The 223,562-nt window shown below is 53.3% G+C and overlaps 35 protein-coding genes across 35 annotated transcripts; 19 read left to right on the plus strand and 16 right to left on the minus strand.

The window, feature by feature from the left end:
* Nucleotides 1-3,755: 3,755 nt before the first annotated feature.
* On the minus strand, nucleotides 3,756-7,820 carry HRG_07330 (PIF1-like helicase domain-containing protein; the record flags this gene model as incomplete). The annotated part of the gene is made up of 13 exons (XM_044865801.1): nucleotides 3,756-3,935; nucleotides 4,027-4,121; nucleotides 4,170-4,320; nucleotides 4,375-4,443; nucleotides 4,492-4,830; nucleotides 4,929-4,985; nucleotides 5,028-5,294; nucleotides 5,893-6,163; nucleotides 6,541-6,706; nucleotides 6,761-6,783; nucleotides 6,838-6,928; nucleotides 7,010-7,406; nucleotides 7,593-7,820. The coding sequence occupies 13 exons, from the start codon at nucleotides 7,818-7,820 to the stop codon at nucleotides 3,756-3,758; spliced, it is 2,334 nt and encodes a 777-aa protein (XP_044718765.1).
* A 1,469-nt stretch (nucleotides 7,821-9,289) lies between these two features.
* On the plus strand, nucleotides 9,290-10,213 carry HRG_07331 (MULE transposase domain-containing protein; the record flags this gene model as incomplete). Its single annotated transcript, XM_044865802.1, has 3 exons — nucleotides 9,290-9,580; nucleotides 9,622-9,655; nucleotides 9,822-10,213. 3 exons carry the CDS (start codon nucleotides 9,290-9,292, stop codon nucleotides 10,211-10,213), a joined length of 717 nt encoding a protein of 238 aa, XP_044718766.1.
* Nucleotides 10,214-18,351: 8,138 nt separating this feature from the next.
* On the plus strand, nucleotides 18,352-24,600 carry HRG_07332 (PIF1-like helicase domain-containing protein; the record flags this gene model as incomplete). Its single annotated transcript, XM_044865803.1, has 4 exons — nucleotides 18,352-20,646; nucleotides 20,714-21,765; nucleotides 21,841-24,463; nucleotides 24,559-24,600. The coding sequence occupies 4 exons, from the start codon at nucleotides 18,352-18,354 to the stop codon at nucleotides 24,598-24,600; spliced, it is 6,012 nt and encodes a 2,003-aa protein (XP_044718767.1).
* Nucleotides 24,601-27,775: 3,175 nt separating this feature from the next.
* On the plus strand, nucleotides 27,776-31,178 carry HRG_07333 (reverse transcriptase (RNA-dependent DNA polymerase) domain-containing protein; the record flags this gene model as incomplete). The annotated part of the gene is made up of 10 exons (XM_044865804.1): nucleotides 27,776-28,216; nucleotides 28,320-28,401; nucleotides 28,458-28,588; nucleotides 28,655-28,798; nucleotides 28,863-29,110; nucleotides 29,204-29,402; nucleotides 29,453-30,125; nucleotides 30,203-30,228; nucleotides 30,295-30,513; nucleotides 30,684-31,178. 10 exons carry the CDS (start codon nucleotides 27,776-27,778, stop codon nucleotides 31,176-31,178), a joined length of 2,658 nt encoding a protein of 885 aa, XP_044718768.1.
* Nucleotides 31,179-34,190: 3,012 nt separating this feature from the next.
* Nucleotides 34,191-38,512, minus strand: HRG_07334 (reverse transcriptase (RNA-dependent DNA polymerase) domain-containing protein; the record flags this gene model as incomplete). The annotated part of the gene is made up of 9 exons (XM_044865805.1): nucleotides 34,191-34,239; nucleotides 34,331-34,857; nucleotides 34,912-34,983; nucleotides 35,032-35,119; nucleotides 35,198-36,014; nucleotides 36,066-37,341; nucleotides 37,433-37,895; nucleotides 37,953-37,999; nucleotides 38,048-38,512. The coding sequence occupies 9 exons, from the start codon at nucleotides 38,510-38,512 to the stop codon at nucleotides 34,191-34,193; spliced, it is 3,804 nt and encodes a 1,267-aa protein (XP_044718769.1).
* Nucleotides 38,513-55,327: 16,815 nt separating this feature from the next.
* On the minus strand, nucleotides 55,328-55,621 carry HRG_07335 (uncharacterized protein; the record flags this gene model as incomplete). The annotated part of the gene is made up of 1 exon (XM_044865806.1): nucleotides 55,328-55,621. The coding sequence occupies one exon, from the start codon at nucleotides 55,619-55,621 to the stop codon at nucleotides 55,328-55,330; it is 294 nt and encodes a 97-aa protein (XP_044718770.1).
* A 7,574-nt stretch (nucleotides 55,622-63,195) lies between these two features.
* On the plus strand, nucleotides 63,196-66,388 carry HRG_07336 (reverse transcriptase (RNA-dependent DNA polymerase) domain-containing protein; the record flags this gene model as incomplete). Its single annotated transcript, XM_044865807.1, has 6 exons — nucleotides 63,196-63,454; nucleotides 63,553-63,646; nucleotides 63,965-64,089; nucleotides 64,211-64,621; nucleotides 64,922-66,118; nucleotides 66,177-66,388. The coding sequence occupies 6 exons, from the start codon at nucleotides 63,196-63,198 to the stop codon at nucleotides 66,386-66,388; spliced, it is 2,298 nt and encodes a 765-aa protein (XP_044718771.1).
* Nucleotides 66,389-67,482: 1,094 nt separating this feature from the next.
* Nucleotides 67,483-67,884, plus strand: HRG_07337 (uncharacterized protein; the record flags this gene model as incomplete). The annotated part of the gene is made up of 1 exon (XM_044865808.1): nucleotides 67,483-67,884. The coding sequence occupies one exon, from the start codon at nucleotides 67,483-67,485 to the stop codon at nucleotides 67,882-67,884; it is 402 nt and encodes a 133-aa protein (XP_044718772.1).
* Nucleotides 67,885-72,729: 4,845 nt separating this feature from the next.
* HRG_07338 (polyprotein) lies at nucleotides 72,730-73,571 on the plus strand (the record flags this gene model as incomplete). The annotated part of the gene is made up of 2 exons (XM_044865809.1): nucleotides 72,730-73,113; nucleotides 73,179-73,571. The coding sequence occupies 2 exons, from the start codon at nucleotides 72,730-72,732 to the stop codon at nucleotides 73,569-73,571; spliced, it is 777 nt and encodes a 258-aa protein (XP_044718773.1).
* Nucleotides 73,572-78,725: 5,154 nt separating this feature from the next.
* Nucleotides 78,726-81,207, minus strand: HRG_07339 (reverse transcriptase (RNA-dependent DNA polymerase) domain-containing protein; the record flags this gene model as incomplete). The annotated part of the gene is made up of 4 exons (XM_044865810.1): nucleotides 78,726-78,741; nucleotides 78,809-79,590; nucleotides 79,813-80,891; nucleotides 80,943-81,207. The coding sequence occupies 4 exons, from the start codon at nucleotides 81,205-81,207 to the stop codon at nucleotides 78,726-78,728; spliced, it is 2,142 nt and encodes a 713-aa protein (XP_044718774.1).
* A 33-nt stretch (nucleotides 81,208-81,240) lies between these two features.
* On the minus strand, nucleotides 81,241-82,672 carry HRG_07340 (reverse transcriptase; the record flags this gene model as incomplete). The annotated part of the gene is made up of 4 exons (XM_044865811.1): nucleotides 81,241-81,327; nucleotides 81,428-81,487; nucleotides 81,572-81,634; nucleotides 81,896-82,672. 4 exons carry the CDS (start codon nucleotides 82,670-82,672, stop codon nucleotides 81,241-81,243), a joined length of 987 nt encoding a protein of 328 aa, XP_044718775.1.
* Nucleotides 82,673-88,478: 5,806 nt separating this feature from the next.
* HRG_07341 (uncharacterized protein) lies at nucleotides 88,479-89,366 on the minus strand (the record flags this gene model as incomplete). The annotated part of the gene is made up of 3 exons (XM_044865812.1): nucleotides 88,479-88,644; nucleotides 88,774-89,096; nucleotides 89,199-89,366. The coding sequence occupies 3 exons, from the start codon at nucleotides 89,364-89,366 to the stop codon at nucleotides 88,479-88,481; spliced, it is 657 nt and encodes a 218-aa protein (XP_044718776.1).
* A 5,769-nt stretch (nucleotides 89,367-95,135) lies between these two features.
* HRG_07342 (reverse transcriptase (RNA-dependent DNA polymerase) domain-containing protein) lies at nucleotides 95,136-96,166 on the minus strand (the record flags this gene model as incomplete). Its single annotated transcript, XM_044865813.1, has 2 exons — nucleotides 95,136-95,954; nucleotides 96,008-96,166. 2 exons carry the CDS (start codon nucleotides 96,164-96,166, stop codon nucleotides 95,136-95,138), a joined length of 978 nt encoding a protein of 325 aa, XP_044718777.1.
* A 2,916-nt stretch (nucleotides 96,167-99,082) lies between these two features.
* Nucleotides 99,083-101,340, minus strand: HRG_07343 (reverse transcriptase (RNA-dependent DNA polymerase) domain-containing protein; the record flags this gene model as incomplete). Its single annotated transcript, XM_044865814.1, has 6 exons — nucleotides 99,083-99,531; nucleotides 99,589-99,981; nucleotides 100,239-100,712; nucleotides 100,879-101,169; nucleotides 101,236-101,258; nucleotides 101,324-101,340. The coding sequence occupies 6 exons, from the start codon at nucleotides 101,338-101,340 to the stop codon at nucleotides 99,083-99,085; spliced, it is 1,647 nt and encodes a 548-aa protein (XP_044718778.1).
* A 2,241-nt stretch (nucleotides 101,341-103,581) lies between these two features.
* HRG_07344 (kelch motif domain-containing protein) lies at nucleotides 103,582-104,785 on the plus strand (the record flags this gene model as incomplete). Its single annotated transcript, XM_044865815.1, has 2 exons — nucleotides 103,582-103,811; nucleotides 103,867-104,785. 2 exons carry the CDS (start codon nucleotides 103,582-103,584, stop codon nucleotides 104,783-104,785), a joined length of 1,149 nt encoding a protein of 382 aa, XP_044718779.1.
* A 1,376-nt stretch (nucleotides 104,786-106,161) lies between these two features.
* Nucleotides 106,162-107,453, minus strand: HRG_07345 (transposase-like protein; the record flags this gene model as incomplete). Its single annotated transcript, XM_044865816.1, has 4 exons — nucleotides 106,162-106,376; nucleotides 106,441-107,064; nucleotides 107,129-107,306; nucleotides 107,373-107,453. The coding sequence occupies 4 exons, from the start codon at nucleotides 107,451-107,453 to the stop codon at nucleotides 106,162-106,164; spliced, it is 1,098 nt and encodes a 365-aa protein (XP_044718780.1).
* An 8,056-nt stretch (nucleotides 107,454-115,509) lies between these two features.
* Nucleotides 115,510-116,725, minus strand: HRG_07346 (uncharacterized protein; the record flags this gene model as incomplete). The annotated part of the gene is made up of 3 exons (XM_044865817.1): nucleotides 115,510-115,588; nucleotides 115,636-115,687; nucleotides 115,744-116,725. The coding sequence occupies 3 exons, from the start codon at nucleotides 116,723-116,725 to the stop codon at nucleotides 115,510-115,512; spliced, it is 1,113 nt and encodes a 370-aa protein (XP_044718781.1).
* A 3,844-nt stretch (nucleotides 116,726-120,569) lies between these two features.
* Nucleotides 120,570-121,072, plus strand: HRG_07347 (DDE superfamily endonuclease domain-containing protein; the record flags this gene model as incomplete). Its single annotated transcript, XM_044865818.1, has 4 exons — nucleotides 120,570-120,602; nucleotides 120,657-120,673; nucleotides 120,750-120,996; nucleotides 121,046-121,072. The coding sequence occupies 4 exons, from the start codon at nucleotides 120,570-120,572 to the stop codon at nucleotides 121,070-121,072; spliced, it is 324 nt and encodes a 107-aa protein (XP_044718782.1).
* A 5,061-nt stretch (nucleotides 121,073-126,133) lies between these two features.
* HRG_07348 (uncharacterized protein) lies at nucleotides 126,134-128,486 on the plus strand (the record flags this gene model as incomplete). The annotated part of the gene is made up of 9 exons (XM_044865819.1): nucleotides 126,134-126,200; nucleotides 126,458-126,726; nucleotides 126,814-127,012; nucleotides 127,061-127,081; nucleotides 127,423-127,517; nucleotides 127,575-127,740; nucleotides 127,813-128,008; nucleotides 128,054-128,202; nucleotides 128,296-128,486. The coding sequence occupies 9 exons, from the start codon at nucleotides 126,134-126,136 to the stop codon at nucleotides 128,484-128,486; spliced, it is 1,353 nt and encodes a 450-aa protein (XP_044718783.1).
* Nucleotides 128,487-129,011: 525 nt separating this feature from the next.
* HRG_07349 (tc5 transposase DNA-binding domain-containing protein) lies at nucleotides 129,012-130,132 on the plus strand (the record flags this gene model as incomplete). The annotated part of the gene is made up of 2 exons (XM_044865820.1): nucleotides 129,012-129,589; nucleotides 129,883-130,132. The coding sequence occupies 2 exons, from the start codon at nucleotides 129,012-129,014 to the stop codon at nucleotides 130,130-130,132; spliced, it is 828 nt and encodes a 275-aa protein (XP_044718784.1).
* A 9,601-nt stretch (nucleotides 130,133-139,733) lies between these two features.
* HRG_07350 (PIF1-like helicase domain-containing protein) lies at nucleotides 139,734-142,876 on the plus strand (the record flags this gene model as incomplete). Its single annotated transcript, XM_044865821.1, has 10 exons — nucleotides 139,734-139,874; nucleotides 139,945-140,036; nucleotides 140,132-140,735; nucleotides 140,851-140,880; nucleotides 140,965-140,995; nucleotides 141,145-141,987; nucleotides 142,033-142,268; nucleotides 142,322-142,372; nucleotides 142,445-142,472; nucleotides 142,521-142,876. The coding sequence occupies 10 exons, from the start codon at nucleotides 139,734-139,736 to the stop codon at nucleotides 142,874-142,876; spliced, it is 2,412 nt and encodes an 803-aa protein (XP_044718785.1).
* Nucleotides 142,877-148,042: 5,166 nt separating this feature from the next.
* Nucleotides 148,043-148,956, plus strand: HRG_07351 (polyprotein; the record flags this gene model as incomplete). The annotated part of the gene is made up of 2 exons (XM_044865822.1): nucleotides 148,043-148,173; nucleotides 148,212-148,956. The coding sequence occupies 2 exons, from the start codon at nucleotides 148,043-148,045 to the stop codon at nucleotides 148,954-148,956; spliced, it is 876 nt and encodes a 291-aa protein (XP_044718786.1).
* A 1,437-nt stretch (nucleotides 148,957-150,393) lies between these two features.
* HRG_07352 (Metallopeptidase, catalytic domain protein) lies at nucleotides 150,394-151,442 on the plus strand (the record flags this gene model as incomplete). The annotated part of the gene is made up of 3 exons (XM_044865823.1): nucleotides 150,394-150,615; nucleotides 150,680-151,316; nucleotides 151,381-151,442. 3 exons carry the CDS (start codon nucleotides 150,394-150,396, stop codon nucleotides 151,440-151,442), a joined length of 921 nt encoding a protein of 306 aa, XP_044718787.1.
* A 1,280-nt stretch (nucleotides 151,443-152,722) lies between these two features.
* Nucleotides 152,723-154,053, minus strand: HRG_07353 (MULE transposase domain-containing protein; the record flags this gene model as incomplete). Its single annotated transcript, XM_044865824.1, has 3 exons — nucleotides 152,723-152,914; nucleotides 152,973-153,246; nucleotides 153,317-154,053. The coding sequence occupies 3 exons, from the start codon at nucleotides 154,051-154,053 to the stop codon at nucleotides 152,723-152,725; spliced, it is 1,203 nt and encodes a 400-aa protein (XP_044718788.1).
* Nucleotides 154,054-154,151: 98 nt separating this feature from the next.
* On the minus strand, nucleotides 154,152-154,808 carry HRG_07354 (uncharacterized protein; the record flags this gene model as incomplete). Its single annotated transcript, XM_044865825.1, has 1 exon — nucleotides 154,152-154,808. The coding sequence occupies one exon, from the start codon at nucleotides 154,806-154,808 to the stop codon at nucleotides 154,152-154,154; it is 657 nt and encodes a 218-aa protein (XP_044718789.1).
* A 287-nt stretch (nucleotides 154,809-155,095) lies between these two features.
* Nucleotides 155,096-155,610, plus strand: HRG_07355 (helix-turn-helix, psq domain-containing protein; the record flags this gene model as incomplete). The annotated part of the gene is made up of 2 exons (XM_044865826.1): nucleotides 155,096-155,314; nucleotides 155,365-155,610. 2 exons carry the CDS (start codon nucleotides 155,096-155,098, stop codon nucleotides 155,608-155,610), a joined length of 465 nt encoding a protein of 154 aa, XP_044718790.1.
* A 4,703-nt stretch (nucleotides 155,611-160,313) lies between these two features.
* Nucleotides 160,314-161,059, plus strand: HRG_07356 (DDE superfamily endonuclease domain-containing protein; the record flags this gene model as incomplete). The annotated part of the gene is made up of 2 exons (XM_044865827.1): nucleotides 160,314-160,636; nucleotides 160,672-161,059. The coding sequence occupies 2 exons, from the start codon at nucleotides 160,314-160,316 to the stop codon at nucleotides 161,057-161,059; spliced, it is 711 nt and encodes a 236-aa protein (XP_044718791.1).
* Nucleotides 161,060-167,526: 6,467 nt separating this feature from the next.
* Nucleotides 167,527-168,191, plus strand: HRG_07357 (uncharacterized protein; the record flags this gene model as incomplete). Its single annotated transcript, XM_044865828.1, has 3 exons — nucleotides 167,527-167,607; nucleotides 167,656-167,951; nucleotides 168,005-168,191. 3 exons carry the CDS (start codon nucleotides 167,527-167,529, stop codon nucleotides 168,189-168,191), a joined length of 564 nt encoding a protein of 187 aa, XP_044718792.1.
* A 3,529-nt stretch (nucleotides 168,192-171,720) lies between these two features.
* HRG_07358 (PIF1-like helicase domain-containing protein) lies at nucleotides 171,721-177,131 on the plus strand (the record flags this gene model as incomplete). The annotated part of the gene is made up of 6 exons (XM_044865829.1): nucleotides 171,721-171,901; nucleotides 171,999-172,749; nucleotides 173,067-174,588; nucleotides 174,690-174,760; nucleotides 174,812-176,875; nucleotides 176,936-177,131. The coding sequence occupies 6 exons, from the start codon at nucleotides 171,721-171,723 to the stop codon at nucleotides 177,129-177,131; spliced, it is 4,785 nt and encodes a 1,594-aa protein (XP_044718793.1).
* Nucleotides 177,132-178,770: 1,639 nt separating this feature from the next.
* On the plus strand, nucleotides 178,771-180,840 carry HRG_07359 (DDE superfamily endonuclease domain-containing protein; the record flags this gene model as incomplete). Its single annotated transcript, XM_044865830.1, has 3 exons — nucleotides 178,771-179,479; nucleotides 179,511-180,022; nucleotides 180,058-180,840. The coding sequence occupies 3 exons, from the start codon at nucleotides 178,771-178,773 to the stop codon at nucleotides 180,838-180,840; spliced, it is 2,004 nt and encodes a 667-aa protein (XP_044718794.1).
* A 2,958-nt stretch (nucleotides 180,841-183,798) lies between these two features.
* Nucleotides 183,799-186,045, minus strand: HRG_07360 (reverse transcriptase (RNA-dependent DNA polymerase) domain-containing protein; the record flags this gene model as incomplete). The annotated part of the gene is made up of 6 exons (XM_044865831.1): nucleotides 183,799-184,046; nucleotides 184,104-184,610; nucleotides 184,694-184,886; nucleotides 184,967-185,422; nucleotides 185,489-185,619; nucleotides 185,670-186,045. The coding sequence occupies 6 exons, from the start codon at nucleotides 186,043-186,045 to the stop codon at nucleotides 183,799-183,801; spliced, it is 1,911 nt and encodes a 636-aa protein (XP_044718795.1).
* Nucleotides 186,046-198,454: 12,409 nt separating this feature from the next.
* On the minus strand, nucleotides 198,455-199,444 carry HRG_07361 (uncharacterized protein; the record flags this gene model as incomplete). Its single annotated transcript, XM_044865832.1, has 3 exons — nucleotides 198,455-198,892; nucleotides 198,937-199,182; nucleotides 199,220-199,444. 3 exons carry the CDS (start codon nucleotides 199,442-199,444, stop codon nucleotides 198,455-198,457), a joined length of 909 nt encoding a protein of 302 aa, XP_044718796.1.
* Nucleotides 199,445-209,028: 9,584 nt separating this feature from the next.
* HRG_07362 (kinase) lies at nucleotides 209,029-210,443 on the plus strand (the record flags this gene model as incomplete). The annotated part of the gene is made up of 4 exons (XM_044865833.1): nucleotides 209,029-209,195; nucleotides 209,253-209,455; nucleotides 209,652-209,680; nucleotides 210,207-210,443. The coding sequence occupies 4 exons, from the start codon at nucleotides 209,029-209,031 to the stop codon at nucleotides 210,441-210,443; spliced, it is 636 nt and encodes a 211-aa protein (XP_044718797.1).
* A 1,840-nt stretch (nucleotides 210,444-212,283) lies between these two features.
* Nucleotides 212,284-213,235, minus strand: HRG_07363 (uncharacterized protein; the record flags this gene model as incomplete). Its single annotated transcript, XM_044865834.1, has 5 exons — nucleotides 212,284-212,616; nucleotides 212,680-212,829; nucleotides 212,887-212,901; nucleotides 212,956-213,053; nucleotides 213,118-213,235. The coding sequence occupies 5 exons, from the start codon at nucleotides 213,233-213,235 to the stop codon at nucleotides 212,284-212,286; spliced, it is 714 nt and encodes a 237-aa protein (XP_044718798.1).
* Nucleotides 213,236-215,952: 2,717 nt separating this feature from the next.
* HRG_07364 (ATP-dependent DNA helicase PIF1) lies at nucleotides 215,953-216,708 on the minus strand (the record flags this gene model as incomplete). Its single annotated transcript, XM_044865835.1, has 1 exon — nucleotides 215,953-216,708. The coding sequence occupies one exon, from the start codon at nucleotides 216,706-216,708 to the stop codon at nucleotides 215,953-215,955; it is 756 nt and encodes a 251-aa protein (XP_044718799.1).
* Between the last annotated feature and the right edge of the window lie 6,854 nt (nucleotides 216,709-223,562).

A 223,562-nucleotide genomic window follows, 5' to 3' on the forward strand; every position in this document is an offset into this window, starting at 1 on the left:
GCACCTCCTCCATGCGGCAGTGCCCGGTGGACGAGAGGAGCTCCCCTGGAGCATCGATGTGATAGCCGTGGCCGTTCCGTCATATTGCAAGACTGAGCCTTGCGCCAAGAGCGGAGTACGAAGCTATGGGGGCTGCATCCTTCCCCGCGCGAGACGCACAAGCAGGTGAAATAAAGCCATTCCGCGCCGTTGCAGCTGCGGTCAAGGACGCACGTGGCATTGCCGGGAGCCCGCTAGAGTCACATACGCAACTGAGATACTTATCGGCCAGCGATGTTGCTCGGTTGAGCGGCTGCCAGGAGATATTACTCAAAATATTTGCATACGTATGACGCCCGTCCTATATGTGGGGATGTTGTTACCGTAAGAACTCACTAAATTGGAACGGGTCTTGGCGGTCTGGGGCGGTGGGAGGGGGATGCGGGACATATTTTAGTCCCCTTCCATGCTCCGCGTCATCCATACTGTAACGGGGGCCCCTTAGTTGGCTGCCGAAGGCCCCGCCAACGGGTACTTAAAAATGATGCAGAAGAGTCATGCCCTTTTATTCTCCCTGCCGTGGTCTTCATGCTCCTACACCTTGTACCCCTGAGTTTTAAAACGAACTAAATTGAACAGTTAAAGTGTTGTTAAGGAAAGTTGCCCCGCGGTCCTCACCTGACGAGAACGGCCGAAATATACGTATACAATAGCTTTGTCAGTCTGCCTTAGGAACACAGCCACGGCTTTGCCTCGGCCTAGCCAGGCAGGGACGGGTGGAACCAAGGTAAGCCATAGGCTCATAGAGGCATAATGTGTGCCCGGGGGGCCCCCGGACATCTATTCAGCTCTTCTTCTTTGACTTCAGATAGTTTACAACAGGGGAAATAACAAGTTGGATCTAAACCCCTATTCGCCCTCTAAGTGGGCGGGGCGGCGGAGTATGGGTATAGCGGGATCGAAGTGTATTAGGTAGTGTCAGAACAGCGGTTCTGCGGCTCGTCCGAATGAAGAAAGGTGGCAACGATAGTGGGCACACAGAAGAGGTTAATCGGAGCTTATAGGCACGGCTGTGTGTGTGTCAGAGCGATATGTGTGATGCCCCCTTCCGGCTAGAAATGTGCCCCGCAGAAATCTCAGCTGAATGCCCCACGTGACTGGCAGGTGACCCATGCCGCCCTTCCTGCAGCGCCGTTCCAACAGGTAGTTAATTTATGGGATTGTTGCCTCGCTCCTACTCGTGCCGGCCCCCACTTTAGTGGGTGATTTGGCTCACCCACTAATTGTAGTTGTAAGTCCAGAACAGCTTATCCCGCTTTTTGAGTCGCCGATACGGAGTACGCATTACAAGGAAGGGAGGAAATTACTTGTTTAAGCAATTGCGCATAGTGTTACGGCCAGGCACATACGAGCCTTGACGGCTATAAAGATGTATTGGCACTATGAACGAAGACTCAAAGCTAAGGAGCAAGAAAGGAAGACTAGACTACACGACCGAGCGGGCCCTTATATAGACACGAGGTCGCGCGTGGGCACGTGATGCTGCTTGGGCACGTGACACTGGTGAGGTGCTGCGCTGGCGGCTCTACGCTGGCGCCCAGGGTCGTGACACATAGGATGTAGTCCGGTACGGGTGCATGACACAGTGTCCACTTGCGCTCCTATTTAAGTGGGGACTCAAGACAGCTAGCTCTCTTTTGTTACCTTCATATACACACCCTCAGTTCAAGCCCTTTTACGCGCCTGTGCCGAGAGCTCTCAAGGTACCCGTTGGTTGACTAGGCGCCCCGCCTAGCTTCAGCCAACGGGTAGATGCGACAGCTTTCCTATGGCCTGACTAGCCTGATAATAACCTCATTAGCTATAAGATTAGAGTCTAAGGCATTGTTTTTGGTAGCCTTAGAAGGTTTCGTGGTCTCGGCAGATTGTGCGCCGGATCTTCGTTGGGTGCAGACCGTTTTGATTCCGTGGCCTCGCGGCCTTAAAGTAAAACGTGCAGGTACGAATGACCCTTGCTTGGGCGGAGGAAAATTAGGACAGTGCAAAAAGACTGTGAGAATTGTACTGACACAGTGACAGGCCCCCCTGCAAAAGTCACGTTGCTTTAACACTCATTAAAATGTGATAATTCAGCTATATGTACCGGTATGTATGTACCAAGGCTGATGTCCTGCGTAAGTGAGAAGCAACGAATATTTATACCGCCTTGTCTTTCGACCTTTAATCCTCTAATCATACTCCAATCCAACATTTCCAAACCACCACATTCTTTTACTACCACTACGCTTTCTATTCAAGACAATGAAGTCAGTTACTGTTCTTATTGCCTCCCTCGCCGCCGTGGCTGTGGCTACCCCGGTACCGGATTCGTCGAAGGTGAAGCCGAACGATCATTCGGAAAAATGTGTAAGTGGCCACTGACCGGTTTACGGTTTAAGCACTAGCAAAAAGATATGTACTAACATGTTGATGACTAGCTCGACGGCGTAAGCGGCACCTTGGCTACTAGAGACATAAACATGCTAACAATACTTGGAATCTATAGTCTGACTGGGACTGGCACTGCCTTGGTTGGGCTTGGTAATTATCCAGCAGGTTAGGACATTGCTTCTGTCGAGAAGAAGGTCCGAACGAAGTGAGGCCTCTAGGTCTCTCTAGGTAATACAGCTCGAAACCAGGTAAGGAGGGAGGTTTGTGGTCCACTGAGGGGTCCGGAGGATCTCCTATTCGATCGGGATCATCCAAGGAGCCCGGTATATCTTTTACTGGCTCGGGGACCTCAAGAGATTGAACTATCGACCTAATAGCTTTTCAAGCTATTGATCGGGGAGATCGAGCTGAATGTGCTGACGTAGATGGCTTACGCGGCCTTCAGTGAGAGGCAAGAAGTGCCCTCTTCCTGATAGAATGTACATTATACCTGAACACGGGATATGAACACAGGGAAGGCACAGAGGGATATAAAAGGGGAGGGCTAGACGGATACAGGGCAACTGGACAGAACAATCAACACATGCACATCACCGACTATCAGATCATCTGAGAATCTACCTACGAAAAGTCCCTTTATCCACTTTTATGCCCACTTATGCTCTCTCCTTCGCGAGAGCTTCATCACCAGAGTCGCTCTGTAATATTGTCTGACAAGACGATGGGCTGCACGATTGTCTGGGAAGGATCTCGCGAAGGAGAGATCAAAGTGGGCATAAAAGTGAATAAAGGGACTTTTCGTAGGTAGATTCTCAGATGATCTGATAGTCTGTGATGTGCATGTGTTGATTGCTCTACCCCCGGTTGCCCTTTTCCCGTCCAAACTGCCCCTTTTGTATCCCTCCACGCTTTTCCCAAGTTGATATCCCGTTTTCAGGTATAGTATACATTCTAAAATACTTCGAACACCCGTTAAGTTGCCAAGGCAAGGGGCTTAACGGCTGAATATCCAGCCCGAAGGGTAAATATCGTAACCTGCAATTCACTTTCCTAGGGGGAGACCCCCTAGAACCCCCCATTCGCCTGCCGCGGGCAAACCAGCTGTTCAAACCGCTTCAAACCTGCACTAAGGGAATTGACTGATAGTTAGGGAGTCTCTCTGCTGCTTCCCAACAGGCCCAACCTAACTATAAACTATATACTATATATCGAACCTCCCATTTCCCTGCAGCTTGGAGGAACATGTCGTTTAGTCAAGGTAGCGTGGTGGATATGGTGCGTCGGTCAGCTGTTGACCCTGACGCCGTTGTTGGTCAGCGAGGCGCATATTCATCCCTGCCTTATAGTTAGTCGTGAACGCGGTACGTAGGAAACGCAGGCGTGTGGTTATAGAGGCTCTGACGATCGAAAGGCGCCTCAAGGAGTAAGCCTTGCAGCGAGGTAACCCGTGACACAGCAACATAGCTAATGCCGGCCTGGAAGTCGCGTGTAGCGAGATCAGTAACTATTTGATCCTTCGTTAGGCTCTGGCATTTGTGAACAGTGATAGCAAACGCCACCATCAGGAAACTGCGTGCGAGCGCAGGTCTCGTTGCCCACAAGGAAGTCTCGCCTGACTGGGAGGATGGGTGAGATTTTCCTGCCCTCGTTAGTTGTTAGATACGGCGGTCCGTCGTAGCTATCAAAGTCCACCATAATAACGGCTGGGGGGTCTTCCAACGGGTCGGCGCCTGCGTTCCAGGCGATATCGTATACAGTACCCTGAGCACCGTTAACCAGGCCAGCTGGCTGCCACAGATTAGTCGTGAGCATCACCCTGGTGCCCTTAGCAACAGGGAACTTGTTAGATAGGTTGCCAGCACTGTCGCTTGATGCCTGTCCCGCGCCGTTGCCCTGATTCTTTGCCTCCACCTGGATTGCCGGGGCGTTGAGGTGCACCATATGCTTGTGGTTGTATTGGTTGACCCGGGCCTTTGTAGAATACACTCGCAAAGCGGTCCTGAAGCCGTCAACCTCGCTCTGCGTCAACCTGGCCTGTACCCGATTGCTAAGGAGGTTCCAGGATGGTATAGATAACTTGACTTCACGCAGTTCCTGTAACGCCTGACGGAACTGGGCCTGGTCATCACCAACCTGGCGCTGTACCGTGGTCAGGAAGACGGTGCGGTCAAATAGCCGGTAGGCCACCTGTCCTCTCCTTTCCAACGAAGACAGGCTGGTGCTAGTCGAATACAGGGGCTTCTGTCGGACTGGTGGTAACTGGAAGAAATCGCCCACAAGCAAGACGCTCACACCACCGAAGAACTCGAGGCTACGCTGTGGAAAGACCTGCCGCAGACGGGAATCGATCCGCGCGAGCTGCTCAAGCCCTAGCATGCTCTTTTCATCGATCACGAGGTATTTGACGTGCCGTAGGCGGGACTGAAGGGCGGCTGCGTCGGCTGGGGGAAGGTCGGTAAAAATACCACCTACTGGAAGGCGTAGCAACGAATGAATGGTGCTGCCTTGTATCTGGTTACTCGCAACGCCTGTTGGCGCCACGCGGCAAATAGGGCTAGGATTCGGTAGGGCGGCTGCTTGAAGATGGGAAGAAAGCACCTTGATAAGGAATGACTTGCCTGTGCCACCACCGCCATCAACGTGGAGAAGGATTTGAGTAGGATTTGCGCCTGGAAGTGACCCATGAATGTGTCGTACACGAGCCGTTGTTGTGGGTTCAGCGTATTACGCCAGTGAGGGCCAAGGACCTCGACATCGTTGGCCATGGGGTGGCTAGCGATAAGGTCTTTCCAGTAGCCGTCTCGAAGTTCCGGATAAGTACCCACATGCCGTGTCCAGTCGTAATTGACGTCGATATCGCGGCGGCCAAGTAGGTCAAGATCCTCCTGGGGAAGGGGTTGTCAGGTAAAGGGCGGCGAGGCGAATCCAGTCTTCGTCATCAAATTCTTCCTCCACAGGCAGAGCCTCGTATTGATCATCTTGAGGCTGTAATCGAGCCTCTTTTGGCCGACCGTAATGGTCATCACCATGACTGTGGTGCTGCCAACAATAGGAGAAGGCCTCAGCGTGAGAACCAAAAAGCTGGCCGTCAAATGTGAGGAGATCATCAACCCGCCGATGTGGGTGGTTTAATGTTAGCTTTGCACGGCAGTAATCTAGCCACTGTTGGCCTTCTGGATCAGCCTGATAGCGAGGAAAGTAAACCAGCACACGAGGCCTGCCGTTAACGTTGCCTGGCTGCCATTGCTTCCACTTGGAAGGGTCCCTAGGGCGGAAATTCCAGCACTTCAGGAAGGAGACGTAGTTTAGGTCCGCTAGGGCTTCCGGGCGTTGACAGTACTTTTCGAAAACGTTGGGGGCCTCGTCAACCTCATCGCCGTCAATGCGTAAGGAGCGGGAATGCCTGTCAGGATTACGACAGTCAACGTACAGGCAGGTTCGTGAGCCTTCCTGTAACGGCAGGCCGAGGAGCAAGTGGCTGACCTCCTGCTTCGAGTAATCCCGCTCAGCAACCAGCTGATTGAGGAGCTTTGACGCGAAGGAAATCAGGGGGTTGTGGTCCTTGACCCGGGGCATCAAAGCCTTCCCAATCTGGGCAAAAGACTCGCTCTTCTTTTCCGACTTGGAGCAGTATTTGGCCGCGTAATCGATTACCTGCTGGAGGCTCGTGCAGGGCGAAACATCTGTATTGGCTAGCCACGCAACGGTAAGCAAGCGGTTGTAGTGGTTAACCTGGCCATCGTTCCTCTCGCCCCTGAAGTTCCAGTGCTTAGAATGAGGAACCTTGTCAAGGAGGCTAGCAGGCGCTGTCCGTGAGGAAATCCAAAGCGGCACTCCACCTGCTTGGTATGCTTATTGAGCTGCATACAGTAGTTGTTGCAGCGGTGGCGTTGCACGCGGTTGACCAGCATTGATAGGAACTGAACCGTAAGGGGCTGCTCCAATAGATTGCCGATCAGGGGATTCCCTTCCCCAGGCGCCTGTATTCGCTGAGGCTCTGGGTTGACAGCAGATACGTGATATCCCCAGATGCGGGCGAATTGCTCCCGGGACTGATCGTTGTCAGCATCTAAGTCTGGGTGGCCACTTAGCCAATATAGGCCGTGGTGGTGACTGGAACCCCTGCCCTGCCACTCGTAACGGCCCCAAAAGTCCGTTAGGTTGAACTTCTGCTTCAGGACAATAGTCCTAAACAGCGTATAACGCTTATGGAAGTGGTAAGCGGCGATGTGGGCGTTGTCTCGCAGTAGTTGCCGGGACAGGACCATGCGCGCCGCCTCAGGAGCTGCTTTCCACTCTTGGAATCGAGGCATGTGACGATATAGGGACTCCCAGTGGTAATCGGCCGCACTTGCAGTAACGAAAAGGCCAGGTCTGCCCAGATTGTAGGCATATGCTTCCAATTCCTTTCTTTGCTTATACCAATACGGCCGGGTGCCCCTGATTACCGCGGCTTGGCGCGTGATTGACTGGATCAGCGCCTGAGCCTCCGGCTCGTCAGGCTCAGCCATCGCTTCCTCTAGGTCGGCGCGGGTAAGGGGTTGACGGCGGCTGTCGCGTTGCTTGACGAAGTAGTCACTTCGCTTTCGGACCTGCGCACGTAACATCGTATTGAGGGCGACGAAAGGCCACGTCTTATGGCGGGCAAAACGTCCGTCATGCCATCTCATCGCATGGCCAAGGTAGTCCTGATACGTGATGCTCCGTAAGCGAGGCTCCACGAAGTCGGCCTTGCCGTCAGGGTAGAGGGTAGGGAACGCGAGCGTTAACAGCGGCTGGGAACGGTTGAATTCGTCGATAGGGGTCCTGCGAATGGAAGGCAGTGGCATCTGGTGGTCAGTCTGCGCGCTACGCGGCATATACTCCAGATCAGTCATGCGCTCAGGGTTAGGGGTCCCATCAAGAAATCGGGACTGCAGAGCGTTCAATTCGGTATCAGTGACCTGCAAATTCGGGATCGCTGATGCATCGGCATCGCTAGGGTCCTCTTCCACAACCTCCTCAACGGGACCTTGGGGGACCTCGCCGTCAGCTATGTCAGCCACTTGGCTGGCAATGGAAGCAACTATGCTGCCATCAAGAGGAAGACGTTGCAGGCGATTCTGGCTCACAACGATATCGCGATAGCCCGGGTGGTGACGGTGTAGGTAATGCAGCCAGGCCGACAGGCATGAGCGACGTACCCGGAAATCGCGAGCAAACTGTTGCCGGAAGCGAGGGTCGCCCTCCACATTAGGAGGCCGCAGGAGGACGATATCTAGCTCTTCAGGTAGGACTGGGAGCTCTTCAAAGTGCCTGCCAACATTGCGAAGGAAGTGGACAACGTGACCGCGATATTTGTATTGAGCGCCACGCACCTGCAAGACTTTCACATGTACGTGAACCCTAGCGATGAGCATCTCCTCGGCCATCGTTAGATCAGGTAGATTGGCGGGGACTTCCCCAAAGGCAATTGATATACGGGCCCAACCACTTTACTACACGGGCGCTCCTTACACGGGCGGCGGTTTTTAATTGGGCCAAAAATTCTGCCGCCTGGTCCTTGCACGTGGCAGGGTCTGTAGCCCCACCACCTGGCAGAAGGGGTGACATCCCAGCTGCCAGTTCTGTAGTGACAACTAACTCTCCCACAACCAACTTTCCGTCTGAGCAATCATTCGGTTAAGCACCAACCGGCATGACATTGCACGAAGACCCAACTGCTGCCAACAGCGGCGACGGCTGTAGTAGATCCCTTCCGGGCTTGCCTCCATGCAAGCGCCGTAGACTTGCATCACGGGCTCGGGCTCAGCCTCCTTTCAATCCTGAACCGTATTACGGCCTTAACGACGATGATGCGTTATACAATCTCTTCGCGACATGGCCAGAAAGCTACTTCACTAGCCTGCCAAGACCACACGGCTCTCGTGGCGTCGACGAGCCCTGGTGGAAACTACGTCAGTCACAAATATTCTTGGATGATAGCTTCCGAGGAGGTGGGGCTCGGCGGTTGTTCACCACAGGAATTCCTGATGCAGACAAACTCGAGAGACAGCGTCTACGCTGCCTCTTGAGGGTGGAGGAAGTCGATGCCCGCAAGCAGGTTGTGGCCCGCTTCCAGCCTGCCTTGACCTTGGCCTGGGAGCTGGCGGAGACAGATTCCTTATTGGCTCGCGAGTTGGCCAAGTGTCGAGAAGCGTCCGGCCCACGGCAAGCTATTTGGGAACGTGGAGACGATTGCCACGGCCGTATTGCGTCGCCCACTCCACTAGTATCATCGTTGAGCCAAGATGGACAGGAGTACGAAGAGTGGAACGGCTTCTCCGACGCCGAGTGTGGGCGTTGTCAGGCGAAATGGAACTGGGAGTCGAGCCAGAAAGACGCGATACGTATTGGAGTGCGATCGGTACGGTCAGCCACGCCCGTCTGAGGGGACTGGGCTTCGCCAGAGGCGGTCACGCAAGTCCGGCTGCAAGTGGAAGGTGATCGCGGAAGGCTTGGCAGAGAACAGCTATATGTGGACGCTACGAGCATTTCCCGACCCTGAGCACGGCCAACATAACCACGAACGGAGTATTAGCCTCTCCGCGCACCCAGTTCACCGAAGACTTACCAACCCTGTCAAGGCAACAATCGAAACAACAAGCCGGCGAGTTGGCATCCGGGCACGTGATGTAGGGGGGACTTGTTCGGGACAGCCACCCAGGAACCGTCTATATGAGAAGGGACATATATAACGCCAGGGCGCTTCTGCGCCGCGAGAATCTTGGCGGAATGAGCCCCACAGCCGCGTTAATCAAGCTTTTCGACGAGAGGGGCATCCCCCTATATCGCCAAGTGGTCAGAGACCGAACCTGACCGCCTTGTTGGGTTGGTATGGACCTTTCCATACTGTATCCGTATGTGGAAACGCTTCCCGGAGGTGATAAGCTTCGACAACACTTACAACACAAATCGCTTCAAGCTCCCGCTCTTCCAGGCGACGGGTCAAACTTGCCTCAAGTCGGTCTACAACGCTGCCTTCGGCTTGATCGATAACGAAAGGCGTGAAGGCTTCCAATTCCTCGCTGAAGGGATTAGGCAGTTGGTTGAGAGGCATGGAATTCAACTACCCAACGTTGTGATCACGGACTTCGACCAACAGATGAAGGCGGCACTGGAAGATCAGTTTCAGACGCTCAACAACAGCTTTGTATCTTCCATATCAACTCGAACGTACTACTTAACGCCAAGCGCAAGTGGAAGCACGCCAAGGAAGACAGCGACGGTGGCTCTAATACTGAGCAATCGCAGGCAACGTTAAATTCGCGCGACAAGGAGGCGGTCCTTGCGGCGGGGAGACAAGACGAGCCGCTGTCTCGGAGCAACGTCTCCACGACCGTACCCACAACTACCGTGGTGTCCTTGAAATGTGGAAGCTCGTGGTTTCGCAGAGACAAAGGAAGACTACGAGAAGGTTTGGGTGCGCTTATGCGACGAGTTCGATGACCAGGAGGCCATTCTGATCTACCTTTATAATACCTACTTGCCCCTGAGCCCGCAATGGTCTCAGTGCTTCATCAAAAAGCATCGTAACTTCGGTATTCGCGTCACGTCTGGCACGGAGGCAAGCAACAATAACGTCAAGAGCTATCTGCTCAATGGAATGAACCATCTATTTGGGCTCATCGAGGCGATAGAGGGCATGTTGGGTGATCAGGAACGAGATTTTATCGACAATTGTGCACAAGATGAAGTTTTAACCACGCGTACCTACTCTAGCCCTGGTTCTGAGTACCTGGGCGAGCTCCGCATGACTGCATCTCAACAGGGCTTAATCTCATAGCCAGGGAACACCGCTACGCCTTGAAAGCGATACCAAGCAGGTCTCGCCCTTGGCCAGAACCAATCGGAGACTGCGGCGAGAACTGTTCCGTATCCTGGCAACTGGGGATCCCTTGCCGCCATACGATCTACTGCAAATTGGAAGCAGGTGAGTTCCTAAGGAGGTGGGATGTCCACCCACGGTGGCATCTACGGAGCCTTCTTCACGGGACCCTTACCGCCGAATCCTGGATCCCAGGATCGCAACGAGCCTTCGTGGACGACCGAAGAATACGGTACAGCCTGTCCCTACGAGTATGGTGGTTAATCGAGCGGGTAGCCGACGCCGAAAGAGTCAGACAGTGACGGGCAAGAAGACGGCCATCCTCAGGCCGGGCAAGACGACAGGCGTTCGGGCTACTGGGCGCAGAAGTCGGCCGAGCGTACGGAGGCAACGGTCGCAGTGGGAGCTCATAAGTGATGACGAGAGGCAAGCGCCGCGACCAAGCTCGACTGGTCGTTCGGGTTCCCGTAAGCCGCCCGCTGCCTCGGCGAACTCGACTGCACCGAACCCGCGCAGCGAGACAGGCATCAGTGAGTGTGTTATTGTTCGGACGAGCGAGAGGGTGACTAGATCCATGGCATCTTCGCAGGGTACGTTGGAAAGCTGGCCATCCTCGCGCCTGTAAGGGATTTTCCGGTGATCTGCCGGATCTGGCGATTCGCCGGATTTTGGGCTCATTGCATTCCAGCAAAGAACTGAGAATAACTTCACGAATACTATTTGAATTGTTCTAAAATCTTATAAGAGCAGTTAATAATGCTCAAAGATGCCACTCAATCTTTTTGAAGTCATCCAGCCATCGAGGTCGTCTTCTGTTACTCTCCGATCGCGCAAGTCCCGAAATGCACCATTGCCTCCCGATCACTATCAACAGCTAAAGAGGGCCTTTGAGGACAGGATATGTCGTTTGAAGTTATCATTGCCTTATTATTTGCGTTATTATATAGTGTGTTTGGTACCTGCAATGCTATGGCCCGCTCTGGTGTGAACGGAAGAGTGACAATTTTTGCAGCGTGAACATCCTGACTCCTCTCGCGACCCTCAGAAGCCACCCGTCGCTCATTCTGCATTTTCTGTGGCTTTTCCACTTTCAAAATCTTCAGCTCTTGTTAATAATGCCAATTTATCTCCTTATTTTGCTTCACGGCCTCCGTCATCCGTCGTTTTCTCCCAATTTCCGCCTCTCATTGCTTCCTCTTCTCTAGAGCAGAGCTTTTGCTCCGCTGCCTTCTGCTGTCGCTGAAGCTTTCAGGCCTCCTTCTTCAGAGCCTCCTCTTTCTTTGGAGTCCTTTCACTGTCATTTTGGCGAGCTTGAGCCACAATTTTAGAGCTAAACACCTCGTCTGCACTAGAATCTGTACAGCAGAAGAGATCATCTTTTGAAGCCTTACCGGTCTGCCTGCGCTGGTTCTTGTGACTACTTGTTCTCTGCATACTTTAACTCTCATATCAAGCACTTAAAACTCATATTGAGGGCTCCCGAGGGTGCTGCTCAGCCTTCGGCTGTTGCGGCCAGCATCAACAGAGGACTTCTCGACTACTTCCTGAAATGCGTTCCAAAACACAGTCTAGATCTTCGATTTCAGCAATCCAATGAACCTTTTGATTTGTCTGTGTACTGGATAAGATCATGCGTATACGCTGTTGAGAGAGGCTGAATAACGATACATCAAGGGTTGCAGCCGATGAATGGATTGAGGGGAAACACCACAACGATCACTCGGTGCCGGTCACACCACTCCATAAATTCGATACTAAAATGGTTAAGTGGCCATCGGGAACCAAAGGCGATAAGCACAACCGTTTCGAGCTTTCACCCTGGTAAACCGGTCGAACGTACCGGTGAGCTGCTCATTTCCAATATTGTGATTCGTCCACCTCGTTTTTGACGTGTTAAAAATATTTATTGACGACTTGATTCACGTTTCACGAACCAAAAGTCCAGAGTTTGTGCTGGCTTGTCTTGGTGGATGAGAAATGGGGGCAGCGATGCCATCTCTTGACTGACGCACATCTTGAACGTAAGGGAGGATGGGTTGCCATTTTTTAATACGCCGAGCAATTTTGCCTTGTTTTCTTATAATAAGAGGAATACCCTGTTCGTTCAAATGCTCATAAGGAATAGAAAGCCCATTTCATCCATGTTATACGTGTTTTAGGGTAGGGTGTCGAATTTCTCAATTTTCGTGCACGTCTTTCCTTGTCAGGTGTGAAAGCGGAGCCTCGCGCACTGAATTTCAAGCTAAAAATAAACCTTACATTCAGATGCATAGATAGGTTCTTTTCAGAAGATGCTTGTACCGTCGAATCACGTTCAATCTGGCTCATTACGGGTGCGTAGAATGAAGTTATCCAGCTCGCCCTTCCAACCCCCATTTTTTGCAGTATCCTGAGCCAAGTTCTGCACTATGGATAGAATGGGGAGAATCCCACATGATTAAAGCCTACGATGAAAGCCAATAATGTTCTGTTTTTGCTGTATTGGCTGAAATGACTTACACAATCTGTCGGCATCCTATTTTGGCCGTTGCTTGGTTTGATGTCAGCACCGCAGCGCATTGCCCCCTAGATAAAAGTTCTAAATATATGCCAGACTTTCACTGCTTCTGATGATTCAGGAAATCAAAGGATACGTCAATTGGCACCGTTGTTGTTGAGCTATTGTCGATTGATGTTGAGCGTGCGAAGTCGCCGCAATCCGGCAGATCACCAGATCCGGCAGATCATCGGAAAATCCCTTAACGGACTAACGGTAGGTTCTGACTGTGCACATATGTCGATGTCTGTTGCATAATTTCTTCTCGAATTCTGGACCGATTCTTAGAGTACCTTTAGATAGCGTTAAAGAGCCGGACGGGCGCATCGTATTAATTCATTGAAGTAGTGATGACAAGGTTATCAGATTAGCGGTAGAAGATGTCATCTTAGTGAGCGAATGCGTGTGTTGTGGTGGTCTCACCGCCTTTGGTGGGCTGACGGGCCGTGTTGGTGGGGCTGGCCGGTCGTCCATACAGCCCGTGTAAGGAGCGCCCGTGTAGTAAAGTGGTTGGGCCCGTATATCAATTGCCTCCCCAAAATCAAGGTTATTCGCAGCGCTAAAGAAGTAGGGCTCGTCGAGGGCTTTCTTCCTGTCTCGACCAATGCAGCGACTGCAGATTTTCGAGCTATTTCGCTTCATATCGAACCAACGCTCCTGGCAGCGAATGCAACTATGCATCTTGTCGTCATTCAGGGCAGTATAGAACTCCTGCACAAGAGCCCGATCCTCCTCACTAAGGGCAGGCAAGTTAAGGTCCCTGTAAAGGCGGATCAACCATCTGATCGAACTGTCGCTCTTGAGGCTGTGGCCGTGGCCGGGGGTTAATGTTGACTTGACGTGTATAACGGCCGCGGCAATGACCCTGTGGCAGTAATGAAGGAGTGGCAGGAAGCCATTCTTGTGATATAGACGTGCTTAGCACAAAAGGGGTGGCAGAAAGAGTGACTTCAGGAATCGGCGTGCCTAGAACCACCGTTGGCAGGCCAGGGGTAGGAGGGATAGGGGAAGATCCCTCTACAGCGCTTGGGGTAGAAGGCCCCTGCGGAGCTCTGAGCATTCCCGTCGGTGCAGGCACCAGGCCACGGAATAAATCAGGCATGGAAGGAGGCTGTAAGGCGTTCGCAGACGCAGGCGTTGGTGCAGTCCGCCTTGGAGGCGTCAGGTTAGCTAGTGAATCGGTCCTCTTCGAGGCTCTGCGTGGCAATGGCTTCGAGGCGATCTTCTGCATTGCGGCGACGACGGCTCGGGATTCGGTTATCCGCTCCTTCGGCGTGCCCTACAGTTAGCACACTCTGTTGTGAACTTTGTAGGGTCCTTGACGCTTCGAAACTCGACTTCGGGCAGGTCTTGCTTGCAGGTACGGCAGTTGCGGACCGCCTGGGGTGTATCGTTCTCCATCTGACAGTATATATCCACTTCTTATCCACCTAAGCTGCTATATATTGCTCGGGCAGGGAGGCTTTGCGAGGATTTGGCGGTGCTAGCAGAGCTGACTGACAGCCGAGAGGTCCAAGACCGTGATAGATCTCGATAGGGAGGCTGTCTTTGCGGTAGTTAGATCAGGTCTAAACAATCTAGGAGGAGACTGTACTGCTTGCCTGGAGGTAAGGTAACCGGGGAATATTGAGAGGTAGGTCGGCCGCGGAGGTGATGTGTGAAACCTAGGTACCGTTAGCAAACCAATGCGTTTGATAGATTCGACGGAAAAGAGGATTAGGAAAGAAGAAGTGAAAGCTCTTGGCGAGCCCTTGGAGAGCTCCTTGGTTACCTAGTCAACGCTCAGGGGTTTATGGTGGGCCTTCATTTGGTGGCGTTATCAGCCGACCAATTCGTTCGCGAGTTGAGCACAGGGGAGGCTAATTGGCCAATCAGAAGAGGTTTTATGCTCGATTCTTTCTGACTGAGTAGAACGCCCTTCGGGCTGAATAATTAGGTGGTTCTGTTCTGAACAAAAGAAACCATGCTAAGCGGAAGGCATATTCACTATACAGGAGAGGCAACCCAACCGGGGTTGCGCAAAGAGCCTTTCGGAACGAAAGACTACAGGGAAGATTTAAGGAAAGAGTTAAGGAGAGTCTTAAGGATGTGCAAAGAAAAAAAAACTGGGAAAGATTTGAGGACTGAGGATGGAGTAAAGACAAAAGATAGAAACAAGGTAGATTTAAGGAGTAGGATAAAGTATAAGATTTGACTGTTTTACTCGTTTAAGAAATCGTAGCAGCGTATGGTTTCGCACCGTCATTCCATTTCGGTAGCTTTCTTAGATTGGTGACGGTTTCGAAGTGGACGGGGCGGCGAACCCAAGCCATGAGCGACAATGGAATGGAGGGACGAGTCCCCTAAGCCATGACCCCGTTCAGGGCTATCCGGCTCAGATGTCGAGGAGGCAGCCGAAACAGGGAACGACTGGGTGGCAGACAAGCCAGGGTTAGGGGAAGACGAAGGCACCGGGGCCTTATGCAGCAGACGTGGTCGTTTCGTCTGCGTATCGGTAGGCTCAGGGCAAAATCGCTTCCCGGACGGCGTAGGAGGGCCGATCGAGGGCGAAGCCGAAGGCAAAGGTGGAGGGCTGAGCGGGAGGGTGCGAGGGGTGGCCAAGGACAAAGAGGCAGCGCGCATGTCCTGAAAGGCCGCGGAAGCGGAGGATGCCCGCTGCGTCTGTGGCGTAGAGAGAAGCGGCGCCAATGGGGTGACGGCGGCCTTGTCGAGAAAGGTCCAGGAATCCGGGACAACGATAAAGACGTTGTCCCGGTGGGAGCCCGGGGGGTAGAGCATAACGTCATGACGGAGCAGGCCGGCGACCTTGGCTGTGCAGGTAAAGGGGACGTTAGGCTGGAACTGAGAGTCCCGCCTCTCAGCCGTCTTCTTACACAAGATGGCCCAGGGGTTAGAGCGAATAGGGAAGATGACGAAGACCTGGAACGGGTGGAAGCTCTTAAAGGGGATCTTATTGGGCATCCCAGGAGCGACGTAGGTAGAAAGGCGGACAAAGCCGCAAAAATTAAGCTGGGCGGCGTCTAGACCCGGCAGTAGGTCGCGCCGCAGCAAGGAGTGGCCGGTGTCGACGATAAGGCCGGTAAAGGAAACAATAGGCGGGACGCAGGGGATGTCGTCCACAGAGGCCAAGAGCCTAGGAAGAACGCTTGAGGCCCATCTCAGCTATATGTTCTTTCGTTGCCGCTCGCGAAGGAACAGGGCACGCCTTACGGCTGGTAGTCTTGGTCGCGGACGACAAAGGCGGGCATCGTATAGAGAAGGGCGCCGCCCGTGTCGGACTCGAGGCCGTCGCGCTGCTCAACCTCCCACGCAAGGGCGTAGGGGTGGACGCGGCCATTCATGAAAAACCACTCTTCTGTCCATTTAGAGGCGTCAATAGGCTGGCCGTAAATCGAGAGATTGAGGCTAAAGAAGAGGGATGTCGGGGAACCGTGGGCCTCCGATCGGAGGGGCGCATATTCCGTGGCGAGCAGCCACGCGGGCGGAGGCAGCAAGACGCGGGCCATAGCCTCGGCGTTAAGACCCCTGATGCGGTGCTCGTCCTGGTGGGCAAATCTAACGGGGCAGTCCGGCTGGACGAAAAAACACCATGGACATGTCGCCGCCAGCGCCCCTTTGGCTATCGAGCGGCTTTCGAAGGTGTGGTGCAGGCACATCGGTGGGAAGTAGAGAGGAAGACATGGTGCACCAGCGCAGATCGATAGGCCAGTCGCGCGCACGAAAACGACCACCACTCAGTGTCAAGAAGGAAAGGAGTGAGGAAGAAGTTGAGCGTGAACGTACTTGGGATAGATCAATGGTGGCATAGATTCGCGGGGAAGGGCGAGGAGCCTTGCCGCTGTAAGTAAACGGACGTTGAAGAGATGCGTAGTGGTGTCGTGTAGCTGGGTCCCAATCAGGCACCAAGGGCGGCGCGGACTAAAGAGTCCGGCAGGGCTGCCGGCATAGGAGGCCGAAAGCTGGGCTGTCGGCAGATAAGCCTGTCGATAGGTCCAGAGGAGGCCCGGCGGGTCCGGGAGAGTAGAGGTCTGATGCAGAAGGAGGACATCAATAAGGAAGGACATAAGCAGGGGGGGGGTTTAGAAGGCTGAAGATGGGGGGGGGGGTTGAAGCAGGCAAGATCAGCAGACGGAGCATTGCCACGCCTTTCCCACGCCTTGCTGTACACCAATTAGCTTGGCCTTCTCGCGAGGGGTAGAAGCAGACCTAACGTACAACACGTACAAGGCGTACGGAGAGGTGTTGTGGGGAAGGTCACGGTTAGACTTGACAGGGAAGGTCGGGGAAGACGGACCTGGCAGCAACCGTTCTAGGTGAGCCGAGCTGGATGGCAGGGCAATCCCACTTTCGGTGCAGCGGAGATAGCAAGGAAAAAGAAAGTTCAGTACGATGCTCGTTTAGACGCCTATTTGCGACGGTCAGATAGGAAGATGGCGAGGAGAGCCCAACTAGGAGAAGATCGCGCTAGGGAGAGCTGCAGTATCAGCCCCTGGGCTTGGGCTGGTCCAGGGCGTCCGTAGGGATATCGGTAGACGTATGGCGGTAAGGTAGGGGAGGAGGGGGAGAAGGGAGAAAGGGGCGGGGGGCTCTCCCGGGCTAGGTACTGCCGCGTTGCGGTCATGTTGTTAAGACTATAGGGTCGCCATTGCTAGGAAGCGAGTTAATCTTCGAGCACATCACGGGCGAAAGCTCTTTGGATCCATCCAATGTTTGCAGAGCCTCATCGTTAAGGAGCACCAGCATGGCGGAGAACACTAGCCGCGAGGTTAGGTTAGTGGCCGGAGAAGGTGAAATGGGGACGGTGGCTGCGGCCGCCGCTGCGACGAGGAGTATCGCGGAGGGGACAGTTAGCGCGGCGGACAAAGGGCCGAAGCAGGCGTCACACCACGAAAGTCAAGCGGACGCGGCATCCAAGTTCCGGCCCATCGAGGCCAAGCAGGCGCCGGCGTTCGAGGAGGCCTCGCGGAGGGAACGAGTGAAAGCACTCAAAAGAGCGTTGCCTGTAGGAAATCGGCGAGGTACTTGGCAGCGAAAAAGGACGAGGCACGTCGATGGCGCTACTTTAGAGGGAGGGCAAGCGCCACGGTCAGCATCGATAAACGCTCGTGATGGGCCAGAGGTCGTGTTAGTTAGGCGAGATGAAGGCGCAGGCGTAGGGGAATCGTCTGCCGCGGCCGGAGGTGGCCCTGAGACGGCTAGGCCTAGGCAGTCCGGCGATGGCGCTCGGGTAACTCTGAAGGGTCTCATTGAGCGGACAACCGGCGCTGGGGGAAAACGCGCGAGGGGGGGGCCGAGAAAACCCCAACCCGTTCAGTCCAAAGAGACTACGAACGCGGCCGGACAAGTGCCTCGCTCAGGTGAAGGCGGGTTGCACGTCGTTAAGGAGCCCTCCGTTCAGCCAGTCCGACCTAGAGAGACGGAAAACAGAACAGCGAATCTGCAGTCCTCCGGACGTTCGTCACCGCGACCATCACGCGAGGTCGCAGCGGAAGAACAAGATCGGCCGAGACGAGACAAGGCGGCAGCGAGACCGTCGCAGCCCGTGGAACGGAGAAAGAGAATGGGCCAGCCCGATCGAGACCGGCCCCCGGCGAAACGTACTCGAGGCGGCCTTTGGAGGCAGAGGAGAAGGGAGTTGCAGGAGGAGGATTTGGCCAGCGTCCTACGTTGCCTTGAAGAGGAATTCGCCGTAAAGGAAAGGCTGTCCAACGAGCAAACCTGGTGCACGCCCGTACCGCACGAGAGGAAGGTGTCGACGGTGCGAGGTTTCTATCGGGCCTTCCACGACGTAGACACGCTGCCGATACGGACGTGCATACTATGCTACCGGAAGCGCACGGCAAGAGAGCTAAGGGAGATGGCATGGGACCAGTGGATGTCGAGTCCCACCGTCAAGGGCGGTCGCTCGCCGTTTGCGTGCCGGAGTTGCTTCCGCGAGGGCGAGTCAGTCCTGGTCTGCGAGGAGTGTTCTCGACGCTTGGCGCGCGGGGTGTTGTCGCCGGCGGCTCAACTCCATAGCCGTCTCGGTTGTGAGCACGTGTTCCCCGATGAGCTCAAGGGCCTTACGCCGGTGGAGGAGAAGCTGATCGCGCTGAACTCATGTTATGGGTTCGTCACAAGATACAGTGTCTCAGGCGGCCAGAAGCAGACGTTGAGATATCCCAAGCACGTCAAGGGCCACATCACGGTGTTCCCGAACAACGTGCAAGAGCTGGTGACGAACGTCCTGCCACACTCTCTCTTGCAGGTAATGGACGAGATCCACGTCTCGTGGCAAGGGGCGGCAAGGCCGACACCGAGCGACTTGTCGAGTCTCCTGTCGGTGAGGCGGCGAGTTGTCGAGAGGGCCCTCGTCTGGTTGAGGAGGAACAACCCACACTACGCCGGGATCGAGATCGACGCGGCGGAGATGGAGAGCTGGGGAGACTCGGCCCACGGGGTGCCGCCGTTGGTGTACGAGCGCCTGGAGCGGGACGAGCCGTCGGCGTGGGAGAAGACGCGGACGGCGCACGTCGTGCCGCCCACGGAGCGGGCCATGGACGACGAGGGGGCGGTGGAGATCGAAGAAGTCCTCGCCATGCTCAACCAAGGGGAAAGCACGACGAGTCGCGAGGCCGGCGAGCCAGAGGCGGGCGAGGTGGGCGAGGTGCGTGGTCGGAGCTGCGGTGAGGCCGATGACGATGCGAAGACGATCAACGAGGTGACCTCATCCGGAATGTTTGCGTTGGACGGGCCGCCCGACGTCGCCGACGTCGACAAATTGCGGTTCGCTTACGATGCCGTTCGCGAAGGCGCAGCCGACGGCGGCACGGGCCCGAGAACGTGGGTGGAAACCTCGGCAAGGGGGCAGCCAGGGCACGCCGATGGTTCTGAGCCGTACATCCACATTCGCCGCGCGGACGAATTCGCCGACTCGCTCGAAGCTTGCTTCTTCGCGAAGACCTTTCCCACACTGTTGCCATTTGGCATCGGAGGGCCGCGACCGGTCGAAGAAGCGACCGTACCGTTGGGCAGAGGCTCCGCCAACACGCGCGAGGTAGAGGCCGGGACGCGGGACCTCCTGTCGTCTCGGAACATGAGCCTTCGGACGTGGGCAGACACGGTGCTGCGACGCCACGGCGGCCGGTTCGCGACGCACCACATCTTCGCGTTCCTCGTCTTCAACATGGGCGTGCGGTCGAGGAACCGTCGCGTCAGCATGCTGAGCGTGACGAGGAAGAACTTCCGCAGGGTGGAGCGCATCGTACGGTCGCTGACCGCGGACAGATTGGCGGCAGCTAGAGCCGAGCTGGAGAGCACAGGCAAGACGACCGACGACGGCGTGAAGGAGCTCCTGAGGAGCCTCTCGCTATACGGGTATCGCCAGCCCATGTCCAGGGAGCTCCGTCTCAGCATGCGGCATAAGATCCTGGCGCTCATCGTCCGTTACGGCGTGCCCGCGATCTGGATCACGATCAACCCAAACGACATTACGAACCCGGTGAAGCTCCGTTTGGCAGCGCACCGCGCGCGTGACCCCGAAGCCGCCGAGGAGTTCCTGCGAGGCATCGACGCGTCATTCAAACGAGCGCGGCTATCCGTCTCCGACCCGATGAGCTCAGCCATCTTCTTCCACCGGGAGATGACGCTGTTCTTCAAGCATTATGTCAACGCAGGGGGGGAGTCGATCTTCGGGCGCATCAGCCAGTACTATGGCGCCGTGGAGACCAACGAGCGAGGATCCCTTCACGTCCACGGGCTGCTCTGGCTACACGGGAACGCGCACCTGAGCTCGATGCTTGCCGACTCGCACGGGGAAGAGCAAGCGGCATACCGCGAGCGAATCGTCCGCTACGTCGATAGCGTCTTCTGCGAGGTAAAACGGCGGGCCGTCGCAGGGCAAAGAGGACGCAGGCTGACACGGAAACTCGGACTTAGACCAGGCAGGGTTCTGCGCCGTGCGGGCGGAGCGTTCGGTGACGTCTGATATCTCATCTCTGCTAAACAGTTCCGAGCAGTTCTCGGCATCATTCGAAGAGGAAGCCAACTTCTGCGCCGGCGCGACGCAGATCCACACCCATAGCCCGACATGCGTCAAGTACTCCCTGGGCAACAGGGGACGAAAGGGCGACCTCTGTCGCTTCAAGGCGCCATGGAAGCTGGTCGAGGATACGGCCTTCTCATCGGACGGCGTGCTGCGGATCCGCAGGACACATCCCATGGTGAACCGTTGGAACAAGGCCATCGCCGTGGGGCTCCGCCACAACCATGACATTTCCTTTATAGCGACCCAGCGGAAGACCATGGCGCTCGTCTACTACGTCACGAACTACGCGACCAAGGTGGAGGACCCGACGTGGAAGCGCATCGCCGCCGCCGCGGAGCTGCTGCCCGTTGTCTCGGCCGGTGGCCAGCCGACCACCGGGGATGACGCCAGAGGTGGCGTCGTCGGCGACGACGACGGAACCAAAAACAAGACGCGGCAGTTTCTGATGAGAGTGGCGAACCGCGTGTTCACGGAGCGGGCGCTGTCGCAAGTCGAGGTCATCGCCCATCTCCTCGGGTACCCGAGCGAGTTCACGAGCAGCAGCGCCTGGGCGTACCTGAACGCGTCGGTGCTCTACTGGCACGTCTCGCGACGGTGGCGACACCTTCGGCAGGAGAGCGGCACCGCGGTCGCCGACGTGTCCGTAGACGAGTCGGTCGTCGTAGAAGAAGCGGGCGAGCGGATCAGCTTCGCCGAGGCGTACCACCATCGGGGAAACGTCCTACGAGGCCTGTGCCTATACGACTATGTGTCGCTTGTTAGACTCCAACGCATCGGCAGGGAAGGGTGCGCCGGTTCCTGGGGGGAGGTGCCGTTCGAGAGCGGCTGGGTGGCCGGTAAGGACTGGGTGCAGGTGTTAAGGCGGCCGGGAAAGCACGCCGTTGTCTGCCTTGACGGCTACCTAAGTAAGGATTTCGAGCAGGACGACGAGGAATCAGGTTATCGCAGGTAAGTCAGGTAAGTGCGGTAAACGGCCGGCTGAGGAGGGGTCGCGACGCGCGGGAGCTTACTGTGCTGTCGCAGAGCAGCCGTGCAGCATCTTGCCCTGTTTGTGCCGTGGGAGGCCTTTCTCGGCGAAGAGCGAGGCGACATCAATGAGATATGGAGGCGGGCGCGAGAGCAGCTTCCGCCGAGAACCTCCTGCCTCGTCGACAACGTTCAACTGCTCCGGCGGTCCGCCGAGGACGCAAAGCGAGACGCCAAGCAGTGGGCGGCCTCGGGCGGCGACGGGGATCCCGCCGGAGCACTCGGCGAGGGGGAGGGGGGAGGGCCACACCCGGCGGACCACGACGCGGCCTCGGCGTACGAGGCCGACAACGCCGAAAACGCAACGCGACTAATCGACGTTGTCAGAAGCGCGGTCGGGGCAGGCCAGATCACGGCGGGATCGCGCGAGCTTTCGGGAATGATACAGCAGCTGTGCCGCTTCCAGCAATCGGCGCTGGCCTCGACGGCTGAGCTCCAGGCCGCCATCGTGGCCGAACGGGGCGGGAGGCACATCGACATGCCGGGGCAGGTGTTTTCCGGGGCCGCGGTGCCTCCGCAGGACCAGGTCAAGGCCATCAAGTCGCAGCAGACATGCGCCTCCAGAGAAAGGGTGAAAATGATTCAGAGCATACAAAGCATGGCACCGGCCCACGGCACCGATCGCGGCGCAGCGGAGCGGAGCGTGCTGACCGGTTTCGGGGAGGAAGACGTGCAGATGACGCGAGCGGAAGCCGAGGAGACGGCAGGTAACGCGGAGGCCGGAATGGAAGTCCGCCTCGGCCCGTCGACCTCCTTCGTCGAGGCCGGGAAAGGCTTGACAACGCGGCTGACGCTGAACAGGAAACAGGCGATCGCCTTCTCCATAATATGCCGCCACCTGGACTCGATGCGGCAAGGAGACGGAGGCGACGTCAGCCAGCTCTGCCAGTTCGTCGGCGGCGAGGGCGGCACCGGCAAGTCGCGCGTCGTCGAAGCCCTCGTAGGCCTCTTCGCCGCGAAGGGCCTCTCGCATCGCCTGCTGATAACGGCGACGTCGGGGACCGCCGCGGCGCGGGTCAACGGCATCACCATCCACTCCGCCTGCGGCTTCACCAAGGACCAAGGGCCGGGCGCAAACACGGCGAACGACTTCGACGGGGTGCGGTTGCCGAAGCAGGCGGAGCGGTTCGTCAACGGCCAGTCCCGGATGGACTGGCAGGACAAGGACGTGCTCGTCATCGACGAGGTGAGCATGCTCGGCTCGCGGACGCTGCACGCCGTCAACGAGCGGCTCTGCCAGCTGCGCGGGTCGCAGCGGGATTTCGGGGGGATCCCCGTCGTGCTCTTCTGCGGAGACTTCCACCAGTTCCGGCCGGTCCAGGAGAGGTCGATCCTGCTGCCGAGCGCGGCCGTCTCGTGGGACGAGGACGACTCGTTCAGGGCCGAGCAGCGCCACCAGCACGACAAGGCGCACGGGCTGTGGAAGAGGTTCACGACGGTCGTCATGCTGGACGAGCAGATGCGCGCCGCCGGCGACCCGGAGCTGCAGAGGCTACTGCGGCGGATCCGGCAGGGCGTGCAGGACCGCTCGGACCTGGACCTCCTCAACTCGAGGTGCCACCGGGAAGGCAGGCGGATCCCGTGGGAAACGGGCATCACGGTGGTGACGCCGCTCAACAGGAACCGGTGGAACCTCAACATGGAGGCCAGCCTGGCGTTCCAGACCCAGCAGCGGTCGACGCTGCGCATCTTCCTCTCCGAGCACAAGTGGAAGGACGGCCTGCCGACCGAGGAAGAGGCCGTCATGATGCTGAACCAGGGCGACGATAGTGCGATCCCGGTGCCGGCCGTCTTCATGTTCGTGCCCGGGATGCCGGTCGTCGTGAACCACAACACCCACCAGGGGCTGAAGCTGGTGAACGGCGCCAGCTACACGGCGGCGGAGGTCATCATCGACAAGGCGTACCCGGGGCATCGGATCTCGGCCGACACGACGATCCACTTCGGGCCGCCGGCGGCGATTATACTGGGGTCGGAGACGACCAAGGACTTCCACTTCGTCGGGATGCCGCCCGGGACGATCCTCCTGACGCCCATGAGCGTCAGGATCCAGCGGAAGCGGAAGCGACCGTGGCAGCAGAACGACGTCAGCCGCAAGGGCCCGCCGTGCGCCGCCGCCTTCGCGTGCACGGATTACAAGGTGCAGGGAGGGACACTGGAGCGCGTGGCGCTCGAGCTGCGAGGGACGAGGACTACAAACGTCGGCGGACGCGCCGTCCCGTCGCAGTGCGACCCGTACAGCCTGTACGTGCAGCTGTCGCGGTGCCCGACGCTGGACGGCATCATGCTCGTGTCGAAGGCGCGAGAGAGGGACCTGGTGGGAAACCGGGTCCCCGGGGAGATGACCGCAGCACAAGCGAGACTGGAGGAACTAAGCGACAGAACCGTCCGGGAGGCGCTGCGCTGGCTCGGCGACGAGGTCGAAGGCGCGGATTTAGGGGGAAGCCCTCCGCAGACAATGATGAGGTCGTTAAGGTCGGAGGCGGAGGTGGGCGGGAACGGTCGACGAGGTGTATATCGCGTCTGCAAGGCGTTTGGCACGAGTAGCAGGTCGATCTCCATAGCCATCATCGCCTTGGGTTGTCACGTATACTCGGATGAACTCGGCGAGTGTAAGGTGGTGCTTATTGGACATGTACCTGCATATATCGCTCACTCGACTTCCTACCGTCCATGCTCGAGGTCTCATGGGCCCGCGACGGCGACCGGGCACAGCCGAAACAGCAATTCGTGGACGTTCTTTTCTTTGCGGAGTAGTAGAATTCAATCGTGCGCTCCGCCGGCGGGGGTTTTGATCTGGCATCGTTCAGATTTCACTGGGCTTTCAAATAATGATAGGGAATTCGACTGAGCACGTCAATTCCGCCGTGCGATGGCTTGTGGTGGGGGAAAACGAGGTTGAGGTGCTTGAATCGCTTCCATATAACAGTCCTTCGGACTGAATAAAAGATCTTGACTCAGGCCAAAAATCCATGACAGAATCCTCAGGCCATTTGGTCGAGGACCGTACCGATTAGGTATAGCCTGGTTCGATGCCTGAGGCACGACCTTAATGGCCTGAGCTTGCTGAGGTAAGCCATTTGCTCGAGGAGTGCATGTGACTTACCGATTAGGTATAACGTAATCCACCCCCTTCCCGGTCAGACCCCCTACTCGGTCAAAAATTCCCCACCGACTAGACCCGCACCTTACGCGAGACAAACGGAGCACAATACCACGACATATTTACTCCAAGAGACAAGTAACTCGATTAGGACTATCTATTACACGTACGGGCAGTGTGTTCAAAAGACCTGCACTTACTACACCGTGGTGGTGCACGCTGTCTTGGGACACTCAGCTCTTCTATAAGTCGTTGGTCCCGCTCCCTTCTTCCCGCCGTCGCTTGGCCCGCTCATCTTCCTTTGCTCTCTGTTTCTTGACCCGCTCCTCTTCCTTTTCTCGCCGTAGCTTGAACCATTCCTCGTTCTCTTGTCGCCGTCGCTCGGCCCGCTCTTCTCCTTCTTGTCGTCGCTTGGCCTCCTCGTCCTTCTCTCGCCGGCGCTTAGTCCTCTCCTCTTCTTCCACTCTCCGTCGCTTAACCCGCTCTTCTTCTTCTTCTCTCCGTTGCTTTATCCTAACCGTGCCCTCTGCAACCGATAGAGTACCGCCGTCGCCAATGTATTCACGGCGCTGTTCTTTCTCTGCTTTCGCCGCTGGTTTTCTGACCGAAGTTGCCGGTTTTCGTCGGCAAGGAGGGCGGCGCTGTGCATGGCCATTTGACATCCTTTGATAAGCTGGTTGATAGCTTGTGAAACTGGCGAGTCTGTATTTTGTGGCCGGCGTTGAAGAAGCCTTTCGGCGTGAGTGGTAAGCTGGTTGACGTTATGCGGAGTCTTGGCTGCTTCCAGGCTCTTGTTGGGACTTGGAGTATTCTTGTCGCCGTGATCGTTACCGACTTTGTCAACCTGAACTTGTAACCGCGATAATACTCTGTTTGGGTCAAACGGAAAAAGGCCTGTTGCCATAAATCCGCTTCGGATATTCGACGGCGAAAGTGCTTGTCGGCGAGTGTAACGGGCTGAGCCCGTGGGTCTCGGCTCCGCTCTCGACAAGACCCACCGGAGCTCCGCTTATAAGCTCGTGCCATCTTCGAGAGCTTTCCTTTCTTTCTTTTCTTCTTCTTTTCTCCTTAGCTTTAGGATACTCGTCGCAGTCGCTCAGCTAGTTGTCAACACACTCAGTTGAGACCGTTACATTATCCTAAAGCTCCGCTTTCATCGTTAAAGCCTTTGATCACAATCAATTGGCAGCGCTGTTCAGTTCCCTTTGTGGGTACGCGGAGTGGCAGTAGCTTGGGCAATCCTGTGTGGAACGCCCGCGACGAAAGTGCGTGTGTGTACGGCGCCAAAGCCAGCTTGGCTCGCGTCGCGTAGCTCTCATCTCCCGAGCAAAGGACGTGGAGCGTCAATCTGCTCTCCGTACGGCGTGCGGTTGAGCGAGAAGTACGTGATTGCTGCTTGGCTCCCAGTGTGGACGGCAGCAGCTGGACTAGAAGCCCTGTGCAGAACGTCCAGCCGTGTAGGAAGGAGCCTTCGAGGCGTTGATAGCGTTCGACCGTTGTCGAGATATCCCTTCCGTATCAGACTTGCTGTGTGATCAAGTCGCCCTCAGTCCTGAGAGACGAGGAGAAAATCTTCAGTCATGGAGGCAATCGATTCCCAGCAAGGTTCTTTTGAGCCTCAATCGATGATGCAAGCCCTGGCTGCAGTGATGGACAAACTAGAAAGTGTGTGTGCAAGCCAAGAGGCCGAACGCGAAGAGATGCGATCGCAGATCCGAATCCTCCAAACAGCCGTCTCAACTCCGACTCCGGCAAATGAACCAGTCGCTCCTATCGAACCGATGTCCGACAACACGCCTCAATCGATCGAGACATCCGAAAGAATCCCATCAAAGAGGGTAAAACCAACCTTGCCTGATCCGCCGAAATTCGATGGAACCAGGAAAAACTTCCGTCCCTGGTTCTTAGAGATGAAAGCGAAATTGGCTGTGGACCGACAGGCATTCGACAATAAAGAAGCACTCTTCGCCTATGTGTACTCCCGGTTGGCGGGAACAGCCCAGAACATGGCCGCTGCTTATTACGAACAGGGCGGTATCGATGGTGCTCGCTCCCCAGATCTGTTTCTCGACTACTTGAACCGTCGGTACGGGGACCCGAACGCAAAGGCACGAGCACTGGATCGACTTCGATCGTTGAAGCAGAAGCCTGATGAGAGTTTCGCCAGTTTCTTCCCAAAGTTCGAGAAAGAGCTTGCCGATAGTGGCGGTGGCGAGTGGGCCGACGTGGTGCAAATCAATTACTTGGAAGGAGCAATTAATAATAGGCTCAAGTCGAGTCTCGTCAGTGCCGTCAGTCTCCCGAAGGATTTCAACAGCTACGCCGAGCTACTCTTGACGATTGGCTCGCGCCTAGATAGCCTCAATTTCCACCAACGACAACAAGGCCGCGAGCAGAGGTCAAGAAAGGAGTATGGTCGTTTATCCGAACCGCTCGAGTCCCGACAAAAGCCCCCGTCACCCGGATCGCCAACCACGTCGTCCCCGTCCGATGATCAGATGGATTGGGAACCCGTGAAAGCAAATCGGTTGATAAACGGCAGGAGGGCCCCGGAGGAAAAGCAATTTGTTCCGTTGGAGGAGCGCAAATGTTACGAGTGCGGGAAGCTTGGCCATCTTGCGGCCAAGTGTCCCGGAAGAGCGGCGGCAGCAGAGAGTCAAGGTCCGTGTCGAAGAGAAGACAAGAAGCTCGAGCAAAGCACCAAGAGCCCGCGGAGAGTTCTAGCGGGGATACCTCCGATGACCATTCGGAAAACGAGTAGCTCCTGACGAAAATCGCCGTCAGGAGCGCGCAAAGGCTGAGGCGGAATGGGCAACTCAGAAGGACGAGATGGACTGTGAAGGCCTCTACGTAAATTTCGGTATCAATCGAGAGTATTTCACCACGGCCTTCGTTGACTGTGGTTGCCTGTGTTATGGGACCATCAGTGAGCGCCTTGCCCGCAAGCTTCACCTGCCGCGTATTCCGATTAAACCTCGAGCGTTGGAGCAGGTCAACACATTCTCACCCGAGGCCATCTGTGCCGTGACCTACTTCGACTTCGATATCGACGGGTACCAGAAGAAAAGAGCTTTTTTCTACGTTGTGCGAGACCAGACCGATCCTGTGATTCTGGGCAAGAAGTGGTTGAACCAGGAGGATGTCACCTTGCGATTATCGCAGAACCTCTTGCATATCGGGACGCACGACCATTGGGTGAAAGGCCGAGACCCGAAGGAGGAGGAACGGTGCAACATACGAGGACAGGCGGCGTTCGTGTTCGCCGGAATGGTTCGCCGAGCAAGAAAGTTCAAGCATCGAGACGATGGAGTGCGGATCTTCGCCGCAAGCCTGAAAGACATTGAGAAGGCATTGACTCCGAGGAAGAAGTCAGACCCGAGAGAAGCTGCCCCGTCACTACCACGAGTACCTATCCGTCTTCGACCGCGACCAAGCGGACCAACTCCCACCGCGTCGTCCGGGGTGTGATCACAAGATTCAGTTAGAGAGAGTCCTGATGACAAGGAGAAAGAACCGCCGTGGGGACCATTGTACGGCATGTCACGAGAAGAGCTCATTGTTCTGCGAAAGACTCTCACTGAGCTACTCGACAAGGGTTTCATTCGAGCAAGTAGTTCTCCAGCGTCAGCACCAGTTTTGTTCGTGAGGAAGCCCGGTGGTGGTCTGCGCTTTTGCGTGGACTATCGAGGATTGAATGCGATCACCAAGAAAGACCGATATCCCTTGCCGTTGATCGAGGAAACTTTGCGGTCGCTGTCCAAGGCCAAGTGGCTCACCAAACTTGACGTTATCGCAGCATTTCACAAGATTCGCGTCGAGGAGGAGACGAGTGGAAGACAGCATTCAGAACACGTTACGGACTCTACGAATGGCTTGTCACGCCATTCGGGTTGACGGGTGCTCCGCAACGTTTCAGCGTTACATAAACCACACGTTGCGAGATTTCCTCGACGAGTTCTGTTCCGCTTACATTGACGACATCTTGATCTACTCGAGCGGTTCGCTCGCAGATCATCGCAACAAAGTCAGGCAGGTCCTTGCTCGACTGCGAGATGCAGGCCTGCAGATTGATATCGACAAGTGTGACTTTGAGGCAAAGAGTGTCAAGTACCTGGGCTTCATCGTCGAAGCCGGGAAAGGTATCCGCGTGGACCCGGAGAAGGTGCAGGCAATTCAGCAGTGGCAGCGACCCCGTTCTGTCAAAGGCGTCAGAAGCTTTCTGGGGTTTGCCAACTATTACCGGCAATTCATTCCCAGATTCTCCAACATCGCCGCGCCTCTAACGGCGTTAACAAAGAAGGATGCGGTGTTTGCGTGGTCGAAGGAGTGCGACAAGGCCTTCGAGGAGTTGAAGGCTCTTCTGACCAGTGCGCCGGTCCTTGCGCAATGGGATCCGGATAGAGAGACGATTGTGGAGACGGATTCATCCGGTTATGTCACAGGAGGGGGCGCTCTCGCAAAAAGGGCGATGACGGCATCATGCGGCCTGTGGCCTTCTTCTCAAAGAAAAACGCACCGGCGGAGTGCAACTACCCAATCCACGATAAAGAGCTGCTGGCGATCATTCGCTGCCTTGAGCATTGGGACGCCGAATTGAGGAGTGTGAAGTCCTTTACCGTTTTGACGGATCATCTCAACCTCCGTTACTTCACCAAGAAGCAGCAACTGAGTGAACGTCAGGCGCGATGGGCTGAGACGCTATCGCGGTACAGCTTCACCATCAAGCATCGACCGGGCAAAGAAGCCGTCGTACCGGACACGCTGTCTCGACGAGAACAGGACATGCCGCACAGCGCCGAAGATGATCGGTTGCAAGGACGACGTGTTCAGCTGCTGCAACGTAACAAGGGTGGCCTGGTGACAAAAGTCAAGAGCGGTTATGTCACCAAGGGCGACACGGATCAACCCGATGACGCAACAACTGACCAAGACGACTCAATCGAAAACCCTTTCTCGGACCCGGAACTGCAGAAGTTATGGGACGAAGGTGTCAAGAAGCACAATCGTTATTGGCTCATCCGAAAGGCCGTACAGCAAGGCGAGAGGCGTCTGCCGTCGCATTGGGGACTGCCCGTGATGCTCTCGGAATGCTCGATTGACGATGGACAGCGGCTCTGCTGGCGAGAGCGAATTTGGGTGCCGAACCACGAACCCTGCGCACGCGGCTTATGCAGGAGACGCATGACTCAACGCTTGCAGGACACCCCGGACGGGACATGCTGAAGTCCTTGTTGAGCCGCAAGTTTTATTGGCCAGGCCTCGATTCAGACGTGCGTCAATTTGTGAGAAATTGTGATGTGTGTGGCCGAAGCAACATTTGGCGAGAGAAGCGTCGCGGTTTATTGAAGCCGCTACCTATTCCAGACAGGATCTGGTCGGAGCTGTCAATTGACTTTGTGACAGACCTGCCACCAACCAAGTCGAACGGTTCGACCAACCTTATGGTCGTGACGGACAGACTGTCCAAAAGTGTCGTTCTTGAGTCATTGAAGGACATCACGGCCGAGACGACGGCCAGAGCATTGCTACGGAACGTGGTGCAACACCATGGCGTGCCGCGCGCGATCGTCACTGACCGTGGCACGCAATTCACCAGTAGACTATGGCAGAGGCTCTGCGAGCTGCTACGCGTGAAGCAAAGATTGTCTACGGCGTGGCATCCGAGACTGACGGTGCAACAGAAAGGGCGAATCAGGAAGTCGAGAGATATCTGAGGATCTTTGCTGCTTATGCTCAGGATAACTGGGAAGAGCTGTTGCCAGCGGCCATGATGGCCATCAACAATCACAACTCGACGTCGACAGGCCTGAGCCCGTTCTTTATCACGCATGGGTATCATGTTGACCCGATACAAGTCAAGGAGAAGTTACGGACGGACGGAAGGTCCCCAGTGACCAGGGCTGAAAGCATTGTGCAACGATTTCGAGAGGCAACGGAATGGGCCCAGGCGGCAATTGCGTCAGCGCAAGAGCAGCAAGAGAAGAACGCCAATTCGCGAAGACAGCCGTCAGACCAGTTCAAGCCTGGAGACAAGGTATGGCTGCGACTTCGCAACATCCGATCCAATCGGCCATCCAAGAAGCTCGATTGGCTGTCGGCCAAGTACACCGTCCTGGAGACCATTGGGTCACACGCGCAGGCTGGACACGCCTCCGGGAATACACAACGTGTTCCACGTGTCGCTCTTACGCTTAGCAGCGGACGATCCGCTACCGTCACAGACGTCGGATGACTACCGCCCACCGGCCATTTTGACGGACGATGGCGAGCTGTGGGAAGTGGAAGAGATTCTGGACAGGAAGAAAGTCGGGAGAGAGTGGAAAGTGTTGGTGAAATGGGTCGGATGGATAGGTCCGACGTGGAGCCAGTCAAGTACGTCGCAGACACAATAGCACTGGCTAGGTATGAAGAAGTTCATGGGAAAGTTGGATCGAAACCACCCCAATCGAAACGATCGAAACGGGGAGGAAGGAGGGGTTATTGTAACGGGCTGAGCCCGTGAGGGTCTCGGCTCCGCTCTCGACAAGACCCACCGGAGCTCCGCTTATAAGCTCGTGCCATCTTCGAGAGCTTTCCTTTCTTTTCTTTTCTTCTTCTTTTCTCCTTAGCTTTAGGATACTCGTCGCAGTCGCTCAGCTAGTTGTCAACACACTCAGTTGAGACCGTTACAGCGAGCGTCTAAGTACATGGGAAGGAAGTCCTGCTTGTCGATATGATGGATCCCAGCGAGCATTTTCTCTTGAACCTTTCGGCCGTATATGGTTTTCAACGGCGAAAAGCACCCGACATCAAGAGGCTGCAAGAGATGTGAGGAATGTGCAGGCATTTGGAGTACTACGATGGAATTGGCCGTACAGTACTTGTCAAATTCCGGCGTGACGTGACTGCCGTGCCCGTCGAGAATAAGAAGTCGATGCGTACCAACCGTACGGCGCCGTGTATTCGGATCAAAGACTTCCTTTAACCAATTCAAAGCAAGGTCGTCGGAAGTCCAGCCATTCTCACTAACGGCGATATGCCAGTCATCGGGCACTCCTGATTCGTACCAGCTTGCTTGGTGTAACTTGCCCTGGAAGATAACCTTCGCCGGTAAAGCCCAACCTTGGCAGTTGATAGACTCGATCACAGTAACCCATTCTCGATTTCCAGGCTGCGTGAGTACTGCCCGACCTCGCCGGTCAGACCGGGTAAGGACTCTCGCCGTTGCAGCGACTCCATTTGAAACCCCGTCTCATCAAAGTTATAGACATCCTCGTCAAGAATCCCCATTTCTGTTTCGTCGCCGCGACTCGATCGTACCATCCTTGGATCTTTTGGGGTCTTCGCATTTGGCTCGTTGGTAGTCGTATCGGCGAGTACTTTGCCTTGATTTCGCCGTGGCGGCCAACAAACTTCCGCACCCAGTTTTCCCCGACAGGATCTTTGCCTCGCTCGGAAAGCAATAAGTTGGCCATCCGACGAGTGTAAGCCACTGTCGGCGGCATTCCTCGCTCGTCCATCGACAAGATCCATTGTACCAGGGCAGTCTCTTCCGTCGCCGTCAACTTCAGGTTGTTCATCTGAGCGTCGCGTCGGCGAATGACACCGCGCAGTCGATCAGATACTGTCGATTGAGGACGTCGTATGCGGCCGCAGCCTTGCGGGTACTTTTGAATTGGCCCTGCTGATAGGCCCTGACGGCGAGCAGGACCCGTTCTTCGCGTGGAACCGATTGGTCTCCCGTTGCCGTCATAGTGCTCGGTTTGTCTTGCCATAAGTGTGGGTCGCCGCGTGGAGACTTTTTCTGACCGAGTAGGGGGTCTGACCGGGAAGGGGGTGGATTACGTTAGTATGCCCCACAAATGGCCTGAGCGCTGCTGAGGTAACCACAACCACCACGGTGGCCTCCCCTCACCTAGCTAGCAACAAAGACAAGACGAATACAAAAACACACCGGTTAACCCCAACTCTTTGCATATGCAGAGGCCTGCCAACAAAGACAGAACTTCTTACATTCATTTTAGATAGACGACAATGACCAGATTGACTCTTACCTTCCTATTTTTAACCTTTGCGAGACTTCATGAGTCTCGCAGAAGCGCTGGCGTCTGGAGAGACTGTGCCAACAATCGGGAGTCCAAAGAGGGTTGTTGTGGTGGATTGCGGCTTGTCAGAGAAGGAGGCGGAGACGGAGACGGAGACGGCTTCGGTGATTGAAGTCAAGGTACCTGAGCCTCCTCGGTGCACCACCCGGCCGGGTCGCGTGATCAATAGGCCAAGAATCGAGTAATATGTTCAATTCTCTTTCAAATGAGATGGTTTTTATGTACTTATCATCATATTTCATCGGAATACAAGCAGTTCAAGTTTGGGAGTTTTGGTGAGGCTAGTGTCGTTTTTTTTTTTTTGCTTGTATTACGCCCGGAGGGTTCCCCCATAGAGCCACTACGCTAGCCTATCTACCTTCTGTACATGGTTGCATCTCACCCAAAGCCCCACGCTTCTTTCATCTGATTCCAGCCTCGTTCGCTATGACATGACAGGCCTACTTGAAGGTCAGTTTCTCCAAGTGTTCAGCGTCCTACCTTCAGCGACTGAAGCGCGGTCTGCCAAGTTGAAGGCTGTTGTGTTAGTATGGTTGTTCTTGATCAGCACATGGTCCGTTACCGGTCCATTCTGAAGCGTTTTGTTGCCAATGCGAACTGTATTGTCGCCCGCACAGCCCCCATATCAGGCTGCCACTTGTCATCGTCCGCCTCTGCCTTGCCTCCTAGGAAGAAAGACAGGTCTCCCATCTTTCCGCCTGCATATCGACGCATGATCTCTCGTTGTGCCGTCCATCTCCTGCATCGAAAGAGGAAATGTTCCACTGTTTCTGCCGACTGTCCGCAAATGCACTCATCCGACTCCACTGCCCCGATTTTGCAGAGGTAGCTATTCAGCCGCGATTTGCCAGTTCGAAGCTGTATCAGCACTTCGGATTCCTTTCTTGTCAGTTCGTCGTACAGCTTGCGGGTGTGCTTGCCCGGCAATGCCTTATCGATGCGCTTCGAGTACTTGCCAACTCCTTCTGCAATCTGACGGACTCGAGTGAGTCCGTTGAGCAGCAATCGTAACGTCGTTGACCTGGCCTGAAACGTTGCTGGTTCGGCGACGCATTCATCTCGCGTTGCTCTTTTCGCTTGCCTTTTGGCTAGTGGCCCGAGAGTGAACTCCTCGTCCCTTGCAGGCACCCAGCGAAATCTGACACTACAGCCTCTTTTCGCTAGGAACTCAACAGATCCGTATATCGCCCGTATCGTGCATTGACCAGACTGCTGCCGCGGCCGCCCGATGACTTGCAGGGCAGAACGATTGCTCGTCACAACTGTGAGATCTCGATCACGGAGACCTAGAGGTACACACCTCAGGGCCGTGGCGATTGCCTCGAGTCCTGCTGTGTAGGCATTCTGCTCATCGCTGGGGCCGAGGGTGACGGAGTAGCTGGCCAGCACCCCGTCTGCGCTGTCGCAGGAAGCATCCCGAACGACGCCTCCCAACCCGACCTTGCCTTTTCTTTGTGAACTGGACGTCGCGATAGTGATATCCTCTGGGTCATCCGGCCTCATTGTCTCTACTCGGTCTGCCTCGTAAGTTGCCTGCACTCGTTCATCCCATGGCGCGAGTGCGAACTCGTCGATGGTTTCCAGGCGCTTGGTATCTAGTCTTTCCATTGCCGAGGCGAGCTTCTGCATCGGCGAAGCATACCTTTTGTGCAGCTTGAGCCTTAACGATGTCAGAGGATGCGTCTTCGGTAGCGTGCGCATCCTTATCCAGAACTTCGCTGCCGCTTGGGCATGCCGTTCTCGGAATGACTGCACGCTGGCCTCGGCCTCGGCCACTGCTGTTGCCACTGTGCGGAAGCCTCCCGTGACAGCCTGGGCCCCGACTCGCTGGGCCCTCTCGATCCACGCTGCTTCCTTTGTCTTGCATGCATGCGACCATACATTGGAGGCATAGTCCATGGTCGGCGCTACGGTCGCAATGAATAGCTGCCTCGCCGTTTGTGGCGAGGCCATCTTCAGTCGTTTCAAGCACATGGCGGCGGCCAGCCCCTTGGCGGCTACTCCGGCGATATGCTCCTTGAAGCGGAGTGCTTGATCCATGATGACTCCCAGAAGCTTCACATTCTCCTTCGGCTTGACATCATTCTCTCTGATGGCGAAGGGCGAGTCGCTGTCGCGTTCTGCGATGCGTGTGAAGTGGATGACGGACGTCTTATTCGCTTCAAACGTGGCGCCGCTGCGCTTCTCCCAATCAAGCGCATCATCGATAATCGACTGAATACCATATCTGTTCGACTCGGCCGTTGGCCCAGTGACCCAGGCAGAGTAGTCGTCCACGAAGGCAATGGAGCCACTGTTGTTACTGATTCGCCTCTGCACCAGGTCCGCGTTGAAGAACAGGAATGCCACCGGTGATAGTGGAGATCCTTGGGGTAAGCCGGCCTGCGCCAGGGCTTGCTGCTCCGACGTGTACCCGTTGACAACCACTGATGCGGTCCGTTCCGAGCAGAAGGCATCTACCCACTTGACCAGGCGACTCGGAATGCCTCGAGCCTTCATCCTTTCAAGCAGCCGCTCTTTGCACACTCCATTGTACGCCCCTTTGACGTCGAAACTGACGAGACTCAGAACCCTGCCCATTCTCCAAGCCTTGTAGATCCGCTCCTGCAGAAGCGCGAGTGCTTGGTCTGCCGACCTGCGTTTCCGTGCACCAAAGTGGTTCGCGGGCAACAGCCCATGAGCTTCGACTGCATAGCTGATACGTTCTGCAACGACTGCTTCGAGGATCTTGCCCAGCGTTGACAGCAGCGAGATCGGTCGCCACGCCTTGGCCAGTCTGTAATCGTCCTTATCCGGCTTCCTCAGCGGAATGATCTTGGCCGTCCTCCATTGGTGGGGCACCACGCCCTCTCGAAGCGACGAGTCGAACAGCGTCCACACCCGATGCTTGACCACGTGCCAGAGCTTCTTCCATACAATCGCAGGGAGGCCGTCCTCTCCAGGTGCTTTCCAAGACTTGGCCGTCATCACCTTTTCCTCAATCTCTTGCAAGGTGAGGTCGGGCATGGTTACCTCTTCTCTTTGCGGACGCTCACCTTCCCGTTCGATCATGGTTGGCAGAGGCGGGAAGAAGGTGCTCAGGAGCTCCTCGCCTTGCTCTGCTTTACCTTTGGTGATCGAGCCGTCGGCTCTCCTCAACGTCGGCACCTTGTCAACGAACATATCCGCGCCGGGTTTCAGATACTTGGCCACTTTCCAAATGTTGTTCTCGTCGGTGACGAAGTCGTCCCAATGGGACTTCTTCTGTTTCCGCAGGTTGTCGTGGTACTCCTTGGCAGCGTCCTTGGCCCGCTGCTCCAGATCCGGCCGCGATTGACCTGCTCTTCGCTGCGCCCTTGCTTGATTGCGCCAATACGTGTACATTTGCCGCAAACGCGTCAGGTCCTTTGTCCACCATCGCTTTGCGTACGGCGGCGGCTGTGCTCGAGGCGTCAAATCATGAAGCACCTCGGTGACCACCCGCATGAGCTGATCCGCCTGCGTCTGCACCCCCACATCCCACGGAAGAGGCCGAAGCTCGTCCTCAACCCTGGTTGCGATGGCGATCCACGGCGCGTTCTTGAGCATCAGGCGCTGCGGAAAGGTACGCTCCGGCACTCGAATGTCGAAGGTTGTTTGGATCGCTCTATGGTCCGATCCGTGCTCTGTCGGGTGAATCATGCAGGATGTCACCTCGTCCGCCAGCTCCATCGTCGCCAGCACTAAGTCGATGGTGCTCTCCTCGTCCAGCCTCTGCCACGTTTTCGTACCCCGGCGGAGAAGACTGCTGAGACCAAAGTCGTTCATCAGGTCAATGATGGGCTGGCCCTCCCCTTGTCTGTTTGGTGACACATCATCTCCGCCCCAGAGGAGATCGTGGCGGTTGAAGTCTCCCGCCAGAACCACATCTGTGCGGTTTCCTGTCCCATCACGGAAGCGATCGATCAGGTCGCGCAACAGCTCCATCGCGCTCGTCAGCGCCTCGTCGTTCTTTCCTTCCACGTACACTGATACCACCATCACTTCCCTCCCCTCGAGTCGGAGTACCACTGCTGTGAGATCGGCCGACGGCACAGGCACTTGCTCCGCCTCAAGGTCACTTCGAATCCAAAGCATGCTACGAATCGGCCACAGGCCGTCACGAGTACATGTCGGTATCATTTTTGTCCAGTTATGGTGTCCCATAGGGCTCGTCACCACCTCTCCGTCGATAACACGCGCATACGGCTCAGAAAGAGCTAGCACAGCAAAGTCCTTGAGGCCTGCGTCGTTCATCAGGCTTTGCTGCACCACATCACTCTTGTGCGCATTCAGCTGTAGGATGCGGAGGGACTCAAGCATCACTGCTCGGGTTCCTCATCCTACACTTCCAGCTGAACGACTCGTGCGGTCCGCCACACGGGACGCATTTTGGCTCAATTGCTGTGCACTCGTTGTGGTGATGCCCAACATTTGCGCACTTGCCGCATGTCCGCTGCTTCTTGCATGAATATGCTTTGTGGCCGATCTCCTGGCAGTTGAAGCATTGGATCGGTCCCGTTCTTGGCTCGAACACATAAGTCGTAGCAGACTCTCCCGCTAGGTCAAAGTAGTAGCCCTCCAGGAGTCTTTCTGCATCGCATTTCTTGGTGACATACACCACCATGGATCCGTACGCTTTGCCGGACTCTCGTTTGCTCAACCAGGAAATCTTGCCAATGGTCACTCTGTTTTCGGCGCTCAGGGCCTCAATCGCTCCAGGCAGAACGTTGCCTTCCGCGTCAAGGATTGCTGTCCGGTTGGCGTTGTCGACTCGGACCGGATACAGCTGGTCTCGCATAACTCGTGAACCTTCCACGGCTGTCTTTTGCGCAGCCTCTTTGACCATCTGAAGCTCGGTTTCGTCTCTGCAGACGATCTTGACTCGGTCGGCATTCCGGGACTCTCTCACGACTGCTGCGCACCTCCAGGTCTCTTGTCCGTTCCTCGCTCTCACCTCAGTCTCGATGGCCTGGCGAATTGATCCGATTTGCGCTTTGTTCTTGTTCGACTCGCTGACGCGAGATGTGTCGATGGTACATTGGAGACGATCGCTGGCTGTCTGCTGCTTTCTTGGGACAGCCACGCTGGATAGACTGGTCGGCGGGCTCGCTGGCAGTGTGCGCGCAATATCGGCAAACGTTGCTCGAGCGCCGCTTGACAGAGTCACCTCCCCCGAAGCATTCAGCTTCTGCGTAAGCTGGGCCAGTTGCTCTTTCACAGCGACAACTTCTCTCTGAAGATCCCGATGTCCCCGCTTTAATTCCGCGTCGTGCTCATCGCTCTTGCGTCGAAACTCTTCCTTGGATTCCTGGACTTGGGCCTCCAAGCCTCGGATGAGATCTTCCTGTCCTTGAATGATGGTGCTTTGCTTGTAAACCGTCGCGCTCAGCTTCCTGATCGTGTCGCTTTGTTCGGATACTCGATGTTTCAGGTCCACCATCTCGTTCCCCATCTTCGCCAGCATCTCTAGAACCCTCTGCATCATCGATTTGGCGGTCTCCACACTGCTCCGTGACTTCACCTCGTCAAGTCTTTCGCCTTCATTGCCGACCGATGAGACCCGCGCCGTTCGGGTCGTGACTCGCTTCGAAGCCCTTGCGGTCGCATTTTCCAGTGATCGCAACGTATCTTGCACGCGTCCGCTGGGCGTCATCCCTCGCGTCGGACGCGTCGATGGCGACGGGCTAGTTGGATCTAGCCCCGCCCCCACGTCCGCCAGGAGCGCCACTTCAGGCTCTGCCATGATGGCAAGCAAGAGCCACACCTATCCCAGAGTAAAGAAGGATGAAGAACTGTCTACGATGAGGAACTGACGCAAAAAACCTCTTCCCGACCTGTATCAATACTTTTTCGGCTAGTGTCGTTTACCTGAGCATAAGGGGGGGTGTGAGCCAAAAGTGGGGGTAAGATGGTATAGCACAGACAGGTCAATCGAGGGGGGCGGAGTTATTCAGAAATAGGAATTGCAAAAGAGGGAATCTAGTTAGGACTTTATAGAGTGGCTGAATGAGTGGTCGGAATGAGATGGACTATAGCGGAAGCATTTAATCAAACCATGAGGATGCAATTGATGTGTGGATTGTGGAAGAAGCTGTCTGGAAGCTTTTGTGAAAAGGAAACTCCTGTTTGCAGATAGAGACAGCATTATTTGTAACGAGAGCTCATTCAGGAGACTTCTTCAATCCTTGAAGGATCAGAAAGCCAGTAAGGACAGGAACCCGCTTAAGGTCGGCCGAGCTTAAACTCCAGTGGAGAACTCCATACAACGACCGAAAGCTACCTCCACCAACAAGTAATTGAAGTAACCATTGGTTCGCCGAGTTACTACGGTGAACTGCGGCATCAGCATTTTCGATTCCTCGCCAGTCACGGGGGCGAACTTACAGCCTAAAGTCGCCAGCCCTCACCAGTCACGGGGGCGAACTTACAGCCTAAAGTCACCAGCCATGTCAGGATGCCGCCAGCAATGCGATTTCTGGCCAGCCATGGGCGCGAACTTACGTGCTAGAGTCGCCAGCCATGTCAGGATACCGCCAGCAATGCGATTCCTCGCCAGTCACGGGGACGAACTTACAAACTTACAACCTAGAGTCGCCAGCCATGTCAGGATCCCGCCCGCAATGCGATTCCTCGCCAGTCACGGGGACGAACTCACACACTAGAGTCGCCAGCCATGTCAGGATGCCGCCGGCAATGCGCTTCCTCGCCAGTCACGGGCGCGAACTCACACACTAGAGTCGCCAGCCATGTCAGGATGCCGCCGGCAATGCGCTTCCTCGCCAGTCACGGGGCGAACTTACAGCCTAGAGTCGCCAGCCATGTCAGGATACCGCCAGCAATGCGCTTCCTCGCCAGTCAAGGGAGCGAACTCACAGCCTAGAGTCGCCAGCCATGTCAGGATGCCGCCAGCAATGCGCTTCCTCGCCAGTCACGGGGGCGAACTCACAGTCTAGAGTCGCCAGCCGTGTCAGGATGCCGCCAGCAATGCGATTCCTCGCCAGTCACGGGGGCGAACTCACACACTAAAGTCGCCAGCCATGTCAGGATGCCGCCCGCAATGCGATTCCTCGCCAGTCACGGGGGCGAACTTACTTGCTAGAGTCGCCAGCCATGTCAGGATGCCGCCCGCAATGCGATTTCTCGCCAGTCACGGGGGCGAACTTACAGCCTAGAGTCGCCGGCCACGTCAGGATGCCGCCCGCAATGCGATTCCTCGCCAGCCACGGGGGCGAACTTACAACCTAGAGTCGCCAGCCATGTCAGGATCCCGCCCGCAATGCGATTCCTCGCCAGCCACGGGGGCGAACTTACACACTAGAGTCGCCGGCCACGTCAGGATACCGCCAGCAATGCGATTCCTCGCCGGGCACGGGCGCGAACTTACTGGCTAGAGTCGCCGGCCATGTCAGGATGCCGCCCGCAATGCGATTCCTCGCCAGTCACGGGCGCGAACTTACTTGCTAGAGTCGCCGGCCATGTCAGGATGCCGCCCGCAATGCGATTCCTCGCCGGGCACGGGGGCGAACTTACAATCTAGAGTCGCCGGCCACGTTAGGATGCCGCCAGGAATGCGATTCCTCGCCAGTCACGGGCGCGAACTTACAGTCTAGAGTCGCCGGCCACGTCAGGATGCCGCCAGCAATGCGCTTCCTCGCCAGTCACGGGGGCGAACTTACTTGCTAGAGTCGCCGGTCACGTCAGGATGCCGCCCGCAATGCGATTCCTCGCCAGTCACGGGGTCGAACTTACAAGCTAGAGTCGCCGGCCATGTCAGGATCCCGCCCGCAATGCGATTCCTCGCCAGTCACGGGGGCGAACTTACACACTAGAGTCGCCGCCCATGTCAGGATGCCGCCAGCAATGCGATTCCTCGCAAGTCACGGGGGCGAACTTACAGCCTAGAGTCGCCGCCCATGTCAGGATGCCGCCCGCAATGCGATTCCTCGCCAGTCACGGGGGCGAACTTACAGTCTAGAGTCGCCGGCCACGTCAGGATGCCGCCAGCAATGCGATTCCTCGCCAGCCACGGGCGCGAACTTACAAGCTAGAGTCGCCGGCCATGTCAGGATCCCGCCAGCAATGCGATTCCTCGCCAGTCACGGTGGCGAACTTACACACTAGAGTCGCCAGCCATGTCAGGATGCCGCCAGCAATGCGATTCCTCGCTAGTCACGGGGTCGAACTTACAGCCTAGAGTCGCCGGCCATGTCAGAATGCCGCCAGGAATGCGATTCCACGCCAGCCACGGGGTCGAACTTACAGCCTAGAGTCGCCAGCCACGTCAGGATGCCGCCCGCAATGCGATTCCTCGCCAGTCACGGGGGCGAACTTACAGTCTAGAGTCGCCGGCCACGTCAGGATGCCGCCAGCAATGCGATTCCTCGCCAGCCACGGGCGCGAACTTACAGCCTAGAGTCGCCAGCCATGTCAGGATCCCGCCAGCAATGCGATTCCTCGCCAGTCACGGGTGTGAACTTACACACTAGAGTCGCCAGCCATGTCAGGATGCCGCCCGCAATGCGATTCCTCGCCAGTCACGGGGGCGAACTTACTGGCTAGAGTCGCCGGCCACGTCAGGATGCCGCCAGGAATGCGATTCCTCGCAAGTCACGGGGGCGAACTTACAAGCTAGAGTCGCCGTCCACGTCAGGATGCCGCCCTCAATGCGATTCCTCGCCAGTCACGGGGGCGAACTTACAGCCTAGAGTCGCCAGCCACGTCAGCATACCACCAGCAATCAGAGGCTTACGTTGCCTGAATATATACTTACTCGCTGTGCTAGCTTTAGGCCCGATTTGAGTTGATTTATTTGTTTGCAAGCCTGGCCCGGATGGGAAGTGGGCCCCGAGGAAGTTGTAGTCATAGGCGAGGGGTGCTGGGTAGAAAGCGTTACCGAGCTTGGCTTGGCTGTGTTGATCGCTGCAGCCGCACCCTCGAGAGCAGAACATAAACTCTCGGCAGAATTTTCCAGAGCAGCTTCGGCGAGGACGGTAACCAGAAGAGCGCACAAGGCCGAGTTGAAGATGAAGATCTCAGGAAATACTACTGGGCTAGCCGCCAGCACCGACGCTTCTTCAGCAGCTGTTATGCCTTCGACGAGGAGTCCGCCAAGGCCAGCATAAGAGCGCAGGACAAGCCCAAGAGAACTTCCCACTACCGACATTTCGGCGCCGGCCATGGCCTCCTCGCATTGTCCAAAGGCAAGGGGTACTCCAGCAAGTTTTCCGACACCTTTGCTGATGAGAGTGCCACACGCTTCAGTAACGATGTGCTCGTATTGCCCTGCGATGATGTCTCTGCCGAGGCCGACAATATGTTGGCCTTTCAGGAAGTTTTTGAAGAGACCCTCCACGGCGTCTCCTATCTCGGTGGCGGTCGCGGCTTGACCTGCTGCATTGGATTCCGCGACAAATAAGCCCAGTAGCAGCATGACAAGGAGTAAGGTCACGGAATATGACGGGCGATTCGATGCGGATCCAGTCTTGCTGCTTGACGTAGTAGAGGTCGTAGAAGTGGCCGCAGTCCCAGTGGACAACGTAGCATTGCCCGTGGCGTCTTGCTGCAAGACGAATGCCGTACCGTTATAGAAAACATTCTGGGTTAGGCGGCTAGTTGTGTTAGATTGGGAGATATTGAAAGCGGACCGAAACTTTGCAGAGCCTGTACACACAACGTCGTTGCTACATTGCCTGGTTTCCGAGTCCGATCCAGTACAGGTAAGATTATTGTAGTCTGAAAATGAGCCGCAGCTTGGCCCAGCACAAGTTATTGCCAGAGAGAAGCTCAGGTCAGGATCGCAGAACATATATGTTCCGTTCATGCTCATGAAGGACGACATAATTGCAACAGGCGTTGGCAAATTGGTGCAGTGGCAAAGTCGATTGTCACAACAGTTGGTGTTCAGTTCTAGGCGCAGTCAATGTAATGCATAGGTACCTCGACAGCAACTGTTTCCATGCAACACGTGGTCCACGGAACTTGCCTATTGATGTAGAGATATGAGTCACTTACGCAGGAAATTCCCTTCGCGTGAACGGCTTCTCCCGTCCGATAAAGCTCAGACAATCGTTTACGGCCGAAGGAAGGAAGGATGTAGACCTGGAAAAGGGAAAATTGGATCTACAGTGTTCGGCATTTTTGGGTCAATGCATTGCATGTGACTCGAAGGCAGGTGACTCCAATTGTGGACGAGCTAGGAAAGCATTGGCTGCCGAAAAACATCGTTCGAGCTCAGCTTGGCTTGCCAATACCTCGTGGCTGAAATCACACCACGCTATCTTGAAACACTAAGTCACGAAAAGATCTTATCACATATAGATACCTACCCGTTGGCTGAAGCTAGGCGGGGCGCCTACAGTGGGGTGGCATAAGTTCCGGGCAAGGTGATTTTGCCCCGCTACCCTAAACCTTACTTTTTAACTTTTACCTCTTATAATAGGAAGAATACTAAGCTAAATAAAAAAAGAAAATTATTAGTATAATCTAATACTATTAATAGCTATAACTTACTACTTTTTTTCTTTTTTTCTTATATATATAATAAGTTATTTTGTGGACAGGCTCTTCACTGCAGTGAGGTTATTCGAACTGGTTCAATTGGTTATATCTTGTGTAACTAGGGAAACGTGTCCCATACAAACTGTGTGCAAAGACCTTCCTCCCTGTGTCTCACCTCTTACTCGCACGTGACTAGCGCGGTCGATTAGTTATACGTGCGCGATCGGTGCCTAGTGCACAGGTGGATCCAACACTGGAACCTCTTTCTAAATCGATGATCGCGCACTAATCAATCCACCAAAAACACCAAACACAGCGAATTAAGATGAGATAGGAAAAACACGAACAAGAACACCAACAAACTCCTACCACGATGCATCACTATGTTGGATAGTGTGCTCTGACTGTAGCTCTCCTCCCCACACTGGGTGTGTTCTGCCACACGCCATCATGGGCCGCATTTCGAGCGCCGGATGCGCTAGCTGATTCCATCGGTCCCACGTTGGAATATGGACACGAGGATCTCCTCGTTAATGTGAATGGAATAAAAGAACGACGGTAAAGCAGAAGAAGGGAACGAAAAACCGATTAAATCTCGTCGAGAATTGTTGTGTTATTGCGATGAACGAATCCTTCCACCTTCACGTTTAGCTGATTGTCGCTAATAAACTGCGTGAGGGTGCTGTTTGTGATGCCTTCGTCATAGCATCGGCAGGGTTATCTGCGCCGTTGACCCAACGGATTTCCGCAATATCCCTTGATTCATATGCCTGCCTCAGCGCCATGATATCTATCATGAGTCGCTTCTCTGTTGTGGTGCCAAGTTTGACGAGGCACTCATAGAGGCTATATGAATCTGTGCAAATGACGAGCGGGATTTGCTTCAGATCAAGGCGTTGTGCGATCGTATTGACCGTTTGCTTGATCACAAATGCGAGATCGAAGCCCGATGTCAATCCATAGATCTCTGATGCAAGAACGCTTCGAGTAACGCGCTTGCATTTAGTTGAGCTCCAATGAAGAATGTTTCCGCGGATGGAAAATGAATCGGTTGATTGCGCGGTCTCATTGGCGATGATAATCACAAAGCCGATTTGAGAGCTTAAATCCTTATTGTTGGCGAATGATCCATCGGTGAACACAAAGATCTTCGCGCTCTCGAGATCGATGGGTATGTAACATAGGCCACGGTCGGGATTGTTGATCTGCCATTCAATCCGCTTGTTCAAAGCCTTGAAGTCGGTATTAACGGGCTCTTGGGCTTGTGCCGCAACGGAACAATCGTATGTTGCTTCGGGTTGGCAAATCGAAGCGATATATGCCCCGGCGCGTTGAGCAGCATAATCCTGATGCCTACTTGATGCCTGAAGATTGATCTCCTCGAGGTTTTGGGCTTGGCCCTGCCTGACGATGACACAGCCATTTTGTATGGTCAGGCGGCTGCCGTTAAAGTCGCAGATGGAACCTTCTTGGAGAATCTCTTTTGGCTTGGCCTTAAAGCAGAGTTCTTTCTCCTCGATCTTGAGAAATGCATCTGTGCCAACAATGAATGTGTCATCCGTTTGCAAGGCCGCGATGCCAAACAGGTCCTTGTCGGCGATGTTGTTTGCCGTGATCAGAAGGCACGGGTCAAACGAAGAGGTTTCCATATTAAGCTTGCGGCAGTGATGGTCGTGATATGTGTTGAACCAGTGGGCTCCTGCCTCTGCGATGCCATATAGCGGCTTCACGATTCGCAGGATTGTTCCTCTGGATATCTTCTTTTGAGTTCTTGAGGAAGGGCTGCAAGGATGACACGGGCCAGCTTGGTCTGGGATTGTGTGTATGCCATCGTGATGTCTCTGATCATGATGAACATATCCCGTGTGCAGAGAAACGGTGCTAAGGCCAAGGCCACGCGTTGTGCGGGCCGGCTGATGGTAGGGGCTTGTGTGAGGATCCCGTTTCCCATCATCATTGTATCCTTGCACAACGAGGCGTGATTTCTCGTATGGCGTTGCAGTATTTCTTCCCTTAACCTCTCTGACCATTCGTGATTTGAAGACACGATATCCACCATGTTTATTCGCATCGAATTCTTCGGGTACAATGACCCCAGCGGCGAGGAGGTTCGTGAGCTCGAGTGTGTCGGAAGCTTCAAATGGGAAACCGGTGCTTGTGATCTTTCCTTCAGCTCGTAGCCGCTTGGCTAGGCCGAGATGTTCCATTTCTTTTCGAACAAGAAACGCATTAGCTTCATGATGAACGATAAATTGAACGGGTGAGCAAACAATAGTGGATTCTGATGTGCCATTTTGTGCAGCATCCTTCCTAGGTCGGCCACGCCTGCGCGGCCTCTTTGGCTCAGGGTATTCGAAAGGTTTGGGTTGGTCTTCTGTGGTAGGAAGAGGAAGAGGTTGTTGAGTTGTGGGTGGAAGGGAAGAGGGTTTTGAAGAGGATGTTGTTGATCGGATTGTGTTGAGGAAGGAGTGATTGTTGTGTTGATGGGTCTGTGCGGCTAGGGCTAGGGTCGGGTTGCAACTGAGGAAGGAGCGATTCCGGGTGACGATAGTACGGTTGGACGCATGTACTGCGAAATTTCGCTGGTCCGTTGTCCAGGTCAACTGCGATTTCCGTATCCGTCACCTCGAGCACTTTATATGGGCCTTGCCATCCGTGCTTCTCGCGAAATACGCGAACTTCGCTTCCTAGCGCCAGGGATAGGGGCAGGCGCAACGCTGTATCAGGCCCATTACGCGTATTTAACGCGGTCTGAACCTTCCTCTGGGCGTTGATCTTCCTCAGCTCTGACATCGTTCGCCACACCGCCTTAGCTCTTGCCATTGCGGAAGGTGTAGGCGGCGAATCCATCGTCATTCGAGGCAGAGCACCGAAGACGAGGAGGGTTGGAACGAGGCCATCCGGACCGGCTGTGTCGTTGACAGCCTTGAAAGCCATTTGAAGGACTTGATCAGGGCTCACGGTATCCTTCAGCTCTGCCTTTAATATATCATATGCTCTTCGGACGGGCACATGATACTTCTCAACCTTCCCAACAGCCCAATGTGCTTCCACAGGCACCTGATGACACGTTATTCCCATCAATTTCGCTTCTGCTTGGAACTCGGCAGCAGCGAAATTCGTGCCTGCGTCATGAGTGATCACATCGGGTGGTCCAAGGTATGTATCCATCCAACATTGTTTCAACGCGAGCCACGTTTCCTTGGCCGTCATGTTGGATAGGAATCTCCTGCCTGATAGGCAGTGGCTTGATCAACAACATGGAGGACTGGTCTGCCACCCAATGTCATGACATCAACGATGACTTCGTAATTGAAGTCACAATCATCCTTCAAGCTGAACTTGAACCTTCGTGGCGGGTCGGATTTCATCTGACAGTAGTGGCAGAACTTCTTGATCATTTCCAGAGCTTCGATTTCCACATCATGGCCAGCCGAATTCAGCAGCTTGTGCAGCCGATACACGGATGGATGACCAAAACGCGTGTGGAGGCGCCGCAATTCAGCCTCCGTGAGATATGCCACTGATGCCTCTTGTTTCCGCAAGAAGAACCACGCGTGACCCCATCTTCGAATCACTGGAACGCTCACACCATTGCCAACGAGCTCGTTCGTGACGTTATTTAAATATACGCCGAGCCGATCCATATCAGCTAGGCATAGGAGGAATGGCGTTGGCACGTTGACTATATGAAAATCAACCTCTCCCACTGGTGTGTTCAAGGTGATCACGCCAAGTGGTGTTTCCAATCTTCCTGCACCAAATCTAACTGGTTCGGGCTTGCGATCATCACGGAATTGGACTGGGGGCATCTCTCGTTGGAGAGCACGCAGTTGTTCGATTCCTCCCGTCGATATGCATGCCGCACCTGTGTCCGGCATGATTCCTTGGAACGAGTCTTGAGAGTAACGATCTAGTATGAATTGTGTGGGTTCGTCACTGTTGAATAACTTGATGCCTACTGGAGATCCGATGATGGAAAGCTTCGTTGGACAGAAGGTCGCAGCAGCGTAGAACGATTCATAAGGGTCAGAGGAGTCAGAATCATCGGATTCCTCGGTGCTCGAGTCATCCTGATCCTGTGATTCCCTTCATAGTCAGCCAAGAACATAGCATACGAACGAGATTGACCGTGGAAGCCTCTCTCTCGTAGATACTTCTCTTTGGCTGCTTTTCTCTCGTTTTCAGGATGTCTCGTTGAGAAACAACCTTCCTTGCCGCAAACGTAGCATTTCTTCTTCCAATTTGGCTGACGCCTTTGTGATTGACCTCTTGTTCCGCCGGAATTTCGCTGAAATTTGCGATCCACGAAGTGCTGATCATGTCCTCTATCCAGGTCTTGGGGATATTGGCCACTGGGTTGTTCAGATCGTTCATCTTGCATGGCAGATAGCGATGATCGAAGCTGTGATGCCAATCCCTCAAATGTAGGTGCGGAGAGTATATCGCGAGTCGGAATTCAGGCACACCACGGCACGCCCTGAGCGTTGCATCGATCAGGCCACCTTCGCCGCCAGACTTATCCCCGAGTGCTCTCCTACAGAGCCGCAATTTCGTAAGAAGGGCCTGGAGGACCTCGTCAGATGACTTACCGGGCATCTCAGCCCGAAGTCGGCTGAAGGTGAGGGTGCTCCAGTGGGTATGATACATCTTCTGGTTGATTTCGGTGTCAAAGTGCTCTTTCATCTTCTGATACATCTCAGCGAAGGTTAAATCAGTGCTGATTTCGTGTAGAAAGAAGGACTGAGCTTCCTTGGCCAGAATCGAAGGGAAAACACCATGGAATTTAGACGGAGGAATGTTTGCTTGACGGCACACGCTCATGAATTTCCGGATCTTGTCATCGAAGATATCGTATGGTTCGCCGGTATAGGCTAGTTTCTTGTCCCATATCTTAATGAATCTAATCGTGAGATCGGCCTCAACTTCCTCGTTCTCGAATCGAACAGGTGGAATGCTCGTGTATGCATCTCGGAAGTTGGTAGTCCGTACGGGAGCGTCTGCTGATACCGAGGGATTCGCGCCATTGATGCTGAGGCTCTTGCTGAGCGGGTTGATGGGTCTCAATGATCTGAGGATTCCGGTTCCGCCGGTCGGGTAATAGTTGGCTGCTGGATTACTACCGGTGCCGGTGACGATATAGCCGCTTTAACAGTTCCTTGGAGCAGCTTCTGTTTCACCTTATATGCCACGGTGTTTTCAGCAACCTCTTGACCAAGCAACTCGTTCTCATCCCATTCAGGAAGTTCGTTACTTGTTAGAAGGCCACATAAAGCTCGAGAGATGCTAGAGTTGGCCTTGCCCATATAGATCCCCCTAATTCTGAGAAGCGTCCGGAGTCTTGATCTAAGGCGTGGGTTGATTAGTTCGAAGTCATCATAGCTCCATCCCGTGAAGTCGTTATACAGATCCCCAAGCAGGGCAATTCCGTGGTTACGTTTATCCACCGTGTATGTTGCCACACAGCCTAAGAAGAAGCTGTTGCGGTGGACAAGGGAGGAGCTCTGGGTGATAGGTTCGTTGAGGAAATCCGCGTCGAAATGCCTGATCGGGAGTGAAGGGCTCCACGATCGTCAGGTTCCGTTCAACGAGTTGCCTGTCTTCGAGAGACACGTTGGCCGGGGTATCCTGGGCTGTTGCCGGGGCTAGTGCGGCAGATGAATTGTCAGACATATTGACAGGCTGTGTGCTGAGAAACAGGGCACAGGGTGTCAATGAGGTTATCAATGTGCGATAGGGCACGCCTAAGGGTCGCTGATGACAGCAAAGCTTAGGCACGGTTGGATAACTAGAGTGGGCTCTGATGCAGAGTCTTCGTAGCAATCCGCGCGTTGTAGCAACTATCCTACCGTCAGGAGCTCGCTTTGCAGAGCGTGACGATAGGTTAGCTCTCTTCCGTCTTGCTGTTCTGTGTCACCTTTGCCGGGCGACACTGATCAGTGTGGACAGGCTCTTCACTGCAGTGAGGTTATTCGAACTGGTTCAATTGGTTATATCTTGTGTAACTAGGGAAACGTGTCCCATACAAACTGTGTGCAAAGACCTTCCTCCCTGTGTCTCACCTCTTACTCGCACGTGACTAGCGCGGTCGATTAGTTATACGTGCGCGATCGGTGCCTAGTGCACAGGTGGATCCAACATATTTAATCTTAAATAACGTAAAGTTAAATTTATAAAAAATAGAGGACTATTAATTTAAAACTATATAGCTTTTTATAAAATATATTTAAAATTATAAATTTTATTATAGTTACTTATTATAGACTTTAAAGCAAAATAGCTTATTTACTTTTTAATATAATTATTTATATATTTTTAAAAATATTATTAAACTATATTTTTAGTTTTTTTCTTTATAGTAACTTTTATACTATAGTTTTAAAAATCTATAAATAACTTTATATAGCTACTTAAACTATATAATATTTATATTATAAAGAAAAAATAGTTATAATAGATAGTTAATAAGTTTTTATTTATTTATAGTAATTATTTAGCTTTATAGAGATTTTTAAAGTAAACCTTTAATTTAGGTACTTTTTAAAGTTTCCTTTATTTAATATTAAGATTTATGTGGGTAGGCACCTGCGGCAGCTGCTGCAATGAGACGGTACTAGGGTTAACCTGATGTTGTATTCGTCTTGATTCTCTATCTAAGGAGGCAGAGGCCAGCGTGGAGAAAGGGGGCACGCTGCCCTCAGCCGCACACGTGACCGTACGGGTCACGTGCCAACCATGGTTGGTCACACCACTAGATAGATACATTCCTACACAGGCAACTCTTCTTTTGCTGTGAGAAGCACAGCAACACCTTGAACGGGTCTAAAGGATAGTAGCGTTAAGGCCGTGAAGGAATGTGCCGTGAGGGGCGTGTGTCATTATTGCCAAAAAGTGGGTCCGACGTCTTGTTCTTAGCTGTAGATATCTGGGAAGAAGTGAAGGGGTCTTCCTGATAGGAGCAATCATTTGATCATAGGTATAAGGAGCGGTTAGGAACGTTGTACGTATCCTTCGACTCGAATTGTCAGACTATTGGTATCGATGAAGCGTTCCAGGGCTCGGTTTGGTGATGCTTTCGTCATTGCATCTGCTGGGTTGTCTGCGCCGTTGATCCAACGAATATCTGTTATCTCTCTCTTCTCGTATGACTGGCGAAGGGCCATGATATCAATCATCAATCGTTTTCCTTCGTCGTACCGAGCTTGACTAGGCATTCGTAGAGAGTACGAATCCGTACAGACGATGAGAGGGATAGGAGGAAGGTTGAGTCGTTCCGTAATTATCTTCATAGTCATCGCAAGGGAGATGCCTATGTCGAATCCGTTGGCCATACCGTAGATCTCTGATGCTAGGACGCTACGGGTAACACGTTTGCACTTTGTTGAACTCCAGTGTACGATGTTACCACTAATCTCGAACTGTTTTTCTTTGTGGTTTGTCTCGTTAACGAGGGCAATGACGAATCCTAGTTGGGAGGATAAGTCCTTGTTGTTTGCGAAAGAACCATCGGTGAAAACCATCAGCTTTGCAGTAGCTAGATCAATTGGTTTGTACGTGAGGCCACGTAGTTGGTGATCCATTTGCCATTGCAGTCGCTTGTTCAAAATTGCGTAATCTTTATCCTCAGGGTCTGTACTTGGGCGGCGACTGAAACATCGAAAGAAGCTTCCGGTTGAGCAATTGAAGCAATGTATGAGGCTCGCGCTCGTTCCTCAACGTAGCGCTGGTGACGATCAATTGCTTTAGGGTCAATGGTGGTCATTTTGCTGCTTGTCCCTTCTGTTGAAGTAAAGGGATCCTTTCTTAAGGGGTTATTATTCAGCAACGTCAGTCTTGCACCATTAAAGTCAACCGTTGTTCCGTATGTGATGTCAGTCTTGGGCTTGGAACGAAATTCTGCCTTTGTAGCTCTTCTTCTTCACGGGTAGAAAAGTTGTTCGTTCCAAGGATGAGGGTGTCATCAGTTTGCATTCCAACAATACCGAGCGTGTCAGGGCCAGTATTCGAAATCAGTAGGCAGGAGTCATAGGTGGAGGTAGACATATCCAGCTTTTCGAGGTGATGCTGCTGATATGTGCGGAACCAATGGACTCCGGCTTCTGCGATACCGTACAGGGCTTAATAACACGAATAATTGTTCCGTTAGGTATTTGCCTTGTAGTTCCGTGGGCAAATACGTAAGAATGGTCCGGAAAGCTTGGTCTGGGATTGCGGGTATGCCTGAGTGATATCACGGAGGAGAGGGTTATGCCGTAGTTTTGAAGAAGTCCGGGGCAATAGCGAGGATGAGTCTCTGGCTAACGCGTTGAATTGTCGGAGATTGCGTCAGGAGGGTGGTCTTCTCAAAGTCGTTATGTCCTTGAATAACAAGTCGAGACTTTTCGTAGGGCTTAGTGTTGATTCCTTTGACTTCACGAACCATTCGAGAGCGAAAGATTCTATAGTTTCCATGACTCATTTGATCGTATCGTTCAAATTGGAATACACCGCGGCCAACGAGGTCAGTAATCTCTTTGTTATCGGATTCTTCGAAGGGTCACCAGGAGAGGTGATTATGCCATCAGACCGTAGCTTGAGGAAAGAGCTTGTGCATCTTCCTCCTTTTGGTCAAGCTCTGGTCTACGGCAGGCCATCATGATCAAATCCTTTGGCTTGTTCTTTGATCCTGGTGGGCGTCCTCTCTTGCGGGGGCGGGGTTCGGGTCGGGCAGGCAGGTCCGTTAGGGTCTTAACGGGGTCTTGAGCCGGTTGTTCATTAAGATCTGAACGAATGCCTGAGGGTCTGTGTCGTGTGTAGGGTCGGAAAGAGTGGTATCATCACGCAGATACGGTTGTACAAGGGTCGATCGAAAGACTTGGGGCCGTTGACTGTGTCAATGGTGATGTTATGGGTATCAATCGATGCAATCTTGAAGGGTCCTTGCCAACCGTCTTTCTCTCTCAAACGCGAACTTCACTTTGCAGCGGGAGGGATAGCACTTCTGTCGTGCTCGGGCCGTTGCGTGCATGGAGGGCATCCTTAACTCGTCTTTCTGCCGAGAGTTGGCGGAGCATTTTCATCGCTTTCTGCATAGCTTCCGATCTTTTGAGGGTAGAAGCGGAAGGGGCGAGTCTGTAGATACGCGAGGTATGCGCCGAAAACAAGCAACGTAGGCACAAGACCGTCAGGTCCTGCCGTATCATTGATTGCTTTAACAGCCATTTGAAGGACTGTTTCGGCGGAAGTGGTGTGGCCAATCTCAGCATGGAGGATGTTAAAGGCGCGTCGGAGGGTGCGTGATAGCGTTCAATCTTTCCAATGGACCAATGCGTCTCAACAGGTACTTGAGAGCATTTGATTCCCATAATCTTTGCTTCGTTCCGGAATTCGAGAGAAGCAAAGTTAGTTCCTGCATCATGACGGAGGGTATCAGGAGGTCCAAGATACGTGTCGATCCAGAGGGTCCGGAGGGTCTCCCATGTATCTTTAGCTGACATTGACGGTAAAAATCTGGCTCCTTGGAAAGCAGTAGCTGAGTCCACAACGTGTAGAACAGGGCGTTGTGGTGTTCCTAGGTGCATCACATCAACGATGATTTCGTAGTTGAACTCTTGATCATCGTTAAGGGTGAACTTGAAGCGGCGTGGGGCTTGTGAGTGCATTTGACAGTGGTGACAGAACTTAGAGATAGTCTCTAATGTGTCTATCGAGACGTCACTGTGCCCGGCTTGCTTCAAGAGGTGATGGAGCCTAGGGACTGCTGGGTGTCCAAAGCGTCGGTGAAGTGTACGAATCTCTGTTTCCGTAAGAAACGAGATGGACTCTTCATCTTTCGTAAGGAAGAACCAGGGATGTCCCCATTTGCGTACGACTGGAATGCTTGTAGGGCGATTAGTACAATGATTAGTACAATTGATGGTATCTGTGATGTTGTTGAAATAGATACCAAGTCGATCCATATCAGCAAGGCAGAGCAAAAAGGGAGTTGGGGTTTGAAGGACGTGGAACGTGATCCTTCCGAGGGGTGTTTTTAGGGCAACTGTGCCAAGGGAGTTAATCGTGTCGCCGTTGCCAAATTTGATGGAGGCCTGGCCGGATGTAGAGCTGTCGAGAGCTACAGAAGGATCTTCTCGTTGTAGGGCGATGTACTGAGAATATCCTGCTGTGGAGAATGTTGCTGCACCTGTGTCGATCATGATACCTTGGAATCTATCCCTTGAATAGCGATCTTCAATAATAAATTGCGAGGCTGGAACAACGGTTTGATCCGTCTGATAGACGTCTTCTCCTGTGATCAAATGATTGAATGCCTGTTGACAGAGCATTTGGCTTGCTTGCCATTGTTCCGGGTGATCGTTGGTGCTATTGTCATGTTCTTCCCATGTATCTTCAGTGTCATCAAAGCTGCTCATCTCATGACCTTCGTAGTCTAGAATATAGCCTCCGATGTCCGTGAGTTGTACACCTATGAAGTGACATTGAGTGATATGTTGGTCCTTGGCCTTTGTCGTTCATCCGTAGAGTGTTTAGTTGACCAACAGCCTTCTTGTCCACAAACAAAACACTTCTTCGTCCAGTTTCGGTTACTGTAGCTATGATTGTAGTTACTACGGCTTTGAGGCCGGTAGTTTCCACGGTTGTAGCTTTGTCTGTATCCGCGGCTGGGTCGTTGACCTGAATATCCGTATCTACCTCGAGCGGTTGTTATTGTATCGACGGTCGAGGTAGTACTGATGGTGTGGATCGTTATGATCAAATGATCCAGCAAAGTCAAGGGGAAATTGAGAAGTTGTTATGAGGGCAAGATGGGTTTCAACGGATGCACGAAGATCTGCAAGAAGGTGCTCGACGTTATCGGCGGGTTTGAAAAAAGGGATTGGGGTTCGGGGGCTCCCCGGCATGCTTTTTTAAACGTTGTACGCAGTAGAAGGGCTCCTGCGTACTCCCCCCCCAGGGGTCGTTGGGAGAGCTGAAGCTTATTAAAGAGGATTTGAAGCACTTCGTGGGGTCTTCGAAGCATCTTGGGCACGGATGGAGTTGAAGGTTATTGTTGTCCAGTCAGTATGGTAGTGGACATGGTTGACTTCCGTGTCAAAGTGTTGTTTGAAGATATCATACGCTTGTCGGAACGTCGTAGCCATGTGATCTTATCAAGATAGAATCTTTGGGCTCTTCCATCAAGGATCCGGGAAAGAGTGCGTGAAATTGTGATGGTTTCACTGGGATATGAGAGCAGTTGCTTAAGAAGAGGCGGAGCTTATCATCAAGGAGATCGTACGGCTCTCCTGTGTAGTTCCGATCTTTGTTCCAGGTCTTCATAAACTTCTGCTGGATGTCGCTATCGACGATAGCGTTCGGGATGTTATCCGGGGGGAGTTTCATGTATTCTCCAAAGGTTGCAGGGCCGGATAAGTGTTCGGGGATGGAGTTGGTGACGGTTGGACGAGATCGGGGTTCTGGAAGCGGTAGGAAGTCGGATGAATAGTAAGAGGTCGGAGCAGGTTTATCTTGGATAGTCGGAGCAGGAGTAGGTGCGTTAGGAGGGCTCGTTAGGGTCTTAATAGGTTGTGGTTCGTTAAGACCTTGATGAGGTGCTGCTAAGGGCGTAACTGATGGTGAAGGAGGTTGAGACGGATGGGGATTAGTGGAAGCATTTGATCCTAGTAATGCTGTCTGCCTCCTGAAGGCAGCAGTCCTCTCATCAAACACCATCTCCGTAAACTCCTGCTCTGGCCAGGTTTGTGGGTTCTCGATAGTTTGTAATATGAGAAATTGTGTTGCGAATTTCCCCTTTGTGAACCTGTGTAGATACCTCTTTTCCTTAGTAGTTTCCTGAGGGCTCTCTTGTATTCATTCGGGCGCGGTCCCATGTGTCTTCGGTCCATTCTTCAAAATGCTGTTGGAAGTAACCAAGGAGGTCGTATCCTTGATCACTGCCAGATTGAACGATGAATATGAACTTTGCCACATATGTCGTTACTGCGATCTTGTCCTTTTCGTCGTGTGTGATATCGTTGTCCCAAAGGTCGATATTAATTTGTCGGAATGCGGATGCTTGGATGTCTAGTGCCTGCATCTGGTCGCATATTTCTTCGAGCTGGGCTTCTGGGGACATAGCTCGGGCGGTCGGGGCTATCGTGATCAAATGAATGAGACGATGTGGGGTTCGTATTGGTCTCTTCGTATACGAGTTGTCGCTAATAGGAGGTCGAGCGTCGCGTACTAAGTAGGTCGTTCGCGGCCAGACTGAACTGACGGGGATCTTGCTACTTAACGTCAAGGGTCGAACGTTCTTACTAGTTGTTTGCGATGTGGTCGCCTGTCGATTCCGGTGCTCACGGCTAGGCAAACTAGCGGGCGATCGTAATCAACAGTTGGAAGGACTCTCGCGCGGCTGGGCAAACCAGCGGGAGATTCCTTGTTCTTAGCACAAATAACCTTCTTCTGAGCGCTACTCAGGGCCACAGTAAAGTGACGCGGACTATAGCACCTTCGAAGGTTGAGGAATTTGTCTCTTCTACTTAGCTGTCTGTGACGGGCGTGGGCCGGTCATGTGGGTAGGCACCTGCGGCAGCTGCTGCAATGAGACGGTACTAGGGTTAACCTGATGTTGTATTCGTCTTGATTCTCTATCTAAGGAGGCAGAGGCCAGCGTGGAGAAAGGGGGCACGCTGCCCTCAGCCGCACACGTGACCGTACGGGTCACGTGCCAACCATGGTTGGTCACACCACTAGATAGATACATTCCTACAATTTATTTATATTAGCTAAAAATAGTATAAAATAAAATACCTTTATATAATATAAACTTAAAGAATTAAACTTTATAAAAATACTTTTTTTAACTTAATAAGTATTTATTAGCTTTATTTATACGCTATTTAATATATAATAGAGGTTTTGAAAATATTTATTAAGCTTTATTTAACTTAAAGTAACTTTATAAATTTAAATTTAAAAATTATATAAAAATTATATCTATATAGCTTATATAATAGTCTAGATATAAGATTTTTTCGTGCTTACTAAGCTTTAAATACGACTAAGAATAGTCGTAACGTTAAGTACTTTTTTTTTATTAAGCGGGGTTTAGCGGGGTTGCCCGGAACTTTTGTCTACCCACTGTAGTCAGCCAACTTGGTGCTTCGCACTAAGTTGGGCGGAAAAAGCGTGTACAGTCGCAAAAACCGTAGACAGTTTAAGGTACTCTACGTAGAAGCTATGGTGGCAAGCTACACGTTAGTCAGATATTAGTCAGACTTTTATATTTTTAAACGAGCTATAATTATCAGAGAATAATTTTAAAACTTATAAGTATTTTTTCATATTTATATACTACCTAGTTAGGTAGCTAGTAGTTCTTAAAGTTTACTCTTTTTTAATTCTTTTTTACTAAGAGAATATAGAAAAATTGTCGCGAAGACCGTCGCGCCACGCAGGCAAAAGTGGAACGCGCTCGCGACAGGTGCGCTGCAATTGACACATATAATGACTGCTCCCTCGGGGATCGCGGCTCCGCCGGGATTCTGTCAGGATGTGCAGGTGCGAGACCTCCCTGTAAAAGCTGAGTCAAGACTCGTCAGGCCATAAGGCCACAAGATCAGGAGCCTAAAAAGAGGCACAGCTGTCAGCCGCAGCGGGGTCAGGAGAACAATCCTTCTCCATCATCTTCATGATCGTTTTGATCAATTAATTGAACCTTTTGTTGGAAGGCCTTTGCAATTGCAAAGAGTTGGGGTTAACCGGTGTGTTTTGTATTCGTCTTGTCTTTTCTTGCTAGCAAGGTGAGGGGAGGCCACCGTGGTGGTTATGTGGCCTCATGCATGCACGTGACCCTAAAGGTCACGTGTCTGCAACTACACCTCATTGCTATGGATGATGCCTACATTCCCACACCTTTTATTAATTAACTATTTCGTCTATCCTGTGACTGCCTCTCTGCTACGTCGGAAGGTGACAGAAACCCGAGTTTCTGACAGATTCCTGGAAACCAGGCGCGGGGAGTCGAACACCATGCACCGCATCCATATGCGGGGTACCCCCGCACCGCGCGCAGCTACCGGAAATTACAGGGGTGGTTAGCCATCCCCTCCCGGGCTCATAACTCTTACGAAGAGAGCATGCAAGTGGGCATTGATTGTTTGAAGATGGGTGTGATGTGTTGTATTGCGTTGTGTCTGTCCCTGCTTGCAATGCCCTCTTCCCCGCTCCCTATTTATATCCCTTGGTTCCCCATTGATATCCCCTTTTCAGTTGTATAGGTACAATATCTAGGGGGCTGGGCTCCTTATTGCATACTGACTTTCCCTAGTCGCCGAGGGCTCTTTCAGCTTCCCTCGTATATGCAGTCTCTCTACAGCCTATGTGGCTGCCTAATGCGGTCTCCTGATAGCCTTCTGCAGCCTCAGAACTCTCTGCAGGCTGCCTTTCTGTCTAGCCCGTCGGGGCCCTTAGCTGTATACCCCTTATGGTCACCCCGAGCTCAAGATCTCAGACATGCTTCGCGACAAAAATAAGTGTAAAATAAATATCTACTAACTATAGAAAAATCTAATTAATATGCACTTTACTCTAAAAATATTAAAATAAATCTATATAATAGCTAATTTTACTTCCCCTATCCCTCGGGATGCGCGAAGACTGCAATGCCAATTCTGACCCACAGCACCCTGGTATCGATCGCTGAACCTCGGGCTACAGATTGCTCGTGCTGAGATTGTAAGCGGCAGAATGTAGCTTTAAGTAGGACCACGATTTGCCGGGACCTCTATTGCCACATAACCTTGCGGGCAATCAATGTATCTTTGATTTATTGTTCTCTGACTGGCTTAGATCCTTGCAAAACTTGCATTGCAGTCTTCGCGCATCCCGAGGGATGGATAGTTTAGTAAGCTATCTAGCTAGATGCTTAAAAACTGAGAGACTTACTACTCGTGCCCGCCCCCACTTTAAGGGATTCGCTTTGGCTCACCCACTAAAGTGGGGGCGGGCACGAGTAACAGAAGCCCTGTTGCTAGTAACTATGATTGTCTACGGTTTTTGCGGCTATACACGCTTTTTCCGCCCAACTTAGTGCGAAGCACTAAGTTGGCTGACTAGGCGCCGGCGCGGAAATGTTAGTCAGCAGCAGGGCGCGGGAAAATTACATTCGCTCCCCGCCTCGGCGCGCTTTTGACTAATCATGGTCCAGCTGGCTCCATTCTTCGCCCTTACATCCAATTAGATTGCTTCACGAGGAGGACGAATCCCAAACTCATTCAGGAACAACTTACCGCTACAATATGGTCCATAGCCTGCTTTAGTAGCCACTTTGCTACACTTTTCTGCGCTTCTCTAGAATGTCTTGCACTCCTTTCTGATAATGCGAGGATTTATATATGTCTTGAGCGCTAATTGCAGCCAGTCTTGTCGCATTATGGCGGGATTCTCCGGCGATTTCGGCTTTGCACGATATATTTTCACATAATCGACAATTCGCGTCACATACTTCCAGGCTTCTCTTGCCGCGATATTTCTAGCATAAGCAGCCCCCAGAGAGTAGTATAGCATGTGATTTGCAGTGGGAAACTGTGGGAATTGTAGTAATCCATTGTACTCATCTAGCTAGCTCGCGTGTGCTGTCACGTGTACGGCTGAGGATAGCTGAGGTCACATAGCTAGCTTCGTGGCCTCCTCCCTTCCTAGAAGATCATAGACGAATACAACACACCAGTTACCTCTATCATCTGTGCATGCATGCATTGAGACCTACCAACACGGACAGACTTAACAGCTCCTCAAATGAGCCTCTAAATTTAACTGGACGTAAGGGCCAGGAGTGGAGCCAGCTGGACCATGATTAGTCAAAAGCGCGCCCAGGGGCGACTGATACACTGGCGCCACCCTTTGGCTGTTCTGGCGCCCGGTTGTACATTTACAGAAGTTCCTATCTATATGAGAAGTCACTAACGACTTTATAAGAAAGGAAATATTAACGCCAACGTGAAGACTAGAAATCTCTATCCGAAGTGATTATGCTCCTCCCCGTAAAATATTTTCTATTATTATGAAATAGTGCTATAGTAAGTAAAAAAAGTTAAAAAAATATAAACTTTCTTTTTAGCTTAACGTACCCCACTGCGTCATGCAACGCACTAGGTCATGCAACAATTTTCAACACCTGACGCGTCTTCTTCAAATTGACGCGATATGGATCACAACCCTCGTATTGCAGAGGCAATTATAGAACTGCAATCCCAAGATCGCCCTAAATATGCAGAGACCGCGAGGAGATACAATATCGACAAATCCACGCTGTGGCGCCGCTTCAAAGGCAAAACAGCCTCAAATCACGACGCGAACTCTTACTCGCGACAGAAACTCACCAGCGCGCAGGAGGAGATTCTTATTGGGCACGTCAATAAGCTGACCGACCGTGGTATCCCGCCTACCCTCAGATGTTGAAGAATATCGCCGAGGAAATCGCAGGGACAGAGCTTGGTGTCAACTGGGTGAGCCGCTTCCGCAAGCGACACCATGACCGTCTTTCGAGCTTGTATTTGCGCACCATAGATCATCAGCGGAAGGCTGCTGATAATTCAGGCATTTCCAAAACTTCTTCAATCTAGTAAGACTGCTTTTTATCGTCATTTCAAGGGGTATACTGCCGACAATACTCGGTCAAATGCCGTAAAGTCGCCATTTCTGACCGAATCCAACTAGCTCCGCGAAAAGATCGAAAAGTACAACATCAGTCCCTCAAATGTTTATAATTTTGACGAGAAGGATTCCAAATTGGTCTCTCTCGCTCCACCAAGCGAGTTGTCCCCCGAGAAGCCCTCAGGCGCGGAAAACTGGTCGGGGCAAGCCAAGACGGGAACCGGGAGTTCATCACGCTGATCGCTGCCATATGTGCAGATTATTCGTACCGCCACCGGCCCTCATTTACAAAGGGGAGTCAAAAGACTTTCAAGATACTTGGCTTGAGGATTTTGACCATTCCAGCAAGTAGCCTTCTTCGCCAGTACGGAAAACGGCTGGAGCTGTGATGCACTGGGTTTACACTGGCTTCAGCGCATATTTGACTGCCATACGAAGCAAAGGCTGGTCGTGCCTACCGTCTCTTAATTTTAGACGGTCACAATAGTCACATTAACCTGAAATTCATTGACTATGCCGATCGGAATCGAATTCTCATTGCTGTGTTGCCATCGCACTCAACTCATCGGCTTCAACCACTCGATGTTGGCCTGTTTTCCGCACTCTCCACCTATTATGCTCAAGGTTCCGACCAGCTGATGTCCATTGGATGGGGGTTAATTCGCCTTACCAAACGGAATTTTTGGCCACTCTTTCGTGATGCGTGGAACCAGGCATTTACGGCCAAAAATATCGAGGCTGGTTGGCGGGCCACAGAATCCATCCACTCGACCCCGGCAAAGTATTGTCCAAGATTAGCCACAGCAGTGATGTGACACCCCCACAAACTGCATCTGAGGAAAGGGCGATGAAGACTCCAGGCTCTCTTCGGGCTATTCGGCGCATTACCCGCCGTCTCCGCAAGGAAGGGCTGATGGACTCCCGAGTCACAGCGCTCTCCCGAGCATCAGAGAAACTGGCGACACAATATGAGCTCGTACAACACGAAAATCGAGATCTACAGGAAGCGCTCAAACTTGCACATAAAAAAGGGAAACGCAGAAAGGCCTTGGGCCTTTTCAATCCGGAAGAAAGTGGTGGCCAGCCGGTCTTTTTCAGTCCAGCCAAGGTGGAACTGGCGCGGCGACGTCAGACGGACAAGGCACAGGCCGACGAGCAGCGCAAGCAAGCCATTGAAGATCGTCGACTCCAGGTAGCCATATCACGTGAAGAAAAGGCTCGAGAATCTGCCGAGAAGAAAACAGCGGGCTGCAATGCGTCAGGCCTTGCGAGAGCAGCGTTCTCGAGAGAAGACAGAGCGTGCTGCGGAGCGCGAGGCAAAGCGAGCTGAGAAACGGGAGGCCGCAGCAAAATTAAAAGCAGAGAGGTCTGCACGCGAGGCTGAACGCCAGGCTATTCGGGAAGTCAAGTTTGAGGTAGCTGCTACGTCAAAGCCTGGTGTAAGAGGGCACAAAAGACATGGTAGCGGTGAGAAAAACGAGGGGCGTTGGAAGCGGGTTTGCGCGACGGGCATTCAACCACGCAACAACTCGGAGGAAGAAAGGGTAAAGATTGGTTCTGAAGCTTCAGTGGCTCGAGACCACAGTCCCGGAGCTTTAGGGGTTAAAGACATACCTCCCGTTCGACGGAAGCGCAGGAAGTATGGAGGCCGGTTTCTCAGTCTCTCAGGTCTGGGCGGACCACAAGACCGCCTGCTCATATTTCCTAAGAAAACCATCATATAGATAGACTCTGTATGAAGTGTTTCACATATTGTAATGTTTAATAGTATTTTAAATGGTTTGTGTCGGTTGCAGGATTAATTTTCGCTCTGGCTTGCCGGTCGGGCAATTTGTTGCATGACGTGGTGCGTTGCATGACTCAGTGAGGTACGTTATGTAAGCTTATTATAAAAAATTATAAAGAGATTACTATTTAAATATCTTATTATATAAATTTTTAAAATAATACTTAATATTTTATAAAAACTATAGTAATGTCACGACCCTGGGCGCCGGCGTAGAGCCGCCAGCGCAGAACCTCACCAGTGTCACGTGCCCAAGCAGCATCACGTGCCCACGCGCGACCTCGTGTCTATATAAGGGCCCGCTCGGTCGTGTAGTCTAGTCTTCCTTTCTTGCTCCTTAGCTTTGAGTCTTTGTTCATAGTGCCAATACATCTTTATAGCCGTCAAGGCTCGTATGTGCCTGGCCGTAACACTACTCAAAGCTCAATAAGATCGCTTGCCAGCGATTAAGCAAATAGGCACCGAGCTTTCACGTCACACGCGCCTGACGTAAATCCAGCGCATCCGTTCTGACCGTTCCGACCAAGACTCCGACCACCGACCAAGTGATCCTCAAGGCTGAGATCACGTCCGTTCCGACCAAGACTACGCGTGTGTGTAGCCGTCCGACCAACCGTTCCGACCAAGGGATTCGTCCCGTCTGACCTCCGACCGTCCCTGCTCGTGCAGGCATCTGACCGTGATTCCGCGTGGTATCATTTCCGACACCTATCACCTCGCGACTATGATATCCGAGGAAGCCCTGCCCTCTGATCAGCCTCGCCGTTCCACCCGGCTTGCTGGCCAAGCCACTGAATCCGAAATAGTAGCCATGGCTGCCCCGAGCCCCCAAGACGCTCTCATCCGCGAGATGAGGGAACAGATTGCGGCCTTAACGGCCCGTCTAAATGAACGCTCTCCGTCTGTTGAATCAAATCGACAGCACCGGGAGCCCTCGACTGCTTTGCCGGCCCAAATGGCCCGGCCTTCCGACCAACAGGCAAAGCTGCCTGGCCTGTTTTTGCCCCCTTCCCAGAGGGCAAGAACCCCGAGTACAGCGACGCCGCCAAATCGCGCATCAAGGCCTCCGCGACGTTCTCAGGAAAGAAGGACGAGTTCCATTCCTTCATCCTGAGCATAAAGAACAAATTTGACGAAGACGTGCGAACCTTCCGGACTGAGAACAGCCGGATGGTCTGTCTGTATAACCTGCTCGAGGAAAAGCCCGCCGAGCACTTGAAACCCGCTTCTCCTCTGACACTCGACCCTTCTCTGGAGTGGCAGAGATGATCCAAGCCCTCGAGTCCGCCTATGGCAATCCGAATGAGCTTTCCGAGGCTCTTGACCGCCTGCAACGCCTCCAGTTTACCGTGAATGGGAAGACCGACATTGTGGACTTCCTTGCGGAATTTGACTACTTAACTGCGACCGGTCGTGTGCCCGAGGACCAGATGAAGCATACCTTGTGGCAGCACATCCCGGCCAACCTAGATAACAGCCTCTTGACCAAGACCCGTGACGAGTCCGTGACCTACGAGGTTTTCTGTGGGTTCATTAAGGACGCTGTCCACTGCCAGAAGAGGAGTATGAGGCAGACACAGGACTCCCGCTCTTCCGACCGATCTCGCCGCGCGCCGACTAAGACTGCTCCGACTACCGCCAAGACTCCGAACAAGACCGGCTCGACCCTATCACCTCGCGTGATGCTGGCAGAGCCTTGACCGACGATGAGAAAGGGTCCATTGGGATAATGGCACCTGCTTTATTTGTGGAAAAACAGGGCACCTCTCTCGCGACTGTCCCGACCGCACCCATGCTGTCTCCCGTGTCGCCTCCGTCCCTGTCCCTGCCAACGACTCTGATCAAGATTCGAAACGAATAGGACCATCACAAGACTCCTTGATGGTCCCTAAGGTGTCACAGATAGCGAGTAGGTCTAGCAAGTCATTCACTCTGCCAAGTCAAGTCCAAGTGGATGGTGTGAGCTTACCTGCCCGCTCCCTCTGTGATACCGGAGCCGAAACCCGTTTGCTGGTTAGCCCAACCTTCGCCCAGTCCGCCGCCCAAAGACTCGGAGCCCAGATTAAGGAGCTCCGAGTCGGATTCCCCTCAAGACTTCCGTGGAAAGCCAGCCGGCTATATCCAGAAACAGCTGGTCGCCACTTTCGTCATCGATGGCCGTTCGTTCGCAAACGAGACATTTGATATAGCTGAGTGTGGCCATGATATCTTTATCGGTCTTTTCTGGATGCGGGAGCGCCTCCTGCTTGACTGCGCCGCCCGACAGATCCTCTCGTCAAGCCCCGCTCTCGGGTCGGATCGACCCTAAGATCCAGGCCGACGCTGAGAGGCGGAACCGCCTGCTCGAGAAAGAGGAGAAACGCTACCGGATCCTCCACAAGAACTGGCGCCGCTCTGATCAAGCTCCTCCGGCCTCTGTCCCGACCCCGTTACCGACTCCGTCTCCGTCGTTTCAGTCCAAGTCTCCGTCTGCCAAGAAGTCTGTCCGTTTTCAGCTCACGACCGCCCCTGCTACCGACTTCGTCTCCGTCGCCTCGGTCCAAGCCTCCGAAGATCAAGCCCTGATTAACGCCCTGGTCTGCCAAGTAGAGTCTCACGAGAGATTCGAACAGTGGAACGAACTCGAACCGTTGATGCCCCGGGATCCAGTCCAGCTCGAGCCAAGCTCCGGCCTTGACCAGACCGTCCCTAGTGCTCGAACCGTTGCTAAAGTCTCCCGGATCAGAAGACCTACCAGGGACAAAGCATTCCGTTCCCTCAGGAGAAGACCCTGAGCATGTTGCTTGTGTCCGTAGTCGTCTACCGCCCCAGCTCACCCATCTAGAGGATTCTTCTCGAAGAAAGAGGCCCACACCCTACCTTCGAGCCGACCCGGTCACGATGTAGTCCTAGAGCTTGAGAAGCCTCTTTCGCCGACAGGACCCCATCGTACCGCACGCCCGTTAAGTATCTGCCTCTAAAAAGAGACTGTCGATCACCTCCGGGAGATAGACTTCATCGAGCCCGATCCGAGTCCGCACGCCGCATCCGTCCTCTTCGCTCCGAAACCGAACACGACCGCCCGCCGCTTCTGCATCGACTACCGTTGGATGAACGATCATCTTAAAAGTCGCATCACGCCCGCTCCGTCCCTCGAAGGTACTGCTTTCGGTTGCCGTGAAGCTCAACGCTTCACGAAGATCGATGTGATCCAGGCCTTCCACCGTCTCCGCATGGACCCTGACTCCGAGTATTTGACCGCCTTTCGCACCCGTTTCGGAACTTTCCGCTGGAAAGTCCTCCCGTTCGGTCTGAAGGTAGGTCCCGCCTGGTTCCAGCAGTTTATCAACGCGCAGCTTCACGATCTCCTCGACCGGTGCGCCAGCGCCTACGCAGATGACGTCCTGATCTACTCGGATAAAGAAGAAGACCACTGGAAAGACTGTCAAGAAGTGATCTGGCGACTCCATCAGGCCAACCTCCAGGGAGACATCAAGAAGTCTAGATTTAACGTGACCAAGGTTGACTACCTCGGCGTTCTGCTTGAAGCCGGTGTGGGCCTTAGTGTCGACCCTCGGAAAGTTCGATCGATACAAGACTGGAAGTTTGAAGACCTCCGAGACCGCACCGCGATCCGATCATTCGTTGGCCTATGCAACTTCATCCGTGTTTTCTGCTACCACGCCTCCGGAGTGGCAGAACCCTTGAACCGGTTGCTTAAGAAGGATGTTGCCTTTGTGATGGGCCCGGAGCAACGCGAAGCATTTGATCAACTCAAGCGCCTGGCTATCGAAGCCCCGGTCCTCGCCTTCTTTAGACCAGAACTGCCGACCCGACTGGAGACCGATGCCTCCCGGAATGCCACAGCTGGTGTTCTATGGCAGGAACAGCCTGATCAGACCTGGAAGCCCGTTGGATTCTTCTCTAAGACCATGACCCCGGCCGAGCGAGCCTACCCAATCCAAGATCGAGAGCTCCTCGCCGTCGTACAGAGTCTAGAGCACTTCTACCCAGAGCTCTTAGGCCAGAAGTTCGATGTGATCACCGATCACGAAGCCTTAGTCCATTTCTCTACGAAGCGCCTGCTCTCGGTACGACAGATCAGATGGTCCGACTTTCTCGCCCAGTTCGACATCCGTTTCCTCTACCGCCCCGGTCGACTGAACGTAGTCGCCGATGCCCTCTCAGGAAGACAGCGGAGCCCCTACCGTAAAGGCCCGGGAAGCCGAGGAACGCACGGTGACCCTGATCCCTCCGGAAAGGCTAGGCTTCGCGACCGACTCTCTAGACCCTACGGCCGCCGGCAACCTGCCCCCTCAGAACTTTAGTCCCGAACCTAAGCCTACTAGACCATTAGTTCTGAGGGCCACGAGTGCCCTACAGACCCCAGAAGACCGAGGGATACAGCAGACGCCCGATCAAGACCGCCCAGAACTAGACCCGAACTCGGTCCCGAAGGAGCCGAACTCGTTTCGTTGATCCGCCAGGAGAACCTCCTCCAAGACCTCGGTACCCATGGAACACACCTGGTCGTACCAGCCCAGACCTCAGACAAGCAGACGTTTCTTCAGACCGCGCTCATTCGCGAAGCCCACGAACCCCAGATCTTCGCTCACGCCGGACAGAACAAGGTGATCAAGCTGCTCCAACGAGACTTCTACTGGCCAAGGATGAAGGAGGATATCCGTCGTTATATTCGGAACTGCCACGACTGCCGCCGCAACAAAACCCCTCGAGACAAGACCCCTGGACTGCTCCATCCACTGCCCGTACCGACCTCTGTTTGGGAGCACGTCGAATGTGACGGGAAGGATATGCCGAAAGACCGTTACGGATATGACTATGTTTGGACCTTCGTCTGCAAGCTAAGCCGGATTATCGCCACGCTCCCAGGAAAGAAAAACGATACGGCAGAAGTCTTAGCTAGCCGCTACTTCCGCTACCTCTATCGTTTCTTCGGTATGCCCTCGTATGGATTTCTGACAACGCTGGAGAGTTTATTTCTGCCTTCCTCGCAGAGATTAACCGGCTCACGGGAACGAAGCATCGTCATGGAAGCTCCCTACACCCTCAGACCCAAGGGGTGTAGAAGTTACAAATCAATACCTAGATCAAAAGCTACGATTCTACGTGACGAAGCATCAAGATAACTGGAGTTCCCTGCTGCCCGCCCTCGACTTCGCCCATAACTCGTCTTGGCACTCTTCCATCGACATGGCACCGTTAAAAGTAGCCCTAGGCCGAGATATCCGGAACCCCCTGTCACTGCCCCCGACTGACAAGACCGCTGCCACCGGACCCGCCGCCAGAGCTAGGGAACTTGTGCAGACCGCCCAGGAAACCCAGGAAGACGCCAGGAATGCTGCCACCGCCGCTCAAGAACGTCAGAAGGAACAGGCTAATAGGAAACGACGACCAACCGACTTTGCCATCGGTGACCGAGTTTTCTCAGCAGGAAAGGCTTCGCCACGAACGCTCCGACTACTCGGCTAGATAACCAATGGTCAGGTCCGTTCGTAATCCTGGAAGAACGCGGTCATAGCTACGTACTGCAGCTGCCCGAGTCGTACAAAATGAAGAACCTATTCCACGCCGACCGTCTTCGAAAAGCAGCCGATAACCCCTTGCCCCAGCAGATCCAGTCACCTCCGCCACCCGAGGAGATCAACGGAGAACCCGAGTGGGAGGTTGATCAAGTCCAGCAGTCTCGAGTAACCGGTAGGAGTCGACGACTGGAATACCAGGTCTTATGGAAGGGATGTGACCCTGATGAGACCTGGTACCCGGCTAGGAATTTCCGTAACGCACCAATGGCATTGAAGATTTTCCACGATGAACATCCGGACGCAGCAGGCCCACCCGTCAACCTGCAATACTGGATCGAATGTGCTGCAGCGGAGGAGGGCTGCGAGGAACGAGACGATGACGACACAGCAGAGAAAGCCGTGAAACCAAGAACCCGCCGCCACGACTGACTACCTTGATACGCATATCAAGGCCTTAGACGGGGGGTAGTGTCACGACCCTGGGCGCCGGCGTAGAGCCGCCAGCGCAGAACCTCACCAGTGTCACGTGCCCAAGCAGCATCACGTGCCCACGCGCGACCTCGTGTCTATATAAGGGCCCGCTCGGTCGTGTAGTCTAGTCTTCCTTTCTTGCTCCTTAGCTTTGAGTCTTTGTTCATAGTGCCAATACATCTTTATAGCCGTCAAGGCTCGTATGTGCCTGGCCGTAACAAGTAAGACTAGTTTTAAGAAAACATTAATTTAAATATTAATTAAAAGTAGTTTTTAAAGTAAAAATTAAGAAGTAATCTTTAGCTATTAAAAAGTTAAGTTTTAGAAATATTATATTTTTATATTTTTATATAAAATATTAAAAGTAGTAGCTTATTTTTTAAAAATAAAATTTTAATTTAAGAAAAATAGTATTAAAAAAGCTATATAATAGATATACAATTAAAATTATATTTTTATTATATAAAATAATAATCTTAATTAGGAGATTTCTTTCTTATTTTTATAGTGTTGGATCCACCTGTGCACTAGGCACCGATCGCGCACGTATAACTAATCGACCGCGCTAGTCACGTGCGAGTAAGAGGTGAGACACAGGGAGGAAGGTCTTTGCACACAGTTTGTATGGGACACGTTTCCCTAGTTACACAAGATATAACCAATTGAACCAGTTCGAATAACCTCACTGCAGTGAAGAGCCTGTCCACACTGATCAGTGTCGCCCGGCAAAGGTGACACAGAACAGCAAGACGGAAGAGAGCTAACCTATCGTCACGCTCTGCAAAGCGAGCTCCTGACGGTAGGATAGTTGCTACAACGCGCGGATTGCTACGAAGACTCTGCATCAGAGCCCACTCTAGTTATCCAACCGTGCCTAAGCTTTGCTGTCATCAGCGACCCTTAGGCGTGCCCTATCGCACATTGATAACCTCATTGACACCCTGTGCCCTGTTTCTCAGCACACAGCCTGTCAATATGTCTGACAATTCATCTGCCGCACTAGCCCCGGCAACAGCCCAGGATACCCCGGCCAACGTGTCTCTCGAAGACAGGCAACTCGTTGAACGGAACCTGACGATCGTGGAGCTCCCTTCACTCCCGATCAGGCATTTCGACGCGGATTTCCTCAACGAACCTATCACCCAGAGCTCCTCCCTTGTCCACCGCAACAGCTTCTTCTTAGGCTGTGTGGCAACATACACGGTGGATAAACGTAACCACGGAATTGCCCTGCTTGGGGATCTGTATAACGACTTCACGGGATGGAGCTATGATGACTTCGAACTAATCAACCCACGCCTTAGATCAAGACTCCGGACGCTTCTCAGAATTAGGGGGATCTATATGGGCAAGGCCAACTCTAGCATCTCTCGAGCTTTATGTGGCCTTCTAACAAGTAACGAACTTCCTGAATGGGATGAGAACGAGTTGCTTGGTCAAGAGGTTGCTGAAAACACCGTGGCATATAAGGTGAAACAGAAGCTGCTCCAAGGAACTGTTAAAGCGGCTATATCGTCACCGGCACCGGTAGTAATCCAGCAGCCAACTATTACCCGACCGGCGGAACCGGAATCCCCTCAGATCATTGAGACCCATCAACCCGCTCAGCAAGAGCCTCAGCATCAATGGCGCGAATCCCTCGGTATCAGCAGACGCTCCCCGTACGGACTACCAACTTCCGAGATGCATACACGAGCATTCCACCTGTTCGATTCGAGAACGAGGAAGTTGAGGCCGATCTCACGATTAGATTCATTAAGATATGGGACAAGAAACTAGCCTATACCGGCGAACCATACGATATCTTCGATGACAAGATCCGGAAATTCATGAGCGTGTGCCGTCAAGCAAACATTCCTCCGTCTAAATTCCATGGTGTTTTCCCTTCGATTCTGGCCAAGAAGCTCAGTCCTTCTTTCTACACGAAATCAGCACTGATTTAACCTTCGCTGAGATGTATCAGAAGATGAAAGAGCACTTTGACACCGAAATCAACCAGAAGATGTATCATACCCACTGGAGCACCCTCACCTTCAGCCGACTTCGGGCTGAGATGCCCGGTAAGTCATCTGACGAGGTCCTCCAGGCCCTTCTTACGAAATTGCGGCTCTGTAGGAGAGCACTCGGGGATAAGTCTGGCGGCGAAGGTGGCCTGATCGATGCAACGCTCAGGGCGTGCCGTGGTGTGCCTGAATTCCGACTCGCGATATACTCTCCCGCACCTACATTTGAGGGATTGGCATCACAGCTTCGATCATCGCTATCTGCCATGCAAGATGAACGATCTGAACAACCCAGTGGCCAATATCCCCAAGACCTGGATAGAGGACATGATCAGCACTTCGTGGATCGCAAATTTCAGCGAAATTCCGGCGGAACAAGAGGTCAATCACAAAGGCGTCAGCCAAATTGGAAGAAGAAATGCTACGTTTGCGGCAAGGAAGGTTGTTTCTCAACGAGACATCCTGAAAACGAGAGAAAAGCAGCCAAAGAGAAGTATCTACGAGAGAGGCTTCCACGGTCAATCTCGTTCGTATGCTATGTTCTTGGCTGACTATGAAGGGAATCACAGGATCAGGATGACTCGAGCACCGAGGAATCCGATGATTCTGACTCCTCTGACCCTTATGAATCGTTCTACGCTGCTGCGACCTTTCTGTCCAACGAAGCTTTCCATCATCGGATCTCTCCAGTAGGCATCAAGTTATTCAACAGTGACGAACCCACACAATTCATACTAGATCGTTACTCTCAAGACTCGTTCCAAGGAATCATGCCGGACACAGGTGCGGCATGCATATCGACGGGAGGAATCGAACAACTGCGTGCTCTCCAACGAGAGATGCCCCCAGTCCAATTCCGTGATGATCGCAAGCCCGAACCAGTTAGATTTGGTGCAGGAAGATTGGAAACACCACTTGGCGTGATCACCTTGAACACACCAGTGGGAGGTTGATTTTCATATAGTCAACGTGCCAACGCCATTCCTCCTATGCCTAGCTGATATGGATCGGCTCGGCGTATATTTAAATAACGTCACGAACGAGCTCGTTGGCAATGGTGTGAGCGTTCCAGTGATTCGAAGATGGGGTCACGCGTGGTTCTTCTTGCGGAAACAAGAGGCATCAGTGGCATATCTCACGGAGGCTGAATTGCGGCGCCTCCACGCGTTTTGGTCATCCATCCGTGTATCGGCTGCACAAGCTGCTGAATTCGGCTGGCCATGATGTGGAAATCGAAGCTCTGGAAATGATCAAGAAGTTCTGCCACTACTGTCAGATGAAATCCGACCCGCCACGAAGGTTCAAGTTCAGCTTGAAGGATGATTGTGACTTCAATTACGAAGTCATCGTTGATGTCATGACATTGGGTGGCAGACCAGTCCTCCATGTTGTTGATCAAGCCACTGCCTATCAGGCAGGAGATTCCTATCCAACATGACGGCCAAGGAAACGTGGCTCGCGTTGAAACAATGTTGGATGGATACATACCTTGGACCACCCGATGTGATCACTCATGACGCAGGCACGAATTTCGCTGCTGCCGAGTTCCAAGCAGAAGCGAAATTGATGGGAATAACGTGTCATCAGGTGCCTGTGGAAGCACATTGGGCTGTTGGGAAGGTTGAGAAGTATCATGTGCCCGTCCGAAGAGCATATGATATATTAAAGGCAGAGCTGAAGGATACCGTGAGCCCTGATCAAGTCCTTCAAATGGCTTTCAAGGCTGTCAACGACACAGCCGGTCCGGATGGCCTCGTTCCAACCCTCCTCGTCTTCGGTGCTCTGCCTCGAATGACGATGGATTCGCCGCCTACACCTTCCGCAATGGCAAGAGCTAAGGCGGTGTGGCGAACGATGTCAGAGCTGAGGAAGATCAACGCCCAGAGGAAGGTTCAGACCGCGTTAAATACGCGTAATGGGCCTGATACAGCGTTGCGCCTGCCCCTATCCCTGGCGCTAGGAAGCGAAGTTCGCGTATTTCGCGAGAAGCACGGATGGCAAGGCCCATATAAAGTGCTCGAGGTGACGGATACGGAAATCGCAGTTGACCTGGACAACGGACCAGCGAAATTTCGCAGTACATGCGTCCAACCGTACTATCGTCACCCGGAATCGCTCCTTCCTCAGTTGCAACCCGACCCTAGCCCTAGCCGCACAGACCCATCAACACAACAATCACTCCTTCCTCAACACAATCCGATCAACAACATCCTCTTCAAAACCCTCTTCCCTTCCACCCACAACTCAACAACCTCTTCCTCTTCCTACCACAGAAGACCAACCCAAACCTTTCGAATACCCTGAGCCAAAGAGGCCGCGCAGGCGTGGCCGACCTAGGAAGGATGCTGCACAAAATGGCACATCAGAATCCACTATTGTTTGCTCACCCGTTCAATTTATCGTTCATCATGAAGCTAATGCGTTTCTTGTTCGAAAAGAAATGGAACATCTCGGCCTAGCCAAGCGGCTACGAGCTGAAGGAAAGATCACAAGCACCGGTTTCCCATTTGAAGCTTCCGACACACTCGAGCTCACGAACCTCCTCGCCGCTGGGGTCATTGTACCCGAAGAATTCGATGCGAATAAACATGGTGGATATCGTGTCTTCAAATCACGAATGGTCAGAGAGGTTAAGGGAAGAAATACTGCAACGCCATACGAGAAATCACGCCTCGTTGTGCAAGGATACAATGATGATGGGAAACGTGGGATCCTCACACAAGCCCCTACCATCAGCCGGCCCGCACAACGCGTGGCCTTGGCCTTAGCACCGTTTCTCTGCACACGGGATATGTTCATCATGATCAGAGACATCACGATGGCATACACACAATCCCAGACCAAGCTGGCCCGTGTCATCCTTGCAGCCCTTCCTCAAGAACTCAAAAGAAGATATCCAGAGGGAACAATCCTGCGAATCGTGAAGCCGCTATATGGCATCGCAGAGGCAGGAGCCCACTGGTTCAACACATATCACGACCATCACTGCCGCAAGCTTAATATGGAAACCTCTTCGTTTGACCCGTGCCTTCTGATCACGGCAAACAACATCGCCGACAAGGACCTGTTTGGCATCGCGGCCTTGCAAACGGATGACACATTCATTGTTGGCACAGATGCATTTCTCAAGATCGAGGAGAAAGAACTCTGCTTTAAGGCCAAGCCAAAGAGATTCTCCAAGAAGGTTCCATCTGCGACTTTAACGGCAGCCGCCTGACCATACAAAATGGCTGTGTCATCGTCAGGCAGAAGGGCCAAGCCCAAAACCTCGAGGAGATCAATCTTCAGGCATCAAGTAGGCATCAGGATTATGCTGCTCAACGCGCCCGGGGGGCATATATCGCTTCGATTTGCCAACCCGAAGCAACATACGATTGTTCCGTTGCGGCACAAGCCCAAGAGCCCGTTAATACCGACTTCAAGGCTTTGAACAAGCGGATTGAATGGCAGATCAACAATCCCGACCGTGGCCTATGTTACATACCCATCGATCTCGAGAGCGCGAAGATCTTTGTGTTCACCGATGGATCATTCGCCAACAATAAGGATTTAAGCTCTCAAATCGGCTTTGTGATTATCATCGCCAATGAGACCGCGCAATCAACCGATTCATTTTCCATCCGCGGAAACATTCTTCATTGAGCTCAACTAAATGCAAGCGCGTTACTCGAAGCGTTCTTGCATCAGAGATCTATGGATTGACATCGGGCTTCGATCTCGCATTTGTGATCAAGCAAACGGTCAATACGATCGCACAACGCCTTGATCTGAAGCAAATCCCGCTCGTCATTTGCACAGATTCATATAGCCTCTATGAGTGCCTCGTCAAACTTGGCACCACAACAGAGAAGCGACTCATGATAGATATCATGGCGCTGAGGCAGGCATATGAATCAAGGGATATTGCGGAAATCCGTTGGGTCAACGGCGCAGATAACCCTGCCGATGCTATGACGAAGGCATCACAAACAGCGCCCTCACGCAGTTTATTAGCGACAATCAGCTAAACGTGAGGGTGGAAGGATTCGTTCATCGCAATAACACAACAATTCTCGACGAGATTTAATCGGTTTTTCGTTCCCTTCTTCTGCTTTACCGTCGTTCTTTTATTCCATTCACATTAACGAGGAGATCCTCGTGTCCATATTCCAACGTGGGACCGATGGAATCAGCTAGCGCATCCGGCGCTCGAAATGCGGCCCATGATGGCGTGTGGCAGAACACACCCAGTGTGGGGAGGAGAGCTACAGTCAGAGCACACTATCCAACATAGTGATGCATCGTGGTAGGAGTTTGTTGGTGTTCTTGTTCGTGTTTTTCCTATCTCATCTTAATTCGCTGTGTTTGGTGTGTTTTTGGTGGATTGATTAGTGCGCGATCATCGATTTAGAAAGAGGTTCCAGTGTTGGATCCACCTGTGCACTAGGCACCGATCGCGCACGTATAACTAATCGACCGCGCTAGTCACGTGCGAGTAAGAGGTGAGACACAGGGAGGAAGGTCTTTGCACACAGTTTGTATGGGACACGTTTCCCTAGTTACACAAGATATAACCAATTGAACCAGTTCGAATAACCTCACTGCAGTGAAGAGCCTGTCCACATATAGCTTAAATTGCTTATATAATTGGCCGTGTGTGTGTGTGTGTGTATTTTCCGTCCAGCGACTTTAGTCGCTCAGGTCTCCTATCGGAGCACAGGACGTGCTGAGCTGATCTAACTATTCCCGACCGCTATCTGACAAGATCAACCAGTTTCCCTTGTAAAGGCCTCATGGTCTCACATAACGACACCTGTCCACGGGCAGTTGTCTCTGCTGTAGACGCCACTAAAGTACATCGCAAGATGTCAGTACAAGTGTCCCGGCTGATCCTCCCCGCAACAGCCGTCCAGTCAGCTCATCCAGCATTTCGACGGCTCAAGGCGCTTTTCGTTCGTGGCCCTCACCCGTCAGCGGGATTTTGGGCAGGTGTGGTCAACCCTTGGTTTTCACCGGTCATAATTCTCTCATCCCTCTGCCAAAGCTACCAGAGCTTTATATCCATCCTCAATCGCCTGAGGAAAGGAAACCGGCCGAGGGGTGGCGGCAGGGAAAAACCCTTCGAAGGAATCAGAGACTGTCGAGCAGCTTGCCTTCAGGAGAAAAACCTCCGCGACCGGCCACCGTTGTTTAGAAGAGCTTGTCTTCCAATACCCTTGGCTCCTTGGTTCCGGAGGAAGCCATGGGGTCCGAGTGGACGTTGTGTCGGGACCAGCTTTGCAGAGGAAGATGAGCTCTCCAAAGTCTTCCTCTGTGCTGTTAAGGCCCCGATGGGGTCTCACAGCAAAAGCGTGGTCGGGTGGCCTGCAAACCCTGCCCCGCGTAACAAGCCGCTAACAGCTCCGCGGGGTGAAGAATTTTTACAGGGGAGAGTTGATATAATTGGCCGTGTGTGTGTGTGTGTGTGTATTTTCCGTCCAGTGGCCTCAGGCCACTCAGGTCCCCTAGCGGGGCACAGGACGTGTTAGGCTAGTGGCTAATTTGCTACGTGAGACTACGTAGAAAGAACACTATCTAACATGGCATCAGCTCAAAGGCGCTCACAATCTAATCTGTTACCCGTCAGCGGGTTGTGCAGGCGATGTCGTATACTGAACCATAATGGTCTGTGGTGCGGGCTGCGGTGGCAGCCGGGAGAGGCTTGCGCGGGCAGAAGGTGTCAACTCCACCTTCCGCCTGTCGCCGCCGGAGAAGAAAGAAAGGAAAGGGAGCACGACAGTGCTGTGATGGATAATTTCATCTAGTGATGCGGGCAGATCTTCTCGAAGAAGGAGCTTGCCTTCGCCAGCTTGACGAATTTGTCGAAATCTCTACCTATTGCCCGCCGACCGCAAGAGCACGTGACACAAGCGTCGTCGTGCTGGAATCTTTCGTGGTAATCAGCAAAGTCACCGTGGTGAGTCCTCGCGGCCAGGAGGTGGTGAAGCATTGTTCTTGGGAGACCTAGCTCCGGAGGACAGCCAGAAGGGAATTTGAGGGTCAGACTCTGATACTTATCGGGCGCTGAAGCATCCCACCAGGCTTGCACTGCGATTCTAGACCGCTGTCTAGCCGTCTTTCGCAAGAAGGCCAGTGTTGGGACTGCGTCTGCGGGTTCGGGCTGGGCGCATCCCGTCTTCGCCAGGATGTCGGCTTGTTCATTTCCTGGAATCTCGGTGTGTCCGGGTATCCAGCGGACTTCAGTCTTTCCGTGCGTTCTCGCCAGGGCCTGAAAGGTCAGAAAGACCCGTTGCGACGAGTCTGAAGGCTTGCCTCGTAGGCATTTGGCGGCTGCGATGTTGTCGAGGCATACCACTATTCGCTGTCTGGCAGACGAAGGGAGCCTGAGAGCGGCTTTGAGGCCTTCCAGCGCTCCTTTGGCCTCCGCATCGAATACCTCGGCAGGGCCGAGGCGTCCAGCCCCTTGGCGGGTTGAATGTCCGTTCTGGTGTACAGTGAAGCCATAACCGGCCGCACCGCTCGGGGAGAGCGAGCCGTCTGAGTATACGATGAGCGTGGACGGCGGGATAGATCGTAGCCAATCGAGAAAGTCGTTGGCTGTATCTTCTTTGGATGCATTTTGTAGCGGCTGCAGTGTTTCGTTAAGTCCCTGCACATAGAAATGGGCACCCCCCTGTTTTGGGCACCCCAAAAAATCACGACCATTTTCAACACCATTAATTCAATCCCTTCTCACTGCCCACCACCGTGCACTACGATACAATCGTCACCTATTTCTGAAACCTCAGCTTCGGTTTCATCAGATTCTTCATTCTCAGCTGCGTTCACCTCCTCCTGCGCCCGTCGTATTGCCTCAATATTGGCGAACCTCGAATTCGGGCTCGTGACCACCCTCTTCCTTTTTCGGCTTGACGGCCGCCAATTGTGTTTCCAGTGCCTGAATCTGCAATTGAGCTTTTGCTAAAAGGCCATCCTTCTCGTCAAACCCTTTTGTGATCTTCCTGAACAGCAATCTCTTCGTGGGCACGTCGTCGTCTAGCTGGTTGAATTGAACTACCTGAACCTTCAGATCTTGCGAGCGCCTCGGGTCGACCACGCAATCTGGGATGTGTCTGATTGCCAGTCACTGGTGGGTAAGTGGCTATTGAATGCATTGGCCACATTTTTCGCGTTCTTTTGCGTCTGTTGCTGTTCTCCAGCAGAAGAGGGCTCAAAAGTGGCTTCGCCATCGACACCGGCCACAAACCCGTCGCTTTCCAGCCACCCTTGATGTTTGACACAGTGAGCGCTTGCTCGCGTGCTTTCTGGTAGCAGGAAAGAAAGTTTTGCTTGCCGACTGGGCTTGAATCGGTCAGGAGGCTGAGAAATCCGACCTGTTTGCGGTAGTAGTGCTTAAGAGCGGAGAAGACAGACAAATCGAGCGGTTGCAGCACATGAGAGGTATGGGAGGTAAGAAAGAAGGTGAATCTGATGCTGGTAGCATAGATACATGAAGTCAACCGTCTCGTGACTTCCGTGGCCGTCCAATACTAGCAGTCTTCGCTCCGAAGGGTCGGGTGGCTGGGTTCTTGGAATGAACCCCTTTCCGAGCCACTCCACCGCAGTTTGGTCCGAAGTCCAGCCGTTCTTTGTCGCAGTGAATTGCCAGTCACTAAAAGTACTGAGATCTTCTGGGAACCACTGTTGCTGGACCGATTTGCCCTTGAAAATGACGGGTGGAGGAGGAAGGTGCCGGCAGCGGACACGCACTCGATGAACGACGTCCAGACCCGAGAACCAGGCGTCTTCTTTTGTACAGATCGTTTTTCAGCACTGCCAACGACCAGGCCATTCTCCCCAAGTCCTTCCATGATGCCTGCTTCATCCATGTTGTACCTGTTCTCCGGCTTAATAGCCAGAATCTCGGGAAGGAAGAAATTGTTGAACCAAGGCCGAATTACCTCGGTAGAAGCGCCGTTGACACGCGCAGAGTCTCTGTGATGGCACTTCTGGGTCCGAACTGCAGGATTTCGTCTTAAAAATGCTTGCATCCAGTGTTTTCCGAGCGGTGTGTGGTCTCCTTTGACGGCGAGCATGCGCTGCGCGAACTGCCTGATCTGCGAGTGAGTGGGAGGAAGGCCCAAGGCGTCCTGAATGAGAATCCATTCGGTAAGTTGCTTTTCCTGTGTCTGAGAAAGCCTCTGAAGAGCAGAAAATGCATCCTTTCTGCATTCGTGACCATGCATGCGATTGTAAAGAGTTGCCCTCGGGACGCCCCAATCGCGAGCAGCCTTCTTGGCGGATCCGCCATTGGCGATTGCCTCAAGGGCGCTGTGAATGTCAGACTCTGTATATTTCATCAGTAGTGGCTTGAAGACACATGCGTCAATTTTTTAGCAGATTGGATGCGTTTCCGCGGTGAAATTTGCTGTTGAAGTTGACGCAGCCGTTTAGGTTGGGCACCCATCTTGGGTGCCCAAAACAGGGGGGTGCCCATTTCTATGTGCAGGGACTTATTGTACTTTCGTGGGACCAGTACAGGGCGCTGGCAGTTCGCCAGCAATTTGTTCGTTCTCCTCAGCCGAGTTGGGAAGGCCTTTGGCGGAAGTTGGTATTTCAGCTTGACACACTTGATGATGGGCCGAGGCGCAATCTCGATGGTGCGTTTGGCGAGAGGATGTGCATGATCCAACGATTTGATGCGAGCAGAGAACCGAATTCGTCTCCCCTCCAGTAGTTGGCGAACCGGGGGTATGCCGCTTTCTCGGTGCAAGACAGCGATCCGGGTGGTCTTCCACGTCGGCAGAATCGCTCGGACGGCCTGCACGAGGGCTTTACTCATTTTCCGCAGAAGCTGTTGGATTCGGGACGGTCCTTGCACCGTCGGTTGTCTCCAACGCGGCGACGTTGGGCCTGGATACCAGGCTTCGACGCCGAAGAGCAGAATCGGTTCGACACAGGCTCTAACGGCCCGCTGCATAGCGCGCGGCAGAGCGCCCCGCCGGGTGTTCCCTAGGCTCCGGATATGGTTGGCGACCGCTTGGGCCTTGGCCGTCCACTTTTCGACATGGGTCTTGAATGTCAACTTCCTGTCCAGCCAGAGGCCTAGCCAGCGCATGGCTGTTTCTGGTCGCTTCTCCATGTCACCGTGGCGGACGGGCGGCTTGGTTTCCCGCCTCCTCGGCGAGAAGTGCATGACTTCTGTCTTTTCTGGATCGAATGAGATGCCGTTGGCGGCGCCCCAGTTCACGAGTTCTTGAAGGTATTCCGACGCCTTTTGCGATGTCTGCTCCAGCGATTGTCCGACGCAGAGAATGGCGGTGTCATCCGCGTATCCGAACCGTCCTTCGGGATTGCCTAGCCGATAGATCGCTTCGGTGTAGAGCAGAAACAAGATCGGCGACACGGGTGAGCCCTGTGGGAGGCCGCACTGCAGTGGCGTTGTCGGTGTCGTGATGTCTTGGTATCTGACTCTTGCGGATCGGCCGCTCATGAACGAGCCTGTCCACCGCGCTAGATTGTCCGGCCAGCCTTGCTCACGGAGCCTCAGGACAAGCCTGTTGCACATGGCGGTGTCGAAGGCTCCTTGGATGTCTGCTGTGACCAATGTGGCCACCTGTCCACGTGCGAACGCTTCTTCGATGTCATGAATCAGCGCGGCGACCAGGTCAACGGCAGACCGTTTTGGGAGAGCGCCGGCTTGCTGTGGATGAAGGACCGCATAATGGATTGATGCCCACGCTAGACGGCGAGCGATCAGCCGCTCAAGGCCCTTCCCAAGACAGGAGAGCAGAGAAATAGGGCGCCAAGCTCTCGGGGTCGACAGGTTTTTCTTTCCCGGCTTGGGGATCATGACCACTTCTGCTTCTCGAAACGCTCCAGGATGATGGCCCACCGTCAGGCATCCCTGATAAAGGCGGCGGACGTGTCCCCTAACGATGTCCCATACTGCTTGCAGCAGCTTGACCGTGATGTTGTCGGCTCCGGGCGAGGTATTACCCGTCTTGATTGTGGCGTCCTCTGCTTCTTCCAGCGTGACTTCTTGAGCAAAAGGTATCTTGCGGGCTGGTTGGACCGGGATCCATGGGTCCGCAGTGTCATCCGCCGCCGTACGGCGTTCAAGAGTGCTGCGTCTCAGCGCGTTCGCTTTTTCCAGCTGGGTCTCGTATACAACGTCACCGATTTGAAGCGGTGGGGGCTGGAAAGCTCCCGGCGATTTGAGCCACCGGACTGCCTTGTAAATCGATGCGCTATCCGAGAAGCCGTCGATGAGGTTGCGCCAGTACTGCCGCTTAGCACGGCGGACCACACGCTGAAAATCTCTTCTTGCTAGTTGGATTTCCTGGCTGAACCCCAAAGGGAGGCTTCTTCGTATGGCGCGGTACTCCGCAGCGGCTTCGGCGCATTCGTCGGTCCACCACGGCGCACTTCGCGTTCCTTTCCGTACGGGGCGGCCGGCACTTCTGGCAGCCGATTGAAGGAGGTCAACAAGCGCCGCGGCGAGTGCGTCAAGCTGCGAGGCTGTTGCCGTGTCCGTTGGTATTTCACAAGCTCCTGCGGCAACGAGTTCCTTGAAGCGTTTCAGTTCATCGTCGGTCGTGACACGCACTTTGCCCGTCACCTGTGGTAGGCTCAGGCTAAGATCGGGAAGTATGAGACTTAGAGTGAAGTGGTCCGAGCTCGTGGCGAGATGGTCTTCCACAACCGCAGACGCCAAAGCGATGTTGGAGAAAGCCAAGTCGATTGTGTTGCCATGAGGGTTTGTCGGCTCGTCCGCCGTATTCAAAAGATTCAGTCCGTTTTCGGCCGCCCAGGTGGCAATGTCCTCCCCACGGCCCTCCAGTCGTCCCGTTTGCCAGGTGTAATGCTTAGCATTGAAGTCACCAGCCACAAGGGTCTTTTCTGGTGCCGACCACCGCAGCAGCACGTCCAAGGAGACGTCATAGTGCGGTTGGCGGTAGAAGTTGACGATTGTGACGCCGTTCACCGTAAGCCACAGGATGTCTCGGGTGAGTGCCGGTCGTTTCTGGTCTGCGAGAATCCGCGAGTCCTTACGGATGTATGTCATGACCCTCGGCCGCGTGTCATTGCTATCCCAGCTGTCGACGGGTGAGTAGGTGTCGTAGGCTGGGTGAGTTTTGGTTAGGCATCTTGAGTTCTTTGCCTCTGTCCAGGGTTCTTGGAGAAGGACGATGTCATATTTGGCGGAGTCAGCCAGTGCCAAAGCGCAATCGTGGGCTGGCGGGATCTTGCCCACATTCGCTTGGAAGACCTTGAGTGTCTTCTTGTCGGGATTGTGTACTCTTGGCCGCCGACTCATGGAGAAGACGGGTTGGTGTTGGCACGGCGCCGCTTAGGCGATGTCAGCAAGGGGCGTCTCGCCGGCGCTTCTGGCCTGAGTTCCGCGGCCCTCAGGCGTATCGGAGACGCGATGGCAGAACTGGCGGGGTGCAGGTGGAGAAGTTAGTCAGGGCCTGGGGGTTGACATGTTCTTGAGGCGGGTACATGACTGCCACTGGGGCACGCTGTTGTTCTGCGACGGCCTCCGGTGCTGGCTGGCCATTAAGCTCCGTCTGAGATTGCTGTCGCTGCTGTGCAGCCTGTTGTTGTTGAAACAGGCGAGATCCCATCTGTCTGATCAGTGCTCGTTGTTCTTTTGGGAGACGATGGAGCAGGCCATGTGCTCTCTTCGGCCGCGCCGGGCATGCTGCAAGGTCCGCAGCATGGGGCCCAAGGCAGTTGGCGCACTGTTCGGGAGCCGTGCAGCTGTCACTGGCGTGATTCGTCTTGCCGCAGCGTTTGCATCGTGTTTGTCTGTTGCAAGCATGCCGCGTGTGATAGTCCCAGCAGTTTTCGCATTGCTTAGGGGGGTTCGTTCTTTCGATGTGTCTGGCTACTCGGCTGGTGCCGAAAAGGCTCCAGGGTCTTTTTGTCGGTTCCAGGAGGGAGATGATGAGTGTCTTGTTGGGAAGTTGTTCATTGTCACGGCGAGGGACTCGGATGCTAACCGGCGTGTGTCCCGTCTGGTTGTTTACTTCATCACGGACGGCAGCGTCATAGTCTACTTCGTTTCCGTACAGGTCTGTAAGCCTACGAGGGCAGTTGTCTACGACGTAGTTGTACCATTTTTGGCTGGTTTCAACAGCCGTTGCGCCAAGATCGTCGGCCCATTCGGCTTGGCGTTCAATAAGCAGATCACGGGTGGCTTTGTCTGCGGCGCGAATGGCCCAACCGGTGTTCACTTGGAGGACTTGCGGGATCCGATTGAGCTCAAGGCCCGTCTTGCTGGCTACGTGAGCTCGTATGGCGTAGCCGATGTGGTTTCTGGCTGGTGCGTCGGCTTCAAGGCGGACGAAGACCCGGAGGTCTTCTCGCGACGGAGCGGGCACCGGCGATCCTTGCGCTTGGTGATGAGTGGCAGCAGGCTTGGGTCGTGGATTTGCCGGAGAGGCGGTCCCGTTGGCGGCTATGCCGCTATAGGTCGGTGTAGATGCAGGGCTGGTGTTGGCCAGAGTTTGTTCCCAAAAACCGAGGAAGCTAGTGGAGAAGTGCTTGGCGAAGTCGCGTTCCGGCCCGGTAGCAAATTCCTTGGCGGCCTCGTTGAAGTGTGCACAGAAGGTTCGGAAAACCCTGAGTTTGGCGTTGTAGACGGCGGCTTGCGCGTCGATGAGCTGGGTAGCTGCATGGGTGATGTCAATGGGCAACCGCTGCTCCTGTGTGGCCGTCGTAGGCAGTGCAGGGAATTCGTCAAGCTGCTGTCCTTCCGCATTGGCAGCATTGCACATTCGGGTAAGTGGCGACGAGGGCGTCTGGGCCGTCCTTCCGCGTGGGGGTGAAACGCCAATGTCGGTGATCTCCGCAGGGGAGCTGTCTCGAAGGAGGGCTGCGCGGGCGCCTCGAGCTAAGTTGTTGGGGGTATCCCTCGGGATGCGCGAAGACTGCAACGCCAATTTTGCAGGGATCTTATCCAATAAAATGGCCACATATCAACGGTACATCGATTACCTACTATTTTATATGATGATACAAGTCCCAGCAATCCCCCACTCTACAAAGAGATACATCGCACTGCTCACAACCCCAACGTGACTGCCGCACCCTCTGGCGATTGATGCTATCGTCATCTAGTGCGCCCAAAGGCGGCCTTTGTTGTTGACTTTGTGAGCGAACCTGGCCTAATCGGAAGCCTTGGCAGGCTACGCACCTAGAGCACTTGCCGCGCTGTTTATGTATGTGTTCCGAAATAGGCAATGTTTCGGCGCCGGCCCGATATCTCTGCCGTGATGTGCCATTTGTTGCGTGATGTTGAATAAGCTGATCGATTAGATAACTGCGCCATCGAATCTGGGAATCGAAGGTCTGCCATTGTGGGTTGCCGCGTTGCTGCAGGATGAACGTGTTGATCAGTGCTGTATCCAATAAGAAACCGTATGCAATAGCTTTCCAGCCACCACGCCGCATTATGTGATCATATCCCATATAGCCGCGAAGCTGATCTCCAACGTCAACACTGCCCATCTCGTCATTGTACTCGACCGTTACAATAGGCAATTTGAGCTTCTTCGTATGCTTATCTTTAAACTCTTCTTTGATCGCTCTTTGTTGTGGCTTCGAGACGTTGGCTGGCCGCTTCCTGATTCGCTCTTCAATCTCGTTGCCCGTATGCACAGTTGATAACATGAGCACGAGGGCATTGTCTTTCCAGGCGATCTGGTTGATAAGGTTATCAGGCGTGGGATAAGCTGAAGCTTGCCCCAAGGCCATTGAAGCTTGCCTTTCGAGTCATCTGCTTTCCATTGTACGAGCTCTTTATCGATTCCAGAATTAGTCCGGGCCGTGCCGGTAGCGCCAACGCCACGCCGGCGGAGGGCAACAAAGAGGTTTGGCGAGGAAAAGAGGTTATCTAGAAACACGTGATAAGGTTGTTCCGGTAGCAGCTTGATCAATGCAGGCACAACGCTTTGGGTTGGATTGAGATAGATCTGATCATTGTTGCCGGGCTTCTTGCGTCTAATTGGCTCTGCAGCTGAGCCCATTGCCTGTTTTGGAAGGTGCCAAATCCACGATAGGAAGTAACCTCTTTGTGCTGAAGCCCATACTTTGTAACCCACGGGAACTGGCTTGCTTGGCACCCTTGTTGTCTGCTTAGATCGACCCGTGTAACGGATCATGCACTCATCAATTGCAATCATGCTTCCCGGGTTATATAAGTGAAGAGATATCTGTTGGATGTGACTGGACCAATCATTGACGTAATCGAAGTCCGTTGAAATGAGGTTATCTGGATCACATAGGCGAAGGTTCCGGAGAATCTGAGTAAAGCGATCGAACGTCATAAACTTGACAATCGGATGCGTTGGACGCTGAATACCTAGACGCGATGTCTTCCAATGGTCCTGTACTCTTCTTTCCCTGTGTAAACCTAGGTAAATCAGGATAGCAAGCCAGATATATACTTCATCGGGTGTAATTGGCGTCCAGCGAAGTCGTCTCGAGTGTGGTAATGGTGCTTGAGAGCGGGAAAATGGCTCCCTGTTGGTCCAAAGAACCCACTTTTCCACGAGATCAAGTGGTACAAAGGCTTCAAAAAGAGCCAATGCCGTAGTAGGAAGGTTACGGACCTCCGGGGCCCGGAACGGCACTTCAAGCGGCTCAAATTTGCTGCCGCGTGTGGGCAGCGGCGGCAGTGCTGGGCGGCATGTATTATCGCTCGGGTGCTCACATAAGCTATTGTCGATACGAATAAGGAGCTCATCATCAAATTGGTTGGTCACGGCCACGGGGCGAGGAGAATCCATAAGGATCGCGAGAATTACCCGTGCCACGCCCCACCTTTATTTGGAACTCGCGAGCTCGCACCACCTAAAGGTGGTGCTCACCACCGGTATAACCACACCACCGATATAACCATTTTTTCCACCCCTTGATCTAAAACCGCTTCAGCCAGCGTTTACCACCCTCGGAATCGCACACCTCCGCTCTCTCCAGTCTTTCCGATGCCCTCCATTTGCGTGCCTCTTTTGCCGTTTCTCAAAGCATCTCTTTCGAGCGTTTCGCGCCTTCTTCTCCGCATCCTCGATCACCTTCCTCGCCTTCGCAACCTGGTCTTCCTCCTTTGCTTCACCATTTGCCGCCCTTCTGCTACCGACAACACCCCTCCTGATTGCAGTTGCACGTTCTTCATAGCCCTGCGCTGTTGTTGTGTCCGCTCCGCCATTCTAGTCCGGCCCAGATCTCTTTTTGTTTGCACAAGCTCCGCGGCCAAAGATAGAGATCCACGGATGAATCGATTCAGATCGCGAGCGAAGCCAGAATCCAGGCTCTCATCGTGTTCTATTCGATCTCCCAGTTCGTCCGCAACCTTGTTGATCTGACGTAAAGTCAATGGCGTCTCGAAAGGCGAGGAGTAGGGCCCTGAATGGGGCGGGGGCGAGGGTGTTTTCTTCGCTTGTCGAGCTTCCAGAACACGAAGCACCACTTGTGGATCAAAGGGAAACACTCCTGTCTTTCGAAAAGCGGAACGGATTGTATCTATCTTGAAAGCCTTCAATCGCACATCTTGAATGAACGAGAGAAACTCAAGCTTTGTGATGTTGACGAGGCCATCTCGAACCATGACATCTAAAGCCTTGGCGTGATAGTGCTTTAGGGGCTGGAAAACGACAACGTCCAAAGGCTGAAGTACATGGGTGAGATTAGGTGGCATGCCAAAGGGGATGATGCCTTTCTCGTCACAATACTGAATGAATTGCCTGGTGTGATGAGAGCCATGGCCGTCGAGGAGCAGCAAACGTCTCGAGCTTTTGGAGCTTTTCGCAGAGTGCTTGTCGAAATGCTGAAGCCATTCCAAGCTGATCGTATCGTTTGAGTAACCGGTGGGAGTAGGCCGGATGACTGTGTCATGATCAAGCTCGGGAATCTGATACCATGAAGCCATGTGCATCTGCGCGGCGAGTATCAGAAACGCGGGAATGACTTCTCCATTCGCCGAGATGGCTTCAATAGCGGTCGCAGACTCCCTGTTCTCTGGTATGCCAAAGTAATGCGCTCTCGCTCGTTTTGTCACAATCAGCTGGTCTTTACCGACCCCGATGCGAAAGCCGGTCTCGTCCATGTTCCAGATGTCCTCGGGGGGGATGCCATTCTCTTGAACGACTTGCTGCAAAGCCTGGAAGTATTGATGAACACGCGTCAGGTCTTCAGAGGCCTGCCGCTCTGCCTGGAGCTTCCTCTGACGTCTTTTTAGATAGCCATGACGCTTGAGGAATCGAGAAGTCCAGTTTGGCCCCACGACGGGGGCTTCACTTCTGCCGAAACGCTCACGCAAGATACAATTTGCGGCGTCCGTGACGAACTCGGCCCGAACTGCAAGGTTAATGGCATCTAGACGATCGATGTAGCGACACAACGCAGCCTCTTCAGGCCGCGATAGCTTCGTGTTGCTGGCCTTTTGGCCGGTTTTGGCGGGACGGCCTTGCAGACGGTATCGCAATCTGCCACGTGGCACTCCAAATTCTCGCGCGACATTTGCCACTTTCGCACAGGGATACTTCTCAATGTACTCAACAGCGCTTTGTACTTTTGCCTCCATCTTCTCAAGAGCATAGATCACGGGTTGAGTGGGAGAGAAGCATTACAAGATCAAGGGGTGGAAAAAATGGTTATACCGGTGGTGAGCACCACCTTTAGGTGGTGCGAGCTCGCGAGTTCCAAATAAAGGTGGGGCGTGGCACGGGTAATTGTCTGGTGTTTTACTAGTAAATGTTTTGACGTGTCCTCTACGTACCCCGAGGTCACGAGACTGGTACAGGGGTGATGTGGGGCAAAAGAGTTTTTGCAGTCTTCGCGCATCCCGAGGGATACTCGTGCCCGCCCCCACTTGAAGGGATTCGCTTTGCCACAAAGCGAATCCCTTCAAGTGGGGGCGGGCACGATAGCCAAGGAGGTAGTAGTAGTAGTAGTAGTAGTAGTATTGATTACCGTCTGGGACATCCCTATAAGGGCAAAAGACGTGCTAGGCTAGAGAAGACTAGATACATAGAATATCCCGAGTACCTGGACTAAGGACCGTGTGTAGCACCTAACCACTCCATCTAGCAATTCTGAGGCTCTGAGGCCGGTCGGAAATTCGGGCCCTTCCCGTCAGCGGGTTCCAGGCACGGCAGTGAAGCCGTAATAGTAGTCAGTCTTTGGCCGAGGCCGGGTGACTGAGAAAGCCCACGAAGTCATGGGCCGGCCGCAAGCCCCCTCGAGGAGGGCCTACGGGGCAGAAAGAAAAAGAAAAGAAAAAGGAAGCAGAGAGTGTAGCAATGTTAGTCGGGGATTCGCCCCGATGGCGATTGTCTTCTCCCGCAGGAGCGTTCGATCCGGGGCCACTTCGTGGTTATGACAGTCGGCGAAGTCCCCGTGCCTGCTCCTCGTAGCAAGCAGGTGGTGGAGGTGTTGTCGATTGGTGTGCAGCTCCGGGGGACACCCGGGTGAGGCCTTGAGCTCTAGGCTCTTGTAGCTCCTCGGGGCCCCGCGGCCCACCAGTCCAGAGGAAGTCGTGGCCGCTAGGCGGCAGAAAGGCCGCAAGGCGGCAAGTTCGAGCCGCGAGACGGCAGAAGGAGGCAGAGCCGCAAGGCGGCAGAAGGCGAGGCCAGCCAGTAAAGGCGGCAGAGGGTGCGAGGCAGCGCGAGGCGTGCCAGGAAGGGCGAGAAGAAGTTGGGCCGCGAGGCGGCAGAAGAGGTCGGGGCCGCGAGGCGGCAGAAGTCGAGGCCAGCCAGTAAAGGCGGCAGAAGAAGGCGATGCCGCGAGGCGGCAGAAGGCGAGGCAGCGCGAGGCATGCCGTTATTCGAGACCAGCTTCCCAAGAGGAGACGAACTCTCCAAAGTCTGCCTTTTGGTGCTTGCTAGAGCCCCGTTAGGGCTAGAGAGGCAGAAGCATGGTCGGGTGACCTGAAAATAATTATCCACTAACAGGCTGCTAACAGCCCGCAGAAGAGAAGAATTTTTACAGGGGAGAGTTGGATAGCCAAGGAGGTGGGAGCTTGCGAATTCCAAATAAAGTGGGGCGTGGCACGGGTACACGCTTTTTCCGCCCAACTTAGTGCTTCGCACTAAGTTGGCTGACTACTTTTTGGTGGGAATTTTTTTCAATTGCGCTACCCAAAGGGGGCTTCCTAGGTACTCGTTGGCCCTTTACTAGGGACCTCTTCTTAATGACCGAACACCGAACAGATCCGAGAGAACCGCAACCCGATAAACTCACTTCCAACACCCACCATGGGTGGGTTTCTTCGATGCCAGCCAACTCTTCGTTCTCTATCTCGTTACTATTGTGTCGACCTTTTTTGCAGAGAATCGTTGGCTAGGCCTGCGCAGTCCTTGGACGCCACGTCCAACATCCGTTGAGAAGAAGCCGGCGAAGACTCCCAGGGCGTTCCATGTCCGCGGTGTCCCACGAGAATGGGATTCTTGCCGCCTGTAGAACTTCCTGAAAGAAGGCGACTTGGTTCCGAGTCGGACTTCCGACAAGTCAAATCACTCGCACAAGAGATCCATGGCCGCTCGTCGTTGGGTACGGGGGCGTTGTTTGAAGCTGATTGGGCTGCTACTGCTGCTGGTTCAAGCCGACAGGCTGCCGCTGTTCGACCTTGGGCTCTATCTGGCAGTTGGCGGTCGACGTGGCCGTGTTGGTGTTAAAGTGGAAGCGTGCTGCCTTGCGAAGGCGGAGGAAGGCAAGAAGGGTCCAGACAAATGTCACAATGTGAAGGACCCTAGAGCAGTGTCAACTTATCAAGTAACGTACGTTTCGTCATGTCTTGGACCAGAGACACAGCCTCTTCTGGCCGGTCCTGCCAGCAAACATGAGGAGTACCTCAACGGAGGGCAGCAGAAGAACTTACCACACCAAGGCGCCTAGTCCCGCAACGGCCGAAATCATGTGGCGGTTGATCTGGAGCGGAATAGCCCTATTGACGAGGCAATTGTTCAAGTTGAAGTTGCCGCTGTTGTAGACGCACCCGCTGTTGGGCCAGTTGTAAGCAGGCATGTCAGGGACGTTGCCAAGCAAGGCGCGCATCGCCGCCACGGCAGCAAACGTGGCGAGCCAGAGGACAACGAGGACGGCGTCGAGGGCCAGCACGGCTACGATGCGATACGCGGCGTGGCAGCTCGGGACCTTTTCCGTGACCAAGGCGTAAGCGACGACGATACAGGTGATGATGGGCTGGAGACGCGGAGTATTAGTTTCGAGTTTGACGCCTACCAAGCGTGCCGATGGCCATTTTGACCAGAGGCTGGTTCATAAAGATCTTGTTGCACGACGTACCATTGCCAGAGCGAGCCCGAGTTCGTTGAAGTACAGGCCAGAGGCGACGACGCTAGCGAGAGCGAGTACGATGAGAGCGAGGACGGCCTGCGCGATGCGGAGAGCGAACAACAAGGTTGGTGATGCGAGGACATGGCCACTGACGGGTTCCTGGCTAGGCTGCTCCATTATGGATGGCTTGGGCTTTGGTTCTGATATCGATGTCTCCGCCGTCTAGGCAATAGGTAGGTTGGGTCTGGTTGATGACGGCTCGGGTGAGAGAGGTAGAACTCGCACCCTCCATTCCAAGCTCTATCCTCTCGGTATTACAGCGAGCGCCTTACATATACCTTTCTGCCTCGCCCGGGCTGCGATATAGTCTGCCTACGTGTATGGCGCTCACCACGGGCTAGAGCGGTCTACTGCCTTGCCCGTCAAATACAAAATACGTTATATTCCAAGAAATCATGAGCCAATCTGGAGCGGAGACACGCCGTGGCTGTGGCTTCTCAGCGAGGATCCTCGACGACTGCGTTAGCGTCAATAGCCAGTCGGCCCATGTTCTAGGCCCACGATGCCCAATTCCTTCCTTGTGTGTGTGAAAGTATGGGTATTAGACTGTAGCCTTGTTGACATGTCGGCAGATGTCAAGGCGGGGCTTCTAGACTGCCGTCCAGCTCTTTGTTCATCTCTGAACGGCTGATAGATGCGTGTTTCAGAGATGTGATGGTTCTCGATGTCACCGGATACACGGCCATGTGGCGTGAATCGAGTGGGCCTAGAACAAGTGGTTGGAGCGCAATCAGTCATGATTGGCTTCCCCGCTTGATAGATATTGAGGGAAGGAGACGTGTTATTACCCGTTGGCATGTTCCTTCGTACGTCCCTCCGTAAGCCAATGGGGCCCCTACCCCTAAGTTGGCGCCAAAACCTCTGGTCAGTCAATAGGTTGGAAAGCCGACCTGCTGTGTGGTCTGTGTGAAGTCTTGCAGCCAGCTGAACAGCCTAACGATTCCTGTGGAGCTGAGGCTCCAATACCTTAGCAAACGTACGATCGTAGGGACCCATCGCCTTAGACCACTACCCACTCGCCACCTCACCATGCTTATTACCTGAAGAACAAGGAATGATCTTGCAGGAAAAGAGGCCTCCCAACGAGACTTCCCGGGCCATGCCCCACTGTATTTAGAACTCGCGAGCTTGCACCACCCCTGTAAACACAACTCTCCCCTGTAAAAATTCTTCTCTTCTGCGGGCTGTTAGCAGCCTGTTAGTGATGAAGAAATTTTCAGGCCACCCGACCATGCTTCTGCCTCTCTAGCCCTAACGGGGCTCTAGCAGGCACCAAAGGCAGACTTTGGAGAGTTCGTCTCCTCTTGGGAAGCTGGTCTCGAATAACGGCACGCATCGCGCTGCCTCGCCTTCTGCCGCCTCGCGGCATCGCCTTCTTCTGCCGCCTTTACTGGCTGGCCTCGACTTCTGCCGCCTCGCGGCCCTGACTTCTGCTGCCACCTCGCGGCCCCGACCTCTTCTGCCGCCCCGCGGCCCGACTTCTTCTCGCCCTCCTGGCACGCCTCGCGCTGCCTTGCACCCTCTGCCGCCTTTACTGGCTGGCCTCGCCTTCTGCCGCCTTGCGGCCCTGACTCCTTCTGCCGTCTCGCGGCCCCGACCTCTGCCGCCTAGCGGCCACGACTTCCTCTGGACTGGTGGGCCGCGGGGGCCCCGAGGAGCTACAAGAGCCTAGAGCTCAAGGCCTCACCCGGGTGTCCCCCGGAGCTGCACACCAATCGACAACACCTCCACCACCTGCTTGCTACGAGGAGCAGGCACGGGGACTTCGCCGACTGTCATGACCACGAAGTGGTCCCGGATCGAACGCTCCTGCGGGAGAAGACAATCGCCATCGGGGCGAACCCCCGACTAACATTGCTACACTCTCTGCTTCCTTTTTCCCTTCTTTTTCTTTCTGCCCCGTAGGCCCTCCTCGAGGGGGCTTGCGGCCGGCCCATGACTTCGTGGGCTTTCTCAGTCACCCGGCCTCGGCCAAAGACTGACTACTATTACGGCTTCACTGCCGTGCCTGGAACCCGCTGACGGGGAAGGGCCCGAATTTCCGACCGGCCTCAGAGCCTCAGAATTGCTAGATGGAGTGGTTAGGTGCTACACACGGTCCTTAGTCCAGGTACTCGGGATATTCTATGTATCTAGTCTTCTCTAGCCTAGCACGTCTTTTGCCCTTATAGGGATGTCCCAGACGGTAATCAATACTACTACTACTACTACCACCCCTGTAAACAACTCTCCTGTAAAAAAATTTCTCTTCTGCGGGCTGTTAGCAGCCTGTTAGCGGAGAAGAATTTTTCAGGCCACCCGACCATGCTTCTGCCTCTCTAGCCCTAACGGGGCTCTAGCATGCACCAAAGGCAGACTTTGGAGAGTTCATCTCCTCTTGGGAAGAAGCTGGTCTCGAATAACGGCATGCCTCGCGCTGCCTCGCCTTCTGCCGCCTCGCCCGCCATCATTTCAAGTATTTTGTCCAGTCTCTAGGGTCCGCTGTCGTCATACACGGCTTTGCCATCTGCTTCCAGTCGGACATCAACCGTAGTAGGCCTTGCCATGCATATTGTGTTGACTAGCGCTGTACTACACCGCGCCACCCGCCGCCACCAAAAGTCTTCCCCTTGTTCTCCGTATAAGTACTTCAATAAAGGACCTATAGAGGTACTAATAGCTACGAAGTGAGGTGAGATTGATGCTCTGTTAATGCGCTGTAATCGAGTGCGCTTTACGGAGTACCCCGTATGGAGTAAATAAAGGCACTGTCCTGACGAAGTAGTCGAGGGAACTGAAATTACGTGGCTGCGGCGTAGTGCGGCGCTACGGGATGTCGCGAAGACCATTGCGCCACGCAGGCAAAAGTGGAACGCGCGCTCCGACAGGTGCGCTGCAATTGACACATATAACTGACAACCGCGTTTTCCGACACACCCCCTCAGGGATCGCGGCTCCGCCGGGATTCCTAGACCTAAGCCCACGACGCGGGAGTCGAACACCAAGCACCGCGCCCATTACCCAGGGAAATCCAAGAGAGAGAGGGGTACACGGATATCTACGGGTATTACCCCGCAACGCGCAGTCACCGGAAGTTGCAGGGGGTAGTTTGCCACCCCCTCCCGGGCTCATAACTGTCGCGAAGACCATTGCGCCACGCAGGCAAAAGTGGAACGCGCGCTCCGACAGGTGCGCTGCAATTGACACATATAACTGACAACCGCGTTTTCCGACACGGGAAAGTTGAGTCCCAAGAAACAATTTCTCGCGAAGGAGAGATCAAAAGTGGGCATAAAGTGAATAAAGGGACTTTTCGTAGGTAGATTCTCAGATGATGTGATAGTCGGTGATGTGCATGTGTTTTTTTTTTCTGTCCAGTTGCCCTGTATCCGTCTAGCCCTCCCCTTTTATATCCCTCTGTGCCTTCCCTATGTTCATATCCCGTGTTTAGGTATAATATACATTCTATCAGGAAGAGGGCACTCCTTGCCTCTCACTGAAGGCCGCGTAAGCCATCTACGTCAGCACATTCAGCTCGATCTCCCGATCAATAGCTTTCCAAGCTATTAGGTCGATAGTTCAATCTCTTGAGGTCCCGAGCCAGTAAAAGATATACCGGACTCCTTGGAGGATCCCGATCGAATAGGAGATCCTCCGGACCCCTCAGTGGTCTAGGAAGAAGAAACAATAGTCTGCAGACTTCCCTTCTTACCTGGTTTCAAGCTGTATTACCTAGAGAGACCTGGGGACCTCAACTCGTTCGGACCTTCTTCTCGACACTGTGAAAGGCTGGCCCGGAGTTTATTCAACAAGCAGGTGCCTAGGTGTTGTCTATCTAGAGCTAAGGAGGAAAAGAAGCTGAACTCGAGGCGTAGCCTCGAGTGCGAGCTTATATTGCCCTTCTCGGAATGTTCTCGCAGCTTCTGGGTCCGCGGGCGGCCGGTGTTGCCACCGGAGCACGACCCACCGGACCCGGTACAACCGGGTCCACCAGCCGGGCACAGCCCGTGACATTACCCCCCTTGTCCCCTCCGACCAGGTCGGCGTCTGCGGGGTTCTTGCGTTCCTGCCAGCGTCTCGTACCTCTCCCTAGGGCCATCATTGGTCTTGATTGGCCCGTACTTGTCCTCGAATGCCTTCATCGCAATTGTTCCTTGCAACCACTCAACTGGCTCCCAAGTCGGCTCTGCGTAGCCCGTCCATCGCACTAGTGCTTGCCTGAATTCCCCTCGTCCGCGCTTCTTCCATCTCGCGCAGAGGATCTCGTCGACATCCCACAGATCCGTGCCGGACTCATCTTGTACCGGTGGTGGCTGTGCGTCATCTACCTTTGGCCAGGAGCCGGATCTTGATGCGCCCGCCGCAAAGGTCAACATGAAATCGCGGGTAAATTGAGCCACGAACATCGAGCTCAACAACGTGCGAACTAATTACCTTCGTGACTGTGTACTTGTGATGCAGCCAGTCGAGCTTCTTGCACGGTCGTGGCGATCTGTAGTTTGCCATCGAGAGCCACACCTTGTCACCAACTTCAAATCGCTCCGCAGGCTGTCGCTTTGCGTTGGCAGCCTCTTCTTGTTGTTGCTGTGAGGAGGCCATCACTGCTTGCATGTACTCATTGACCTCCTGCAGGCGACTGAGTAGGCTATCAGCTCTGCTTTCCTCTCTATGCCTCGGTGGCTCTTCCGATTCCTCGACGCTGATGGGATCGACGTGGTAACCATGCTCAGCGAAAAAGGGCTGATCTTGGTCGCTGCGGATTCACGATTGTTGAGTGCCAGCTGCGCGGCAGGAGCAGTTCTCCCCAGTCGTCCTGCACGTACGACACGTAGGCTCTCAGGTAGGCCTCGATCTCCTGGTTCATTCTCTCTGGCCCTCCGTCCGTCTGAGGATGATAGGCCGTGCTCAATTTCTGCGTGACACCTGCAAGACGGCAGAACCTCTTCCAGAACCTACTTAGCCAGTTGCTCCCGCGGTCGCTGACGATGGACCGTGGCATTCCGTGAAATCGGTAATGACACTGGAGAAACGGTTTGCACACTGCTCAGCTTCCATGTTGTCCATCACCTCGAGGGTCACAGCCTTTGTCAGTCTGTCCACAATCACCCACAGGTACCTTGCCTTGCTCGGTCCAGTAGGCGGCAGATCTGTGATGAAGTCCATGGACAAATGGCTTCGGGGTCGATCTGGAATCGGCAGAGGCTTGAGAAATCCCTTTCGACTGGCGCCAGATGTGCTCTGCCGCAGGTGTCGCAATTGGCTACGTACCGGCGAACCAGCTGGGACTGCCCAGGCCAGTAGAATCGCCGAGCCACAATAGCCAGCGTACCTTCCTGCCGGGATGACCGGTCGCAACAGAGTCATGCGACTGCTGCACAATGCGGGTTCTCAACTGGTCTTTCTCAGCTTCCTCCTGGTTACCCTCCTCTCCGGATCCACCCGGCACCCAAATACGGTCTCTGAATGTCAGCCTTTTGCCTGCGTCGATCGCACATTCTGAAATCTGGATCTTCAGGCCCAGCGAGGGCGGGAAGGCACGCTCGCGATCGCGGACTGCCTTATAGGCTGCCCGGAATATCGAGTCCTTCGCCACCGTTTCGTCCCAGAGTTGCTGCAGGTCCGCTACCTCGAAGACCTTCATCTTCGGCAGGGTGGATGCCTCTGAACAGTCAGAACTCATCGCGTTGATACATGCTCTTGTCGATGATGGAATGGCACTATCCGGTATCAACTGTATCATTCTTCCTTGTTCCCGCTCGTCGTCAATGCCCTGTGGCTTGTCTTGTTCACGGCGGGACAACGCATCAGGCACGACAGCCTCGCTTCCCGGTCGATACTCGAGCTTGAAGTCGAACTGGGACAATTCGGCTGCCCAACGGCTCTGCCGTTCCGTGAGCTTCTGGCGTGTCATGAAATACTCAGGTTGCGGTGATCGGTAAGGATTGTAAATGGGCCGCAGCTCCTAAGTTCGGCGTTCCAGTTGTCGAGACATCTCATGATGGCAAGCATCTCCTTGTCGTGAATGGGATAGTTGTACTCCGCTGGCGAAAGTCGCTTCGAGAAGAAGGCGCATGCGTGTCGACGTCCATCTGGGCCTTCCTGCGACAGGACGCCTCCCAATGCGTAGCCTGAGCAATCCGTCTCCAAAAAGGTCGGGAGGCTCGGGTCCCACTGCTTGAGCACCGGTGACTCGCAAAATCGTCGCTTCAGCTCCTGAAACGCCTCGTTCTCCGCTCGTCCCCAATGAAAGGCAGTTCCTTTCTTAAGCAGGGCATCCAGAGACTGCGTGATCTTGGCATAGTCGGGGATGAAGATCCGGTAATAGTTGGCGAAGCCCAAGCCTGCGTTGACGATGAACCCAAGGTATTTGACCTCTTGTACCGAAAACTCGCACTTCGCTGGGTCTAGGTGCAGCCCAGCGTCGGCGAGTGCTTGGAGAACTCGTCGCACCTTAGCCTCATGATCCGCCTTCGAACCGCTCGAGTAGATCAGTACATCATCCAGGTACGCTGTGACAAAGTCGTCCAGCCATTCGCGCAATACACTGTTCATGTATCGTTGGAATGATGCCGGGGCGCCGCTCAGGCCGAAAGGGCACACGAGCCACTCGTAGAGCCCAAACCTCGTGCGAAATGCAGTCTTTCCCTCATGTCCCGGAGCCATGCGGATCTTATGGAAAGCGGCCACCACGTCCAACTTGGTGAACCACTTAGCCTTGGCCAGATTCTGCAGGGTCTCCGCGATGAGGGCAGTGGGTATCGGTCGCGCTTGGTGATTGCATTCAGCGCTCGGTAGTCGCAACAAAATCGCAGCCCTCCATTCGGCTTCCGCACGAACAGCACCGGCGCGGCAGCCGCTGAGCTACTCGCTCGGATGAATCCTCTGTCCAGCAGGTCTTTCAGGGTCTTTCGCAAGACCAACAGCTCTTCTCGTGACATGTTGTAGAGTGGGCCCCACGGAAGGGGTGGCTCGTTGCCGTTCTTGTCAGGCTGCAGGTTGACTTCATGATCCACACCCGGTCGATGTGGCGGCAGCTTCATTGCCTCTTCTGGTGAGAATAGGTCGCGGAATTCTTTCAGCACTTCTGCCGGGACCTTCTCGCTCGGATCGACTGGCGGCTTCGGCTGAAGCGCCCTCTATATCCGACAAACTGATTGCATGAATCGAGATCGCGTTGCACTTCTTGCGTCTCTTTGCGCGTCGACACTCCGCCGTGAATACGGCTGCCGACACGAGTCTTGCGCTTCGAATCGCGCGTATCTTGGCGGGCTCTTCCTGCCCAATGAGGCGTATCGTCACACCTGCCCTCCCATGGTACATTCGCTGCTTGGCAGCATCGTACACGACGTGATTTCTCTCCATCAAGGCCGGCCGAGGAACATGTCCTGGCCCAGGCTTGGGATCACGTATGCAAAGACACGTTCGTCAAATCCAGCTGTCTCGACCACAACAGCCACGACCCCTGGGGATATGACACTCTTCGCTGACTCTGAGAATCCCCCAATTTCTCGTGGTTTCGAGTCGACGAAGGGTATCCGCAGCTTCCGAACAAGGGCTTCGTCGATCACGGCATAGCAGTCACATCCACAGTCGACAAGGGCGCGTATTCGATAGCCTCGGTTTACCCGCGCGTTGACTAATACAGTCCGACTATTCATTCGTGGCTTGAACGCTTCCCAGTCCCGGATGTCTGCCTTTGCAGGCCCCGGCGCCCGCTTTCGCCCCGGGGCTAGTCTTTTCCGCCGACTCGTCCTCACTGGATGCTGCGGTTGATTCCGAATCATCTGCGGCATCGGGCTTCTTCATGCGCGCAGCTTTAGGTCGCTGTTGCTTCCTTCGCCAGGAAAGACCACCTGGGCTGGGCAGTCCACGATAAGATGATCCGTCCGACCACAGCGATAGCAGCGGCGCTCATCCTTCGGCTTCTTATCGACATGTCGACGACCCTTCGACTCGTGGCCAATACGGTTGATGTCCGTCATCTTAACATCTCCGTCGGGGTCCTCCGGTTCCTCCTTGGGTCGTTGCCTTGGTAGCTGTTGAGGCGTCCGCTCAGTCGACGTCGGCTGCCTACCGGGTTTCAGTCTCTCCAATCTGCCCGCAATTTCCTGAACTCTCGCAAGCCATCCCTGGTAGTCGTCGGGTAGGACGGCTGTGACCAAACTCTCTTGGAGGCGTGCATTTATTGCGTTCTCTAGAAATACGATCTTTGCACTGTCCGGCCAGTCTGCTCCCCCGGCTTCAGCTAATGCCTGTTCGAATCGGGAAGGAAGGACGCGAGAGTTGGTCTTCGCGCTGCCGCATAGTTCTCAGCGTGGCAGCAGCGCAGGATTGGATGTTGCTGTCCTGGTAGGTTCGGTCGAGGTATCGCATGAACTCTTGGGGTCGTAGCTACCCCAGGGCCTCCGCGGCGTAAAGGTAGCGACCACTTGCTGTGGTCGCTCGTCCAAACATGAGTTGATGAGGTACCAAAGTTCGCGATTTCCACTGTAGTAGTGTGCATCAAGGTCCAGCTTGTCTCGCATCTGCCTGGCCCAGGAGGAGTAGCTCTTCCGTGAGCCGTCATACTTGGGTGGGTTGGGCAACGGTTTCCGCATTCCAGTACCGCAGGTTTTGGGAGGGCGTGCCCAAGCCAGGCGTGCTCTCGCCCAATCCTCGTGCCACTGGCGGCGATTGCAAGTCGGCGCTCTGCGGCTGCGCTCGCCCGAGTTGCTCCATCAGCAAGGAAAGTTGGTCCTGTAGAGGGCTGAGAGTCGCATTGACCGCTTCTTGAATGCGTTGGTCAATCCATTGCTGCTGGAGACTTGGGCTCTCACTCTGCTGGTCCATCCTGACGAGCAGTCTGCAGCTTGCGGTATTTAGAAGGAGCTCTAGATATGTGAAAGGCTGGCCCGGAGTTTATTCAACAAGCAGGTGCCTAGGTGTTGTCTATCTAGAGCTAAGGAGGAAGAAGCTGAACTCGAGGCGTAGCCTCGAGTGCGAGCTTATATTACCCTTCTCGGAATGTTCTCGCAGCTTCTGGGTCCGCGGGCCGGCCGGTGTTGCCACCGGAGCACGACCCACCGGACCCGGTACAACCGGGTCCACCAGCCAGGCACAGCCCGTGACATTACCCCTTGTCCCTCCGACCAGGTCGGCGTCTGCGGGTTCTTGCGTTCCTGCCAGCGTCTCGTACCTCTCCCTAGGGCCATCATTGGTCTTGATTGGCCCGTACTTGTCCTCGAATGCCTTCATCGCAATTGTTCCTTGCAACCACTCAACTGGCTCCCAAGTCGGCTCTGCGTAGCCCGTCCATCGCACTAGTGCTTGCCTGAATTCCCCTCGTCCCCGCTTCTTCCATCTCGCGCAGAGAATCTCGTCGACATCCCACAGATTCGTGCCGGACTCATCTTGTACCGGTGGTGGCTGTGCGTCATCTACCTTTGGCCAGGAGCCGGATCTTGATGCGCCCGCCGCAAAGGTCAACATGAAATCGCGGGTAAATTGAGCCACGAACATCGAGCTCAACAACGTGCGAACTAATTACCTTCGTGACTGTGTACTTGTGATGCAGCCAGTCGAGCTTCTTGCACGGTCGTGGCGATCTGTAGTTTGCCATCGAGAGCCACACCTTGTCACCAACTTCAAATCGCTCCGCAGGCTGTCGCTTTGCGTTGGCAGCCTCTTCTTGTTGTTGCTGTGAGGAGGCCATCACTGCTTGCATGTACTCATTGACCTCCTGCAGGCGACTGAGTAGGCTATCAGCTCTGCTTTCCTCTCTATGCCTCGGTGGCTCTTCCGATTCCTCGACGCTGATGGGATCGACGTGGTAACCATGCTCAGCGAAAAAGGGGCTGATCTTGGTCGCTGCGGATTCACGATTGTTGAGTGCCAGCTGCGCGGCAGAGCAGTTCTCCCCAGTCGTCCTGCACGTACGACACGTAGGCTCTCAGGTAGGCCTCGATCTCCTGGTTCATTCTCTCTGGCCCTCCGTCCGTCTGAGGATGATAGGCCGTGCTCAATTTCTGCGTGACACCTGCAAGACGGCAGAACCTCTTCCAGAACCTACTTAGCCAGTTGCTCCCGGTCGCTGACGATGGACCGTGGCATTCCGTGAAATCGGTAATGACACTGGAGAAACGGTTTGCACACTGCTCAGCTTCCATGTTGTCCATCACCTCGAGGGTCACAGCCTTTGTCAGTCTGTCCACAATCACCCACAGGTACCTTGCCTTGCTCGGTCCAGTAGGCGGCAGATCTGTGATGAAGTCCATGGACAAATGGCTTCGGGGTCGATCTGGAATCGGCAGAGGCTTGAAATCCCCTTTTCGACTGGCGCCAGATGTGTGCTCTGCCGCAGGTGTCGCAATTGGCTACGTACCGGCGAACCAGCTGGGACTGCCCAGGCCAGTAGAATCGCCGAGCCACAATAGCCAGCGTACCTTCCTGCCGGGATGACCGGTCGCAACAGAGTCATGCGACTGCTGCACAATGCGGGTTCTCAACTGGTCTTTCTCAGCTTCCTCCTGGTTACCCTCCTCTCCGGATCCACCCGGCACCCAAATACGGTCTCTGAATGTCAGCCTTTTGCCTGCGTCGATCGCACATTCTGAAATCTGGATCTTCAGGCCCAGCGAGGGCGGGAAGGCACGCTCGCGATCGCGGACTGCCTTATAGGCTGCCCGGAATATCGAGTCCTTCGCCACCGTTTCGTCCCAGAGTTGCTGCAGGTCCGCTACCTCGAAGACCTTCATCTTCGGCAGGGTGGATGCCTCTGAACAGTCAGAACTCATCGCGTTGATACATGCTCTTGTCGATGATGGAATGGCACTATCCGGTATCAACTGTATCATTCTTCCTTGTTCCCGCTCGTCGTCAATGCCCTGTGGCTTGTCTTGTTCACGGCGGGACAACGCATCAGGCACGACAGCCTCGCTTCCCGGTCGATACTCGAGCTTGAAGTCGAACTGGGACAATTCGGCTGCCCAACGGCTCTGCCGTTCCGTGAGCTTCTGGCGTGTCATGAAATACTCAGGTTGCGGTGATCGGTAAGGATTGTAAATGGGCCGCAGCTCCTAAGTTCGGCGTTCCAGTTGTCGAGACATCTCATGATGGCAAGCATCTCCTTGTCGTGAATGGGATAGTTGTACTCCGCTGGCGAAAGTCGCTTCGAGAAGAAGGCGCATGCGTGTCGACGTCCATCTGGGCCTTCCTGCGACAGGACGCCTCCCAATGCGTAGCCTGAGCAATCCGTCTCCAAAAAGGTCGGGAGGCTCGGGTCCCACTGCTTGAGCACCGGTGACTCGCAAAATCGTCGCTTCAGCTCCTGAAACGCCTCGTTCTCCGCTCGTCCCCAATGAAAGGCAGTTCCTTTCTTAAGCAGGGCATCCAGAGACTGCGTGATCTTGGCATAGTCGGGGATGAAGATCCGGTAATAGTTGGCGAAGCCCAGAAAGCTTCTGACACCCTTCACCGTGGTCGGGCCTCCCATTCGCGGATGGCGCGCTGCTTTTCGGGGTCGCAGGCGATTCCTTTCCTGCGTTGACGATGAACCCAAGGTATTTGACCTCTTGTACCGAAAACTCGCACTTCGCTGGGTCTAGGTGCAGCCCAGCGTCGGCGAGTGCTTGGAGAACTCGTCGCACCTTAGCCTCATGATCCGCCTTCGAACCGCTCGAGTAGATCAGTACATCATCCAGGTACGCTGTGACAAAGTCGTCCAGCCATTCGCGCAATACACTGTTCATGTATCGTTGGAATGATGCCGGGGCGCCGCTCAGGCCGAAAGGGCACACGAGCCACTCGTAGAGCCCAAACCTCGTGCGAAATGCAGTCTTTCCCTCATGTCCCGGAGCCATGCGGATCTTATGGAAAGCGGCCACCACGTCCAACTTGGTGAACCACTTAGCCTTGGCCAGATTCTGCAGGGTCTCCGCGATGAGGGCAGTGGGTATCGGTCGCGCTTGGTGATTGCATTCAGCGCTCGGTAGTCGCAACAAAATCGCAGCCCTCCATTCGGCTTCCGCACGAACAGCACCGGCGCGGCAGCCGCTGAGCTACTCGCTCGGATGAATCCTCTGTCCAGCAGGTCTTTCAGGGTCTTTCGCAAGACCAACAGCTCTTCTCGTGACATGTTGTAGAGTGGGCCCCACGGAAGGGGTGGCTCGTTGCCGTTCTTGTCAGGCTGCAGGTTGACTTCATGATCCACACCCGGTCGATGTGGCGGCAGCTTCATTGCCTCTCCTGGTGAGAATAGGTCGCGGAATTCTTTCAGCACTTCTGCCGGGACCTTCTCGCTCGGATCGACTGGCGGCTTCGGCTGAAGCGCCCTCTATATCCGACAAACTGATTGCATGAATCGAGATCGCGTTGCACTTCTTGCGTCTCTTTGCGCGTCGACATTCCGCCGTGAATACGGCTGCCGACACGAGTCTTGCGCTTCGAATCGCGCGTATCTTGGCGGGCTCTTCCTGCCCAATGAGGCGTATCGTCACACCTGCCCTCCCATGGTACATTCGCTGCTTGGCAGCATCGTACACGACGTGATTTCTCTCCATCCAAGGCCGGCCGAGGAACATGTCCTGGCCCAGGCTTGGGATCACGTATGCAAAGACACGTTCGTCAAATCCAGCTGTCTCGACCACAACAGCCACGACCCTGGGGATATGACACTCTTCGCTGACTCTGAGAATCCCCAATTTCTCGTGGTTTCGAGTCGACGAAGGGTATCCGCAGCTTCCGAACAAGGGCTTCGTCGATCACGGCATAGCAGTCACATCCACAGTCGACAAGGGCGCGTATTCGATAGCCTCGGTTTACCCGCGCGTTGACTAATACAGTCCGACTATTCATTCGTGGCTTGAACGCTTCCCAGTCCCGGATGTCTGCCTTTGCAGGCCCCGGCGCCCGCTTTCGCCCGGGGCTAGTCTTTTCCGCCGACTCGTCCTCACTGGATGCTGCGGTTGATTCCGAATCATCTGCGGCATCGGGCTTCTTCATGCGCGCAGCTTTAGGTCGCTGTTGCTTCCCTTCGCCAGGAAAGACCACCTGGGCTGGGCAGTCCACGATAAGATGATCCGTCCGACCACAGCGATAGCAGCGGCGCTCATCCTTCGGCTTCTTATCGACATGTCGACGACCCTTCGACTCGTGGCCAATACGGTTGATGTCCGTCATCTTAACATCTCCGTCGGGGTCCTCCGGTTCCTCCTTGGGTCGTTGCCTTGGTAGCTGTTGAGGCGTCCGCTCAGTCGACGTCGGCTGCCTACCGGGTTTCAGTCTCTCAATCTGCCCGCAATTTCCTGAACTCTCGCAAGCCATCCCTGGTAGTCGTCGGGTAGGACGGCTGTGACCAAACTCTCTTGGAGGCGTGCATTTATTGCGTTCTCTAGAAATACGATCTTTGCACTGTCCGGCCAGTCTGCTCCCCGGCTTCAGCTAATGCCTGTTCGAATCGGGAAGGAAGGACGCGAGAGGTTGGTCTTCGCGCTGCCGCATAGTTCTCAGCGTGGCAGCAGCGCGGGATTGATGTTGCTGTCCTGGTAGGTTCGGTCGAGGTATCGCATGAACTCTTGGGGTCGTAGCTACCCCAGGGCCTCCGCGGCGTAAAGGTAGCGACCACTTGCTGTGGTCGCTCGTCCAAACATGAGTTGATGAGGTACCAAAGTTCGCGATTTCCACTGTAGTAGTGTGCATCAAGGTCCAGCTTGTCTCGCATCTGCCTGGCCCAGGCGGAGTAGCTCTTCCGTGAGCCGTCATACTTGGGTGGGTTGGGCAACGGTTTCCGCATTCCAGTACCGCAGGTTTTGGGAGGGCGTGCCCAAGCCAGTGCTCTCGCCCAATCCTCGTGCCACTGGCGGCGATTGCAAGTCGGCGCTCTGCGGCTGCGCTCGCCCGAGTTGCTCCATCAGCAAGGAAAGTTGGTCCTGTAGAGGGCTGAGAGTCGCATTGACCGCTTCTTGAATGCGTTGGTCAATCCATTGCTGCTGGAGACTTGGGCTCTCACTCTGCTGGTCCATCCTGACGAGCAGTCTGCAGCTTGCGGTATTTAGAAGGAGCTCTAGATATGTGAAAGGCTGGCCCGGAGTTTATTCAACAAGCAGGTGCCTAGGTGTTGTCTATCTAGAGCTAAGGAGGAAAGAAGCTGAACTCGAGGCGTAGCCTCGAGTGCGAGCTATATTACCCTTCTCGGAATGTTCTCGCAGCTTCTGGGTCCGCGGGCGGCCGGTGTTGCCACCGGCACGACACGACGGACCGGACCCGGTCCACAACGGGCACAGCCCGTGACAGCTCGAATTTCTACACATATGCCTACGATACAGGCGCATTCACCCAGGCAGCTTCTCCGGACAAAATCCCGAGAGCCGAAGGTGCAATGGTATGGATCCCGGCAGGCGATACCCATGGACTGCTTGTATACCTGGGGGGTATTGTCAGTCCATATGGTAATAGCACGACAGCTCCCCAGCCATTTGACAAGATCTTTGTGTTTGATGCGCAGGGCAACTCATGGTCGACTCAGACGGCAACGGGAGAGATACCACAAAATAGACGCCAATTTTGTGTCGACGTGGCCTGGGCACCCGATAAATCAAGCTTCAACATGTAAGTGCTAACGACTTCTCAATCGCACAAATCTCAGTACTAACCAACAAAAAAGCTACCTGTGGGGAGGCCTGAGTGTGCCGCCCCCGGTTGTAAACACAACCGCATTTAACGACATATACATCTTGACACTCCCCTCATTCATCTGGGTGAAGGCCTATCCTGATCACCATGGAAACGCCACAATGTTGCCACAATTTGGCCACTATAGCGCTTCCTGCAACATGGTTAAGTCGATGTCGCAACTCTTCGTCATTGGCGGCACCTACCCGGACAGTAATGACTGCGACGGGGCGGTCACCGCATGGGGGCAACACACTTTTTGGACGGGGACGAGCCAGAACGCCGGCGATAACCAGACGTATTACTGGGCATTACCCGACCCCAACGTCACCAGCAACGTCGTCCCAATTGACGTCTATAGCGTCGTCGGTGGGAATAAGTACGGTGGGGCGACGCTCAAGGAACCCAAGGCTGGATTTGACTCGGGCAATAAGCCCCTCCATGACCTGCTACAGCGCAGACCATCGATCCCGTCACGTACTCCGACCCGCCCCATCCCCGGCCCGACCGACTCGTCAACCCTGGTCCCAGCCCCTCCGGGACCGGCGCTCTCTACCGGCGCCATCGTTGGCATCGCCATTGGCGGGGCCGCGGGTCTAGCGCTCGTCATGTTTCTTTGGTTCCTCATCGGCAAGAGGGTTGTCCGCCGACGGGAGGAGAGGCGTCAATCAGAAATATCGCAGTTTTCGTTCAGTGGTGGTGGCAGCAAGGCCGGGTCGCCGAGCATGGTCAGCCCGCAAACCCCCATGGGACCCTGGGTTGCGGGGTCCGCTCCCGGACCGTCGTCGTCTCCCGAGCCCTGTACACAGCAGGGCGGCGGCTACCGTGTCGTCAGCGAGCTCCCCGCTCAGCATCAGCAGGACGTCAGCGAGCTACGGAGGTTGGGCACTAAAGTATTCAGACCAGCTTAGGTCACTCGGATTACATAACACCGTGCAAATTAGTTTTTTTCAAGTTTTCGCACTGCTTCTTTACTCTACGAAGTACAGCTTGAAAAGCTCTTTCCCTAGTAATTTGTATGGAGGGATACCCCTACAAGCGTACTTCAATGAATCCAAGTCAAATTTTCGAAAATGGTGCAAACACGTAAGAAGCTGCTTCTAACGCACGAGCCGGCCAATCATGATGCGGACGGGCGGCCAATACATGGGCGCCCGGGCGCCCAAATAAAATTGCGCGCCCGGGCGCGCCACTAAGAACCGCAGACTGTCATTGGCCCATGCAATAGCATTAGACAGCTGTAAAGCACAAATTATCTACAATTTGACTACAATGCACCGTTCTACCGAGCCGGCGGTCGAATGCAACGCTTGTTGCTTGAGCAGTACCAGCAGTCGTCAGATTTGATATAATTGCAGCATCTCTCTCGTTAAGCTGGCGATGCGCTGGGTGGACAGATGCATCTGAACTCGGTGGATGATTGTGCTGGGCGCATTCCTTCCTTATCTGGTCGATGGCGAAGGGCCCAAGTACTTCCATCCAATGACTGTTTGGCCAGTACTGAGAACTTGCATCCGGCTCTCCGACTACATGTGCGGCGTTTTCGTTCGATAAATGTACTCGGCGGCAGCTTATTTCGATCGCATGCGAACAAGATTTTGACGGGGTCTTCGTAGATTTCCCCGTCGTGAATGCATATCCTCGACGTTTCGCCCAAGAATTGATGGCGCTGAGTAGAGATTTGCGTGATACGTACGGGCCCTCCGGAGGGAGGGCATGATCGCCAAATGTCGTCGGTCCCGTTGAATTCATTCTCGTGGACTCGACGTGTTTTGTCGCGGTTTAGGGTGCATGCAGTTACAGAGCGCGTGAACAGAGGTCGATACGTCCAATGACAGTATACGTCCAATGACAGTCTGCGGTTCTTGAGTGGCGCGCCCGGGCGCCCATGTATTGGCCGCCCTTCTTTGGGGGTCCACAAAACCACTGTCCCCGACCCGCCCAACTGCCTGCCGACACCAATCTGACTCTTGGCACTAACCTGACTATTGCCGATGCCAATCAACGCTCAGCCTTCCGGCTCTGACCGGCGCGATTGACATTGGCCGATTCTACGATTCATCACCCTCTGTCTTCCAGTGTGGCTAACAAACCGACAGACCTAGACCGGCACCTCCGGGCGGTCGGTTTGGGTTGGGAAAGGCCCCCGGTCGGTCGGTTTAGGTCTGTCTGGGCTAGCAGCCCGGTCGGTCTAGGTCTGATGGTACATCCCGAGGTTCAGCATGAGTTGGTGAATGCAGTAGGTCGGTGACATGGGTTGCGTTCTCAAGCAGCACTACTACCGTATTTACACCAGACCTCTCAATAGCCACTGTTTTTGAAGTTGATCTGCCTCGACTGCCTCAGGCGCCAGGCGGTTGCGTTCGTCCGTAATCATCTTCTTCGCCTGACTGAACACCCTCTCGCACTCAGCACTCATGCCAGGAATTGAGAACAGATCTAGTGCCATCCTGTACAAGACCGGATATTCTAATTGATGTCTGTTCCACCATTCAAGGGGGTCTGCAACATCGAGATCGTGGGCGTAGATTGGCCGCGTCTGGAATATGTCCAGCTCGGTTACTACCTTGACCTTCTTTTGTTGTGTGTTCAATGAGCGGGTAGTCGTTGACCTCAGCTTCGATCTCAACATCGCCTTCCAGAAGTCCCGCTTGAGCCTGAGTTCCGACTTCGGCCTGTCGCGCGTATTCGTCGAATAGGCTACCCACAGCGGACTGCATGTCGCTATACCATTGCGGCCTATTCATCGCACCTTTCCAATGCCGCTCGAAGTAGTCGTACCCATACGATGGATGGAGTGCTAAGGCGGCTCGGTACACAGGAGTACGGTCTGTTTTGACATAGTAGTCCTCGAGCTTCCTCCACCCGCAGTCGATGCCCGACTTAAAATGGGAGGGCTCCTCGAATCGAGTTTCCTCCGCCGCCTGCTTGAACTTGACAAACAGATAGTCCATTGTCTTTAGGGTCTCCCACACCGCGCCGTGCCCACCCTCTGCGCCAGCATTGTTGGCGTTGCCCTCCATTGTCTTTGTAAGGACGTAAAACGGCTTCAGGAAGTTGTGGAAGCGCTCCAGTTCCGCCCAGTCCGCAGCGCCGAGGAAGTCTTTCGTCAGGTCACGATGGGCGGGATCATTCTTCGGCTTTTGCCAGCGAGATTGATACAGCTCAATGGCGCTGCGCAGCTCGAGCGCTGGATAGTCCGATATCGCGTCAGCAAAAGGACTAACTGGATCGACAGGGACAGACCGGCAAACCTCGGTTAATCATCATGTAAATGGAGTTCCAGCGTGTCTTGCCATCAACAACAATCTCCAATGTAAATATAGCATCGTCCCCTGCGAGCTCGGTCTGCAAGCGCCGGAGCGCTTGTCTTCGCTGGTCCGTCCGGCGGATGTAGGTAGCAAGGTTATGGAGTCTGCCGATGGCCCCTTTCTTGGCCCAAATATCGAAACTGAATTCATCCGTCGCCCCACGAAGCTCCGCCTCGAATCTGCTAACGTTTGAGCCGAAGATGACAGCCCGCACGACCAGGTTGATAATATGGCCTATGCAGCGCAGCCGACGTCGGCCAACGTCCATTGGGAACCATTGAGCAAGCGTTTGAAGGCAAGTATCGTTGCTGTCAGCGTTATCGAGCATGAAATATCCAAGCTTGGCGCCCATTTCGTATTTATCGATTACTTCTTTCACATGAGGCGCAATATTCTCACCGGAGTGTGGACCAACTAGGCGTGGCAGTCCAAGAAGGACATCACGCTTTCTGCCGTCCTTGTCAACAAAGTGGCCGACAATGCCGACATAGTGAAACCCGTTGGAAGCAGTCCAGAGGTCAAAGCTAAGGTGAATTGAGCTCCTCGCATCCTTGACAAGCTTGACAATTATGTGCCGCCGGGATTCAAAGGTTTGGCGGATCCATGAACACACTGTGGTGTGATGCTCCGGCAGTAGCTGGCTGGCCAGCTCCCCACCGTTCGCTATGAGCCACTGAAGCCGCTCGCTGGACGCCTGTCGAAAGGTGACGTCTTCGACTATGACCCAGTCAACAAAGCGAGCTTTCCATGCACCCTCGTCAAAATGAGCGGCAAGCTGCAGGCCTAGGCTAGCCTGCCGCGACAAAAGGTGGGATGACGAGGAGCTATCCGTCGCCGCCAACGTAAACGGGGTCGCCAAGCCGGGCCCAGTGTGCCCGGTCTCGGTGATGTGGTGCTGACGGAGCAGGTGCCTCGCGGCGTGAGACGTCCCTGATGAGACGTACAGAGCTGTCGAATAATTCTTCTTCAAGTGGCAGATCCTGCAAAGCCAGTAACGTACTCCACGATGCTCCAAGTTCGCGCCATGTCGGTATATCCACGATTCTTTGATCTTGGTGCCAATGACTCGCTTGTGCCGTGGCCTCTTTTTGACGCCCGCAAGTCGTTTGCCACCGTGCCAGATATTGCTCCAATCGATGTTAAATTCGGATGGTGACGCATCTGTTCCGGAAGTCGTAGTCTCGGGCGAGGTGTGCCTTCCTTCGAGATCGTCACCAAGCGGGGTGAGAGGTGGGTGGGACGGTGGAGACTGCGGCATGGGCAACGCAGGGCTCGTGGTCCGACTTGAAGACATGACAAAGCGGTTGTGACTTGACAAAGTTCTGGTGGCCTACATTGACGCGAAAAGTCGCGACAGAAGACGCGTCGTGGCACGCGGAAATGGTGAAATTACTACGGTATACGGACCAATGGCAGTCGTTGAAGCCCCAAACCCAGACCGCCTCAGACCACCAATCCGCCCGGCAGCTGCGGTCGGTCGGTTTGATGAAAATCCACGGTCGGTCGGTCTGCGGTCTGAAGGTGGTCTGTCAGACGGTCTGTCAGACGGTCGGTTTGTTAGCCACACTGCTGTCTTCAACCTTGCAACCCTCGAAGCGACCCAGCTGTCCGGCTTCAACCCGGGCGGTTACCAGCTTTTTGATGGATCACTGTCGATGTGGCATATTAATCTCAACACCAATCAACCATCCAGCCGCCCGACATCAACCTGGGCGATTACTTTTGTAAGATCACGGTCGACGTGATCTATTATTCTCGACACCAACAGACATCCCAATAATGAATAAATACATAATTTTGCTGTATTCTTATGTATTACTATGGCGAGCCTCATATTCTTACGTACTAGTTAAAAGGCCACCCCGTCACGCTAAACGGCCACCCAAAAGTGGGTCAACTGTGGCTTGGTCGCCGCGCAGCGCCGATGCCGCAAAGGTGTGTGCGCGCATTCGCTGCCGGCATCGAGGTGCGCGCCAGAGGGCATGTTGAAGCCGCAATTGAAGCCGCAAAGTGAAGCTGGCCGTGATGCAAATTCAAGTACGTAGGGCCATGTTCTTGGGGTCGTAGAAAACACACTTCCGTCAATTCAAATGCAGCGTTAACGCCGGTAGCTATAGTAGACCCTCTGCACACAATTCCTGCTGTACAGACTCCTCCTCATCCACCTGCCGGTCCATCTCGTTAAAATCGGCTAAAGGGTCGTCTTCATCCTCTATATCCTCACCTCCTTGACGAATTGAGGGTATCGGCATTGGCTGCGTGGCACAGCGAATCGTGCCCTGCGTCTCGCCCGGGCCAGTAAGCTCATCGTCAGAGTCAGGCGTGCGGCGTACGGCACGCTGATACGCTCGTGGCATCGCTGTGCCAGGCTCGTACGAATCGCCATTGGCTTGAAGGTATTCCAACCCCCGTTTGGTCACATCAGCAGCGCTGCCGGCGGTGTTGACGGTAGCAGCAGCAGCTTTCCCTCCAGCCTTGCCCCAGCCTTGCGCTTCTTACCCGTAGCCTTCGTCTTCGTACTTTGGAGAGCCGCCGGCGCTGTGGACGGCGGCGGCCTTGTGCCTCGCTGCGTTCGTCGGATTCCGCGATATCGTGTGCTGACGGCTCTCTCCGCGTGGCCGTTACGACCTCCTGCTGCCTCGAGGTTCAATGAGCCCTTGGGCCGGCCTTTCCCGTGCATAGGAGTGGATCGTGAGGAGCATCGTTAGGGCTTGTGCTCTGCCATGCCAGAGCTCGTCAACGTCATTCATTTCGAAGGGAACGGCGGCGGCGGCATTGGGCCGCTTGAAAATATCGTGACGGCAAGGAAGGCCAACCAAGACTTGACTTGAAGCCGCAGTGATGAAGAAGATCACAGCGGCCGGGCGGCGGCTTTTCTTGGTCGCTTGAAGCGGCATTCCTTGCCACAGCGCGGTATTCGCCCCCTATCTTCTGGAGCCCAAACTTTGCGGTATCGGACCTTGCGCGCGACCAAGCCACAATTGACCCACTTTTGGGTGGCCGTTTAGCGTGACGGGGTGGCCTTTTAACTAGTACCTATAGCTACCACTAACCTTACAGGTTACTCAGGCCCGTTGTAGGTAAGCCTCCTCTCCTCTTCGGGGAACAGGGCCCCCTGTTCCGTTGGAAGAGTCGACGCGCTGCGCGCATCGACGCGCTTCACAACAAAGTTCAATCTCTCGCCTCAGTTCCACTTCCACTTCTCGATTCTTCCACAACGCCTTGGCTGATCTAAACATTCCTATATGCAATGAGCGAATCTCCTGAGCCTTCTTCTACCCTTGCCGCCATCAGGCGATTCGGGCGACTCAGGCCCCGTTCCCCATCTCGAGTGGGATGCCTTCCCCTGGCATCACTTCCGCGGCTATACCAAGTCTCAACGCGCCGGCAAGCTCAAATCGTGGATCTGGAGCTTTGGGTTCGACATTGAACATCAAGCTAACGTAGATAATCGCCTCTGGGTCTGTGAGCGGTGTTTACCGAAGAAATCGCCGAAGGGACCCGTGAGCTTCGCGGCAAGGGGACCCTAAACATTGAGCGCCATCTACATGATGCTCACAATGTTATTGACCCATCAGGTAGACGGTTACCGAAGGGTTCTACAACCAACAAGCGTTCTATTGCCCAATTCTTCAACCTCGATGCCAATGACCAGAAGGAGCAAGCATTCATTAACAAGCTAAAAAACCAATTCGATAAAGATGTCTTCCAATCTCTCTTGCTTGCTTGGATCACCGAGTCGAATGTTGCCTTCCGCGCAGTTGAAGCCCCTCGATTCCGGCGTCTTCTCGAATACCTCAATCCCTCGATCGCCCTGACTCAAGCCCACATGACACACTCGACTATTCGAACGAAGCTTTTCCAAGAATACCACCAGTACAAGCATATTGTGATAAAGGAACTGAGGAGCGCCCGGGCAGATACACCTTGCGTTTGACGGCTGGAGATCGCCCAATCGCTATGCGCTTAATGGGATTGCTGCGTTCTATCTCTCTAGGAAAAGCGGCCACAGAAGATCATCCTGGGCTCCCTGAACTCCGAGAGTCTCATACTGGCGAGAATATAGCGTCGCAGGTGGCGGAAGTGATCGAATCATTCGAGATTCAAGACAAGATCGGGTATTTCACGCTTGACAATGCGAAGAATAACGATACGGCGGTAGCAGCACTGGGACACGTTTTTAATTTTGAAGGGAAGCAGAGACGGGTCCGCTGCTTTGGGCATATCATCAATCTCGTGGCCAAAGCGCTGCTCTTTGGCAAAGATAATGAAGTCTTCAAATCAGAAGAGCGACTCGACCTGGACCTTGCTCGACATGATCTCTGGCGGAAGAGGGGGCCTATTGGCAAGCTCCACAACCTTGTCCACTGGATTCATCAATCGGATAGGTTAACGTACATGCTTCGGGATCTACAACGCAAGAGGACAGTACGAAGAAACCAGTTGACGTTGTAACGGATAACATGACACGATGGTTGTCCCATTATAAGATGATGGATCGAGCCCTTCTACTGCACGACTTTCTTGACGACCTCGTCGCATTGGAACAGTTCGAATATACCCGAAGCAGGTCAAAGAAGAAAGACATGCCTGCATGCCTCCGAGATTCTGACCTGCTGACCGGTAACGACTGGACAGTGATCAGCCACTTTCGGAATATTCTTAAGCACTTCGAAAATGCCATCAAGGCCCTCGAGGAGATGCCCAGATTCGGGTGCGTAAGGGCGGCAACCTCGTGGCATACGGAACAGCATGGGATATTATCCAAGCATTCGAATATCTCCTTGAACGATTGGAAGAGGCAAAGGAATTCGCCAAGGATGTGCCTGATTCCGAGCATTTCGCGATAAACGTCGAATTGGGGTGGAAGAAGTTGGAGAAATACTATATCAAGTTGGTTGAGTGCCCGGTATATTATGCTGCAGTCGCTCTCCATCCCGCCTTGCGACTGCAATGGTTTGAGGAGGCTTGGGCTCATCGACCTGAATGGGTCCTTGAGGCACGACGGATTGTTCGGGGCATCTGGGAACGCGACTATAAGTCATTAATTCTCAGCGATGACGAGGCTATTCCGATGGTTAAACGTCGAAAGGTTGACGACTTGAACGAGTTCCAACAGTTCCGACTGAGGCACCGGCTACAAGCTGGTCAGACGGCCACAACCCGTCGTGGGCCACCTACTGCCGATGAATTCGATCGCTGGACTGTTGATATCGGCGCAGATGACGGAGACATCACGGATCCGTTCCAATACTGGCAACTCAAAGAGTCAACGTATCCCAGACTTGCTCGAATGGCCTTTGATATGCTATCTATACCGCCAATGTCAGCAGAGTGCGAGAGGGCGTTCTCATTTGCTGGGCTAATGGTCACACGACTACGCAGCCGGCTTCAGGCTAACACGATCAATGCAGGCCAGGCAATTCGGTCTTGGCTGAAGGCAGGGCTAATACCCGACTACCAGGGGATTATTGATGCTTCAGTCGATGACGATGTCTTCCCCGAAGAGGTGCCCCACGAAGGACGAGAAGTTGATGGTGTTGAGGACCTTAAGTAGCTTACTAATAGGTAGGGTAGGGCATCAACTCCGTCAATCAACGCAATCAATTCAACGAGGGCTTGGATTGCTCAACTCAACGAGAGGTTCGCTGATGTAAGCCGTCAATCTACTCAATTTGACTCTTTGGTTGAGTTGATTGAGTGGTTTGCCACCCTGGTCGGCGGTGATGGCCTCTATAAAAGTGGTCCAGCTGCGGGACTGTGGTCCCTTGAGAAGAGTCTTCCGTTTAGGGTCCGAACTTCCAACCACCAGACTGTCCAGACCTAGCAAAGAAATTGTATTAGCTTATATCGCCTATGGAGAGTTGATTGCAAACCAAAACCCGACATAATCCCCCCTTCATCAACATTCACCGTGTTCTCGGCTTGATCCACCCGTACTCCTTCTCCTGACGTCAAAGTACCAGTGCACTGCTTTGGGAGTAAATGAGTCGAATCTGTTGGCTTCCTGACGCCTACCGACCTTGCTTCTAAGTTCCGGATGGCGTTGAATGAACTTTCTACCCAATGACGTCCCAATCTTGAGTCGCAGCCTTGCTGTTTCAGAACGGCAACAACGCAGGCGCGGATTTGACTCTGGGACGGAGTGTAACCCAGAGATTCTTGGCGAAGAGTCCATGCAACCAAGTTGGCCTCCTGGTCTCTGGATAGGAGTTTTCCAGGTTGTTCCTGGTCGGTTAATGCCGACTGACCTCGCATTCTGCTGGAAATAGTACTCTGGGGTATCCCCCCATTTCTGAGAAGCCTGGCGCTGCGACAGACCGTTATCAGTGACATCGAGGATTGCCTCAGCCATCACGTTCTCTGTATAGATGGAACGAGGCCTTTTTTGGAGCCATTTGTGACAGGTGGTGGAGGATGAGCAAGAGTGGAAAGCAAAGGAGGCAGGAGGAGATTAGGGGACGAAATTGCCATTTTGCGATGCCGGGGTGTCACGGGCCACGACACCTATGGTCTTCAGCTGACTTCATAAAATGTAATTTCAGTCATTTCTATACCCGTTACAGGTGACTGTTTGTCAAAAGCTTTAAAATTGAGTAGATTCTGTATAAGTGAAGTTGGTACAATTTGTATGGAGTGGCAACATTTTTGCGGAGCATAAGGGGGGGGTGAGCAGAAGGGGGGGTAAGCATGGTATGACGTCAAAAGGTATCCCCCAGGGGGATGGTATGTGTTAAGGAAAATTTATACTAGCACAACCATTTATGTCCGTCACAGGCAAGAGGACATTCGCCACACATTACACTCCCTTGTTGAAGCGCCGTAAAGTGGACCGGGTCCAGCTGGGCGTTACCTCCCACACCACCTGTAACCCTCTGACATCCAGCTTGTTGACATCGCACGACTTGTGCGGTAAACCAATCGCCTGGAAAGCAAAAGAAGACGAAGTATGGTGACGCTTGTGCAGTTGCGAGTAGGACAAACACATAACCGAGTTTGAGCATATTGTGGTTGAATAAGGTTATACACAGCAGCAGAATTTTAGGAAATATAATAAACGGGAGCTTAAAGCCAAGGCTTCAAAGTATAAGGCAGGATTTTTGCTGTAATTGTTGTATTGCTTGAATTTGTTGGAAGTGATGATTCTAAAAGCTGGACGATAGAGGGGAGCGGACTCCTCCTTATATAAACAATTTCGGAATAACCAAGTGACATATACAGTTGTACCTCGTACCATATTGAACCGTGTTGAATGGAAAATACCGAGGTGAAATTCCTGACCTTGTAAGTCATCCCGTTCCGAAGATATTTGATTTCAAAGGTGGTTGGCTGTGTTTGAGGTTGTCGGTCTTCCATTTTGTGTTACTCGTGCCTGCCCCACTTTTCTGGATTCCGGTACGGCAGCCTATAGGGGTCACTGTTGCAAAACCCCTAAAACCGCTTCCGACTAGACGAAACAGGTTAGTGCGGTATGCAGGTTGCCCCTCAGTACATTGCGCCATGTACCTCAGTGTATGGGGCCGCAGAGGACCAGTAAAACGCACTTCTACAGACAGCAGTCGCCTGCCAGCCGCACCACCAATGTTATACGGCGAGTCGGCACTGTACATACCACTGGCAAACGCATTGATACGCACAACGTAATAGTCGGACACTAGACTTGACAAAATTACTGGGGGTTTTCCTGGCCGCATTCCAGCGGGCGAGGCCATTATTTCACTAAAATATTCTTGTTTATGAAATCTGGACGGTACCAAGACGAGTGGAGTGGAGTCGTCTAGCCTCCTACCCTGGATGAAGGGCCGGAAACTGTTGTCGGAATTCACATACATACTACCAGTCGCCTCCACCTTTGGTGGCTGGTGCGACAGAAACATGTAACTTGTCAAGATCAGATGCTCATTCACGGTGCTGCCTACTGCCTAATAGGCAGTCACGACTAGTCAAGCTGCTGCCTGCAGGCAGCAGCTGCCCTCAGTCTCCCTATTCATGTATATAAGAGAGATAGATTTCCTTCATTAGATATAAATCAAGAGTCTTTCGTTGCCCGATTCACAGGGGATCTTCTTCCCGATTGCCGCTCAGTCGTCCATACTGCCCGTGCATCTTGTTGTGTGACATAACTGCCTACACTTTACAGGCAGAGAATTTAGATCAGCGATTCCAACTCCCTCGGCCTCGACTATTCCCACAGACAGAAACCGGTTGCCGGTATCGTCCACAAGGCACTTGACTACTCCGGTTCCTCATTTGAACTGTTGCTTTCCTCCTCGTCACCGCTTATTCCTTCAATGTCGGTTCCTTCCTCGTCTTCAAAGCCTAGTTCAACCAATGGTTGCTCTGCTGATTGCCCATCTCAAGCTCTTCTTCTCGGGCTCGATTTGCCCGCTCAAGTAATGCTTGCTATGTACGTTTAGGTCAGTGTACTCACAAACAGATATTGCGCTTACATATTCAGCAACGCCCCCAGTTGGCGCTTTGCGGTAGGTACGCCAGTATAGGCTGCCGGCCACTTTCGATGTGCTGAATGATCTTATCCCGGAGACCAAGATAGAAACGCTTAAAGGGTCGCAATTTATCCGGGTCCTGGCGACTTCCAAGAACGACCTGATCGTAGCCCATTTTAAGGAGCGTCTTGTGGCACCAATCCTTTGTCTCGGGCTCCAAGCACGTGCTAATGTCAATGTCCACCAACGGTCGCCCCATTTCGTGTAGAACTGAGCGATCAATGGGGATGCCCCAATTGCATGCCTTATCCGGGTCGGGGTAATGGTAATTCATCCAGGGCTGGCCGTGGACCACATGGGGACGGTTCTTTTGAAGGCGTATTCGATGAAGATTCCATGCCTCCACAAAGTCGAAGAGCTCTTGACGTAATATATCTTCGAAGACGGCGTAGATGGCAATCTGATCCTCCAGCATGTCGCCGTCGAAGTCCCCGTCCCTTGCGAGCTCCCCAAAATAGTCTACCCACTGCCGAGAGGAGACATGGAGCATACGCTCCCACCAACTCTCAATCTTGACGTTCTTCGTACTCGGGGCTGCCTTATACGAATCCTTCAATCTCCTACCTTGCTGGAAGACTTGCTCATGCCATTCCACACGTCCGTCTGTGGTCAAAACAAAGTTCCAATGGGCTGCTGCAACCAACGGCGTTTCGCTCCCCCTGTCCGCTTGCAAGTACCATGGCCGGAAGCCATAGGCGTCACATGCCGCCAGGTACTGCTTCAGTACGCTCAAGGCAGTTGTGGCAGAGTGCCCAAGGTAGAACCAGATAATGTTGCGCGAGTAGGCGTCGATGGCCGCGTATATCTCGAATCCGTACACCCTGAGCTTCTCGTGGCCATCAATGCACCACTGGTAGTTCGGGCCTGGGACAAGAAACTGTCCTTTCTTTCTCCGAAACATCCTCTTTCTGAGCTCGACCTCATTCAGGAACATGATCTTGTACATCTCGAAGAGGATCTCTTGGTACCCAGAGCTGCTTTTGCTGACGGAGATAAGGTTGCAGAAGGTTTCTGCCGTATCCCGAAATGGCATTAGAGCGTCGCGTTATGTCGATGATGGCTTGTTCGGTTTTTCCAACAATGCCAGGCGCTCCTCATCGCTATTGAGTCTGCGCACCCAACGGCGGTCCGGGTGAAGCCTGATGCGTTTCAGGCCTCGCTTCGTGATCTGCCAGCCCCGTCTCTGTAGAACACTTAGGGTTTGCTTTTCGTTAAGACCAACGCGAAAGATCAGATCACGGGTGGCCTCTATCAATTCCGGAGTTTCTCTGGTACGGTACGGGATTGCTGGCGCGGGAGACCCCACCTGGCGATTCGGCGGGATATTGTACTCGGATCGACGTCGACGTGGTAACGCTTCCGAAGTTTATACTTAATTCTGCTTCGCGAAACACCGTTAAGGTAGAGGAAACTGACATAGTCACGATATTGATCGATCGGGTTAGGTGGCCTTGCCATTGCGTTTGGTGGAAGTTGAAAGTGGAGAAAATTTTCGTAGAAAGCGGCCAAGTACTGGTGGGGGGGGTCTACACTTGGCCCGCACCGGCCTAGCGTCAGGGGCTGCTGCCACCGAACCAGGGATAGGATCAATACTGCTCGTTCGGGAAGGTATTACTCCTGAGAGTGCCGCCAGTGAATTAGGATAGGTACTAGTTAAAAGGCCACCCCGTCACGCTAAACGGCCACCCAAAAGTGGGTCAATTGTGGCTTGGTCGCGCGCAAGGTCCGATACCGCAAAGTTTGGGCTCCAGAAGATAGGGGGCGAATACCGCGCTGTGGCAAGGAATGCCGCTTCAAGCGACCAAGAAAAGCCGCCGCCCGGCCGCTGTGATCTTCTTCATCACTGCGGCTTCAAGTCAAGTCTTGGTTGGCCTTCCTTGCCGTCACGATATTTTCAAGCGGCCCAATGCCGCCGCCGCCGTTCCTTCGAAATGAATGACGTTGACGAGCTCTGGCATGGCAGAGCACAAGCCTAACGATGCTCCTCACGATCCACTCCTATGCACGGAAAGGCCGGCCCAAGGGCTCATTGAACCTCGAGGCAGCAGGAGGTCGTAACGGCCACGCGGAGAGCCGTCAGCACACGATATCGCGGAATCCGACGAACGCAGCGAGGCCACAAGGCCGCCGCCGTCCACAGCGCCGGCGGCTCTCCAAAGTACGAAGACGAAGGCTACGGGTAAGCGCAAGGCTGGGGCAAGGCTGGAGGAAAGCTGCTGCTGCTACCGTCAACACCGCCGGCAGCGCTGCTGATGTGACCAAACGGGGTTGGAATACCTTCAAGCCAATGGCGATTCGTACGAGCCTGGCACAGCGATGCCACGAGCGTATCAGCGTGCCGTACGCCGCACGCCTGACTCTGACGATGAGCTTACTGGCCCGGGCGAGACGCAGGGCACGATTCGCTGTGCCACGCAGCCAATGCCGATACCCTCAAGGAGGTGAGGATATAGAGGATGAAGACGACCCTTTAGCCGATTTTAACGAGATGGACCGGCAGGTGGATGAGGAGGAGTCTGTACAGCAGGAATTGTGTGCAGAGGGTCTACTATAGCTACCGGCGTTAACGCTGCATTTGAATTGACGGAAGTGTGTTTTCTACGACCCCAAGAACATGGCCCTACGTACTTGAATTTGCATCACGGCCAGCTTCACTTTGCGGCTTCAATTGCGGCTTCAACATGCCCTCTGGCGCGCACCTCGATGCCGGCAGCGAATGCGCGCACACACCTTTGCGGCATCGGCGCTGCGCGGCGACCAAGCCACAGTTGACCCACTTTTGGGTGGCCGTTTAGCGTGACGGGGTGGCCTTTTAACTAGTACGTTAGGATAATTTTCCTTTCGTAGTACAACAATATTGACAGAGACTGTTCTTTCAATTTTAGTTCTTTATTTCCTCCCACCCGATCCCGTCCCCGCGTCACACGAGGCATTAAAGGCCCTGGGAATGAATGTGCCCAAGTTAAATTTCGTCAAAAGTGTATACCTGTTTCGCTTACGCGCAAGGAACAGTACTGGCGCTGCGTGTTGGGACTGCGCAAAGGGTGAAGGATTTTCTGCCTGCTAAGAGTGACGAGCCATTGGTCAATTTGAATCTGTAGGTCTCTCTATTGATGCTGTACGTGTCTTTAGGGGCTGAATCGGCACCTTACCTGGCGTACTGCTGCGCATCACAACAACTACGAGCTTGCTGCCGCTCCAGGACCAGCTCCCGTGTCGAATGGATCATCCAGCCAAAAGTGAGATGCACATCCCAACAGCACTTCTGCTAGAATAACTGATATGGCCTGTCGCTGATTGCAACATCCCGCTTGGCCTCTTTCGACGAGACAGCTGAGAAGAGCCCTGGGAAGCGAAAGACCATGGCGCTGGACCATCGCCGCCTCCGGAGGTAGTGAACGGACTCAAGGAGCGTCAACGTGCGGGCCCGCTGCTAGTCCGCGGTACATTTTCCACACCAACCCGAGGTACTCATATGACCGGGGCCAGGGGAGCCTAGACCCAAAAGGGAGTTTTGCAACAGTGTCCCCTATCGTCCTCCGTACACTATGGTGGATTTTTAGTAGAAAGTGGTGGATCGATAATCCTCGGCGCCTTGGCGCCCCATTAGACGACCAAACTGCCAATGATGAATGTGGCCAGAAATTGCCCCACCGCCACTCTGCATTTTGCTGTTCAAGCCGATGGAGTATTGTCACGATGGCTAGAGTCTTGTAATAAGAACCAAGAACACCTCATCCGGGGGTACCCCTACTTTGCGTGGCGGAGCGGGCGGTGCATACTGTGACAAGCATCACGGTGCTAAACCAGCCATCGGAAGTAGAGGCACCTCCGTAGAGATGACTGTTTATCGTGGCCTATGTTGCCTGTCCCTCAACACCTCCCATCAGGAGTAGGAGGGCTGAGCTCGTGGCCTCTCCCTCAACACACGGCGCTATTCTCAACGAGACATGTCCGCATTCGATACATGTGTGGAAGTCAGCCGAGCCTGGATGAACGTGGACATGTGACAAAGTGGGTTGACTCATCCACTTCTTTTGAAACCCTCAAATGTTTCATCTCCAGCTAGGATCCTATCTTGGATGGACATGTATACCATGCCCCACCCCCCTTTCGGTAACACCCACCTTTCGGTAGCGCATTAGAAAATATCCCCACCAAAAACCATCAATTTCACTTACACCGATTCCAGCCAGCTTTGAAGATATTCACAAGCCGTCACTTGGAGTAGATAGAGGATTGATTGAATTCTACTTTTCGATGGTTGAATGTTTGTACAGGGGTCTGTGGCCTGTGCGTGCCTTGCACGCGAAATTACCATCCAACCCCCTAATCTCCTTCCGCCTCCTGACGATGATTCTTCTCGTTATTCCTCCACCACATGACCAAAATGACCTTAAAGCGGCCTCGGGTATTTATACGGAGGATATTATGGCTAATGCGATAATTGATGTCACAAAAAACGGCTTGTCGCAGTACCGCGCCGCCCAAAAGTATGACATACCTCAGCAGTCTATTTCCGACAGACTCAAAGGCCAGGTAGCCCTGGCTGATCAGATCCAGCCTCGTCAACTCTTGAGTAAGTCTCAGGAAGCTCGCTTGGTTTCTTGGATCCTCCGCCAAGAGTCTCTCGGCTATGCTCCTCCCACAGTCAGATCCGCGCATGTGTGGAGGCTCTTGTAAACAACTGAACAACGAGCGGACAGTGGGGCGCAACTGGGTCTCTAAATTCATCAATCGCCATCCGGACATCAAGAACAAGCGTGGGAGACGTCAGGAAGCAAACCGATTTAATGCTTTTACGCCTCGGGCGGTTCACTGGTTCTTCGATATCAGGGGAAAGGAGTATGGATGGATTAAACCAGAAAATACCGTGAATGTTGACGAAGGCGGTATTATGTCTGGCTTTGGTGAGTATTTGGCTTGTCTTTCATTACTTTTACTAACCAGACTCTTTTTGCCAGGTTTGGATAGTCTTGTGGTTGGGAGTGCAGACCCAAAACGGAAGGCCCTTCTGAAAGGGCCACAGTCCCGCAACTGGACCTCATTTATTGAAGCTATCACCGCGAACGGCCATGTCCTTACCCTGGCATTATCTTTAAGGGCAAAGAGCTTCAGAAACAGTGGTTCTTGACGGAATTCGGCAAAATAGCCGACTGGCATTACATAACGTCGCCCAACGGATGGACGGACAACCATGTCGCTATTGAGTGGCTTGAGAGGGTCTATTTGCCCCAGACGCGACCAGCCGATGCCTCAGATGCTAGACTGATCATATTAGATGGACATGGAAGTCATGCAACGGTGCGTTTCTTTATCCACCTCTGTAGGAATTACTGTTAACCGGGACCAGGATGCATGGATGGCCACATGCTTTTGAACAACGTTTATTGCTGTTACCTTCCTGCCCACTGCTCTCATGGCCTCCAGCCGTTAGATAACGGTGTATTCAATGCCCCCAAGGCAGCTTACCGGAAAGAACTTCAGAAATTGACCTGTTTGACCGATTCTGCGCCTGTTCATAAGGTCAATTTTATACGGGCATATGCTAAAGCGCGCGAGGTTGGAATGACGGCAAAGAATATATTGTCCGGCTGGAGGGTCACTGGGAATTGGCCGATCTCACGATCCAAGGCATTGCGGCATCCAGAAATTCACGCAGACATTGTAGAGACGTCTCCAAAGTCCGCGCCATTTTGGGTTCTGATGATACACCAAGAAACAGCCGCCAGATTCGCGATTTCGGAAAGAACAAGACTCCTGGGACCCGGAGACGATACGCCGTGATAGCTAGAGGCTTTGAAGCCCAAGAACAGACGCTTGCCGAGCACAGCAACAGAATCGCGAAGCTAGAGGAAGAAGTGGCCCGGCTGCAGAGAGGCAAGAAGAGGAGAGCAATTCCGAACCCGAACAGACGGTTCATGACTCTCAGTGAAGCTTTGGTGGCTGAGGAAGCCATTCCCCAAATTAAAAGCCAAGAGATAGCCGTTGTGCTGAATTCTGACACAGAGGAGGAGGCGGTCTCAGAGGTGGAGACAGCTTCAGTGATCGAAGTCAAGGTGGCACCCGAAGCCCTTCCAGTCACCACCAGATCCGGGCGAATGGTAAAAAAGCGCCGGTACATATAAGAGCGTCCATTTCTCTACGGAATGATATTTTTTTGTGTTTATAATGTTAAGTTCTGATCATATTTCATGTAGTTCAAATGGTAGACTTTTGGTGGAGAATTTCTCAATTGCGCTACCGAAAGGTGGGTGTTACCGAAAGGGGGGTGGGGCATGGTACCAACTACCCGGCCGGGCTGGGCGGTAATCTCTTAGAAGCTCGCATTGATCTGCATTGCGGGAAGGAGGAGAACCTCTCTGCAATGCTTAAATCCCACAGTTCGCCACGCTTTCGTGTTTCACCTCCATCGCAACTTTGGAACAAAGTGGAAAGGCGCTCCGGCGGAGGCGTTGTTCATGCGAGCCCCTTGCGGCCTTGCCATTTCCATGTACTTGGCCCGACACGATCGGGTTTGAGAAAAGGGGGCTAGGTTGTACGGGTGCCTGCAGCTGTCAGAACGAGGCCACCTAAAGTGGACACAACACTAAAGGGACAGGCAGCAGCATTACAGGTGACCCCTGGTAGGCAGCAGCATTACAGGTGAACCCTAGGGGTTCATAGCGCCGACAGTACCCTCTGTTATATGTGCCCAGAGGACCTACGCCTCTGGACCTTGGGGGGGGGGGGGGGGGGATACACGGTTTTTTTGGGGTCATCATTGTGATCACTATTGTGATCACTATTGTGACTATCGTGATTATCGCTCGACAGCCCCATTACGGTCCTCTGACCGTTCTGACAGCAGCCCACGACACCATTGATCCCCGGATTATCTCTTAAGGTCCACGGATCTGCTGTAGATCATATACAGTGTAGAACTATTGTCAGCTGGATAGGTATCTATTGCGAATGATAATGGATTATGCGCTGGAATACATTTCGACCTCGACAACGAGCAGCCCGTATCCAGGGTGCTGGATAAAGCCTTGACAGACGTTACCGAGAGCAACGCTAAAGAAAGTAGTATCCCACTCGTATCTACAACAAATGCTGCGTCTCGTTGCAAACCGTACAGTACGACTAGGCTCTAGCAGACCATTGTGATCCGTTGTACTCATAGTTGACAAACCCGCCAATCCCTACACGCCTGATAGGGGTTGCAGAGCATCTCAAACATCTCGTCGTAACCGATGAGGAGATTCATTTCCCTCAGCATATCCTGCCCTTCGAAGGCTTCGGTCTCGTCATTCCATTGCAGCGTTATGGAAAGTGGCTGCCGCCGTTAATCTCGACTTCAAGAAAAGAACGTCCGTCATCAGCGCAAAATGTACTCCTTCCAGCGTGGTATCGGCCCCGATTGTTTCAGACCTCCAGAGCCCTCCGGCCCCTCCACCATGCTCTCTTGGGCCTTTCAACGTATACTCATGGCGGGCACTCCCTTGGTTATTTCCGAGCCAGACCCATGAGAGCTTGACTTTGTTCACTGTTTTCGCGGCTCCGCTCGCCCCCTCTGGGCAGGTTTTCCGATGCCTTCCACCGCTTCGGCGACGCTCGCGTGGTTCGTCATCCAGCGCCTGCTCTGCGGGCCCATGAGGTGGCTGGTCTCGCTGCTGCTGCGGGTCCTGTTTGGCGTGCCGTTTGCGATCCTTGGTGCTGTGGCACTCCTGACAGACGGGTTTGGTATTGGCAAGTTGAGCTGCTAAGGCGCCGAGACGGGAGCTGATGTCGGCCAGCTGATTTCGAATTTCGTAGTGCTCGTTGTAGCAAAAGTCTCTGATCTTGCGGTCCGTCACAGCAAAGAGGCTGCCACATGTACAAGTAGTGCTCGCAGCGGCAGTTCCATTACAGCCGACATGATCGGTTCCACTGTCTGCTGGCATGTCGCAGGATTTAAGTGCCTCATTCACATAGGTAAGTTCTTCCAATTCGATGTGACCTTCGAAAACGGGATCACAACTGGAGTCGTCGACATTGTATTCGCGAATATATTTCGGCCCGGATTGACCCTCTCCGCCCCAGGCTGACCAGCCGGAGAGTTTGTCGCTGTTTGCTTCTTTACTTGCCATGGCGCTGTGGACGGGGAGAGTGTGGAGAAGGATGGAAATACGTGACGAGGATAGTGTAGAGGTGGGATGAGGAGACGAAGACACATGGAGTCGGGATGTATGGTCTTTATAGGCAAACCCTCGCCTAAGGACATCTCGTGATCTTCTCCTACACGGATGTCGTTCCTGTGATGTCGGCGCAATGGAACGGCGCCATGTATTTGGTTAAGGGGCACCTCCGCCTATATTCGTTCTCCTGCGGGTATGCGAGTCGCTGTGGGCAGCCCCGGAAACGGTGTGATACGAGACGCAAATCCAGAAGCCCAAGCCATTCTCCGTCCGGCGTATCTGGCTACCATCTAGAGGCTAGCTCTAGACCGCGCCGTCACGTCGCAATTCATCACCGCGCAGACCTTTGAGCTGGCAGCCCTCCACCCGCTGCACTGACCGCTGTCCACGACTGGCTCGCCGCCATACCGCCGTAGGCTCCGCCTAGCAAGCCTCCGGGCCGAGAGATGTACGATGAGGTGACAATGTGCTCAAATCAGAAGCGTCTGCGGCTTTGTGAAGCGGTATCAATCTGACTGATGATGGATCAGTGGATGACGTCGTTTCCCAGACGTGGCGGCCGGTCCGGCTCAATGTCCGGTGGCGCCCACCTTATGGTCCAATGGCCTGCGTGCTCCTCTGCACCCATGCCAGTATCGAGAGATACTTGCCCCGTTAGGGCCAACAGGCGTAATGAAGAGGCGATCATTCAGTGCGAGATGGCACGTATAATTGAACTTGTAAAGGCAAATATTGCTCCCGCTGATCGGTTGGAAAGCTCTATAGCCCCGCCAGGCAGTCATTGTAACGCCTCCCATGTCTCCGCTTGTAGTGGAAACGCAGCTGGGCTCGCGCGAGGTGTCATCGTCGTTCGCCGGTGAATACAACTGCCTGACGCTTGCTGGTTTGTGCGAGGCTGTCGTCCTGCGAGCTTGCTTAGATGGGGCCGTGCCCTCGGGTTGTCAGCCTGAGTATCGACACCGCTTTCGAAGTCGTCGTTATTGTCGTTGTCATTGCCTCATTTTCTGGGAAGCGATGCTTCTGGCAGGGTCGGCCAGGCAGGGGTACTCTGCTCGCAGGGGCTTGGCTGGCCGCGGCTGTGATTGTGCCGCCGGTATGAGCCTTTGAACATGTGCCTTTGGACATCTAGTAGCGGCTCTATCCTATGGCAGAATAATGGTGAACTCGAGTGAGTGGTTGGCGGATGATTGGTACTGTAGGACAAAATTACCAGCTGTCGCAAAAGAGAAGTTCGGGGGAGAAGGCTGGTACAGAAGACGCGGGGTGTCGCTCCTAGACCCTTCCACTCATCATGGGTGCCTGGATTCCCGTTACCGTACCTGCGGCCGATTCTGGCTTCACAACAGTCCTGCAAGTCCTCGTCTTGGGCGATTGACAGCATCCTAGCTTCTGGCTGCTTGGTAGTACTGAGCTGTAAGGACTGCAACCCCTTCTTGGTAAGCAAAATCGTCTTCACTGCAGCCAGAAAGTGAGCTGGCGCCGAGCACCAGGCAGCAGTGGAAGGGTCTAGGAGCGACACCCCGAGTTTCCTCGCCCAACCCGTTCCCCGCCACTCGTCTCTGCAACAGTTGGTAATCCGAGAATCAGCGACCAGGCGCTGAATCAGCCACCAAAACCCCGCTGTGGATATCCTATTGATGTTCTCGACTGTCTGAAGGAGCGGGTGGGGGAGCACCGTGGCAACCAGGTCGTTCGTATTGTTCAGAAACACGACAATGTGTCCCTTCACGTGATTCCGGTAACCAACACCGGACGGCGTCTTGTTATCAACTGTAAACTTTGTAATATAGCCGAAGGGGGCTTGGAGAGCAATCAGTCTCTCCTCAAGAGGAGAGACTTCGCGATGATCCGAAAATTCTGTCAGCACCGCGCAGGTTCAAATTCACGTTAAAGGATAACTGCGATTTCAACTACGAATTGATCGTCGATGTAATGCATCTTGACAGCCGGCCAGTCCTTCATGCCGTTGACCTAGCAACCTCTTTCCAAGCCGGACGATTTCTTCAGAATATATCGGCTAAAGAGACGTGGGAAGCACTCAAATTGTGTTGGATTGACACATACCTAGGCCCTCCAGATGTTATCACGCACGACGCTGGTACGAATTTTGCCTCCTCTGAGTTCCAAGCAGAAGCGAAGCTGCTAGAATAACCTGTCACCAAGTGCCCGTCGAAGCCCACTGGTCAATTGGCAAGGTGGAGAGATATCACGCCCCGATTCGAAGGGCATACGAGATCTTGAAAGCCGAGCTAAAAACAGCATCAGCTGAGTCGTTGCTTCAAATGGCCTTCAAATCCGTCAATGATACCGCCGGACCTGACGGTCTAGTGCCCACACTACTAGTCTTTGGTGCCTACCTCGGATAACGATGGATTCGCCGCCTTCTGCTTCCGCGATCACACGTGCGAAAGCCGTAACGAAAGCTATGGCAGAGCTACGCAAGCTTGTAGCTAAAAGGAAGGTCAATGACGCCCTCAATGCCCGTAATGGGCCCAACACGATTGAGAAGATGCCACTATCATTGCCGCTTGGTAGTGAAGTTCGAGTATTTCGTGAGAAAGGAGGATGGAAAGGCCCATACAAGGTCCTAGCTGTGACAGACACAGAGGTCACAGTTGAGCTAGACAACGGGCCAGCTAAATTTCGCAGCACGGCTGTCCAGCCCTACTTTCGCCACCCGGATTCGCAGCAGCAACGAAGTCACGATGTTCTACAGCAGCCACACGCTGACAATCAGACTGCTGACAATCAGGCTGATAGCATCAACGTTGAGACCGAAGTGCCTAAGCCATTCGAATATCCCGAGCCGGAGAGACCACGCAGACGCGGCAGACCAAGAAAAGTCCCTCGAGATCAGCAGCAATACGATACCTTCGTTCCTTCTAGTTATTTCCTTAGTCTTAGCCCTTTTTCGTTACCTCGATCTCAATTTTCACCCGCTAATATGTTTCTATCGCATAAGGAGTGCGCCGCCCTCGACCTTGCCGTAAAGTTACGTGCAGAGAAGAAAATCACTACCGCCGGACGACCGTTTGAAGCCTCTGATGACCTCGAAATCACGAACCTGCTAGGCGCAGGCGTCATCGTGCCCGAACGATACGATATGAATAAGCATGGAAAACACAGGCTATTCAAGTCACGAATGGTCCGGGAGGTCAAAGGCAAGAACACTGCTACACCGTACGAGAAGTCTCGTCTTGTGGTACAAGGATATGGTGACGACGAGAAGCGTGAGATCCTCACGCAGGCTCCAACAATCTCCCGTCCTGCCCAGCGGGTAGTACTCGCTCTTTCCCCTTTCCTTTGCTCTTTGAAGATGTCTCTGCTATCCGAGACATTACGATGGCCTATACGCAGGCATCGACCACTTTGAATCGCACTATCCTCATCTCTTTGCCACACGAATTAAAAGAGAGTTACCCAGGGGGAACCATCCTTCGTGTGGTCAAGCCATTGTACGGAATCGCTGAAGCAGGCGCTCATTGGTTCAATACGTATCATGAGCATCACCGCATCAAGCTACAGATGGAGCCGTCAACGTTTGATCCATGTTTAATGATAACGACCGCAGAGATCAACGTCACGACCGCAGAGACCAACGCGGATACCGCACTTCAGGTTAATGCCTTCGGCGTTGCCGCGCTTCAGACTGATGATACGTTATTGGTAGGCACAACAACATTCCTGCAACGTGAAGACCGCGAGCTAAGCTTCCAAGCCAAGCCAAAGAAGACCCTACGAGAAGGCGATACCTGTGATTTCAACGGCAGCCTCATTGCTCTAGAGAAGGGCTATCTTCTAGTCATGCAGAAAGGTCAGGTCAACAACCTCAAAATTATCGATCTATCCACGGAAGATCGGGCCCAACGATACGTGGAACAACGTGCCCGTGGCGCCTATATAGCCTCAATTTGTCAACCAGAGGCTAGCTTCGATTATTCAATCGCGGCACAATCACAAGATCCAACCGCGGAGGATTTTCAGGCGTTGAATAAACGGATCCAATGGCAGATCGACAATCCACAAAGAGGCCTTCGATTCGTCCCAATAGGTCTAGAAGCAGCAAAGGTCTTCGTCTTCACAGACGGATCATTCGCCAACAACAAGGACTTAAGCTCTCAGATCGGATTCGTTATAATCATTGCAACTGAGACTAAGTCAGATGAGTCATTCACGATCCACGGAAACCTGATCCATTGGAGCTCGACGAAGTGCAAGAGAGTCACCCGCAGCGTCTTGGCTTCTGAGATATATGAATTAGCTTCAGGCTTCGATTTGGCATATGTGATCACAGAGACGATCAACCAGATCACAAACCGCCTTGGATTGCCGCAAATCCCGCTCGTGGTGTGTACGGATTCGTATAGCCTATACGAGTGCCTCGTGAAGCTTGGCACTACGACGGAGAAACGCCTGATGATCGATATCATGGCGTTGAGGCAAGCGTACGAACAGAGAGACATCACAAGCATCCGTTGGATCAATGGTGCGGACAACCCGGCTGATGCAATGACGAAGCTATCTCCGAACGGAGCCTTGACCCGATTCGTCAACGACAACGAGATCACGATCCGGCTTGAAGGTTGGGTTCAAAGGAAGGAAGATATGACGATTGAAGAGGCGATTAACGATTGACGATTTCCTTGGTTTTTTTTTCCCCTATTATCTGATGCGTTTGCTTCGACTTTAAAAGAGCTGCCAGTGTCTGATCATTTGTACGATAGAGCGCACATCGCAGAAGGATATCACGTGCGTCATCAGGGAACAACGATTACCCGCACACACACACACAACCTATCAAACCTCACCGCATGGTCTAGATAGCAAAAAAAGAATAACAATAACAACATGATCACCGATCAAAGACCCAACTGAGCCTCAGTTAGCCTATCCACACCGGACCTTTTTGGGCTGTCCGGGCCTTTTTTTCCCAACTTCGGGGAAGGGCCCCAAGTTGGCTTACTGAGGTACTCGGGGGGTTGACTAGCCGGGGTCCCCTGCAAGGCCCCCCCCTCTCCTACTGGAGAGGGGGGCACAAAACCCGTTTCTTTGACGTTCGCGTTTCCCTCTATCGCGGCTTCAATAAGCCGCCACCCCATCAATTGATCATTTTGGGTCTCAAAACTTTCACAATATCATCATATATACTTTATTTCCACCATGTCTCATTTTCAGCCCATTCAGAGGGAGCGCGCAGCTAAGGCGGCGCGAGATTATCTTGAGGGTGCCTCGCAGACGCGTACAGCACGCGCAAATCCTCCACGCGTCTTGACAATCAACGAGCTTGCTTTAAAGCACAAGACCAATGAAGGCCTCGTAAAGAAGTATATTGGGCTTCTTCGTGCTAATCAGGCTCTTCCATCCGGGGGAAAGGGAGGCCGACCTACTGCTCTTACCGATGCTGAAGAAAAGAGTCTGGTCTCGTACGCAAGCTTCGTTGAGGGCACCCCTTTCGCTCTTACGGAGGCATGCCTCATCAATAAGGCCAACTTTATCCGTCAACATCGCCGCCAGGGCCCTACTTCAAAGGTTTCGAGATCGTGGCTTACTCGCTTTAAACGGCGGCACCCAGAACTTACCGTCAAGAAGGCTAGGATCCAAGAGGTCTCACGCGCCAGCGCCGAGCTCGAGGTTGACGAGCTCGAGGCTTGGTTCCAAGAATATCAGGCCGTCATTAAAGAACTCGCGATAATGCCAGAAAATCTATGGAATTTCGACGAGACGCCCCTTCAGCTTGGGTGGATGAAAGGCACCCTAAAGCTAGTTTCAGTACGAAGGAGGAAGAGCAAACGACCCGTCTTCTTCCAGCCAGGGAACAAAGAGTCGTTGACATCCATAGATGCCATCAGTGCCGCCGGAAGATCCATTCCTTCTTTTCTTATTCTTAGCGCAAAATCCCTCCTTGAAGAATACGCGATGTCTACACTTAACGACGACGTTGTCACTACATATACAGCAACCGGATATAATAATAGCCAGCGAGCGTTCCAGTGGCTTCAACACTTCAATCACTTAGTGACTCCTTTGCTAGGAGCAGCTCTTTTGAAGGCCATACTATCGAGGGCTGGTTCGGCTACCCGGCTACAATCACACGCGAGGGCTGGGAGGGCCATGAGCAACGGTGTACATTCTACACTCGGATGACGAAGACGGTCTTCCGGCTACTCGTTATGGATGGCTTCGCTGCACACGAGGACCCTGAATTTATCTGGTATTGCGACAAATTCGAGATCGTGCCGTTTAAGTTGCCATCGCATACAAGCCACCTCCTTCAACCTTGATGCGTTTTTGCGTGTCCCTACGCACACTGGAGCGTTGGGCACGGCACCAAGCATCAAGGACACCGGCTGCCGCACGCACAGCCATGTGAACAGGCAGCCGTGTGAACAGGCAGCCGTGTGAAACAGGCAGCCGTGTGAAACAGGCAGCCGTGTGAACAGGCATCGGTATGTGGCTGCCTTGTAAACCGGCCGGATCGCCTAGATAGTCCGACCTGGCTGCCTCCTACATAAGGATGAGGCAGTCATAGCTTAGTTGGAGAAACAACGATCCCACTTCATCTCATCCATATGCAAAATGCATCAGATTGGTAGCAATTCCTACCCTTTGCTTTGATTAGCACCAGTGAGCCATTGTGTAAGCCTCACACCATAGCTCAAGTCTGCTTGGGCACCACACGTGAGCCGTTGACTCGGGCTCGCACCAAAAAACCACCAAAAACAACCATCGTGACTTACATAAGTCGCCCCACGAGCTTACCCAAGCTCACCACCCCCCACGAGCTTATCCCAAAGCTCATCAATCCTTTGGCTTGCTAACCAGCTAACCTTGTGGTGCGACCGACACCCTTGACAGCTAGCAGCCAACATTTCTTCACCCTCGTGATAACGCTATAGGGTCAATACCGTTGCATTAAGGTGTCTTTCGCTCGTGACGACTTTGGTGATAGGAAGTTTTGCGAAAGCCCGTGTAATCGTATATCACTATCGCAAGTGTCAGCTGGCAAGCAAACCGACCACACAATGGCCAAACCGACCAACGAAGGAAGCTCGGTCAAGCAAGCTGACGATAGAAGCTCGCCACGCCCGGCTGAAGAAGATGATGGACCCCGGCTACCGGACGCAGTCCAGCAACGCCGCCCGAAGCGCAACAGAGTCTCTCTCAACCCCAAGGACAATCATTCGCAATTGGCAGACCAATTACAGCAGCTCCCAGAAGCTCTCAACGCGTGGAAATGGTCCATCCGATTCCTCAAGCTGATGCGAGACAAATCTAAGGAAGCTCTCGATACCTTCACAGTCCGTGACAAGGAAGCATGTGAAGCCTTGGAAGATCTCCTTTTCCACGTCTGTGCTCATCAAATCAGCCTACGCGAAGTATTGGCTGTACCACAAGCCGGCATCTCGGACCTCGAACATGTGCCTGCATGGAGAGCAGTGGTGGAAAAGCCTATATTGTGCCGGAACCCACAGAGGACAACATGATGAAATTGATCTCGAAGATCACGCCCAAGGAAGTTGATTCGAGGTCAATGACATCCAATTTGGTATATCTTCCGGATGCCGACCAACAACTTCCCACGGAACAGCGAGGTATAAATTCTCAAGCTATGTTGCAGTCAACGGAACCCCCAAAGGCGCCAACTCAGTCACAATCACCTTCAGGCGTGAGGAAGCAGAAAGGAAGCCGGCATAGCCACCACAGCCGCCGCGACCGCCGCAGTCACCACAAGCATCGCAGATACCTACGACTAGATGATTCAAGCGACTCGAATCTTCTTCTTCCAGCAGCAGCAGCTCTGGAAGCAGCATTGGCATTGGATACGCTCACAGCCGCCGGAGCGCTCTCTCCTACCACACAGACCTTTCAAACCTCTAGTGATGTGGAAGCTGTTGCCAAGAGGCTCAAACGTGACAACATGGGTGTTTTCAACCCCAATCACAAGGATCCTCATAAACAAGGCCTTGTGTCCCTCTCAAGCGGCAGCAATGTGTACACGGATGTATACCTCTTCTGCGAGCGCCTGCGAATGTACAAGGATCTCGACTCCTACGCCTTGTCGCAGCACTATATGTCTTTCCTTGCCGGCGGAGCTCTACAGTGGTTCATGAATGAACTTTCCATCGAGCAGAAGGATCGCCTTATGAAGTCATCAGTAGAGCGTTTCTGTAAAATGCTCATCAAGCGATTCCAACGCCCAGCAGCAGAGGTCTCCAGGAATTACACGGCATTCCGTATACCGTGTCAATGTGGAATGCTGGTGAAGTCTCCTTGCCTCAATGGATTCAACGGAAAGTCTCCTAGCAAGGCAAATCAACATCGAAAAGGACTACCAAATCATCCAAAGCATCCACCCCTTGATTGCGGTCCAAATCGCTACTCACCTCTCTGTGCCCACTAAACGCACGCCAATTGACAAGTGGGTACGAGAAATCGAGGAACGCCGACCCTGATCTCCGCGGCATTGGAATTTCGCGGCAGATACGATGAACGCCCCAAGGCCGTGACCGTGACCGCAACTACCAAAGTCGTGATCGTAGTAGTGATCGTGATCGCAGCTTTAGGAACGATAGCCGCGACCGCGACCGCAGCTATCAGCGAGATCACTACCAACGCGATCGAGGCCTTGACCGCAGAGACCGCAGCAACCCCAGCAGCGACTCACGGGCCAAGGAAAGGCGAGAGAACCGCCCCAAAGATCCTCAGCGCAATGAGCGAAGCGGCGGCTATGAGAAAAAGGTCCGCTTTGAGAAAAATTACCTTGCCAGCGAGGACGAAAACAAGCAAGATGCTTCAGACAACAAGAAAACCGCCATTTCCGACGACGATGAAGCCAGTGATGTAGGATCAGACGCTTCTATCGAGGAATACTACGTCTGTATGACCTCAACTCCTGAGAATCTTGGCCAACAAGGAAACCACCAATGCCGAAAGTGTAACCGCAAGTTCCTCCGCAGTGTGTTATTTGAGCACACACAAGCACGCTGCTGTGTGTCTGCTCAACAGCTCCAGCAGGAGGCGACCCCAGCAAGACCTTCGTTATGTGGGAAATGCTACGCCCAATTTCCTCACGCAATGCACTCTTCAGGCACCTTCCTGGCTGCGTGTCACAGCCCAAGGCCCACTCAAATGGAGAGGCATATAAAGCCGTAGAGCAGCACAATCCAATTCCTCCCAGAAACCCCAGTATTTTGGGGAACAACCGCGGGCGCTACCGCAGAAAACCCTCGAGCCACAACCGCTCGAGCCGCCATCGCACGATGCCCCTTCGGCTACTCATATCTTCGCATCAAGATCAAGGCAGCTCCCACAGGACCAGAGACCGAGGTCTGTGCGGATTCCGGGTGTGGCAACCCCCTGATTGACAGAAAGCTTCTCAAGAGCTTCGAGCACACCATTGAGAAGAAGCCTCCAACGCCAATTGCAGGCATCAGCGGCAGTGTCCGCTGCACAGACTGGGCCACGTTCTCCTTCTATGCAGAAGGAAAGAGGGCTGACGGTAGCAGCGCCGGCATAGCTAAATTCACCAGTTCCGCTTGGGTGACTACCGTGGAACCAGGAGCCTTGCTAGGCAATGCCTTCCTCAAGCCGTATGTTGGAAACATCCACTACGACAAGGAAGTCGTTCAAATAGGCCTCCTTGACGACTTCGGTATCCCTTTTAACATCTATAAGCCTCATAAAGGGGTAGTCCGACGCGTTCAGGCCGTCAGAAAACCATTGCCGTTCCTTCGCTTTTCATTCCAATCATCCCTTGGCCGCTCATGCTCTCGTTGACCGAAACACTGTCCCAGCGGTCATGTTCACGAACACTACGAACCAAGATATCATCGTGAACCGCAAACAGCGCCTAGGGCAGATCAAAGAATGCGAGGAATCGGGCTACTTCGCTGCAGCCTCATGGAAATCAGCTCTGACAGCTTTGACAATAGCCACAGCGGCCTTGGCCCCAACAACTTCTGCAATGACGATTGAAAGCGCTCCCAGAGCCATACATCGTATGATCTTGCTATCAATAGCACCTTCCACCTCTCAGACGATGTTATCGCAATAGCTGACGGGACTTTCACCCGGAGGAAGCCCTGTTCTAGCAGCAACCGCAGAATCAGTTTCAAGCTTATCAGAAGCTTTGTACGCATACACAACAGCAGCCAGCAACGACAGCCAGCCTTGGTCAACAACAAGAAAGGAGCTCCACGTCACAAGCACCCAGCTGAGTGCAGCAGCAACAGCCGATACTCCTGACCTTGCCCCTGAGACCCGAATTCCGTATCAAACGCATCGTTCAACGCACGCCAGAGCTCCCAGAGGTGTGCACTGACGACGGAATTCACATCTATGCGCAGAAAGGCAGCTTCGTGACCAAGATCAAAGCCCTTGTTGAAAAACACGCCAAACTATGGAAAGACTCGGGCACAGCTGAAGTCGAAGCAGGCCACGAGCTCACAGTTCCCTTATCAAGGATTGGCACACGCACAAGGTGGCTCAACGCCCTATCCTCAGGGATTACGAGACAAACAGGTCATTGATGAAACCCATGACAAGCTCCACGCACAAGGACGTATGGAATACGTGCACGGACCAACCCCTTTGCAGCCCCGTCTTCGTTGTGTGGCGAACAGCCCGAGGAGAAACCAAGGGCAGGGTCGTCATCGATTTGCGAGCTCTTAATAAGGTCACCATGCCAGACAGCTATCCTTGCCATTGCAAGAAGACATCATCCAAGAGCTTGAGGCGCACAGTACATCACAGCAATCGACGCATCGTCCTTTACCACCAATTCCGAGTCAAACTCGAACATCGTGATCGTTTTACCTCACGAGCCATAGAGGACTGGAAAGACTGACTGTTGCACCAATTGGCTTCTGCAATAGCCCGGCCTACGCCCAGCGCTATATGGATCGAGTGCTTCGACCATATAAGGGGTTTTGCAGAGCGTTTATGGACGACGTTGTGATCTATTCGCCAACGGAACACAGGCTGGCAGCCTTTGCAAAGCTGGAATTTCCAGACCAGCTATCTGCGTTGGAAAGCTACATTGGAGCAACAGGCTACCTACGGCATCTCTTACCGTATTATGGAGCCCTCATTGAGCCATTGCAGCACCGGAAAACTCAATTACTAGCCCAAGGACGAGAAATTGGCAAAATTCAGCAAGGTAACATCAACAAACGCCGTGCCTTTGCGAGGAACACCAAATTCGAGCCTAGTGAAAAGGAGCGGTTGGCATTTGAAGCTATCCAAAAGGAAGTAGCCTCCGGCAGGATGATCCACCATATGGACCCAAGCAGGCAACTGTTCTGTCAAGTTGACGGGTCCTTGCAACGAGGATTTGCCTGTACCTACTTCCACCTTAAAGAAGGTTACGAATGGAAGCCTGGCCAAGCTATTTCCTCAACAGCGATGCAACCTATAGCTTTTCTCAGCCGCACCTCACCAACGCAGAGAGATCATATGGTCCGTCGGAATTAGAAGTGGCCTGCCTAGTCTGGGCTATCAAAAAGATGCGCACAGTGGTCCAATCGTCAACGAAGCCCTTAATCGTGCTTACGGACCATTCAGCCACACAGCAGATCGTCAATAAGACCTCCCTCGACACTTCAAGCACGGACAGAGCAAATAGACGGCTAGTAGTAGCCTCCATCTATCTCTCTCAGTACGAATTGCAGGTTGATCATCTTCCAGGGAAAATCAATTTCATCCCTGATGCCTTAAGCAGGCTGTCAGCCCCTGAGACCGACCAATTGATCGAGCGACAACGACCTGACTACACAGCGCTTGACGATGTGCTCCTTGCGTCTGAGGCCATCATGGATCCAGCATACCGCATCAAATTCACAGAAGGCTATCAGGCTGATACCCATTATCGCAAGATCCTTCAAATGATCCAGGACAGTGAGAACACGGTCAAAGCTTCTAGGGCCCCGGAAATCGCGAAAATCAAGCGCAGAGGAATTCCTTTTCGTGGACCAGGGTCTGTTATATCACGAAGGAAAAGATGGATATGTTCGTCTCTGCGTGCCCGCAAGCCTCACGCACGAATTGATGCAAATGGCACACGACGACAAGCACCACTTTGGCGTTGTGAGAATGCTCAAGGAGTTGGAAACCTATTCGATCAGGAACGTCTCTTGGCAAGCGAAAAGCACATCGCCAAGTGCAAAGCTTGCTGCCTTGGACAGACTGATCGACAACAGCTTGCTGGAAGCTATCTGCCCAATCGACCCCCGATGCTTCCAATGCAGTCAATTGCAATGGACTTCATCACAGACATGCCTGCCGTCTCAGCTATGGGCTCACCCTGGCATATTGAAGGCTTTAATGCCTTTAATCAATTACTTACAGTCACTTGCTTAGCTAGCAAGCGATGCCTACTGATTCCAGGCAATGCAAAGTATAGCGCCAAGGACTGGGCAGCCTCCCTAGCTAGGCAGCTCATGCTATGTGATTGGGGCATGCCGCGCACGATAGTCAGTGACAGAGACCGCAAATTCACCTCTGCTTTCTGGCAAGGGCTCTGGAAGGCCTTTGGCACCAGAATCAGCATGACAACGGCATATCATCCGCAGGCGGACGGCTTGGCCGAGCGGCGCAATCAAACAGTGGAAACAGCGTTGCGACTGGCCTATATTGAGGACCCCAACCTTGACTGGAAGACCCTTATTCCTTCGCTGCAGTGGCATCTAAACACAGCCTACAACACCAGCACGAAGACCTCAGCCCATGAACTAATGTACGGTTTCCCCTGAAAGGGCCCTGGAGGCTGTTGATCGCACAGCCAGCGCAGAGGCAGACGAATTGCCCTACATCAAGGAAGCCTTGCGTAAGCAGGCCAGCCTAGCTATGGACCTTGCAGCGATGAAGGCCAAGCGTTGGTACGATGCCAAACACCGACCTATCCATCTCAAGGCTGGAGACAAGGTATATCTCAAGCTTCATCAGGATATCACCAGCCAGGCAGGCCACCCAAGAAGTGGTCACAACAGCGGGAAGGCCCTTTGTGATCAGAAGGATGGTTGGAGACCTGGCCTGTGAATTGACCTTCCAGAGCAAATTAAGGTCCACCCAGTGATCTCAATACACCACCTCAAGCCAGCTCACGAAGGCTGCTTTGAAGAAGCTCACCCTGACCAGTAGAAGTCACAAAGGACTTTACGGACCAGGAAGGCGAATTCTACGAAGTTGACAAGCTTCTGGACGTACGGGTCAGGAAGATTGGAAGAAACAGGAAGCCCGTCACGGAGTACTTGGTCCACTGGAAAGGATGGGGCAGCATGCATGATCAGTGGGTCAGGAAGGAAGAGATATCGTCAAAGGCCCTGGATGAGTTCCACGGGCAGACGACGGGACCGCGAGTGGTTCGCAACAGCAAAGCAAAGGGACGATCGGAAAGTTCTGACATGTAGCCTTTGTTGAGGCAGTCACTGAGGACAGTGGAGTTTTCTTTGAGGCCGGCATTATGATGCGTTTTTGCGTGTCCCTACGCACACTGGAGCGTTGGGCACGGCACCAAGCATCAAGGACACCGGCTGCCGCACGCACAGCCATGTGAACAGGCAGCCGTGTGAACAGGCAGCCGTGTGAAACAGGCAGCCGTGTGAAACAGGCAGCCGTGAACAGGCATCGGTATGTGGCTGCCTTGTAAACCGGCCGGATCGCCTAGATAGTCCGACCTGGCTGCCTCCTACATAAGGATGAGGCAGTCATAGCTTAGTTGGAGAAACAACGATCCCACTTCATCTCATCCATATGCAAAATGCATCAAACCTCTTGACGTTGGCGTTTATCAACATCTTAAACGCGCACAGCAAGGGGCCCTAAAGGATTTCGTTATCGGCGGCGGCACACGCATCTCGAGATTCGACTTTCTCTGCCAGTGGAACGACCTATTTAACGCGGCGTTTAAGGTTTGCTATATCTTTGTGGGCTTTGAACAGTCTGGACTCTGGCCCCCTGATCCGAAGGTTGTATTGGGCCCTTTACGAGCCGCCTCTAAAGGCCGAGAGCAACCTCTTTTCCCACAGCTTTTGGCGAGGAATTTGGTAACGCCACGTAAGGTAAAGAGTGACCTTAAAGCCAGTCGGAAAAAACTCGATGTCTTGAGCAGCCCGACAAGAGAGGTTGTTAATAACGCGTCAGCCTGCCTTGATCTTGCGATTTTGACACAATCGTCTCATAAGCAGTTTATACAGCACCAGCAAGACCGCATCCAACGCGAGAGACGCAGAACTAAGACCCTACGCCGTATCCGAGGCGTTGACGATGGCGCCTTTACGATGCAGCAACTACGAGAGAAGGTGGCCGCCCGGGAGCAAGATGATCACGAGGCTATTGTAAGGCGGGCTCTTAAGGATAGTGAGACTCAATTTCGACAACTTCGTGCTGCTGCCGCACGAACCTCGTCACAACCTCGTCTACGCGGTCGAGCTGCCGTGGCGGCAAAAGCAGCAGAAGAGGCCAAGCATAGGGCATACATTCAACAACTCGTAACCCCGGAAGAAGCTATCGCTCGCGAGGCTCTCCAAGAGCGCTGGAATGCGGCTACAGAGGAAGATCGGTCTTTCCTTTGGGCAACACGCCCTCAAGGCGATCTCATGGCTCTTCCAGATGTCATGGCCTGGTCACAAGTCCATGAAGAGGCGCGAGCACAGGCTGCGGCTAACAAGGCCGAAGCCGACAAAGACTCCGATATCGATTATAATTTCATCTCCACGATGCTTTCTTCAGAGCCGGATATCTCGCCTCAACATAGCTGCGACGAGGATTACGTTCAAATCGTAACAACACGACGCCAACGCCAGCATATAGTTGCATCACCACTACCGCAGCTTCCGCTCGAGCAACAGCCGCCAGAGCGGCGGTGGCGGCCGGTGCGGTTAAGCGAAGAGAACGAGGCGGCGATCCAGGCTGAGCTTGAGGAGGAGAGATGCGCTATCATGCGTGCGTACGACTTGGAGGATGAAGGACAGGATGAGCCGGAGGTTGTTATATGTGGTAGACGAATTGCTGTACCAAAGACGCGCGAACGTTAGACGTAGGTAGAGCATTAGACATACAATGCAACGACAACCACCAAACCAATTCTGGCGAGAATTAGTAAATGGGTTCTATAGTGCCTAATGAATAGTATCTCCAATTTTCTTTATTCTCGGAACATATATTGATGGGGTGGCGGCTTATTGAAGCCGCGATAGAGGGAAACGCGAACGTCAAAGAAACGGGTTTTGTGCCCCCCTCTCCAGTAGGAGAGGGGGGGGGCCTTGCAGGGGACCCCGGCAAGTCAACCCCCCGAGTACTTCGAGGACCAGAATCGAGCCTTCATCGCCGGAGACGCTGCAGCAACCTTCTGTAGTCAGCAGCCTATACGGAGAGCGCACCAGCCAGCCTTACGTCGTGCTAGGCACGCCGCTTCCAGCAACCCAACAAAGCTCGCGGTTCTTCCGGGCGCTGGCCCCGTCACCTGCTGAGCAGCCAGCGACCGATCCAGTCGCCTCCCATTTGATCCATCGACTGCCCGAGGCAACACAACCAGAATGAATTATTCTTACCTGGCTGCTAGATTCCACAAAGGCGGGAAGGTCTCGCAAGATGGTCTCTCTACCGCCGGGGCTAGGGTTAAGCTGGCCGCTATCCAGCGCGACCATCGATCACGACGTCGTGCAGGGGAGACTGTGTCACTGACTCCTTCCATATCTCAACTCGGCGTCTCGGAAGGTTCGGGTGTCCTGGATAAGATATCCCTTGTGTTTTCGTTGCAGCAGTGTGTTCGGGCTAATAGGGAAAGTAGATACGAGTCGAGATCGGCCGCAGCCGAGCGGGCTTCTAGATGGGGATCAGGTAGCCAAGGAAGGAGGCGATATAGACCAGTTTTCCGAACCCGATATGGATGCCGAGGACTATTTCAACCTGCTGCTTTCCCCCGTTCGACCGCGTCGCTACCGTGAACAATTAGGGGCTGATTGCGACTCCGATGCCGAGAACGAAGACGAGAACAACGATAACGACTCCGTGTATGAAAGTCCTGTTCGTAGTCGCTTGCAGCAGCCGTCTGCGCGGCCAAGACGCGGCCGCCGTGGCCCTGCCCCTGGCACAGGAGGGCGGCCGAGACAACCGGGAAGGCGAATCCAGAGACAACCTCGATGGCAAGATCGACTGTCGCGGCCGCCACGGCGTATTCGAAGTCCAGTGATAATTCCACCGGAAGAAATGGCGGTCTTCCGTGCACAAGATCCGGCGTGGACTGGCGACCTGGATACTTGCGCCTTGACGGACTGCGATAGGGCCACCCTCCGCGAGTTCTGGACCAAACTCGACAATGACCAGATGGAATACTGCAGCCGATGCCACGAGTGTTGGTTTCAGATGGAAATAGATTATGACGGCATTTGTTCGCGTTGCTATCGAAAGGATGAGAAACGTGGCCCCGACGAGCCTTACTTCTTCTCTGCGGAAAACCAGCTCGACTTTGGCCCCGTGCCGACCCGATTGCCCGAGCTCACACCTACCGAAGAGGCATTGATTGCTCGTGTCCATGTCCACGTGAACATTATGCTTGTGCGGGGGCAGCAGTACAAGTATCGAGGGCACGTCGTTAACTTTCTCCGCGAGGTTGGCTTGGTGTACAACCAGCTCCCTCTCCTGCCGCGGGAGTTGAACACGGTGTTGCTGCGTCCTGCCAACACGTCGTCACACGCTAATCTCAGCCGGCAGTTCGCCCGCCATTTCCGCGTGCGTCGCCAGGCGGTTATGATATGGCTAGACTACCTCCGCCATCATCATCCTGGCTATCGATCCATCGCCATTGACGACGAGCGACTGAGCCAACTGCCCGAGGACGGCAGTGTGGTGGACGCCATCCCCCAAAGTCAGGTGGAGGCTGCCGATGTGGGACCGGAGGAAGATCAGGTTCAGCGCAGGAAATTTCCCACTTGCTGCTCAACATCCCTCTGCAGGAAGGCACTCGGATGGTTGTGTACGTCGACTGCCGCCCGTTGGGCAGCATGTGCGGTCGTACCGTGTCGACGAGGATGTCAGTGAGGCTGTCGGCAGCTACCGGAAATATCTGCAGAGAGATGACCAACATGAGAGTATAACCTATCTCGAGTACCTGCAGTCCTACAATCTCAAGAGGTGGAGGAGACTCGGTGCGAACGCGAAGAAGAGGGTCCTGTCCTATTTCCCTCGGTACAGGTCAGCGGAGGCGTCACCCCAGTTTCATGACTTCTGCCGTGTCAAGTTGATGATGGCCCATCCGCATCGCTCTCCGGAGGAGCTGCTTGCTGTGGACGGGCAGCGGTTGAGTGCTTTGCGGCGGCGTACCAGTGCTGCCGGCAGCGACACCATTTCCACGAGGACGACCATTACGGGGAGGTGGGAGCAAATGAGCTGCAGGCAGAGGACGATGAGTTTGAGCGGGAGGAGCACGAAGAGCCTGTCGTGGAGGAAGATTGGCATGAACTCGCCCGTATGCTGCCGGATCATCCGCTGGAGGAGGACGATATCGACGTGCTGGGCCGGCGAGATGTCGACGTGAATTATGACTGGACTCCCCACGTTGGACGGTATACCGATGACGGCATTCTCCACGGTGACTTCTGGAAGCAACGCAAAGCCGAAAGCCCCCTTCACCTTGATGTGGATCATCAGCCGCTGGAGGCTCGCGATTCCCTGAATCCGGAGCAGCGCCTAGTGTACGATACGGTGATGGGCCACTTTCTGACCCAGGCCTGCTCCCAGTTGTTACTCCATGTGGACGGTGGCGGTGGCACGGGCAAATCGTACCTTATCAATCTGCTCTCGGCGCACCTCCAAGCCGCCTCGGGAGGAAGAGGCACGCCCGTTTGGCGTGCCGCGCCCACGGGCGTTGCGGGAAATCAGATATCGGGCACCACCTTGCACTCCCTGCTGCACCTCCCCATCAACAAGGACTTCAAGCCCCTGTCAGCGATCGACAAAGCTCAGCTCCAGAAGAAGCTGAAGAATGTCAAGTACCTGATCGTCGATGAGAAGAGCATGCTGGGTCTGCGACAGCTGTCATGGATTGATGACCGTCTCCGTGAGGCGTTTCCGAATAGGAATGAGGAGTTCTTTGGTGGTCTTAATATCCTCCTGGTTGGCGACTTCTTTCAGCTTCCCCGTACTGCAGAAGCCTCTTTATTACGACAAGGAGGTGCAGGAGTAGAGATCAAGGGCAGGAACGCATATCGGCGCTTCGACAAGACGGTTTTCTTGAAGGTTGCCCAGCGTCAGCGCGGCGACGATCAGGGAGCGTTTCGCTCAGCTCTTGAGGAATTGCGGTTGCTCCAACTATCTATGGAGTCCTGGAAGCTCCTCTCCAGCCGCGTGCAGGCGAAGCTGGACGATCAGGAGGTTGCCAGGTTCGTCAATTCCCTGCGAGTATACGCCACGAAAGACAGGGTGAACGAATATAACCACTACCACTCGACCGCCTAGGCCGGCCTGTCATTCAGGTCATGGCTAAGAACGTTGGCCCCGATGCTGCTGCTGCTCCTGACGACAAGGCAGGCAACCTTGCGAAGCAGATTCCCGTATGCATTGGCGCCCGTCTGATGCTGACGTCCAACCTTTGGCAGCCGGTTGGCCTCTGCAACGGTGCACGTGGTACAGTGTACGATATCGCCTGGGCGCCTGGAGCTGACCCCATGCAAGACCCTCCTTGCGTGATTATGATGGAGTTTGACAAGTACATGGGGCCAGTATTCCTGACCACCTCAGATGGCAGGAAGATTGTCCCAATTCTGCCAGTAAACAGGGACTTCCTCGTCGGATCCACACTCTGCACTCGCACGCAGTTTCCCCTGATCGTATGCTACGCCATTACGGTTCACAAGTCGCAGAGCATCACCGAAGACATGATCGTGACAGATCTGTCCTGCCGTGACTTTCAGACCGGTTTGAGCTACGTGGCCGTCTCGCGTGTGAAGACGCTGCAGGGTCTAATGCTAGATGCGCCGTTTGACCGCAATCATCTAACTTACGCTCGCCGCCGGAAGGAATTAAGATGAAAATGAGGGATCAGCAACTTCGCAAACGACAGGTTCTCGTCCATAATCCGTACAAGATAGGCCACGGGCCTACGTAACTCTACTTGATGCTACCCGCGACAAGAACGACAGTTTCAGGGCGCGGATAACGTAATGAATGTATGATTGGAGATACTGTACTGATTGTTCGGTGACTGCTTAACTGTTGGCCTGACTCGCAGCCTTTGGCTGATTGTACGCCTTGCACCAGAGCTCTAAAGTGCAAGGTGTGACGTAGTATTTTAAACTACTACTACTACCTACTACTACGCATCACCCTCCCACCATCATTACACTGCTTTAAGCGCAGCACTATCAAAGATGCTAGCATTGCCGGTGCATATTACCAGCCGCTATTGCATAGTAGATATGTATGTAGCTGCTGCCGCGTCTTATCGGCTACCAGTTTCGTGATGGGGTCGTTCATTGCTCGTGGTCGTTCACAGTACTAGGGGGGACTAAAATTCGTCCCGGAGGGGGGTGAGGGACGAATTTTAGTCCCCCCTAGTAACCCAAATTTACTACGCAGCTTCAGAAAACTGTGTAAACTGTGGGTGAGCATAACCCCCCCTCCGTTATATAGCTGTCCCCCACGTCTATCAAACGTCCTAAGAAAATAGAATTGCAGGCGCAGCAAACCTATGTTTCAAGCACCGAGTCCAATCGGCGTTCGGTAAATACCGGACTAGCTGCCGCTAGTTTTACGTTCTTGATTCAGCGTGCCTTCGCCAGCGTAATGCGCAGCCGCATCGGCTGGATGATTACTGCTACATGGAGGGGCCGCTTCCCTGCACCGTTGCCAGCGTGACTAACGTAGCAAGGTTGTTGCGAAGCCGCTCGTAGGACCTCTAGAGGTTCCCTGCTTGCTGATGCTCCTGCTGAGACAGTCAGCCAGGACGTCAGGCCTGCTTTCTGATGCGTCGGCTGAGACAGTCAGCCCGGCCGTCAGGACGGTGTCCTAGGAAAAGTGGGCGCAGCCACCCCGACGATTGACGGAGGTGTGAGGCAGACGGAGAAGATCGAGATTGTGGCCAGGAATAAAAGGGCGAGGAAGGAAGGAACAGACACAGAGAACAGAAGGGAAAATGGAGCAGCACCGGACGATTCTGAAATACTAACTTTATGCCTATTTGGCCCTACTATTCGTGACAGTTATGAGCCCGGGAGGAGGGGCTAACCCCTCCTGGAACTTCCGGTAACTGCGCACGACCACCTAGGCTAGCGCGCACCCCGACGGAGTCAGTGTTCGAGACCTGCACCTGTGTAATGCCATAGCCAGAGCCCGAGGCACTGTCGCAGAGTAGCCCGAATGGCACTGCGCAGAGAAGGCCCAGAGCTAAAGCGAGAGTGGTCTCAGGAATCCCAGGCTAGCCCGTGATCCCTGAGGGGGTGTGTCGCGAAGCAGATTTGATGTTCAATTGAACATGTCACCTGAACAACAGGTGGCTTGATTTTTCGTGACAGTTATGAGCCCGGGAGGAACTACGTTCCTGTAACTTCCATTCCGACCGAAAACCACTCTCAAATCAACGAGATGTCGAAGTCTTCTGCCGCCCCTGCACGAGCGATCCTCTCAGGACCAAGCAACTGGGACAAATGGAGAAGGGAGCTCAGGAATCGAACTGACAAGACGATCCATAGCCTGATCTTTACCAACGAGGACCCCTCGAACCTCCTGAGCGACCTGAATTCCGCCACTACGCCCTGATGCTGTTAGACTCGCTGACCTCTCTGCCGTTCAGAAGAGAGATTATAACGACGCGATGCGGGACTATGATATCAGGAGGAAAGAGTATAAAGATGAGACTAAACTGGTTACCAACGCTCGCATAGCGATGCAGGAATCAGTGGTATCCTCGAAGCAGAACGCCTTCGACGAAGACCTTCCAATTCGTCAGTGGTTTAAACGTCTAGAAGCGTCGACGGCCCTGAAGCGGGATATATGATGAATCTCACAAGGACCAAGTATTCGACCCACCTAAAGAGATTTAACGCAAAGGATCTAGACTCCTGGATCGACAAATGGGAAGACATAATGTCTGACGCCGATAAGTATAAGCTAATGGAGGCCCAAACGGGCCAGTGGCTTAGAGACGTTGCCACATTGATTAGGCCTCTGGATAACTCCTAGGCTACCAGTACGAACAAGGAAGCAGGATACTCGACGCAAAATCAGAGGCTACCCAGGGAAACTGTTCGACTTCGACCGATATGGTCCTCCTGCTGCTGCTCCTGTTAACCCCGTTGTTCACAATCCGGCAGCAGCTGCAGTAGCCGCGATGGCCGCTGCAGCAACGGCCGCAGTCGCCGCCGTTCTTGCAGCCCAAGCTCCGACGGAGAGTCAATGGACTGTTGAGAGTCGTGCGAGATGTGAAGCATCTGGCCGAAAGCAGAGAAGCAGAAAAACCCCGAGGTGCTATCAAAAGAGGAGGCGCATTTCATGCGGACAAAGCAGCAGCAGACGCAGACGATGCGGACGAAGTACCGCCAGCGAAGAAGAAGAAGCTGGACAGAGAGCCCTTGGAAAGGGAGCCATATTCCAAAAGAGATCCCTGCCTTGCCTGCAGACGCAAGGGACACGAGCTCGAGGGTTGCTGGCAGGTTATCGAAGAAGCCAGACCAGAGGGCTATAATCCGCCCCCTGAAAGGTATCTCAAGATGACACGAGAGAGTCGCTGACGATCCTGTCCTGAAAAGGAGAATTGAAGATATTCGAAAGAAAATGCAGAAATAGCAACCAAGGATGAGGGGAAGGCTTGTGGGCTCAGCAAACCCAGCTTTCGTGTTCTCAGCTGAGTCCCCTGGCCTAAGGGGATCGGAATATCCGCTTAAGAATTCAACCTCCTTGATTGCGGCGCATCTCTTCATATCAACAACAAGCTCAGTCGGTTCCGATCGTTTAAAAGGCCAAGAATGACTTTATCGTCGCCGGTGACTCTTCGTTCGAATCGAAGGATTCGGGCGAGTCAATGTCGCAACGACGATGCCTGACGGCTCCCACCGAACACCTGATTAAAGAAGGTTGCCTACTGTCCCGGTTTCTCATCGAGCCTGGTTTCTTTGCAGACTCTTATCGACGACGATCAGATCTTTTGGGATACGCTGTCTGAGCCTATGAGGCTAGTCCGAAAGGGCCAGACTATCGGGATCACCGAGAGGAAATATCAGCAGTTTGTTGTTGAATACCAGCCCGTGGAAACCGAATTCCCGGATTTCAACAGTGCGTTCCAGGCATCGAAGAAGGAGACAAGGAAAGCTCGAAGAGCCGGCTCAAGAGATCCTCGACCTGCCTCTCAAGGAGACGGCAAGCTTTGGCACGCCCGTCTTGGTCACCCTGGTCCAATGGCTTTGCACAAGCTAGGCCTACAAAGGGGGGTCCGGATTAAGGGCCGAAAACCGTCGAATGCGAGTACTGTGCTCAGGGAAGGTCAGAAGGCAAGTCTCCGCCGTCCACCTGACGAGGAAAGAGACAAGCCGTGCATGAGATCTGGATAGACTGGACCGACCTTGCGAGAGACCACGAGAACTACGTCCGTGTGATGTTTATCACAGACGCCTTCTCTGGAATGGTCTTTCCTACTTCATGAAGACCTACAAGGCAAAGGAACACGGAGCTGTCTTGAAAGACTTTTCCTCCTTTATGCTCGCTCGCTTTGGATTTAAGACGAATGTCGTGCGCTCTGACGGCGAGCTCTTCACGAAGAAAATCTCAGCCTGGATGAGGAAGAAAGGGATGACAAAGGCGATGTCAGCTTCCAACACTCAGGACCAGAATGGTGGAGCCGAGAGGTCAGGAGGATCTCTACCGAGAGAGCGAGAGTCATGAGGATTGCCTCTCGACTACCGCATTCACTATGGAAAGAGATCATCGAAGCAGCCTGCTACCTCCGAAACCGAACGCCAAGAGAGCCTCGATTCGCCGCTGAAAACGCTAACGAAGGAGAAGCCGACTGGAAGTCTCCCATTGACTTGTTCACAGGAAGAAAAATCAGCTCTCACATCTTCGTGCGTACGGCTGCCGAGCCTACGCAATGACAGCAAATGCACAGCTTGGATTGAGGAAGAGGTGGAAGCTCGACCCGAGAGCTCACATCGGATACCTCATCGGTTATAAGTCTACAAATATCTTCCTAATTTGGGTCCTCTCTTGAAGAAGGTCATTGCAACGAGAGATGTTGTCTTTGACGAGTATACGTTCTTCGAAGGAGGAGGCGAGCGGATGCCGCTGCCTGCGAGCATCGGAGAGATGATCCAACAGATTGAAATCCCGGAAGGCCAGACGGCGAATCAGGCCATCCTTGACGAAGAGACCGATGAAGACACTGATATCGAGGACTTCGAGGATGATGACATCAGAATGGCTGAAGATAACGAAGACGAGGAGCAGGGACAACAACAAAGCGAAGAGCAGGAAAAGAAGACTACGGAGAGCGCGGGAGCTGGAAGATGCATACCTAACGCCACCAGCTTCTGACCCGGAGGAAGAAGAACCACATGGAGTCTTTTCGGTTCACTTTCCATACGCTGACCCTAAGGGGGTGGTGGTAAAAGCCCCTTTCCAAGTCGATCTGGAGCCGTTGCAAGCTCAGAAGAGAGTCCGGGTTCAGGATGATCCTGAAGAGGAGGCTCACCCTGAGGGGGTGGGTTGCTCTCTTGGAGGAGCGGCATTTCAAGCCGACCTTGAAGGCCTGATGAAAGAATCGCGTTTGAAAGCTCTGGAACCATTTGATCAACCAGAGCTGGATCAGTCATACATCGACCGTTTTGCCGACTTCGTCCCGGTGCCAATTGAGGACGGGGTGCACGGAGCCTTCACAGCAGGAAGGTTGTTCAGACCGAAAAGCGCAAAAGTCCACAAGAGAGACCTACCTGAGCCTCCACAGACGCAGAAGCAACTAGAAAACACCCGTATAGAGAGGAATTCACCCAGGCTCAGAGAGACCACCTGGCCTCACATGCGGAAATGGGCTCGTTTGACGAGGTCTTCTGGACGAAGGCTGCTGGAAAGCAGGTCCTCGGTTGCAAGTGGGTATTCATCTATAAGACTGATAAGCACGGCAATCTCCAAAAGTGCAAAGCTCGCCTCGTTGTCTGTGGCAATCAGCAAGAAAAGGGGACCTGCCTACTCGAGCGACTACCCTCGCAGGAATGTCGTTTCGTACGCTAATGGCCATTGCCGCGGAACACGACCTCGAATTGGAACAGATGGATGCAGTCAATGCTTTTGTTCATGCCCCCCTCGACGACGAAGAAGTTATCTTCATGAGGATGCCACCGGGGTTCCAGAAGAGGGGGAAAGTCCTACGCCTGAGAAAAGCTCTCTACGGACTACGCCGCTCGCCGCTCCTCTGGCAACAGATGCTTACGTCGTCTCTAGAGGAACTGGGATTCAGAAAAGTTCCCAGGAGCCGTGTGTCATGGTGAAGGGAGCGGTGACCGTCTTCTTCTACGTTGATGACATCATCTGGGCATTCCGGAAGGAGGACGAAGGGTCGTCGAAGAAGCTACTCGGGGACTACAGAAAAGATCAACCTAACTCGGCTTGGAGAACCTCGCTGGTTCTTGGGATTCGTATCCTCCGCGATCGTCAAAGGAAGACGCTTTGGCTGACGCAAGACGCCTATATCGACAAGATCGCGTATAAGTTCCTGTTAAACAACGACAACGCCCCTGAGTCTCTCAAGCTCCCAGACACGCCAATGATCTCTGACGAAGAGCTCCTGCCAGCTACAAGCCAAGCAAATGAAAGGGAAAAACATCAGTATCTCCAGAAGGTTGGTTCCGTGCTCTTCTCAGCAATTTCAACGCGACCAGATATTGCGTTTGCCGTATCCCGACTGGCAAGACATAACCACAATCCCGATGAGAAGCACCAGAAAGCAGCAGACAGAGTTATCCTCTTCCTCTTTGCAACGAGATCGTACGCGTTACGTCTCGGAGGAGGATCGAAGGAAGCGGAGCTGTTCCTCTGTTCGAGTGACGCATCGTTCGCAGACAATTCAGTCGACAGGAAGAGCTCACAAGGCTACGTCATGACCCTATTTGGAGGATCAGTGGCGTGAGAGCGTCAAAGCAAGCGACAGTCACGACGTCAAGCACGGAGGCTGAGTTGCTTGCCTCTCAGAGGCGTCAAAGGAGGCGATCTTCCTGAGCCGTCTGTTGAATTCCTGACATCCGAATTCTCTCCGTTGGTAGTGGAATGCGACAATGCCCAGACGATCAGACTTCTCAAAGAGGAGAGTACGAAGCTCGACGAGACTGAGGCACGTAGACATTCATCAGCATTGGCTACGACAAGAGGTTCAAGATGCTCGAATTGGTCAATTGGGTGCCTACGACACATATGCGAGCAGATGGCTTGACGAAGGCATTGCCGAGGCAGAAGCTCCTCGAGTTCCAACGAATGGTTGGGCTTGAGGAGATAAAGGAACGATTGAGTAGAGAGGCAAGCTTGAAGAATTACGAGATGTGATACATCCCGTGATAGCCATAAAGAGGCCCAGGGCGAGAGATGAGTCGTGCACGACATTCCGCATCTCTAGCAACGTCCTGGTTGGCCGTCACTAAGGGGGTGTGTTGCGAAGCCGCTCGTAGGACCTCTAGAGGTTCCCTGCTTGCTGATGCTCCTGCTGAGACAGTCAGCCAGGACGTCAGGCCTGCTTTCTGATGCGTCGGCTGAGACAGTCAGCCCGGCCGTCAGGACGGTGTCCTAGGAAAAAGTGGGGGGGGGGGCGCAGCCACCCCCGACGATTGACGGAGGTGTGAGGCAGACGGAGAAGATCGAGATTGTGGCCAGGAATAAAAGGGCGAGGAAGGAAGGAACAGACACAGAGAACAGAAGGGAAAATGGAGCAGCACCGGACGATTCTGAAATACTAACTTTATGCCTATTTGGCCCTACTATTCGTGACAAAGGTAGGTCTTTCTGCAACGCCCAAACGATAACCCACTTCTCTATCCTCTCGGGATATGCCAAGTTTCAGCCAGCCCAGAACCACATCAACGTGATTAAAACAATGCAACAGCCCTCCGTGATTCGGTCCTCGGCTCCGCCCAACCGGGGTCCTGACTTTCACTTTGTGCGCCGAACCCGCCCCCGATCCACCGAGTGCGGCCTTGCAGCTCAGGGCCGGCGAACGAGGGCGAAATAAAGTGGAGATCGTGGCTTGCCGGCACGATCTGAGTCTTGTGGACTTGTGTCATGAAGCCAGCGTATGTCCCTTGTCCCCAGGATCGATGGACCGGAACCGAAACTGCCAGGACCGGGGCTATCATGTGTGGTCTACTACATTGTTCCGCGGCAAGTTTGCATGGTGTATTTAACCGGATAGCCTCCCCGAGTCCCCGATCGCAGCGTGCAAGACTAGAATCAAGCAGGTCTCGACAACACTGCCGTTTTCGAACTTTTCCTTTCGCTTATCTTCTCTACATTCCTTTCTTACCAAGACTCCCTTGTTTTCGCGCACGCGCGCTTAGCTGCATCTTCTTTCGTCGCCGCCATGGCCATGCTGCCACTTATCGTGACGGGCGTCATGGCTTCGGTCACTATGGCTGGTACCATTGACACCCGTAGCCAGCCCGGACATTCGTGCGGGACCCGGGATCTCAGCCCGGAGGAGCGCATGATGTTCAAGCGTCAGCGGCCGCAGCCCGATGACAATCAGCTAATTGAGCTTGGCGCGGCCATGACCTTTTGCTGTTCGGGCGCCAACTGCCCTTCTGTGAGAACAAACCCCGTCGGGGCTTCTTGCCACATAACTGGCGATGCTGACGTGTTATTTGCAGGACAACGTTGCTCAAAACGCCGTGGACCAGATGAACTCCTTCTATAAGATGTGCAATATCCAATTCAATCTTCAGAACGTCTCCCAAACCCAAGATCAACGCTGCCAGGCGGGCTTGCAAGATAACGCTGCCATGGACAACCTCAAATCCCAGGTTCACACAGGCAACACGAGCACCCTCAACATTGTCTACGTAAATACCAATCAGGGCGCTGGCGTCAAAGGCGTCTGCGTTATTCCACAACCCCAAACCAACATTGCCCAAGCAGTTGGCAGCAAGGATGGCTGCGTTGTTGCCACTGACACGCTACCGAAGCACAACGGAGGCAACGATGCCGATGGCGGCGGAGGAGCCAAGAAGGGGCGGGCAGGTTATTCGGCCGTCTATTCAGACGTCAAAAAGACAATGGCGGCAGAGGCGGCGGCGGCGGTGGTGACGGTGACGCCAGCGGAGCCGCGACTACTTCTACGCACGAAGCGGGACACTGGTTCGGAGAAGTTCACTTTGGGCAGGGCGGTGGCCAAGGGGGTGGCCAGGGCGGCGGCCCGGTCGGTGGCCCTTTTGGCGGCTCCGCTGGTGGTGGGGGCGTATTTACTAAACGCCAAAATGCGGGAAACATCATGGAGCCCGTCTCGCAGTATGTCTCTTCCTTACCACCTGTTCCAACACCGCCGAGACAACTAACATGGCAAATCTCATAGACCGGGCAAGCAGTACTCTTTTAACCAAGAGCAGTGCAACCGAATGCGACAGGTTGCTATGAGCCGAATCAAAGATCAAAAGGTTCCCGTTACGCAGAAGGGTAGCCAAGAAGGCGGCGGCGGCGGCACTGGTGGAGGCGGCATTGGCAATGGCTCTCCGAACAAAGGTCCCAAGAATCCTCAACTGGTCAAAAGGGCCCATCGGGCGGCAAGGGCCCCAACAGTCCTCAGAAGCCCAGCTCTCCCCAGTCTCCCGACAGCCCCAACGGAAGCAAGGGCCCCAACAGTCCTCAGAACCCGAGCCCTCCCCAGTCTCCCAATGGAGACGGAAGCAACGGAAGCAACGGAAGCAACGGCAACAACAAAGGCGGAGGGGGAAACACCGGAGGCCTACCTAACACCGGAATTGGTTCCGGCCGTCCTAAACAGGGAAGCGTTCCAGGGCCAAATCTTCAACCTCCCACAGAAACCGGCAATAGGGACCCTTCAGACCCTCCGGACCTGGCAATGATCCATTCCAGGGCTCCCCATCACCCCGGTACAAGTCTTTCCTACAAACTCGGGGGCAACCAAGGCTTCCTCGGTGACCAGGGCCCTGGTAGCCAAGGTCCCCCCGACTCATCATTCTCTCCAGGAGGTCCCCAGGACTCGGGTCGCGGACCACCTCTGGGCCCATCAATTGGAGGCGGTTCATTGCAACCCGGAGGCCAAGAAGCTGGACTCTCCGGCCCGCCTTCAACTTTTGATGGATCTAACAACTCCCTGGACCCGAGTGGCCAAGACGGCTTTACGGGGGCCCTCTCTGCCAGGGCGGAGACTGAGGGGGATATCAACGAGTCTGGTCTCGTACACCTTTCCCGACATGAGGGTGAGAAGGCTGAGACTTCCGATCCGGCCTTAGTTCACTTATCCCGGCGTCAAGATGGACAGCCGAAGGCTGATAGCTCGGGCTTGGTGCACATTTCTCGTCGCGAAGGAAATCAGGCTGAGACTGATGACGGCGGGCTGGTTCATCTTTCCCGGCGTAAGTAGACGATAGAGAACATGAAGTAGGAATGGATAACTCTTTACTTAACGGGTAGTTAAATAACCACCTCCTCCCACTAATCTGCCACCCAAAAGTGGGTCAATGTGGCGCATCGCCGCACACAACGTCCGGCCGGCCCCAGTGCACAAACGAGACCCAAGGCACAAGGCCCAAGGCACACAACGCAAGTGAAGCCGGCCGCGATGCACAGAACACATAGAAATGCCACTTTTCTAGGAGTCATTAGACCCGCATCGTCAATTCAAGAGCACTATAACTACAAGGGCTATAAAGGGCATTCCTCCGCCATCTCCCTTAGCGCAAGGGCGTTAGCCTCATCAAGCCGCTCCATCGTATCAAAGTCACAGTCGCCTGCCAAAGGGTCGTCTTCATCCTCTGCTTCTTCCCAAGTGAAGGCATCGTGACCCGCTGTGAGGTCCACTGTGAAGCCGGCTGTGTTGCCTGCGTTATACGTACGTGGATTGTGCCCTGGGTCTCGTCGGCAAGCTCATTGTCAGAGTTATTATCTTGCCAGCTTCTCGGCGCAGCTGTGCCCGGCTCGTACGAATCGCCGTGTTGACGAAGGTATTCTGCCGCGTGCGGTGGAGGTTGTAGCAGCAATAGCAGCAGCAGCGGCTGGCCTGCCTCTGCCTTTGCCGGCGGCCTTGCCGTCAGCCTTGCGCTTGCGAGTGGATTTCTTCGTGCCCGGCAGCGCGGCCGGCGCTGTGGAAGGCGGCGATGCTTCGGCACGTTCAATAGCCTCAACGACCTCGAATTCGGAGGCATCGCGGCGGGTGGTTTTCTCGAGGTTCATCAACTCGGCCAGGAGGCGGTTCCGCCTTTTCGTCGGTAGCGGCAACGTTCCTCGGCACAGCACGGCATTCAGCCCCTATCTGTAGGAGTGGCCACCTAGCCAAATTGGGCCGGATTTTCGAGAACAGTGGCTGCAGCACTGCTATTGCAACCTTGTGGCCAGTGGCCTGCTGGTGACTTGAGATTTCCTCTGCCTGATGCCTCCAGAAGGCCTGTAGGCGCTGGAAAACAGAGGTCAGGTCGCCCGTTGAGGACCAGAGGAACCTCTTCATCGTAGAGTGCATGCCTTCTATAATAGAAGTAGTCCTATGGCCAAGGTGCCTATGCCGGTCAACGAAGCACAAGACGAACTTTTCCTTCCAGGGGTCTAGCCACGTATTTATAGCGTATGCCACAGCGGCCGGGGGGTGCCCAGCGGTCTTGAACGCCGGTAGCCGTGTGTTAAAGAGGTCATCTTCAGGGGCGTTGACGAGGCTGGCCCAGTCTTGGAGGAAGGCTGTGAATTCGGGGGCCCTGACGGTGCGGTTGCCTTCCTTCGTTGGACCAGGGAAATGGGCCTTCGTCTTCGCAAGGATATTCTTGTTGATATGCCAGCGGCACAGTAGGTGAAGCACTGCAGCTAACTCCGGGATAGAAAGGAGGGCATTCATAAGCGCAAGCTCCCGGTCCGTGACTATCACCCGCGGCAGAGGAATTCCTTCCTGTACAGCTAGCTCAACGAGGCACTGCAGGGCCCACTGGTAGTGACCCTCTGTCTCTCCTGTGAGGAACGTAGCGGCTATAGAGAAGGTCTTCCTCTCTGACGTGGAGCCACAGAAGTTGAGGACAGGCATCCTGAACCTATTGGTCTTATACGTACAGTCAAGCAGCAAGGCGTGCCAGAACTGACGCCAAAGGTTGATGCCAGAGCGCGGGGCCACAAAGAGGGCAGTTAGCCGATTCTCCCGTCACGTGCATCGCGAAAGAAGCCGAAGGACGAGTCTTTGAGAAGGTCATAGAGGAATTGTATGGGCGTACGATTGGCAAGTTCCTCGCGCCGGTGTGCCGCGAGGGCGTTCGCGATGTGTGCCCCCTGTATGCCGCCGAGACTAGGGTCTTCGTGGACTAGGCCACGAAGGTGTGCCGCGATGAGATATGGGCGGAGGCCGCAGTTGTATAAGTGTATTATATGCTTGCGGCGTTGGCTGATGACTTCGGCACGGAAGCCGCTGTGTGTGATAGCTGGAGTAAAGGGATGATTGTGAGGCTCGCACTTCGCGGTAGGCTGCACAGTCCAGCCGCCTCCCGCTCCAGGCTGCTTCTTAAGCCCAAGGGCGAACTTGCAGTCGGTGCATTGTGACGATGTGTTCGGCCGGCTCTTCGACTCGTGTACGCCTGGGTCGTGGTTATCAACGTACGGGCCGTACTTCGTGCAGACGAGCAACACATAGGTCGGCGCACGAGCCGAAGGCTTCGCATTCCGGCGCCTAAGGCCAAAGCCTATCTCCCAGCCTACGGTCTTGCAGGCACGAGTAGCCTCGGCCTCGGACTCGTAGGTGGTACCATGCCCCACCCCCCTTTCGGTAACACCCACCTTTCGGTAGCGCATTAGAAAATATCCCCACCAAAAACCATCAATTTCACTTACACGGATTCCAGCCAGCTTTGAAGATATTCACAAGCCGTCACTTGGAGTAGATAGTGGATTGATTGAATTCTACTTTTCGATGGTTGAATGTTTGTACAGGGTCTGCGGCCTGTGCGTACCTTGCACGCGAAATTACCATCCAACCCCTAATCTCCTTCCGCCTCCTGACGATGATTCTTCTCGTTATTCCTCCACCACATGACCAAAATGACCTTAAAGCGGCCTCGAGTATTTATACGGAGGATATTATGGCTAATGCGATAATTGATGTCACAAAAAACGGCTTGTCGCAGTACCGCGCCGCCCAAAAGTATGACATACCTCAGCAGTCTATTTCCGACAGACTCAAAGGCCAGGTAGCCCTGGCTGATCAGATCCAGCCTCGTCAACTCTTGAGTAAGTCTCAGGAAGCTCGCTTGGTTTCTTGGATCCTCCGCCAAGAGTCTCTCGGCTATGCTCCTCCCACAGTCAGATCCGCGCATGTGTGGAGGCTCTTATAAAGCAACTGAACAACGAGCGGACAGTGGGGCGCAACTGGGTCTCTAAATTCATCAATCGCCATCCGGACATCAAGAACAAGCGTGGGAGACGTCAGGAAGCTAACCGATTTAATGCTTTTACGCCTCGGGCGGTTCACTGGTTCTTCGATATCAGGGAAAAGGAGTATGGATGGATTAAACCAGAAAATACCGTGAATGTTGACGAAGGCGGTATTATGTCTGGCTTTGGTGAGTATTTGGCTTGTCTATCGCACGGAGGATGAGCAAGTGGGCATAAAGATCAGGGACTGGAAGACTCTTGATTCTGCTATCTAAGGTGGGAAAGAGGCGAGATCTTTATAGACTGCCTGAATATGAGAATGGAAGGAATGGTAGTGAATGGAAGCATCTGATCGGATCATCTGGAAGCCACTGATGCGTTGATGATGCCTCCTAGAAGTTTCTGTGGGGAAATGTGAAACGGACTGTGCGAATAGGGGGTCAGACTGTTGGAGGCTGATATCCTATGTGTGACATACCCCCCCAGGTTGTGCTGGCTAGTGGGCAGTGCAAACTGAAGAAAGAAACTAGATCCCTAGCAACGTAGAGTCTGATACCAAGGAACCATTGTAATTCCCCTGGTCTGTCATCGCGTACTTCCTCTTGAGGGCTGCAACCATCTCATCAGCTGCGTCCTCGTTTTCCTTGCGATAGAGGAAAACAATATCGTCAACGAAGAAGAAAACAGTGAGCCAGTCGTTCTGGAAGATGCAGGGTTCGTCGGGACACTGTGTAAGACCAAGCTCTCTGAATGCAGCAGTGAGTTCCTTCTGCCAAAGAAGAGGGGACCGTCGGAGGCCATAGAGGGCTCGCATGAGGCGAAGAGCCCATCCCTGTCTGTAGTATCCGTCTGGGAAGGCTACATAGACCTCCTCCTCGTCTTCTAAGAGGGCGTTTGTGAAGGCATTAACTGCGTCGAGCTGTCGGGTCTCAAGGTCGAATTTGGCGGTGATGGCCATGAGAATCCGGAAAGAACGTCCTGCAAGGGTTGCTGCATAGGTGTCCTTGTCACCTAGCTGTTGAAGATCTCCTCGAACACAAAGACGGGCTTTGAACTTTGTAAGAAAGCCATGCTTGTCGAACTTATACTTAAAGACCCAGGTAAGTGGCAAAGCTTGCCCGTGACCTGGTCTCTGGGGACCGCTCTGAAGGTTCCTCTCTGTTGGAGTGCTTTCACTCGGCGTGGGCTCCTTCTCTGAACTGAGGACCAAATCTGTGGGTGCGAAGTTCCTTATACGTCGTAGGTTCGGGAGGAAGGTGTCGTCTGTGAAGTTTTTTCTCTGCCGAGAAAGAAAGAGCTGTGGAATTGACCCTTAGTGTTGGTCGAAAAAGCACTGAGCTTGCGAGGCTTTGGAGTGCGGGCTGAGCGCCGTGGCTGAGAGTCACTCGGACCGGGGTCCGGTGTCGGATATGGGTGCTGAATGTCATGAAACTCATCCTGATCATCCGAGTCCTCGCGATCAGATGGTTCGGGTTGTACCACAATCGTGGTGGCGTCTCCTTGGTCTGAGGTTGAGGAGATTGCTCAACGGGGTCAGGTTCAGGTTCATCGATTTGAGTGGGGATTTCCTCGTAATCCGACTCGTCCTCGATGTGGGCTGGAAGCTGTACTTCCACGCGCTGTGGGATAGGTTCTGGTGGCTGATCATTTCCGTCATAGAAGATGCTTTCATTGAAGGTCACATCTCGGACCCTTCGGACTTCTGATGTGGACGGAATCCAGATCCTGAAAATGTTCGTGGAATCATATCCAACGAGATAACCGATTTCTGTGTGAGGGTCGGTCTTTAGGTCCTTCTTCTGTCTGTTCTGAAGGGCCTGGGGTGTCAAGGATAGGCTCTGCAGCCGTATGCCTTGAGAAACGTGATGTCAGGCTGGTCTTGCTGGTAGCCTATGTCTCTGTTGTTGTCTCGCAGCCACTGATGAAGCAGCTGGAAAGGCGTTCGGAAGCTGTGGTTCTGCATGGGCGATCTGTTGTGCAAAAACACTGCTGCTTTCCAAGTCTCTGGCCAAAGATCAGATGGTAAATTGGCATCAATTCCCATTGTTCTGGCCTGGGCAGATATTACCCCCAGATCGCTCTGCAGAGCCGTTTTGAGCGGAGTGTAAGGGGCAGAAGGTTCATCTTGAATCCCCTTTCCTCGATCCAGCTCTCATACGCACTCTGAAGAGAACGATCGTTATCACGGTGGATAATGCAAATATTGAGATTCCATTGGCGTTGAATCATTGCCTCATGGTTTCTCAAAGCAGTCATAACGGACCCTTGTGTCGCGTCATTCAGAAGGTAGATGAAGATCATGCTTGTAAATTCATCTTTGATAAGAAGAACAGCTTCCTTGCCGTTGAATGAGGTGTTCATACTGAAGATATCAACGTAGATTCTCCAGAATGGTCTGGGGCTCGGTTTTGAGGGTTCGGCGAGAGACGACCTTCTTTCCTTCCCAAGGAACACGCGGTGCAATCGATGGTAACTGGGCCTTTGATCTTCGAACCCGTCGTGTTCTCAACAAGACGCTCTAGGGCTTGAGCGTTCAAGTGGCCTAGGCGCTTATGCCAAAGCGTAGCATCTGCTGTTTTCACTGCGCGAGGTGCAGATGAAGATGTGAAGTTGGAGGCGTGAGAGTCCTCCTTAATCGGGTTGAACTCGATGACCGGTTGACGAAAGCGGCGTTTCGTATGAAATATAATCTGATCGTCTTTAGAGACGCGTCCAGATAGTGGATTCCAGTTGTATCCCTCGCAAGAAAGCGGTCGAGGATGCGATGTTGGTGTGGAATTTTGGCACGAAGGCAACTTCGTTGAGCTGAAAAAGTCCTCCTTCTTCAAGCTTCATACGGACTGTGCCGTAGCCAAGGATCTGAAGTTGACTATCGCCTGCAAAGAGCTCTTTTGGCTCTGCAAGGGCGGTGTAGTCAAGAAAACGGGATCGGTTGTTGCAAATGTGTGTGTCTGATCCGGAATCAAGGATAAAGGAGTCATACAGCGGGTAGACTGCCTTTCCCGTCGAGAAACTGGTTGATGGAGGTGTTGAGGAGGCGGTGTGTTGTCAGGAGCTGGTAGAAGACCGGCAAACGCTGTGCCTTTAACGGAGGAGTCGGACGATTTCTCCATTTCCTTCTTCTTGAAGTCTTGTGCTTTCTCCGTCATCTTCTTTGCCCATGGATTGGAGTCGAGGATTTCCTTGATCTTCTTCTCAACCTTCTGATCAGGAGTCCAGCCATCAGGCCGAGCTGATTTGATGAGATAGAAGCAATCTACGAAGCGGTGATATTCTCCGCAGACACACATAGGAACACCATCAGCGTTCTTGCTTGAAGACCACTTAGGCTTGTCCTCTTTCCTCTCCGATTTCTCTCCTTGCCTTGGAAGGCAGCTCGAATGATCCTTTGCTGTTGTTGGCGGCCTTGATTCGGTGAGCTCGTTCAAAGATCTCACTGATCTTAATGCCGTCCGGGAAGTCGGTCTTCCACTCAGGCTTGCCGAATACGGCCTCGTCTTCCATTTTGTTGACCCAATAGTCTGTGAATGGGGCGTTGATGGACGAAACAGCCTGTAGGAAATCTTGGGTAGGGCGAAGGTCCTGGACATCAGGAAGCCCTAATTGCTTTGCCTCAGTGAGGACTTTCTGCCATTGGGTGACCCAAGCTTCGATCTTGGTCCTGTTTGGCGACTGAAGGGTGGAACGATAACGCTGAACAACTTCCTCTCGAGTGCCCAGTCGGTTGGGGCCACACGAGCCTGAAGCAAGGCAAGTTGCTTTGCAACGTCGTGTTCCTCGGCAATGGTGCTGTAGTAGTTGCCGATGGTCTTGACGATGTGTTGTTGAAGGCTGGCGAGTGCCTTCACTTGATCCCTATACCCTTGAAGCTTCGAGCGGTATTGGGTGTGGAGGAATTCGAGACGGCGAAATTCCTCCGAGGTCAGATCCACGAGATCAGATGCTTCGTGGTTGATTTGTCGGAATGTTGGTTCAACTGGCTGCTGAAGAACCGGCTTACCCTCCTTGACGGCAGGGTCCAGAAAGTCCCAAAGACTGTGGGACGTGGCGAATTTCTTGATGATAGAAATCCATTGTTTCCAGTCGCAAGGGCCGTTGAGCACGGTGCCCTTGGAAGAGCCATCAAGATCTAGAGCTGAGCTCATTGTGGAAGCTATTCTGCGCAGCGGAGTGAACAAGAATAAGATACCCAGTCAGTGGCAGACCGGGCTCATAACTATCGCACGGAGGATGAGCAAGTGGGCATAAAGATCAGGGACTGGAAGACTCTTGATTCTGCTATCTAAGGTGGGAAAGAGGCGAGATCTTTATAGACTGCCTGAATATGAGAATGGAAGGAATGGTAGTGAATGGAAGCATCTGATCGGATCATCTGGAAGCCACTGATGCGTTGATGATGCCTCCTAGAAGTTTCTGTGGGGAAATGTGGAAACGGACTGTGCGAATAGGGGGTCAGACTGTTGGAGGCTGATATCCTATGTGTGACATTGTCTTTCATTACTTTTACTAACCAGACTCTTTTTGCCAGGTTTGGATAGTCTTGTGGTTGGGAGTGCAGACCCAAAACGGAAGGCCCTTCTGAAAGGGCCACAGTCCCGCAACTGGACCTCATTTATTGAAGCTATCACCGCGGACGGCCGTGTCCTTACCCTGGCATTATCTTTAAGGGCAAAGAGCTTCAGAAACAGTGGTTCTTGACGGAATTCGGCAAAATAGCCGACTGGCATTACATAACGTCGCCCAACGGATGGACGGACAACCATATCGCTATTGAGTGGCTTGAGAGGGTCTATTTGCCCCAGACGCGACCAGCCGATGCCTCAGATGCTAGACTGATCATATTAGATGGACATGGAAGTCATGCAACGGTGCGTTTCTTTATCCACCTCTGTAGGAATTACTGTTAACCGAGACCAGGATGCATGGATGGCCACATGCTTTTTGAACAACGTTTATTGCTGTTACCTTCCTGCCCACTGCTCTCATGGCCTCCAGCCGTTAGATAACGGTGTATTCAATGCCTCCAAGGCAGCTTACCGGAAAGAACTTCAGAAATTGACCTGTTTGACCGATTCTGCGCCTGTTCATAAGGTCAATTTTATACGGGCATATGCTAAAGCGCGCGAGGTTGGAATGACGGCAAAGAATATATTGTCCGGCTGGAGGGTCACTGGGAATTGGCCGATCTCACGATCCAAGGCATTGCGGCATCCAGAAATTCACGCGGACATTGTAGAGACGTCTCCAAAGTCCGCGCCATTTTTGGTTCTGATGATACGCCAAGAAACAGCCGCCAGATTCGCGATTTCGGAAAGAACAAGACTCCTGGCACCCGGAGACGATACGCCGTGATAGCTAGAGGCTTTGAAGCCCAAGAACAGACGCTTGCCGAGCACAGCAACAGAATCGCGAAGCTAGAGGAAGAAGTGGCCCGGCTGCAGAGAGGCAAGAAGAGGAGAGCAATTCCGAACCCGAACAGACGGTTCATGACTCTCAGTGAAGCTTTGGTGGCTGAGGAAGCCATTCCCCAAATTAAAAGCCAAGAGATAGCCGTTGTGCTGAATTCTGACACAGAGGAGGAGGCGGTCTCAGAGGTGGAGACAGCTTCAGTGATTGAAGTCAAGGTGGCACCGAAGCCCTTCCAGTCACCACCAGATCCGGGCGAATGGTAAAAAAGCGCCGGTACATATAAGAGCGTCCATTTCTCTACGGAATGATATATTTTTTGTGTTTATAATGTTAAGTTCTGATCATATTTCATGTAGTTCAAATGGTAGACTTTTGGTGGAGAATTTTTCAATTGCGCTACCGAAAGGTGGGTGTTACCGAAAGGGGGGTGGGGCATGGTAGAGAACACAGTGCTCATGGACTCCATAGCGGCGAGTGGTACGGTGACGTGGGTGGCACGGTCGTGACGGGGCGGCGCGGCGGTGATAACGGCGTTGCAACCGATTAAGGCGTTGTTAAGATATCGCGAAAAGCTTCACTTACGGTTGACTGTGTGATGTTGCGCGGCGTGCCTTGTGTGCCAGGGAGGTTTTTGCGTTACGCCACCTTTACCTTAAAGGTGCGCCACATTGACCCACTTTTGGGTGGCAGATTAGTGGGAGGAGGTGGTTATTTAACTAGGCCCTCTAAGAAACGTTGGTTCCACAGGCTGGCACTTACATGACGCTTGCCTTCATGCGAGACTTGTCGGGGAACTGCCCTCGGGTCACCGAATCATGCGATGTGTCTCGACGATTCAAACAACATCGGATGTGAGCGCCCCCTGCTACCTTTCAACACGGGTCCAAGTCTAAGTGAGTGGGTCAACTCGGTCGTGAGCATATTGCGGCGAGTTGTTCGTGGCGACAGAATTGCTCAAGCTTTCACGCGGTCGCATGTGACTTGAGCATACTGAAAGATGAATCGAGGCGCCTCGCTGAAACCTTTGTCTGGGGTTGACTGTTGCTTTCTTGCACGCTCTACCATAAGAGTGATGAGTGATTGCCCCTCCTTTTCCCTAGGTTGGGGTGCCGTACGCCGGAACAGCCGCCAATGCATACTCGGCTCGCCGCTGTTACTGCCATGAGAACTGTAGTCGTCTGCGGTGAGCTCGTCCCCCCCACAGTTTGGAATCCGATTGATGCTTCGTTTGTGGAGGTAAGTAGGACATATCTGGATGTCTGGACACTCCCTACAGCGTTAATGCTAGGGCGAGACAAGCGGGTAGTCCTTAACGAACCCTTCTGGGAGTCCGGGAAAGTCCTTTGGGACATATCTCAGCGACTGGTGGAAATCTGCATGAATTAACTTGTAACTGGACAGGTCATACATGCAAGATGGTTTCCACGGAAGGCATGGGTTCTTTTAATGCTTTTGGGGGCACCTTTACGTCGCGCTTCTAACCATAAAATGATTACTTGGAGCGTTTGCATCGACTGGGTGTGGCATCTGCGTGTGGCCCAAACCTAAGACGCTTACATTGAAAGAATTAGTCGTAGGCAGAAGGCGGACAGTGATGTAAATTACCGTCGGTCTGACTCAGTACCCTCATGATAAAACCAGGTGCTCCGTCGACTGTTCTGTACCGGATTTTATCACTACAGACATCTCCATCTCCATCTCTCTATCAACCCGTTTTCTCTGGTGCTCTTTTATCAGACTGTCAAGAGGTACTGCCGGCATAATTAAAATCACCAGGCAAAGTCCACACTGACCTCCAAACTGGTGTCTCACCCAACCAGTCCCAGAACACACTAGGAGCACGGATGATGCTAAGAACACCAATCCGCTTACTGCTCCCAACCATGGCATCCCCTGGTTTGACGTCGGCTGCTCTGGCTGAGGCCGGTTAGAGCGTCGGCCAAAACGACGGAAATACTGTGTCTTCCTCCATATCGTTATAACCATGACAACGGTAGTTAAGTGCGACACCATTGGAGCAGCCCACCAGTATTCGACGCCAGATCGCCCGAATTGCCAGACGGTCGCCCCAATAAAGGGAAGGCGGAAGACTAAAGCTAGTCCAAAAATGATGATTCTCGCCCGATTGGCGGCGGGAGAAAAATAGGCGTCAATCAAGGGATCGACAACTTGAATAAGCTTTAAACCAATGAGTATGTTGGGGAGATAACTAGACGGGCTGGAATAGAAGTACCTCGATGATGTCGACGCATAACATGGTGACTCCTTTCCAGGCCGTGAAGAAGGGGTAGGCAAGGACGCTTGGTAAGAGTGCATTTCTCGCACTGCCGAACAAAGAGGCAAATATTAGTCCGGTTCCCAAGAAGAGAGAGGCCGTAGAAATTAACGCCCAAGTTCGCCTACGCGAAGCTTCTCGTGGCTTGACTCTGATCATCCAGTACAGGTAAGGGTCCAGCATTGCATACAACCTGGTTCATGCACCTTGGCTTGCATGCGTCTAAGTCCGCCTTGAATAGGAGGGTTCGATCGCCATGGACCTGCGCAGAGGGTAACTTGCCTGAGTCTGCAGTCAAGATGAACGTGGCCGTGACGACACCATGAGCTCTCTGGTGGAGATGAGCCAAACAAGGAAGGTCAACGACACGAGCAAAAGGCGTCGTTGCTCCATTCCACATTGGGGTTTGTGAGACAACAGCGCGGCTCTAGGAGGGCATGACTCTCAGCTGTGACGATTCCGCAAGATGAGGTTCGCACTGGCTCGTAGAGCCAAGAACCTAGCTCTCACCTGGTCGTCCCTGATCGCGGCCTCGTTGGGGCCGTTGGTCGTGAACGCTAAGGAAAGGCCGGATTGTCAGGTCGGGGGAGGAACACAGGACGGATTACCGAGATGGAAAAGATAACTAGTTACGTGGCGATGCCTCCGGCTTATTCGTCTCCATAAGAATCATCTCCATCGCCCTTTCTAAAAGTGCTCTGCCCTTATCACTGTCCAACTCATCAACTGAACACCATCCTTGACCTTCCATAAAAACCGCGCTCGCACCGCAAGTCGCTAGTTTGACGATTCTCCTGGTCTCTTCCTGCCATGTTTCGCGCATACTTGTTTCCATTTCGGCGGTGATGCTCTTAAAAACCGGGATGTTCACTCCCACACCCAACCTGAAAGGCCCCCAAAAATTTCTATTCTCACTGAGCTTTCGACACTCCCAGTAACGGAATAGAGATGCTTTATCTCGAAGGTCGTGGAACTTGCTGCGGAATGTTTTGTCCTGCATACACCTCTTGCAAGTTTCGGTGATGATCTGAAACGGTTGAACTCCAAGTTGGCACGGCTCGTCATGGCTGCACCTCTTCTGATCAACATCATTGAGGTGACCGCACCTAATCGAGCATGGGGTGACAAGATGTGATGCCATCGTCTTATTGCAGGTAGCTTGACTTTGTTGAGTCGCAGAAGACTTAGAAGACTTGAAATGGTGAAGACTTTATCGCCATTCGATGCCATATATACCAGAAATCCAGCTCCGCAGGTGCCTGCACACTCTCTGCGCCTACAATGCGAAGAAAAGCCAATAATACTTCACCTGAAATCTGTCGCAGGTCTTAAAGTCTCACTACTGTGCTATGTCGTTGGCCATGTCACCTGCAGCGTGTGCAGGGTGCAAGCAAGCCCGGTACAGGATCGATCAGGCCTGGCTTATGTTACTGTATGGCTGTGTCCATATATGCGCCATTTTATAAACCCTGCTCCGTAGCTGCCACTTTCTCTGCGCCCGACGCTTCAACTAGAAGCTGCCGCAGGATTTGAAGTCTCAGGAAGGCGTTTAGACCGGGCCAGGGCCACGCATTCATGTTCCCTGACACTTGTTGGTAGGGGGACATGCCCTTCTAACCCCTGCGAGCTGGACCACGGATGCATGGCCCCTGTGATTACGAGGAACGGTTCGGATGGAGCCCAGCCTGTGAAATGGATGGTTTTAATTCGCCGGGAGGCTCTAAGGTTATGCCCAATAGGGCCTAGACGTCTAGCTGATTGCGCTTCCTCTTTTGTCTCGACCGCCCGCAAGCCCTTCCTCGCTTCCTACGCTCTGCATCCCTTAACCTCGTAATGTCAGTGATAGGCCCGCCACTTTCTCCAAGTGTTCGGCATCCTATCCTCAGCAGCTGAAGCGTGGTCTGTCGCTGTGTGAAACTTTTTGATGCTAGTGTTGCTCAGTCTGCATAGTCACCTCGACTGCTGCCCCTGCTCTCTGTCGAGCCTTCCCGTCGCGATTGGGAATTTGATCGCTGCTCACTGCTCTCGTCTAGCGCCCAATTCCCGGGTCGTGCACTGCTTGTCCTTCACAAAAGTACGACAGGTTTCCGATTTTTGTTCTCGCGCATTGCAGCATGATCTCGCGTTCCGCCATCCATTTCTTGCATCGGAAAAGAAGATGCTCCCTTGACCGCGGTCGTACAAAGCGGACTCCGTGAGCCCGGCCCATGTTGCCCACAAAGAGGCGAGATGGGGATCATGATAACCAAGACACAGCGGCCACAGTTGCATCGCCATTCGGGGCCCATTTCTATTGGCACACAGACAAGCCGAGATGCATTCGTCAAGCAGACAGTCGGTGCGGGCCAGACGCGCCAGGCGGAAGGCCGATAACCCGGATATAATTCCGGCTGCAAGACTCGAGTCAGCATCCCTTGCGTCTTCTCCAACCGAAGGTGATGAAGAACACAGCCGCGCGTACGCCCGCCTCGGACGGAGGCCAGCTGTCTGTCAGGGTTGTCGAGGGTGTACGGATCGGCCGTCCGCAAGGCGAAGCGGCAGTGCCGGGATGAGGCCAAATGAATCCATCGGGCATGCGAGTCGCATGGAAAATGAGTGTCGTCGGAAGCAACGTTGAAGGTAGCACTCCAAGATGTTGGTGGACTATCCTACGACCCATTCAGCCAAAAGAGGGAGATGATGGACTGGGAGAAGTGCATGTAGTTGAATGGTTGACGCCAAGGCCATCACATCAAGTTGCTTCTGGAGAAAGTTGTCACCAGGGGTGAAATCTTGCGGGACGGAGGAAGAGGGCACGCCGCTTCGGCCGAGAGCAGACTCCGAGGAAACGTATCCGAGCCAGGACTCGGAGGCAGAGGACGACGGGGCTGCAAGTTGAAGGACTAGCTAGCTTCTTGCGTTTCCTTGAGGAAGAGCCTGTTCAGCTGGGGGTAGACAAGGTGCACACTAGTGCCGCACAAAGGAAGGCGTCGACGGTACGTGGCTTTTGTCAGGCCTTCCGCGATGCGAACACGGCCAATACAGACTAGCATGCTGTGCTACCGCAAGCGGACAAGAGTAGAGTGGAGGGAGATAGCATTGGCTCAGTGGCTGTCAATTTGTAATCCTAAGGGTGCTAGAATTGCTTCCCTAAGGACAGGTGAGTAACGGTCCGTGCAGAGTGCACGTGATGCTTGAACCGAGGTGGCTTGTTGTCGGCGGCCTCAACTTCATAGCCACCTTGGCTATGAGCACTTGTTCCCGGACGAGCTCAAGGGCGTTGCGCTGGTAGAGAAGTTGATCGCGGTAAACTCGTGCTACGGATTTGCCACACGGCGTATAATCCCGGGCGAGTAGCGGCAGGCCGTGAGGTAGCCAAACCACGTCAAGGTCACGTCATGGTGTCCCCAAACAATGTGCAGCAGCTGGTGACGAAAAGTGCTGCTGCACCCGCTCTTGCACGTGTCGTGGCAGGGGGTGGAAAGTCAACTTCAAGTGATTTATCGGGTCTCCTGTCCGTGAGGCGGCGAGTTGTTGAGGGTGCGCTTGTTTGGCTGAGGAAGATCAATCCTCGCTATGCCGAGATCGAGGTCAACTCGGCAGGGATGATAGTTGGGACCGCACAGGGTGTCGTCGTGGGTGTACGATTGCCTAGAAAGGGCTGCACATCGCCAGCTATACTGTCCCTCCTTAAGCGCATATTCTTTTCGATGGCCTGTCGGATCTCTCCGACTTCCGCCTTGCTTCTGTCCTTATATTCGACTCTGGACGTATCAAAAGTACAGTACAAGGTCTCAGTGGAGGCGCTTGGTGCTGTGCGAATCAACGAAAGGGTGCGGACGTTTGTCGCCTGGCTCGGGGGTGATGTGTGGCCACATCTGCGTATGACATTCGTGGACCGGTCTGGTGGCTCGCGAGGATCGGCTACTCGCGATCACATTAAGCTTGTCGCGCATGTGCTTCAGTTCATCGCCTGTCTCCTTGACTTGTCGGTTTAGTTCTTGGATGATTTGCAGCTGTCCAGTGCCGCTGCTGCTGACCTTTCGCGGCTCGGTCGTGCTGTTAGCCGCAGCCTCGTCCAGTGTCGCTCGCGTCGTGCTTCTGGCGCTTTTCACTTTCCTATTCGCCGGGTCTTCAAGCTGTCGTGCGGTGTTTCGGACCTTGCTCCTAAGCTTGACTCGACCTTTTCGTGGGCGTCGGAGTGAAGGGCGCCCTGCCCCACCATGATGACGGCCTCCGCCCGCCCTTCAATATTCACCAGAGTTGATAGCCGGAAAATATTTTCCCGGCCTTAGGCGCCAGCCCGATTGTTGCACAACCGTCACCTTCAGGCACCGATGGACCTTTCTGTCCATCAACCTCTGCTGCACAGTTCTGCTTATGGCGTCAACGACATTCTCTATTGAGGACGCAAGGAGATTCCTTCTTGAAGATGGCTTCTACCACTTGTTGGACCCGGAACAGCAGGAACATAAAATGGCCATGGCGCAGGAAGACTTTGCCCTGTCGTCGGAGTACGGCCTGGACTTTTGCAAGCTCAAAGTCCTTGACGACTTGGTCAGTAATGGCGAGACATCCTGGTGATATTTACCTAACTCGGATAAGCGCATTCGATCAATCCTTGAGGCCTTCTTTGAATGGTCCGGCCTAGGACTCTATCTACGATACAGAAGAGATCCAGGTCACATATTCTCCTTTAGGAGGGGTGGCGCAAAGGCTGGTTTGCGCGTCCTGCTTGTTCAGGTGTGGAGCAAGGGATCTCGAGCGGCATTCTACAGCGGTTCACATTTGCATTCGTTACCTACCGTTCGAGCAGCAAACGACTTGTTCGAAATACCATCTGCTGCCTTGAGGAGAGTAGGCTGTGAAGGCAAAGAGACTGAATTTTCGAATGGCGGCTTGTGAGTTTATCCGCCGCCGCCGCCCCGGCATTTACGTTCTGACGTTCGTTTAGAGTTATTCTCGACGCTCGACTGTCTTTCGAGATCAAGCAAGGCTCCGCAACCATGTTTGCATTTACAACCAGGGACGAACTGGCGACATGGGCTAAAATGATCCTGCCGAAGTCACCGGGCTTGGCGCAAAAGGTCGCCGAAATGGAGAGCACAACTATCGGCGTAAATTTTGCATTTGAGGAATGAGGAGTGAACTCTGAAGACATGGCTTAACAGAAAAAAGATTATTGCTCTTGGTACCCTGCAGCTTCATCCTGGAATTCAACACCATTGTTTTGCATACTTCGAGACCGATCAACTGTTGGAAGCAAAGGTGAAGTCATGATGTCTGTATGAACTTGATCCAACCCCCCCTGGTATTGCTGCGCCGTATGGTTTGGCGGAAAGGTCATGTTCCAGAAGACGGGAGCGCTATAGTCTTCATACGGTTGGTCCAGAAGTTGCGAAGTCCGGTACAAGGTCGGCACTGGAATATTTGCAAAGTCGCCGATAGCCATGGCCTCATCACAGCTAGCCGATGGCCTAAGAGTGGTGACTGATTGCATGGAGTTGAGGACGTGGCCACGGCCCGTGCCTTGTTGGACGTTAGAACGCTGGCGAGGAAAATTCCGGAAAGAGTTCCATACCTATGAGGTCATGGAAAGGAGCTGGTGGCAATGAGTTCCTAATTTTCTCATCGACGCTGTTAGTTTCTGCTCTTGTCCTGGTCCTTTGAGCCCTCGAAGTCGTCGGGCTCAATTCCATGTTTGCGACATCCAAAGATCGTTTCTTGGTCCTATTTTCCCCTCTTTTTGATGGATGCCGAGATCCTGCAAGTAAAGGACGCAGCTCATCATCGACCCGTTTACGGAGCCCATCGCAGATCTGGGCTGTATACGAATATTTTGCCTCATGCCCATCTCTATGGCTGCTTGCATGCCCAATGTACTGACTCGCCCTGGTGAAAACTCGGAAGCAATACACGCATACTTCTTCGCACCGAACGTCTGCGCTTGGAGTATTAGCAATCCGCCTATCCAGAAAATGGAACGAGTGTTACGTGTTGCAAAGTGCCGCCGAAGTCTTTTCTTTTGTCGAAGGGCTCGTTTCGCCTGCAGTCTTTGTAGGGGCAGTAGTGTGATCGCGACCATGCGATGTTCGTCGCTGCATATGCTACTTCACCGTCATCGTCCTCTCCGTCGCAGTTATCGCCATTCCCATTATCGTTGCCATCATTTCCATCACATGGCGTATCGTAGCTATCGATGAGCTGACTTGAGTGGGCTCGACATTTGGCGATCTCGGCTGATAGAAAGCTTTCCTTAGACTGGAGAAAGATCAGCACGGCCAGTGAAACGGCTAGAGATAACTTACTCGATATCCTTCAATATGGGTGCGTAGCTCCCTGTTTGTTGGAAAGCAGCCCAAGCAAATCTGACATTGTCGCTGCTGATAGATCTCATCCGACATGTTCTCGTCAATTTTTGGAGGACGAAATGGCAAGACAGTCAGCTGGGCAGAAAATTATGTGGAGGATACGGGGTATCACATGTTGCCCTTGTGGCCAATAAGCAATTTGCTGAGGTAGCGAGCTGACAAATTTCCCCGCCTTTAGGTTTCTCCACCTCTCATGTCGGGAAGCATTCACCCTTTTGATATCCTTGCTAAGAACTATTTGACTCGCCTTGACTCGCATCTGCTTACAACTGCCTGTGCCGAAAACGAAAATGTCCAAATGTTCCACATGCGCCGGTCATGGCGTGGTCAAGGGAATCATATGCCCTGATTGCGGCGGGAAGGAGAGACCGTGAAGTGCAGGCGGGCATCATCTTGTAGGTGAGCGCGTCTGGAACGCACGACAGCCGACAGATTACCGCTTCGTATTTTACTAATTCATCTGTCAGCATAATCACGAGCCAAAAGAGCAAGAGCAAGACGAGCGGAAAGACGAACAGCCAGAGGAACAGCCAGAGGAACAGCCAGAGGAACAGCCAGAGGAACAGCCAGAGGAACAGCCAGAAGAGCAGCTAGCCAAGCAGCAGGACGAGCCCCTTAGAGCAAGACTACCGACATGCAGCAAGTGCCACACAGAAGGTCATAGGAGAGGTGCAAATGTTGCCCATTAAAAGGGTAGCAGTAATCGTGCCCGCCCCCACTTTATTGGGATGATGATGATGATTTATTTCGCCCGGAGGATATTTCCTATAATTAGGGCCTAGACGTTTTTCAGCTATTGACAATTCAAGACATTGATGCATAACACCCCAAGCCCCACGGATCATCTTGCATTGCGCCTACTGTTTTTCCAGTCCATAACAAGCCGCTGTAGTCTCTGCCGTTGTGGACCCTGTCGTTTTTGGTCTCTGTCGTTGTGCTCTCTGTCGTTGTGAATTTTTGCCCCTCGCTTCCGAGAATTCCTTCTCTCAGTCTTTTATCCTTGTGACGCTGTCCCTGTTGACGAGTGGGAACCCGAGTGTACCCTGAAGAACAGGGGTGCCTCCAGCCGGCTTCGAACCGACCTCTCCGCAATACAGAGACTCCAGACGTGTCACCACTACGCCATGGAGGCACTTTATTGGGATTCGCTTTGGCTCACCCACAATCCCAATAAAGTGGGGGCGGGCACGATTATGCCTTGAGGAACGAAGAGACGAAAGGATCCTTCTTCCGCGCCCTTCGCCACACCTCCACATCCTCTACCCCTTACGCACGGACCGCATGCCGCTCCGTGCCCACCAGCCACTCTTCACCGCCACCTGTTTCTTGCCCCACCAACTTCCTGTTCCTGCTGCCCGTTCCCGTCCCGTTCCCGTCCCGCTCATGCTCCGGTCCCACTCCCCGGGGCCAACTCACCTTTTACAGCCATCACCGTGCACCATGCCACGAGAACACCCCGTCACGGTCTCGCCCGAGGAAGTTCGCCGCACTTTGGGTGATCTTGAATCGCAGAGATCCCAGCAGCGCCGTTCCTGTCAACGACCTTCACCGCTTATTAGGGTTCCCCACGACGAGATCCTCCGCGTCTTGCACGATATGGACCGCCAGCGCGCCGAAGAACGAACCCGCCGCCGTGAAGCTCAATTCCAATATACCGCACACACGCAACAGCCGAACAACCCATCCCCGAGACGACCCCGAGAAGAGCAAGCGCCCTCCACTCCACCCCCAACGCAGCCAAAACACTCCCGTACAAGTCACACGCAGCTGCCAGCGACTGCATCACCGAGACGACCTAGAGAGGGGCAATCACCCCCCCTCCACCTCCCACGCAGCTAAGGCGCTCCTTCAAAAGACACACGCAGCCGCCGGCCGCTCCATCACCGAAACGACACAGAGAAGAGGAGACACCTCCACTCCACCCCCACGCAGCCAAGGCGCTCCTCCAAAAGACACACGCAGACGCCGGCCTCTCCATCACCGAGTCGATCCAGTGCGGAACAACCGCTTCGCCCTTCATCGCTCACACGGGCGGGCGCTTCCCACGAGGCCCGGGCCTACGCGAGAAACCGTTCAGCTCCAACGAGACTCCGTCAAGTCTACGCTACATCACTATGACGCCTGTTTCCGCTCTAAAGAGCAGGCATCATCGACAAGATCCTGGTGCAACGAAGTTCCAGTTGCCCTCCAGGTAGAAGCTGCTAAATCTTTCTACCAAGCGTTTACCGAGGAACGGACGTTGCCGGTGTCCCACTGCGTCTTCTGCTACAGGAAGACACCGCCTTGCGAACTCGCCACCATGCAGTGGAGGGATCGCTTGTCGCCCTCCATGATGTGGGCGACCAGGACCATCCAAGAGTGTGGTGCGTGCCTTCCGTCACACCAGGGCGCCGGAGCTGACGTGTGCCGCGAGTGTCGCGTCAGCTTCGACAGTGGACGGCTGCCCAAGGCCTGCTCTGTCAACAACATGGCCATCGGTTGTGAGCATCGGTACCCCGACGAGCTTGATGACCTCTCTCCCGTCGAAGAGACTCATTGCCCTACATGCGCCTTTTGGCTATATCACCAAGTTCACAGTGGACAACAAGACCCGTTCGGGAATCAGCTACCGCAAGCACGTGAAAGGACATATTGTCGTCTTTCCGAACAAGGTGGACGATCTTGTTGCCACCGTTCTTCCCCATCCCTTGCTGCAAGCCATTGAGAATATCCACGTCTCTTGGAGCGGCTCGGCTAAGCCTGGCTCCGCAGACGTCGGACACCTGCTTCGGGTGCGCAAATCTCGAGTGGCAGCCGCCCTGGCATGGCTCCAGAGGAACAACCCGCTTTACGAGAATATCTCAATCAACCAAGCAGAGATGGACGGCTGGCAGTATGCCGATGGGTTCAGTGTTCCGACCGTCATCATGGACCGCATGCAAAGAGAGGAACCGTCGACCGTTGAGAGGACACAAACGGACCACATAGTCCCGAACACTGATCGAGGCTTGGCGGAAAACAGCTTTACAAGCATCGATGAACTCGTAAACTCCATCGATCCTATCTTCATCGCTGAATCTTGCGATTTGGACTGTGCTCTGTCGACTGAGCAGACTCAACCTTCCCCTGGTGAGCCGGCGACTCTTGTCCCCGACTCGGCCGCCATCGGCCAGGAAGTTGATCCTGTCTACGAGACGTCTACGTCCGGCATGTTTCCTCTCGATGGTCCGGCTGCCTTCGCCGAGACCGATAAACTGTCGTTTCTGGCCGACATCGTCAACGCCAATCCGGACCAACAGGGTACCTCTGTGCCATGCGTTATGCAGGTCCGAACTACAGGAGACCAGCCGTTTGTCCGAGTAGAGCGTGGTGCGGATTTTGCAGACAACCTGCACGAAGATTTCTTCCCTCGAACATTTCCGAAGCTTTTCCCGTGGGGAAGGGGCGGCCCGAAATCGAAGGGCGACTCGAGTCATGGCCGACAAAGCGACGCTGCCGACCGTCGTCCGAATCACTCTCTTCAATACTGGGCCAGATACGTATTGCAACGGCATGGTGGCCGATTCGCCACCCATCCTGTCTTTTGTTTCTTAGTATTCAACACCTCCTTCGCTCCTCCAACCGCCGCATCAGCATGGTCCGTGTCGCTAAAGATTCCTTCCGCAGACTTGAGCAGGCCTATGCGAACTTGACCGAGGACCGACTGAAGAGGGCCGAGGCGGAGATGCGGGAGACGAGGACTACGTCGGACCCCGACATATCGCTCTTGCTTCGCGAGCTGTCGATCTTTGGCCATGCACAGCCGCTCTCGAACGAATCCCGTTTGCTTATGCGGAGGAAGATACAAGCTCTGGACATCCGCGCCGGTATGCCTGCAATCTGGATTACCATCAGTCCCAACGACATCAATAACCCGGTAAAGATGAAGCTTGCCATTCATAGGCTCCACGATTATGAGTCTGCGAAGGAGCTTTTGGCCGATCTCCGTGAAAAGTACGACAGGATCGCCCTGAGCACCATGGATCCGGTCAGCTCGGCCATCTTCTTCCACCGAGAAATATCCCTATTCTTTGAAAAGTATGTGAATACAGGCCGGGAATCGATCTTCGGGAAGATCAGCCACTACTACGCCACCGTGGAAACGAACGAGCGAGGCAGCCTCCACTTGCATGGACTCCTCTGGCTGGACGGCAACATGCGGTTACCGAACCTGATAGGCGACATGGCCAATCCCGCGGAAGAAGCATATCGTGCCCAGGTGATCCGATACGTAGACTCCGTCTTTCATGAGTGTCTAGATGAAGATGCCGGGAAAGCCGTGCGACAGGAGAGGAAGCCCATCCACCCCGTGGAGGAGGTCATGGCTAGCACCTCGGCTCTCACTGCGGCCTTTGAAGACGAATCCAATTTCATCGCATACTGTTGCCAAGTGCACTCCCACACATACACCTGCCTCAAGTATTCTCTGAAGGGGTCATCGACCGGGGCAGATCAACAGAGACGGACAGCCTGCCGCTTCAAGGCACCGTGGAAAATCGTCGAGGAGACAGGGTTCACAGAGGATGGCTTGCTTCAGATTCAGCGCAACCATCCACTCGTCAACCGGTACAACAAGTCGTTGGCGGTCGGCCTTCGCCACAATCACGACGTCTCGATGATCTTGACCAAGACCAAGGGCCTGGCCATGGTGTACTACATCACGAACTACGCCACCAAACTGGATACGCCGATGTGGAAGCGCATTGCTCTCGCCGCCGAGGTTGCCCGCCAACTTCGCGAGGCCGGTCGTCCGACGTCTCGCGCGCCAGGTCCCGCCCTGCCCGACGGCAGGCAGCAGGCGGTATTGAACGAAAGCCGTCAATTCCTGATGAGAACGGCAAATCGCATCTTCTCCGAGCGACAACTCTCGGCTGTCGAGGTTTGTTACCACCTCCTTGGATATGACACCGACTTTACCAACGTGCCGCATTGGTCCTTCTTGAACTTGACGGCCCTATACTGGACAATCTTTCGGCTATGGGCGCATCTCCGCCATCAGGCCGGCGAGCTCACGGACGCCGAACAGCCCCCAGAGACAATCCCTCTGAGGCAAGGAGGGCGAACCCTATTATGCCTGGAGGCGTACGCCTACCGCGGTCATGTTCTACAAGACTTATGCCTGTATGACTACATGTCAATGATTCACTTGGTGCGTCGAAATGGTCGGAGTGAAGATGACTCTCACATTTTTCTCGATGGCCAGGATTCAGACTGTGAAGGCTGGATGCAAAGCTTCGACGGCCCGACCAGTACGCCGTCCCGATCTTCCAAGGATACATCAGCGACGACCACGAGGACGATCACCCAGTCTATATTAAGCGGTACGCTCTAACCCCCGGCACCGTTTTGGCTCCGTCTGACACTCTGTGTAGAAACTCTGTCCTACATTTGGCGTTATTCGTCCCTTGGGAAAACTTCATTTCTGAGAGCCAAGGCGATATAACCGGCATATGGACGAGGCATCGAGCGGGGCTTTGTCCTCGCCTCCGTTTCCATGTCTCCAATATTTGTCTTTTGAGAAAGTCTGCCGAGGATGCGCGCAAAGACGCGAAGCTCTGGGCCAGTCGATCGGAGGGCGACGACACAATTGACGTCGAGTACCCACTTGACGCTGGCCGCTGCGAAGAGGAGCCTCCAGCGATGGCTCATCGTCAGGCCTACAAAGCTCTACTCCAGATTTTGCGAAATGCCGTGCAGGATACAGACGCCACGAAAGACTCACCCGTCCTTGGAGGTTTAATACGCGATCTGTGCGAAGAGAACCCGGCTGAAGAGGAGCAACCTTTTGTGCAACGTCAGGAGGATTTGTACCGGAATATACCCCATGATCAAGGTGACGCCTTGTGCCAATTTCCAATATCTCGAGACGATGTCCAGGCAGCGGCCAGGGCCCAACAACTATTGCATCTTCGGATGCTAGACGACATTGAGGGTGGTTCTCAGGGGACCATGCTTTCCACGGACGGCGCCGACATCGACGATACCCTAGCTCGCTACGGCGATACGGAAACCACCATTGCGCACCCGGGAAGTGACCTCAATCAACAAGGGCCTCGAATGCTTGTCGACGTCAGTCCGGTGACTAGCTTCGCGGAGATGGGACACACCGCTGCAGCCACCTTCACACTGAACTATCTACAAACCGTGGCCCTTCAACTTGTTTGCGCATTTTTGGACAGGTATACCGCTAATCAGGACTCAGCCGGTCAACATCTTCAATATACCGGCGGGCCGGGTGGCACAGGAAAGTCGAGGATTATCGATGCCCTAAAGGACGTGTTCGCGGCGAGGAACCAACCACATCTTCTGCAGATAACCGGCACATCGGGCAGTTCGGCGGCCCAGATTGGCGGCACGACCATCCACTCGGCCTGTGGGTTAGATTCCCATCGCGATCCAAACAAACCGCCTCCCCCCTTTTCGGAGGCGAAGAAATGGATATGGAAACAGAAGCTGGTGCTCGTCATTGACGAGGTCAGTATGCTGGGAGGAGCCACTCTGCACAACGTCAGTCGTCACCTGCAGGCACTCCGTGACTGTCCGGACGAGCCGTTTGGTGGGATGCCTGTCGTTCTACTCATGGGAGACTTCTACCAGTTCGCCCCCGTGCGGGAAACAAGCCTCCTGATCATCAGACCGCCGGACCGAACACAGACCCCCCTGCGACAAGCCACCATCTCTCACCACAGCGGCTGCAGATTGTGGCATCTGTTCAAAACCGTTGTGCTCCTCGAAGACCAAGTCCGGGCACGCAACGATCCCCAACTTCGCGCACTCCTGGATCGAGTTCGTAACGGGCGCCAGACGCAGCAAGACCTCGACTTGCTCAACGAAAACATCGTAGGACGCTCCCAAATCACCTTCCACGATGGTTTGCGTGCTATAACGCCACTGAACCGCACCCGGTGGGCCCTCAACATGGAAGCTGTCGTGGGCTGGGCGCGCTTCAACAAGCGGCATATCCGTATCTTTGTCTCGACTCACACCTGGCGCAGCGGCACGCTTTCTCCAAACATCGTAGCGCGAACCATAGGACAAGGTGATGACTCCACCTGCAAGGTCCCCGGCGTCTTCTTCTACGCCCAGGGCATGCCTGTGGTTGTGAACAAGAACATCTACACCGGCCTGAAAGTTGTGAATGGGGCCGACTTTACTGCCGTGGACGTAATGCTCGATCCCAATCACCCAGGATACCACTTGGCGGGTGACGTGACCATCCACTTCGGGCCACCGCTCGGCATTCTCCTGCAGTCCGAGGAGACGAAGGCCTTGGCAATACCGTCCCTCCCGGTGGGGACGGTACTCATCCGCCCCGTGTCACATACACTTGATTCGACTAACTCTCACTTCAAATTCTTGTCGGCAAGATGCACGCGACGTGGATTGCCCGTCGTACCAGCGTTCGTCCTCACCGATTACAAAGCCCAGGGTAAAACGTTCGTGGAAGTACTGTTGGAGCTGCGTGGAAATCGTGTGACCAATGGTGAACCCTCCAGGTGCGATTTTACGAGCCTCTATGTGCAACTGTCCAGGTGCATCTCGCTTCGGGGCATCAAGCTTCTTGGTCCTGTGAGACACCATGATTTCATTGGCAATGGGCTGGATCCGGCCATAATTGATGGAATGCAGAGACTCAAGAACTTGGCCGCAGAAACGAGAGGGTTATACGAGGACCAAGGTTTCGAAAAGTAGTGGTAGTATACTAACCATCCTGATAGTTTGACCTTTTGCACGTCGTAACGCGGCAGGTAAACGTCCTACACTTCATAAGGTGACCGGACCGCACCCCAGTCGTCTGGATCTCGATCCTCCTTCCCAGAGCGCAAGTGCTTTTGGCTTTCACAATAATTCACCCACCATTTCTCAAACGCGTGGCGGCTGTAGAGCCATCCCGGCGGCCCGTCTCCTTCCTCGAACAGATCCAGGATATAGTCGCAAAACATCCACACACCTTCAAGATGCTGCGGATAAAATGGCTTCCCGTCCTTGCGCGTGACCACGACGGTGCCAACTTGTGACTGCCATTCTGGAGGTGCAAACCGGAGTTGGCTTCAATACTGAGATACGTAGCAATCTGGTTGTTCTCCGACAACGGTCCCGCAAGACCAAATAGAAAGACAAAGTAACTGTCGCGCCTGGAAGTCCCGCTGACGGGAAACAGGCTGAGCAAAGAAGTGCCTCTGAGCCGATGAAATGCTGGATGATGGTTTGTTTACGTTCTGCGGGAACAGATGGCATGGGTGTTTTCACGGTCTGTGGGCCGCCCTATTTTCACTGTATAAGTAGACTGTAGACTTCCAGCAGCTCAGCATGTCCTGTGCCCCGTCTCGGGGACCTGAGCGACCTGAAGGTCGCTGGACGAAAAATACACACACACACACACACATGATGCTTCACTTCGGGCCGCCGGCGGATCATTCTCGAATCGGAGACGACAAAGGGCCTCCACTTCGTCGGGATGCCGCCGGGCACGATCTTGCTGACGCCGATGAGCGTCAAGATAGACTGCCAACAAAAGCGGCCGTGGCAGCAGAACGACGTCAGCCGGAAGGGTTTGCCGTGCGCAGCAGCCTTTCGCGTGCACGGACTATAAGGTGCAGGGCCGAACGCTTGAGCGCGTGGCCCTCGAGCTGCGAGGGACACGGACGACGAAGATCGATGGAATGGTTGTGCCCTCGCAGTGCGACCCGTACAGCTTGTACGTGTAGCTATCGCGCTGCCGAACTCCAGACGGCATCATGCTCGTGTCCAAGGTGCGGGAGAGAGACCTGGTGGGCCAATCAGAGGCGGAGAATTCTGAGGGTGAAGCAAGTCTGGGGCCTTTTTTCCCCGCGCGCTAATGAAGTCCTTTCGTTCCTCAAGACATCGTTCCTCAAGGCAAAGGCACAAGGCAAGGGCATTCCGTACCCACACACGCTTGACCCTGGGCCATTCAATACTTACAGACTACTCTTTACTCGTGCCCGACCCCACTTTTTCGGATTTCGCTTCGTGTCAATCCGAAAAAGTGGGGGCGGGCACGAGTAGTTGATACTAGGGGGGCCTCAAAGTCGGCCAATCCCCGTGACAGCTCCACAGTCACGGGGGGGCGGTTGACCTAGAAAAAGCTCGTTGACCTGAAAAAAAACTGGGTACTTCAATTAGTGTGCACGCATCATACAATAAAAAGTAGACATGTTTAAGATCATATCTACCATAGTTACAATTCGACCCCGCATATACCCCCCTATGGCAATAATTCAGAACCCATTTCACGATGGCGTCATAACACTCCATTTTTATCGTCACGTCACTATCTCAATAGTCATCGAGGAAGGCCAATTCTTTGACTATGGCTTCTTCAAAAGCTAAAGAGTCTGCTGTCCAAAAATGGATCGATTCTGCTACCGGCTTACCCAACTTTTCGCGCCATACAACCGCAAACCTCGAGACGCGAACTATTGCAGGAGCAGAGCTCTACTACGAGGGCTTCTACGGCTCAATTGTGGCCGCGGCGAAGGCGCTTGGCGTGCCCTACAAGCGCCTCTATTATCGAGTCAATGGGCATCACTCAACGGCCGAGAATGGGGGCAACCGTGCCCTGCTTGATTCCTCGGATGAAGAGGAGGTATTTTGCGGGGCACATCGCCGCATCACACAGGGGCACCACATCCAGGGTCGTGCGCTCCAACAACACGCCAACGCCATTCTCAAGGCAAAGGGCGTGGGAGCTACAGCATCGCGAGCCTGGGCCAAGCGCTTTATACAGCGGCATAGAGAACTCTTCCACCGTCGAAGAGCAGCAGCGCGAGACATCAAACGGAAGGCTATGCAAGATCGCATCCACGTTGAGGCTTTTTTTCGCGGCTGGTCTCAAACGATCGAGAAAGACGAGATTCTCCCTAAGAACACCTGGAATTTCGACGAGACAGGCTTCATGGTGGGATATCTACATAAAGGCATATTTATTTGGACCTTCCGCGAGATTGATACCCCTATTTTATCTGACGCTCACGATACAGTGTCGGTCACAGCGATTGAGGCTATTTCTGCAGCTGGGAGTTGCATTCCTTCGTTTGTGATACTCCTGAGTCCAAATTCCTGCCCGTTGGGTTACCAACAGCCTTGACGACGATACCATCATTTCAACCAGCCAAAAGGGGTATATTAACGATGTCATCGCGATTGAATGGATCAAACACTTCGAGAAACACACGAGACCGGTTGATCCACTTCAGAAGCGGCTTCTACTTATGGATAGCTGTGATAATCACTATACAGAAGAGATGGTTCACTTCTGCTTCGATCACAACATTAAGGTCTTCCCAATGCCTCCCCATCTTACACATCAGCTTCAACCTCTTGATGTCGGCGTTTTTAGGTCATACAAACACTGGCATCAACAAGTTCTACATCGTGAGATTGCTGACGGGGCATATGACTTTAACAAGTCCGATTTTCTATATCATCTCCAAGAGGTCCGCACTCGCACCTTCAAAAAGCACACAATTCTCTCATCTTGGCAGAAATGTGGCCTCTTCCCATTCAATCCCGGGATCGTGCTCTCCCAGCTTCAAGACACGCTCTCGTCGCTCACAGAAGAAGTGGCCATTAAGGACCTGCCGGGCTCGATCGAAAGCGAGCCTCAGGGCGGGCCTCAGGCAGCAAGACCATCAACACCATCGCCACACACGCCGCCTCGATTCAACGATTCAACTGGAACAATGTTTCAACGCCGAGACTCAACCTCTCTACGATTCAGAGGTATCACGCCTACGTACAGCTTCGTCTAGCCACATCAGTTGACTCCCACATGCCGTTGACTCCCTCCGTCACATACGTCTATGAGAAGGCGCGGAAAGCCGACAAAACCCTCGCTCTCAACGGCATCACCGCAACGGCCGAGATGACGAAGATAAAAGAGAAACAAGCCAAGCGCTCCAGTCTCCAGCAACAGACAACTATTGTAGCGAGATACGGCCCATTAAGCGACGGTGACGCTAGAATTCGAGTCGCCCGAGACGAATACAATAGACAAGCGGCACAAGAAGAGGAGGCACAGAGAGTCAGGAATAAGGAGGTTCGCGACGAAGCTGGCTATATACGCCGCTGGCTTCGCAAGGTACGCTTCAACGTCAGGATTAGCATCACAGAGGCGAAGATTCGAGACATCAGAGGTCTCTGGGCCAAGGGCGACAAGCGCGCACACCTCAATTGCAATGAGTGGATGTGCGCAAGCTACAGGATTCTCCGCGAGCTACACAACCGCGGCGTAGGGCAAAGCAAGGCGATCATGTGGCCGGAGTACTATGATCGCGAGATTGTAAAGGAAGCAGCCGAATTAGTGGTGATGGAGGCAAATAAGCGTGCTATTTGCCGTCAGACGCTTTCCTTGGAAGCTGACGGCATCGAGATGCGATAAAGAGGAATCATAAGACGCGCTCGAGGCTGGGAAGGAAGAAGAAATCGAATAGAGCTCAATTCGATGCCAAAACACCAAAAACACCTCAAAGGCAGTATGGTGATGCATTTGCATTGCTATGACTAGCTTGCAATAAAGCGAACATGTGTTGCACTTATCGAGGGAAGAGAGGTACTTTTAAGTTCTAGCAAAATGGCGGGGCTCTTATGTACTTCTTTTTTTCCAGGTCAACGAGCTTTTTCTAGGTCAACCGCCCCCCCGAGACTGTGGAGCTGTCACGGGGATTGGCCGACTTTGAGGCCCCCCTAGTAATGGGAGTGGTTATCCGTACAACACATTTTGGTAAATGTACAACAAAGGCGGGCAGACGTGGCGCCACCTTTTCTATTGGCTGGCTCTATCCGCCACAGTACGCCACAGTCAAATGTATAGAAGGTACTTAGTACGTGCGCATCACCCGCCTCTCGCGCAATACGACATGGCAGCAGGCAGGCTATAGCCTTGTGAGGCTGCAAGCCGCCTGATTTGTATGGCCTCTGCTTGTGTGCCCTCTTCTTGTATAGCCTTGCAACACTCTGCAGGCTTCACAACGTCTGGCTGTTATGGCCTTGCAACCTCTGCCTGTGTGGCCTTGTGTAAGTGCTATGCCTGCATGCCTACGACCTTTGGCCATGTATTAGGTACACCCAAGCCACGTTTACTCCACTTTCTGTTGTACATTTACCAAAATGTGTTGTACGGATAACCACCCCTTGATAATACTCTGCTCCCTTTCATCCTTCCCCACGTGACCTAAGGCCACGGTCAATTTTGCGACCCCCTCTAATACCGAGGTTATGGCGTGCCCCCACTTCGAATCTAAGATTTTCCTGCCAGACGCATCCATGCCCAACCCCTCCTTCGCCACCTCCCCCAACCATGTCGTCGATCTGATCACGCCCATCCAAAGGACTCTACTATCCTTGGTCGCGATCCAAAATCGGGAGACTTTGTGCAGCTTGTGACGCTCAAATACTGCCGCCTCATCTTCAACGATAATCGTCGTTCGCCTCCAATTCGCAACGCTCTCGACCAGACCGCGCCGGGCGCCGAAGGCTTCCATCAGTCACGATCCTTAAATTTTGCTTTCTTGAGTGCAAAGATCAGATTCCGATGGTCTGTTCCCTTCTGTAAATCAGGATTCGCCTAACATGATCATCAGTCATTTGAGATACAAGATCTCACGAAAGACGAAAGTTTCTTCAGCGATGCTGGAAAACTCCCACCACAATTGATGGATCAGGCCAAATGGTGTACTGGAGGAACTCCTTCATACAAATCTATAATACTGGCGATACAAAAACCCCTACGAAAGCCCACGAGACCTGCGATGGGGAGGGGACGGTGCCGAAGGGCACTAGTCTTTTGTTTGGCGGCAGGGATGGGAGGGTGAAAGAAGGAACTTGAGCATCCACACCATCAAACATACAATTTCTTCCTGATCTGAATTCCTTCCCATAACCCCAGAGATGCGAAGATGAGAGCTCCGTCGTGAGCTTGGTGCGAGATTACCATTGATACGCAGTCTGTACTGTCGCGCCATTGCCTGGTTTCATCCTGATACAGAGGGCTTGCTTGTGAAAGGCCTCTAGTGAGTTGATACAACTAACTAGTCCCTATGCTGTTTACTATCAAGATAGAGAAGAAAGAAAGAAAGAAAGAGAATCTACTACATGAGAGCACAATAGCATTTTATAGCTTCGAGCCAATGGAAGGTTCTAGAAGCTAGGCGGCGCAGCCGCCGTTAAAGCAACTTGCCCGTTACATTACCTCCTCCTTCCAACGTTTCCTCTTCCGGGGTCGTGGCAATCTGTGGCAAGATGACTTGAGAAGGTGACACTCCTTTTATGCTTCTTCCATTGCTTCCATGCATCGGTGTGTCGAATAGTACTAAGGGGTTCCACGTAGGCTGCGAGTAATCATGCCATTTTACGAGCACCTTCTTATGCGTACCTTCCATTCTTTCATCCAGAATTCTTTCAACAAGGTACATCTTTTCGCCGTCCACCAGCACCGGTGGGGCACTCTCTTGATCGAGTTTCTGCGAAGGCAATGGGTCTCCGGGACTGGCCGGAGTAGGTCGACGTGAAAGACTGGATGGATGCGCCCAGGCACATCCAACCTGTAGGCATGTGGGCTAACTTCCGCGAGCACTTGATATTTGGCATGTAGCCAATCGAGCTTCTTGCAGGGTCGCGATGTTTTGACATTTCTCAAGTTGAGGTATACCCAATCCCCAGGCTCGTATCTCGGTGCGGCTGTCCTGTGCTTGTTGGCTTGCGCTTGCTGTATTTCCTGGGCCATAGCTATCGCTGCTTGCGCAAACTCCGTGGCGTCCTGTAGTCTCTGAATAAAATCCTCCGCTGTCGCTTCCCCCTGCGTCGTGTCTTCCGTTCTTCGATGCTCAACTAATTGGATTGGCTCGTTGTGGTAGCCGTGCATGAAGAAGAACGGACTCAGTCCGGTGGAGGTTGCTTCCTCTCGTTAATAGTCGCCATCGCGATTGGAAGCAAGTCTAACCAGTTCTCCTGCAGATAATTCGTCCATATCCGAAGAATCCTCTCTACCTCTTGGTTCATTCGTTCTGTTGCACCGTCGGTTTGTGGATGGTACGCCGTCGACAACCGCTGCTCGATCCCTAGCATCTGACAGAAACTTTTCCACATACCACTGACAAACTGGGGACCCTGATCACTGGTTATAGCCGTTGGGATGCCATGGACAGGGTAGTGTCGTTCGAAGAGTCTTCTTGCAACCGCTTCTGTGGAAATATCGTTCAATCCTTCGAGTTCGACGCCTTTGGTGAGTCGGTCCGTGACCACCATGCAGTTCGTCGCGCCATCTTTCCCCGACGGTGGGAGGTCAGTAATAAAGTCAATGGTAATTTCGCTCCATATGCGTTGCGGAATAGGAGCGGCTTTAGGAGTCCTTTCTTTGTATCCTCCAGATGGTGTTTCGTCCGCAAACCTCGCAGTTGCGCACAAACCGACGTACATCGCTAGCGGCACCCGGCCAGAAGAAGCGTCTCGACAGAGTCGAGTACGTGAGGTCCCTTCCAGGATGTCCGGTGATATGAGAGTCGTGAGTTTCCTGGATGATCTTTGTACGTAGCGGCTCCGAACCGGGTATCCAGACGCGTTCTCTAAAGCACAGCAGGCCTCTATTGTCTAATGAGCATTCTGAAATGCTGACAACCTTCTCCTTCTGTAAGTCTGTTGGCACACTCTTCGCTCCATCTGCTACCAGCTTCGTGAGTTCTTGATAAAGCTTGTCTTCTTGCCGTGCGGCGTGCCACAGCTGCTGTAACTCCTCATCTTCAAATATCCTGATCTCTTTTCCGAAGTTGATTTCCTGGGCACCCTCGGTGTTGGTAGACAATGTCGATATTGGGACCCTTCTAAGGTGATCATTTTGGAATAGCCTCATAATGCGTCCCTTTAGTCGTTCATCGGAGTAGTTGGCCGGCATATCCTGGTCCCGTCGAGAGAGTGCGTCAGGCAATCCGCCCTTGCGGCCCGGCCTCCATTCGAGCTCGAATTGGAACCTGGACAGGAACTCCGACCACCGCACTTGTCTCTCTGTCAACCTCCTTTCCGAGTAGAAGTACCTCAGGTTCTTGTGGTCCGTTAGGATCTTGAAGTGCTCTACTGCCCGTAGCTCTGGTTCCCACTGCTCCAAACATCTGAGAATGGCGAGTAGCTCCTTGTCATGGATAGCGTAGTTCGCTTCGGCTGCCGAATGTTTCTTCGAGAAGTATGCGACAGGTCGTACCAGTCCATCCTTATCATCTCTCTGCAAGAGCACGCCTCCCGACGCGAATCCTGAAGCGTCTGCTTCCACGATAGTCTCCTTTCTGGATGGAAGTGTGCAAGGATCGGGGCCGTGATCAACAAGTCCTTGAGCTTCTCGAAGGCTTCTTCGCACAATTCATCCCAACGGAATGGCACGTCCTTCTTCGTTAGCCGCGTTAGCGCTCCGCTATCACCGAGAACTCTGGCATAAACATCCTGTAGAAGTTCGCGAATCCAATAAAACTCCTCACGGACTTAACATTCGTCGGGGTTGCCCATTCCTTCACAGCCTCAACCTTCTCAGGGTCGACTCGGATCCCACACTCCGCCTCGATGATAAACCCAAGGTATTTCACAGCCTTGACTTCGAATTCACTCTTGTTGATATCCAGTTGCAGCCCGGCGTCCATCAGTCGTTGGAGGACCTTGCCGACCTTGTCGCGGTGGTCTTGCAGGCTTCCAGAGGAGAAGATCAGGACATCGTCGATATATGCTGACACAAAATCGTCTAGGTAATCCTGGAGCGCGCTGTTAATGTACCGCTGAAAGGCTGCTGGTGCGCCTGTCAGGCCGAATGGAACTACCAGCCATTCGAAGGATCCATAGCGCGTTCTGAAAGTTGTCTTTTCCTCGTCGCCGGGGGCGACCCTGATCTTATGGAACGCTGCTATAACATCTACCTTGGTGAACCACCTTGCCTTGGCTATCGTTCGCAAGGTCTCGCTCAGTAAGGGCAAGGGATAGCGGTCCCTCTTCGTTATATGGTTCAAACCTCTGTAATCCACGCAGAAGCGGATGCCTCCGCCGGGCTTCTTCACCATAAGGACTGGTGCCGCGGCTGGCGAGCTGCTGACTCTAATAAATCCCTTGTCGAGTAGTTCTGTGAGAGTCTTCCGTAGTACCAATAGCTCCTCGCGGGACATGCTGTAAAGCGGTCCCCAGGGTAGGGCTTCTCTCGGCCATGCTCGTCTTTCAGCACTTCGATCTTCAGGTCCACACCTGGCCGATGAGGGGGCAGCTGGTCGGCCAGTTGCTGAGAGAAAGCTCGAGACCACTTGTGGTACTGTGGTGGCAGCTTCTCCATTACGTCAGTCTTCGGTTTCGGTCTTAGGGCCTTGTCAATATCCGCCATCGTGACCGAGTGAACTCCAATGCCGCCTTTGCGTTTGTCACGGCGTGCTTCTGCTAAAAAGGTTGCGGCCATGACATTAGAGACATCTAGCTGTGGAGGCTGGTAACGTCGTCGGTCTCGTACTTGAACTCCATTGGACCCGATCTCGAGATATCCTTCCTTCGCATGGATGTGAACATCCTGGTCTTCCATCCATCGTTTACCCAGGATCATATCCCAGTTCAGATCGTCGATGACGTACATGAAAACACGATGCTGCTGATGTCCATCGAGGTCGATCGACACATACGTGATCTTGTCGATTTTGACCTCCTTGCCGTCTCCGCTGCATTCTCCAAGATGCGCGGCTGGACGCGTATATGTGGCAACTGGAGAGAGTGAAATGTGCGCTTGCTAACCGCGCCGTAGCAGAGGCAGCCATAGTCGACAAGAGATGGCACGAAGTCTGTGCCGTTCACCCTGACGTCTGCTATGAACGGTTCTCCGTCCATTTTGCTTTTCCGCTCACATCCCATTCTCTCACAGCCGCCGCGTGTCCCTAGTCTGAATCTTCATCGTTATGAGAAGAAGTATCGTCTTCGGCGACCTCGGCTTTAGTGACCGCTGGTCGTGACGGGGTCACGGCATTGACCTGAGTGCGTCGGGTCGTGTTTGCGGGTCGGATAGGCGCAGCCAATGGACAGCGCTCGATTCTGCAGTTGTCTCTTCCACAACGGAGGCAACGCCCTTCACGGTAACGGGCGTCCATCTCGGCCTGGTCGACCCACTTGGCACGCTTGCCCAACAGCGCTTGGTCTTCTGGTCGCTTGGATTGGTAACCATATGTGTTCTTATCACTGCGGGTGCGCGCAGCGTTCACTTTCGCGGATGCTTGTAGAGTTGGTTCCCATTCCATCATATCCTCTCGTCTAACTTCGGTTTTCTGGCCAGGCTGTTTCTGGGCAGCCTGGCCTCCATGATTCTGGTGGTTGTCATAGTTGTCCGAACTCTTTGTGTTGCCTCGAGGCCTTTTCCACTGACCCAACAATTCCATCTGGCTGCTCAGCGAATCGCACCTCCTCGCCAGCCCAACATAGCTGCTGATGGCAGAGGGTCAGAGCCTATGAGGGCTGCTTTCATTTTATCGTTTAGTGCCTCCTGGAGGTAGGAAATCTTGCTGTCATCTGGCCAATACTCGGCGTTGGCATTGGCGATCTCCTCTCAAAGCGGGGTAAAGGACGTGAACGGTTCATTCTCTCCTTGCTTAATCGAATGCAGGTTGCGTGTAGCTCTCTGCTTGCGATCCCTCTCCCCGTACAGCAATTCGAGGCGGTTGAGTAGTTCAGCAACATTGAACGTTTTCTTCTCGGTTTGCATCTCCACAAATGTGGTCACGTTGTCTTTAGCCTTGCCTTCTAGGCTCATGAAGATGTACATAAAGTGGCCTTCTGCATCTCCAAGGGCTTCTTTGTCGACTCGTAGCTTTCCTTCGGTTTCTAGTTTCCAGCTTCGCCACTGGGCCTTGTCGCCGCCGAATTTCGGTATGTCTCGTAATTTGGGGCGCTTGGTTGGGTGAGGGTTGTGAGTGGCGACCACACGAGTGTCCTCAATGGGGACAGCCGGGGTGACAGATGGCGTTGGCTCTAGGAGTTCAGACGAACGGGCTTGCTGGTGTTGTTGGAGTTCCAGGGCAATAAAACGTTCTTCAAACTGGGTGTTTCTTCGGGAACTCTCTTCTCTCAGACTTCGTATCTCGGCAACCAGGGCGCTGAGGACGTCCGGCTGCATGTTGTTGTTATCTTCGGCCATCGCGACTTCGCTGAACGCTAATAGTTCGACGGGACTCAGTTTGGTGTCTTCAGTGTCTTCGGTGTCTTCGGTGTCTTCAGTGTCTTCGGTGTCTTCAGTGTCTTCAATGTCTTCAGTGATCTTGATAGTATGTGAAAGGCCTCTAGTGAGTTGATACAACTAACTAGTCCCTATGCTGTTTACTATCAAGATAGAGAAGAAAGAAAGAAAGAAAGAGAATCTACTACATGAGAGCACAATAGCATTTTATAGCTTCGAGCCAATGGAAGGTTCTAGAAGCTAGGCGGCGCAGCCGCCGTTAAAGCGGCTTGCCCGTTACATTGCTGTGATTGCATTGGATATATCGGAGCCAAAAGTGGACAGAATAACGTTGCGCCGACACCCCTGGAATGTGAATTTGGGGTTGGGCAGTATTTTCGAGCAGCCGCCGGCGAAACACACATACCGAAGTCCGGCCCTCGTCTCTAAGCGCACCTCGAATAATTCTCGTGCAAGATGCTGTACCTTGTCGTCTGTGACTTCCAGTGCCATCTGACATCCAAATTTTTCCGTGAACGGCGCATTGGGAAATGTCATTGATATGGCGGCAGCCAGAACGTTTCCGTCTATTGGGTCATGATTTCTCTTGATACCGTTCGAGAGGTCTCGTGGAAAGAGGCGCGTAGCATTGGCGAGGGACGCATTGACAAGCACATGTTCATTTTCGGCGAAGCAATAGGATAGGTCGACAGAAGAGCATAGCGACGTTTGATCTGGCACATGATCGAGAGACAGTTCCGGCACGTTTGGCGTCGTGGTCGGGCTGCGCAGATTGGCAGGGGAAGGTGGTGGACGATCATCACTGTCTATTATACCTGTTCCGTATTAGAAGGCTCACTGGGATATGGCCGACGACTCACTGCGTCTTTTCTTCGAGTCATGGACCATGCTTCCATTTTGAAGCGGTTTGATCCTTTTGTGATGCAGACTGTTGATTTTCTGAGCTACTTCGGTCCAATCGCGGCGGCAACTTGTGCCGCCAACAGTTTCGAGACGCGACAGACTCAGTCTCCAGATCACTGATCAAACGAGAACACTCAGCTTTCCCATGGAAATGATACCGGGTTTCTGCAGCGTTCTTGGTGAGAAAATATGCGAACCAGGCTGGGAATTTGCCTTCGTCTAGGAATATTCTTGCGGTTGAACACTCTCCAGCTTGTTGGGTTTCTCGCCACGACTTCATGAACCCTTTAGGCGCGCGCTCATAGTTGCTTAGCTGGTTGAAGAGCAGTGCGACTCGGCTTGTCTGAGGCCCGTTAACGCTGGAGGTCAACGAGTCGCCTTCCATGATCTGCTTGAAGATTTGATATTTGGAAGGCAGATTTGGAAGGCAAGTTCATGAAGAGAGGGAAGGTGACGAAGGTCAAATTTTCTTACCAAGGCGGGGTCTGGGGGTAAGGAGGGTTAAGGAAAGCCGAGAATCTAAATCCCCTTGCCCCGTGCCAAGACGCCTTAGTTACCGTAAACGTGCGCAGACTGTCAGTCTTACGTCAGGGATACGCACCTAATCCTATGTGGTAAGGTTATTGGTAGCGAAGATGCGTGTAGCTCCGAAGAAGGTTAGGGCTGAACGGTGCGTTGGATCTAAACCTGCCGGGATTTCGATCAAGACTTGTTGTTCCGAAGGTTTAGGAGGTAGGTTAAGGAAGGAAGGAACCCATATATTTCGAATGATTGGCCTACGTCGCTGGGTCGGGCAGGCCTCGACCACGTACCCGTGCCACGCCCCACTTTAGTGGGTGAGCCAAGCGAATCCTTAAAGTGGGGGCGGGCACGAGTAGGAGGGATTAGTGAGGCTGTACTTGGATTTCTCTGCAAGGCGGAGATCCTGCAATCGTTGGTGGTGGGCAGCCTAGCCAAACCTTCCAAGCTCTTCATTCCTGGCGCTCGTGCGGCTGATGCGAAGAGCCTGCAGATAGTGGACCCCCCCATATTGAGGGGGAAAAAGGCATGGGGTCACCACCTGCTCAAAATGGTATGTCATGCCTCACCATCTAGTGGCATCGTCTGACGCCGAAGGAGGTCCGGTCTTGAGCCATGATGGCCACTTGGTTTGGTTGGTTGCAGTAGTTCGGCGGCAACTGTACGGTGCGTCAAGTCGCATTAATCCTGCCTTGCCTGTACGCCACAGGGGACACGGCCAACGGCATATAGGTGCATAGAGAATGCTAGCAGCTCCGGAGCTGTAGTTTGACATATAAAGAAGGCATTGAAAGGTGCATGTGTAGACAAAGTCATCACCATTTCAACCTTTCTGCCGCTCAAAAAAGCGCTATCAACCTGCCTGCAATAAAACGATGGTATCACATATTATCACCCAAGGCTCGATTAGGTGCGGTCACCTCAACGAGGTTAATCAGAAGCAATGCACCCATGAACAGCCATGCCAGCTTGGAGTTCAACCGTTTCAGATCATCACCGAAACTTGCGAGAGGTGTATGCAGGACAAAATATTCCGCAGCAAGTTCCACAACCTTAGAGATAAAGCATCTCTATTCCGTTACTGGGAGTGTCGAAAGCTCAGTGAGAATAGAAATTTGTGGGGGCCTTTCAGGTTGGGTGTGGGAGTAAACATCCCGGCTTTTGAGAGCATCATGGCCAAAATAGAAATAAGCATGCGCGAAACATGGCAGGAAGAAACCACAAGAATCGTCAAACTAGCGAGTTGCGGTGCGAGCGCGGTTTTATGGAGGGTCAAGGATCGTGTTCTGTTGATAAGTTAGACAGTGATGAGGGTAGAGTACTTTTAGCAAGGGCCCTGGAGATGATTCTTGAGGAGACGAACAAGCCGGAGGAATCGCCAAGTAACTAGTTATCGTTTTCTTCTCAGTGATCTACCTTGTGTTCCTTCCCTTCCCGTTTGACAACCCACGGCCCCGACGAGGCCGAGATCAGGGACGACCAGGGGTGAGCCAGGTTCTTGGCTCTGCGAGCCAGCACGAAGCTCATCTTCCAGAATTTTCACAGCTGAGAGTCACGTTTCCTGCAGCCGCACTGTTGTCTCACAAATCCAAATGTGGAATGGATCAGGGACACCTGTTGCTCGTGTCCTTGACCTTCATTGTTTAATCCATCTCCACCAGAAACCTTCTGGTGTCGTCACGGCCACCTTCAATTTTACTGCAGACCCGGGCTAGTTGCCTTCTACACAGCTCCATGGCGTTCCGACCTCCCTAGTCAAGACGAGCGTAGACGTATGCAAGCCATAGTGCATGAACCAGGTTGTATGCCCTGCTGGTGATGCCGATTTACTGGATGACCTCATAACCGGGGGCCAACCGCATTGACCTGTTGAAGACGTGCCATTCCGCCCACCCGACTCTGACCATGCCGCTTCAAGGTGGAGGAAGCTCACCCGCCTCATATATGTAGATAATCATATCAACTATAACCCAGTCTCAAGGCAATTATGGTGTAACCTTGCTATGCACAAGCACCCCATCACCACCTCACTCTGGGTATGCCTGCCAACGGTTTGCAAAGCGGCTAGACAACGTCCAGCGGCTCTCTTCATCTAAGCGCTATTTTCCAAATACCAACACTCGCTGTTATGACTCAACATCATATAAAACACGTCTTGTTCCGGCAAGCCCCATGCTCATATTCTCACTACTCTAATCTAAGTCCGAACTCCGCTCTATCCGCCGTTCACGGTTGCCGCATTTCGACATGCAAGACGAGATTACAATCAAGGAGGTCACCGAGGCTGGTGTCGTGTTTGCCGTGACCACGGTCTTTCTGGCTTCCTACCTGTACTGGATGATCAGAGTCAAGCCGCGAAAAGCTTCGCGTAGGCGAACTTGGGCATTGATTTCCACGGCCTGTATCTTCTTGGGTGCAGGAGTAATATTTGCCTCTTTGTTCGGTAGTGCGAGAAATGCACTCCTACCGAGCGTCCTTGCCTACCCCTTCTTCACGGCCTGGAAAGGGGTCACCATGTTTGCGTCGACATCATCGAGGTACTTCTCACTCAGGCCCGTCTAGTTATCTCCCCAATATGCTTATGGTTTACAGCTTATTCAAATTGTCGATCCCTTGATATACGCGTATTTTTCTCACGCTGTCAATCAGGCGAGACTCATCATTTTTGGACTGGTATTAGGTTTTCACCTTCCCTTTATTGGGGCGACAGTCTGGCAATTTAGACTATCTGGTGTCGAATACTGCTGGGCTGCTTCAATGGTGTCTCACTTGACTTCCACTATTATGGTTATGGCGATATGGAGGAAGACGCAGTGTTTTCGTCGTTTTGGCCAGCGCTCTAACCAGCCCCAGCCAGAGGTGCCGACGTCAAACCAGGGATTGCCGTGGCTTGGAGCGGTAAGTGGATTGGTGTTCCTAGCATCATCTGGGCTCCTAGTGTGTTTTGCGACTGGTTGGGTGGGACACCAATTTGGAGGTCAGTGTGGACTTTGTCTGGCGATTTTAGTTGTGCCAGCAGTACCTCTGGACAGTATGATGAGAGAGCACCAGAGGAAACGGGTAGGCAGAGAGATGCAACTGTCTGCGGTGACAGACCACGGTACTGAACGGTCGACGGAGCACCTGGTATTATCCCGAGGGCATTGAATCTGACAGACGGTAATTTACGTCACTATCCACTCTCTGCCTACGGCTATCTCCGTTAATGTAAGCGTCCCAGGTTTGGGTCAAACGCAGATGCCCTGTTCAGGTCGATGCAAACGCTTCGAGAATACTTTCATAGTTGCCTCCAAAGCATGCATTAAAGGAAAAGCCTTCCGTGCAAATCATCTCGTATGCATGATCTTCGGTCCAGTTACATTATCATCGGCTGAAGTGCCTACCTTAGTTCACGCAAATTTCCACCAGTCGTCTGAAAGGCATGTCCCAAAGAAGGACTTCCTTGGACTCGCAAAAGGACATGCCGGGATATGAGACTGATGAAAACGATAAGGCCATCGAAGCTCGAACAACAGCAGCATGCGTACAGTGGTCTAGCATGCACCATCTATCTCGAAAGAATTACCACAAGAAGGATTGGAGGCGCGGCCCTTAACACTGAAGTAAAGACTGCTGCCGATCGGATCATCACATTGATGGGCCGCTTTACGATGGGTATCGACCAACTGGCAACGTTGTGGCCACTCCTCACTGTAGGCATTGCTACCGTGACCCATACCAGCAAAATACCTTGCGTCAGCGGCTGGTTGGAATGGAATGCTTCGGATTAACGGTAAGGACGATTTACCTTACGCTGTGGCCTTTGCTTACCGAATGTCCAATATGTAAGCCGTGTCCTAGAGGCTCTACAGTATTCGTGGAGTGATGGGGCAAGTTATGCGGAGCTTGAGGCGATGCTGTCATCAAAACTTGTTCCTTGAATGCACGGTAACTGTAAATAAAGGCAGCAGGGGGCATTTACAGGCTACAACGTATTGAACTACCAGCACACATCGCATGAATCGCCAATACGAGGCAGTTCCCCGACAAGTCTCGTATGAAGACCGAGGATGTTGATGCTAGCTTGTGGAATCAATGTTTCATAGAGGAGGCATCAAGGGACCACTCCCATTCTATGGGCTGGTAAAGATATTCAAATTCAACACTCTTCCACGGCCGGTCGCTTGCTCCTCCGAAATTTCTGAACACGCTGCCTCCTGTGCCTTTGCCTAGGAGCTTGCCATCTTTGCTCAGGCGATCGAAGCCATGCATCCTTCCTCCCGGTGATTTCATCATGGCTCCTTCGCTCGCGCTGTCTGGTGCATCGTGACGAGCCTGGAGGAGAACACTGGGAGAACCTCAAGGTGATTTGAACAGGCTTGCGAAGAGGGAAGCCGAACTCTAGTTCAATTTGTTCGTCCTGTCCGCTATCGATGGAACCGTTGGCCTCTACTCGATGGCAAGTGTCGGATACGGCGACCTGAAATACAAGCCCAGGAGGACGATTCTCCTTCCCGTCGCTGCAAGAGGAAGAGTCATGAAGATGGCTGGGTGCGAGCACCGGATGTGCCTCTGCTGTAGGTGACTCTGCAATCTCGCCTTGCGCCTGTTCGTCGCGATGGCCTACGCTGTTGTATTGAGTTTCGGTGTCCCAAACCTCCGAGGTTGGCGAGGCAGGACGTAGAATCCTATCGAGGGCACGGAGATGACCAGTTTGTCCACAGGCAACCAACTCAGTGTGAAAGGGACTCGCATCTTCCTGAGTCGTCGAGGCAGAGTCAGTCGACATGACGGGCAAAAGGGCCTTCGTTAGATCGTCCACCGCTCGTTGGCTCTCGGAGCTGCAAGAACAAGGAGAGTGATAGGAAGACAAAGAATAGGTGGGTTGGTGTCTATGTTCCTCTGCTTTCCGCACGAGTGTGGAACGGGCTTCCTGGTCGAGCTTGTCTGTAACCCCGATGTGAGCTCCAGCAAATTATCCCGCAAGTCCTCCACAATGCGACCTTGACCACTTCATGCCAACTTTCAGCCGGGTTGGCTCATGCACCTTCCTCCTGTTTCGGGGCTGTGGTCCGCTGTTGTTGCTGATGCCTGTGAGCCACCCTTAGGGGACGTCTACCAGTCAGCCTAAGTCTTTAACCATCCCTTGCATCAGATGGTTCGTGTACCCCTGACCAGGACACCTCCAGCTTCTGCATCTACGCGTCGATCACATCCCAAATCCACCAGCAGCCGACTTCCAAATAGGCAACGAGACAAATCTCTAGAGTGACTGGGCGGACCGGCTCTCCCGAATCATGAAGACTGGCCCGCAGCTCCCCTGCAGTGGGAGTCAGGGGGTGAGCGTGACGCAGGATTCTGCCTGTTGATTTCTCTTCCCTCGTCTTGGCATGGGAAGTGCTGGGGGGTGGCGAAGCTCGCAGGGAAGGAAGCCTCGTGACAAGGGAAGGGCTGCCCACGTCGGCATCCACCTCGGAAGAAGAAGGTAGCCTCTGTGAAACCTGCGTCCGCGGCTGCCGAGGTACGGATGTTTTGCAATACTGGTTGGATATAACAGTTATGAAATATTGGCAAACAGGCAGGGGCTCTAAAGCGAGCGGCTCCCAAGACTCGGTCCAGCTAACCAACCGACTCATCACGTTTACTTAGGGGCGAGTGTTCCAATTCCCACCAACACGGGGCAGATGTGACCCATGAAATGCAAATCCGACTGTCCTTTGTCCAAGCCCCTGGGAAGACTGCAAGGGCTACGCCATGACCAGCACGCGGCCAGTCAAAGAAGGCGTGAAGCTGCTGTAGCTATCCTACTTGCTTCCCTTGCCAGAGATCTAACGAGTTTTGTCCATTCCCTCGGGTTTCCTTTTGCCAACCCCCATTCTTTCCCGACACCCAGCATTGGGCCCATACTCTACTTGCGGGACAATTCACTGGATTTTTATTTTTATTTTACTTTCCTCCTTCACTGGCCGAAAAAAGTCTACAGACAAGCCTGCAAGCGAAATGTCAGCTCCCGCAGTAAGTAACATAAACCCAGGTGATGCCATCGACAGGAATGGCCTTTTCTAACACGAAACTCCGTTTTCTTTCTCTGCTCTAGCAGAAGAAAAGCTTAGTCCGAATTCGAGACAACCAAAGGAGATCGCGCGCCGGAGAGAGTATGTCCAGGAGCTCGAACAGCGACTCAGGGTATATGAGCTCCAGGGCATCGAGGCTTCGACCGAGATCCAGATGGCCGCGAGGAGAATAGCCGAGGAGAACAAGCAGCTACGGAGCTTCTCAACAGGCATGGCTTTAGTGACGGCCAAGTTGCCCATTTCTTGCAGTCGGGCACTTTCGTGCTACTTGATGCCGACCAAAACCATCCTTTTCGCGCCGGCGACCCTGGGGCCGCCGTCCAGTCGCTGGAACAGCTCTTGGTGCCGCGTCGACTAGCCAGTCTAGATCAAGACTTCTCCCTCTCTTTGCCGAGACAGTCATGTCGGGATCCCTCCACTACTAGCGGGTCGACGACAAAGTCGTCCATCTGGGAGTCATCGCAGCTCACGACATCCTCATACGGCTATCAAAATCACATGGGCATGGCTACCGCAGTCATGGGCTTGGGGGTTCAATCCAAATACCCACTGACAACCCCGTTAAGTCGTGCGAGCACCACGCGACAGGGCAGTGTTCATTGCGAGCGTCCGTCTCTGTCGATGCTGGACAGTCCCGGCCAACCCATGGTCACCACACAGGCTATGTTTGTAGGCGACCGTCCGGTAATGCACTTGCAACGCCCTCTACCGACATATACATATTCAGACTCGACGATACCACATTACGGTCCTCCAGGAAGCACCCCTGGCAGTTGATTCCCATGCTTCGTCCAGTGGTGACAGCAGAAATGTACACGTTGATGCTGGGAATTGCCTGTAAATACAAACATTCCCTTCAAAGCTGTCACCCGTTCTATGACTATATTTCATAGAATTGGCTCCACAAGTCTGTAGTTGATCAGTAAATGCCAATCCGTTATCGTAGCGAACGTCAGCCGAGTGCGCGTAAGCGAACATGATATGGCGAGGCATTCAAGCGTACAGAGCCCAGATCTGTCTTGCAACCCGCAGTCTCGGTGGTTACGCGAATGTAAGACTCCGACCATTACCTGTTGGTTCCGCTGCTGCCTTGAGAGGTCCAGCTGCCTGGTCCAGGGGGAAGAGCTACTTTAGGAGCAATAGTCTTTCATTCATTATCCTGTGCGAAGCTTACAGGTGCCGCAGCCAGCAATCAATTCAGGTCGAGTAGCATCCTGCATGGGGCGCGCGCATGGTATGCCTGCCTGTTTCCATCAAACATGATTTGGCATACCCATCTCGGCCTGATTCCTCCTCAAGGTGCGTTTTGGCTCTAGTATACTGTTAATACTCTAGTCGCCTCGGGCTTCAGCCTTGTGGTGGAAGGTCGAGCACTATAAAGTCCAAAACTTTCCTCGGCCCAGGCTGCGTATTTCCATGGCACCCACGCCAAAGCCCTCCACCGAGCTTGAGTATCCGAACTACGGCATATTAGCCGTCTTCTGCGCCGATTTTCACCGATGGCGGATGAAGCTAGCCCTCGTACTGAGGATGGGCGAGTCTTTGACTTGGCAACATACGCGGAGGCACTCCTCGCCACCGCCCCTGAATATAACTGCAACTTGCCGGGCCAGTGTGAAGACAGTGAACTGAGCAGAGTTCCTGACTTGCACGGGAAGCAGCGAGAAGCCTTCGCATCCGGCGCCGCACAAGTCCAGCAGAGGTCAGCATTCGCATATGCAGTAGCGCCATCTAACATGGAGCAACCACATTCCGACCGCGATCGATACTATGTATGTCTGGTGGCGGGCTGCTTACTGGCGTACGTTGATGAAAACGACTTGAAATCCCATTCAAAGGTTTGCATCGCATCGCATGGGACACACCGGGGCTTCCAAAGCCTGGCTGATGTTGAGGAGCCAAGTCCGTTTCCTAGTGTGGTGTACGAGCCGAGCCCACCATATGAGAGCAGGGCGACAGATTATCGCAATATCGGTGAAGAGTCAGTCGTGGTTCGTCACTTTCCCAGTACACAGTCCCCCTTGTCGGGAGTGGCGCAAGCGGATAGCCGTGCAGTGAACGCGCCTCAGATGTCGCCCACCATGGGCTTGACCGTCAGAGCCGTCACCTCGCAGTCAATGCCTGTGATCAACGCTCCCCGCGTCGACAGCCATGGCGATACGAGTCCCAAGAGTGCGACAGTCCAGTCAATAGGCACGGGCGCCGTGCTAACGAAGCCCACAACCGTGTACGCCGACAACAACAGTGACGACCAGCTCTCTGTGCAACAGGTGGCAGGGCAGGATGAACGACCACAGCCGGGCTTCTTGTTCTTCTCACAGACATCCAACATCATCCGAAGAACCGACCGGGCTTGCCAAGCTTGCAGGGCAAGAAAATCCAGATGTAGCAGGACCCAACCATGTGAGCGGTGCGTTGCAGGGGGGAAGACTTGCCAGTATTCGAGATCATCCCAAAGAAGGGTTCCGCGGCATCGGCATCATGTGGTGCATACAGATCACACGTAAGCAGAAACTGTCATGGTTCGGATTCCTATTATACTAATATCCTCTAGTCGCGATGAAAAGCATACGGAACCTGGGGGAGGGCCGCATTAAGGGGTTAAGGTCATAAAGCGCAGCCGCAAAGCCATCTGGCCCCAAGCCTGCCCATGAGATTTATCTTCGAAGCAACACATTACTAGCCACTTACCGCAAGGCACTGGCATCGGCTGCATGTGTTATTGTGAGGATAAAAGCTGCGGACAGAAATGAAGTCGAAGACACGCGGATGCGAGGTGACGATGGGACGATCTTCATTTTCAGCCGGGGTTGCAGAATCGTTAGCCGCGTAACCGTGGAACAAGCAAGTGCCTCTTCGGAGTTGGCCGAGTGGAATAAGGTTATTTGTGTAGATAATTCACTATGAGTACAGTGCTGTATCTGCCAGCCGACTAATTGTGTCCACATATGTAACCCGAGTTTTATTCCTCCGAGCCAGAATGAGATTTTGTAGTTATATTCGGCTCTATAAGTCTATATGTTGTCCACACTCGTGGACTAGGAAAGACGAAATGAATGATCTCTTGATTATGATATCTCTAGCTACAGAAGGAGTGGAAGGCTAGGTCTTATATAGACATAACGTACCCCACTGCGTCATGCAACGCACCATGTCATGCAACAAATTGTCCGACCGGCAAGCCACAGCGAAAATTAATCCTGCGACCAACACAACCATTGACAATATTTTTGAAAATTTCAGAAATATGAAATAGTATATATAGAATCTATTGATATAAATGTTTTATTTGTAAATGCAGTCTGGCGGTCTTGTGGTCCCCTAGACCCGAGAGACAGAGAAACCGGCCTCTACTGAGTAACTGCGCACCCTGCTTCCTCTATGTCTTCGTCGTCAGGGACGTCTATCGCCACCATTTGACGAAGAACATCGTATGTATAGACCTGGACAGCTTCCGCGTCCTCTTCGCTCTTCGGATCGTACATTGTTGACTCATCAAATTGTACATTCGCCGAGACCATCAGTTTGGTCTGGCGGATCGAGGGTATCCACACGACATATTGATGGGTCGATCTGTAGCCCACCAGGTAACCGATATGAGCTCTCTGCTCAAGCGGGGACTGCGTCTTATGTGACTTTACATGCTCCAACGCAGTGATTGCCATTGGGTAGGCCACACAGCCGAAGACACGCAGGTGATTTATGCTCGGCTGGACTCGCTTGATGTGGCCGTATAGAGGTTGTGGTCCCTCATATGGGTCCACCATCGTTCGTGTGGGCTTCTCCAGCTATGATCAGATCCTTTAAGTGGCGTACGGTTGAGCAAATACACTGCTGTGCGGTAGGTCTCGGTCCAGAGCTCCTCCGGGATGCGGGAGTCCAGGTTCATAAGCCGGGCCCTTTCTTTGACCACGGCCCCGGACCTTTCTGCATGCCCATTTTGCGTGGGCGTGGATGGAGCTGACTGGAAGACCCGAATGCCCAATCCTTCGATGAATTTGACTAGCTCCTTTGTTAGAAGGGCTTTTTCTCCGTCAGAAGCCAGGTTGATCAGTTTTATCCCGTACTGAACTAGTTTCTAGCATCGATGTTAGCTTCTTGAAAGCATCTCGGACCTTCGTTTTGTTCGTCAATGCATAATAAAACCTCATTCCGGTCGTCATGCATGTGAATAGCGCAAAGTACTTTTCACCCCCGAATCCGGCCACCGGGCCTGGGTGTAAGTCGAAGCTAAATTGAGCACCGGCCCTCTGGGTCGTAAAGTGGGCTCTCACGGAGACCTGCCTCTTTGCCTTGCCTGTTGCGCAGACCTCGCATTCACACGTGGCCGGTCCTTCCATCTTGGTTAGGTGGCTAAGGGGTTCTGGCCCCGGATGTCCTAGCCGTCTGTGCCAAAGGTCTGCTTGCCCACCCATTGGTGGCTTAGGAGCCCTGCTTGTGACAAAGACGCTGTGTTGGGGCCGCTTTGAGAGGCTTGCAATAACGTATTGGTCTTCAATTTCTTGCAGGCTGACCAGAGTGCGCCCTGTGGGCTCATGGTAGAGTGTGCCGTTAACCTGGTTCCAATAGATCTTCGCAACAATCCCCTGACGAGCTGAGAACATACTTGTTGGCATCTCTGGGATGTAGGTATCTCTGAGAGGAGCATGAGAACCATATCAGAGAGGGGGTCTGCTATGCGTCACGAAATGGACCTCCTGCAGCATACTGGGAGTTTTCGAACGCAACAGCGGCCTATCTGAGAAATAGGGAGTTGTCAAGGAATGGCTAAAAGCCCATGGGAGTTATGGCGTGGAGAGAAGCCAAGATCAGGGCACTTGAGAGTGTTCGGATGTCCTGCCTGGGTATTTATTCCCAAAGAAAAGAGAACAAAGCTTCTGAAAAGAGCATGGCAAGGAGTTTTGTTGGATACAAAGAGGAGACAGATAAAATCTATCTAGTCTGGAACCCAGCTGATAAGAAGGTCCACGAGGTTCGATTCGTGGAATTCGATGAGAGCAAGTATATGGACAATGAAATCAGCCAAGAATCACAATCGCAGTATGACGATGAGAAGGAAGAGAAAAGGGAGCAAGGGGAGCTCACTGATGATGACTCTGATGCCGAAGATTCGGTCAGGATAGGACCATGGACCAGGAAGCTACAGAAGCTGGGAGGATGCCGGAGAAGCAGCGGACGGGAACCCGACCGGCCAAGACACTGCAGATTCGGAGGAAGAGCTCCAAGGAGACACAATCATTGTCAATACAGGGGAGGCGGATATAACCTCTCCTGAAAGGAGTCTGCCGAAAACAAGATCCCAGATTCGACGAGAGACCGTGGCACTCAAAAGAGCAGAGAAGCAGCGAGCAGAGCTGGAACGGCGGCAAAGAGAAGAACAGCGCATGGCAGAACGTCTGAAGAAGCGAGGGGAGAGTGGCAGGAAGGAAAGAGCCATGGTAGCAAGGACGCTTCTCCAGCCTAATACAGACCTGTACGACTTCGACCCGAAAAAGCTTACCTTCCGACAGGCGATGGAAGGCAGTGAGAAGGATCAATGGGTAGGAGCTATAGATGAGGAAGTTCAGAATCTCATTCGACGACAGACATTCTCGGAGGAAATCAACGAAGTTGACTGTGAGGGAACGATCATGTGACTTTCATACTTTATGAAATGTCTCACTTTGATTCATGTAAATAGCGAAAGTCAGAGTCTTCCTTAGGAACCTCCTTCTCTCTTCGTAGACAATCACTTTACCCAAGTCGCACCCGACCTTGTTCGTGCACTTGTACCGTCACACTTGTCGTCGACCCGCTGGTAGTGGAGGGCTCCCGACATGACTGTCTCGGCAAAGAGAGGGAGAAGTCTTGATCTAGACCGGCTAGTCGACGCGGCACCAAGAGCTGTTCCAATGACTGGACGGCGGCCCCAGGGTCGCCGGCGCGAAAAGGATGGCCTTGGTCGGCATCAAGTGGCACGAAAGTGCCCGACTGCAAGAAATGGGCAACATGGCCGTCACTAAAGCCATACCTGTTGAGAAGCTCCCGTAGCTGCTTGTTCTCCTCAGCTACTCTCCTCGCGGCCATCTGGATCTCGGTCGAAGCCTCGATGCCCTGGAGCTCGTATACTCTGAGTCGCTGTTCGAGCTTCTGGACATACTCTCTCCGTCGGGCGCGCGATCTCCTTTGGTTATCTCGAATTCGGACTAAGCTGTTCTTCTGCTAGAGCAGAGAAGAGAGACGGAGTCTTGTGTTAGAAAAGGCTATTCCTGTCGATGGTATCACCTGGGTTTATGTCACTTACTGCGGGGGCTGACATTTAGCTTGCAGGCTTGCATATAGACTCTTCTTAGCCAGTGAAGGAGGAAAGCAAAATTAAAATTAAAATCAGGTGAATAGTCTCGTAAGTAGAGTATCGGTCCAATGCTGAGGGTCGGGAAAGAATGGGGGTTGGCAAAAGGAAAAACCTTGTTAGATCACTGGCAAGGGAAGTATTTGGGGAAAGAACAGGTAAGATAGCTACAGCAGCTTCACGCCTTCTTTGCCTGGCCGCGTGCTGGTCATGGCGTAGCCCTTGCAGTCTTCCCAGGGGCTTGGACAAAGGACAGTCGGATTTGCATTTTACGGGTCACATTTGCCCCGTGTTGGTGGGAAATGGGACACTCGCCCCTGAGTAAACGTGATGAGTCAGTTGGTCAGCCGGACCGAGTCTTGGGAGCCGCTCGCTTCAGAGCCCTGCCTGTTTGCCAATATTTCATAACTGTTATATCCAATTAGTATTGCAAAACATCCGTACCTCGGTAACCGCGGATGCAGGTCTCACAGAGCTACCTTCTTCTTCCGAAGTGGATACCGACGTGGGCAGCCGTCCCCTTGTCATGAGGCTTCGTATGCTGCAAGCTTCGCCACCTCCCGACCTTCCATGCGTATGCATACATATTGCCACTTAGGGCCAAGACGAGTGAAGAGAAATTAACAGGCAGAATCCTGCGTCACGCTAAACCCCTGACTCCACTGCAGGAGAGCTGCGGGCCAGTCTGCATGATGCAAAAGAGGCGGTCCGCCTAGTCACTCTTCGCCCCGGCGCCTATTCAGAATGTGGCTGCTGATGGATTTGGAGAATTAGCCGATGTGATCGGCGCGTAGATGCAGAAGCCGGAGATGTCCTGGTTGAGGAGAAGGTCCATGACGGAGTCTCCGGGAGGATGAATGCGGAGTTTCAAACGCCTGAGCGAAGATGGCAAACCCCTGGGCAGGGGCACAGACGGCAACGAGCTTATAGGTCTCGAAGGAGCAAGCGAGGGGCCTTGCAAGTCTTGCAGACTAGATGAACGTATTGAGTTCTAATCATGAGTCTTCACCAACCCCTGAAATGGTATTGGTCCCTGGATGCCTCCTCCAGTAAATATCTGTTCCACGAGCCAGCATTAATGTCTTCGCTTGCCTTCATGTAAGACTTCTTTGGAAATTGCCTCAAGTTCAGCGTATCTTGCAATACGTGCTGATGATTGAACACAGTGTCGGTTACGAATGTCCCTTGCTGCCTTTCCGCACGAGTCCAAATCGGAGAGAGTCAGTTAACTCGGTCGTAAGCATGCTACGACGAGTCGTTCGTGACGATAGAGGTGCCGTGGCTTTCCCACGGTCGCATGTAGCTAGAGTGTCTTGAACGTTGGATCGAGGCCCCTCGCTGCTGCGCTTGTCTGAGGTTGCCTGTTGCTCTCTTTCACTCTCCAGCATAAGTGTAATGAGAGATTGTCGCTGCCTTGTCCCAGGACGGGGTACAGAACGCTGGAACAGCTGCGAATCCATGATCCGCTCGCCACTATTATCAGAAATGTAGTCGTCGAGAGTAAACTCGTCGTCCCCCCCATTTTCAGATAGAATTAATGCTTCGTTCGTGCATGTGGGCAGGGCACGTCTGAACGCCTGAACACCTTCAATAACGTGGAGTTCGGAGCCAGGCGAGCTGGTTGTCTTGAGCGAGCCCTTCTTCGAGATGGTGCTTGTTTTGCACATGGCTTTCAAACGACGAGTAGAAGGATGCGCGAACTCATAGATGTTTGTTTGAGGAGCATGTTTCATTAGCTGAACTGAAGATCATACATACGAGATGATTTACGCGGAAGGCATGGCTTCCTTTAATGCTTTGGAAGGCACTTTCGCATCCCGCTTCCAACTATGGAAGGATTACTTGAAGCCTTTGCATCGACCAATGCGGCATGAGCGTGTGGCCCAAACTTGGGACGCTTAAATTGAAGGAAGCAGCCGTGGGCAGAGGGCTGACAGTGATATAAATCACCGTCGCTTAATTGAGTGCCCTCAGAATTATACCAGGTGCTCTGTCGACCGTTCAGTGCCGGATTTTATCACTACAGATAGTTGTATCTCCATCTCTCTTTCTACCCGTTTTCTCTGGCGCTCTCTTATCATACTGTCTAGAGGTACTGCTGGCATAAATAAAATCGCCAGACAAAGTCCACACTGACCTCCAAACTGGTGTCTCACCCGACCAGTCACAGAACACACTAGGAGCACAGATGATGCTAGGAACATCAATCCGCTTACTGCTCCAAGCCACGGCATGCCCTGGTTTGACGTCGGCTGCTCTGGCTAATGCTGGTTAGAGTGCCGGCCAAAACGACGGAAACACTGTGTCTTCCTCCATATCGCCATAACCATAATAACGATAGTCAAGTGAGACACCATTGGAGCAGCGCACCAGTATTCGACACCAGATCGTCTAAATTGCCAGACGGCCGCCCCAATAAACGGTAGGTGAAAGGCCAATACTAGTCCACAAATGATGATTCTCGCCTTAATGGAGGGACCAGACTCGACGGCGCGAGAAAAATAGGCGTAAATCAAGGGATCGACGACTTGAATAAGCTGTAAATCATGAGTATATCGGGGAGGTAATTAGACGGACCTGAATAGGGAGTACCTCAATGATGTCGACGCATAACATGGTGACCCCTTTCCAGGCTGTGAAGAAGGGGTAGGCAAGGACGCTTGGTAGGAGTGCATTTCTCGCACTGCCGAACAAAGCGGCGAATAGTAAACCGCTACCCAAGAAGAGACATGCTGTGGGAATCAATGCCCAACTTCGCCTACGCGAAGCTTCTCGTGGCTTGACCCTGATCATCCAGTACAGGTAAGGCCCCATAAAGACCGTGGTCACGGCAAACACGACACCGGCCTCGATGACCTCCTTGACGGTAATCTCGTCGTGCATGTCGAAATTCGGCGACCTTGAATGATGGAGAGAGCGGAACTCGGACTTAGAGTTGAGAATGAGAGCACCGAGCTTCCTCGGAACGAGACGTGCTTTATATAAGGTTAAGTCATAAAAGCGAATTTTGGTACTTGGAAGTAACACTTAGATGAAGAGAGCCTTACGAAGTTGTCTAGCCGTTTTGCGAACGAGCATACATACCGAGTGAGGTGGAAATGGGTGCTTTGTCCGTAGTAAGGTTACACTGTCTTTGCCTCGAGACTGGGATATAGTTGATATGATGATTTACGTATATGAGGCGGGTGAGGTTCCTCCACATTGAAGCGGCCTGTTCAGAGTAGGGTGGGCGGAACGGCACGTCTTCAGCAGATTGATGCGGTTGGCCCCCCGTTATGAGGCCATCCAGTAGATCGGCATCACCAGCAGTGCATACAACCTGGTTCATGCACTATGGCTTGCATGTGTCTAAGCTCGCCTTGACAAGGGGTCGGAACGCTATGGGCATGCGCAAGGGCAATTTTCCCGGGTCTGCAGTCAAAATGAACATGGCCGTCCCGATACCATGGGCTCTCTGGTGGTGATGGATCAGATAAGGAAGGTCAAAGCACGAGCAAAAGGTGTCGTTGCTCCATTCCACATTGGGATTTGTGAGACAATGGCGCGGCTGCAGGAAGCATGACTTTCAGCTGTGACAATTCCGCAAGATGGGCTTCGTACTGGCTCGCAGAGCCAAGAACCTGGCTCTCCTGGTCGTTCCTGATCTCGGTCTCGTCGGGGCCGTTGGTCGGGAGCATCAAGAAAAGCAGGATTGTCAGGCGGGAAGAGAAGGAACAGAGGTAGATCTCTGAGACGGAAAAGATAACTAGTTACTTGGCGATTCCTTCGGCTTATTCGTCCCCTCAAGAATCATCTCCATCGCCCTTTCTAAAAGTGCTCTACCCTTATCGCTGTCTAACTCATTAACAGAACACGATCCTTGACCCTCCATAAAAACCGCGCTCGCACCACAACTCGCTAGTTTGACGATTCTTCTGGTCTCTTCCTGCCATGTTTCGCGCATGCTTGTTTCCATTTTGGCGGTGATTCTCGCAAAAACCGGGATGTTCACTCCCACACCCAACCTGAAAGACTCCCACAAATTTCTATTCTCCCTGAGCTTTCGACTCTCCCAGTAACGGAATAGAGATGCTTTATATCTAAGGTCGTGGAACTTGCTGCGGAATGTTTTGTCCTGCATACACCTCTCGCAAGTTTCGGTGATGATCTGAAACGGTTCGACTCCAAGTTGGCACGGTTCGTCATGGCTGCACCTCTTCTGACCAACATCATTGAGGTGACCGCACCTAATCGAGCATGGAGTGACAAGATGCGATGCCATCGTCTTATTGCAGGTAGCTTGACAGCGCCTTTTTGAGTTGCAGAAGAGTTGAAATGGTGAAGACTTTATCGCCATTCGGTGCCATATATACCAGAAATCCGGCTCCGCAGATGCCTGCACACTCTATGTGCCTACAATGCGAAGAACAGGCAATAATGCTTCACCTGAACTCTGTCGCAGGACTTATAGTCTCACTACTATACTATGTCGTTGGCCATGTCACCTGCAGCGTGTGTAGTGCAAGCTCGGTACAAGACCAATCAGGCAAGACCTACGCCTGCCGCAGAGATCTGCAGACCCACCCACACTGAAAGGGGGGCATCATTGATGGCAACCTCGTCCTGCATGTCGAAATGCGGCACCCTTGAGAGCGAAATGCGGACGTAGAGTAATGAGAAGGCATATGGGGACCGGATTGGCCCTGAGCGAGACGTGCTTTATATAGACGTTTAAGTCGTAACAGCGAATGTTGGTATATAGCAAGGAACGCGCAGGTGAAGAGACCACAGCACGTTGTCCAGTCGCTTTACAACCGGGAAGACCTACATAGAGTAAGCCCGTTTAGCTTTTCACCTAGGTACTTTGGACAAGTCCTCCGTCTCCTCCCGTCCGTCATTAATGTCCAAAGTAATGAATCCTATCTTATTCGACTTATCATAATATCATATTCCCCTCCCGTCTCTCTCGACGGTTCCCGAGCCAATCAGAGAAACTTCATTTCAGCACGGTTGGCCTGGAGAGAACGTCTAGGGGTGAAGATTTATGTGGGAGAGGGCTCGGGGCGGGATTACTCCGTACGCGCATCCAAAGGCATTGTAAGGCGCATACACAACGAAACAGAGAGTGAAGAACGGGGGCCAGTAATGCAATTGATTGATCTCTGACGAGCTCCTTCAGAGGCTATGCGACCCTACTTTATAATCACGAGATGCCTCCCAGTCCCGTGCTTTTCTCTGGAAAAGTCACTCCAGCCAGTAGTTGGAATTAACCAGCCATCTACCGTGGTCAAGCACTTTAAGCGCGTGACAGGCATGTGCGCATATCCTGTACGAAATCAAGAGAGATTTTTTTGTCAGGACCCTCTTCCTTACTCTCCTTACCCTCCTTACCCCCTTTACCCTCAATGCCGCACTTGCCGACCTTACCTACTTGCTATCCCGGTCTACCAGCTCTGATTCTTACTCCCTACCGTCCTCGCACGTGATTTTTCCCTCAAGATTTATTCTACCCTGCATTTTGGATTTGCGCCGCAGGAACACGACTAATGCGATCAGTTGAAGAACGCGATTCTTATTGCGACGCGCACATTGCCAGGGGCTATTGGCGGTTATCCCATTTGGGCTGTAGTCGAAGCGGAATCCCTTTCAGTTGTTTGTCCGAACCTGTAGACAGATCATTTTATCGCTAACTTACTGGAAATGGAGACTCAAGCACGCGAACTTTGGCAGAGAACAGTCATGAGTTTTGTCGAACAAAGGAGTAAATTTGCAGTGAGATCTTCATGAACGGAGGAATATGGTGTTCAGCCGATGAGCTTTAACAGGGTAATGGTAAAGCACTTATGGAAAGGGCGATTGACAAGACGCTGGAAAAGGCAAAGGCATTTAGTCACAGGTGGCATAACCATCAATTAAGGTAAGTAGACCTTTCTAGGTTCTTTATGAGTTATATGTACTTGCCAGGTAGATTTCTAAAGCAGGTGACAACAATAACAGGCAAACTCCATCATGCCTCGTGTACTTCGCTAGTCTATCCTCTCAACTGTACTTGGTGGATTAAGCAAGCCAAAACGAATGTTTCAGTCCCATTCAACGCTGCTAGAGTTCCCAATTCATGTATTTTACGTGCTGAAGCACTGGGTAGGAGGGCTCACCGTTGGTCACAGGGTTACAGACGGCGCAAGTGTACTTGCCACATGCAGCCTTGACCTTGTTCGAGCCCATCTCAACCTCGATGACTCTGTGGCCTGCTTTGCTCAGCTCGTTGCAAGGGTCGAATTTAAAGGTCTCCATGCTACCCCGAGTGCCACATGAGTAAATTTTGACGGAAACGTAGTTCTTGCACATACTCGAACAAGATCAGAGATATGTATGATGGGACCGCTTGAGTAGACTGAACTGACATGAAGGAGGTTGGGAAATATGAATGGAGGTGATACAGCAATAATGGCGCAATCGACAATGACTTATATAAGAGAGTTGATTCACTCATCAACCCGGCGAGTTCGGTCCTTTTTATAGTGCTCTTGAGCTTTTGAAGAGTTAAGGGACCGCCGGACCGGACATGCTACATGGACCACCGACTGGGGTCGCTTAGGCAGCCGCACCATGCAGCAGCTTGGGTTGAATCAAGGCTGAGGATACAACGTAAATTATCATTTTCAAGTCATTTTGATCAATGTATGAGAGGTACGGCTAAAGTAGGCTCTAGTTAATGGGCCCTTGGTTTTCCTTATCGGGCCCTTAAAGTGTGGCTAAAATAGTCACATGACTGTCGCGTCCCTTTCCCCGCCAAAACATTAGCCGCCAACTGTGAAAAGCTGTCAATACGGCCTCCGTACTCGTGCACCCCCACTTGTGGGTGAGCCAAAGCGAATCCCAAAGTGGAGGCGGGCACGAGTAGTCAATGGTGCATCCAGCTAGAACGCGACAAAGTTGACAACGCGCATACAACGCACGCCAACGTACGAACGCACGAACGCATACCAAGGTGAGGGCATCCCCAACGCACCAACGCCGCACCGATGAAGTCACCTTTCCGCCGCAAGTTCGAGACCTGGCAAGCTGCTGCAGAGAGCGCCGTAGCTGCATTACGGAGCGAGAGCCTAATCAGGGACTGTGTCGTTGTAGCGACGTAGCCTCGGGCATATGTTCCACGAGCCTGTTCAATTGCCTCACTCATTGACATTACATTAAGCACCCTACTTTTAACGGCTCTACGTGAAATGCAGTTATGCTGTCGGGCCTATGACGCCGGCAAATGTGTGCACCGGCGCGCGTGCAAGCAAAGCCGCAAAGTAGGTTTGACAGTCCGCCACACTTTCAGCCACACTTCAAGGGCCCGATAAGGAAAGCCAAGGGCCCATTAACTAGAGCCCTAAAGTAAGCGCACTAAAGATCCCTCTTGCTGAATTTCATAAGTTTGTACGGACTCCGTAGCGATAAGCAAAACACCGGAGCGGAACAACCTCTATTCCAGCCTTGAGGACACGCTCGCGGCTTCTGTGCGAAGTAGTAAGGTAACAGTCTTAAGGTTCACCGTTTGTAGCAGCTACCATCCACTAATCTCGACTCAGGGGTCTTACGATCTTTCACGTTACCCGCATATTCACAATGGAAAATAATGGTTCCACGAGCACCATTGAATTGATTAACCCTGGAGTCATGCTCAAGCAGCCGATTCAGTTCCAGGCGGAAGACCTTGCCGAAATAGTCGATCTCTGCTTTTCTGTCGAGCCGCTCATACTCCAGCAACTCGGAGAACATCCAAGGATCGTGAGGTATGCGCAAGTATAATAGCTCTGAGTGCCATGGACACTTATGGTACTGAACTTTAGATATCTCGGGCAGCATGGCCGCGGTCTACTGCTCGGTCAGGCGAGCCACGGCAATCTCCAAGCCTATATTGACAGCAACCCTTCGATCAACTTGCGTCAACGAATGTTATGGTGTCAACGATTGGCCGAAGCTATCTCCTATGTTCATAATCGCGGCGTCGTTCACTCGGATCTTCGCCCAGCAAATGTTCTTGTTCACGAAAGTACCCCAGGATCTCGGGACTTGTTGCTCTGTGATTTTGGTGGATCTACATGTGATGAACTAGGTCTGGATGGAGGCTGCCTTCCCGATGGCCCTTTCTACCATCCAATGTTTGGTTTCGAGTCAAGTCCAGCTCTCGACATATTCGGCCTTGGGTCTCTCTTTTACACCATCTTGACAGGCTGTTGGCCTTACAGATCGACAATTGGCCAACTGGAAACTACAGGTGAGAAGGTGCCGTATGAAAAGGCAGTTGCCGAGGCTTACAATGAGGGTATGTATCCCGACTTAACGGGCATAGCAGGAGGAAGTGTGATTATGGCATGTTGGACGAAGCGGTACAAGACAGCAGAGGAGGTCCTGCGCGCTTTGGAAAGGGAAATGCCGATTCCTAAGGCAGAAGGAGGTTTGATAGAGGCTCATCACACCTTCGTGCTCTTCGGAGTGGTAGTTTCTGTTGCTGTATTGGCAGTCCTCACACACGTACTCATCCAGCGACAGGGGCGATAAGCAGTCGCTGAGCAAGAAGAGGCTTTTGATACGTGGTGCTTTGTTCGACTTCAGACAGTGCACTTGTTTTCAACAAGCTTTGATTACATGTAGCGAAAGACAGCATCCCTAGTTGTGGCTTCCCTTGACGTCGAGCCGTTGTCGTTGAATCAGTGAATGCGTGCGAAAGGCACAATACGACGCGCTAGAATTGGTTTTCCTGCAAATGGTTGGAAGCTAATTTGCTCTTGCGCTTCATTAAGTGGCAGGTTTCGGGCAGCCAGCGTTCTAGCAGCGAGTGCGGGAACAGTTGTGGTGCGGGCGATAAGGAAAGTAAGGCGGGTAAGGACGGCAAGGATGGCAAGGATGGCAAGGATGGCAAGGATGGCGAGGACGGCAAGGATGGCAAGGATGGCAAGGACGGCAAGGACGGCAAGGATGGCAAGGACGGCAAGGATGGCAAGGACGGCAAGGACGGCAAGGACGGCAAGGGTTTCTAACGGTACAATAGGGTATAGGTCGGAAGCCTAGCCAATCTCTAGCGCCAGTAGACGGCGTTACATGCATGTGTAGTAGCAGCGGGTAAGCGTGGTGGGGTTCGTACTCTCGCGAGGATGCTCACGGATTGCAGGTACTACCGTATTTTATTTGGTAGTTGGTACTCCTTATGCGGGCGAGCAGCGGCGCAAGTCAGATTCCTTCATGCGTCTACGGAGTCCTTTAATACCTTACCAACCTTGCCCACTGCACCACGAATCATTTCTATCTAACTCGGTGACGCGACAAGAATGGCCTCGTGGATGAAGAATTTCTCCAAGGTCTCCCAGGAGCTGGCGGATCTCCAGCGAATACCCCTGGAATACGAAGGAAGACTGGACCAACGCCTTCCTTTGGTCTTCGAAGAGGTCTGCAGCCGGCTCCCCAACGCTCCGGTGGCACGGAGTTCGGCCGAGAATGCCGCCAAATGTAGACGACGCAAAGCTCATTTCAAGTACCGAGAATTTATCTTTCGTTTCCCTCATGATTTCTTGGCGTTTGTCTTAGCAGTAGGGCCAAGGGCCTGCACCACCTTCAACGTCTTGCAGTTTACTCGATCATATAAGCAGAAATATCCAGTATTACTTGGCGACGACATCAGGAAAACGATTGATAAATCCGCGAGAAGACAAGGAATCCACAGCCATCCTGAATTCTTGGAATGGATGAGCCTACTATTCGAAGGTTCGTGTTCCCGCGATGAGTTAGTTCTGGCAGAAGTTGACAAGGCATACAGTACCCCACGTTGGTGTGCAAGCTGCTCGCTTTGGTGCAGCGGACATGGCCGTTCTACCAAGACTTCTCGGGGACCGGATCTATGCTGCTGTCCTGGACTCGCCCAAACGGATCGGAGAGCAACTCAATCCGAACATGAGGCTCTTAACAGAGTGTGCCGTGGCAATATTACCTGACGGGGTTTACCAGGACATAATACTATGGCTGGACGTCGGACTAAGCAATGGGCTTGCTATCGAACTCTTTCAGAAGCGCAGCAACAGTTACATATCGCGCAATCAGGTACTAGGGCGACACTAGAAGCGGCCTCAGTATCCGCCTTAGAGACTGTTTTTCCGACTGTCCTTCTGGAAGCAATGAACCACAGTCAGCTTCGACAATGGGAACGAAAGAGTCGTATTGAGGATGTAACGGCTTGTGCGAGACTGACTGTGGGCCCGGCGGCCTCGGTCATGGTACACTTTGCTTGCGCCTGGCATATACGTTATGCTCGTCGATAATCGACATGGAACTGTACAAGGGCCCGGATAAGTAGGGAGGAGAGGCCTATGGGCCCATTCTACCTCTGTCTTTGTTGCTTGGTTTCTTCCTGTTTTTCTTTCTGCCTCCGCATCCATAGCCGAAAGCACATTTCCCCAAATCACCCTCGCTCCTATTCCCTTGGGGATTGGTATCGTGAAGTCGCCGCTCGTCGTCCATACAGTCTCGCCACTACTGGTATGGAATAGAACATTCTCGCATTCTTTAAAGTGGTATGTCCGCTCGTTCGTATTATCCACATTAACGTATACTATCGCTTTCTTGTGGTTTGGGAAGACATCTTTCGACACCTGAAGACTCCGGCGACGACTCGTCTAACAATAAGATACCTGGGTTGCCGCCGAATACGCCGTCACAGGAGTAAGCAAAGCTGTAAATTTATGTGCTACGAAGGCTGTGCTTGGAGAGGATTGCAAGCAAGCCAGCAATTCCCCTTATTGAGAAAACCCCATCCCCGTTGTTGCTGACCCATAAGAGAGCCAAATTGTCACATTGAGAGTTGCTGCAAGCAGGCGAATGCATGACCAGTCAATTCAATGCTTCCTGGGCAGTCACAACCTGGCCAGCACGCCGGGCAGCGTCAGCAGCCCGAGCAGCCATAGAGCCATCCGTGCGACGCCGGATATCATTGAGATCAAAGGACGCATCAAACATGATGCCATTCAACGTCTTGGCGCGCGAGACGGCGACGTAGGTGAGGCCAGACTGGAAATCGCGATGGGATATATCGGCAACAACCCATTCAAGCGTAGCACCCTGTGCCTTGTGCACAGTGATGCTATATGCAATTGTCAAGGGAAACTGAGTGCGAGAGCAGGGCATACTACCCTTGATGAAGTCCCGCCAGGAGCGAAAGATAGGCTGGACGTTGGCTAGCTCAGGGTCGTCGAAATAAGGGGGGCCGGTATAGCGATCGAAGCGGACCATAATGACAAAGGGATGATGAGCTTGAGGATCCTGTACGTGATCCTCATAGGCAAAGTCATATATGGTCCCCAGTGCACCATTAACAAGGCTAACATCAGTCCAGACGTTCTCAGTCAACATAACTCTTGCCCCAATGCAAATGGGTAACTGGTTATGTAAGTTGCCAGCAGTCATAGAGTCAGCTTCGGCGGCTTTTGGACCGACATTTGTTGCCCGAACCTGTATGCAAGGCACAGCTAGGCGTTCCATATGATCCCTATTGAACTCGCGGACCTGGGCATTCGTTGTGTAGATGCGTACTGCCCCGTCAAAGCACGTAACCTCGGCTAAGGTCAGATTGGCCTGGACGCGGGTGCAGAGCAGCTCCCAGTCTAGGACAGTAGGAGCATTTATACGTAGGCTCTGAAGAGCAGTGCGAAAGGGCCTGCTCTTCGCCCTGCTGACGCAACACTTGTCGTAACACAACTGTCTTGTCGAATGCCAGGTAGGCATTGCGGCCATTGATATCAGGTAAAGCCGTGAGCATAGACGTAGTAAAGAGCGGCTTCTCCATAACAGGTGGAAGCTGGTAGAAGTCGCCGAGCGACAAAACGCTACGGCCGCCGAAAAGGTGTCTTGATATTCGGGAAATATTTGTCGGAGGCGGCTATCAATGTAGCCAAAAGTACGCAAGCCAATCATTGACTTCTCGTCGATAATGAGGTAGCGGAGGTTGCGTAGCTTTGACTGTAGGTTGGCAATGTCTGTAGGGCCTAGCAACGGCAGCTCCGTTGAAGACTTGGTAAGAGGAGTCGTAGAAGGGAGTGTAGTGTAACGCCGCCAATTGCATTAGCAGCCACACCGGTAGGGGCAGCCCGAGCGAAGCAGGTTGGAGATAGCTGCCCAAGACGTGCACAGAGCGCTCTGATCATAAAGGATTTACCTGTGCCGCCTTCTCCGTCTACCTGCACAAGGAGCGGTGCCGGGTTTGGCTGTTGAGGGTCGAGCCTTCTCAAGATGTCGAGTAAATAGGTCAAACACAGTGCGCTGCTCGACGTTAAGCTGATCAAAGAGGCCATCAGGGACATCATCTTGGTTGTTGCCTAGGGGGTGTGAAGCTTTAAGCTCCTTCCAATAGTCATGCCCCAGAATGGCTAAATCCGGATACTTGCCAATGTAGGGCTGCCAATCGTGAGCAAGGTCAAAATCGCGATTCCCCAGTAAGTCAATGTCATCTTCATCTGGACCACGATTTGGAAGCACTGCAGCAAGCTCTTCCCAACCCTCAGCCGCAACATCTTCCTCGTTACGCGGTTCTTCCTGGAATTCCTCTTCGACTGGAGGAGGAGGTCCCCGTAGTAGTCGTCTGGATGAACGTCGTGGACAGCAGAGCAATGGTCGTATGCCCCAGAGAAGGTGTCGAAAGGGCGCCATCTACCTCTTTGAGTTCCTGAGGGTCGCGATGAGGATGGTGGAGGGTTAACTTGACACGACAAAGTCTCGTACTGCTCGTTACCGCGGAGGGCCTTGTACCGAGGGAAATAGCTCAACACACGGTCAGGGCTCGGCTGTAGTGGTGCCAGGCTGCCGGGCGTGTAAAGTCAACTTTGGTGAGAAGCTCAAAGTAGGTCAACTGCGCCCATTGATCGTTGCGAGCGAGGTATTTCTGATATATATTCCTTGAGGCCCGAATACCATCAGCAGCTTCATCTACAATGGCTGCCTGCCATTGCTCTTGAGGGCGGCAGTCAACCGATCGTACAGTCCTCGTGCTTTGCTGGAGTGGTAGGCTGAGCAGCAGGTGGTTAATCTCCATAGCAGACCAGTCACGCTCAGCCGTAAGCTTGTTCATGAACTTGGCGACGAAGCTGACGAGACCCTGTCGTGCATTGACTCTAGGCAAGATGGCCCTGGCGACGTCGCGGTAGCTCTCCGTCTGCTTCTCAGCTTTAGAGCAGTACTTGCCGAGATAGTTAACAACTGCATGAAAGGAGGTGCAGGGGAAATGTCATGATTTGCAAGCCAGCCAATAGCCAAAAGGGATTGAAGTTGTTAAGCAGAGGTCGTTGCGTGCGCCATCATACACAAGGAATGTCGGGTTAAGGCCATGTGTGACGTGGGCCTCGGCATGGGAGGCGCGAGGGAAGTGGAATCGACATAGCTTTTCCCTTGACAGAGAGTTGTCAGGCAGTCGGCGGTGTCGCAAGCAATAGAGCTCAGAACAACGATGGCGTTGTACGCGATTAACAACCTCAGCGAGGAACTGGAAAGTACGCGGCGGTCGGACTAGTACCAATGGATTTGCGTCGCCTTGCTGCATCACACGAAGGGGCTCTGGGTTAATGGCAGAGACATAAGGGGCCCAGAACCGGGCAAACTCAGCTTTGCCTTCGAGTAGACATATCAGGCTTTGGTGTATCCCTAACCCAATAAAGGCCGTGCACATGCGTGCTGCCACGGGCCTGCCATTCGTAGCGAAACCAATAGTCGGTAATGTTGAACTTTGGCATCGATACTATCTTAAGGAAGCTAGTAAAACGGCTGTGAAAGTGATATGCTGCGATATGAGGGTTTTCAAGGAGATTCCGGAACGCAATAGCACCCTTACCACGGCCATCAGCCTCACGCCATTCAACATATGACGGCATGTGTCTCTGGAGGCTATCCCAGTGAAGGTCAGCAGCTGAGAAGGTGAGGAAGACACCAGGACAGGTAAGGCCGTGGACGATGGCCTCAAGCTGATGTCTCTGGCCGCCCCAGTAAGCTCGTGTGCCTTTCAAGCTGCTTGAGAAGCGCACAATAGAGCTCAACAGTGCGCGAGATTCTGGGGTATCTTCCTCAAAGGCATTGCGTAGTTCATCCATGTCAACTTGCTGCTGCAGGCCAGGCCTCTTCAGAAAGAAGGAACTGCGAGAGTTAACTTGTTGGCGCATGAGTGTGTTAAAAGCAACATATCGAAAGCGTGGATGTGCTGGGAACGATTGAACTCATTGAGAGGTGTAGACCGGATATTAGGCATCTCGATGTGGGCCTGGCGCAGAGGGATCTGCTCGGGCGGTACGGGTTCGTGATCCTCAAGCTGAGCCCGGAGACGCTCAAGGTCAGCCTGCGCTGCAATGAAGTTTGGGATTGCTGCTGCATCGTAGTCATCAATGCCAGCTGCATCGGCATCCTCAACGGCCTCAGGGTCAGGGTGCTCTATAGGATGTTGCTCTGCTTGCACGCCCTCAGGCACATCGACTTCCTCGGCAAGCATTTGATCAACCACATCACCGTCGTTTGGTAGCTGACTTAGGCGCTCAGCGTCAATGATGATATCTCGATAGCCAGGGTGGTTGAGTTGAAGGTGTTCAAGCCAGACGCGAATGTGACCTTGCCTAACACGGAATTGACGTCGAAACTGCCGGACGACGTGTGGCTGGTTCGTTGAATCCGTGGGCGTATTATGATGATGTCCAATTCGCGCGGCAGAAGAGGAAGCTGCGTATAGACGTGGCCAATATCCCGTAAGAAGTTAATGACATGACCACGATACTTATACTGCTGGCCACGGTACTGGAAAACCTGGATGTGGACATGCACCCGCGCAATGAGCATCTCCTCGACTTGGGATAGCTCTGGGAGCTCGTTGGGAACGCTGCCGAGATCCAGGTTATTTTCTTCGGAGAAGAGGAAAGGTTCGTGAGGCTGCCTTTTCCCATCGGCGTCACGACGACGGCAGGCAGAACAGACATCATTTACAAGGACCATGTTGAACCAGGACTCCTTGCATCGACTGCAGTACTCAAGAGACTCAGAGTCAAGCTTGTCGTTCCACAGATTGAGGAGGTCCTGATCACTCTGAGAAATGGCCTGTGCGTTGAGATCGCCGGCAAACGGTCCAACGATGTCCAAAGGAGGAACGTCTTCATCGGCCTCGTCGCATTGGATAGATTGTAGGCTTGCAGGAGCAGAAAGGCCAATGCGAGGAACCGGATGCAGATTCAAATCGCCTGCTGTGAAAGCAGAAGAGGCTGGAGACGACACGTTGGAAGGGCTGCTTGACATCGGATAAGAGATATGAGAATGTGTTGCTAACCGCGGGATAGAGAGCAGGAGACGACGGGGCCGGCTGCATAGAAAGCAACTGGGAGGTGCCTGGCGTTGCGGATGGCTCATGGCCTTGCCGTCTCTCCATACGATGACGTCGACTGATAGTAACCTGGCGGGCGTGTGCCGTTGCATGGCCTGGACTATCTTCTGGCCGAATGCCCCGACGAAAGAACCGAGGGCGATGCTGTAGTGGAGGTAAGCGTAGCGGAGGCACGCCAGGAGAAAACGAAGGACGAGGCTGCAGAGGAGGCAGAGCAGGCGAAGCCGAAGACGATGTCTGGGGTGCGGTAGGCCTACGCGCCGTTGGACTCTGGATATCTAGGCTTGCGTGTCGCTTATGGATTGTTGGGATGCGTTGAGCCTAAGTGAAGATCAACAGACGAACGAATTGAGAGGCAAGAAGAGACACACAGGACGATTATGAACCCGACGACAGGGGAGACATTTTCTAGTGCGCTTAGATGGGTCAATCAGGTGAATGAATTGATCGTCTTGCTTGAACTGGTTGCATTGAATGCAAAGACGATCGGGAAGAAGCTCCCCCGAAGGAGGCTCCCCCGTAGGAGGACCCCACGTAGGAGGATGAGGAGACGGCATGTAGATGTCATATCAGAAGATCAATGTCAAAGGATAGGAATCGAGGTTTTCAAGAGGAAATTAGGTGTGTGTGTTTATTACGCCCGGAGAATGACTCTAATAGGGCCTAGACCTTCTGACTATTGACGCTTCGATACACTGATGCATGACACCCCAAGCCCCACGGATCTGCTTACGCTGCGCCAACCATTCCACTGTTTGCTTCCTGACAGACCTGCTTGAAGGTCAATTTCTCCAAGTGTTCAGCATCCTATTCTCAGCAACTGAAGCGCGATTTGTCGAAGACGAAGCTGGATGTGTTATTGTTGATGGTGGTTGGTACGCCGATTGTACTTGACGAATTCTTCTATCACCGAATTACCGAATTGGGTCTTCATTGAACGTGACGTTGTGAACTGATGTTCTCTCATGACGCTGCCCCCTTTGACGAGCGGGGAACCCGGGTGTACCCTGTTTCACCAGGGGTGCCTCCAGCCGGCTTCGAACCGACCCCTCTGCGACGGACGCAGAGGCTCCAGACGTGTCACCACTACGCCATGGAGGCAGGAAATTAGGTCCTCCGGGCGCCCCTACGTTCTATGGCAAAGGTGCGGGTAAACCTTTTAGACCAATCAGAGGCGTCTTTTACGGTGTGAATAATTTCTACTGCAGACAGTATACATAGGCTCTAACCAATCACAACAAAGTTCACGGTAAAGTCTGGGTAAATCTGACCAATCACCTAGACGTATTCGAAGTGGGCTCCAATCAAAATGCAACTGTTAGCAAAGTGGGTCTAAAAGTTTCGCACTTTTTGCTCAGTAAAGAAGCTCCGCTGAATTTTCGCACTGCGTGTACTTCGTCACTTCGTAGCACAAATTTACAGCTTTGCTTAATTAGCATAGCTCTTCGAGGCGGGGACCTTTGCGTACTAAGACCGCAGCCGTGACAGGATCTGACATGGCGTTTCAAGTATTTTGTCTTGTGCTCGTACAAGGTCTGTTGCTCAAGATTCGACTTTAGGACGGCGTGGTGATCTATCCAAGAGTTTACTGCGTTGTCGCGGGGCAGGACAAGCAGAACCGGGAAACTATCACGTGAAAGCGGGGTACATGAAGCTCCAGGCCATTTTGGGAAAGCCCTCGGTGGAGCCTGAGCAGCTTTGGAGCCCAACCACTCGAAGCTGATGCCGTCAGGGCCCATTCCAAAACACGCTCTGAACGCGGAGTGAACACTTCGAAACTGCCGAGAAGCGACGTAGCAGCTAAGGAACTTCATCATGGATGAGCCGGCCGATGCCGTGATCATGGTGGAGCAGGGGCACCCTCCGACACCCACGAAAGATCGAGTCGCGTCGCGCAGCCCAGCAGCAAGGTCCGAGACACCGCGCGACAACTCGAAGACACGGCGGACAAGACGAAGAAGAGCGCCAGAATCACGACGCGAGCGACACTGAATGAGGTTGCAGCCAACGGCACGACCGAGCGGCGGAGGGTCAGCAGTAGCGGACTAGCGGCACTGTCAACGAAGGCAGGGCGATGGTCCAGCTGGCCCTAGAGTTTCTAAGCAAATCCCGCGACGAAATTCAGAGGCTGAAGCGAGCAGTGACCGAGCAGGGCGATATTATCAACGGACAGTAGCAAACGATACCAGAACTGGACAGACAAATGAAGGAGATAGGCGATGAACTGAAGCACGTGCGCGACAAGCTTGACGCAATCGCGAGTAGCCCGATTCTCGCGAGCGCCCAGACCAGTCCACGAACTTCGTACGCAGATTCACTCCAGTCTCCTCCCACCAGACGAAAACATGATAAGTGCGCCTCGGCAGCATCGCCTGGTCGAGGCCCATGGCGTCGATATTGTTGCGCATGTCAAACCGGGAGTGACCACTGACCGTTGTCGATCTCGGAGCCTGGTGGGTGATAGCCCTGATCATCTCTGTTGTGTGCGGCCGTGGTTTTCGATGCAAGATTGAGATGGGCTGACAGCCTAGGTTTCCCAGGTGCCCTTGGGCTTCCTTCGTTATGTGCCGACCCATTGTTGGTGATAGTTACTCAGCCTTAGCACGCCTTGTACTACCACAGGAGTCCTGCGACCCCGCCCCATCAATCGTGCTGTTGATCTCGACAAATGCTACGTATCTGCCGCTGTTACATCCTTGCAAGCTTCGCGAAGGATGTCCGTCATCCAAGAGTACAACGCTGAATCCGGCTTTTCCAAATCTCCCCGTTTGGGAATACTTTCTTGCGCAACTGATTGACAGTCGGTATCAACGGTTTATAGTACGGCGTGAAATTTTCCGCAATCCTCAGGAATATACTTTGACACCAATGGTGCCGACTTTCAGACGGATTAGCCTGTTGTTCTCGCGAAGAGAGGGTGCAAGTGATGAATAGATTATGTTTTTTCTCCTTAGATTCTTCTTCCTCCCTAACAAAAAGTGACTTCTTATAGTTCTGTCACCTGTGGCTGCCTTGTGGTGGCGATGTCGCCACCCAGGCCGCCTAGATGACGTTGTCATCTAGAAGGTTCGATACCACCGCTTAACAACAACATTATTCATCCTTCTCAGTCACCTTTGCTAGAGTCAGCCCGACTAGGTAACCTCCGGACCTAGATCGTTAACCCGTTTTCACGACACACCCCCTTAGCTATAGCCTATCCCGATCGGGTGTAGCTAAACAGCCTTTAAGGGCAACGATCGAAGGGCCGATCGACCGGTGTGAATAGGAGATACGAATGCTTTACCTTCCCGGCGGCATAGGCTTCCTATGGTCTTTGATCTGGTCTCGGAGGTCTTCTAACCGGGCCTCTATGCGTAGCCGCTCCGTGAGATCTTCGAGCCCAATCATCCTTTGGAACTCGAAGAGTTTCTGCTTTGGCAGAGCTTTGGTCAAGCCATCGGCTCTCATATGTGCCGTGGGGACCCAACGGACCCTGATTCGGCCTTCCTGGCATTCCTGACGTAGCCAGTGTTGATGGATATCGACATGCCTTAGCCGTGTAGATAGCTTCGCGCTTCCTTCTTCGAGGAGCCTGATTGTCTGCGAGTTATCACAATCTACTAGCAACGGCAAGGGGATCTGAATCCGTAAAGACGTCAACAACCGGCTTAAGAAGATTGCTTCCTTTGAGGCTTCTGAAAGAGCTAGGAGCTCTGCCTCTGTGCTCGACGTTGTGACTGTGGCTTGCTTCGAGGCTTTCCACGCAATGGTTCCCCCGAATAGGGTCATAACGTAGCCTTGAGAGCTCTTTCTGTCGAGAGAATTGTCTGCAAATGATGCATCACTCGAACAAAGAAACAGTTCGACTTTCTTTGAGCCCCCAAGCCTTATTCCGTACGAACGCGTGCCGTAGAGATAAAGGATGACTCTGTCTACGGCTCGTTGGTGCGATTCGTCCGAGTTCTGGTTGTGGCGGGCTAGCCGGGAGACTGCAAATGCAATATCCGGCCTCGTGGAAATGGCTGAAAAGAGCACAGATCCGACCTTCTGGAGATATTGATGTATCTCCCTTTGGTTTGCTTGGCTAGAAGCCGGAAGGAGCTCTTCGTTCGTGACCATCAGGTGTCTGGGAGCTTCGAAGGGCCTAGGCTTTCGGGAACGTACTTATGAGCTATCTTGTCGATATACGAATCCTGGGTCAGCCAGATCGTTCGATGGGGCCGATCCCGGAGGATGTGTATCCCTAGAAACCATTTAGGTTCCCCTAGGAAGCTCATTTTATAGCGTTCTTCGAGCCTTTGTATGGCTTCCTTAGCTAAGCCTTCATCTTCCTTTCGGTAGGCCCAGATAATGTCGTCCACGTAGAAAAAGACGGTCACGGCACCCTTCATCATCACACAGGGTTCCTGAGGGACTTTCTTGAACCCCAGCTCTTCGAGGAGCCTGTGAGATGCTGTTGCCAAAGAAGAGGGGATCGGCGTAGGCCGTAGAGAGCTTTCCGAAGCCGTAGCACCTTCCCGGGTTTCTGGAAGCCTGGCGGCATCCTCATAAAGACGACTTCTTCTTCTTCAAGAGGGCAATTGACGAATGCGTTGACGGCATCCATCTGATCAAGCTCGAGGTCATACTCGGCGGCAATGGCCATGAGGGTCCGGAAAGACATCCCGGCTAAGGTTGTGGCCCGGGTCGGAAGGTCCCCCTTTTTCTGTTGGTTGCCGCAAACGACGAGCCGGGCTTTGCACTTCTGAAGAAGTCCGTGCTTATCTGTCTTATAGATGAATACCCACTTGCATCCGAGAACCTGGTGGCCGGCAACCTTTTTCCAAGAAATCTCTTCAAAGGAGCCCATTTCCTCATGTGAGGCAAGATGATCTTGTTGGGCTTGGGCAATTCCTCCCTATAAGGGTGATTCTCGAGTTGTTTCTGGGTTTCTGGGGATCCGGGAGATCTCTTATGGACCTTGGTGGGCTTCTTTGTGGCCTGAAGAGCCTCCCTGCTGTAAATGCTCCGCGGCATCCGTCTTGGATGGGCGTAGGATTAAAGTCCGAAAATCGGTCCGATCGGTCGAAAAACGGGTCTTCCTGTCCTATCCCTGTCTGATCAGACGCTTCATTGGCTTTGCAGAGCAAGGCCGAAAAAACAGCCGCTGTAGGATTGTCCGGAAAGTGAGGTTTTTCCACCCCCTCACGGAGGGCTGCTTTCCCTCCCACCCCCTCAGGGGTAGCGACAGGAAGATGGACTGAAAAGACTGCCCCTGGTTCGTCTTCTGAATCCGCTGTTGTGGGAGGCGTCAGAAGGCCAGCTTCTTCGAGAACTCTAGCCCTCTCGTAGTCTTCCTTTTCCTGTTCTTCGCTTTGGTCTTCTTCTTCTTGGGTCATTACGACGATCGTGCTTCCTGCAGTGCTTTCTGCGTCGAGGTCTTCGATATCGGTTTCTTCATCGGTTTCTTCATCGAGAGCTTCTTGGTTACCTCTCTGATCCTCCGGGATCTCTATCTTCTGGATAAGCTCTTCGATGCCTGATAGCAGCGATTGTTGCTCGAGCTTTCCGTCGAAGAAGGTATGTTCGTCGAAAACAACGTCTCTTGTCGAGACAACCCTCTTAAGATATGGAATCCAGATCCGGAAGATATTCGTAGAATTATAACCGACAAGATACCCAATGTGAGCCCTCGGATCAAGCTTCCGCAGTTTGTCCCTTTTCAATTGGGCGTTTGCAGTCATCGCGTAGGCCCTGCAACCGTAAGCCCGAAGATGTGACAGTTGGGCATTCTTGCCTGTGAACAGCTCGATCGGGGACTTCCATTCAAGTTCTTCTTCGGCCCCTGGCTTCGCGTCGGGCTCCGGAGCGTCGGACCCGGCGTTGATTTGGACCCTCGGCTCTCTTGGAGTTCGATTTCGAAGATAACATGCGGCTTCCACGATCTCTTTCCAGAGGTTATGCGGGAGCCTTGAAGCGATTCTCATCACCCTGCCTCTTTCTATAGAAAGGCCTCCCGATCTTTCGGCCCCTCCATTCTGGGATTGGGTGTTTGAAGCCGATCTTTCCGCTGAAATGCCCTTCTTTCGTAACCATGCTGTGATCTTCTTCGTAAAGAGCTCCCCATCTGAGCGTACGATCTTCACTTCGAAGCCGTATCGGTCTTTCATCCAATGGACAAAATCCCTCAACACAGCCTAATTATGCTTCTCTTGGTAAGTCCGCATAAAATAGGGGAAAACCATTCCTGTAAAGGCGTCTGTGATAAACATCACACGGACGAAGTCTTCGTGGTCTGCGGAAAGGTCGGTCCAGTCGATCCAAATCTCGTGACAAGGGCGATTTCTTTCCCGGTCGGGGGTCTGCGGGAAATTTGTTTCCTGGCCTTCCCCTGAGCACAGAATTCGCACTCCACAGTCTTTGGCCCCTTGATTCGAACCCCGTTCCGAAGGCCTAGCTTGTGGAGGGCCAGTGGGCCCGGTGACCGAGGCGGGCGTGCCAGAGGTTGCCGTCTCCTTGGCTGGCCGGGCGAGGTCCTTGGTCCCGGCCCTTCGAGGTTTTGTTGCTTGGAAGACTGTGTCGAAATTGACGGTCTCCGCTTCTGCTGTTGGCCTGAACTCCAGGACGAATTGTTGGTATCTCCTTTGAAGAATCCCAATCGTTTGATTCCGCCGTACTAGCCTCGTAGGCTCCGAGAAGGTGTCCCAATAGATTCCTTCATCTCGTAGGGCTTGGAAAGAAATCAGGCTCGTTGAAAAGCTTGGGCAGTAAGCTACCTTTTTAAGCCGAAGTATTTGGAATGATCCGT

The sequence above is a fragment of the Hirsutella rhossiliensis genome (assembly GCF_020360975.1).
Source record: "Hirsutella rhossiliensis strain HR02 chromosome Unknown scaffold00008, whole genome shotgun sequence".
Taxonomy (NCBI): domain Eukaryota; kingdom Fungi; phylum Ascomycota; class Sordariomycetes; order Hypocreales; family Ophiocordycipitaceae; genus Hirsutella; species Hirsutella rhossiliensis.